The sequence below is a fragment of the Lissotriton helveticus genome, chromosome 7, assembly GCF_964261635.1.
Source record: "Lissotriton helveticus chromosome 7, aLisHel1.1, whole genome shotgun sequence".
NCBI lineage: Eukaryota > Metazoa > Chordata > Amphibia > Caudata > Salamandridae > Lissotriton > Lissotriton helveticus.
In genome coordinates, this window is record NC_136068.1 from 1,866,693,844 (window position 1) to 1,866,982,201 (window position 288,358).

General features: G+C 43.8%; 1 protein-coding gene across 1 annotated transcript; it reads right to left on the reverse strand.

Annotated features, from left to right (window-relative positions):
* Positions 1-103,876: 103,876 nt before the first annotated feature.
* LOC144770848 (putative DBH-like monooxygenase protein 2) lies at positions 103,877-242,078 on the reverse strand. The gene is made up of 13 exons (XM_078655628.1): positions 241,732-242,078; positions 221,792-221,938; positions 206,140-206,301; positions 200,946-201,029; positions 198,711-198,875; positions 188,064-188,166; positions 177,262-177,428; positions 171,493-171,584; positions 153,144-153,240; positions 130,306-130,365; positions 128,569-128,699; positions 127,087-127,192; positions 103,877-104,202 (listed from the first exon to the last, which is right to left on the reverse strand). Exons 1-13 carry the CDS (start codon positions 242,023-242,025, stop codon positions 103,960-103,962), a joined length of 1,851 nt encoding a protein of 616 aa, XP_078511754.1. The 5' UTR covers positions 242,026-242,078; the 3' UTR covers positions 103,877-103,959.
* Between the last annotated feature and the right edge of the window lie 46,280 nt (positions 242,079-288,358).

Sequence of the window (288,358 nt, forward strand, 5' to 3'; positions counted from 1 at the left end):
TGTGGCATTAAAGAAAGAGTGATCCCAACTGTGTCATTTCAAAGTCCCTCTATGGATAGAGCAAAGGAGTAAAGCGTGGTCGCTAATTGGTGAGTAGCTAACTTGAAAGTTACTTATCCAGGTGAAATACTGAGAAGAGACCTAGATATTGTCAATTAGCGAGGTCCATACTTCCACTTCCATTTAAGGTTTGTAGATCCAAGACATTTAAGGCAGAATCTAATTTATGACCAGGTTTATCTCTATTAAGGAGACCTGCCACAATCTCCGGAATATTCCATATATTGACCTCTTCTTGCTGCCCAGGGGACATGTAGGATGTCCCAAGCAAAAACACAGTAAAATCTCCTGCCAGGATGTTGTTGGCGTAGAACCTTAATCAGTTACAAAATCTCCAGGGTGATTAATGTATTTTTAAGTTGCTTTAGATTTATATATATATGCTTCTTATGATTAGCGATGAGCTCTTCTTTATTCAGTGAATGATGCTGCTGCAAGCCTGAGCAGGATGCAAGCTTCCGGAACAAGTGCCATGATTGACCCCTCCATCTCAAGATATTTATGGACCAGGATTGAGACTCCTCCTTATGCATGTCCTCCTGATGTAGAGGGAGAGGCAAATATGCAGGTTCATTGTGTTCAGGCTAGGACTTGTGCGCTAATTGCCAGGTTTGTTGAAGGCAAATCATGTCTTTGGAAAATATTTCATTAAGAGCTGAGTTGTCCTTCAAAAGCTAGCTTAGGCCACGTACATTCCATGAACATAGGGGCAATACTAACTTACATATTTGTTTTGTGGGAGTCTGGGGGCTCCTATTTACTGGAACATTTTGCAAACTTCAGTGGCTGTTTCTTTGTGAGGGGGCACACTCTTATATTTGCTGCATGGTCCATTGAAATTGTAATACGTTCTGCTTCCAACTCGGAGAAAGCCGAGACCCTTCAAACCGCACAATACTGAATCTAAGTGCTGGCGATGCATGTTGTTTGCAAGGAGTCATGGATACTTTAGTTTGGCCTGCTTAGGCTTATGCCCGATTCTACCAGGGTTTTTTGACATGCTTCTCTCCGCCTGGAGATCTCTTTATTTCTAAAGAGAACTTTTGTTTTTGTCCTGTGAACTCTCTTTGGCCCCCTGGATGAACATAGTACAGATCAAGTCTCTTGAATCCAGCCTCCACCATTCTGGTAGAGCTGACAGCAGCTTAAGCAGATTGCTTCTGTTTAAACTATCGTCTTAACTTCGTGAGACATACTCCAGTTGGAATATCAGGAGTGCTTCCACAGTTTCCAGCTCATGTAGGTCACTTTTTTGGGGAGAACATAGAGGCTGGCAGCTATGCTAGAAGTTCACTGTTTCATAATTTGCATGTGGTTTGGCTATAGATGTTGCCAGAAAAAGGGGTCTCCCCTGCTGGGGAATCCAGAGTGTGATTTATTTTCGGGCAGTCCAGGACTCCTCGAAGTAGTGGGAGTATCCATGGCACTCAGACCAATCACAACTCTTCATTGCAGCTTTGTGATTTGCTTGCTGCTTTAGAGGACAACATGAGACAGTGGTCCGGCAGCAAGGTAAGTTACATTATAATTTATTTTTCAACCCCTGCTCACCATGCTACTTGGTGGCAGCCGCCACTGTCCTAAAATGTTCTCTTGTGAAGCAAAGATCTATTTAAAAATCCCTTTATTCTGGGCGCCTATGCCTTCGGGAGAATTCAAGAGAAAACAAAGGCCTAGTTTATAAAAGGAATGTCTAACATAAGCCAGCCTTGGAATAGCAGACATATTGTCAGGATTTAAACAATGCTTCAAAGGTTCCCTTGAAAAAACAGCCATAGGAGTGCTCCATAACTTCACCCAAAGTAGTAAGGGAGCTATACCAATAAAATCATCCAAACATCCTAATCCCAATTCTGTATGTATAATAAATCTTGGGATAGGTTTGGGTAAGGCTAAGAGTCCACATACAAATGTATTTTCTGCTGCCTGTAGCTTCCCTATGGTAGTGCATTTCCACACTCCTCCCTCATAAACATCAAGAGATAATCATTAGCTTTAATACAGCAGAATCATCTCCTGATGTATGCCCTAGCATTTAGCAAACCTAACATAATTTTACAAGCTTCCTACGCACTGATTTATTAGCTTCTCCCAAGACCCATTAGCATGAAGCATAAGGCCTAGGTAATTAAAAGAAAAACGTTTTTTATCGGTGTCAAAACTCTTAGACTTAGTACATTTTAGGGCCAAAGAGTATTCTAAACGACTTTTGGTGATTCACCTTAAAGGTTATTTAAATTGTATTGATGGAGTAAGGTTGCGCACGTAAAGCGACTTGCTTGGATTCAACCCTCACAAAATAATGCGTAATACATTTATCAATATGTTTTGTCCTACTAATATTGTACCCCATGACATTTTTAGTATCTAGAGAAAGCTTTCATATGACCTGTAATGCGAGTGCACTAATATGGCTGTCGCAACCCCGGGATCTGTACTGCGCATACGTCTGTCACACTCACGTGACAAGACATCCTTTTGCTTTGGTGGGAATTCTTGCTTCTGCGCACGAGAACTAAGATGGCTGCTTCCTGTTTACTTACTAAAAGCACCTACTGCTGCTTTTTACTAAATTGTTCATTCTGCTAATAATTAATGCCATAGGTAAAAATAAATTAATGGGAATAGAGTAGAGATAAGTGGTATACAGTGCATTCTTTTATTTCTTTGTTCTAAAACTGTTTCTCTTCTGTTTTTGAATGTATCGCATTTCAGTCTGGAATGTACTTGAACTCCATTTTTGGAGGAACTGCACCTGTGCAAAGAAACTCAATGTCACTGTCATTGAATGATGGCCAAATCCTGGACTTGCTAGAAGATGTTCATGGGAACTTTACCTCCTGACCCTTGGAGAGGAAGCCAAACTGAATTTGTAATACAATGTTATTGATATTGATACATTCACTGCCGGGTGGAATAAAAGTGCAGGGAAAATAAAATTATGGGCGGGATTGCTAATTTCAATATTTAAAGCAGAGGATCTCATAACTGGCATGGCGTGACCACCTCTCCTCGTCTATTGTCCAATCAAATTGCTGGAATACATGAATTTGCAACATTGGGGGGTTGTACACTGCCCTGGTGTATCTAAGGTAGGCTTAGCTAGCTAGATTGTCCGACTTGTCCGAATAGCTGAAGTGTCACTTACCCAACACACTCAATAGGGATCGAGAGCAGAAGTGCTGGCGGAGCACTCTGTCAGAAGATTCGGGAGCAGAGGTGCTAGCGGTGCACTATGTCAGAAGATTCGATAACCCAATCAGGGTTAAGGGGAGAAGAATTTTTTGACAACCCAATCGGGGTCCACTGTTAGTCGCAGAGAGGGGTGTGATGCTGGCTTTGCAATTAGCTGAGGGAACCAGGTTCAGGCTGCATCCATCCTAATTTGGCATTCACCTGTCCTGATCTGCACCTGTGCTGTCTACTGACACCTGAACCTTCGGGAGTCCTGTTTCTTTTATCCCAGCCTGTGGCCAGGGTTTGTCTTCGCACCATTCTAGGTATCTATAAATCCGTGTGGGTTTGTCAATGTATTGTCTCCTTTCTCTACCCTCCCTATGTTTAAATGCTTAACTTCAGTGCTAGGCAAATCTTTGCATATTATGCTTTAATCATTGTCTTTCTAATCGAACAAACTCTTATTGAAATTATTTGGTCTCTGATGACAACTTAATTTACTTAGATAAAGTGTTTAAACCTTTCCCGAGTCTGTGCTTATTTTATAAAGAAATATTATTTTCTACCTATTTTCCTGCTAACTCCCTTGATCCCTTAGGTCTCTAGGCACCTATGACAAGGATTGGTAAGTCAATGGTACAGGACCTAAACAGGTAAACTTATAACTTGATGTAGTGTAAAGGCTTACCTGTTCAAAGTATGAATGTTATTGTGTTATGGGCCCAGGTGAGTATGGTCAATACGACCAGGTTAGCCCACACACTATCAGTACAATCATTAAAACCATTTAAAAGATTTTGAAGACCATTTATTGTTAACGCTTCAATTACTGCATTGTCTGTGTATAAAAGTACCAAGACTGCATGGGTACCAATTTGTGAGGTTAATAGTCATTTGGATACACTGAATCAAGAACCTCTTTCACTTCAAAGAATAGGTAGATCTTATAGATTGGTCCATACATACTTATAAAATGTCTATGTAATCGTGGGAGAGAATCCTGTGTCTGAACTGAATGGCCTGAAGAGCCAGATCAAGAAGTTTAATGGTGGAAGGTTCAGTTGAAAGATCTGGCTTCCAGAGAAGTAAGACTATTTGGTCTGCAATCAATCTCCTGTGAGCTATTTAATGTTGGTGTCAACCATTTTGTTGAGTCAGGGTATGACAGCCTAGGACTGCCATTTTGTCTTTATACTCCAAGCCTCCTTCTTTGCGTGCCATGTGGGCATTCACCACTTTCGGAAGTCAGTGTGTGTCTAATTGTTAATAATTGTATGGCACTTTAAAAAAATCTTCAGCTGGCAGCATTCATTGTTATGGTTCTTTGGAGCCATGCTATGTTTAAATAATTCTCAAAATACTACATTCATTGAATTAATGTGTGCTTTTATTTTCTTGTAGTATTCTGTAGTATATGATGCCAGTTTGTAATTATGGCTTCCATAGGGGCCCCAAAGGTCATGGTGAAACATTAGGTGTTTATTTACATATTAAATTAATCAAACTTGCCTGCCTCACCTAAGCCCCCATAGGAGATTCACGGGACCTGCACAAACTCAAGGTATTTAGTTAAATTAATGAAATATTATATTTCATGGCTCCCACTGGGGTCAAATGGCATCTGGTGGGACTCTAGGTAGTTATTCATTCATTTAAGCAGTTTTTGCTTGCCTCCACAAGCTCCTGTTGTAGACCCATGTGCCCTGAAGAGGCACCAGGTACTTTATATATTTCCTCCTGAATATAAGAAGTGTTGTATCAAAGACGTTAATATACATTTGGGTAAATTCTTGTTATGATAATGACAATGATGACTTGTATTGCATTCACTGTCTTCCTTTTTTATTTCCTGCAGATTATCTCTAGGATACTGAGATGGAGAGGAATCTGTGAATTAGCTGACACCATATCCCAGAACTTGACAATGAACTCTGTTCTACCGAATGAAAAGAACATAATACAGCAGAAATGTCTTCTGTAGAAAATTACACCAAACCACCGAAAAGGTGAGCCAGATGAATTGTTAAACATTTAACACCATCAGTGCTGCAGCAATTCCCCCTCTGTGCTGAGGATCATTGAAGACCATTGTTCATGACGAGCTGAGCTCGTCATGAGCATGGAAGGGGTTAAGGTATAAAGCATTAAGAAAAACACACCAATCAGAAGTCACTATTCATGGTTGACTGGGACATAAATGCAAATGTAGGCCAACTGCGATAAAGAACAAGTCCAATACACCAAGTATGTTTGTCTACAGACTTCAGATTTTCCTGCAGACTTGGAAACAGATTTAATAACATTTCACACAAAGCAACAGAGCAAAGAAAATTGCTACGCCAAGTGGAGCACTGTGTGCTCCCATATCGCCACTGCAGGCATACTCGTGCCATGGTGTAAGGGTGCTTACGCTACAGGAAGGATTGTTGTGCATGAAGAGACATCACCCTGCACAAAAGAATCCTTAAAGGCATTTGTAATGCTGAATGCATCACAGATAGAACAATTTATATTTCTTCTCATTACACCTTGGTCTGGGGGCATCGAAGTTTGACGCATTCCCATGTTTCCAATTCTTTGTAAATCTGGGATTTCACCAAGATCAATGTGTGGATGCTTGGTAACACCCATACTCCACCCACGAACTACCTACCTGCCGCAAGGTAACGTAATACAGCGAAATGCGCTGCCTTGCATTACTTTGGTTTTACTAAACTATACAGAGCCACACAAATTAGCTTTGCGTGACATAGTAAATCCCTGTTAAGGTCTTACATTATCCTTGCGTTATCTTGTGTAACGCAAAGGCCAGAGCAAGACATTAATAAACCTGCCACAATGTTCAAAATCTTCTTTGCAAGGGTCAGCTGAAATTAATTTGCTGCTATGGGGAAGCTGCAAGCTAAAGAGACCATTTTTATAACCTAGTGAAGACAAGTTCACACAACACCAAATAAAACTAGTGCTTTCACCTACTCTTTGGAAAAATTATTCTACAGGATCACACCCCATTTTGCTTTTGGGATCAGAAGTGCTCAGTTACACTGTTTGTCTCTGTGATGACACTGAGGGGATGGAGACAAAAATCAAAGCACAGACAAGCAAGGGAAAATTGAAAAGTAAACTCACAAGGTCATAGGAAGTGGATTTAAAGTGAAAGTAAAGTAGGAAAAAACGGGACACATTGGCAGGAAGAAGGTACAATTGCAGTGAGATGAGCATGGAAACACTATTGAACAGGCAGACGGGAGCAGGCTGGCATCTTGGAGTACCACGCTATAATGCAAATGGTTGCTCACATGCATCGCATTATGTTGCTTTTGTGCATTTTAGCACAAAATTAGTCTCTATGCCTTTTTGTGCATGAGGTTTTGGAACTGCATTTTGCATATTAATGTGTAATTTTCGGCAAGACCTTCCACTAAGGAAATTACACAGGTTTGAACCTTGCAGAGATATTATATGGAGTGGAGAGGTATTGACCATGAAGGTACATGACTGTTTGGTGCATAAAATGATGTCTGTCAAATGAAGAGTGTTTTAGAGTTTGAGACATTTACCCTGGCTAAGCCACAGTCTATCCTTGAAGGAAAAAATCTTATGCTTTTGTTCATCCAATACTTCTCACAGATGGACTGCACTGGTGTGATATTGTCAAAGCTGACTTGCAAGGTGAGTTATGTAGGATCTCAACTGTTGAGAAGGACATCCTACTTGCAAAGGAGTGGATGCTTTGATAAGCAGGGCATTCAGGTGTGGGTCGGTGAGAGAGCTGTCACCACTGCAAGATACTCAGAAAGGTCCTTGGGATTAAATTAATCTTTTTCAACTGTTATTCTCAGGATTTGTTTTTATTTGACATTTGCTCCAGCCAATACAACCTTTCCAAGTAATATGTGCAAATACGTATGCTTAAGTTAATTTCATGGTTTTTTTGTATAAAAAAATTCCTTTCAAGCCTTTGTCCCAGCCTTTCTCTCTCTGACCCATCCTAAACCTTTCTGAGTACTATGAACCCAAAAATCCTTTTCAATGACACCCAACTAACAGATGACTACTACACACAAAAACAACTTACTTCTTCTCTTTTCAAATCCATTATCCTCATTGCATCATTGCTCTAAATTCTACTACCCATGCAATGCCTTGACGGGGGTAGTAACAGTTAATGTTAACTTAGAATTGCTATGACAATACTGAAGACCTTCTGCTCTTATGAAGTGCCCTTGAGTTTCTAGTATATGTGGCATATCCTGATTTGTTCTTTTTGATCCTTGTGTCTTCTATTTTTATATTTTGAATGAATTTGAACTAGTACTTGGGTCAAACCAGATAGTAGCAGCAGTAAATCCCCTTTTATTTTCAATGATCTAGAAGGGGAGAAGAATTTTTTGACAACCCAATCGGGGTCCACTGTTAGTCGCAGAGAGGGGTGTGATGCTGGCTTTGCAATTAGCTGAGGGAACCAGGTTCAGGCTGCATCCATCCTAATTTGGCATTCACCTGTCCTGATCTGCACCTGTGCTGTCTACTGACACCTGAACCTTCGGGAGTCCTGTTTCTTTTATCCCAGCCTGTGGCCAGGGTTTGTCTTCGCACCATTCTAGGTATCTATAAATCCGTGTGGGTTTGTCAATGTATTGTCTCCTTTCTCTACCCTCCCTATGTTTAAATGCTTAACTTCAGTGCTAGGCAAATCTTTGCATATTATGCTTTAATCATTGTCTTTCTAATCGAACAAACTCTTATTGAAATTATTTGGTCTCTGATGACAACTTAATTTACTTAGATAAAGTGTTTAAACCTTTCCCGAGTCTGTGCTTATTTTATAAAGAAATATTATTTTCTACCTATTTTCCTGCTAACTCCCTTGATCCCTTAGGTCTCTAGGCACCTATGACAAGGATTGGTAAGTCAATGGTACAGGACCTAAACAGGTAAACTTATAACTTGATGTAGTGTAAAGGCTTACCTGTTCAAAGTATGAATGTTATTGTGTTATGGGCCCAGGTGAGTATGGTCAATACGACCAGGTTAGCCCACACACTATCAGTACAATCATTAAAACCATTTAAAAGATTTTGAAGACCATTTATTGTTAACGCTTCAATTACTGCATTGTCTGTGTATAAAAGTACCAAGACTGCATGGGTACCAATTTGTGAGGTTAATAGTCATTTGGATACACTGAATCAAGAACCTCTTTCACTTCAAAGAATAGGTAGATCTTATAGATTGGTCCATACATACTTATAAAATGTCTATGTAATCGTGGGAGAGAATCCTGTGTCTGAACTGAATGGCCTGAAGAGCCAGATCAAGAAGTTTAATGGTGGAAGGTTCAGTTGAAAGATCTGGCTTCCAGAGAAGTAAGACTATTTGGTCTGCAATCAATCTCCTGTGAGCTATTTAATGTTGGTGTCAACCATTTTGTTGAGTCAGGGTATGACAGCCTAGGACTGCCATTTTGTCTTTATACTCCAAGCCTCCTTCTTTGCGTGCCATGTGGGCATTCACCACTTTCGGAAGTCAGTGTGTGTCTAATTGTTAATAATTGTATGGCACTTTAAAAAAATCTTCAGCTGGCAGCATTCATTGTTATGGTTCTTTGGAGCCATGCTATGTTTAAATAATTCTCAAAATACTACATTCATTGAATTAATGTGTGCTTTTATTTTCTTGTAGTATTCTGTAGTATATGATGCCAGTTTGTAATTATGGCTTCCATAGGGGCCCCAAAGGTCATGGTGAAACATTAGGTGTTTATTTACATATTAAATTAATCAAACTTGCCTGCCTCACCTAAGCCCCCATAGGAGATTCACGGGACCTGCACAAACTCAAGGTATTTAGTTAAATTAATGAAATATTATATTTCATGGCTCCCACTGGGGTCAAATGGCATCTGGTGGGACTCTAGGTAGTTATTCATTCATTTAAGCAGTTTTTGCTTGCCTCCACAAGCTCCTGTTGTAGACCCATGTGCCCTGAAGAGGCACCAGGTACTTTATATATTTCCTCCTGAATATAAGAAGTGTTGTATCAAAGACGTTAATATACATTTGGGTAAATTCTTGTTATGATAATGACAATGATGACTTGTATTGCATTCACTGTCTTCCTTTTTTATTTCCTGCAGATTATCTCTAGGATACTGAGATGGAGAGGAATCTGTGAATTAGCTGACACCATATCCCAGAACTTGACAATGAACTCTGTTCTACCGAATGAAAAGAACATAATACAGCAGAAATGTCTTCTGTAGAAAATTACACCAAACCACCGAAAAGGTGAGCCAGATGAATTGTTAAACATTTAACACCATCAGTGCTGCAGCAATTCCCCCTCTGTGCTGAGGATCATTGAAGACCATTGTTCATGACGAGCTGAGCTCGTCATGAGCATGGAAGGGGTTAAGGTATAAAGCATTAAGAAAAACACACCAATCAGAAGTCACTATTCATGGTTGACTGGGACATAAATGCAAATGTAGGCCAACTGCGATAAAGAACAAGTCCAATACACCAAGTATGTTTGTCTACAGACTTCAGATTTTCCTGCAGACTTGGAAACAGATTTAATAACATTTCACACAAAGCAACAGAGCAAAGAAAATTGCTACGCCAAGTGGAGCACTGTGTGCTCCCATATCGCCACTGCAGGCATACTCGTGCCATGGTGTAAGGGTGCTTACGCTACAGGAAGGATTGTTGTGCATGAAGAGACATCACCCTGCACAAAAGAATCCTTAAAGGCATTTGTAATGCTGAATGCATCACAGATAGAACAATTTATATTTCTTCTCATTACACCTTGGTCTGGGGGCATCGAAGTTTGACGCATTCCCATGTTTCCAATTCTTTGTAAATCTAGGATTTCACCAAGATCAATGTGTGGATGCTTGGTAACACCCATACTCCACCCACGAACTACCTACCTGCCGCAAGGTAACGTAATACAGCGAAATGCGCTGCCTTGCATTACTTTGGTTTTACTAAACTATACAGAGCCACACAAATTAGCTTTGCGTGACATAGTAAATCTCTGTTAAGGTCTTACATTATCCTTGCGGTATCTTGTGTAACGCAAAGGCCAGAGCAAGACATTAATAAACCTGCCACAATGTTCAAAATCTTCTTTGCAAGGGTCAGCTGAAATTAATTTGCTGCTATGGGGAAGCTGCAAGCTAAAGAGACCATTTTTATAACCTAGTGAAGACAAGTTCACACAACACCAAATAAAACTAGTGCTTTCACCTACTCTTTGGAAAAATTATTCTACAGGATCACACCCCATTTTGCTTTTGGGATCAGAAGTGCTCAGTTACACTGTTTGTCTCTGTGATGACACTGAGGGGATGGAGACAAAAATCAAAGCACAGACAAGCAAGGGAAAATTGAAAAGTAAACTCACAAGGTCATAGGAAGTGGATTTAAAGTGAAAGTAAAGTAGGAAAAAACGGGACACATTGGCAGGAAGAAGGTACAATTGCAGTGAGATGAGCATGGAAACACTATTGAACAGGCAGACGGGAGCAGGCTGGCATCTTGGAGTACCACGCTATAATGCAAATGGTTGCTCACATGCATCGCATTATGTTGCTTTTGTGCATTTTAGCACAAAATTAGTCTCTATGCCTTTTTGTGCATGAGGTTTTGGAACTGCATTTTGCATATTAATGTGTAATTTTCGGCAAGACCTTCCACTAAGGAAATTACACAGGTTTGAACCTTGCAGAGATATTATATGGAGTGGAGAGGTATTGACCATGAAGGTACATGACTGTTTGGTGCATAAAATGATGTCTGTCAAATGAAGAGTGTTTTAGAGTTTGAGAAATTTACCCTGGCTAAGCCACAGTCTATCCTTGAAGGAAAAAATCTTATGCTTTTGTTCATCCAATACTTCTCACAGATGGACTGCACTGGTGTGATATTGTCAAAGCTGACTTGCAAGGTGAGTTATGTAGGATCTCAACTGTTGAGAAGGACATCCTACTTGCAAAGGAGTGGATGCTTTGATAAGCAGGGCATTCAGGTGTGGGTCGGTGAGAGAGCTGTCACCACTGCAAGATACTCAGAAAGGTCCTTGGGATTAAATTAATCTTTTTCAACTGTTATTCTCAGGATTTGTTTTTATTTGACATTTGCTCCAGCCAATACAACCTTTCCAAGTAATATGTGCAAATACGTATGCTTAAGTTAATTTCATGGTTTTTTTGTATAAAAAAATTCCTTTCAAGCCTTTGTCCCAGCCTTTCTCTCTCTGACCCATCCTAAACCTTTCTGAGTACTATGAACCCAAAAATCCTTTTCAATGACACCCAACTAACAGATGACTACTACACACAAAAACAACTTACTTCTTCTCTTTTCAAATCCATTATCCTCATTGCATCATTGCTCTAAATTCTACTACCCATGCAATGCCTTGACGGGGGTAGTAACAGTTAATGTTAACTTAGAATTGCTATGACAATACTGAAGACCTTCTGCTCTTATGAAGTGCCCTTGAGTTTCTAGTATATGTGGCATATCCTGATTTGTTCTTTTTGATCCTTGTGTCTTCTATTTTTATATTTTGAATGAATTTGAACTAGTACTTGGGTCAAACCAGATAGTAGCAGCAGTAAATCCCCTTTTATTTTCAATGATCTAGAACTTTTTCCTCTGCCTGTCTTGTCAAGAGGATGTCTACATCCTTTCTCTGCTCCTAATGGAGATTTACAGATCTTCATGGAGGTACTGCTCATGGTGAATTCTTGAATTTCATACAACAGTCACTCAGCACCACATTAGGCACACATCTAGCTCTCGTGCTGTTTTGCCAGACTGACATATGTTGGGATATACAACTCCATAGCAGGGTGGCTGTCAGAAGAGGTAAAGGGAAGAGGCATCAATTAGCTCCAGTCAGCTGCAATATAATGGATGACCTCATCTTCCTTTGCTAGAATGCATTTACAGATATGTCTGACTTTGCTAATGCTAAGTGCTAACTTTTGATTGAGAAAAGGTAGGGATTTCATGTTTGGTGTCTAACAAATTGTATTTTAAAATCCTCTTTAACCCGTTTACCGCCACCGTTATTTCGGCGCAGTGTGGGCATTCTAAGGAGTGTGCAGGCTGCGTCGGTCGTTGGCCGTTCACAGCACTAGCCAGGTAGTGTTTGAGACAGCCAATGGCCGACGGGAGCACAGAAGGGGTTAATGGTAAAGTTGGATTTTGAGTCACAATTTTGAAAATACCACTTTTAGAAAGTTGGCATTTTTCTTCCCCAACTATTTTATGCCTGCAGCCAGTTCCTGCATCACATGACTAGGAGTAGTTGACAGTTGGACTTTACATATTTCTACCAGACAAAAAAGGGTTTAGGTGTACCTGGGTAGGCACTCACTGGCTGGCACAGCCTCACTTGCAAATCAATAGCCGGTATACTGCATGCATACTACGTCATTGTTCATGTACTCAGGCTGGAGTTAGGTTAGGGGAGGCAGGACATTTTCACCACTTCAAAAGGAATTCTCCTACTTCAAAGAAGAAACGAGGTATAAAAATAAGACCCCCAGACTGACACATCAGTTCACTTTCTTGGGCCTACAGAATGACTCTCAGAGGGTTGCCTGCTGCTGCGACCTGCTGTGTACTTCAGAAGGGTACTTTTCTGAATCTAGACGGACGACCCTGCTGCTTGAAGCCTGCCTTGAACCCCCAGAGGCCTGCCCAGCTGCTTAGACCCTGTTTCACTACTTTAACCCTGGACTACCAGAGTGCCACCAAGAACTAGTTGGCTGACCTCCTAATAAGAGCCTCAGGGCCAGAATAAAGCTCCAGACATCTTTTTGGCTCAAACGTGCTTTGAGAATTGAGAGGAGACCAGGACCTGCCTGCTGGCCAATTCACCCAAGGTGCAATGCTGGTCGGTCTGACTATGCAGAAGCTCCTGCTGCTTTCGTCTCTGCACCAGCAAATCCTGTTCAGAAGGGCTACTCAGCCGTGTGGCATCCCTCACCAGCTACATCTTGCAGCTTTGTCCCACTGGAGATTTTTAACTTTCAAAAAAGAGACTAAACATAGAAGTCTTCACCACTACTTTTGTCCAGCGGCTCCCCAATGACGATGCTTCCTTCTCGCACATTTCATGAATCCTTGCCACATTGAACTTCACCTTCTCAGATATGTTTTCATGAAAATTCTTTTAAGTATGACAGTAAGTGTATACTTGGCCTAATCCACTTTTTATATCCAACCTGTGCTTCATCACAGTCATCCATAATTTTCAACTTTGCCCTGGTCCTGCGCCACTAGATAGCCATGGTTGGTGCCTAAATCTTTTAGGAGCTATATTTTATCTTAAAAGCAAAAAACTCATAACTCTGGTTCCACTGATTGTATTGTTGTTGTTTTAGTATCAAATTATTTAATATATTTACTCAAATGGTCTAAATTGGTGTGTGTTTTCACTTTACTACTCTGTGTGTGCTGCATTAATACTTTACACGTTGTCTCTAGGTGGAGTCTGAATATTTTTTACCTAGCTACCAGAGGGTTAAGCACAGGTTAGTGTAGTGGCTTTTGTGCTTCACCCTGCCAGAGATTGTGACTTTTGTAAAGGTAACATCCCAATAAACCAACAAACTAAGCTCTCAAATGTGTATATTGGTTAGGTAAAGTACAATTTAGAATGCTTATTTAAATGAAAACTATGTAGTAAAAAAAGGCAGGTGCAAAACATGGATTTATTCCACTTTCAAGGTCACATTTGGGTCATTCCCTATACCAAATGGCTATCATTTCCAATATATTAAAAAATGAAAACTGTTTTACATTGCAGTAACCCACATTTCAACAGAATGATTTAGCCTCTGGACCACTATCTCTGCACAGTTATCCCAGTTTGTTTTCTTAAACTGACGTATATGTCATAGAATGTTATAAGAGAAGATACATCAGTTTGAGATAGTAAATATAGACAAAACATTTATATGAATATAGCTTTCTGGAGATTCTTTTTGTGGAAAAAGTCTACATTTGAAGTTATGATTCGGCAAATTAAGTTTAGTATTAAGCTGAATGTTGCTTTACAATTGAGCATTCCCAAACAGGTCTTCAGGATTGTAAAATATTTGCATATGTGTTATATTCTCACCCCCAGGTCATCCAAGAACAAGAACACAAGCAACCTGAAACCTGTGTTCCCCTTGATATGGGCTCATCAACCAGGTGTCACTTGATTCCAGTGTGAAAGTGTGTCCAAGTGACACATGTCTGGGTACACCCATCTCCCTTTGGCAACATACAAAAGTATACAACTAGTGATGAATGGAACATATGACTTAATTTCAACCACTGGTAATGTCTTGGGCTGCACTTCAGTTTGGGAGCAGATAGGGAAATTATGTTTACACTTATTTATTTATTTTATTTTGAAAGTTTTATATAGCGCGAACAAGATCTTTGCAGATAACAGAGCGCTTTACATATGCAAGGGAGGGTGGGTACAAGAGGGAGCATAAAATACACATAGTAATAGCAATCGGGAAAGGTCGGTAATACAGGTGAAACAAAACAGCTGTGCACATGGATCGAGCACGAATACAGATCGAAACAGAGTCTTAAAAGATCGGGGGTGGGAATTCAGGTGAATTTAGCCATGAGGATAGCTTTAACTTCTTTCTTAAAAAGAAAAGAGGAGGGGATGAGCCTGGTTTCAGGAGGTAGTGAGTTCCAGATCCTCGGCGCCATTCCTGAGAAGGAGCGTTTGTAAGTTCTTTCCTTCCGGAATCTTCGAGGTTTCAGCAGAAGATTCCTTGCGCTTCTGGTGGATCTCGAGCCGCCTGAGATTGTCAGCTTCTGAGTGAGGTAGCTGGGTGAGTTCAGGTGTATAGCCTTGTGCGTCAGGCAGGCAATTTTCAGGTGTATTCTGGCTTCAAAAGGCAGCCAATTCAGGGACATGAAGTCAGGGGTGATATGTGAGTGTTTTTTTGATCCAGTGATGAGTCTCGCTGCCGCGTTTAGTGAGGCTCTCAGGGGTGCAGTTGTAGTTAGAGGGAGGCCGCTGAGGGCGATGCTGCCGCAGTCTATGCGAGGGATGATTAGCGCTTGTACTGCCGTTTGGAAGTCTTTGGCTGGGAGGAAGGGTTTGAGTTTCCTCAAGGTATTTATTTGGAAGTTCGCTCCCTTGGTTGCCTTGCTGATATGCTGTTGCATGTTGAGACTGGCGTCAAGTGTTATACCTAGAGATTTTGCTGAGTCCACGATGGTCGGCTGGACATTGAGTGCAGTTAGGTGTTTCAGCCAAGTTTGAGTGTTGGATCTTTTTGCGGGAGGTGAGATCAGCAGGAACTCGGTTTTCATGGCATTGAGTTTGAGGTGGTTATCGGCCAGCCATGCTTGGGTGCTTCTGATCGTTGAGTTCAGACGCATGATGTCTTTGGGGGATTGTAGTTTGAGGTACAATTGAGTGTCATCGGCGTACATGTGGAAGTGTACATTGAAAGCTTGTAGTAAGGAGGTGAGAGGTTCCATAACTAAGTTGAACAATGTAGGGGATAGGCAGGAACCTTGAGGTACACCTAATGATACAGGTACTGGGGAGGACATCAAGTTGTTGCTCTTGAATTTCTGAGATCTGTTGTGAAGAAATGAGGTGAACCACTGAAGAACAGTCCCTGCGAGACCCATTCTTGTCTTTAAAAGTTCCAGTAAGTTCTCATGTTTCACAGTGTCGAATGCCGAAGAGAGATCAAGAAGGATAAGAAGGCAGGAGTCATTGTGATCTAAGATTTGGAGGGCATCGTCGATTATGTAAGTCATAGCAGTTTCGGTACTGTGCCCTGCTCGGAAGCCTGATTGGTGAGAGTTGAGGAGGTCAAACTGTTCTATGTGCTTTGTCAATTGTAGTTGAACGCATTTCTCCAACAGTTTGGCAAGAGTGGGAATGTTGGTGATAGGGCGGTAATTGTTTAGATCAGTGGGGTCAGCTGTTGGTTTCTTTAGTAAAGGTGTTACTTGTCCCACTTTGAGGGAGTCAGGTATCATTCCTTGCTGAAGTGAGCTATTGATAATTTTAGTCCAGAGTGGAAGGATGAACGGGGTGAAGTCTTTTACAGCGTTAGCGGGGAGTGGGTCACTGAGGTGATTTGAGGGTTTCAGGGTACTGAGTAGGTTGCCAATTTCTTCTTCAGAGTATGTGTCAAAGGCTGACCATGTTGCATTGTTTTTTGGTTCATTGGGTGTTGTGCAGTGGTGTTTGGAGTAGAGGTTTGCGTCAATTAGGAGATCACTCCTTATGTTGTCAGTTTTTTGTTTAAAGAAAGCAGAGAAGTCTTCACAGGAAGGTGCATTGGCCATGGTGTCGGCTGCTTGGGGTTGTTCCTTGCATTGGGATCGAATTATCTCGAACAATTTTCTTGGACGGTTTTTTGCTTGGTCGAGCTGGAGTCTGAAGAAATCCGACTTTGAGCGCTTTATTTTCCTGAAGTATGCGTTTCTCTTTTTCTTCAGAATTTTGAGGTGCTGTGCCGAGGGAACAGATCTCCATGTGCGCTCTGCCATTCGCATGGCCCGTCTGCCTTCATTGAGACTCCCGTTGTACCAAGGGTTAGAGATCTTGGAGGTGTCTCTTTTCAGTTGCATCGGTGCAGCCTCATTGATTATTGAGGTCATAGCGTTGAGGTATTGGTCAGTTAAGCACTGAACGTCCGTAGCGTCGGACGGGGTAGGTAGGAGATTGCAGCTGTTAGGGGGTACGGTGTTTGGCTTGAGTTTCTTCAAGTCTCTTTTCCAAACTTTGGGCTTGGAGGATTGGACCGGGATCCGTTTAACTTTTTTGTTAATGTAGAAGGTGACAGTATGGTGATCTGACCAGTCACAGGGTTGGATTGAGTTGAATGGTGCCTTCTTTTGAGATGATGAGGTCAAGGATAGATCCTTTGTCATGGGTCGGGCTGTTGCAATTTTTGGTGAGGTCGGAGGCGCTAAGGTAATTTTTGAGGCTATTGACCACTGCGTCACTACCATCATTCCAGTGAAGATTGTAGTCTCCAAGGTAAATTTGTGTGTTTTGCTGGCCTGAGTTGATTGAAATAATGTCCATGAGTTGTTGGGAGAACGTGAGGTTGTCCCCAGGAGGGTGGTAGATGATGTGTAGTGAACAGATAGGTTTGTTTTCACTGATGACCTCAAGGCAGAAGTATTCACAGGAGGTAAGAGAGGGGGCGGAGACTTTAATAATTGCAAGGTTGCTCTTGTAGATGCAAGCAATACCACCGCCTGTCTTCCTGGGTCTGTCAAGTCAAATGATGCAATAGTTAGGGGGGACTAGGATGTCCATGAAAGGAGCAGAGGATTCAGTTAACCATGTTTCAGTAAGGATGGCTAGGTCAAGGTTCAGAGAGATGATGAGGTCTGCGACCTCCGAGGAGTGTCTTTGGGCCGATCTACAGTTGAGAAGTGTGCATTTGAGCTTGGGGGTGCAGAGGGTGGGTGGGTGAACTTGAGTGAAGGGTACCCTAGTGAGGTTGTTGGGGACAGAGCTTCTGTTGTTCTGCATGGGGTGCCTACGAGGGTTAGAGAGAATCGTAGGAATGGGCAGATGTGTCGTGGCCATGGAGTTTGGGCGAGCCGAGACATATGTACGGAGTAGGGTGAGTATGTCGAGGTCCGATAGCGTCCTGATGGTGCGTCGAGGGCGGTTGGAGGTGTTGCGAGAGGGGATAGTGGTCCACTGGGGGGGGTGCGTGTGGTATGAGGGGGCTAGGTTGTGCGGTCGAGAGCGGTGTGAGGGGGCTAGGTTGTTATGTCGAGAACGGTGTGAGGGAGCTAGGATGTTAGGTCGGGAAGTGGAGATGGGAAGGGGGTGTCTGGGGCGTGTGAAGAGAAACTCTCTGAGGGTGTGGAGTTCTTCTCTCAGTTGTAGGAGGGTGGCCATGATAGTGTCAAGCATGGGGTTGGGTACGGTATTGGGGCTGGGGATTGATGGAGAGCTAGTGTCTGTGTTACTGGAGACGGGGGGGGAGAGGGGAGGGGGTGCATGTGAGGTGGATGGAGTTGGATGGAGTTGGAGTTGGAATTGTTAGTGAGTGTGTTGCTGATCGGGTAGGTGGCGATGTCGGGGCGGGGGTGGATGATGGGGTGAGTGAGACAGTATTAGTGGTGGTGTTGGTACTATTGGGTAGGAAATCGATGATAGGGGGTGGTGCATGTGAGGTGGATGGGGATGGGGTTGGAACTGTTAGTGGGTGTGTTGCTGATCGGGTAGGTGAGGATGTTGGGGGGGGATGGGTGGGGGGGTGCGTGAGAGAGGATTAGTGGTGGTGTTGGTGCTATTGGGCAGGGAATCGTTGATAGGGGGAGTGAGGTGTTTACGGGACCTATGGAGGCTGGTTGTTGCAGGGGTGACAGCGTTGTAGAAGGGGGTGAGAGTGGGAGGGGCGATGTTGAAGGGGGACGGAGAGGGTAGGAGTGGTGGTAATACAGAGAGTGGGGGGGGAGAAGTTGAGAGAAGAGTGAGGGCTAGGAGTGACGGGAGTGAAAAGTGTGAGAGGGGTGATGGGTTGGGAGAGAGTCATGTTGTGTTGGGTGCTGTCAGGTGATGTTTGTTGTTCTGGCAAGCTAGTCGGGGCAGTGGGGTGTTGGTTCGGTGTGAGCGTCTTTGAGGTGGGCGGGGGTGGGAGAGGGGTAGGGAGGGCGGGGGTGTTGGTGGCGGAGGGGAGAGCCACCATTAGGATAGAGGGCTGTGCTGCATCAGTACTGGTGGGTTGAGGGAGGTGCGTGTTGGTGGTAGGTGCTGGGAGGTCGGGGGCGTTGGAATTGGGGGCCAGGTGTTGTGGGATCTGAGCATTGGAGATGTGTTCTATGAAAGTGGGGAACAGGTTGTCAAATAGGTCCAGGTTTCTGTCTGTGGATTGAATTAAGATAGTACCGTTATTGTAGATAGTGATGGATGCTTTCGCTGGGTAGCGTTGGGATGGTGCGGTGGACAGTGTAATGCCGTGAGCAGTTTTCCTGGTGGTCAATATGGTGAGTAGGGTGAGGAATGTTTTTCTCCATTGTGCTCTGCGTGCAGTGTATAGAATAATATCGGTGCTCTTGGCTCCATTGATGGGAGAGTAGTAGGTGTCTAGGAAGGGCGTTTCAGGGTGTGACTTCAAGAAGTTTTGCTTAAAACGTTTTGCGTTTTTTTTGGAGAGCTCTGGGGGGTAGTTAATTTTATAAGTGTGTTTGCCCGTGAGTTCCATTTTGGGCAAAAGGGGGAAGAGGCGTGTGAGGGGGGATGTGAGGGTGAGCGTAAGCAAAAGTTATGGTGTGAGCTGGAGATGAGTGTCGCTTACCATAAAGGGAAAGAACAGAGAGATATATAAAAAATATGAAAATATGAGGTAGCGCTCGGTGCAATATAAAATAGAAAGTGCAAAGGGTGCAGCTAAACCATGTAAGCAAAAACTATGGTGTGAAATGGAAATGAGTGCCGTTTACCATAAAGAAAAAGAACAAAGAGATATATAAAATATGAGGTAGCACTCGGTGCAATACAAAATAGAAGTGCAGAGGGTGCAGCTTGAACAATGTACAAAATAGGAGTATAGTACTAATTATATACTGGAATAGAATGCAGGTGTGCACAAAGGGCTAAATGAGTCAAAAATTAGCCTAGAGAGCAGCCAGACATAAATGAGCTAGCGAACAGCGCAAGAAATACATGTAGAGATATAATACTACAATAAAACGTCTAGTTTTAGTCTAGTCTAGTTGAGAATAGACTAAAGAGGCCAGTTCTTGGGGTGTTGTCATATGTGAGTATGACTAGGCCATGATGGCCGCCAAAGAGAGAGAAGGAGAGACCAATCTAAAATGGCTGCCAAATTGTGGTGCATACAGAGTTCAGTTTCCCTTTCTACTCAGGGTAGGTCGCGTTAGTCCATCTTCCATGTTGCTAGAGAGGGAGGATAGAGTTCAGCTTCTATGATGCTAGAAGGTGGGAGAGGAGTGTGGCTTATCTTTGTTTTGCTGATCCCTGACCGCGTTGGTATGTAGCCTCACGGTCATCCGGTGGGCAGGGGGGCGATTTATGGCACCAGTTTATGGCCCCAGCCATGTTGGCCAATGGAGAGTGAGGCGATCGCAAAGCCCGCGCAAATACAGAGTATAGCGCAATCAGCTCAAAATTCCGGGCATAGAGTAAAGCGATATCAGTTTTAAATTCTGTGCAAGAAGTAAAAAGCCGGCATGAGGGATTAAAGTGATTAAAGTAATACATTGCGTGCCGAGCTCCGGGTAGAAAGTGGTAAATCTGCATGAGTGTCTAGCATGGTGAATTTGCGTGCAGTTACCTTCCAAGTCGCCACAACCGATGTTCAGATCAGGCGCCTCCACGTTGCGCAGTGGCTGCCCAGAACACGCAGCTAAGGTACTCCGGAGCCACTCTAGGTGCTCCGTTCTCGCTGATCCATTGGAAGGGGGGGAGGGGGGAAGTCTCCCGTCTGAGCGCCCTCTGACATCCACGCCGGATCGGTCCGCGCCGATTCCCAACCGCCTGTCTCCCGCCCCGGCGGCTCCACCGACCCAGGGGGGAGGGGGGGAGCAGCGAGCTCTCCGGGCGTCACCGAGGCTCGAGGGATCCAGCCTCCAGCCCGCGAGGACAGGCACCCAGCTCACAGGGACACGCAGAATACACAAGCAGGCTCCCCGCCGAGCCAGCCACACCGACCTCTTGGCGCATAGACGTCAGGTCCTCCCGCCGCGGTCCATTCCAGGGTCCCCTGACCGTCAGATGTAGGTGGTCATTGCAGGCAGGCGGGCATCTCCGCCCTCACGAGTCGTCTCCGTCCAGAGTCCTCCAGGCGTCCCGTGCGTGTGCACTAAAGTGAAACGTTGAACACTAAAATGAAATGTGTAATTTAAAATACTCTTTAATGGTAAAGTCGAATTTTAATTTACAATTTTGAAAATTACACTTTTTGATGTCTGCCATGTTTCTACTCAAACCAGCTGTGCCTTTCTGATAGTGTCCTGGGTCCCATGACTCTGCTTATATGGGTTGTGTAAAGCTTGCAGACAGTGAGACAAAGGATACCTAAGCGTTAGGGGATAGGATCTTCCTGATAGGATGGCTCAGGGGGAGCTTTATATTGCCCTGATTACATTTTGAATGAGCACTGCCTACAGCACACTGAAAAGAGTCTGACACCAGGTCTGCACTGGCTTTTTGTCATCCTAGACAGCTTGGAGCCAGTGTAAAAAGGTCACGGACAACTGATAAACAAAGATCCTTAAGTATTGCCCGGCGGTGTCGCCTCTTGAACCCACAAAATATTAATCAATGAAGAGGCAGGCGCTGGAGACAGGAAGGCAGGAAACAAGGGTTTATTTTCTCCGGAGGAGAACACATCAGTTCGGACAGCAAGTATCGTCACGAGGTGCTCTAACCGCATCTCTGAGGCCTGGCCTCTTATACACAAGTTTACGATCTTTATTGCAGGTAACACATTCTTGTAATGCTTTGTAGTATGAAAAGACATCCTCGGAATCTCCCCTTCAGGCCCGTTCCCACACACATTTACAGTTGAAGTCCCCACCCCGGTCACAACAGGTGATGATTATCGCGCAGCTGGACATTCCGCCGATTCGCGGGATGTGTGGGGTTGATTGGTTCTCATAGGGAGGGGGCTTTGATCAATTCGAGGATCCTTTAATGGGGGGGAAGCTTCCTACTGTACGGGGGGTAATAAACAGCATCCGCAGGGCCAGGTGGCAGCCTGGGAATGAGGAAGACAAACGGGCACACAGGGAAAAAGGGGGGGGTTTGTACCAAAGGACCTGAGACCATGAAAGGAATGAAGGGAGGTGTCGCGCTGGGAACAGGATGGGATTCCGAGGCAGAGCTGCGCTGTGGAGGGGTTTATGACCCAAGGCATGTGAGAGCGGGGGTGGTCGGTGCGGGGTTGAGAGAAAGAGAGAGAGAGAGAGAGACGCGCTGGCTATCAGCGAGGGGCAGGGAGGCCATGGTGCTCAAAATGGCTGCCGCTTACGTGCATGAATGGGTTCGAGAAGAGCAAGATGGCGCCGATAATGTTGACGTTTGCAGCCTAACTTTTAACACCAGGACCAGTGAAAAGGAAGAACTTACCAGAACCGGCTTTGGGGTAGGTTTGAGAGTACCCCCAAACAAAGGCTGGTAACAGGCATGAAAATGGGACCTTCAGAATCTACCATAAGAACAGTCCTCCAACTTTGGAAGACTCAGAAGAAAGAATGCTCTGCTGCCAGAAGGATTACACCACTGCATGAAGGACCACCTATGTTAGCTACAGGGACACAATATGCATAAAGAGGCCCCTCTGCAACTGCACAACTGAGTAGCATCAACTAAACCTGCCTGGACCTGCCTCAACCCTGCTGTTGGCCTTTAGTGGTGTGTGTTTGATATATAAATCTAACTCCCCAGGTCCTCCTGACATCACTAGTGGCAAGATGAAAATCCTGACATTTTGGGCACTTGCTCATCACCTTGACAACAGACTATTTGCAGCTTCCTCCAGCTCAATCCTCTGCTCTATGCTCCTCACATAGACGTTAAAGAACACAACTCTTTAGCAACTCTATCTTGGTCCCTGTATCGAACTCATGCTAAATCATGGTTGACCTGAGCTTGTGAATTGTCCCCAGCTCAGCACAACCAAGTAACTACAAATTTCTGTTTGTGCCACTTGAGTCTATTTTTACCTAGATACTTTGAAAACCAAGACCTCTGGTTCTACTGATTAAATGTTGTTTTTTTTTTTGTATCATTTTATTTCTCAACATTCACTCTATTTTACTAAATTGGTTTGGGGATTTTTCTGGTGTTGTGTTTTCACTATATTCCTATTTGTGGGCTGCATACATACTTTGCAAATTATCTCTAAGTTAAGCCCAGCTGCTTTGTGCCAATCTAACTGAGGGTCGACCACAGGTTAGGGTAATGACTTTTGTGCTTCTCCCTGGCAAGGATTGTGGTTAATATTTGAGTGGCTCTTCCATCACACTTAACAAATAAACCTATTTCTTTACAGCTGGGATAATAAAACACTTGCAAATGGAAGATAATGGGACGAGGAGGGCAGTGAGGATAAATAAAGAGGCATGAAAACTGGCCACTCAGTGTTTGGCAATCACAGAATTTGGCAGCTCTGTCAGCTGGCTCAGAAGAGATTATTTGGACCCATAAGCGCCCGTGCAAGCACATGCGCTTACATTTTATTTATTTTTCAAATTCAGCTATATTTTTTGACCTAAAGCAAATGCAGACATTTCAACTCTGCCTATTCTCTCATTCTACACAACATTTTTTCTCATGTTGAATCTTGGTACATGAGGTCACCAAGTTCTAACTTTTGAAACCCACCCAGGGACTTTCTTCATGTACATAAAATGCTCAAACTTGATCGCTTCAGGTATAAAAATAGCTAAAACTCATACCTTTCAGGCTGGGTTTGTGCAAGACTATCCAGAATTATCACCTTAATAACGAGTAGAATGTCGGGACACCACTAATAATAATAATAATAATAATAATAATAATAATAATAATAATAATAAAATAATGCTGATGCTAATCAGCACCATCATCTTTAACAGCAGCATAATAATAATAGCTATAATAATATTAATAGACACACTGTATCACAATATAGAACATCCTTATTGTCATGAAATTGCTAATCATGACATGCACAACTACAAAACCTATTCATTATTGACCTATGGACATCTTACCATCCATGAATTCAAGTTTGAAGGTTTGAGTGAATCGAGTCCACAGATACAGTCGCAAGCCTACTTTATAAACATGCCCATATTAGGTCAACTGAAAAGTGGTGTAAAGAAATGGCAAAACTATGTGTAATCATTTTGCTGCTCCTGTAATACTTGGTACATAAACAGATTGTGCATAGTGCTTGTAACAAAGATTTTAGGATCAAATTAAAAATGAGACTGAGATTGTGTAATCAGTTAAACATTTTCCGCACAGTTTTTCACTTATACAAATTTTAAAGTATAATATTGATATTTTAACACAGTATGCACACTTTTGATAACACAGAGGCACCAGCCTCAAACTGGGTAAGGTAAACCCTGGACTGGTGTTGTAATAGGGAGTAATCAATCCACAGCAGACGTCAGGCTCAAAGTGATTAGATCAACCATCTATATACTAACTAATTTTTCTTCGAATTGGTAAAAACTGAGTATGGGAAAAGCTTTTTGCATATATCATTTCACAACCATCTGTAACTGACTATCACATAATTTAATTAGGGACCACCTACACAAATCATTCTTAGTTCTGCAAGCCCTGCAACTATCTCAATGCCACTGCTGAATTCTCCTGTTTCACAGACATTGGATGAAAGTGATGTATTCCACAAGAGCCCAGTAGTTCATATGAAGAGGATCTAGTGCCATTTAATAGTAAGATCTGGTGCCACTTAATTAAACTTTAAACAACTGGGCCATCACACAAGAGTCGGTGCACTTACTGTAAAAAAGGTAGTACGATCCGGCATCACCCAACCAATCACAATGTCTGCCCCCATCATGCCCCCTGTGGGGCTCAATCCGAACCCGACCCTTCCAATGGTCCGCACTTGAAACGTGATCTCTTCTGCAGATTTATTGAAGTCCCACCCCAGAATGACAGCATCTTTGGTGTCCTCAGTTCAGCCACCTGGCCCACAGCCTGAGGAAGTAAGGAAAGAAAAAAATAGTCTCATGTTCAGTAAATTGGAGCTACAATAGTTTGATTGGAAATCAGAACGTAGAGGTACAACTGTTTGTATGAGTCTTTCTTTGAGGATCTCAGTGCATATACTAGCTATTTATTAACACTACGCTACGCTCACGTAGTTTGCGAAGTTTGCGCAACTTCGCACTACGCAAACTGCACGTAGCACAGTGCAAACACGCGTAGCGTAGTGCAGCAGTAATTTTTTGCTTGCTCGCGGTCCTCAACGTCAAGTTGGCGACCGCAAGCAAGCAAAATGACATCCTGGCAAGACTTTTTCCTCGTTCGTGCTCAGCAACATCAAGTCGGTGATAGCGAGCATGGAAAATAAACCTCCCGGCAAGATTCTCAACGCAGGGAGGTCAGGTTTCTCATTGTGAGTGGTCGCGTATGCTCGTGACCGCTCGCAATGAGAAACTACTAGTCCGCGTTGAGAAAGCTGCCGCTCGAGTAAAAATCTCCTCGGGCGGCAGAAAACTACAGCTCGCACTGTGCAAGGTGCCGTTTTCAATCATTGCACAGTACCGGATGCTTGTGCGCAATGTGCAATCATTGAAAACAGCATCTTGCACAGTGCAAACAGGGAACTACGCAGTTCGCATAGTGCTATGCGTAGTTCGCGTAGTGCGAAATGCACTTTGCGTAGATACGCGTAGAGCTACTTCGCGAACTATGCCCAGGGTTACTATTTATCACTCATTCACAGAATGGCGGTCTCTGGTCCACCCATGGCAATTTTAAGATAACTATGATTGAATAATGCTGATGTGAGACCATAATGATTTGGAAGCACATGGGATAATTATTGCACACCCCAGTAATCTTCAGGGGGGGTTGCTGCCATTCTATTTTAGTGCATTAAAATAATTTTGGCCCCAGCTGCTTGTCATTAATTCCTTTGATATGCCAGTCTGACTGTCTGGCAAAGTTTGCAGCAATCATTGGCTGCACACGAAACTTGGCACCTGAACACATTACTATGCAGAGTCATTACTTTTACATTTTATTGCTACTATGCATCATGACAAAATAATTAATATCCAGCATTTCTTCGCAACACAGATACTCTCTTTTTGATTTTTGGGTGGTCATACCATCAACGCCACCAGGAATAATTCCCTGGTGATGGCGAGGTACTGTAGAGGCAGCAATATGCTTAGCGGGACTGCCGCGGTCCCACCAATCATATTATGAGTATTCTCTCCAGAGACGGTTTTATGAAGGTTCCTACTCCATGAACAGGTTGGTGGATAGGAAACAAATGGGGCCCTGTTGGGCCGCTGTGCCACCTCCACATGGGGATGCATGCAGGGAGATATGTTATGTGCCCCTGTATGTGTATTGTGAGAAGCTGGCTTGGTATATGATGTCCACTAATGTAAGTGGGCACCTTGCACTGGTCCAGACAACACTTATGGTGAGTTAAGAGGTCTCAGATAATATGGAAAGTGCTGCTGCTGGAAGAGGAGAAAGTGTCCAGGGGAATAGAACAAATATGGATTTTTGTCAAGGAGTACCTAAAAGCAGAGGGGACTTAGTCTGGGTCACTGAGGAGTGACCAGGAGTTTGTTAGATGAATGCCAACCAATGTCGGGCGCTTCAGAGAAGATGACAAGGATCTTGAATCTGCAGCTGTAAAGAGCAGGCAATGACAGTATAACATCAGGCAACAAGTGGGGGTAACCACAAGAAGCAGAGCCTACTTTCCTACATGCATGCACCCCAATTCCTGTACAGCATGGACTTTTAAGTCTATGCCGTCCAGGAACCTAGTTGTGGGGACCCATTGCATTGCCTTTTTTTCTAAGGCACTGCAATGGGATCGCCACACCACCCAACCACCAGACCACTTTAAACGTGTAATGTGGTGGGCGGACATTGGTGACCTTTTGCGGTGCAGGAGCATGGTGGTGGAGTACCGCCCACTCCGGCACTTCAGAAAATTGTAATCAGTCCCTTAATCTCCCCTGAGACTACTTGTAAAAATTCCCAGAAATATTCAATTCTGTTGCAATGATTGCTTTGATCTCAACTTCTCCCGAATTTATGGGATACTCAGCACGGAAGTCTAAGTCTAAAATGCAGATTGTGACATTCCTAAATTGTCTAAACACATCTCATCACCTTATATATGGTTTTGTGGGTTGGGAACTTGATCCCAACGGTGGCGGATGTCTTGTCCTTTGAGTTAGATGTGCAGTATAGCCTACGGCAGTCTGGATATCTGCCACCAAACTATGAATAGGACTCTCAATCTTCTAAACACAAAGAAACACTGCTATTGTCAAAATAAATATAATATGCTATTGTCAAAATAATTATAATTATAAATATCAGCGTTGTAGTTATCTGTTAATGTTAATGTTAGTTATTTCGTGTATAGCGCAGGTTCACCATCAGGTCTCTTTGCGCTTCTAGAGGAAAGAATTACAACAGACAGTGCATTTGAGCCAGAATGGGCAGGCTTAATTTGTGGTCAGTGCCTCCAAAAACAAGATCGTTTTAAGTGTTTTCCTAAAAGGAAGGAGACCAGGTACTTTACACAAATTTCCGGGAAGATTGTTCCAAAGCTGTGGGATCAAAGTGGAAAAGGCTATCCCACCCTTGCGAGCCGAATTGAACCGTGGGATAACCAGCTGGCAAGCAGCAGAGGAACGAAGAGCCCGAGCAGGAGTGTAACTCATCAGGCGATCCCTGATGTATCCTGGGGCCTGTCCATAAATGGCCTTATGGGCAATTCAAAGGCCCTTAAAAGATGCTCGCTGTCTGAAAGGTAGCCAGTGTAGTTTGGAGAGCAATGGGGAAGCATGGGACCGTCTAGGTAGATTGAAAATGAGGCGCGCCGCATCGTTCTGCACAACCTGTAGTCTTCTTAATAATTTCCAGGGGAGGCCGATATAGAGGGCATTCCCATAATCCAACCTGGACAGTATTGTGGCAGAAACGATGACCTGAAGGGAGATAGTGGTGAGAAGAGGGACAAGCTTCCACAAACTCCTCAATATCCCTGTGCAGGTGCCAACCACTGCCGACACTTGGTTGTTCATAGAGAGGTCGGCGTCCATTTTGATGCCCAGACTTCTGACCACTGGGACTGGGGTAGGAGTAACTCCTAATTCCCGCTGCCAAAACAGGTCACACTATCAAATAGCCTTTTAAACATGTCTCAGGCCTGCCATTGCAAGTCCTATATATGCAGTTTACTATAATTTCAACTTGGCATTTAAAACCACTTGCCAAACCTTAAAGCCCCCTTTTATTACACATAAGTCACCCATGAGGTAGGACCTAAGTAGCACTAAGGGCAGGGTGCTGCATAAGTTAAAGGTGGAATATGTACTTTTAAGTTCTACATGTCCTGGAAATGACGAATAGATTAATTAGTTGTTATCTACTGTGAGGTCTACTCCTCTCATAGACTAGCATCGAGAATGCCTTAAAACTCTTTTAAGCAGTCATTTCTGATTAGAAAGGTGTAGCTAAATACTGTTTCATATGGTAATGATAAATCCTCTTTAGTGGTACAATTTGCTTTTACTACTTTTTTAAAAATGTCACTTTTAGAGAGTAGACATGTTTCTGGTCTTAACTTAGCTCAGTGTGACAGCTACACTTGTGGATTCCCTCTAGACAGACAAAGAACAGGAAGGATAGGTGTGTCTAAGTATCCATCTATATTTATTCATCTGCCATCTGATGGTCTTACCTAGGCAGGATCCAAACAGAGCAGCTAACAATTTAATTGAATAGGAAGTGTCCTGTCCCCACACAAAGGACCTGATTACCCACCACAGATGTTCTGGCAGAAAAGGCGGGAATAAAAGGGGACCTGTGCAGTACAAGGGGCTGCTTTGAAGCCCCCCCCATTTCAAAGGCACATTTGGGTATAAGTACTGGGGCTTTACTGGCCCTAGGAAGAACTCAGCTAGAGTAAACCCTGCTGTGCGGTAAGGATTGCCACTTTTGACTTGACTCACTGCTATGAGAAACTGCTTCTCTTGGGCTTGCTGGCTTGCCTCCTGTATTCTGAAGACTCAGGGACACAAAAGACTTCCTGCAACTCTTCTGGTGCTGCTGGACTCTGCCGTCTGTGAGGCCCTGTGGTGCCCCCATCTAGTCCGGAGCCTCATAAATGGGTTCTGCAGCAGTTGTGCTACAAAACCGACTCATTGTCACCTCTACGCCAATCAGAAATGATACATTCCTCTTGGATGCAAAAGCTTTTCAACAACAGCAGTTCTACAACATGTGCGGCTTGACAATGACACATTGCCTACATCTCAACAGAGCTTGATGTCAATGCAGTGACCGGACTTGCATGGAAAAGATCGACACATCATGCCCTCAGCATGAGCGCTTTGCTTCAGCCCAGGTGCTTTTTAGCAGACGCCTAACCACCATCATGGTCAACCAGAACTTTTGATTATCAAGAACTCTTGTAACCACAAGTAACCTTTTTAATTTATTCTTTAATAATTCCTATATCAAATTCTACTGCTTGGAATATTGTTGTTTTGGGTTTTGTTTTACTCAGATAAATATAAAAAAAAATTCTAGACATGTGTCGAGTCTTTTTGGGGGGGTTTCATTGTGTTACTGTGTGTATGTGTGTGTGTGTGTGTGTTGCACAAATACATTCCACATTGCCTCTTAAGTTAAGCCTGCCTTCTCTGTGCAAGCTACCAGAGGGGGTGCACAGGTTAAATTAAAGGTTGCAATCCTCTGCCAACTAGGTACCCAATTTTTAACACCTACCCCTCTCCTGTCTTGGAAGGAAGACAGGTGATGAACTTTATTGTAATGGTATCATACAGAAAACCCATCTCCCACAGCCCTGCAAAGTTTCCCAGGCGTGAGTGGCTTGCTACTACAGCCCATTTTTTCTTTTCATTCAGAGACTAGCACTCTTGTATATTTCATGTGTCACCAGAACTACAAGTCCCAGAATGCTGGGAAACACCGGCACAGAAGCAGGGAGTCATACCTCAATCTGGGAAACTTGGTAGTTGTGACTATGCCTTTATCCTTAATTTGTGTGTCTCGTCTCTAATCCTCAAAGTCTGCACTTTCCGAATAACAATCTTTCTTCATTGCAATTGGGTTTTCACAGCCCTACCCCCTCTCTTGTCTGTATCTTTCCCCATCTGATAGTGTCCCAAACTGATATTGTTGTATTACCTGACTGCTTATCCGCGACCAGAGTCTGCCACGTTGCTGAGGATTTTTAGGTGCCCTGGAACTAGGCTGTGGATAGAACGGGGCCAAAGGTCATGAATCTAAAGGTTGTGACTTGGCCTCTGGAAAAGGAACTTGGTCCGTATTTGTAAATCCATATTTGTAAAGCACAAACCACTCACCCTTATGGGTCTCAAGGCGCTGGGGGCTGTTGTGGAAATTAAGTGAGCTATTGAGCAGAGTCACATGGTGCTGAGCTCAGTTGCCACCAGAGCCGGGGATCGAACCGAGAACTTTGTGCTCCAAAGTCAGCTGCCCTGGCCCCTGCACCACACTTCTCCACCTCTGTCACACGGGTGGTGACATTTCAGTTGTTTTCTAATCACCAAGGATCTTAGTGCTGTCACCAAGGGGGCTATTTAGGAAATAGTATCACAACAAAGCAAGTTAACTGGCTCTGCTGTACTGCATCACTGGGTAAGGGCAGGAATGCACCATATTTAAGGCATACGGTGCATTCCTTACATTTCATCCTGCTCTGGCACACAATGGGCTGCCTAGTGCCAACGCAGACACCCTTGCAACAGGATTGTTTATGTGCAAGAAGGGACACCGAGGGAGACTTATTGGTGCAGTCGTAGGTTTGCAAGGTCTTCTACATCTGTGAACTGTTAAAAAACTATAGGAGATGCGTGAGAACACTCATGCAACACCCATGGAATGACTTCCCAGGGAAGAGTATCGCAACACAGCAATTTGCTCAGAATTGCTGTGCTCCAGATTTTTGGAGTCACTTAAAGCCACACAAAGTGGCTTTGTATGGCTTCAAAAATCTGACTTAAGGTTTGCATCGCTCTTGCGCCATGTTGCATGGTACAAGATTGACACAAACCAGGTCATAAATAAGGCCCTGAGCTTACTGAGGTGCATGACCAAAAGTCTATGGCCATGATTACGAGTTTAGGTGTTATTTATTGTATTTGATCAGTAACAATACCACAGACGTTAATAATTGTGTGTGATAAATAACTCCCATTATGAGTTTGTGGGGGAGTAACATGCAGATTTTGGTGTTTAAGGCACCAGAATCTGTATAGTACCTTAAATACCATACACCTAAGTTATTTTTATTTATTTATTTCATGCATTTTTATAAAGTGCAGACTTTACCCGAAGGTGTAAGAGTGCTGTACAATAGAACCAGTTACGTTACTTGAGAGAAATGTTACAAAATAGAACGTTACAGAACTAGCAGGACACAGTATCAAACACAGCAAGCAAGAAGAGGGAGGGAAAAACATAATAGGCAAGAACACAATATCAAACTGTTTGAAATGGGATCTCTGTTTGGCTAAGGCTTGCGCCAAAGCCAGGCAGAGACCACCACTCTAGTCAGGGCAAGGGAGTTACACGCCAAAGATAACCCCTTCTCACCCCCTTGGTAGGCTGGCACGAGCAGTCAGACTTATCCCAGTGGCAATGTGTAAAGCGTTCGCGCAACACACACACAGCAACAACATACTAGGCACATCATAAAAAGGAACTCCACACAAGGTTATAAATAGCCTTTGTATTATCATAAAACACAGTAGGATAGTAATCACACAATATACACTGTGCCAACGGGCCCTGGGCAATATTTACAGGGGATTATATACACATGACAGGGCCATGTGGGCCACTGTCAGAATCATCACTTATTAAAAATAATAAATGTAAGACATCTCATAAACGTAGAACATAACCAGTAATTACTGGGGAACACTATACTTAGCATCATCCTGTAACCATAAATCATATTATGCACAGTATCACGTTTGGCAAGAAATATATTCTGCGCCAACCTCCTCAGCATAACTCACACTAGGAAATAATCTCACTAGTATATACACATTAGAGAATAAACTCAAACATAACACTGTATGCAAAACCTCATAATCATAAAACCATATCTAGAGGCATAAATTAGGGTGTGTAAAACATACTATATAAATAAAATTTCCTAGCACCACTTAAATTACATTAGGGCCTGGCGCCCTGTTAACCTAACAGTCCCCCTGGCCCACTGGCCATGTCAAATGGGGGTCAAATGCCCTATGTCCAAAAGTCAGGGCACGCTGCCAATGCAGCAGAAGTAAAGAGTGCGCAATTGGCAGACCTAAACGTAGCAGCTGGGACTAAGTGCTGCGCAGCTGTGAAAGTATGAGGCCAAGGAGTGCATTTCACTCTAACTCAAAAAGCATGTCCCCAAAGAAAGTTTGGCCTAAACGATGCAGCTGCCCTCTACTTGTCGGGCAGCTGTAAATATCAAAGGAAGGCTTGGGCACTCCCTGTGCCCTTAGAACAAATGTGTGATGTTGCTGCTGCCCGTGCTTGTGCGGTTCAGCAGAGAATAGAGTAAAGGGGCCCTGGCACATCTGTGCCTTCGGGGCCTCACTGTGGCTTATCTTAAATATTATTGCCCTCAAAACGTTGCAGTTGCCCACTGTCAGGTGGGGTAACTGTAAAACATATGGCCACTACTGGAGCGAACACGGGCCCCTCTGGCCCTTTAAACAGCAATGTGCTCCCCTTTTTGGAGCTGCCTGCGACGGCGGGCTTGCTCATGTAAAAGGGATCCGGCGCTGTGCCTCACAAGGGACCACGATGTGTGCGGTGAGCTCCCGCCCCCCACTGGGACACCAGACTTTCATAAAGGCTGCCTCCCCATCAGCCCCAGTCACCGGGCCTCGAGCAGGACTTCTGATGAGCTCTGCTGCTCTCTGCGGGGCGCTGCTGGGTCCTGAGAATCCGGTAGACTCCTTGGGCCATTACCAGACTCTGCTCAATTGCTTTGCCGGGTCCCCTCTATCGGGAACAGGACTTTGACCGGACTTGGAATTGGTTTCGCTATCTTGCCATTCGGCAGGAATGGAGACTGCACAAGTTCGGCGGGTGTATTATGTTTTTCCCAGGTGAGGGCATATTATATGCAGATTCTCTCAGAACAGAGATCATTTAAAGCACCCCAAACGATGAAGACACCCACTGTTAAGTTGCTATGCTCATGAAGGGTTGTGATTGGATGTTGAATTGGTATACTGCATTCATCTTTATTGCCTGGAGTGATACTAACCCTGTTAGACACTTTGGGGTCTATTAGCATGGCAGGCGGATCGCCAAGATCCACCCGCCATTTTCGTCCGCCAGCCTAACGTTTCCCCCACCACCATATTACAATGGCAGTGGGGACCCAGGTGGACGGAAAGACGAGCCACCAGTTTTCCACCGGTAGGCAATCCGCCCGATTCCCTACCGGGTTGAAAAGACATGCAATATGGTGGCATATTACGATGATGGCAGTCCTTTCCATGGCGGAGACTCCGCCATGGAAAGGCATGCAGAGAATGCCTTTGGGGGCCCGTTGCTGGCCCCCAGGGGGTTGGGTGGCTGCACTTGGGGGGTATCCATGGTACCTTCTTGACATTTGCATGCACTGCCTGTCACATTGTGCATGCAAATGCACAGCATGCCCTTTTAACATTGTGGCGGGTGCTGAATACAGCACCGCCCGCCACAATGTTAATTATACAGGTGGCTGTCACATCCTAATTGGCGGTGCGGGACCACTGCACCACAGGCGCCCAGTCCCAGCACCGCTAGGGTGGCGGGCAGACTGGAGTCCCCCCACCATCCTAATAGACCCTTTTATTTCTACTTTATTCACATGCATCAGCACTTTATAAACTATAAGAACTCTGTCCCACTATGGACAGCACTTTGCTAATAATTAATCACTTTATAATATTGCTAGGTTTTAATATGTTGCTGGTGCATTTTAGCTGATTATAGAATTGATTTTATTATTAGACCAGGCCCTATCATTGGGCTTGCTGTATTTTAATGTATCATCATCTTGTACCTCCTTATATTCTAAATTGATTTGGGAAATTATCTTATTGTTTTTTTACTTTTGGAATTTCTTGTCACTGCTGGCACTTAACTTGCATTTCCCAAGGAAATTGCCTTCAGCTTGTACCATAACCATTGTAGGTTGAGGAAATATTCTCTAAGAACCTTGGGGCTTATTTACAGTTTGGCAGGTTGAAGACTAGAAATAAGCCATAAAGTTAGCTGTCAATAGTTGGAGTTTCACCAGTCCTCCACCATTAAATGCAATACGTTATTTAGAGTTTTAACACCTCAACTGACAGTATTACTGATGGATGACCTACTGAAACCCCACTGCTTAGTCAGCTGTCTTTAGAGTCCATTACCGGTCAATAGATTCATGATGGTAAGTACCCCATGAAGGGAAGAATTTGCATATTGCCAATTCCTCTACACACTTGTTTCACAATCAACAAAGGCAAGAGGTTCCTACTGTCAGTATCCCTGGAAATGTGTGTGGGGGGAGGTTTGTGGCCCAAATAGCTACTGCAGTACAAGGTTTAAAGTAAGTCCATAACAAGTGAATACCATTACATTATATATTTGGTTACAAAATACATTCGATGAGATCAGCTTTGGGATTTACTAAAACACATAAACTTGATAAATGCAGAAAACATCAGGGTAGGTTTAGGTTAATGGATCATTTGGATTCTGAGCTTAGATTATGTAGTCAGAATTATTGTTTCAGGGATCCTGAGGAGAGGACCAACTCTTGCTTTGCAGAACCACGTGGTTTTCAGTTGCTTGATGTACTTTTCTTTGGTATTAAAGAACAGTATAAACAAGCATGTCATCGTTGATGAGCCTGTTGTTGATGAGGGATGGGGACGACCACTCAAAATTCTGCTTCAGTGGGCAAGTTTGCTGAGCACTAGTAAGGATTGGCTAGACTGTGAGTATGAAGTGGATTTCCCTAATGTTGTTTTAAACCTTTCTGCTGTGAGTGCATTATATATGCCTCTTTCCATTTTCCATGGACAAGTCAAATTGTACACCAAGGTTTCTGGCTGAGATCATACAGGCACATGCATCAATTTTGCTTTTTGCGATTCCTTAATTGCAAAAAATAAGGAATCGCAATTAAGGAATCGCAAAATGCAATGCATCAAGAAATCGCTAAAAAAATTGCGATTTCTTAATATTCCTTAATTGCGTCTCGCAAATTGCGAGTTGCAATTAGGGAATACCTCCCCATTCATTCCTATGGGCCTAGAGGCCCATAGGAATGAATGGGAAGAAATTCTCAAATTGCGATTAGCAAATAGCGAATCGCAAATTGAGAATGTGATTTCAAGGGTCCAGGGGTGTTCAAAGGACACCCTGTTGCACCCCTGTAATCAATCTGTGCACATATGTTGTGCACACACATGCCTTAAGGGCATGTGTGTGCACAACATGAAACTTTGAAAAATGCACAAAAGTGCATTTTTCAAAGTTTTCGCAAAATTACCTTGAGGTTCAACCTCATGGTAATTTGCTCCCCCTAATTGCGAAATTGCAATTTTTTAAAAGTTTCATGCATTGCATTTAAGGAATCGCAAAATGCGATTCCTTAAATGCAATGGCAATTTGAGAATTCGCAAATATTTGCGAACTCTCAAATTGCGAGGGCCTTCACCCTTCATGCATTCCAAAAGCAGATTTTGCGGCGCAAACGGACGATTTTTGCGATTCGCACCGTTTGCGATCGCAAAATCCTTTGATGCATGTTTCTGATAGAGAATTTGATAGCAGGGGATTAGGGTGTTTTGTGTGGAAGGAGATGGGTGATGAAGTCTCAGGGACTTTAAGGAGATCTCTTTCACAGCAGTTCAGTTTATGAGACGTGATCACCATCCATGGATGGAAGTCAAGCAGATGGAGATCTTTGTTTGAAGGTGGACTATGAGTGCAGAAAAAGAGAGACAGCTTTGCATGTACTCAGCATATAGCCAATATGAAGTATGCAAGGGACAGAAAACGTGGCTACGTAGTGAATGATGAGGATGAAGATACTTAAGGCTACATAACACTTAGCGCTTTTCGAGCGCGCTGTTTTTTAAACTTCCCTTTAAACTATTTTATTTCTCATTGTGTTCCATTTATCCCCTGATTTTAGCCGCTAATACCCAGGGCCCCTTACCTGCACCTTAATCGTGATTTCACCGCATTTTTCGCGGGTCCGGTTCCGGGTGGCGGGTTGAGAACGGGCGCCATCTTAAAGTGGTCTGGACGCCGAGGAACAACAGGAGGGAGCGGTCTAGCGCTCCTCACGCCCTGTCGGATATCTACTTAAGGCGAGCACTCGAGGGAATAGCCCTTAATGAAGATACTTAAGGCTACATAACGCTTAGCGCTTTTCGAGCGCGCTGTTTTTTAAACTTCCCTTTAAACTATTTTATTTCTCATTGTGTTCCATTTATCCCCTGATTTTAGCCGCTAATACCCAGGGCCCCTTACCTGCACCTTAATCGTGATTTCACCGCATTTTTCGCGGGTCCGGTTCCGGGTGGCGGGGTGAGAACGGGCGCCATCTTAGAGTGGTCTGGACACCGAGGAACAACAGGAGGGAGCGGTCTAGCGCTCCTCACGCCCTGTCGGATATCTACTTAAAGCTCCCATTTTCCGCGCAGCGGGCGTGCCCTCGCTGTGCCTGAGTCTTGCCAGAGTCCTGCCCGTCTGCGCCCGCCAGCGTCCCGGAGGCGACCGGGGCGAGTTGGCAGGACCTGGCTCGTCGCCACTGCTGTCTCAGCAAGCATGCTCTCTTACTCCTCGGTGGATCTCCTCTCTTTACGGGGCTTTCGAGGCTCCTGTCACCACATCTTCCCCGGGAGGCGGGCTTTCAGGATGGGATGTACGGAGTGCGGCTGGCGTCCCCCAGTTTTGCGGGACTCCTTGTCGGCTATTCCTCTGCGCCACTACCACTGTCTCCTTCTCAACACCAGATCATTAAGATGTCACTCCCTCAACATTTGGAATCTCCTGAAGGAAACAAATACATCTTGTTTATTCCTTACCGAGACCTGGTTGGGGGAAGGCTCTGCCCCGGATTTGGCTAATGCCTTACCTCCTAATTATAATATCTTTAGGAGGGACAGAGCGACTGGCCGAGGAGGAGGTGTGGCTTTGATTGTGGACAATCGCTTTCTCTGTACGACCTTTCCTGTAAATAATATTCAGGGCTGTGAATCCTTGGGTTTTACCCTTCACCTCTCCCCCTCCCAAGCCTGTACCGGGATCCTCCTTTATAGAACGCCGGGACCCCTCGGATCCTTTTTTGATGACCTGCAAGTGGCACTGTCTGTGCCATGTCTTAGATCAGAGCAGTGTTTGTTCTGCTTGGTGATCTTAACCTGCATATGGACAACAATTTAGACCCTGAGGTTCTAAAGCTTGTCGATATTACGGCCTCCTTGGGGCTGGCACCTTTCGTTCTGGGGCCGACTCACAATAAAGGTCACACTCTGGATCAGGTCTTTTCTACAAGACCAATAAATATGTCCCCCCCGCAGCCTGTCCTGTGGTCTGATCATTTTTTAATTAAATTTGCGTTGCTCTCCACTGCCATACCCCGGATGAGGCCTCCAATAAACATCGTGAGGACCTCGCGGCCTTTCCATTTGATTTCTGCCGACATGCTATCCGAAGCCGTCCTTAGTTTCCCTTGCCAGCTTTCTGGCAATTTGGAGGAGGACCTTGCTCTCTTCTAAAATTGGATTTTGGCCAGATTGGAGGTGCTGGCTCCTGAGAAGAGGACTAAATCTATGGAGAGGCGTAGTTCTGCTCCCTGGTTTACTCCGCATCTAAAAGGCCTACGTCAGGAGTGCAAGAAGGCGGAAAGGGCTTGGCGGCGAGGCTACGATCCAGCCGAGAAATTGCGGTATAGAGCGGAGACAAGATCATACAACAGGCAAATCTGGGTGGGGAAAAAGGTGTTTTTGGAGCGAAGAATAGATGAGGCTGACAATGCAAGTAGAGAGATTTTCAGAATTGTCAAGGATTTTACATCTTCCGTTTTATACACTCCTTCGCACACGCACTCAGAAGCTTGGATTAAGCAATTAGCCGAGTTTTTTGTGGATAAAATTAAATCCATTCAGGACTCCCTCCGTCCTGCCTGCTCTTTGTTGCTGCTAGTTGTCGATCGTCCCTGCCTCCTTTGGATGGCGATGGGCCTTCTATGTCCGAATTTCCTCCTATGACCCTTATCAACTCTTTAGATCTTCTGTCCAGTTTGAAATCGGGCTCGCCGCTGGACCCTTGTCCGGCGAAGTGTCTGGGGAGAGTGGCGTCAGCTGTTAACACCTTGCTGAACCCACTTCTTAACTCTTCTCTGTCCACTGGTGTGGTCCCGCAGGCCTGGAAACGTGCTTTGATCCTCCCGTTGATCAAAAAGCCAAACCTTGACCCTCTCATTCATGCCAACTACAGGCCGATCTCTCTCCTCCCGGCGCTGGCAAAAGTAACCGAGAAGCATGTACATTGGTCGATCTCCGATTTCATTGAGGAGAACGACCTTCTTCACATGTCTCAATCTGGTTTCCGTGCGAATTTTAGCACGGAGACTGCCCTTCTCGAGGTTACCGACGCCATTAGGGAGGTTTTAGATTCTGGTGGGAAGGCCATGTTGGTCATGCTTGATTTGTCGGCGGCTTTCGACACCGTCCCCCATGAAGGCCTCCTGATGAGACTCTGGGAAATTGGCCTACGGGGGACGGTGCTGAGCTGGTTTAAATCTTTTCTGACCGACCGCCGGCAAATGATCTGGGCGCCTCCTTTTTCCGCTGATATGCCGCCGCTAGAGGTGGGGGTACCGCAGGGTTCCATTCTTAGCCCCATGCTGTTTAACATCTTCTTGGCCCCTCTGGTGGCGGTTGCGGAATCTTTCGGCGCCCAGATCATATCCTATGCTGACGATACCCAGCTCCTGTTCACATGTGACAGAGGCGGGATGTTCGACGGCATACGGATTAGGGACTGTCTCGAGGCTGTTTTCGAGTGGTTCCGATGTCAGGGTCTTAAATGCAACTCCGAAAAATCTGACCTGCTTTTCTTTGGCTGCACTCCTGATTCCAGCTGGAAGGCCTGGTGGCCACAGGATATGTTCCCCCCGGACACTGCCTCTGTGAAGGCAAAAAACCTTGGAATTCTGATCGATTGTGACCTATCCTTTCGGCCCCATATCATCGGGCTCTCAGGGAAATGCTTTGGCATTCTCAGGATGCTTAGGAAATTTCTTCCTTTGCTGTCACTTCACCACAAAAAAACCATCGTGCAGGCGCTAATAGGGTCGCGTCTAGACTATGCGAACGCTCTCTATTTGGGCCTACCTAAATATCTTTTGACCCGCCTGCAAGTGGTGCAGAATTCTGCGGCTCGAGCCATTTTCGGACTTCCGAGACAGGCCAATGCTGCTGAGTTACTAAAAGCTCTGCATTGGCTGCCCATCTCAAAGAGGATCCTGTTTAAAAGCCTAACTTTGGTCTTTAAAGCCCTTCATGGTATCGGTCCCAAGTACATCGGGAAACGTTTTTCTTTCTACCTGCCCAGCAGGGCTTTACGATCTGCTTCATTGGCCAAAGTGGCTGTGCCTATCATTAAGCGTTCCAGAACTGGAGGCCGGGCTTTTCGCTACCTGGCTTCGCGAGGCTGGAATGAGCTCCCTTTGGCTTTACGAAGGGCAAGTAATCTTCTTGTTTTCAGGAAGGAATTAAAGACTTGGCTCTTCTCTGTATAGGGTTTCTTCTGGCTTCTTTTTTCTTTCAGTTTTTAGATGTTATGTTTGTTACTCTGCATAAGTTTCTCTTCGCCAAAGCGCCGGGATGCTCCTTGGAGTAGCCATGCGCTATAGAAGAAAATAAATAACATAACATAACATAACAGTGATAATCCTTTTTTCGATGCTTCACAATTTGCATAGGACTGAGGAGGTTTTTTGTGGAATTCTGAGAAATTAGGTTGATGGTTGGCTTGGGTGGGAGCCCTGGTCATTCAATAGCCACAATCTCTAACAAAAGGTTACTAAATTTAACTAAGCTTAACCCTCTGGTATTTTGGCACAAAAATAAGTAATTCTTAAATAAGAGGCAATGTTTAACATATTTATGCAACACACAAACTGTGATAGGTGAAACACACAACAGAAGAAAAATTCTATACCAATTTAGACAAATGTTAATGAATTATTTGACACCAAAACAACAAAAATCTGATCAGTAGATCCGGAGTTTTGCATTTTTAAAGTTTTTAGTAAAAACTAGTGCCTCAAAGATCAAAAGTTCCAACTGCGGACATCTAATTGCGCTCCCGGGTCAAAGTCGAAAATTATTGTTGACCGCTATGTTCCAAAACAAGAAGTGGATTGGATCCAGTCAGTGCCTACTTGCCGACAGAAAACAACTTTCAGGAAAAATATTCTGAGAAGGTAAAGTTCAGTGGGGAAAGTTTGCAGGAGGTATCCGAGGAGGGTGTGTTTTCATTGGGGAGCCCCTGGATGACGCTGCAGTAAAGATTTCTATGTTCTCACTTTTTTGGAAGTTGCAAGTTTCCAGCCGGATGAGGCAGGAGGCCGTAGCCAAAGACAGTTCCTGAAGGTTGGATACAGCTTTGCCAGAGGACTACCGAAGAGGTTTGCTGCTGCAGAGAAGAATGTAGTGGGAGCAGTCGCAATGTCTGGGGGACCAATAACGCACATTGGGTGGATCTACAAGCAGGTCTTTTCCATTCTTCCCTCAGCTCTAGGAGTATTTTTGAGCCCAGTTTGAAGTCCAAAGTTTTGGATTTTGGCACAATGGACACCTTTAGCACCAAATCCTTGGGTCCAGGACTAGTTGGAGGCCACTTGGAGAGAAAGGGACTCACCCAGGTTGGGTCCAGGTGTAGGGTCAAGATGTGAGAGACTTGTATGTCCCTGTGGCTCAGACCCGGCAGCCAGCAAACTAGCCCATGGAATCACTCTTGTAGTCTTGTTTTCAGGTGAAGAGGCAGGCCTGGAAGAACTGAGCTGGCCTGAGGAAACAAGGCAGGCTCTAGGCAGCAAAGCAGACTTTCCAGGTGAAGCAAAGCAGTCTTGTGGAGCGCAGAGTAGGACACAGCTGCAGACAGTCCTCTGACAATCCTTTTGAAGGTCCAGAAAATCGCATGGTCCTATTTTTACACATGGTATCTCCTTTGAAATTGGGAGAAGTTTTTACAGGTTTTTCTTGGAATTTTCTGACTCCCCTGCCCTGGCTCCAATCTGGAGCAGAGACAATGCAGAGATGAAAAGACCTTTGTGTGAAGACAAAGCACTGCCTATTCAGTTGCAAGTAGGGCTGTTTCCAGCTCCGCCCACCCATCCTTACAGCAGATGGCCTATTCAGGCACATCTAATACCACTGTCTCGGAGGATTTGACAAACTCTTACTGTTAGTTAAACCTAGTCATCTTGAGGAAAATTGAATTTTGCCCTGTTATGTGTCCCTACGTGTTCCCCATCATATGTTATATGTGCATGATTAATATGCATATTTTCTGTCGTTACCGAATAAAGACGCAATTATAGTTGTGTCCAACGTTAGTATGTTAGTTATCCAGTCCCTCCTGAAAGCAACAAGTATTAGGCCTATGTTGCCAACGTCTTTACATTATGCACGTTAAATCATCGAGATGCACCCGTTTCTAGGCCTCACAGGGCCCGGACACCAGATTCAAGCCTCAAGTCTCCTGAAACCACTCCGAGGAGCGATGCAGCCCCGCCCGCATCCCTGACCCTTCACTTACTTCCTGCCAAGCAACGCGGTGCCCGGCTCGGCCTGGCCTGCCTGCCAAGAATATGTTATGCCTACAGTTATCTGTTCTGCTCCCCGGCTTCACATTCCTAGCTAACGAACTGCATAAACATCTCCATCTACAGTCTAGTCTTTCTGTCTCCATGCAAGTGATTTCCTGAATTAGTACCCATAGAAAATCCATAGTTCATGCAATACATGAAGAAATATATGCATACACTAGCTTTAGTGACAAGTAGCCTTTGCCCTGATGACTTTTAGAATCAAGCAACATGTACTCCAAACACAAGATATCAGATACGCTATAGGTACAGGTCGTTCTGACATCCCAGACTTTAGTCTCCTCTTCTAGTGCTAGAAGTCAGAGCCCCCAGCTCTCCCCAGTTACACGTCATGACCCGTTTGCGCGCACCAGTAGGTTAAAGGTTCCAGCTGCCCATGAAGCCCCCTCCATGTATCCACCCACTTATGACACTTCTGTGACGTCTACATCACACACCTCCGTGCACGCCCTGTGCACGCCTTCTTTTCACGCCCATATGTTCTTATCTTTCGTTTGTCACTTGTTACACCTACTGTATTCAATGCAATTATACTGTTTTACTATATATACTGTATGATGTTAATGTGAGGCACGCGACTTCCCTTTGTCCTGTGTCTGTCCCTTCCTGAACCTTTGCAGGTGATGGAACCCGATGGTCCATTGGCTCGAGCCATCTAATTAAAGCCCGTATGACTCAGATACCACAGATTTCTGCCTCTTATTTATTGAGCTATCCTTTTCAGTTAATGCATAGAAAAATAGTACCGGTAATTTATTTATTTACCACATAATGGCGCCCGAATAGGGACGAGCCCCTTCCCCACGCGCCGGTGATGTAACGCAGGCCCCCTGACCCTTCTACAGCCGTGACGGACCCCTACTGTGCACGTGCAGATATTTCTGCTTCAAGTCTCCCTCAGGCCCACGGAGGAGACGGAGACTGCGGTCCGGCATCCAGAGGAGGCGGTGAGGAAGGCGGATCGTCCCGACCAGAGCCCAAGCCGAGAGAGCAAGGTCCGAGGTATCCGGAGGCCCGCCTTTTTCCGAAGCCCGAGGCGCATGCGTAGTACGTAGCAGTAACCAGACGTCGTAGCAGTCCAGTCCAGTCCGAGGCCTTCAGTTTTGCTTCCCGGTGAGTACCGTTGCTGGGGAAGTATCTAGATGGGTTCATTAATTTGTTCCCGGTCCGACGGGTTTGGGTACACAGATCCGGTCTGACGTGTTCACTTAGGTGGATACGGTATGATGTGTCTCTTTAGGAGACCGGTATGTTCTGTACTGTTTTAGCAGTGCATCCAGTAATTCTAGTAAGTCTGTTCTCGAGAAATTCAAGTATTATGTTTTCAATGTATTAGGTACTATCTGTTCGAACTGTTGTCAATGTATTTTTAATATCGTGGTATGAATGATTTGTTTTTGCTAGTCATTACTGTGTTCATTGTGTATTGTGTTCAAGTTCGAGTCCGTTCAAATATGCCTCTGTTTTCAAAATTACGTCAGATAAAAACCAGAAAAGGGTTACTCGAAGAATCAGTTCCTGTCCCTCCCAGGGACAGTCCTGGACATTTCATGTATCATAAGCATGGCTTAGATGCCATACTGTATCTAGATTTATGGGTGGACTACACCAAAGATCTCGAAGAGAAATATGGATGGCCTGTTTCAGGAACTTGGGATGCTGAGTGCATCATGAGAGTAGAAGAAGCATTATGGAAAAAGAAAGCCAGACAATCCCAGAAAGATGCCATAGAATTGTGGTGTAAAGAATCGCATAAAAGAACTGAAAAGGAATTCAGAAAAGCAGAACTAAGTAGGAAATCCTCAGAAAAAGCCCAAGAAAGGGAATTACTAGAAGAAGGTGAACGAGTTAGAGCAGAACAATCAGACAGACAAAGAAATGCCCTTATTAAAGGTATGTATCCCCTTCTCGCCGAGGGTCTGCCTAAGGCGACCCCGGAAGCACTCTGTAATTTACCGCCACCATTGGTCCCGACTAAGCTACGTCATAAACCGACCGCAGCTGAAATTTTCCTTTCTTCCTATCTAGACGACCCTGTCCCAGAATATGCAAATCCGCCTGTTCAACCCCATCACCCTGTTAATAACGTAATCACTGTGCCTCCAGCCGTGGGTCCCGGGAATCCTGTCCATGTGCCAGTACCCCAGGACCAACCCACATTACGTACACCTACTTTACCAGTCACTTTACCAGCAACGGCACACTCAGTATTAATTGACGCTTCTAGTTCAGGAGGAGCAGGGGGAGGTATTCCTATCACCCCCCTCAAACAAAGCGCCTGACACTAAGAGACGCAGCATTACAGCGTACGCCAAAAGTGGCCACGTACGAAGCCCTCAAGAAGTACCTTACTGATTGTAGATATGATCCAGTGCCAGGCGAAGATCACATGATATTATATTCCGTACGTTTACGACGAGTTGCAAACTTTTTGACTACCATGCCAGATATGAAGGAACATTTAGACAGAATATATCATTTCATCCGAACAGGGGAGAAACCAGAAAGTATTCACGAAGCTATGGCACACAGGAAAGTGGAGATTCAAAGTATGATTTTGCAGTTTTTGATAAATTGTTTAATAAGAGAACAAGATCATCCTGATAAAAACAAAGACGAGATGAAAGTTCTGACAAGGTGGAGTGACAATATAGCAGACGGAAAACACAAGACACAGAATAGTATAGAAACCATGTACAGAAAGATTCGTAAAGAAATTCTAGACATACACGAGAGGGAGAAAGCAAGAATAATAGCAGAGAAAGAGAATGACTCTTCAGACGAAGATGTAGATACCGAGAATCCAAACAGAATAGCGTACGTAGGTAGGACGAGACCTTTTGACAGAAACACACGCCTAGATTACAAGAAAGCTTTTCCTCCTCCCGTACCAGAACAGTGTTCTCTTGAACAATTATTCCAGGCTACCGATAAAGTTCTGAAACGGAGAATAGGTTATAGTGAGCTTAGTACCATGCATGAACAAGAACTAGCCCGATCAGCAGTTCGATGGACTAGTGATTCTACCACGTATTCGGACGAAGTAGTGGCTCAAATGTTTCTGAAGCTGCCCCCAGCCGAGCAGCGACTGGTGGGTATGTACATGATCCAGCATCTCATTACACTGTATGAAAATCAGCATTCTGATCCAGGTTCATTATATAATGTATTGAACGAGTTACTCCTAAACCGATGGAAAGGTCTAGGTACCGATTTAATTAGTGTCATTTTAGAACAGCGCCACAAATACAGAACGTTCCTGACTCCGCATTTTGTTCCTGTTTCACCCCCATTCTACATAGATAGACAGAATCCGTTGCGAGAAGTGCATCCTGTTAAAGGAACGGGGGTGAGCTCGAACGAGTATTTGTTTACACCCCTATAACGAAAATAGAACTACTAGAAATGAAAAAGTTAGTACCCTGTCACGATAAAGATCCAGCAGGGTTCCACCGTGAATTAAAAGACATGCTCCGTATGGGAGAATACACGTATCCTGATATCATTAAAATGTTAAAGGTCCTGTTGCCTGCGGGCATATATGAAAAACTTAAAGAAAAAGAATGGGAGGTGGGAGAGGTGGGAGAGAAAAAGATTGACTGGACCGCATTAGAGAACAAAGATGACACACGAGTTCCAGGTACTGGTCTTGGGGATAAAGCCAAAGAATTGCCCGAGTTGTTAATACAAGTCTTGCCAAGATTACTAGCCACGAAAAAGGAAGACTGGGATGCCATCTCAGCCTGTAAACAGAAACAAGACGAAGACACTAGTGATTTTTATTCCAGATTTGAAAAATGTTTCATTATAAATAGCGGTTTGAAGACAAGTAGTGAGTCGTATCCCCATCTTTTTGTTACCAAATTAGTAGAAAATTCTTTACCTCAAGTGAAAAATCGAGTACTGAAAGTCGAGAGTACCTGGCAAGCTAATACCCCGTCCCAAATGCTACAAATGTTACAGTATCACCAGAACCGAATCAGAGAAGAACAAGAACACGAAAGGAGACGTATGAAAGACACGAAAATGAAAGTACTAGTTGCACAGTCTGTTCCAGCAGATAGTCAGAAGAGGGGTACGAATCAAACCAGTCATTCTGCAGCTCCCGTTAAAGGGACATGCAATTACTGTAAACAGCCAGGTCATTATATAAACGAATGTGCAGTTCTGAAACACAACATAGCTACCAGTAAGACGAAAGAGAGACCGCGTCCTCCTAGATAGGAACATGTTCCGCAGAATACGCAACCACCGCAGAACGCACACCAGATAGTAACAGTACCGCAGCCTATAGCTGCCACACAACACGTTACACAGCAGATGTACCAGTATGCACAGTCAGATTATCCAGATTATCAGCAGTATTCATGAAACAGCCTAGAGAGGGAAGTTGGCTTGCCTCTCATCGAGGTTCCTGTAGATCAAGAGGGTCCCTATGTACACAGTCAGGTATTAGGGAAAGACAGAAAATTTCTGATTGATACAGGGGCAAGTAGGACTACCATCAGTCATGACGAGGTTCCAGGGGCTCCACTCTCAGGCTCAAGAAATGTTTCCCTGGGATTTTCAGGAAAGCCTATTGTTAACGAAATATTGAAACCAGTTTCCCTAGAAGTTGGTCCATTGTCCCGAACTACAGACTTGTTACTTACGAAGTCATGTCCAGAAAACTTACTTGGTATTAAAACATTGAAAGAATTAGGAGCTGTAATTTGTTGTTCTCCGGAAGGAGTGAGATTGTTTTTACGTGATTTTAAAGGACATTATGTGTTAAGAGATTTTGATCCAAGATTATTGAATGTACCACAGCATTTATGGGCGCAAGCTCCAACTGATGTAGGTTGTATGCACATTACACCATATCGTGTCACTCTAAAGCAAGGAGTTGTATTACCCCGAATCCGACAATACAAATTGCCACCTGAGGCTGTAGCAGCCTTATCGAAAATTATTGACGAGCTCATTGCTCAAGGAGTGGTTGTAGAAACTGACTCCAATGTATGTAATTCTCCTATCATTCCGATTCTTAAACGTACTGACCCAAATGCACCTCCAGTTTATCGATTAGTGATTGACCTTCGAGAACTTAATAAATGTATCATACCCCAGTACCCAGTGGTTCCAGATATCTCTTCCCTATTGACTGCCATTGATTCCGAAGCTACGTTCTTCACTGTTATTGATCTCAAGAACGCTTTCTTTAGTGTCCCCATTCATCCAGACAGCCAGTTCCTTTTCGGATTCTGTTGAAATGGAAGAAGCTATAAATTCACACGTGCACCTCAAGGGTTCACAGAAAGTCCTAGTATTTACAGTCAAGCACTTAAAAGACAACTAGACAGTATTCACATGCCAACTGACACTGCCCTGCTCCAGTATGTCGATGATCTACTGATCACAGCCCGTACAGAACGTGCCTGTGAACGTGCGTCACTAACAGTCCTGTATTTCCTGGCAGAAATGGGGCACAAGGTGTCCCCTTCGAAACTGCAATTCTGTGTCCAGCAAGTGGTATACCTTGGACACTTGCTGTCCAAGAGGGGTAGACAGTTGACACCTGACCGTATCCAGTTAATAGCACATCTTCCACAGCCCAAGACACAGAAGGAGGTACGAGCTTTTATCGGCCTCACTTCTTACTGCAGACAATGGATCCCTCAGTACGCATATCTAGCCAAACCACTGATACAGTTGACGACACAGGAGGCAGCGTCATCGACTGTCCTCCCTTGGACCCAGGAACATACACTTGTTTTCAATGAGTTAAAGAAAGCTTTATGTAATGCACCTGTGTTAGCGACACCAAACTACAGTAAACCTTTTACACTTTTTGTCACTGAACGTGATGGTACAGCATTATCTGTTCTCACACAAGATCAAGCAGGACAACACAAGCCTTGTGCTTATTTTTCTAGCACATTAGATCCAGTAGCCCAGGCTCTGCCTGCGTGCCTCAAATCAGTTGCAGCCACAGCTCTAGCTATCAGACAAAGTGATTCCATAGTGTTAGGACACCCCCTGACAGTACAAGTTCCACACTCTGTGGAAGTTCTTTTAAACCGAACACAGACTCAGCACTTGACAATTGCACGTTTAACAGGATATGAACTGACACTGTTTCAGCCACACATAGAAATAAGACGCTGCAACGTATTAAATCCTGCTACACTGTTACCTTCGATTACCTCAAACCCTGTAACACATGATTGTGTGGAAGTTACTAACACCATGACGAAGCCAAGACAAGACTTGACGGACATTGCATTACCTGACCCAGACCTGACACTTTATGTGGATGGTTCATGTATGAGAACAAGTACTGGAGAGTTAGTAGCTGCATATGCAGTGACTACTGAAACTGAAGTTATAGAAACACATCGTATTGACACCCTGTCTGCTCAAGCAGCAGAGCTCATCGCTCTGACCTAAGCCTGCATACTAGCCAAGAACCTGAAAGTAAACATATATACAGATTCACGTTATGCATTCGGAGTCATACACGACTTTGGAGTCCTCTGGCAAGAAAGAGGTTTCATGACCTCTCATGGAACCAAGATTCAGCATGGCCCCCTCATTCAAGCTCTGTTAGAAGCAATACATTTACCGACAGCCATTGCCATTATGAAGTGCAAAGCACATACGAAAGTCACTGAAACCATTTCCCAGGGTAACGACCTGGCAGATCGAACAGCCAAGCTTACAGCTCAGACTCCAGACACTCCAGTTAACACAACAAAGACAGACGTTCCAGTCCCGACGACTTGTATGACAGTTAAGGACCCTACACAAGACGTACTAGACATACAGACACATGCTACTCCAGATGAAATCAAGAAATGGTCTGAACAAGGAGGGGTCCAGACAGATCAGGGATGGTTGACGAAGGGAAAAGCCACATGGTTTCTCCCCGACTCTATGGTTCAAGTCATTATTAATACAGCACACAGTCCAGCACATTTAGGAGAAAAAGCCATGTTAGACAGCATCCAGAACCTCTGGTTTAACAAGCATTTACGAGCAGCAGCAAAGCAGAAAGTGCGTACCTGCATGATCTGTTGTCAGTTCAATCCAGGTAAAGGTGTTCCCGTGGAACAAGGTGGATTTCATCCTCCTGACCACCCTTTTGAAGTCCTCCAGATGGATTATATCCAGATGGATCGATGCCGAGGTTTCAAGTATGTCCTCGTAGTTGTATGCGCTTTGTCCAGATGGACAGAAGCATATCCAGTCCCAGATTACACTGCCGCGACCACTGCCAAGCAGTTGGTTCGTGAGTTCTTCCCTCGCTATGGTTTGCCCCGTGTCGTGTATTCAGACAACGGACAGCCATTCTCGTCCGAACTCATGAAACAAGTATCACTTCTGTTAGGGTACCAGTGGAAATTCCACTGCGTACGACATCCCGAGGCAGCTGGCCTCGTCGAGAGACATAATCAAACTCTGAAAATACGAATAGCGAAGGTCTGTGCCGAGAAAGGTGTAGATTGGATGGTAGCCCTGCCGGTTGCCCTCTTTTATATGAGAATGGTCGCTCATTCCCGATCTGGTTTGTCACCATATGAAGTTATTTTCGGTCGGCCCCCAAACATGTGGGGTACACCTATGCCTCGTAAAATCACCGATGTTGACAGTAATATGCTGACAGATTACCTAGCTTCCTTGATGTCTGCACTACTCTCTTGTCGTTCACAGGTCGCGGCTGCTTTTCCAGACAACACCCAACTGAAACCGCACGAGGTCGTTCCAGGTGATCTCGTCCTCGTTAGGAATTTCGATCGTTCAAGCCCCCTGGAGCCCCGCTGGAAGGAGCCAAAACTTGTTCTGATGACCACAAGGACCGCCGTAAAGCTGGAAGGCAGGAAGGGCTGGCTACACTCCAGCCACATCAAGCGTTTCCATGGACTGCGTCCAAAGACTTTTTTCAAGGACTGCCCCGATACTGACTCTAAACTTCCCCTGTTAGAGAAAACTCCGCAGCAGGAGTATAAAATAAAGTTGAGGTCTAGTAAGTCAGACAGCGTTTAATTGTTTAAGTCCCTCTCGGGTGAAGCGGTTAGACAGGTTCCTGACATGTATGAGATAGACCCACATAGTGAGAGAGATAGACGAAACTCCAAGAAAATGAAATACTGTAAAAGTCTGCGAAGCAGATGTATTGTTACGTTATTGTTTATGTTATTTCTGAGTCTTACGATCACATGTATAAGTTATATGCTACATATATTCTTTCCTCCTCTTGGTACACATGTACACCTTTCCTCTAATGATACAGTAGAGCACACATTTAGTGAACTACCCCCTCACGAGTTATCTTATCGACTTGCAATGCGCAACAATACTTTTATCCGCATGTTACACTATTCGCATCAGACCAGTAATGCCACTAATTGCTGGGTATGTGGTCGACTTCCCCCTTTCCAGACAGTGAAGGGAACTCTTCCACTCTTTCCCTATCCGTTTTCACATAATGGTTCGTGTGGAGCATGGTTTACGTTAACGTCATCTTTAGACGATAAGTCCCTTTTGAATAGAACCTGTTTCCCAGACAAGGAAGGTCTTTCCCATAGGACAGGGTTAGATCTAGAAAATGAAGTATATGATCTAGGTAATTTTTCCTCTAACCTCATGGTTTTGAATGTTCAGTCCGAGACTAAATCAGACTTGCCTTCCATAACAGTCCTACCAGTAAAAGGCGAATTATGTGTCAGAAAGAATGGTTCAGTACACCTAGGACACAGTGATTGTACTACTGTGGTCGAGTATAGTGACAGTGGGAAATCTACTTTCAAAGCTTCACGTCATTCATATTTTGTATGTGGTCAGACCGCTTATGTACGTTTGCCCCTAGATTGGGATGGAACATGTTACATTGCATTCCTACTGCCACCTGTTTTCCTAGCTCCGTCCGATTATCACCGAAATACCCATCTAGTACACGTCAGACATAGAAGGGAGATCGAGTCCCCAATTGTCGATCAGACTGAAACTGCATTGGAGCAGTATACAGATTTCAATAAAGGTTTCTTTTTCTTCATAGGTCCTGTTCAGAATAGTAAATTAATACGCAGGTTAACCCGAACCCTTGAAGCAGTAGTGAATGAGACTACTTCCGCCCTAGGTAACTTAACAGAAGAACAGTCTGCTATGAGATTTGTTGTTCTTCAGAACCGCCTTGTTCTTGACGTCATACTGGCCGATAGGGGCGGGGCTTGTAGAGTCATCGGATCTAGTTGTTGCGTTTTCATTCCTAATAACGCACCGTCTGTATATTCAGCAATAACTAGACTTCATAAAATAGCTCATCAGCTACACCAGAATCCAGGCACCTGGACATGGTCCGGTTGGCTCTGGAGTGTAATATCTGCCTGGGGATGGAAAGTACTGTCATTCCTAGGAGTAGTTGATTGATTGCTTTATTTCGATATGCATATATCATAAAAGCAGTACAAAAGATAAAAACAGCATGTCGAAAAAAAGTATGACTGTACATTCGGTAAAAGAATAAAACACATTAGATCAGCATAAATTAATTAAAAAAGAGGATTAAATTGATATGGACAGTCTTCTATGTCTAATCAACCAAGCCCATTTTAAAAACTTAGCAACAGCACAAACAATGGGAGGGGCTGTATTGGTTAAAAGAATCCGGAGGGCAACAGAGTGCTGGCGGGTACCCAATTCTCTGCAGATAGGACCAAGCCAACGTGATCTGGGGCGACCATAGTCCGGGCATTCGAAAAGAAAGTGTGGCACCGTCTCTGGTTTATCGGGACAAAGAGCACAAAAGCGTGATGGGGGCTGGGGTTTGTTCCACCTGGAGCAGAAGTCGGCCAAGGGTAGGGTTCCTAGCCGGAATTTGATGTACAAGGACCGGTCCATGGCAATTGTTATTATGTCCATGTACGGCTCGTAGGTGACGACATCTTTTAACAACAGAAAAGCTGCGGTGGTTTTGCAGTGCTGCTGGCTACTGATGCGCTTCACACAAACCCACTCCCAAAAAAGTTTTTTAAGGTCTCCTTCGGGGGAGCGGAGTGGCTATGCCAGCAGGAATCCAGGCCTAAGTCCCCTAAAAGATGTTTAATGTCCTTCAGCCATTTAATGCTATGCCAACCGTCGGAGTGCATCACCTCAGCTAGACCATTGGCATAAGATTTTAGCTCAGGAACCCTCCACAGACGAGCCCAGAGCAAGAGGGGTCGAAGACGGGCCTGATCCCTTATAGCTTTGCAGCCAGTATCCATGAGCACTGGGATAGTCGGACTACTCGATGGGATAGCAAGGAGATCTTTGATGAATTTGTTTTCGGCCTTGCTCAGTAAGTCCACTTTGCCCAGGCCCCACAGTTCGGCTCCATAGAGTGACGCAGGAACCGCACGTGCTTTGTATATGTCTAGTAGAGGGGCAACACAGTGTTTTGTTGAGTTGTTGAACTCCTTGAGGAGGGCACCCTTTTGTGGGCCATTGTCATTTTATTGATGTGGGCGGTCCAGCTCATCGCGTCGTTAAGTCGAATTCCCAAGTAGTCGAATTCTGCCACTCTTTCAAGGGGTATGGAGTTCAGAATGGGAGGGCGGCCAAGTTTGCGTGGTGGGTGCATAACTAGGTACTTGGTTTTTTCCACGTTGATGACAAGTCCCTTGGTGGTGCAAAAGTCCTGAAAACGGTTCAGAAGTGTCTGGAGACCTTGGGGGGTTTTAGAGATGAGGAGGGTGTCGTCGGCGAACAGCAAAGTTGGAATTTTTACGCCTCCCAGAGTGGGAGCGTCTGCTGGTTCGCCGAGTAGATGATCTACCACTCCATTGATATAGAGGGAGAATAGGGTGGGGGCCAGGACACAACCCTGCCTTACTCCCCTCTCGACCCTGATCTTATCGGTCTTTTCCCCGTTCAACCCCCATCTGACCTGGGCATAGGTGTTGGTGTGCAGTTTAATAAGGAGGTTTAGAATATACGGGGGCATCCCTAGTCCGTGAAGCACCCTCCAAAGTTCCTCCCTAGGTACCAGGTCAAAGGAAGTCTTTAGGTCAATAAAGGCCAAGTAAAGACTGCCTTTGCCCAGTTCCACCACCTTCCAGTATAGTAACAGGAGCCTAAAGACCTGTTCGATAGTTCCTGTACCTGAACGGAACCCAGCTTGCATATCGGACAGGATGTGGTTATCGTCCACCCATTGGGAGATCCTCCCCAAAATGGCTTTCCCTGCCAGTTTCTGGCTCGAGTCTATTAGGCTTATAGGCCTATAATTCCCAGGTAGATCCCGGCTGCCCTTTTTGTAGATGGGGACCACCTCCGCACCTCTCCAGGAATCTGGCACGGGGCCTCCCACAACGATTGCATTGAGGAGTGCAGAGATTAGTACCCCCCATTCTTCCGGATAAGCTCGGAGGATATCGCGTGGAAGGCCGTCCGGACCAGCTGCTTTTAATGGTACCAAGGTTTTAATCTGCTTTGTAACATCCAAAACAGAAAAAAGTTCCAGGTCTTGAACTAGGGTAAAGGGCGGGAGGTTAAAAGGGTCATTTAGTGGGCCTTCAGCGGCAGAATAAAGTTTTTGGAAGTGGGAGAACCATGTCTGGGCATTGATGGTACAGGTCCTCAGGGTGTCATCGGGACGGTTCCTATTGCTCACCAAGTCCCAAAAACCTTTGGCGTCTTTCCCACGACTGGCAGCCAGGAGGTCCTGCCAGAAGTTATCCTCCCACTCCATCCTAGCGTTTTTTTGGCAGAGTGCATAGTGTCTCCTGGCCTCCCTAGTCCTAGACGGTAGTTTGGACTTGACTGCTTCAATGAGAAGTGACTTCGCCTCCCTGCACTTCTGATTGTACCAGCCCTGTCTAGCTCGTGAGCTTGGTTTCCTTCTGTTCGTATTAGCTGGAACTACAGAGAGGTCACTAATAGCCTGGGTTATGGTACAAAACCTTGGGGCCACCTCCATCAACCCATCCTCTTGGGGGTCAAGATTGACTAGGGCTGAGGCAAGGAGCTGCCTAATGGCAGAAGTTTTCTCCTCTGAAAGTGCCAACTTCGCCCACTTTAGCCGCCGTCCACAGTTGGCGACTACTGACAGGTCCGGGGCGGGGTTACGAGAAGTTCTGCTCACAGTGCTAGTTAGCCACCTGTGGGACAAGGTGAGAGAGAGGAGATTGTGATCACTCTCAACAGATGGTATAATCACCATGTCCTCCACCATGCTCCACAGGTGTATGTCAAGGAGAAAGTAATCAATCCGTGACGTATGCCCTGGCCTATTGTAGGTATGGGCCCCTACTTTGTCGGACCTAGTCCTGCCATTGGCAGCCCTCAGACCAAACTCCATAGCTAATGAGTTGATCTGGAGGGCCACTTCTGTCCACTCTTTGATGGGACTGAGTTCAAGGGACGGAATCCCCCACCTACTGTCATGTTCCTCTTGATCAGTTAGAATTTCAAGGTCCAGGGGCTCAAAGGTACAATTGAAATCGCCCGCCAACAAGGTACAAGACCTATAAGGAGACGAGCGAAGCTGGGCTTCTAGACAGGCTATTACTGGGGATTCTCTACCCCCCTTTGTGCCTCGGGCGTAAATGTTAAAAATATTTAGAATGACTCGGCCCTGGGAATTTCTCAGCAATATATTGAGGAGATCCGGGCATTTGGTATCCCGCTCCACCACCCTGCAGTTGAGTTCTGAAGCCACCCAAATTAATAGGCCACCCGAAGGGCGGCCCCTACCAGTTGCACTATGAACTGCTGGAAAAAAGTGGGTGGAATATCCTGCCTTGTGCAGGGGCACCCCACTCCAGGTTTCCTGGAACAGGCATATGGAGTATTGCTCCACTAGCGCGTTCCAGTCCGGCAGCGCTAGCTTCCTCTCGAGGCCCGCCACATTCCAGCTGAAAACCCTAATCGGGGGGTCCGTCACAGCCGTAATGCTACAGTCCTCGACAGGGTGCGGCGTGACCACAACACCCACACCAGGGAGGCTAACCAGAAGGTCAGAAGATGCCCCGGTCTCCCCTTGCTCTTTTACAAACTCGGCAGTAGCCTGGCTTTGTGATGTAATCGAGGGGCTACGGGTTTTAAGGAGGGGTGTAGGCTCGGCAGCAGGACTCAAAACCACAAGGGCCTCCCCGGGAGCGTCACAGAGTCAGCAACCCCAGGAACCCCAATTCTGTATCACTGGAGCTGGATATAACTGCTGTGAGAAAACTCCCGGGGAAGAGTGACCGTGGACGATGTTTTCTACGAGAAATTGGCCCCCAGGACTGCTATTATAGGGGGGTTGTCCAAGGTGGATGGTAGGAGTGGTCGTGAAAGTCCGTGGGTAGAAGAATGTTAAGTCGACTGCATCGACACCCGTTCCAGCCGTGGATCGCCCTTGGGAGCATATCAAATGGGCGACTCTTGCGTCTTGGAAATTAACCACCACACAATCCCCTTCAAAAGATTTTTTCCCGTGTCCAATCCATCCCACCCTGCGTACGCCAAGAATTATGCCATCCACTCCCGGAGGGAGGGGCCTGTTGATTTTCAGCCAATGGATGACCTTATTCTTAAGCGCCTGGTGGTTTTCCTGCTGGGTACTCCTAATAGGGGGGACTTTGGTGAGGACGACAACAAACGGGTGGCACTCAGGGGGGAGGTTAACTGGGGGACACTTTTGTGTAGGTTTCTGCGAAAAAGCCAATGGAGAAGGGTTTTTGGGCAGAAGGGTGGTGGGTGTAGCCTTAGGGGTTGTCGCTGTGCCGCCAGTTTTGGCGTGTAAAGCGGCCCCCGGTTGTGAAGTTGGACCCGTCCCTCCCTTCTGGTGTTTCCTTTGGCCTAGGTTAGGCACAGGGGTTGTTACAACTGGGGGAGGGATAGCATGCACTTGGGCAGCATGAGTGGAGACATTCGGCCTTGTCTGCCTCGGGCCCTCCTGGGAGGCAACCGAGGAAGCGTTCCCAGAAGCTGGTCGCTTGGGCGGCTGTGTCAACTGTTCTCCTAAAGGATGTCTCACTAAAACCTCTTTCCCAGTGTTCCTATCTGTCCTATCCTCGCTGGGCTTCGGCTGTAATTTGAACAGGGTTTTCAGGGAAAAGAAATTGTCCCTGGTAACCTGTTCAAAGTGGTCAAGCCTGTCCCCCAAACTTTTGACTTGGTCGGTAAGTGGTACCAAAAGAGACCTGACCAGTTTCTCGATCGACTCCAGAGAGAGACCCTCATTGGCTAGGTCAGGTACTGGTGGGACCAGCAGGGGGGGTAGCACTGTGTCAGCTACGATTGGAGGGGCATTAGAGTTCCCAGGTGGTACAGGTCCTCCGGCACCTGGGAGTGTGGGGCCCCTCTGAGGCTGATACCTGGCGTGCCTAATAAGCGTGGAGTGACAGCCCTTTCGGATGGTGGTCGCCCTTTTCCCCTTCCTTTTCATAGGCCCCTGGATAGATCGAGTCTTGGGCGGAAGTTGTGGATCGGGTGTGGGAGCATCAGAGCAGTATTGGGACTGAATGCCAGGAGAACCGGCTGTGGGAGGGTCGGGGCGGGACTCTACAACCACGGTACAAGGGCTGACGAGGTGAGGATCAATCAGCAAACTTTCTACCCCATCTGTTCCAACCTCTAGTGGTGCAATGTGAGAATCCCCAGGTAAATCCCCAAGCAAGGGTGCAGGGGAAATGGAGATTGATGAGGACATCACTAATGCCGAAGATGGACTTTTGGAAGGGGGGAAGTCAAAAGAAAGGCGCCGTTCTGATATGGCGAGCTCATTGTCAATAACAGCCGCCACCCTGGTGAGAAATTTGTCCATAGAACCGAACATGGCGCCCCCTGGGGCACTTTCACCGCCACCCCTCAAGGCCTTACCGGAACGGGTTGACATGCTGGATTCCGGACCCACAGTGAAGCACCACGAACTAGGACCTGTTGCAGTAGATGTAAGAGGGGTGGCCCAGCCCTGCCTCCTCCTGCCCCGGACGGCCTCAGACGGCCCGCCCTTTGCCCGGGCATCGCCCGGCGCTCCCGCGCGCTCCCGCGTTGCGGTACGTGATGTAAATAAATAGGCTCGAGAGTGTTCTGGGGGCGGGGCACCGAGTCAGCGCGGACCAGGTGTGCTGTGCAGGCAGGGACTCCTGGGAGAGCGAGTCCCTGCTACAGCCCCGGTCTCTACCGCCGACTGCAGATGGATCCTTGAGGCAAGATGGAAATGCCCCCGCTGTTTTCCTCCGTCGAGACTGTGAGCTAGGAAATGCTCCCAACAGCCGGTAGCGACCCTAAGCACGACGCGGCACCCGCGCAGCGGGTGCGGCTAGGAGAGATGCTGGCAAGAGAAGGCGTCCACAGTGACCACAGGTGAGCACTCTGCAATTTAGTTAGAAGCCCACAGGCAAGCCGTAGAGCAGGGCTTTTCACTGCCTGCAAGGTTCACGGGGGCGGGGCACCGAGTCAGCGCGGACCAGGTGTGCTGTGCAGGCAGGGACTCCTGGGAGAGCGAGTCCCTGCTACAGCCCCGGTGTCTACCGCCGACTGCAGATGGATCCTTGAGGCAAGATGGAAATGCCCCCGCTGTTTTCCTCCGTCGAGACTGTGAGCTAGGAAATGCTCCCAACAGCCGGTAGTGACCCTAAGCACGACGCGGCACCCGCGCAGCGGGTGCGGCTAGGAGAGATGCTGGCAAGAGAAGGCGTCCACAGTGACCACAGGTGAGCACTCTGCAATTTAGTTAGAATCCCTAGGAGTAGTAGTAATGATCACATTCAGTTGTTGTCTTTGTTTACAGTGTGGCCCTGCGATTTGCGGCTTGTGCGCTACATCTTGTATTCCACGTCCAAAGTCCCATTCCCAAAAGATAAGAGACGAGCAAATGATGCTGTATGAACAGATAGATGGTATCATGAATATTGATGTTTCCTGAGGGAAACGTAGGGAACAAGGAGGGAATGAGGAAAATTGAATTTTGCCCTGTTATGTGTCCCTACGTGTTCCCCATCATATGTTATATGTGCATGATTAATATGCATATTTTCTGTCGTTACCGAATAAAGACGCAATTATAGTTGTGTCCAACGTTAGTATGTTAGTTATCCAGTCCCTCCTGAAAGCAACAAGTATTAGGCCTATGTTGCCAACGTCTTTACATTGTGCACGTTAAATCATCGAGATGCACCCGTTTCTAGGCCTCACAGGGCCCGGACACCAGATTCAAGCCTCAAGTCTCCTGAAACCACTCCGAGGAGCGATGCAGCCCCGCCCGCATCCCTGACCCTTCACTTACTTCCTGCCAAGCAACGCGGTGCCCGGCTCGGCCTGGCCTGCCTGCCAAGAATATGTTATGCCTACAGTTATCTGTTCTGCTCCCCGGCTTCACATTCCTAGCTAACGAACTGCATAAACATCTCCATCTACAGTCTAGTCTTTCTGTCTCCATGCAAGTGATTTCCTGAATTAGTACCCATAGAAAATCCATAGTTCATGCAATACATGAAGAAATATATGCATACACTAGCTTTAGTGACAAGTAGCCTTTGCCCTGATGACTTTTAGAATCAAGCAACATGTACTCCAAACACAAGATATCAGATACGCTATAGGTACAGGTCGTTCTGACATCCCAGACTTTAGTCTCCTCTTCTAGTGCTAGAAGTCAGAGCCCCCAGCTCTCCCCAGTTACACGTCATGACCCGTTTGCGCGCACCAGTAGGTTAAAGGTTCGAGCTGCCCATGAACCCCCCTCCATGTATCCACCCACTTATGACACTTCTGTGACGTCTACATCACACACCTCCGTGCACGCCCTGTGCACGCCTTCTTTTCACGCCCATATGTTCTTATCTTTCGTTTGTTACGCCTACTGTATTCAATGCAATTATACTGTTTTACTATATATACTGTATGATGTTAATGTGAGGCGCGCGACTTCCCTTTGTCCTGTGTCTGTCCCTTCCTGGACCTTTGCAGGTGATGGAACCCGATGGTCCATTGGCTCGAGCCATCTAATTAAAGCCCGTATGACTCAGATACCACGGATTTCTGCCTCTTATTTATTGAGCTATCCTTTTCAGTTAATGCATAAAAAAATAGTACCGGTAATTTATTTATTTACCACAATCTGACCCAGGGAAGGCTCTAGGCACAAAATAGCTATGGGCAGAAAAACACCAACTTTCTAAAAGTCGCATTTTCAAAAGAGTAATTTAAAATCTAATGTTACCATTAAAGAGGATGTTTCCTTTCAATTTCATAGATGCCAAACATGAAATGCTTACCAGGGCCCAGTCAAAAGTTATCACTTATTAAATGTGATAAAGCAATCCAATGTTATCCTACGGGATACATAGGACTCACAGTAGTGAAAAAAACATTTAGAAGTTCGAGGACATATAAAAGTAAAAAGTACATGTCCAACATTTTAATTACAATTCAGCTAGTCCTATGAGTTCCTTGGGGCTTACCTTAGTGGTATCTTATATGTAATAAAAGGGTAGTTTAAGGCTTAGCAAGGTGGTTATATTGCCAAGTCATATTGGCACTTTAAAACCATATTCTGGCTGCAATGGCAGACCTGGGAAAATGTTTTAAGATGCTCTTAAGTGGGTGGCACAATTAGAGCTGCAGGACCACTAGTAGCATTTAATTTACAGGCTTGCGTGAGGCCCAGCCAGGTTGAACGAGTAACAAGAGCCAATTAGAGATTATAAAATTTGGAGCCACTGATTGTGCAGAATCTTACTCTACTCTGCTTTAGAGGGGCAGGCATCTGCCTCATTAGGCAAGCACTGTAGTCTCATCAACGAGAGGTATTAATACATACATGCCAGTGGTTACAAATACGTACTGTTACCAAACACGGGCAAATATGATCACACATTAAGCCCTTCTGGGAAATCAGTGCTGCTGGTGAGGGTTTACAGTGTTAATCATGGGATATGTCTAACTTCCCATTGCCATGGCATCCCTTCACTTTTGTCTACCTCAGCTAGTCAGTGAAACTTTTGGTTAAACATATCTCATCAGTGTCATTACTAGAATAACAGGTCATATGGACATGGTTAGTATTGACTTTGATCGTGTTATACCGTGGAAATAATGCATAATTTGTTTCTCATTTACTCTAGACTTTTTGAAAAGGTTATCTTTTTTGACTGTGTAGTAAGGTACAGTCCCAGAATATTGTGGCCAAAATGTTGCATCACTGCCACATTGCAGTCTATATATTGTTTGCAAAATTATTGCTCCATTTGAGTTAAGATTGTAAAACATATTCCGAATGAAGCAATATATTTTTTAACAGTACTAATGCCCAACCGCGGCCGCTGCAGAGAAGAGCGGTGGGAGGTGGAGGCCATAGGGGCTGGGGGGATTTTGAAGGATGATAACGAGGTAAAAGTATTTATTTATTTATTTTTCTCTCATTATCGTCCAGTGAAATACCCCCCACGCAGCACCACCGCCAAACCGCTCTTACCTGCAGTGGCTGCTTTGGCTATTATATTTACATCAGGTGATATATCTGTTCTCAATGTCCTGACATAGAGCCCTGTAAGGTAATTATGCCTTTACTTGAATCATGAATTGAAGAACAGTTTCAACTGTTAATTTTATGCATTACTCAGTGTGTTTCATAATTCAAGCCATGGCTAATACATTAACGCATCTACCTTTTCTCAGCTGATTTACACAGCCCTGCTTCCAAAAGTCTGCGAGTCTGGATATTAAATGAGAGAAATAGAAACAGATTCCGGAGAGTGACTGTGTGAGGTGCCCTTAAGCTTCAGTTTGCGGTGTCAAGCAAGTAAAGCACTCTCCCGAAGCCACATATAAGCTGTTTGGCACAATGGCAACTGTAATGTTCACAAAGAAAATGCATTGGTATGGTTCTTCTGGCACTGTCAAGAGCAGGGAAACTTTTGTTTGCTCCTGCCTGGCGGGAGCAGTTTTTATATTCACTTTCTGGAAATATTGACCAAATAATGGTCAATCTATGGTGGAGGTAAAAGTTCATGGCAGTGAATCATGTTTGTGGGCGGTGGTAGAGCCCACAAGCTGCTGCTGTTCCTCAGACCTACATGAGAATTTTAAAATCTGCAATTGTTTTAGTCCGTTTTTTAATAGTATTGGTACAACGTACGTGGGGTCCAGAAGCTTGCCAGTGGGAGTGTGGGGCTGGCGAGACGCTCCGGGGCCTGTGCTCGACTGTCCCTCCTTCCCGCCCCGGTCTGACGCAGCGAATAGCGCCGTTGCATGGAGGGCGTGGAAGGGAGAGTTAAGGCACTTCTGGTTGCGGTCAGTGGTCTAGTGGTTGGAGCACAGGATAAAGGGAGCATGGGAGAGCGGTCGCGTGTGGTAAGTGGGCGGTGGTTGAGCCCACAAGCTGCTGCTGTTGCTCAGAGCTACATGAGATAACGCAAATTTTTAAATCTGCAATTGTTTTACACCGTTTTTTAATAGTATAGATACACCGTACCTGGGGTCCAGAAGCTTGTCAGTGGGAGTGTGAGGCTGGCAAAATGCTCCGGGGGCCTGTGCTCGACTGTCCCTGCTTCCCACCCCGGTCCGACGCGGCGAATAGCGCGTTGCATGGAGGGCGTGGAAGGGAGAGCTAAAGCACTTCCGGTTGCGGTCAGTGGTCTAGTGGTTGGAGCACAGGATAAAGGGCACATGCGAGAGCGGCCGCGCAGCGGACACACGCAGCGGGTGCACCACCGGCGTGCCGAAGGCGCACCAAAGGCAAGCCCGTCTGCGCCCGTCGGCGGCCGTTCGGGGACCTGGGCCAGAAACCCTGGCCAAAATAATGCTCGAGTTCAGTGGAGTCAGGCACAATTGTACGGTCTCCGCCCAAGGATATCTAGCGGGTGCAGCCACAGTATGAGGGTCTATCAGGGCGCTGGATGTGATCATTGCCCGTTTGGTTACAGCACTGTAGGTAAGCTAAAGCACGGGGTGACAGGGCTGTCTTGCGGCCTGTTGAATTGCAGATCAATGCGCAAACATAAATTGGACATCTTTGATTTACTTATTGTTCGAAAATGTGACCTTTTATACCTTACGGAGACATGGCTGGCATCCGACTACGAGCCAGAAATTATCGAGGCCCTCCCCTCTGGGTACATGATAGCCAGGATTGATAGGATGTCTGACAGAGGTGGGGGGGTAGCTATTATCTTTAAACATCCACTGTGCTGCTCTCTGGAACCTATGACGATAGTTGATTGTGAGGCAGGCTCATTTATAATTAGGGTCTGCTCTCACCTTACGGTGAAAGGAACCCTGGTATATAGACCCCCTGGCTAACATCCATGGTTTGTGCCGGATGTATGACATTACAACGCATGCTTTCACTCCGCATGCCATTACGATGCAACTTTTACAACGCAAGTCGTTACAAAGACTTGCGTTGGGTGGCGCTGCATAGTGAATAGTTTAATTTACTATTCCAACTCCAGTCCCGTGGATAGTAGGGAAGGTGTTGGATAGTAATTAAACTATTCCCTATCCTAGAGCGCCCACCAGCTGTAATGTCTTGCGTTTTAATAGTTGCGTCGTAATGGTAGTGCGGAGTAAAAGTTGCGTTGTAAAGGATGTTTCCCTTTGAGCCTAGCTTATTGGAAGGAATTATGGACTCAGCTCTACGGAATGATAAATTCCTATTGCTGGGTGACCTTAATATTCATCTGGAGAATTCCCTCAATAGGGGGGTCTTAGACTTGTGTCAGGAACTACAGTCATTGCAATTAGGCCTGAAATCCAATGCCCCTACCCTTCAGCATGGCCATTTACTGGATCCAATATTTGCTAATTGGGAGGGAGTCGGAGTTATCACTCCCACCCCTATATCCTGGTCCAACCACTTCCTTGTTCCCTTTGTGGTAAAGGTCCCTGAACCTAGAGCCCCCGAACAACCGGAGCTAAACCACCCGTGTCGTAAATGGGCAGGTTTCTCACAGATTAAGTTCAATGAAGTTCTGGTCCGAGGGGGGTCACCGGGGGGTACTGACTCTGACACTGTCTGCTTCAATCTTGAAAGACGCATGACGGACGCGCTAGATAGTGTGACCCCGCTATTACAGAAAAAAACATTGAATAGAGCACAGAAATCTGCACTTTGACACAATGATGATTTGCGCCTGGCTAAGACAGAGTGTAAACATCTGGAGAGATAATGGCGGAAAGGCTTTCTTAGTCGAGCCAAGCTGGAATATCTAAAAAAGTGAAAAAAGTATACCATGGCCTTATTAGACGGGCTAAGGCAGCGTATTATGCAGAGAGTATTGGGGCAGCTGGAAACTCCTCTAAGGAATTATTTAAGATCTATAAGGAGATTTCCTCATTAACAGCGTCTGCTATCCCCATGGAAGGATCAGTGGAATCATGCGAGCGTATTGCAGTTTGTTTCGCAGAGAAAGTGGCGAGAATGTATTCTTCCTTTCCGGGAGCCGTAAAAAGGGGTGAAGAATTTGTGGAGCCGATCGGAGGTGTTGGGGAAAGCCAGAGGTTGGATAGTTTTATCACCCCACCCTCTGCAAGATCTGTCGTACTATAAAGTCTGGCTCACCTAGGGATCCTGCCTCACCCAAACTGCTGGGGGAGAGCATTGCTACTCTTGCTACTCTTGAGCCTTATATCAGCCATCTTTAAGATGTATCATTCAGTAGGCATACGATGCCTGACAGCTGGAAAAGGGCTGTGGTTCTTCCACTTCAGAAGAAACCTAATATCAGCCCTGATGAACTGGAAAATCTTCGCCCTATCTTGCTGTTACCGTATCTGGCGAAAGTGGCAAAGAGCGTTGCTAACCTTCAGCTCATGGCATATGTGGAAGAAGCCAATCTCCTGTATCCCACTCAATTTGGATTTCGGTCACTTCACTCTACGGAGACAGCTCTACTAATGGCCATGGAGGCCATTAGGCGGGGAGCAGATGATGGGCAAACAATGGCTCTCATCCTTCTGGACCTGAGCGCCGCTTTTGACACTGTGGCTCACTACACCTTGCTACAGTGTCTGAACAAGGGCGGTGTCTAAAAAGGATACAATCATTCCTGAAGGAGCGTAGCTTTCAGGTAAGACAGGGCGCCCACTACTCCAAAGCTATGAAACTGGATCAGGGTATACCTCAGGGCTCTGCCCTGAGCCCCCCCTATTTAATCTATATGTATCTCCAGTGGCGAGCATAGTGGAGGGTTATGGAATTAGGATTGTGTCATAAGCCAATGACACGCAGCTGGTCATCTCGCTGTCACGGGCACTGGAGCTGGTGGCATCCAACTTCAGGGCGTGCATGCAGGAGCTTGCCTCATGGATGGCTAACAACTGCCTGAGGCTGAATGGCAGCAAGACAGAGGTGCTCATGGTAGGGGGGGTCCGTCAGTGTGGTCATCTACATGGTGGCCGCCTTGCTTAGGTCCAGCCCCTATACCGTGCACCCAGGCTAAGAACCTGGGTGTATGGGTAGACTCTGATCTTACATTTGAACCCCATATCAGACGTGTAGTGGGTACTTGCTATGGTGTCCTGAAGGGTCTACTCAAAACGTTGGACCTCCTTCCTGTAGAGGCCAGGAAGACGCTGGTGCATGCACTTGTTACTTCACTCCTAGATTATGGTAACATACTGTATTTGGGTGCCACTGCCAAAAGTCTTAACCGGCTTCAGGTTATGCAAAAGGCGGTGGCTAGGTTAGTCCTCAGGCAACCGAGAAGGGCTGCCTCTAAAAATGCCTTGGACACTCTTCATTTGCTCTCTGTCAGGAAGAGAATTGTGTTTAAGGCCCTCTGTACATGCCACCGCATCACCCAATGTATAGGTCCCAGGTACCTGCAGAGTCTCATTACCATCTACAGGCCCGCACGGTCCCTTAGGTCTAGTGGGACTGACCTGTTGCTTGTCCCTAAAGTCAAGAGGCCAGGATAGGTGGTAGATCTTTCTGGCTCTTGGCGGCCAAGAGCTGGAACAAACTCCCTCTGTGCTTCGGCTGGAACACTCTGAAATCAGGTTTAGAAGAGAGCTTAAAACATACTTGTTCCTTCTCTATTAGGCCTGGGCATGGGTACTATTCTCTCCCACTTACTACAGTGCGGGGACACGCCGTGGGCGTAACCAGGTGCTTTATAAGCTTCCTTATTATTATTATTATTATTAATATTATTATTTAACTGAATTAAAACTTAAATCCAGCATATGATCATGTTGGTGCCCTTGTGTCCAAACTCTTTGATCAAGATTCAGGGCTACCATGGCAGCCAACAACTCTAAAGGGAGTACTGCCCATTTGCTAATATCTCTGACTACAATGAAATGTGCATGAGACAAAGAGAAAAGAAGAATAGATCTAAAAACCAAATCAATGAAGGATTCAGCTGGGCCAGACGAATGATAGCAGACCACATCACTCAGTAAGACAGAGGTTGAAGGTGAATAACTTAATATCTCTACAAAGGAGCAATCGACTAGACCACTATTTCTGCCAACTGCAAATTTGTTTGAGAAGGAGAAGGCAGTGAACAATGCTAAAAGTTTTGGGGCACATTGCTGCTATATTTAGGGATCAATAATCTGAGAACCATGTCTCAGTAACAGAAATACCTACCAGCCCACCTCCCTGATTAAGTAAATCATATATCTAAGAGTCCACTAAATTATCTGTGACATAGCTACAGATCATTCAGAATGCAGCTGCATGCTTCCAGTGTCACATCTCTAAGCATAACTCAGTTCCCACTTAACTCAGTAAACTTCACTGGCTTTAGAGCTGATAAGCATATTAAGTTCAAAGCGCTGTGCTACATGCATAAAGCCATGACTCAGGAAGGATCTCAGTTTTTGAGGAAGTTAGTTCATCTTTATCTCCCCAATCACTTCTTATTGCTAGGTGTCCCTTTTCTATATCAAGGTAACTGTCACCCTGATGAAGTGCTGCCAGCAAATCAAGAAATCCCTGCAAAACATGACAGAGATTTCTGGCAAACATACTGAACCTCTTTAACAAAAAAAAGATGCTGCATGGTGCCACAGCCATCTTGCTGCACTGCACTGCGTCATGTTCAAAGCAAAGGGATAAGTCATATTAACAACAATAGGATGCATTCCTGAGCTTTCCCCTGCTCTGGTGCACAATTGGCTGCCATGCGCCAGTATAGGGGAGCGGTGTGGCGCCACGGTGACTGACGCTGGACGCTGGGGATCATGGTTCGATCCCCGGCTCCGGCGGCAGGGGTCTGCCCAGCACCATGTGACTCTGGGAAATAGCTTGCTTAATCTTCTCGGCGGCCCCCAGCGCCTACAGACCCTTACAGTTGATTTGTCGCGCTTTACAAATGTGGATTATTATTATTATCTTAATCTCCCCAATCACTTCTTACGCTTGAGTAACCAGAACTTAGTAGTGATCCCTTGAATTCACGTACCCACGTGAACTCAAGGGATCACTACTCATGGAGGTTGTTCATTTACATATATTGATCCTTGAACCCTTAAACTCTTTGCCTTACCCTCTTAGGCTATGTCCTTCCACTGAGAGTCAGTTATGTTAGCGCTGAGAAGTTCTTTGGGGCAGCCATGCTCTTTATAAATCACAATCACATGACATACCATAATGACGTCAGAACGCTGCACATGCAGATCATCACAAAATCAGAAAAAAATAACTTCAGGACACAACGGAATCTCCAGAAGTTATTAAGAAAAAATGTTTCTCTCCTGCTGGTGTTTGGACAGAGTCTTTAAGTAGCAGTAGTGTAAACTAGCTTTTTATAGCACCTGCACTTTATTGAAACCTCATGCTGCTATAAGTTAGGACTACCCCGGTGTTTTCATTTTAAATTGAATAATGGGCTAAACTAGACTACTGCTTTACTGCACTTGCACTTTATCAATACTCTGTGCTTTTAAATGCAATTCTAATTTTCTATTTATAGTTGTATTGCATACAACTATTTATAGTTCTATTTATAGTGGATGCAACTCTCCCACCTCAAGCTCAATGGAGAGAAGACCGAGATTATGTTACTTGGTAATTCCTCTCCCACCTCCTTGGTGGCTGACTGGCCTCTGTGTCTCGGTGCTCCCCCTCCTCCTAAAGAGCAGATAAAGAGTCTGGGAGTCTGGCTGGACAGAGCGCTGGACTTCTCGTTCCAAGCCATTAAAACTGCCTCTGTATGTGTGGGGCTAATGAAAATGCTCCGGAAAGTGCTCCCTCTACTCCCATTCCAGGCGAGGAGGGTCATGGTCCAGGCCCTGATACTCTCCCGCCTGGATTACGGAAATGTTTTATATCTAGGGGCCCCGGCAACAGTGACAAAAAAACTTCAAGTCACTCAAAACTGTGCCGCACGTTTATTGTTTAATATCCCCCGCTGGCAGTCGGCGAGAACTGCCCTAAAGGAGCTTCACTGGCTCCCAGTGGCTTCCAGAACATTATTCAAGGCCATGTGCATTCTGCACAAATCTTTTCATCAAACTGGCCCGGCAGTACTGTACCCTTTAATACCGCCTTACGTGCCGCTCAGAACCTTACGTTCAGCCTCACTGCACCTGGCAACTAAAGCAAAAATCAAGAGAGCCCGTTGGGGTGGCCGCTCTTTCACTCACTGCCTTTATCCCTCAGACAAAATAATAACCTGACGTCATTTAGGAGAGAATTGAAAACCCATCTGTTTTCAAAAGCGCACTAATCCTACCCTGCAGTCGCACACAGAAATCAGTCGAAAGCGCTGCAAGGCCTCCGGGTGGTTATGCGCTATATAAATGGAATTTTCAATTCAATTCAATTTCAATTCAATTCAATTTGATTGAAACTCGTGCTGCTGAAACCATTGAATAACCAGCAGTTTTAATCTAATATTTGGCTACTGCAATACATATTCTGACCTCTTTTACTATTCAGATCTCCTAAACAAGCCTTTCTAAACACGTCCCTCTGTCTCTACCCCCTTTCCTCTTCCCAAACATCCTCCTACTGCTATATTCTCTAAATAAACACTTTCTAGAGCCTCTGTATCACTCCACTATGCTTTTCAATCCTGCTAACAGACTCACATGTCCACTGCTCAAATTAATTTAATATTGCCCTATACTTATGCCCTTCTAGGTTTTGGAGCAGCATGCTACTCGACAAAAAGTGGCTCAACATACCTTGTCAGGGGTAGTGCGCTCTATATAAATTACATTACAATTACAATTACAATATTAAACTATGTGCTTCTTTGTTGATCTATGATTGAGCAATGTACTAAACCTGCCCTGCTGCATCACTTCACCTATCACTGTGTTTTCATTTCAAAATCACAAATATGTAAAACCTTGTTTCTTGTTTTTTTTATATATTTTTTAACATGCAAGAACTTGATTCCTGTTTAAACCTGACTTGCAGGTTTATACGCAGTTTTACAGGAGAAAAAAATAGCATGTCCCTCTAGGGGTCCACCAAAGCAGCAACTGCAGTATGTGTTTTAATATCCAAAATATGTCATTGTTTTAAATTTTTAACATTTATTCTGTCTCACTTGCTAGAACTTGGCCATGCCCATTTGTACCTGCTGATTTATATTGTAAAGTTATTTAATCAGTTTAATTTAGTTGTGAAATGGATATAAATGTCTAGTTCCCCACCCTGAGACAGTTAAAATGCAATCGTTTTTTCAATGCTATGAATGGAAAAAGCATTAAAAATAATCTCTGAACAATACATTCTGAAACAGAATCTCACTGAAAATATAAAATCCAAACAACAACTTCTTCACAAAAGAAAATATTTTCAGGCACTTGAAAACTTAACATGAATATAAATTCACCGCTCCATGCATCTGTCAATACAGCAGGGCTAAATCACACAGCTTAGATTAGTGATATAATATTTAAATGATATCTAAATATGGACAACACGCCTTATCACTGAAAAGAAATGTTTGTAACACATAAAGGAGCCCCAGAAACCAACTAAATTGGTTCTCAAGCAGAACCTAGTCCTGCATTGGAATACAGACCAGCATGACATACAGAAATGCAGCTTTAGATGCACTTTCTTGCATGCATTCTTAAAGTATAGCTTCATAAACACCAGGGTCATATGCACACAAATACAAACCGGTATGCTGTGAGACAGCAACAGTCAAATAAATAATGGTCACTCCATAAAAAATAATTTGCTATCATTTGAGCAGGATGCAGGAACTGCTAAAGCTGTAATATTCCCTGTGCTGTTGGAATATGCATCCACAGCTTGATAAGATGGCAATACTCTTGAATTTTTGTTTAAGAATTAGGAAAAAAGGACACATTTTACAAAACATTTATGTGGTCGCAAATCCTCAGAGTTTGTGACCATAACATTTTTTTTCCAGTGTACCAAACAAATTTGTATCAAGGGTTTAGGAATAAAACAGCAGTTTAAACAATTTAACTTTTACCAATCGTTGATTACTGTGACCAGTAAATAGTACATCTGGCTCAGAAATGTCACTCAGAAAGCAGCAGTCTTAAGTTAGAACTAATGACTCTTCAAGTGAGCAGTAACATAATAAAATGCATCACAAAGAACATTATGAGAACAAAATGCTCCTGGCCAGGACAAACAAAAGAACAGAGATGAAGTTACCAAATCAAGAACAGAAACCTGAGATAGAAAGTAACATCATCTAGTCATGAGCAAGTAGCTGTACCAGAGTCTACTTTAAATATATGTAATGTATTCAATCTTTAGATCTGCCTACAGACAGCGAAAGTCTCAGTTGGTAAAAACCTAAAAATGTTCAGCAGAGCATCATGTCTTTGGTGTCATTGTACAAATGCAGCGATGAATGGGCACACATGCACATATGGTGGGCATTCTGGAATGGTCTAAAAATTGAACATTGTGGGTGAATCTGCATGTGCACTCGTCCAAACCACGGGGGCTATGTGTCAAGATAAGTCATGAGGTGCTGAAAAGCCCATAGGACAGTACTTTTAAGGGAAGAACGATTGTCTTTGTAAATGTTGCTCATTAATGGATTTTTGAAGGCTTCAATAGCAACTTTCTATATGTGCCTGGTGCACCCTCAATGCACCAGAGCCTCCTCCTCACTTCTTGAGTTCCACAAGAAGCTGAAGAACTGGCTCTTTATATGAGCACCTTGGAGGCCACAAACCTACACACCTGCCCAAGCGCCTGGATAACCTCCCAGGTGATTAGTACTCTATACAAATCAATATAACCTAACATAACATAGGATAACATACCATAACATAACATCTCACCAGACACAGTGCATATTTCCTGTGGTTACAATTGTGTGAATTAAAAAAACCTTTGCCATCATTTGTCCTACTGACATAGGGATGAAAACAAACATTTTTGATAGGATGAGCGAATCATCTACAATTGGCATCTGTAGATCACATCCAACTATCTTAACTACAATTTTAATACACATTGGTCAATGTTATATTGCGGGTAAAGGATGGAAATGGGTCAGAGATTGATAATGGTTCTTCTGACAATAACTGGATGAATGACAAGAATCAAAGATTCAATCAATGAGATGCAAGAGTGTCAGAAGTTCCCTAGGCAGCAATGATGCGCTGGGTGTTTGCCTGTGGAGGGGTAAGATAGACACAAAGACATTACCTTAAATTTGTCTTTGTATTTTTTCTTAACTTATTTAATATTGATACTAAATTGAAATAAACATGCAATTTATAACCTTGAAGCTTCCGCTATGAATCTGGTCTAAATTGTTCATGGATAGTCAAGGTTTTCAGCCTTTCTCAATATTATCCAAAGTCAACATCATCAAGAAACTGTATTCGACTTTGAAGATAAAACCATGAATGTCATACAAACATCAATATACCGTCATTCAATCTACAAATTGACAATTATAGTAAGTTCCGGGGAATCTAAACACAGGATAAATATACATGATTTACATTATAAAAATTAATCACAGATTCCCCTGAGTCTGACAGAGACCCGTAAAAAGTTAAGAGTGTACAAAACAGTGTCACTAGAAAGAAGTTGTAAAAAAATAAAAGCTGGTCTCACCCTCCTAAAGCCAATTTTTTCAAGAATGGGGATGATAAATATCCAGAGTAAATTTCCAGCCAAACGGACATACAAAACACAGATTTGTAAAGCACATGCCCATCTCTTTTGGCATCTTAGGTTTGGATAAGAGATGTGTGTTGGCAATAGAGGAGAGTTCCTAAATGAACTCCCCAGTGACTGGAGGCCCTTCCTCCAGGCCATTAGTATATTGTTAAAAGAAGCAAACAGCTACAGAAAATGTTGTGTGAAGGTCATCTAAGTCATCTTATTAGGAGTCATTAGGCCATTGGGTTCAAAAGTTAAACACGTATATATAACCCAACCCTCTGCTTTATTAGCAGCTCAAGAGCTGTTATTGCTATAGTGATCTAGAAAGGGTTGGTTGTCAGAATACTTTATACAGAAATATCATTCAACGTTAATATTGTGTTCTAAATAGTCTTTAAAAAATACCAAACCATTGACAATAGATTTTCTATCATTAACTTGAATGAGGCAAACATTTTGTAGAGACACAATAATTAGACTATGTTCAGACAGTGGTATTCAGGTACCACACACAGTTGGTTACCTTACACGTTTATGGTATTGGATTGGGGCAGGCTAACTGTAAAGATTGATGTTGTACAGCATCATCAAAAGATTATTGTCAGATGTCCCATGCAACACAGGACAAAACATGTCATAGCAAGGCACAACAATACAATTGATTTTCATACTGCCGGAATATCCAGTGCACACTCAATGAAGATGCCCTTCACGCTGCCTTCATCAAATGGCAAGAGAGCTCTTTCTCATACTTCACAGTGCTCATAGACAAAATGACCATCAATATGTTAGTCACTGTATCTCAAAATTAACCACACATCTAGTCATCATTCCTGATTCAAGGGAAGCAATTTATAATGATCCTCAATGCTATTTTTTAGACCATCACTGCAAGTCTATATTGTGATGAATAATTATTTGTTCACCATATATATTACCACTCGGATGATTAGTTGATTGTAGTTTAGGAAATCTTGTCTTTTTTTATACAGGATAGGGCAAGTAGTGAATACAGAGTTGTGAAGCATGTGAATGCTTTTGTGGTTAGGTACCAAGAGTAGTGTGTTTTCTCTTATCCCCAACCAATTTCTTCCCCATTTCGTTTCCCTTTTTATTACATTGTCTTCTTCCCTCCCCATATGTTTATGTCTCCCTGGCTTTGCTTTTAACCGGGTTAATCAATGGTCATATTAAGTGGCAACAACCTGCATTCCAAAAGGTCAGATGAACTGAATGCCAGTATTAAGTATTCTATTGCCCAGATTCAACTCTGATGTTTCTTTGGAGGTGACCTGTGCCCTGATTTCAGGGCTTCTTCATCATCACTTTTGTTGCCCTTGGGTTGGTGACACTCACAAAAACTCATTAGGTTGTGTTTCCCGCTTCTTTTATGCAAAGAGGGAAGCCGGATGCAGTATGGTGGATTGCCTGTTAATTCTGTGTTACGTAGCCATCCCTGAGCAGTTTTCTTTCTGCATTAGCAAGTTGTGCCCCTCTTCAGAAAAAAGTTGCTGTTATTTGACTGTGACAGTGTTCAAACATTTGAGGATTTGTTGCACTGAAAATGTTGGGCTAAATTTCAGTTTTTTCCCCAACCCTTGCAAAGGACCATAGGAACTGAGCTACTGTGTGGGTTTCTGTCTTTACATCATGCCTATGCAATGCATCTTTTTGTTGGTTGTAAAGTGTCACAATATGCTGTACCTTTCTTCTTTAGTGATATTTTAATTATACATTCATTTGCCACATGTGCCAGATTTCTTAACTGTTGATGAGAAAATCTTTAGGGATGGTGTACAAGATCATGGTTCGTATTTCAAATTTCTACCATGGAAAAAAAAACATACAACTCTTTAATGTTGCAACCTTTCCCAGAGACAAATACAAGCAATGTTTCATGTATGGGATAGTATAGAATGTTGTGGTACTTAAAAAAAGCTCATTAAAATCAAATCCTTTTTTTCCATACTTATCATGGTAACCTTCCTCTATTCAGTTTAGTTGCCATTCAGAAATCATTTAGACAACCCTGAAATTATTTGTAGCTGGTGTCCTCTTCAGGGCTTAAATGTAATATGAATAATATTGCCTTTTGACTTATATGTACTCCTTTAGAGGGAATCACCTCTCAGGCATGCACCACAATGGACTGAGCCAGTCTCCTCATGGATTAGACTTGTGAACTTGAACTTGCCATGACTATAGACTTTCCTTATCAAGAAGGCTGTCTGGGATACTGTTTACCCTGATTGTGGGGGATCCCCTCGATACTTTCGACTTTTGTGAATGGAGTAATGCACTCTCACCTGATCTGTGAAGAGAGTGGATCAGGCCATTGTGAATGTACGCCTGAGAGGGTATTCCCTCTAAAGGTTTACATATAAGTGAAAAGGTAATATTCTTCATATTACATTTAAGCCCTGATGAAGTTCCCCCAGAGGGAATGAAGCGTGTTGGCCGATGTCCAATTTTTAGAAATGTTCTACAATAAAAGAAACTGCTGGACTGATTTAATGACTCTGACTTCATTCCTGGTGCACCTTCTTTCCGTCAACAGAATGTGTCCAGCTGGACACCAGTTGAGCTTATCTGCGGCAGGCTCAATAAGTGGATGCACAGGACACTTATTGTTTGTGTATAGGGAGTGAGGTGTGGGACCCCTGGAAAATTCTTGTTTACCTTTGCGCTGGTGGTATTGCAACGTGTTGTGGTATTCATTGGGTCGCATAGCTATATATGGGGTTATTTACAAACTGCATTCTGTAGTATGTTCAGTAGAACTACATTAGCACTACTAAAGTACCACAAAATGCTATTCACAAACCTACAAATATAAATCTTTGCGGCCACATCTTCTACTATTTCTATGGTGAGAGCCTGATACATATAAGTTTACTACTTAGGGGTCGATTATGATGTTGGTCGGAAAGCCGTCCAACCGAATCAGCCTCAGAATGGATTCTGACCGAATTGGATCCGGGGAGCCCAACCAACTGATTAAAATGCATCCAGATGCTTCTGGTTACAATTTGGTCAGACTCCCATTGACTTCAATGAGAGTCTGTGTTCCGACGGAATACACAGTTCCTATTGAAGAAAGGACTGGCTGGGGAAAATCGTGCACCCTGTGGTGGGCACCCCTTGGTGTCTGCCACACTGTGCATGCCTAAGGCCCCGGGGGAAGGGGGGCTGCTGAGGGCCCCCAAAGTCAGGTTCTGAATGCCGATCCGGGTTGGCACAACCGATTTGGAGAGACTGTACAAAAATGTAATCGTAATCGTTCAGTCAGAAAGCTTCCGAGTTATTCATAAATCATCCCATAGAAACACAAAATCAGGCTCCGAAGACTCAGACTTTCTGAATGCCATTTGGTTCGGATTCAGAACCGATTCAGGATGTCCAAACATCATAATTGCTGGTTTGCAAAGGTTTCTGATTCGGTCAAAAACAAGGCTTGCAAATCCGATTCGAAAGACCCAGATCTGATTGGGAGCCTTTCCGAACGACATCAAAATCGACCGATTAGTATTTAATATGGGAAAGATTAGGGGAGTGGCTGGGAAAAGGGCAAACTTACTATTAACTGGAATAGGGTTGGGGAGGAGTACGTAGGGGTTTAGGGAACGACATGGAACCACCCAGAAAGGAGTATGCCAATTGCACTTCACATACTGCAATTCGGAATTTATTACAATCAAAAAGGAAACTATCACAATAATAAATTACTCCATCTCAGAGGAGGATGTCCAGCACCACACAAAGCCAACGGCTAGTAGCGAAACACCCTCCCATTGAAAATAATGAAGGAATGAACTTAAAATCAAACCCCATAGGAAACAATGTTAAATTGAATTTGAATAGTTAAAATATATATTTTGGGGGAAATAATAACTTAATGGAACATTAATTTTGTATTTGATTGTAATTAGGTTACATTTAATTAATTCATGAATCACTTTTGACAATTATTAATGTAAAATACAAATGTATTTGTTCACTTAAGGTGGGGATTTATTTTTTAATTTCAAGGTAAAAAACATGCTTTATTTATGCACTTAAATAACATTGTATTCAAACCTATGTAAATAGTGCTGTAGCATTTTTTTTAATAAAATCTACATTTAAAATAAATATATTCAATTGATATGCATTAATTTTCAACAGTGACATATTTTTGAAATTTTTTAGGTAATTAAACTGGTTGTTGTTGGATGTGGAATTGAGCCAGAGGCAGCAGCCATGAACAAGTGAAATGGCAAGCCTTCTGATGTTCACTTCTGATGTTCTAATGGGTCAACAACTCTGCCCACAGTTGACCCTAGGACCAGTCGGTCTCTCCAAGGGCAAGTGAGGTGTCCCTCCTTACACTGCCTGAGGAACACATGGGGAAAGACTTGAGCTCCACTGCCCCCCTCAGATGCCCCACAAGATTACCAGGGGGGCATGGGATCTGTAGAGGGTACAGAAGAGAAGGCTGTGGCAGGGAGCAGAGTGCGCCCCTTTCGAGGAGGAAATGCCTGTTGACTGGAAACAAGCTTCCCAGGACCGGTTTCTGGCTATCAGCCGTCTTCAGCCAGGCTAGCTTGAATCCAGTGGTAAAGTGAGCAAGGGACCCAGAATCCAGTGGCAAAGTGAGCAAGGGCCCCACGTCTGGGCATACCCTGCCAATTTAGACCATGTCTGAACTGGGGTGGCGAAGTGAGCTTAAGAATGATGATAGATTAATACCAGATCAGTTGACTGGGGGTGAGTGCTTGCAATGTTCAACACTCCGTCCATCATCCCCTTTGGTTTTGCTTTATAACCCCAGTGCAACACCTTATTGAAGACCCTGTACACACATCTGCCTCCTCCACTGTCTCAACCAGGATCTGATCTCTGTTTCAAAGGCAACATTCTTAATGCACAACACTTGTTTCCATACAGAACTATTTACATGGTTAGGTGCCACATTACACTATCATCATTAAAACGTGTCACTGCACCATCTGAGATTAAGACATGCATAATATGTAATTGTGCATTATTTGCAATGTAAGTATGAAAATATTGCAGGAGGTTTTGCTTGTTTATTGTTTGCTCCTGATTTAATTTGGTAATAGGATTTCACACAAAGCTAGGTGATGTTGTTGCTATTTTAGCAGAGATGGCTTCATCTTGATCAGTAGTTTGGTGCCTTGCATAGTTGCTAAGTTTGTTATGTTTGTTATGTGTGACATGTTTATGTTGTATGTGTGGTGCTATGAGTGGCACTTTACCACAGTAAAAACAAAACTGTAATGCCTATATAATAAGATAAATGACACTCAATTAAATCATATATTTTTCTGTAAATATTTAAACTAGTTCTAAAGGCAATCTTGAGGTAGGAAAGCTTGAAAGGCATGCAAATCATAATAAATGAGGGTCTTAAATATGGCTTTATGCCATAGGGCAGCGCAACAAAGCACCTTGCTGCGCTGCCCTACGGCAAAGAGAAAGGACAGGAATGCACCATAATTCATCTAAACTTTGCATTTCTGTCCTCTCTGCCTGCGCTGATGCCATTTTGGCAGCAAAGCAATAAATTAGGCACCTTTGCACCATGTTGCCTTCATCCCTCACTACACAAAAACAATCCTAGGAAGTATTTTCCTGCAAAATGAAGCACATAATGCAGTACACATGGAAAGAGGAAAAACATATTTTTTCCTTGTTATGCCTCACCTCAGAGGCGTATGGATTTGATGTTTCCCCAGGTTTACATCCCTTTGAAAATCTGGGGCAACATCAAATTCCATGGGTGTTTTGTGGGAATAACCAACACAATGACCCTGGAATGCCTTCTGGTGGCACAGTGAAGCCACACAGTGATTTACACTGCATTGTCTTACTCATAATTTATGAGGCCACTCAAAGATACCCAGGGTGACTTTATGTGGCAAACTAATGTTTCTTGGATATTGCACAGGCAGCAGATACATAAGAAATACTGCAACTGCAACTTTGAAGCTGACCAGCCCTAGAACCTCAATACTATAGCAGTGTAATACCCTTCCTCTGCCTGACAACCTCTACTTTTTTCCGGCAATCAGATGAAGCTTTAGGTTGACCTAGACAACAGGGACTCAATGGACGGAAAGCTGGTGGTCCTCTTAACTCTAAGTAGGGAGCTTAGGCCCTCAGCTTGATGGATATGCTATACCTTCACATTTACAATCTAATCTGGTCATCACCCTAAGTTTAGCACTCACAGAGCAGCTGTGTGAAATTGCAGCTGGAGTAGGGCTGGGAAGGGGGACAGAGAGAAGGAAATACAGCTGCTCTGGTACAAAGCATGTGGGTTTCACCTTCTGCCCATGTATGGACATCTTGCAAAATTTACAGAGTTGGTTAGTGTGGGGGGGGCGGGCTAGTGTTTTCCATAAATTTTTCACCTCATGAATTAACTGACTTATAATAAATGCCAACCTTGCAACCAACTTCCATGTATGATTAAACCAGAGCGCATCATTAAAAACAATAGGGCATATTTACAAGCCCCTTGCACCACAGAAGTGCCACTTTCAGTGACACACCAGTCGCACACAGTGCCAGGCCCATAACTAGAAGGGCTCGCAGAGGGTAAACAACCTTTACAACGCAACTTTTACCACGCAGTGCCTTTACAACGCAACTTTTACAACGCAAACCATTACAACGCATTGCGCTGGCGGCGCTCTAGGATAGGGAATAGGTTTAATATACTATCCAACACCTTCCCTACTATCCACGGGGACTGGAGTTGGAATAGTAAATTAAACAATTCACTATCCAGCGCCTAAAAGCACTATGCGTTGTAATGGTATGCGTTGCAAAAACCGCATTGTAAAAGCATGCGATGTAAAAGCATGCATTGTAATGTCATACATCCCTCGCAAAGCCACCCATCAAGGCTTTTCATTGCCTTGTAGATATGGTGTAAGCAGAGGCAGCACAAGTCATTACCTTGCCTTACTCTGCATGAAAGAGGTGTTCTATGAGAGTTGCTGTGGGTGCTCCCACTCCACACCCATGGATTTCGACACTGCCCCAGATTAAACAGAGATTCCCTGCCATAGCCAGCCAGCTGGCAACCAACAAAATGATGAATGGTATGATCACATCATGGCCAATTGAAAGAATCTGTCCAGGCTCTCTGCCTCTTGGGATCCGGGGCTGACTACAGGATCTTCTCCTTGTACAGTTCTCCAAACCGTCCCTTCTTTTACTGCAGTTTAGACTGACCCAGTTGTGTTAGAAGCTTTGTTTTCCGGTTGGACATCCGTATCTGTTTGATACTGTGGTTTGAGCAGAGGGTACTTACATGGGTGTGTAGTTTTGTGTCACAGTCTTCAAAATCTGAGTTTCTGTAATAGCATGATAGTTCCTTGCCATAACAGAATGAGATTCCTATACTTTCTGTTAGTTACTAGTGCCATCTTGTAGCCTTTGAAAAACAAGCTCAGCTTTTATGCGCCCCTCCCATCAAAGCAAGAAACTGGAATTACAGGTTGTATCGCACTTCAGGACACAGTTCTTTTGCATGACAATCTCAGGCATTGCAGCAATGCAGGAAAAATACCAGAAATGTGCTATTCTAACGTGAAATGAGTGGCACTTGGCAGGGCTGACAAATGTTTTAATTTCCCCTAATTCTTTCCTCTTTCTATGTGTGCAGCATTCAGCAGCACACATCGAAATAGGAAAATGCCTTTTTGTGATTGCTTCTGTACAGGAAGGTGGCGTAGGGCACGGCAGCATTAAGCCTTGCAGTGCCGCCATATGCCAATATCTTGTAGAAATGCACCCATGTCACAGCTAACCGGCATCACACAGACCAGGGGGCATATCATCAAGGTAGGCGAAATGAAATGATCGTGCCAAAGCGGTGATAATTTCATCCCCCTATTAGCAGGCTGTCTCTAACATCAGTTAGCGACAGCTTTTAGGTGATAGCGAGCGGTTTGGGGCTCACTTGCATGTCAGCGATATTTATAGCTAATGACATGCAAAGTGGGCGTACCCAACCAGTTAGCGACTGAAAGCACTCGCTAACATCGCTATCACCTATTAGCAAGGCAGGCGTAGAGGTAAAAAAAATTGCGCTATGTGCGAATATCGCTAAAAACGAACGTCTGCTCAGACCAGTTCTTAGCAATTATATCCAATGGGAGGTTGATATTCTGGCTAAGACCCTATTTGCCATGATGCGTGAATATCACTGGTTTTCCAGCGATATTCATGCATTTCGCTGCTATCGCCGGATATTTTATCGCATTGGAGATAAACGTTGCTAATAGCACGTTATCTCTGAGATAAAATCCGGCAATGCTTGGCGATAATGTTTTTTTCGCTTAGCTTCTTTAGCGATAAAAATCGCTAGTTGTTGATAATATGCCCCGTGTGTTCACTGTCATACTGGATTTCAAGCAGATGCAAGAGTGATCGAAGATATAAAAGGCAATTGACAAACCTAGGCTGTGGAGGGATAAAGAGATGCTAGAGACAGGCCTGCAAGCAGTAAGGGGGTCTCATGAGAGGCCACGCAGAGTACTCTCAAGGGAAAGTCCAGAAAATGACACACCCCATCCTAGCAGCATTCTCTTTGACAGAATCCTGCTACTTTATTGGACTGGCTTGCTCCATGCACCTCATGAATGCAACAAGAGGTGTGGATTACTTTATGTCAGCATAAGCAGCTGCCTCTTTTACATATCCGCTTGAGCAAACTGGCCCCCTTCTTGTGGGACAGCTTCAACCAGTTTTGGTCCAGCATTTGGTATTATGGGGCCTGTGTTGGTGGCTGGAAATCTAGGGCTGTCTGAATTGGTCACAGGATTTGAATTGAGGCCCAGCGCACTGTGTAACACCAGTGTGTCTTAGCTGATGTTTCAGACATAGAAGTGGAGTGAATGTAGAAAGTGCTTTGCTGTATAACTGAATTAATGCATTTTGTCAATTAATCATTTTTTATATGTTGTATATTAAATCAACCATAGGTACGCCAAGGCAGAGAGTTACTAATTCCCTCAGAATCATGCAGTTTGGTCAATTTGGGAAACCAGGGCTCACTTCCATGTTTGCAACAAATTTAAGACCGCATGGCCTCCCTATTCAACTGTAGTCCAAGCCCACAATACCACTGTTGGCCCTATGACCTTCGCCCTTCCTGTGTCACCCACTTTCCTTCAGAGCAGTACCTTGAATATTGCAAGGAAGACCTTCAAGTGGATCCGACCCGCAGCCAGAAAAAAGTCACCAACGCACTTATCACCAGCAGACTGGATTACGGAAATGCCCTCTACACGGGAATCAACAAATCCCTGCTACAGAAACTCCAGACCACTAGAACACCACAGTCAGACTCATGCTCGGTACCCCTTTTCATGAACACATGAACCAACACCTGCAAAACCTACACTGTTTCCCCATCGAGAAGAGAGTAACCTTCAAGGTACTCACCCACGCCTACAAATTCCTCCATAACATCGGATCCAAATACCTCAACGAAAGAATATTTTTCCATGCAGCCAAAAGACACATCCGCTCCGTTGACCCCACCCTACCAACTACTCCACGTATCCGCAGATCCAGAGCCAGGGGGGAGAGCCTTCTCCTACGTCGTGACCAAAACCTGGAACAAACTCCCAGTCAACATCAGACGCTCTCTCACACTGCACACCTTCAGGAGGAGTTTCAAGACCTGCCTCTTTGGCTGACCCGGAGTTGCTCCCTGTCCCGCCCCCCCAGTGCCTTGAGACCCTCATGGGTGAGTAGCCAGCTTCAAACCCCCTGATTGATTGATTGATTAAACCGGTGTACTATCATTCAGGACCAAGACACCAATGTTTAGCAGAGGAACCAATGAACTTCCAAAGCGTGCCTGAGCAAGCAAGAAAAGATTGGGAAAAGAAGAATGAATTCTGAGAGGATGGTAAGAAGTGAGAAAGTAGATGACAAACAGAAAGTTTAGAAACTGTATATGCGAAACATCAGGAGAAGGTTTGAGGAGTTTCTGAGCCCATACTGACAAGCAAAATGTAGATCTTTTTTAAATCAGTATCTTGGTTCCTTTGTGATCCAGCTTGTAGGGTAGTTCCAATATTCCCAATAGTCTCTGCACATTGGAATAATATATCCTACAGATTTGACGTAGGACTTAGGTCGACTAGGTCTCTATCGAATATATTAGACTTAATTGTGAGTGCCAGCTAGCTCAGAGGTCACTAGAAACTTTCTTGAATAAACAAGAAGGGATTAGTTTCTAACAACCGCATAAACATGACAACTGTGTTTCCCCAAGAATAAAACTAATCTTCAGAGTCGTGGAAACAATAGATAGATATTTCACTCAGTCAATCATGCATGCTTTGTTTCATCAGAGGTGCAGAGAAATAGAGAGACGGGCGTGTTCAATAAAAGGTTTATTGAACAGTCTTCTTTCTCAAGCAAGTAAAGTGAATCGTAATACTGGTTGCAAAGTAAAATACGTACAGTAAGAAGAGTATTATAAAATAATACTGTAAAACCATTGTGTGGCTCCTAGACCATAGATAAATACATACATGAATAACAAAGCTAAAAGTACTCAACTGGTACTTCTAAAATACGCCTACCCCAATGTACCTAACCTAAGTCTAGTACGAAGGAAAAAGTAAGTATTGTGTAGCAGAGGTTTAGTTTTCTTTGCCAAGAATCTATCCAAGATTTCTCTTAGGTTCTAATCAGCTCCATACCTTAGTTTAGAATGAAGGAGGTCTGGTATCTCTGTCTCGGGACTCGATTTCCCAACATCCTGTGAGGGGAGCTTGGAAACACTGTAGCTCGATTCTCAGTGAGAGAAAGGACAGCGTCTCTTTCAGTGCGTCAGCTGGAGGGTCGGCTATCTTCGGCACTTGCTGTGGCGAGCTGCGTCGGGCACGTAGATAGTCGAACTGCTCCAAACCACTGTGTGTTAGCTAGAGCAAGTGAAGCCATATTTATACATTGAAGGTGCCTAGTTTGACGTAAAGTTGGGCATAATAATGTCACCAAAGAACCCCAAGGGAATGGTAGTTCTTTGAAAATGCCATGATTTCTAGGTCAAATCAATATTCAAGAATGGGGATGTACCTGACTGCTGAAGCCGAGTTTTCCAAGAAATCGTTGTGGCTTTTTGGAACTAGTGGAAGTAGCCATGCCTGTATTTGGACTGGATGGGTTATGTCTAAACATGGACATGATTTCTGTGCCTATACTGGGGCAATGTGAATTGTACCTATATAAGGGCATGAATCGCGATAGTTGTGCTCGGGTCCAAAAATGCCATACAACAAGCTATCTAGGTGTCAGTCTTACAGGCATGCGGAACCAGAGAACCTTCTGACTTGTAAGTTCTAAATCTCGAGAGGACTCCACATGTGAAATTTCCTTTACTATAGGGATAATATAGCAGAGATAATTACTCCATTGCATACTCCTCTGAAATAGGAGTATTTTTGTCACAAACCAATTCTTACATAGGCCACAGATCTGTCACTGCTTGAGGCACTTGCCTTCCTTGCTCAAGCTCAAGGCACACTCAGCACTGGGTCAACCCAATTGAAAATCCATGAGGAAAGGTCCTTATCTGTAAATGTCAAGGTCTGCTTCTTTTGTGGACAGGTAATACCCCAATCACCATTAGTTCTGTTCTTAAACACCAGCTTATGTCAAAAGAAAACAGAATGGGACCAAATTGTAGGCGCTGTACCAGCATACTGGCTGTGTCAACAATACCTCCATTACTGGAACCCAACATTTTTTTGTCGAATGCTACACTCCAACCCTTGCACAGTGTACTTTTTAAACCATTTTTAGGTTTTGAGCCTTGAAAAGCTGCAGGCCTTTGCACCTCAAGAAGGCGAAACACATGTTGCCTCTTGAATGGCTCACCTACAATGTCCTCCCATGGGGTTTCCTTCTCAAATTTTGGATATTGAATCTTCCAGTGATTTGATATCAAATTACAGAATTTAGGCTGTATTCTACAGAATTCCTTATAGTCTGAAACATACATTTTGCTCTGCGTAGAAAGCATTATTATGTGAATATCGCAACAAGAGTATGTGTGTATATGATCACAATTTCTAATTCTTAATGCAAAAGAATATACTCTTTTAAGATTATCACTCAGGTAGATCTGTGTTCTGAAATATATTCAAAATTTAATTCATTTGCAGTTTAAATTATAGTGTCACCACCTCATACCTTTTCTCCTAATCAAAACTATATAAGGTTCTGCAAACCGATGAATATTGAATGATTCGTGTTAGACTTTGACTGTTCTCCAGATGGAAAGAGGGAAGAAGTGAGAAGGGTAGGGAGGGGGGAAAGATGAAAGACAGAGGAAAGAGAAAAAGAAGGGGCATATTAACTAGGTGGCGCTATAAAATTATGGCCACTTTTGCAGCCGTTTTCGACCAAAAAGCGGCGATCATTTTATCGCCTTATCAGCAAAGACACGCTATCTCGTGTTTTGCTGACTTAGCGCCCGTTTCCAGGACGCCTTACTTTGCATCGCTAATGAGATGCAAAGTAGGCGTGGCTGTGAAACCAACCAGGTAAAATATCACAGGCAGCTTTTCGTTATTAACAAGGAAGGTTAGCGTTTATTTAAATCGCGTTAAGTATGCCTTAATGCAGGAATTTAACGTCTGTTAAATTCCTGACTAAGGCATACTTAACATGGGGGTGGATTTTTTGGCTAAGACCACAGGCCCTATCATCTTGGATATTGTCGTTATCCACCAAGGAAAACGGCGATATCCACACTATCTCTGGAACTGTTATCATCTCGGCGATACACATTGTTGATAACCCGCTAACCGGGCGATAAATTCCAGAGATAGCCGGCGATAAATACGCAAGCGCTAAGCACGCTTTGGAATATTTATCGCCGCCCATTGTTGATATGCTCCGAAGTCAGTCTAGTTGTTTGCAGATTAAAGTGAAGCTGCCAAATTAAAGATTCCAATGAGATTACGTCAGCGAGTAATGCCAGGATGGCCTGATAGCCATAGAATGAGCATACGTTGAAGAAAATTCAATTTTCTTTTCCATGTGGATGAACAGGATTCAAAATAACAACCAGATTCTTCCATCTGCATTCATCAGACTTATTAACACAAGTTGAATGTTCACAAGTAAATGTGCAAGCTAGTGTATGTCATTACATGCATTGTCAAGCAAAAGATTTAAGTTGCTAGGATTTTCAGATTGACAAAGGCAAAAATAAACGATGGGTAAATCAACATACCAAAATGATTCCTATGTGGATCAGCAGATGAGAAAATGAATAGGGAATAATAAGGTGTGGCCACGTGAGAAGACACTTGTGAAGAGGAGCTTAACAAGAGGGCATAAAGTGGTAAAATATGTTCACTTAAACAATGCTTTTGTACCTTTTATTGGTCCATAGTATTTTTACAAGCACTTTTTATTGATGAAGCAGAGGCCTGTTTTTACAGATTGCAGAACTTTATGAATATGTTTTGTTTTTGTTAGCGTCTGCTTTAGTGTATTGGAGGATACAATTAACACATTCCCGACCATTTTGCCTTGAAGGTGGATATAGAAGAGGGAGCATATTGGGTGGAGCAAATGTGGAAACTAGAAGGGGCCATTTCTTCAGAAAGGAAAGGCAGATTTGAGAGAGCCGAGGAACTGTAATGTGGTGACTGTCAAATAAGTAACATGATTCTTTTTTTGGTGAGTCTGGGAAAGGAAAGTAATTGTGATAATTTGGTGAAAATGAAGAGGGAATCAGGGTTTATGAACAGGTGGTCATGTAAATTCAGAGACAATCCAAAGGAAAGAAAATTTGAGATTTTGAACTGGGCAGGTGAATCATTGAGGATGAAAGTGAATAAGGACTTAAATTGTGAATAGAGAGATTTCTTGTGTTTTACCTATCAAGCTTATCTAGTCATGTCTGGGAAGGTTGAAGAACAATTGCCAGGAAAACTTAATTTTTCTAATGTAAGGTTCACTGAGAGAGTGTTATCTTTGGGTGAAGAGGTAGATTTTGGAGGAGAAAGAAAGCATAAGTTGATGTAGTGTGAGGGAAAAAAACAAACATAATATGGGCAATGTGCACATTTTGAGAGTTGTGGTCTAAGTGGGAAAAAGAGTCAGGAAGCTGTGCGAAAGATGAGACAGGAATATTGAGCTAAAATTGATAAGGCTGAATAGTGGAAGTAGTAGTGTGTCCATGCATGGTATTTCAAACATGTCCATCATCTGTACCCTCTTTGCAGTGACAAGTTGGAAAGAGTTTGCTTGCACGGATTGGTGGATTGGACAGCAAAAGTTTGGCCTGTATTACCCAGAGCACAATTTGCCATCATTGGAAAGTTAGAAGAAAATGTATGATGTTAGTATCCCAGATTAGAAGTGACACCAAATAAAATTTAAACAATGACAAAGCATTTGATCAGATTCATGTGTAACCATGGCATTAAATTAAACACACATGCAGAGTTCCACAGGCCCAAAAGTATTTAGGCGTCTGCCAAATATTCTCTACTTCTAATTTATGACAATATGGAGTGGGGCATGTCTCAGTGGTCTTTTCATTGTTGAACTGGGATGCCGTGTTTAAGTAAGCTCTGCTTTCAGTTGTGATAGTGAGAAATTGCTGGGAGGTCAGTGGAAAAAATTAGCTCTGTCTCAAGAAAACTAGGACAATTCCTTGATTGCTGAGGGCCACTATGACTCAGAATTGTCAGGCTGTGATTTGTAAAAGAGGAGGAGGCTTATTAAAGTAGAGCATTAATAGTGATGTAAATTCATGAACATTATATATTCATATGGTAATTCCTGAATTATCTCATTTTAAAAATGAATTATCATGTAATACGGTCTGAATTATTATGTAGAACAGCATGTGACTAAAGTTCAAGAATTTATGTCAATTGATCTCGTTCAAGATCTTGCCTATATTCATTCGCCTCATTATCATGCCAGCCCAAAATAGACCCTGGAGGCAGGTCATACCAATCCATGGGTGTTTATAGGAAAGTTAAGAATTAAAGGGGCAGATTTACAATAACTGGCGCATCCCCAGGGATGAGGCAGTGATTGTGCGCCGCAGCTTTGCGACCCATGGTGCGCCGCATTTACAATGCGGCGCAACATGGGGCGAAAACAGCACAGATGCGTCACGCATCTGTGCCGTAAAGGCGGCGCATTGCTGGAGTTGTGTCACCAGCGCGACGCAGCTCCAGCAAGGTTCGGGGTGCCCTATCTGTTCAATGCTGCGTCAAGCCTTACGCCAAGCAGGCGCAGGGTTTTGACGCAGCATTGGCCTAAAAGTGACTGAGTGAAATCTTGTAGATTTTACTCAGCCACTTTTAGGAGGCGTTCCTGCGCAGGAACGTCCCCCCCCTGCGCTGGAATGCCTCCTAATGGCGCAGGGCTTTACAACGTGACGCATCTCCCAGAGGAGAAGTGTGGCTCACTGGTTAGAGGAGGCAGACCCGGACGCTGAGATCAGACCCGGGACCAGGGTTCAATTCCCGACGCGGCAGGGTCTTGAGCCCAAAATGTCTATGGACTCGGTAATTCTCGCTTCGGTGCCTACTCGAATCACAGGTTCACACTCTGCAACTCTGGGCAATAGCTTGCTTAATCTCCACTACGGCCCCCCGCGGCGGGATGCCTGGCTTTCACCTTGGGGATACCCAGTAGGGGCTATCTCACTGGGAAAAACCAGGACGGGTTCCCAATGCAAAGCGCTTTGAGACCTGGCGGTGATATTGCGCTATATAAAAACCCATCCATCCATCCACCCCATCACGTTGTAAATACCCCGCACCATGGTGCATCTTTTGCGCCGCCGCTGCGTCACAAAAGTGACGCAACAGCGGCGTAGAAGAGGCGCAAGGGGCTTGTAAATCTGCCCCTAAGTGATCTGTGAGGGACCATATTCTGCCGTATAGAATGTGAAATCAGAAGAGGCTTATCACAAAGGTGAATTTACCTATGGGTTTAGCGATATGTGTAAATGTGCTTTTAAAATTTTTTGTTAATTTACCAATTTTGATTAGTTACTTTTTACAACTGTCAGTTTATTACAAAGTGTAGCCATACAGGGGTGATCATCTCCCAATGCAAAACCGTAGGCAAAAGTTAAAAACGTTATTAAACTCAAAACAAATTTGAAAAATAAGTTTATGTTAAATATTAACTTTAACAAAATAAAAATAGAAGCTTCTTATTTTAAATAAATATTTACTAAAATAAATATAAAATTATTCATTAACAAATATATTGAACAATCCCACCTAAAGTAAATTGCCTATATTTATCACGTATTGGAAAGTGTGACCGCCCTGCTTCCAGCAGTAACGGCCGCTCCTCACGAAGCTCCCCGCCTCCAAGTGGTATCGTTGCGCTTCCTAAGACCACCGCTGCCTGCTTGCTCGCCTAGCTGCTGCCATTGCCAGAGATCGTGCAAACATAGTATTGCATGACGCTAGGTTGCCTGACTGCCTGCACTAGCCTGCATTAGCGTGCGTGATCATCTATCTGCGCGAAGACTGCCTGGGTGCGCTGTAGACCTGTCCTCAATTGTGCCTGATTGTATGTAGTAAATTGTTTTGTGCTCATTTACTCTCCCCCGATTGTGCCGCTACCTGTGCTCCAACCCTGTGGCGATTTTGGCTCGCTGCCATTTTGTGGGATCTGCTGCTGTTGTTGTTGTTGGTTCCTCTCCTACCCGGATCTCCGCCCCGCTTCCCGCCTCCCAGCTGACCCTCCCTCCCACTAATACTATCTACCCTGATCCCCGTGTGTCTCGCTGTGACCGCCCTGCTTCCAGCAGTAACGGCCGCTCCTCACAAAGCTCCCCGCCTCCAAGTGGTATCGTTGCGCTTCCTAAGACCACCGCTGCCTGCTTGCTCGCCTAGCTGCTGCCATTGCCAGAGATCGTGCAAACATAGTATTGCATGACGCTAGGTTGCCTGACTGCCTGCACTAGCCTGCATTAGCGTGCGTGATCATCTATCTGCGCGAAGACTGCCTGGGTGCGCTGTAGACCTGTCCTCAATTGTGCCTGATTGTATGTAGTAAATTGTTTTGTGCTCATTTACTCTCCCCTGATTGTGCCGCTACCTGTGCCCCAACCCTGTGGCGATTTTGGCTCGCTGCCATTTTGTGGGATCTGCTGCTGTTGTTGTTGTTGGTTCCTCTCCTACCCGGATCTCCGCCCCGCTTCCCGCCTCCCAGCTGACCCTCCCTCCCACTAATACTATCTACCCTGATCCCCGTGTGTCTCGCTGTGACCGCCCTGCTTCCAGCAGTAACGGCCGCTCCTCACGAAGCTCCCCGCCTCCAAGTGGTATCGTTGCGCTTCCTAAGACCACCGCTGCCTGCTTGCTCGCCTAGCTGCTGCCATTGCCAGAGATCGTGCAAACATAGTATTGCATGACGCTAGGTTGCCTGACTGCCTGCACTAGCCTGCATTAGCGTGCGTGATCATCTATCTGCGCGAAGACTGCCTGGGTGCGCTGTAGACCTGTCCTCAATTGTGCCTGATTGTATGTAGTAAATTGTTTTGTGCTCATTTACTCTCCCCCGATTGTGCCGCTACCTGTGCCCCAACCCTGTGGCGATTTTGGCTCGCTGCCATTTTGTGGGATCTGCTGCTGTTGTTGTTGTTGGTTCCTCTCCTACCCGGATCTCCGCCCCGCTTCCCGCCTCCCAGCTGACCCTCCCTCCCACTAATACTATCTACCCTGATCCCCGTGTGTCTCGCTGTGACCGCCCTGCTTCCAGCAGTAACGGCCGCTCCTCACGAAGCTCCCCGCCTCCAAGTGGTATCGTTGCGCTTCCTAAGACCACCTCTGCCTGCTTGCTCGCCTAGCTGCTGCCATTGCCAGAGATCGTGCAAACATAGTATTGCATGACGCTAGGTTGCCTGACTGCCTGCACTAGCCTGCATTAGCGTGCGTGATCATCTATCTGCGCGAAGACTGCCTGGGTGCGCTGTAGACCTGTCCTCAATTGTGCCTGATTGTATGTAGTAAATTGTTTTGTGCTCATTTACTCTCCCCCGATTGTGCCGCTACCTGTGCCCCAACCCTGTGGCGATTTTGGCTTGCTGCCATTTTGTGGGATCTGCTGCTGTTGTTGTTGTTGGTTCCTCTCCTACCCGGATCTCCGCCCCGCTTCCCGCCTCCCAGCTGACCCTCCCTCCCACTAATACTATCTACCCTGATCCCCGTGTGTCTCGCTGTGACCGCCCTGCTTCCAGCAGTAACGGCCGCTCCTCACGAAGCTCCCCGCCTCCAAGTGGTATCGTTGCGCTTCCTAAGACCACCGCTGCCTGCTTGCTCGCCTAGCTGCTGCCATTGCCAGAGATCGTGCAAACATAGTATTGCATGACGCTAGGTTGCCTGACTGCCTGCACTAGCCTGCATTAGCGTGCGTGATCATCTATCTGCGCGAAGACTGCCTGGGTGCGCTGTAGACCTGTCCTCAATTGTGCCTGATTGTATGTAGTAAATTGTTTTGTGCTCATTTACTCTCCCCCGATTGTGCCGCTACCTGTGCCCCAACCCTGTGGCGATTTTGGCTCGCTGCCATTTTGTGGGATCTGCTGCTGTTGTTGTTGTTGGTTCCTCTCCTACCCGGATCTCCGCCCCGCTTCCCGCCTCCCAGCTGACCCTCCCTCCCACTAATACTATCTACCCTGATCCCCGTGTGTCTCGCTGTGACCGCCCTGCTTCCAGCAGTAACGGCCGCTCCTCACGAAGCTCCCCGCCTACAAGTGGTATCGTTGCGCTTCCTAAGACCACCGCTGCCTGCTTGCTCGCCTAGCTGCTGCCATTGCCAGAGATCGTGCAAACATAGTATTGCATGACGCTAGGTTGCCTGACTGCCTGCACTAGCCTGCATTAGCATGCGTGATCATCTATCTGCGCGAAGACTGCCTGGGTGCGCTGTAGACCTGTCCTCAATTGTGCCTGATTGTATGTAGTAAATTGTTTTGTGCTCATTTACTCTCCCCCGATTGTGCCGCTACCTGTGCCCCAACCCTGTGGCGATTTTGGCTCGCTGCCATTTTGTGGGATCTGCTGCTGTTGTTGTTGTTGGTTCCTCTCCTACCCGGATCTCCGCCCCGCTTCCCGCCTCCCAGCTGACCCTCCCTCCCACTAATACTATCTACCCTGATCTCCGTGTGTCTCGCTGTGACCGCCCTGCTTCCAGCAGTAACGGCCGCTCCTCACGAAGCTCCCCGCCTCCAAGTGGTATCGTTGCGCTTCCTAAGACCACCGCTGCCTGCTTGCTCGCCTAGCTGCTGCCATTGCCAGAGATCGTGCAAACATAGTATTGCATGACGCTAGGTTGCCTGACTGCCTGCACTAGCCTGCATTAGCGTGCGTGATCATCTATCTGCGCGAAGACTGCCTGGGTGCGCTGTAGACCTGTCCTCAATTGTGCCTGATTGTATGTAGTAAATTGTTTTGTGCTCATTTACTCTCCCCCGATTGTGCCGCTACCTGTGCCCCAACCCTGTGGCGATTTTGGCTCGCTGCCATTTTGTGGGATCTGCTGCTGTTGTTGTTGTTGGTTCCTCTCCTACCCGGATCTCCGCCCCGCTTCCCGCCTCCCAGCTGACCCTCCCTCGCCCCTCCCCCTCCACTATCCTTATATGACAGATGCTCTCTCGCGCAGCGTTAACGCGCAGCGGTCGCGCCCCATGCGTGCCGAAGGTGCACCAAAGGTAAGCCCGTCTACGCCCGTCCGAGCCTGGACCGCGCCCAGCGCCCGTCCCCCTGCCCTATGCCGCTCCCAACCCCCCCATAATAACTTATGATGCCGCTACTCTCCTCGCCCTCAACGCCGGACGCACCCCACTTTGCTGCAAAGCTACCCCAGGACGTACCCACGGCCCATTCTCCTGCCTCTTCTGTAAGTTCAACTGCTTCAGGACCCTCACCAAACACACTTCCTCTACACTCAGCTCCGAACCCAACAACTTGAAATGCATCCTACTGAACACCCGCTCGGTCCACAGACATGCAACCGAACTCTGGGACCTAATCGACACTGCATCACCTGACATCGCCTTCCTCACTGAAACATGGATGAATGCATCTTCTGCCCCCGACATCGCCATAGCCATACCGAACACTTACAAGATCATTCGAAAAGACCGCACCGATCAAACTGGAGGAGGCATCGCCATCGTCCATAGAAACACCATCAAAATTACAACCAGCTCTGACGTCAGTCTTGCAACCGCCGAACACCTCCACTTTCAGATCCACACCGACCCCAGGACCACACTTAGAGGAACCCTCATTTACAGGCCCCCAGGCACCCGATCTCAATTCAGCGACGACATCACTGACTTCGTCAGCCCGCACGCCCTCGCCTCCAAGAACTACATTCTCCTAGGAGACCTCAACTACCACCTTGACAACATTCTCGACAACAACACCACCACCCTTCTGGACAACCTGTCCAATCTCAGACTCAAACAACTTGTTGACACCCCCACCCACATAGCCGGACACACGCTCGACCCTATCTTCACCTCCAGCAAGCACATCTCCTTCGATCACACTACAGCTCTCCACTGGACGGATCACAGCTGTGTTCACTTCAGCTACAAAACAACCCTGACCCACAACCGTCCACAACCCATTCCCCGAAGAAAATGGAACAAAATCACCACCGACCAACTCCTCACATCACTCAGCCAAAACACTCCCACCCTAGCAACGGACCCAGACCTAGCGGCCACCAACCTCAGGCAATGGATTACCCACAGTGCGGACGAACTAGCACCCCTGAAAAAACACCAGTCGCAATCATCCAGCAAAATGGCTCCCTGGTTCAATGATGACCTTAAAAAATCCAAGAAGACATGCCGCACCCTGGAGAAGAATTGGAGAAAAGAACCAACCTCAGACAACATGGCCTCCCTCAAGACAGCCACCCGCAAACACCACCAACTGATTCGATCCGCCAAGAAATCAGCATTTAAGGACCGTCTCGACAACAATTCCCATAACAGCAAAGAACTCTTCAATATCGTCAAAGAATTCACCAACCCTTCAGCAGCATCCAACGACATCACTAACTCCCAAGACCTCTGCGATGCGCTATCCTCCTTCTTCTACAACAAAATTGCCAACATCCACAACAGCTTCAAGAATACTCCTAATGACCAATTCACCCCACCCCCTTCAGATCCCACCCCTCCAACTAACTACCTCAACTCCTGGAACCCAATCACCATTGAAGACACCATTCGCCTCATGAACTCAATCCACTCTGGCTCACCTTCTGACCCCTGTCCCCACTACATCTTCAACAAAGCTGACTCCATCATCGCTCCCCAACTCCGCAATGTCATCAACTGCTCCTTCAACTCCGCCACCTTTCCAGAAATATGGAAACACGCCGAACTCAGCGCCCTTCTGAAAAAACCAACAGCAGACCCCTCAGATCTGAAAAACTACCGACCCATTTCCCTCCTCCCTTTCCCGGCCAAAGTCATCGAGAAAGCCGTCAACAGCCAACTCGCAGCCTTCCTTGAATCCAACAACTCCCTGGATCCCTCACAGAACGGCTTTCGAGCCAAACACAGCACCGAAACCGCCCTCATCGCGGCAACCAACGACATCCGAGCACTCCTGGACAACGGTGAAACAGTGGCCCTCATTCTACTCGACCTCTCCGCCGCCTTCGACACTGTCTGTCACAACACCCTCATACAACGCCTCAACAACATCAGCATACAAGGAAAAGCCTTGGACTGGATCATCTCGTTCCTAGCCGGGAGAACCCAGAGAGTCCGACTCCCCCCTTTCTACTCAGAGCCCACCGAAGTCATCTGCGGCGTACCTCAAGGCTCCTCACTCAGTCCCACCCTCTTCAACGTCTACATGAGTCCCCTCGCCTCCATCGCGCGTCAACACAACCTCAACATCATCTCCTACGCCGACGACACCCAGCTAATCCTTTCCCTCACCAAAGACCCCAACACCGCCAAAAACAACCTTCACGAAGGTATGAAAGAAGTAGCCGAATGGATGAAACAGAGCCGCTTAAAACTCAACTCAGACAAAACGGAGGTGCTCATCCTAGGATCCTCCCCCTCAGCTTGGGACGACTCCTGGTGGCCTTCCGCTTTGGGATCTGCGCCCACACCCACAGACCATGCACGTAACCTCGGCTTCATTCTAGACTCCTCCCTCTCAATGTCCAGCCAAGTCAACGCCGTATCGTCCTCCTGCTTCAACGTCCTTCGCATTCTCAAAAAGATCTTCCGCTGGATCCCCCTCGAAACAAGAAAGACTGTCACCCATGCACTGGTCACGAGTCGACTGGACTATGGCAACACACTATACGCCGGAATTACAACAAAATTGCAGAAAAAGCTCCAGCGCATCCAAAACGCATCAGCGAGACTCATTTTAGACATCCCGCACCAAGAGCACATCACCGGTCACTTAAAAAACCTCCACTGGCTTCCCGTCAACAAAAGAATTACTTTCCGCCTTCTTACCCACGCACACAAGGCCCTTTATAACCTACGACCCGAATGCCTCAACACCCGAATGTCCTTCTACTATCCCACCCGCCAACTAAGATCATCCAATCAAGCCCTCGCCGCAGTCCCGCGCATCCGAAAAACCACCATGGGTGGCAAATCCTTCTCCTTCCTGGCTGCCAAGACCTGGAACTCACTCCCCACCCACCTCCACCTCACTCAGAATCACATCTCCTTCAGAAAAGAACTGAAAACATGGCTATTCGATAAACAGTAAACCACTCCCCCCAGCGCCTTGAGACCCTCTGGGTGAGTAGTGCGCTTTATAAATGCATGAACTTGAACTTGAACTTATGCAATGTATTAAATTACATTATTATTTTTTTTAAATACTATATTTACATTTATTTTAAAATTGAAGAACAATAGCTTAAAATCAATTATTTTCCTTTATTTATATGTAATTTCTTAACATTAACCCGTTTAGCGCGGTGCAAAATCCGCTGCACTGCGGGCGTTCTCTTGAGCAGGTGGGGCCGCGTCGGCCAACGGACGTGCGCAGCACTACCAAGGTAGTGCTTGCGACGGCCGTTGGCTGACGGCAGCAATTAACGGGTTAAATTAAATTTATAGATATATATATTTTTGGAAAAGTAGAAATATTATTTCCTATTGTGTTCTATTGTAAGTCTCCACCTACTTTATAGTCAATGTGAGAGTGTTGCAGTACCAATGGTTAGCCATTCAAGGTGCTGGAATTACTCTAGTTCTCAGCTGAGTACATTTATGACGGTTTGGGGTCCTTTTTAGGTTTCGAAACTTGGCGAGGGGCGAAGCCCCTCCCAGATCGAAATCTATTGTTTTCAATAGTGAGGTTAGGACAGCCTCTGTTTCCAATTGGCTAGCTCCATAAATGGAGACTAGCCATTGGGAGACAGAGGCTGTCAATCGCGCTTTCTCACGAAAACGCGATTCGGGGGCGTTTCTGGTGCTTTTTTTAAGCCCCGCCCCTTTGTCCCGGGCCGCGCTGCGATTGGCTGCCGGCCCGGGACACCCCCGTGACGTCATTCCCGGGCCGCGCTGTGATTGGCTGCCGGCCCGGGACACCCCCGTGACGTCAGCCAATCACAGCGCGGCCCGGGACCTGACTTGTTTTTTCACTTCCTTCGGGCAAAAGTAGTTAAGGCCGGGCTATGAATGGATGAATGAATATTCCCACTTGTGTAGCACACCCACTGACCTTATTGTCTCCAGGTGCTGAGCAGAGTTTTTTTTTGTATTGGGCAGACCATTCCAGTGCCAGCCCTTTTCTCTTTCTAAATTAAGTGCGTGATAAGTCAGTTAGCTAATTAATCACCTCCTAGTATTAGATGAGCTAATTCGATTAGCAAATGGCCTGAGGCTATTTGGCAGACATTTGCTGACTTAAAGCTCGGACTGTGGAAAGGTGTGCAAGCGTCTCGTATACACCTAAAAAAAATCTATCAAAATCCTCGAAGTTCCATTAGATGATGTGTTAGTTGCGTATATGCACAGTATAGCCCTCTGTGATATTTTTTGTCACTGTGCTTAAAAAGTATCCGTGACGTTAGCATAAGGCGCTATATATAGCAGTTCTGTAAACGCTTTGGTTATGTGTCTAGAAATCTTCATACATGAAGGGGTTAACACTATATTGCCAGTGTCCTTGTACAAACAAATCCTAACCTGGAAGAACCGGGAAAAAAGGAAGCGGTAACAAACTATTCTGAATTCTTTAAATGCACCCGAGCAGTGAGCTCCTCTGAAAAACGTGACCTCCATTTTGGCACAGGGCGCGTCATGCGCCAAGCTGGTTCCCATTTTCTCCAGAATGCCCGCGCGCCGCCGCGCTTCCGCGTTGGGATGGGGCGCGAGAGCTGTTTGGGAACGAAATTGGTCTTGCAGTCAATCGCCCCCGCTTGACTCGCAATTAGCTCCCTCACCTCCGCTTTTCCTTCACGGAGTCCTGGTGACAGTTAATGGGAGTCAGATGGAAGCCATAGGTGGTGCCCACCCGCCCCGGCACTGACCCTCTTCCTGGAACAAGTGTTCGGCTAATTGGCTCCGGTGCTGCTCGAGCCAGCGCGCGCGGCCCGGCCTCCCCGGGCAGGAGGCCCTCGCACCCGGCGCGCGGCCAGCGACAGCACGTGACACGCAGGGCATTTTCACTTCAAGAGCAGCAGTTTCTTTCATAGATGGCGAATGCATGGCCTGGCCTGGCTGTTCCCAAACTGAATGAGTATCTTCACTGCTGAGCTAAGGACAGGGTGCAGCAGGTGCAGTGGCACCGGGGCACATTGTGTAATGAGCCACCCGGCCCCCTCAGATAATTTGTAGCGCATTCACCCTCCTGAGCCGGGCTCGGACCAGGGGGTATAAATAAAGGGTGACGTCAGCGCTCGTGGCTGGCAGCACAAACTGGGTATAGGAGTGGCCTCCCCTTATTGTGTGTGCACCCAAAAGTATAGGCCTTCCCTACCTCCCCACAGATCTGGTACCCCTCCCCATAACACATTGAACCCTGATTATTACTGTATTTCACAATCTGAACAACGGCGAGGGGGCCCACTTCCTTGCTCTAGAACCTATGGCACACTGGCTACACGCCTGACTACAGGTACACCGTATATGGCCCTGCAACAGCGGGGTAAGTCCAATACACACCGATGGAATGTGCAAAATATGACGGTGTGTCGCTTGCCCGAGGCCTAAATGCACCTGCAAATCTGCAACAACACAATCTGAGCACCACTCTTGGACCTCACACATCACACCATCCTCCTCACATGGTTGGTGTGGCGCAGCGGCCAGAGCTGCCGACTCTGGAGATCCGGGTTCGAGTCTCGGCGTCGGCGCTACATCCTGTGACTCTGCGCAAATCATCTAATCTCCCCGTGCCCATGAACTGCTCCTTGATACCCTCATGTGTGATAAGCTGTGCTGTATAAATCTTCAAACTAGCTAAGGGGGCACAACAAACTGAGTAGCAGCTGATTTATCAACCAAGACGATTCAGCTAATCACCAGGGACATGACCAGGGAAGGATTCTTCCAATGGGCAGCAGGCAGTCTATTTCAGAGGTGGATGGGCCGCCATGACTCAGGCATGAACCCACGGCCTCTTAGTAGCACCAGCCCCCTGCAATGTGCGGCTAGTTTGAACTGTTTTGCTAATTTTGGTTTCCAGTCCAGCTTTGGATATGCGGCTCTATATATATGGTCCAGCCATACTCATCCCGGCATAGAGTCTTCCATGGCTGACGCAATACACACATTTTTTTTTTAATGGTACAGTTTGTGCCATGTCCCATATTTTTCAAGATATTTTTACAGGATATTTTTCTCAACATTTGAATATTTACTCTTTCAAAATAATTAAAAACCACAAGTGCCACAAACCATAGCAGCTTGCGTACTGTTTGAGTTGTTTCCGTACTTCTGTGATAGGATTTTTATCTTAACGAATTTGAACGTGGCTTAGTGGCAAAATTTCAGGAATTTCATATAACAAAAATAAAGCAAAATGCCAGAAATTACACAATATTATGGCAGCATAACAGAAATTTCACCTCGACCTACTTAGAGTGCGTTATAAAAAGGGTTTGACACATATTACCATGCCAGATTCACTTTAAACAGCACAAACTTTACCTAAGCAGAGAGCCTTTCTCTCCACTCATAGGGTCATATGACCAGAATAGCTCACCCATAGCGTTGAAGCTGCCCTCAAGGTGTCTGCTGTCTTTCACCCCTCCTTGGCCTTGAAGGTAATCAATGCTTGAGGCGCGATGTGATTGATGGCTCTAAGGTAGTGTTGATGGCTTTCGAGCTGGTGCAGCACGTTCTCTAGTCGGGAAGGATTAGTACTCTACGCGTCAAGGTGTTTTCACACTCCAGGGTGAGTGATACATTTATGCTCTCTGAATGCCAGCTCACATGTACTTGGTTTTTATATGCTATGCTGTCTCACACTATGTTGAATTTGAAAAACATCCTTTACTATGCAGCCAAAACTACGCACTACATTACAACACGGGCAAAACAACAAACGCGTTGTTACCGCGTATTCCATTACTATGCTTTCCATTACCACACAAGCCGCTACAACGACTTGCATTAGGGAACATGCTGTTGGATTTTAAATCCAACACCTTCCCTACTGTTTCACAGACTGGAGTTGGAATAGTAATATATATATTGTTCCAATGTCCAGCACTTCCTTGAGGCAATCGTTGTAACGACTTGTGTGGTAATGGAATGCGTGGTAACAACACGTTCTTTGTATTGCCCGTGTTGTAATGGCATGCGTTGTAAGAGCATGCGTGATTGTGTCATACATGTGTTAGATTTTGCAAGGCTGCCTATGCTACGGAGAACCTAGCAATGGGATGGTATACGGGCTGAGACATGTCTGGATAAGGGATGAGATATGTGATAGGATGGGATATGGAATGGGATTGGATATGAAATGGGATGAGTTGGATTAAGTTTGGCAATGGGATAGGATATGGGATCCTATACGTGATGGGATGGATTGGGCAAGGATATGGAATGTGATGGTATATAGCAGTGGTTCCCAAACTGTGCGCCGCGGCATCCCGGTGCCCAGGGGCGCCGCGCACACACTGTGGGAAATTGCTACAGAGCATGAGTGAGTACATGGAAGGAGCGCCTGTTGGAGGTATGCCCGGAAGGCTCAGGCATCCAGGGTCGGGAGGCAGGAGGGGTCTGCCACTGCTTGGGAGAAACTTCAAAAACTTTACATTTTCAGATAAAAGAAATGAGAAGTTACCAGCCAGGAAGGGGCAGAAAGAGGAGGGGGTACAGGAGGGAGAGAGAAGACTAAAATAGAAGAGAGGCAGAGAGGAATCCATAACACTTAAAACACTTTGGCAATCCATGTGATAATAGGAAATGCCAACGGAGCGCGCACCAGCCTCAGACTGAATGGAACCCAGTCCAGAAGAGAGAGAGGGAAGAGAAAAGACAAAACAAGCATTTACAATGCAACGGTTTCGCCTTTGGAAAAGTTTGAGCTATTGGCATTGTAAATGACAACATTTGTATTTATGTGTTGGTTTTGAAAACAGATAAATAAATGGCATTGTCCTTTACATTGCCAATAGCTCTAACTTTTCCAAAGGCGAAACCGTTGCATTGTAAATGCTTGTTGGCTGTTGTTTCTATGTATATGTAGTTTGTGAATAGGAATGTCTTTACTCTCTTCAAGGTGGATGCATGCCCCTCCCTAAACTCCTCGTTCGCACTCCCTTAATCCATCCTTGCTTTTTCATAACCCTTCATATTTAATAGTAAATATTCACCATTTTCAAGCCACTGCCCATCCCCTCTCAGGTTATAGTGTTTTACAAATTCACATACCTTATCTGCATGTTCAAAGATTCCATAGTTGGGGTGAAGATTGCTGTACATGAAAGATAGGCGAGACTGAGGCAGAGACCTCTACGCACATATGTGTGAATATTTTTGCTTACTACATATGTCGTATACCATTGCAGGTACTAATAAAAATACTGCAATATGCATTTTGTGAGTAGGCCCCAGAGTGTCCTGTTTCTTAAAAAAAACTTGACGTTCTCATATAACAACATTGTACAAAACATAAATTACATTGATGTTGTTATGGACATGTTGATCAAATTGATTTGGCTAACTATTAAAATTGGTAGGTTTTTCCATTTTTGCAACTACACCATGGCTTGTCAAATGAGAGTGAACATGAAGAATTATCTTGAAAATAAATGCTGTTACATTGTGGTAAGTACATCAAGAGTACCTTTACAACAAGACTATTCATATTGAGAGTACTGTTACTTCACATCTTTAATGCAGATTGTGCTGCAGCACTTTTCTGACTGCAGCACAAGGCGCAATGGAAATATTGAAGTTTCCGACCGCATCCTAATTTGTTGGATGTACCCGCCGACTACTAGTTGGTCGGTTTCCATTCTAACACGATGCCGGTCGGACTTGTGTGTCATAGATATCACTTACCAACAATACTGCTCCATTGGGTGCAGAGTTTTGACTATGAACTCAAATGGGTTGATTTACCGTTGCTGCAAGAGCAGAGGCACTTTATTTAAAAACATCTTGCTAACCACGCAGGGAAGCTCTATTATAATGAATGACCAACGTGAACTTTCAATAAGGCCCTATCTAATACGTCATATACCAGTGGCGGCCACCACAAACAAAGGCGGGACAGGTGGACGGAAAGCCGGAGGGGAAGCTTGGGCGAGTGAGTGGGGGAGGGGAGTGTTAGAATATATTCAAATTTAAAAACGTACCTTAAGGTGCTGGCCGCCAACCTCGTTGTGCTTCCTCTCTCTTCTGCTCCTGGTGCTGGCAGCCCCAGCAACAGACTCCCATCCAATCCCCATGCTCTTCTCCTGCTAGGAAAGCACTGTGGAATTGGCCTGAGCGGGCTGACAAGATGCTCGGCTCAAGCCCGGGCTGTTCAATGCAGCCGGGCTGGAGAAACCAAAATGTGCATGTGTGTTTTGATCGGCCTGAGATGGTCGGCCAATCATATGCGCACTTAGGGAGTGCACATAGCACTCCTCCTCCTGTGCCCCTCCACTCCCTGTACAAGCTGGCTCAGAGCTGGCAAAGAACACAATTAAACAATGCTAGGACACCATTTTATTTTTCATTTTATTTTTCATTTGCTGGCTTTACACTAGTCAGTGAGGCAACACTCCTCCGCCATTGCAGAAGTGCCAACCCTGTCATATTCATTCTCACAAATGTATTTAATGTTTCAGGTGCCTTTCAAGGTCAAGCCTGATGACGGCACAACAAATCTAAGAAACTCCATGACATTTTGAGTCATATTCACCAAAAGAGCATAGTTGTTTAGTTTTCCAATATGTTGGAACAGTTCCTATTTTCAAAGGTATACTGAAATCTTTTTGGGAATTTGTTTCTTGCTTGAGCATTTATACACATGTATGTTTTGCACATGCGGAAATTCTAAAGCACGTGCTACACATCCTTAAAAGACATTTTATGTAATGTAATTTATCTACATGGTTCCGCTAAGTTTTGTGAATCACAAGCATGATCTTCATTTGTCTGTGCAAGTTGAATTTACACTTTCTCAGATGGGCCCATTGAGTTATATGTGCGTTAAGGCTAAGATAAGCTCATCTTTCACAGTCTGTAATGACCTGACCATACTTCTAACTGCATAAGGGGCTCCATTCATTAATTGGCAGATAGCATGGCACACAACATTCCCACCCCTGTCTGCTGCAATCTCATTGTTAACACTATGCAGTGCATTGCTGTTATTAATTTATCTGAACCGAATAAAGGATAGTTTCTTACTACTTTCTTTTTTGAAGGAGATTTCTGTCTTTATTTATTCAGCAGGAATCGCTGCAGGGACCCTGGATGTCTCCAACAGCCACAGATCCTCAAATTACTCATACTTTTCCCTCTAGGTGAGTAATTAATGCAGAAATAATTTAGGCAGAAATATTTGATTGGATATTAATATCTCCCTCCATGTAGAACATCCTATAAGATTTGAGGGTGTCTCCTTCCATTTTAATCCTAGGAAGTGTAATTATTCTTGCCTTTCACTGCAGTAGAGTTGCGGTCATTTTCAGAAAATGAACAAAAATGTCAAGATTTGTGTTGAGAATATTCCCCTAACTGACCAAAAGTGTTAAACTCCTCCCACATGTTGGCTGTGCTCCAAAAATGGCCTTATATGTACATGAAATTGTCTTTTGTATTCCAGTTTCCGTGCCAACTTCTGTTCTAAGGTATCGTGAGTTTTTGCAGAGTATGTAGGCTTGTTGAAACTCAACACCACAGAGCTATTGATATGCATTCATGAATAAAATATGTTTTAAGTCAGTAGACCCATTTAAAACTCATCATATACACAACCCTTTGAGTCCTGCCTTTAGGTATCACTGTAATTGCTGATGCCTATGCTCATCAGTTAAACAACAACATCCTTGGAAGGTCATATAGAATGGTTAATTTTAATATCAGTCAGAACAAGATAACACTGAATACATAATACATCTTGTAATAATTCACATGTGTGCTAGCAATGTTGAACTCCTGCATCAAAATCTATCACAAAGCATATAGGTCAGTGAATGAGATGCGTGTTAGTGGTGCACATGGAATGCATGCAATTTACAGTGTTTAATGTCATGCAGAAGCTATTATTTTACCTTTTGAGCTTGTCCATGAAAGTGGAATTCCCGGAATGTGGCCCAGAACCTGTCCATGCTGCAAATGAATTGTCTCCTAAGTAGTGTAGAAAAGGTGACATGGAACACAATACAAGCAAGAAACTGGGGCCCCATTCACCAGGGTTAGGAGTGAAAACAATAACTACTAATAGGGATGCAGCAGGCCTGCTATATTCCTGCATGTACATGTTCATCATAGATTCATCTACTCACTCAGTAGGGTCTTACTCATCCAGCCTTCTCTCTCTCTGTGCGGCAAGTTTGCACTATTCCTGTCTCTTTAAATTATGTTTTTCATTCACCTCTAATCTCTAAGTTTTGAATACTGCCATAGCCCCACAAACCAAATGTCTTCACTTGGGCATGTGTTATCTATAGTATGCACTGACCTGATGTGCACCATATCATACTTTTAAAAGGGTGCACAAGATGCAGACTATTTCTCCACTGCACAGCGGCGAACTTGTGCCTACCCTGGGGGAAGCACATTAGTGTAAGGTGGACTTGCTGTGTGAAGACACCAGTCCACCTTTCACTGCGCAGGCATGAACCAGCCAGCACTGGAAAGGGGGGCATAGAATCCTCTGCTGGTGGGAGGCAGTATGTAACTACAACTGCCTGCAGGGGGATGTCAGGGGAGTTCAAGGAGACTCCTTTTCCCCCTTTTAAAGGATCACCCCCAGGGGCACACTGATTGTGCAATACCACATTGTGTTGCATACCCTCTCCGTTCTTTGACAGCTCAGCTTCCTGTGTGCCTCCAACTGTGAATCAGCTAGGCTGTAGCTGTACATTATTATCTCATGTGCTCAAGGCCTCACCCCATGCAAATGAGTGAACTTCCTGTTAATTTCCCACCAGAGCTGTATGTGTGCCAGTGCAATCTTCACTACAGAAGGTGTACCATAAGCATCTGCAGCCCTTCTGTATTAACAAAGTACATAAAGTGAGCGTACATACCGGTGTCCTTTCTTCTCTTTAATTTCTAATCTAATCTCCTTCTATTTTAGTTACCCCTCACTTTATATTCTGTCACTGAAAACTGTGTCTCCCCAATACTGTAGTCAGCCCCTTAATATATTGTTTAAAAAGGCCTTCTAGCTGCAAAATGCAATCAGGTCCCTGACATCATTTTTACACTTCATACACCTTTTTCATCTTATTATTTTTTCAAGTATTGTATTTCAAATTATCAATGTTACACAGGCATCCTCAATATAAGATTGTTAAATTAAAAGTTTAGACTGTGGTCACGATGCAGGTGCGCGCATCTAAGAACATGTATCATGAAACTAGTGGACATCTTGGAATGGATTTTCTTCATTAGATGGCCAATCGCAAAATTTCCATTGAATGCATGCGTATGCATCTTCAAAAAGATCAGCAGTTTAGATCTCAGACCTATTTGCATGACTAACATTTGTTAATAAAGGCCCTAGGCAATGACACAATGATAACCCAATGTAATTAGTAAGGAGGAGATGTGGGCTGGGGGGCAGCGCTGAAGACTTAGGTCAGCCAGAGTCTGGGCAAATCCCTTAACCTCCCTGTGCCAAAAATGTAGGGCCAATCCACAAAGGTCAACTTAGACGTGATGACTGAACTTAGACTTCAGGTATACAACAAGTAACCTAATTCACAAAGGGTTTCCCCACTCATTCCATAGTCCTTGAAGTTGTGGAGGAGTCTCTTCACTCGGAGTACAATCTCTACAATGAGAATTCGCAGTGCCGAGATTCCGCTTCACTTGTGGCAACTCCCCCACAACTGCAGGACCTCCACCACGCATACAGAGGCCCTTTGTAAATCAGGCTCTTAGACTTCAGGTTATAAAGTTATACTTCAGGCCTAAAGTTAGACTTCAGGTCTAAGTTTACATTCGTGAATGTGGCCCGCAATGTCTGGTTCTCATGTAAAAGTGTTTCCCGTTTGAAGTGCAATAATGCACTTGGGCCCCATTTATCACCTGTTTCCATTATAGCTGCTCTGAACACAATTTATAACTAAACGAATAAGGTAAATAGTTGTTAAATGAGTCTGTTTTGCTATTTTCAGAGATATTCTGTCTGAGTAAGCAAAGGGGACCAAGTGGCTAACGTAAAGAAAAGTCAACCCATATACACAGTCGCACACATATATAAATTATATTTGTATGTTTTATATTGTGTGCTCGCATTCCTATTGCATTTACCCAGTACAATTTGGTGTACATATATTTAGTCTAGAAATCTAAAAATGATGAAACAATTGCAGAGAAGGTTGACAAGAGAAACAGTGAGAGGCAAAGGTGTCCTGATGAAGGGTATTGTCCATTTGGGCAATGAGCTTCAGTATTTGGCATGTTCGTCATTAGTGACATGGATGACATAGTTGGGGCGGTGCTGGATGTTTCTGAACTGTTGCAGGGAGGGACTTCTGGCGGGGTGATGTTGCTAATTGATCCAGTATCCTCTAAAATTGATCCCTGAAAGCAGAGAACATATTGGAAGACATTAATTATCACAAAACACAATGTCAATTGAAAGAGATTGACATAGATATTAAACTAGCTCATAGTATGCCAATTGTTCAAAGACCCGAAGACCCAACAACATACAGTTCTGATTGGACTGCTGATGCTCCATCCTCCATGTATTCCAATTTCCTATGATTAGTGACATGTCTCAACACATTTCACTCACAAGCGCTAGCGCACACATGCATGCATGGGTGCACACATTCATGCCATAACACAACCACACCAGCAACTGTGGCTCAAATAAAAGGAGGCACTGAGTGGATTCATTATTTTACTTGTGGAATCTAGGAAAGCTTTGGTCGGCATGTCACTTTTGACCATGCATTTTGGCTTCCTCTGGGAAAAGAGGGTTTATTGATGCACCCTTTCAGGTGCAAATTCCGTGAACCTTCCTAACAGCCCAAGGCAAGGACAGCATGATAGTGATACCGGGACCATAAAGGCCATGGGCCTCATTTATGAGGCCGTGCCTCACTTTTACCCTGCCGGTCCGTCACTTTTTGTGACGCACCAGCATCGTAAAAAATGTGCATTGTTGCACCATATTTACAAAGTGACGCATGTAGGTAGATGCGTCACTTTGTAAACCCCTGCGCTACATTATACCTACGCTAGGTATAATGTATCAGGGGGGGCGTTCTGACGCACGAAAGGGCCATAGAAGTGACGCAGTGAAATCTATAAGATTTCACTGCGCCACTTCTAGGACACAAATGCGTCAATTTCTTACGCCTGCCTCACAGCAGGCGTAAGACTGATGCAGCCCCTTTCACATGGGGCTTGCCCCATGTGAAGGGACATATTGCTGGAGTTGCGTCACTTTTGTGACACACTCCAGCAATGCGTAATTTTTGCGCCATACAGATACGTCAGAAATACTGACGTATCTGTAACTCCTTGCGCCATGATGCGTCATACTGTAAATATGACGCATCATTGGTGTTGCAAGGAGGGCGCAGTGAAAAGTGACGCATCGCTGTTTTCATGCAGCGATGTGTCACTTTTCATAAATGAGGCCCCATATTTCCAAGTTTTCAATTGCATTCCATGTTTGTGTTTTGCGTTTTTATGAATATTTTTCAGGTTCTCATAGGTCCTTTCAAATACAAGTTCAATTGATTTCTTTTCAATTAATACATTTTTTTACCTGTAGGGTCTGATTTAGAAATGATAAAATACATGTGTAGATTTGCTTATGTGGAGCAAATCTACACGTATTTTATAACTTCCCACTTGGTTGCTATTCATTATTTCTGTGTTTAAATGTACCATGAGGTTGGAAAATTATTAGAAAAGCAACACATCACATACATTGTAATGCAAAATATAAATTAATATAATAAAGAAATCAAATAAAAACCAAATCATGAACAATTAAACAGACAGCTACACATGTTGTGTCTTAACTTGTAGGTTTAAAGTATATTACTATACTTTTACAAAAAATGTTTGGTATTCATTTCTTAAAAAATAACATTAAATGTCCCGATACTTTCCCATATGCAAATTTCCAACATGGTGGTGAAGGTATCCACCTACATGTAAAAAGTTACTAGTAATAAATTCAGTCCTTGTCTTCCTGAACTGAAGATGTAAAGTCACATAAGTCTACACTTGGAAAAGACGAACACTGAAAAAGTGAAGACGTGTATCTAGGTGTAGTAGTAGTAAGTATGCATGTGAAAAGATATATGTGTCTATATGTACATTTGTGAATAAGACCCCATTGTCTAGGCCACAATCCACAGGTCTAAACAGATGGAAAGTATTATATTAGCATCATCTGCCTTCTGAGCACTGTCTGTTATTTCACGCTGAAAAAGTGCTACTAATCTCACTCTCTAAACACAGCGGAACACTTTGAAGTGCACAGGATCATAAGCAAGGTTTCGGAAAATCTAATCTATAAAGTAGCTTAAGTGAATGCTTGACACCAAAGAGAATATTCTTCAAATACAAGAGACAAAACAAATTGGTGGTTGGCATGTAGAAGATATTTGCATATACTGAATATATGGTAGGCACCCACAATGGAGAACTAAGCTCCCTGCCTATTCTACTAACCATTTATCCATTAGGGAAAACAATACTAGGGAAAGTATGATAATACCTATAGCTAATATATCATTTCCCTGTCATCAACTTTCTTCCAAACATCATCTTTCATGTTTGATTAAGTGTCTCCTATTTTGTACTGTCAGCCAGCATGAAGGGAACTAGTCTAATTGTTTGTTGGTATAGGAATTTATAGGATCACATTTATGCCTTTAGGCCACAAAACAATCTAGTCATTGAAAGAGAACGTCGTTAGAAGCATCTATTCTATATGCTAACCCTATACTATATGCCTTATGAAACTCAAAGCAGAGACCTGCAGACTCCTAGAGATTACATTTGAAGCCATTGAGGTTTTGAGTTCAAGTATATGGATATGATCTCTCCATTTCATCTGTTTTGATAAACTCTCGGTAATACATTTTTATCAATACACTCTTTCATACAGCATATTCCCTTAGATATTGAGGCACAGGATAGTTTGACTCATTAGGAGTTGGTTATGAAAACACTTCGAACATATCTGGGTACCTATTATTGCCCAGGTATGTACACTGTTATCCTGCAACAATTACTTAAGGGAAGGAATGAGTGGGACAGGGAAAGGAAAATGGTGGAGTGGACTCAATCTTTGTTATTTGGTATATACCATAACATATATTACATTTTAGAATTGCCACCTCTTTTGTCTTTCTTTGAATACTTTTTTAAAAATAACATAGTTGGAACTGGCCCTTCTTGCAGGGTCATCCTCAAACTTTTTGCTTCTTCCTCCCTTATTTTTCCTTACCCGTGGCTGTTGGCAATAGGACTCTGCGCACTTTACCACTGCTGATCAGTGCTAAAGTGCATATGCTCTCTATGTAAAGTGTTTTTCTGATTGGATATACATGTTTGGCATATTTGTATCACCATGAAGTCCCTAGTAAAGTGCACTGGGTGTGCCAGGGCTGGGGATGACAAATGCTACTAGTGGGCCTGCAGCACTGATTGTGCCACCCACAGGAGTAGCCCTAAAATGATGTCTCAGGCCTGACACTGCAGTGCCTGTGTGCAGTTTAGAACTGCCATGTCCTCCTGGTCAGTGTCCCCACTGACCAGGCCTAACCCTTCCCTTTTTGTGCACATCAGTCACCCCTATGGAAGGCCCAAGGTACCCCCCTGGGCAGGGTGCAGTGTATGTAAAAGGTAGAGCATGTACTAGTGCAGGTGACATGCTCTGGTAGTGAATGGCAGCCATTTTCGTTTTTCACTACTGTAAGGCTATTTTGCTCCATAGGTTAACATGGGGGATGCTGGCTACAGTGGTTAACAGCATTTCTTCCCATAGGAACAAGATAGGACATAAGTATCTAGTATCCCTGAACTCAGAATTTAATAACACATCTTTTAGGAAAGGTTGTTTTTAAATCCTGTGTTTGAGAACAGCACTTTTAGAAAGTTGCTGTTCTCTTGTCTGACCCTTCTGTGTGCCTGGGCCTGTTTGTGTATTGACTGTCTGGTTTGAGAGTGAGAGGGGCTGGGGAATTCCCCAGGAGGCTGGATGAGTCAGCACTAGGCTGAATGACTGCATTTGCAACTGGATTGGTGGGAGGAGTTAGCACCTGGGCTGAATAGGGCTGTGCCTGCCTTCCACAATGCTGGCTCCACCCCCCTGCTGGGCGGCTGAGGACCCTGCCCCTCACTCTGAAAGGAAAGAAGCAGCCAGCAAAACAAAGTACTCAGGAAACCCCAGAACTGGTTCAGACCGGGCTCAGGGCCCACATGCACAGAGAGAACAAAGACTTTAGGGGTATAAGTACAGGACCCCTGACAACAAAAAATTAGATCATCCTGGAATCAAGAAGGAACCTCTGCCAAGGAGAAAGCTGAAACTGAAGAAGGAAGACTGTCCTGCTGTTGCTCTGCTGCACTGACCTGTTGCTTTGCTGCCAAGGAGAGGGGAAGGACTTTGCTGCTGAGCTGTGTCCCCTGTCTTGAAGGAATCTCCAAGGGCCTGAGTAGAGCTGGCTCCCTGTTTTGAAGTCCCAGGAACAAAAGGACTTCACCCCCAGCTTCCCTGAACTCTGCTGAGAGAGTTCTGTCCCTCCTAGAGTGCTTGATCCAGTTGTGGGGCCTCTGGAAGTTGTACCTGTGCTGGGAAGCTTGAAACTAAGCTTGAGTGACTTATTGAAACTGAAAAGTGTCGCATCGCTCGCTTGCGGAGCGCTTCCCTGACAGTGCGAGAAGTTTCCCGCCGCTACGGAGGTCGAGATCGTCGCAGCGCCTGACGCCGCTGCCAGAGACGTCGCATCCTTCGTTTGCGGGACGCACCAGACCGGTGCGGGAAAATCGAACATCGCTGCGAGTGTCGTCGCAGAGCCTGTCGTCGCTGGGTGAGATCGCCGCACCGCTTGCTTGCGGACCGCATCACGTCGCTGCGAGCATAGTCGCAGAACCATCGCATTGAGGAGCTGCGAGAGAGAGGATCACCGCTGGACCGCGCATCGTCGCCCCGGAGATCGTCGCAGCCCCTACGAGATCTTCGCATCGTGCCTTTGCGAGAACAGACTTCCTACGGAACCTACGCACCGGAATCCATACAAGTGGCTTTCCTCCCCATACAGATCTGATTCGTCGCAACACGCCCGCTGCTGCAGCGGGGCTGTCGCACCGCCTCCCCAGGGTCTCAGGAGCAACGCATCGCTTGTTTTCCACCATACCAGCTTCTGCTTTTGGAACTTTGTTGCAACTAAAAGGTACTGTGAGTAAACGTGACGCAACTGTGAACTTTTCACGCATCAGTAGAGAATTCTATCACAACGTAGAGAATTCTAACGCAACCTTAAGAACTCTTTTTGAAACCATATTCTTGAACTGTGTATATTGGATTTTTGTCGTTTTGGTCTTGTGTAGTTTAGATAAAAATACCTTTATTTTTCTAAACTGTTGTGGAGTCAGTTTGTGGTGTTTTCACTGTGTTACTGTGAGTGTTGGTACAAATACTTTACGCATTGCCTCTGGTTAGCCTAGACTGCTCGTGCCAAGCTACCTAGAGGGTGAGCAGGGGTTATCTCAGAGGGTTATCTCCTTGCCCTGACTAGAAGCAAGGGTCCCTATTTGGACAGTTGTACCTACCTCTGTCAACTAGAGACCCCCAGATCTAACAAACATGATTCTTTATTTTTGTGGAATACATCTCTTAAAAATAAGTAGAAGTTGGTGACATGGGGCCAGTAGGTAATGCAGGAACTATCCATTATTATTGATAATCAGAGAGATAAAAAGTATTAACTCAGAAACTGTTTTTCTTCCCACAATAATGCTGCCCTATTTCCCTCAGGATTTCTCCGAGATTGCAATAGGGGTAGGATCCAGATAGAGGAATCAGACATGAAAAGATAAACTTGGGTAAGGGCAGCCTGCAAGGAATGGATAAAGGCATAGTTGGTTTTCCTCTGGCACGAACATTTCATTTTTTAAAGATCTTTTTATTGCACATTTCAACATACAAATCCCCCAGAGCATCCCCCTCTCTCTGACCCTGTTTCAAGCCTAAGCCAGGAACAATCAAATTCATCCATTGAGAAAGTTACAAATGACGGAAAAGAAAAAAAAACACTAACATACAGGAAAGGATAAAAGAAATCATCAGAACAATTTCATCATGAGAACTTCCCCATATGGGTAATGGCCTAGGCTGTCCCGCTCCCTTCCAGCCCTGGCCTACACCCCGAGCACCTTCCCCATCCATAGCATCTCCATCCAAATCTCTTACCCAGTTCCTCAAAGGTACCCAGATTTCCAGCCCCATTTTCCTTGTTACCCTGCCCTTCTGAACATAAACTGCTGATTCCATATGATATATAGATTAGAGTTGAGCCATTCAATGCTGAATTGCAATCTGGACTTTGACTAGTTATCCTGTGGCCAGACAGAGCCATAGTACCATCATACCTACAAACATAATGGCCTGGGCATGGCTTGGTATCGAGTCCTTGCCCACCCCTAGTATAAGGAGCTGAGGAGGAATTGCTACCCAAAGCCCCAACTGCGTCACTATCATTCTAGCTACATCCTTTTTGAGGCTGTCAATGCTAGGGCAGGTTGCCAACATGTTAATAAGGTCCGCCACATCGAAGCCGCATCGGGGACCTTGTGTGTCAGCAACCGCTCCTCGTTTTACTATATTCGCTGGAGTAATATAAAGATTATACCACATTTTGAAATGCTGCATCCGTAGGTTAGCTGCAACTAAAGTGGATTGTGCAAAATTTAAAGAGTCTTTGCACTCCCCTATACCCACTTGTAGGAAATTTTTCCTACCTACTAATATGCTTAGCTAAGTCATCCTACATCCTGGCATTCAGCATCCTATATAGTATACCAGCAAGGGTTGAGATTTGAATAGTAAGCCAATCTCATCAAATCTTAAAAACTCACTTATCTCCCAACTTTTTTTCTCAGGAAATCTGCAGATACTTAAAACATTCCTTGTACTCCAACCCAAACTTACTTTTAATCTCTTCAGAATAAACAGATGCCCGCATTGCCCACAAAGTTTCACATGTTCTTTCTACTGCACAGAAGTTCAGTTGCCCTAACCCAAGTTTCTTCTGGACATCTGACCATTCTTTGTATGCGCAAATCATAGTGTTAAACTTAACCCTTTTGAAGTATCCAAACTCCAATGGATGCATAAGACAGCCACTGGCCTCATCTCCTAGCAATAGTTCATATTTTGGAGGGGGACCATCCTCACGTGGTCCTGCTTCAACTTTCCCTTTCAACAGGACTGTCATTTGTTGAAGGGCTGAGGCCCAATAATATAGCAGAAGATTTGGGACAGCCCAGCCTCCACATTCACTCAAAAGTATCAGAAACTATAAGGCTCTTCTGTGGTGTGAGTAAGCCCAGAAAAACCTAATAATCATCTGATTTAGTTTCTTAAACCAGCAGCCATCAACCTCCAAGGGAATATCCCTAAAAAAGTACAGAATCTTAGGTAGAAACAGCATTTTAACAATATTGCTCGTCCCAATCAGAGTAAGCCTAAGGGTATTCATTCTCGCAAAATCCAGTTTAGCTCTATGAATCAGCGGGCCCAAATTGTTATCCACAATTTTCTCTTTATCAGTGGAGATATCCACTCCAAGATAAATGGCATGTGGTTGAACCATTTTGTTTACCACAGTTTGGGTTTTGTTCTAGTTTACCAGTCAAACAGACAACTGTCCAAACTTCGCCCCCTACATCTCTATCTCTCTCTTCGCACCCTCTGGGTCAGAGGTGGTAACTTTCAAGTCATCAGCATAGGCTAGGCTTTTCGTCTCCCCCCTTTACAATACATCAGTAAATTTAAGGGATTATCAGTGACTCTCTTAATCAATGGTTCTATGCGAAGGGCAAACAATAGAGGAGAACAGGGACACCCTTGTCTTGTACCACGTTCTATAGCCACTACATCGGACATCCCTCACATTACTGAGATCATGGTGACAGGATTGTGACATAGAGATTGAATGCTGTAATAAACCCTGGTCCCAGACCTTTTTTATCCATTACTGCCCGTAGGAAAGGCCAGGAGACCCTATCAAAACCTTACTGTGAGTCAAGCAGAATTAAAGCCATAGCAACTCCGGCTACCCTTGCGGCATCAAATAATGTGATTGCCTGGCGAATATGGTCTATTGTACTCAATCTCGGAATAAATCCGTGTTGAGCTGGAGAGACTCATTTCTTGAAGACCCTAGCCAATGTTATGGCCAAAACTTTGGCATAGATTTTAATATCACTATTAACCAAAGTGATTGGCTGATATGATTCTAGTTGTTGGGAAGGTTTCCCTTTCTTAGGGAAAACTATTATATTAGCCAAAGCCCAAAGACTCTCTTTCTGATAGTATTTTTTTTTTAACTCCCTCATAGAAGCTTGCAGGAGGGAGGCAAACACCTTATAAAACTCTCCCGGTATACAATCCGTCCCATCTGCTTTCCCAGCAGATAAGGATTGAATACCCTTAATGACCTCTTCTCCCAAATTTGGGTCCTCCAGCAGTTTGTTATCTTCATCAATTTCTTGGCCTATTTGCAATGTCCCCTTCATATACAATAGATGATAATATTTTTGAAAGGAGGATCCTATGCCGAGGTCAACCCACTGAATGGATCTCAAATCTCCCTAATCTGACCATATGTTAACTTCTGTCTTGTGCACATGGCCAGCAGACGGCTCAACCTTTCATTAAATTCATACATAATATCCTTCCAGGCTGAATATTTGTCTGTGACCTTTTCTGCTGAAATATCAACTATCGCTGATTTGGCAACCGCAACACACAGCTGAGTCTGTTCTAATTCTTTGCCCCTAGGTACTTCCATATTTAGTTGTTTTACTGCAGCCACTAGCTTCTCATGCAGTTCTTGCAGCAGTTTTTATTTCTTTCTGTGTGGAATAGATCAGTCCCATCGAGGGGGGAGATTCAGACTCCAGATTCAAGACTGGTTCTTCCTGCAGGGTTCCTCCTGCTGCTGAACCACCCCCCACAACCAAATTTGAATCAAAATAGTCCCATTTCAATTGATTGGTAGAGCTACGATCAGACTCACATCCAAGCTCTACAGATAACAATTTTCCATTAAAAAAAAATATTTTCTGAGAGGCCGGCATGACCGAAGAACCGCCAAGACAGACCCCAGAGGTGTCTGGTGCTGAGGCCATATCAGATCATATATCACTAGCCCCAGATAGATCAGAAACGTCAATAAGAGAAAGAAATGTCTCTGCCCCATACGGGCATCTCTGCCCTTGCTTTCAGCTTCTGTCCACCAGGATTAGGCTGGTACTACCCCCCCAAGAGTTGATTTTCCGAGTCAAACAGGCCTTCAGTTGGCAAAGCTTGGATTAATGGAGAGACACAATAACCGGACCTGACCCCTATCTCCCCTGGAGGCAGGTTTAAACAATTCTTATCCACTACTATATTTCTCAGTGATGTCAAACATGTTAAATCAGGTAGAGCAGTTATCATGGTAGTTGTACCCAAAAATACATTTGCGGCCATTCCTCTTGCATGAAGGGACCCAGCCGGAGCCTCCAAGGAGCGCTTTCTTGTCGCTGCCCCAACACATCCTGCAAAGACCTATAGGATTACTGCGTGTTTCCCTCTTGGTGGGTCTGCACTAGACATGATCCCTTTCAATGTTGCTTGGCTGCCTGCGTCTTCCACATCACGCCTAATGCCAGATGCGTCCTCCAACCTTTGCCCCACCAACGTCTTCTGGAAGAGAGTGGCTCCCATGCTCCTGTGGGTGCTCTAGCTTTGCTGAAATCCTTAGCCGTCTTATTTCCCGTCAAAGCGATCACAACTTGCTGGTTCCACCATCATCGAGCGTCAAACCCGCCATGCACCTCTGCCGTGGCTTGAAGCAGTCGTACAGTAAGCTTTTTAGCTTCAATAAGCTCCACATAGATTTTTCCTTTCAGGTGGAGTTGCAGACTTCTAACAACCTGAAATAACACCATCTGCATTACTTAGTGTCGCCAGGAAAGCGATTAATATTGGCGTGCATGGGCAGGTGGCTCGCACAGCATTCAAGCAGCCGCCATCTTGCTCCCTGTGGCATTTCAAAAGAGCTTAGGACTTAGGTTTCCCCAATGTCATAACTCAATTGTGATGAACTGCACTAGACAGAGGTGCTTCCTATTTTTGGTGTCCAAAGAGGCTATACAAAGTTGGCCAATTTTCCAAAACATACCTTCAAGGCAGTTGGTTTTGCAGTAGAGGCACAAATCACATACAGGAATCAACTAAATAATCTAGGAAACCACAAGCAAGGGGTCCCCAAAGGAAATGCCACTGTGACTACACAGATGACCTCTTAGGGGCCCATTTTACTGAGAGTATGTGAACACACTAAGCTTGCAAAGCTCACACTGACATTTATTGATTTAGGGTCATTGCTCACCCACAAAAACAGCCATACCTTTAGATACTGAGAGCATACAAATAAAAAGAAAAGGAAGACTCTTCCACTTAAAGTTGTGCTCTACCTCTCCCTGTTTCTTCTCAGTTTCTTGGCTACATGTATCTACATATTGCATGAAAGTGCATTAAAAAATGTTGTGAGAGATTTTGGTTTGTGAGCAAGTATGCTTTGTCTGTAGATTGGAATAGCTTGGAGAATAATTCACACATCTCCTGATTTATGGTTGTATTCATAATGATACCACTGTGAGCCATTGTTGATTCTCAAGTTTAATGCCCCTGATACTAGTCTGCGTTAATGGGCAACTCCGGTTTGTTTGGATTAGTGGAGACTCAGTTCCACCTCACATTAAGACTATTGCTTTATTCCCTCAATAATTAACAATATAATTCCTACAGTAAAGATCGGTTAATCCTGCATCTGATTTTCCTTGCGGGGACTGTTGCCTGTTCCTGCGGGGCCGCTGATTCTCCGTACCTCGCCAGCCCCGCCATCACCGATATCACCGCAGCGGGGAACTACAACACCCACAATCCCCGGTGGCACAACGAGTCACAGCTCTGCGCCAGGGGGCGCATAAAAATCAACCGAGCCCCACGCAGCACGGGACGCACACGGGCGAGGGCGGGCCCGTTTGAGCCCATTCGGGGCTGGAAAGGCTGTGCTGGGCCTCCCTTCTAATGCCAGAGACCGGAAAATGATAGTAAGTGTATCTACTTGTGTCTGAGACTTATTTCTTCTGCATTTGTCGTGTTGCAGTTACTGAACAAACCTGATATGGCCGGTTGCTCAGGAAGGGGGAAGAAGGCTGTACCGGGAGGTTCTGTGGTCAGTACACTTGACCAATTTATTGTAAGAGCAACATCGGTACTAGCTCGTGAAATCGACCTGACAGAGCGCCGCCTCTCCTTAGATCCGGCATTTGCTAAACTGTTCTCTTTAGGCAATATAGCGCTGTCTGTTACCCCAGAGTGATGCCTAAATACAAACATCACTGACTATTCAGTAATTATAAGTCAGAACAGTGGCGTAACAACTCCAGACATGACGAACAAGGGAAGGCATGGCTTGGCAGTTCGGGCTGGACTGTTCCCATGAGGCACAGGGTCAGACTGATTTGCTTATAGCCATGTCTGAACTGGGGTGCCAGACTGGGCTAAAGAACGGTGATGGATTAAACCCAGATCTTTTGACTGGGTGTGAGTGTTTGATTGGTTCAGATGCTCCGTCCATCACCACCCCCTTTTGTACCGCTTTTGGCCGCCATAAGTGTGGCAGGGTATGCTCAGACGTGAGTCCCTTGCTCACTTTGCCACTGGATTCAAGCAAGCTGGGCTGAAGAAGGCTGTATTGCCAGAAACCGGTCCTCGGAAGCTTGTTTCTGGTCCAGGGAAGGCATGGCTTGGCAGCTCGGGCTGGACTGTTCCCATGAGGCACAGGGTCAGACTGATTTGCATATAGCCATGTCTGAACTGGGATGGCAGAGTGGGCTAAAGAACGGTGATGGATTAAACCCAGATCTTTTGACTGGGTGTGAGTGTTTGATTGGTTCAGATGCTCCATCCATCACCACCCCCTTTTGTACCGCACTTAGCCCCCTGGGCTTTTATGGCTTGGGCACAGATAGAGACAAACTCCGCGCACACTTCTCCCATACGACCTTGGGCAATTACCTTAATGATTTGATGTTCGAATTAGACTTGGGCTTCGCAAATGAATTATGCCCTCCTCCGGTTCCTTTTGAGCCGACATTCATTTGGAGGGGATGTAAATCAGTAATTGATTTCGCTCTTATATCTAATCGATATTTTTGTCATGTCCTTACCTATAAATCATGTGACATAGCAACGAGCGACCATCTTCCAAATAGCATATCCTTTTCTCTTGCAAGGAGTAAAAAAACAACTAAGCCTCGCAAAGACGAATGGATATGCTATAAAGTGAAACAAAGTAGAGCCTGTGGCCTTTCTTGAAACCCTTGTCAAAAACAAACATTACGAATTTGAAACATTTCTAACTGTGACTGGTGATTACGCCCGGTTACTGAGGCTTTCCTCAGAATTTCTGAAGAAATACGTAAACTCCTCACAGGGACTCAGAAACAAGGAAAAATTAAGACGCAGGGATGGTTTGACACGGATTGCAGCAAGGCCCATGCTCACTTATTGATGGCGTTAAAAAGTGAGCCGAGAAGTATGGTTGAAGTAAGACTCGCCAGAACTGCATATCAATGTGCAGTTAAAACCCGCAAGACCCAGTTGAAACAGGAAGCCTGGCAGGCGTTACATCAAGCCTGCCTAACTAAGGATAATACTGGTTTTTGGAAGGCTGTAAACGCCCCTTTCTTTGCAGGTAAGGTAACTGATACTATAGAAGTTGCAATCACGGAAGACAGATGGGTCAACTATTTTAAAGATCTTTACCAGGCAGATGACACAAACTTAGAATGTGAGACTAGATGTAATTGAAGGAGATGAAACTGTACCGCAGGCACCTTTTCCAATGAACATCAAATTCTCACTGGCGGAAGTTCAAACTGCCATTAATGATAGTGTTGCAGGGAAAGCCCCAGGACTGGACGGGGTGCTAGTAGATATATACAAATGTAATACCGAGTTATGGGCCCCACTATTAACAAACGTCCTAAACAGTTGTAACAAACATGGGTTCTTTTCCTCCTGGCAAGAAGCTATTGTGGTGCCTATTTTTAAGAAAGGTGACCTTAATAAACCAAAATGTTATTGTCCAATATCCCTATTGGATTCACTTATGAAGGTTGCCGGGAGGGTCATATTAAATAAATTACAGCTTTGGGTTGAAGAAAAGGGCATATTTTCCCAATTCCAATATGGTTTCAGGGCAGGACTTGATACAACAGAGCAAGGCTTGAATTTAGCGCTGATTATAGCCAAGTATGTAGCGGCAAAAAAGGAAAAATTATTTTTAACATTTTTCGCCCTAAGTTCGGCCTTTGACTGTTTAAATCACGATAAACTCTGGGCCATACTGCTGAAAATGGGCGTGGAACCAAATCTGCTGATATTTATCAAGGAGTTATATCGGGGGCTGGGTCGAGGGTACGGTTTGGGAATCAGGATGAGTGTACCTCCAAGTTTGGCATAAATAAACGAGTCAGACAAGGATGCATACTCGCTCCATTTCTGTTTAATTTATATATATTAACAATGTAGATTCCCATCTTACTCATAATAAGCAGGATTACCCACAAATTAGGAATACCCCAGTCCCCATTTTGTTATATGCAGACGATGCAGTAATTATGGCACGGACCCAAGTTGGCCTCCAAAGATCGCTTAAAAATTCTCTAAGTATATGAATGACAGAGGTCTAAAAATAAACATAAGAAAACGTTCACGATGGGCTCTACTACTAATAAAACTTCTACATGTAAAATCTTCCTCTCAAATTCAAAAATAGATACAACTGATACATTTTCGTATTTGGGTATCAACTTTGACTAAAAAGGTACCTGGTCCTCAGCGGGTCAGGCGAGAAAACTGGCTTTCTCGCGAGCAATTGGGGCCGTTCGAAATTATGCTAATAAGCTGGGTGGAAGACCTGTGCCAGTGCCGGTGGACATATATACATCTAAATGTGTTTCCACAGCAACATATACGGGGTAGGGATTTGGGGAATAGCAGAAACTAACAATATACAACTTTGTGAGAATGCATTCCTCATTACCTACTCGCTGCCCCAGGGTCCACCTCTACCTATGTATGCCACAAGGAACTGGGTTTACATTATATTTTAGACCTCATCAAAGTTAATCCTCTTCTCCTATGGCATAAGGTATGGTCTACTGAGGAGACAGGTCTAAATAGAGATATAATTAAGGACTGTCTTAATCTCCAGGGAGTTTCAAGAATCTCCTGGATTATGTATGTAAAGAAATTATTTTATGATATTTGACACCCTGAATATTTTGATTCCCCGAGTTGCTTAGAGACTGATTCAAGGAAGAAGTTGAAAGAAATGTGCTTACTCTTTCTAGAAAACAAACGCTGGCTAACAGAGAAATGTAAGACCTCAGTCATGGAAAATCATTTGATGCTCAAATGCCAGGAGATTCAGCCATACTTCATTCAGATGCAAAGTTGTTATTCTCGTATGCTACTAACATGCTTTCGGGGGGGACTTTTTTCAGACTGGTTACATTCCCAGAAGCAAATTCCTGGTCTAAAAATTTGATATTATGTCCCTGTGATGATACTTCTGTTCAATCTTTGTTACATTGCATACTTTTTTGTAAATTTTTCACCTTGCCAAGGAGAAGATTTTTAATTCCCATGATGAAAAAATGGGGATTGAGACAATGTAGAACAGCACTTTTGAGATTACAAATGCTGGAGGATTAACTGACTATGCTTCTTATGTCGTCATTCTTAAAAGCTATAATTAGATATAGGATCTCAATGAACTGACCTATACTAATCCCGCAAGTTATTGCAAATGTTTTTAATGACCTTCATTTTCATTGCCATTGTACTTACATGAATTATGACAATGTGTATTAACCTTTTTATGGTAAAAAACGTTTTTATAATATGATCTGTTTTTTATTGTGCTTTTATGGTTTTTATAATCAAAATCGAATAAAGCAGTTTTGACTTTGACTTACATTTTTTAAATTCTCTTTAGGTATTTGGTTATCTTTGAAGCGTCAGAGGAAATAGAATTGCTACTAGGTTGTGGTGCCTTTACATTTTGTTTTTAGCGTGGCAGCTGCACCTTTGGGGAAAACATTAATGTCAAGTAGTTCTTTCAACTGAACAACAGATGGTCTCAATACAGTTTTCATCTTTTCTTTATTATGCCCTACAGAGTTCAAGGTACACTTTCTTACAATTATAATACATAATACCTAAAGCGCTTATAATTTCCAATCATGCATGTGCAATGTTAGGGGTCTTGCGGTCAGTTTTTAATGATTCAATAAATCCAACATATACACCTGTGCTTTCTCCCAAACACATTTAAGAAATGTTGTGGGGCTGTCCAAGTTTAGCTGCTTCTCAACATCGGAAACATCCAATTGATCCTTACTCAACTCATTGATATCTTGTGCAGTATTATTTCTCTTCTGAACCAAATCTTACACTTGAAACCCCTATTAAATCCCAGCATTATCAATACATCATCAAACCTTAAAAAAGCCCCATTCTTAATATAATTCTAATAAATACCTCATCCATAAAAAGCTTGTATCGCTGGGCAAGTGGTAAACATTCGCTCTCAGTCTGCCTCTTGAAATCTACATCTGGGATGGAAGGATCCTTTATTAGTATAACAGTTAACAATCTAAGCTGGTGTGTTGAAAGAATCAAATAGATGTAGGTGCAGATGTAATCACTATTTCACCATTCTGAATAATGATTAACCCAATCTCACCTCTCTGTCAATTTGATGACTTTAATATCCTTGTATGTATCTCATCTTCCTTAGCCTCAACAAAAACATGGAAATATGCAAACATCCTCTCTGAGTCTTCCTCTAAATGACACACACATATCCCCAGTTCCAGACAACACTTCCCCTGCATATTTCCAATAAACAGTCAGGAGCTCTTTCTATCCCCCGTTAGGAATGAGGGTCTCTAGTTGGCAGTGGCTTGCACCATGTCCAAGTAGGGACCCTTCCTTCTAGTCAGTGTAAGGGAATTGCACACCCAAGATCACCCCTGCTTACCCCTTTGGTAGATTGTCATGAGCAGTCAGGCTTATCTCAGAGGCAATGAGTAAAGTATGTGTGTATAAAACACACATTAACACAGTGAAAACACTCCAAATGGACACCACAGCAGTTTAGAAAAATAAGAAATCTGTATCTAAATCAAACAAGACCAAAACAACAAAAACCCAACATACATAACTCAAAATATAACCTTTTCAAGGTTTAAGCAATTCTGTCTATAAAACTCTATGGATGTGGTGATTTTACACAAAGTACCTTAGATGCATCAAAAGCCGCAAAGAAAAACAGCTGCAGAGGAGGGAAGCATCGGAAAACACAGTGATGTGTACGTTTTTGAAGTCATGGGGAGGAGATGCATCAGTTCTACTCCACACAGTGGATGGGTTGTGTGGAATCCGGACTGTAAGCTGATAGCATGCATCAAAATCCAAGACCGTTCTGGTCACCGGGGGTTGCAGTGGAAAACTTTGAGCAGAGGTACGATGCCCTGTGCACCGGAGATGGTGCGTTGCTTTGCAAAGGCTTGTGTCATCCAGCATCGGTTCTGAGATGTTGCGCAGCGAGGCTTAGAGGGGCTTCACGTCATCCGGCTGTCAGCTGTGTGTGGGACTTGGTGAGGGTTTTCATTGCACAGTGTCGGTTCTGAGAAGCTGCACAGCAGGAATTTGCGCCAACCGGCATTGGTTTCCGAGGAGCTGTCAGCTGTGCGGCAGAACTTGGAGAGGCTTGGCTTCATCCAGCGTTGGCTCCAAGAGGCTTTGCAAAACTTTGTGTTGCTTCTATCCAGTGCTTACACAGATCAGTTGCTGGTTGTCATTTGTGTCGCTGAGACTTCTTTATAGCAGACAAGCACACACAAGTCCTTGGAGAAACTTTAAAATCATGATTCAAAAGCAAAGTCCAGTCCTTTCGCTGCCCACAGACAGAAGCATTAACTGCAGACCAACCCAGCAAAGTAACACAAAGCAAAGGGACAGTACTCCTCCTGACAGTTCTTCAGTTCTCTTTCTTGGTAGAGTCCTCAGTCCAGAAGTGTTCTAAAAGTCGGGGGTTTTAGGTCCAATACTTATACCCGTTTTGGACGTTGAAGTAGGCGTACATCATAGCAAATAATTTGTTGTCCACAATCTCTTGCCCCGCCTTGGCTCCATACACACTTCAAGGGGTTAGAGAGAGCATTGTGGGAGGCCAGGCACAGCCCAAAGCAAAGGGTCAGTGAGAACTCCTCCCACCACCCGCTCAGGAACGCCCATCAGCCTGTTGATGGGCCATCAGGATAAGCGGGACACGCCTCAACTTCCTGGGTGTGACTTTTTAGAGTGAAAGCACATACCACCCCCTATCAGACTAAACCAGATTGTGATTCCACAGGCTGGGAGAGGCACAGGCTGGTTAAACAGGAAAATGCCCACTTCTCAAAAGTGGCATTTTCAAACACACAATTTTAAAATCATCTTTACTAAAAGATCTGTGTTTAAATTCTGAACTCAATAAGCCCAATCTTCAAATCCCTATCTCTCCTTAATTGAAAGTTACAAGTGTATGCCTTTACAAGACAGTTTTTACATCGCAACATACATTACAATGCATGATTTCACAACGCATGCTATAACAATGCATTTTTAGATACTACATTTACCATGTATTCCATTACAATGCATACCACTACAACGCATACCATTACAACACATTCGGATCTTTTAAGGCAACAGTAGGGTAAGTGTTGGATAGTGTAGGGGTAAAAAACACTATTTCCACTCCAGTGTCTACAACAGTAGGGTAAGTGTTGGATAGTGTAGGGGTAATGCGTTGTAATGGCATGCATTGTAGTGATATACACTGTAATGGCATGCCCACTAGTAGCATTGGATTTACAAGCCCTGAGCAAACAGTGTGCACTTTGTTAGGGACATTCTGGTAAATACAATATATCAATTATAAATATCCAATCATAATCACAATTTACACAGAGAGGATATGCACTTTAGCACTGATCAGAGGTGGTAAAGTGCCCAGCGTCCTAGAGCCAACAAAAACAAGTCAGAAAAAAATAGGAGGAAGAAGGCAAAATATTAGGTAATAACTCAGCCTAAATGGCCTGATCAAACACCTCCTTTTGTTGAAGATTGGGTATATCAATAGATATTTATAAAATTAAGTCTGTGGGATATCAAACTCATCATTGATCTGCTGAACAAATGTAAATATTCTCTTAATATAACTAACATAAAAATTGGATTTTCACCCACAAGGATACGTGGGGTATATTACCAACAACTAGCGATAATTTTTGTCTCTAACTTGTTTAGAGACAAAAATTATCGCCGCACATCGGCGATTTTTATCGCAGATAAACCTTGCTATTAGCAAGGTTTATCGCAAATGCGATAAAAAACGGCCGCAATGCATGAATATCGCTGAAAAGTCAGCGATATTCATGCATTATCGAGCAAATGCTCTTAGCCATGTTATCCACCTCCCATTGGATAACATGGTGAAGAACTGCTCAGGGCAGGTGTTAGCTTTTGGAGATATTCGCGCTTAGCGCGAATATCTCCAAAAGTTGGTAATAGGAGATAGCGATGTTAGCGACTGTTTCCAGTCGCTAACATCTTGGCACGCCCACTTTGCATGTCATTAGTGATAAATATCACTGACATGCAAAGCGGGGCCCAAGATGGTCGCTATCTCCTATTAGCTGTCACTAACTGGTGTTAGCGACAGCTTGGTAATAGGGAGATAATTTTATCTCCGCTTTCTTGGCTTTTAAAGCCAAAAAAGCCGAGATAAACCCCTTGATAATATACCCCATAGTTATTTAAATATCACTAAAACCATCCTAAAAGTGTTTATAGCCGTTGGATTTTGTCACACAAAATATTTCTGATTATCTATCCATACATTGCCTAGATTAGAAAACCTCAGTATTTAATGTGTTTGGGTTAGTGTTACAGAACTAAATGTTGGAGTAATACTAAAATGAACATGTTATCTCATACTGCTAATACTACATAATTAAACATGGGGGCTTCTTACATAGTGGAAGCCAATACTAAAATAGAATTCTGGGAAAAGCTCACTGTTCTCATATCATTGGTTGTTTTATCTATTTCAATCACTATATAAAAATGAAGAAATAAGGGTATCTACTTTCCAACAAAAGAAGTGCGGTCAGTGCATGGGTAAGATCCTACATTATAATGTGCATCTCTTGATATCTTACAATTCGGTGTAGGTTTAACACCAATATAATTCATACTGTTTAGTGAAATCCCATTTTCAGAATCTCAGATTTGTTGTGATTTACCTTATTTCATCATATTGCTCTAAACTGTACCGCTATCCAGACTTGTAGACTCAATACTAGTAGAAAATCACTGCTGACAGACATGCCATAGAAGTCTCATGCTTCCGCTTCTGCCACCTCAGATGTTTCCTCTACACATATAAACATGCTGCTCTTGGTATATGCAACCTACCCCTCCTTCTGTTCTTTGGCCTATCAGTGTTGTCAACAAGCCCATTTTAAATAATATCCAGTTCGGCACCTTTGGAAACTTGATAATTGAACACCCTGCTTGTGCCAAGAGCGGTGCTTGCCCTTTTTGCTTTTGAATGACAGTTTCAATTTGTGTAGAGCAAAAATTCATGATATTAAATTTTATTCGTTCTTTTCCTAAGTGTTACATCAAATTACTTGGCCAGGTTAGATTGTTCTGCTAATGACTTGATCCACTTTCCTTTGAAAGGGTTCTGTTTCAGAGAGGGACCCAAGGATTCAGATTCGAGCAATTCCCTTTGGCAAGAATAATTGCATCTCTATTAAGCCTGATGTTGTGTTACACCTCTTTGATCTCAAGCATCCATTTGCATATGAGCATTTGCAAGAATATGGTGAACTCCATTGGCACAGACTTTGACGAAATGTGAAAACAGAATTGTAATGTGGTCTAAAGCGTTTCATATTTTAGGCTGGTGAATGGACCTTATAAACACAATGAATATTTTTTTAAGGAGTTATTGCAAATTCAAGATACAGTATTTAGGGAAGCTTCCCTTAAAGTTTAGGCAGCAAAACAGAGTTCAAAAGCTAAAAATCTTTAATACCCATTGGGATCTTTTACTGTTTAATCATACTGATACTCACTGGTATCATGTTAGTGCTTCACATGGTGCTTTGAAAGCTTTCGGGACAAAAATCCATCAGTTTAGGTGGAGCAGAAGGGAACAAGGTAGATCACTTTTTCTAGGTAAGACCAATAGGTTTGGCAGAGAGAGATAAGACACATTGTTCTCCTTGCAATTTATCATCTCCCAGTGTTATGCAATGAAGGTACAAATGATCTAAGGAGGACAATTAAGAGCTGAATCTAGATAGTTTGCAAAATATCTAACACTTTGACTGAATCTCGTGAAGGTCTACTTGCAGCAAAAACAAAACACTATGCCTGTGATCATCTGTTTCTGGCGCCTTGGAAGAATATGATTGTTAGGGGCATCATTATATGCCTCCCGTCAATTCTGTTGAAGATGTTCTGGACTTTGGCATCCATGATCATTGTCATTGGACATTCTCAGTGGACATTCTCATTGGAGCAAGGCAGATGTGGTATCCTGGCCTGTTGATGCTTTCTGTCACATTTTATAAGACTTCCTAGCATATTGTACATGCTATTCGGAAACCAAGGAATACTATTCTTCCACAACTTTAGCTCTCTTTCAGCCTGACTGTCTGGGTTCCGAACTCCTACATCATCTACAGCTAACCTTTCCTCAGAAATACATAGAAATGTTAACAGCAATCATACAATATTTACCAAATGCTTCCTATGATAGGAAATTAAGGACATTCTGCATGTAGTGTCTTTCACATTGTAAATATTCCCTATCATGCCAGAGAGATGTGGTTGCACTACATTTATGACTCCTTGCAAAGTAATATCTTCAGCATTGTTTGATAAGAGTTCAATTTTGAATCATTACACTACATATAACATATCCCTGTTGCCCTTTAGTCATAACACCGGCTTTCTCGAAGATCCTAATGCTGTACAATCAAAACTGTTTCTATCAGCCCATGCACAGATGTGGCATGAGCATTCTAAAATAAACACTGACTTTGGTGATAATAATCACATCTCTCTAGAAAGTGATTAAGCTTCAGGTAAAGTCAGTGGATCATATATTTATCGAGATACGACCATTCTTGGGAGTCACTATTTAATTCTGTCTAGGTTAATTTCTCAAATACACATAAATCAATCAATAGCCCTCTCAACCTTTTTTCAAAATTCGCAAAAGTCAGATGGTGAGCCCTGACCCTGTCTCAGCACCATGCATCACTACTTTTCAAATCTCAATTTGTACTTCCTAAGTAAACCTAATACCATCAATCTGACTATAAACTGCTTTTAAGGAGAATGATTTCTTGATATAAATAAAAACTGGAAACAATTTTTGTACATACTCCAACCCTATTCTTACAACCAGCTCAGCTATAGCGGTCGGAAGAAGACAGATGTATTTGTATGTACCGAATTTGCAGGTAGTAGACTCTCTCCCCAACCTTTGAACCCCAAACCCAAATATTGTGATTAGAGAGAGAGAGAGAGAGAGAGAGATAGGGAGAGAGACAGAGAGAGAGAGAGTGAGAGAGAAAAAGAGAGAGCGAGAGAGGGAGAGAGAGAGAGTGAGCACTGATTTAAAATGCTCACAAAAGTAGCAGTGTAGCAGTATATTTACTACAATAAATGTTGAAGTAAGATTTGGTCAAAATTATATATACTTTCCACAAAACTTTGACTCTGAGGTCAATGGCAGTTTATTAATTGTGTGGGAATTAGTATCTGCAAGATTTGCAGCAATGTGTTCTGTTGTGAGGCATTAAAATCCATGTTGTATAAATACCCCTAATAATTGTTCAAAAATAATGTAGCATAACGTATGGCATTAATACCAGTTAATCACAGAACATGCCTTTTAATTTCTGCATAATTTATAAAGTGCAACATAAAACCAGCAGCCCCACATGTAAACTGTTCAGGATTCAGGAGGTGCTCTCCATCATTTGTTTACTCTTCAATATGGTGTTTTGTGTTGGTGTACCCTATGATTGCCAGCAATAAGTCCCAGTTTGTTTTTAGGGGGCTACCTCTCCGCTAGAAACAAGGCAAATAAAGGCAATTGGTAACCTGTTTGCCTTTTTATGGGAGATATCCTAAGGCACCCTCAAGATAGATTTCCATAAGATACCTAATTTTAGCAAAAGTCATTATTATCAAAATATCTAGGAGGGAAACAAGGACAACACTTATATGTTTATTCTGAAGATGATGAAATATGATGGTTGGAAAACAAACATCATCAGTGCACAGAAAGTGAGACAAGCTTCAATTGCACCTGTTGCCTGTCTGAACATTGACAGTGCCTGTAAGAGATATCAGATGGATGTATGACGTTACAACGCATGCTTTTACCATGCATGCTGTTACAACGCAAGTATTACAACGCAAACTTTTACAACGCATTACACTTGGGGTTGCTGGATAGTGAATAGTTTAATTTACTATTCCAACTCCAGTCCCCGTGGACACTAGGGAAGGTGTTGGATAGTAAATTAAATCTATTCCCTATCCTAGCGCGCCCCCCAGTGTAATGCGTTGTAAAGGTTTTCGTTGTAATACTTGCGTTGTAACAGCACTGCGTGGTAAAAGTTTCGTTGTAAAGGATGTTTCCCTATCAGATAGGTGTTCCCATTTTGGGGACCTGCATGCTGACAGGTGTTTCCACACCACAGGGAGCATCCTAGGTGAAGAGTCCAATCTAGCTTGTGGATATCCTAGTATTTCCATATTAAAGAGGCCTTAAATTGATACCACAGATTATGAGGCAGTAGTACGGTTGCTTTATCCTCCTCATTGAAGTGCATCATTGGAAAAGGTGATTGTGTCCATGCCATATTACTCAACCTGAAGATGTGTGCACATATTAAATGCTCTAGCATTCTGCATATTTCTCCAAGTCACAGTATTGCTATCCCTAAAAGACATCTTACAAACTCTCTCATTCCTGAAATGAAAATTGAAAAACTTACATTAAAATGTAGAATTGCAATATTCTGAGTTGATTCTGTGGTGACCTTTTGTACCAGCGAAATATTTTCAGGTGTCCATGATACCGTGTTCAGTGCAGCAGGGTTGCTTAAAAAAAGTTAAAGAGAGGACAGTTTGGATGTGGAGATTGTGACACACAATTTCGTTTAGTATTTATCGTCCTCCCCCACAATGATGATGCCCACATAAATCAGAGTTAGAGAGACTCTTCTAATAAAGACAAATAGCACATCATGAAGATATGGGCTGTCATTAAAAGAATCTGCTTTTCCACGCTTCCCCTGGAACTGCCCTGGCTATCTATGGTGCTGGTTTGTGAAGGCAGCAGAAGTAAGTCAAAGGCCTATATGAACCATGGCTGGATTCTCATTACTAGAAGCACCTCAACTGAAAACAAGATAGCAAATTCTACAACAGCGGTGGCACAAGAAGCTGTTACTGTGGAACCACAGGTGGTCAATATCCCTTGATTTCAAATTCCTGCCATTTTGGTCGACCAATGTCGATGCAATATCTCTTAATGGAAATCAATCTTACCAACAGGAACTAGAGGAACTTGAGGAGCAGATATGTATTTCAATGAAACATGTCTGGAAACCCCTCCGACACAACCTTCTGGCACATGGTTCACAATCACTGGGCCCAGACCGGCACCATTCTTGATGTTAAGGTGTGTATTCTAGGACTGCAACCAGCCATGTTTACAAGCTTCTACAGCTTGGTGGTAATGGTGGTAGTCAATGAGGTTGAAGCTATTATTGAGCTAGTTTCATCTATGAAAAAATGGAGCCCATAAGCTCTCTGCTCTGTGAGACCATCGTAGTATTGAAAGGTTGCCAAATCTGCAGTAGCTAATATTATTTGGTTCAAGACTGTCATGCCTTCATTGAAAGTCTCCTGGAAGTCATCTTGGCTATCCCTGAGTAAATCTGTGATCATTGTTAGAAAGATCCTCAGAGTATAATCTATCTCCTTAAAAGTGCAGTAGTATTAGTGGCCTTAATGGAAACAGTTGAGGTGCCATATATGTTCCTCCTACAGAATCTAGTTTCTCGCTCTCCTTTTGCTGGTGGTACAGTTACAAATGGAGCTGTAGCATTAGGTCTCAAAGTCAGTGATGCAATTGTAGAATCTGGTTGCGGATCAGATCTTCAGAATAAGTAATCTTGATCCATAGGTTTCTAGTTCTGCAGCAAATGGGAAGAAGCAGCTTTGACAGAAGTTGAGCCTAGAAAAAGCTGCCTTTGCTGATTTGAATTGGCCTAGTACCAATAGCAGCATATGTCTCAAATACAGAGTTTGAACAATCAGAGATAACAATTATGATATGGTCAACACTAAAACAGAACAATTTGCAGCACCCTTTGTAAACTACATGAAAGGTGTTCTTGTTGTGTAAAGAAAATGACAGGAATACCTCAATGATTACCTACATCACATAGGAAATGAGAATGTAGGCATACCTATATATATTGAATCCAAAAGGTGATGACAGTGATCCATAATCTGGGTTGCTTGCGCACTCAGCGATCAGGTTCGCGGGATAGTAAATCAGGAAACCAAAGCACATCTCAGAGGTTGTGCTATAACCACCCTGAAATAAAACAAAATCAAAACAACAAAACTGATTAGTCATGTACAGCTATCACAGTGCATGTCCACATTAGTGAGTAGACTCTTTACCTGCACACAAAGTGATAACATATTGTCTTCAACATTGTAGGTGCGTGGTTGTAGACAAGTGTTGCTTCTTGTTCCATGTCTCCAAATTGCAAGGGCTGTTAGCCTGTTAACTCCTCTTAAATTGTTCGCCTGACATAAACCATGACCAAAACGGTATTCTGTCACTCTCACTGATACAAATATGTAGCTCTTCCTGACATTTGCAGAACTGTTTAGCTATAACCTCTTGAAATTAATTCCAAGGTCAGCGGAGGACTATGTGTGGAATTTCAAGCATATTTCTGCAAAGTGCATATTATCCTTACAGCCTGGTTTAAGAATTTGGCGGGAAGATATAAGTCTCTTGGTATGGCATAGGACTTTCCACCCTGCAGACCTAGGGTCCTCTTGCCACCTAATTTTGTGTTTTCACTGCGGGTCCTGTCAATGTTGTGAAAGTTTGATGGAATGCTCCATCAAACATGACGGCTGACCGTCAAACTTTTGAAGCATTTTATATTTTTGGAAAAACAAACTTTCAAAGTGAGAGACTGTTAATAAGTGTAAAACTAATGGTCCCACACAATGGGTGTCATTTCCCAGGTTTGGGAGTCATTACTTTTTTTTCACCATCCCTCACCTCTAGGGTTTACAACAGCAAAGCGATTGAACACTAGCCACTCTAAATAGGGCATTAGTGACTATATTATTGACTAATATAATTATACATTAGTGTAATTTAAATTTTTTTTATATTTGAATGAATAAACAATATGGTAAGGGGCCAGGTGAAGGTGGAATTACATAACTTGTGTGGGATGTTAAGTATTCTGAAGAAAGGGATGGAGCATGAATAGAAAGAGTGACAAAAAGAGGTTTAGACCCTAGCGTCCATCCTAAAGAAAAAGAATAAACAGGAACATTGAATGGTCATAAAGAAAAGGTTTGTCATCGGACCTGTTACTGTAAGGCTAGTGGGGCTGGCAGAATATTAAACACAATACTTCTAGAATGTATAGAAAGGAGGATTCCACTCAGACACCAACCCCAGTAAAGATGGGAGCATTTTATTGCAGCATGGTTTCTCCTGCCCTTTCCCTCTATAGTGCTTAGGTGAAACATTTTTAGAGACCCAGTCAAAATGTAATTTTACTGTTCAGGTACTCTCTTTCCCTTAGCAGGAAAGTTTATGATAGATCATTATTGTACATGGGAACACACTTGCATACATTCTTTCTGCTGAGGCAATGTAACTGTGTATATTGACCCAATTGTAGCACCGACCCAGGCTCTAGGGCCAGTGAATGGATTTTTCCATGTTAAGGAAATATTTGTTATATTCAAGCATTCACCAGAGATTGAGGGCTAGTATTAACTTTTTTTGTCTGTCACAACCTAAGATCTTGACGCTGATTTCCTTTTCTTCTTGCAGGCACAGCAGGACTTTATCAGTTGATGAAGGAACACATGTATGCAAGTATTGTGTCCAAGCAATTTCAAACTAGTGATTGAAAGCACTATTATCAAAGTTAACTTACATATGTTACATCGGTACGTTTTGTGGTGTTGTAGGTGCATTCTACCTGCAACACATCACCCTGTGAGAGAAAAGAAAGACAATTGATTTGCATTTATACAATCAGGGTTTATACTTTGCAGTATGCTCTGCACAAATGTGCTCTCTGTTTTTGTATTTGTAACTTTTCAAACTTTGTGGATAGCTAAAGATAACTAACTATACATAGCAAAATAATGTACACTTAAGCTGAATCGTATGGTAGTCAGAATCCTACATGATTATTTACCCTCCAAACCTCTCAAGAAATGCTGCAAAAATATAATATAAGGCTGATGCAAGAACATCCTCCAACTCTCTAATTCTGTCCAAATATAGACGCCTGAGGAGTGGAAATCTAAACACCACTCTCAAGGTTATCTCTCTCAAAAGGTCCCTGTGGATTGATCTCTTGAATAGTGAACTGAACATTTGTCATAAGGTCAAGATTCCCTATGGATCTAAACTACTCTCGATTCCATAATCCCTCCTCAAAACTACCCTCCTGATAGCACCTTCAAGAATAAACAGATTATGATTAGGCTCCTGGTGAGAACCTTGAAAAATGTTATCTCCCCTTCCTGAAACTCCATGACGGCTTTGTCTGTTGGGCTTCATACTCCTTTTTCACCTAGCTCGTTATTGAATGACTCACCCTGACACCACTATCTTTCCAAGTTCTTCTTCTCTTCCCACTATCAAAAATTACTTTACCACTGCAACCTGCACTCCTCTGTGAACTATTCCTTTTAGTGCTGTGGAGGAGCTCATGACAAATTAGAAACAGCCTGAGCCACCCACTATTTCCTAATTCATGTTCTCTGACTCTTCATTGATAACAACACTCACAGTTTACCCTTGTGGAAACTCCCTGCACCAGGCCATTTTTACCTGATATTCCTGTTACCTCCTCCCATCACTTCTATAAGACTTCTTCTCAACGATAACCAGGTCACATTCCTGATATCTCCTTCCCCTACAAACCACTCCCTTCTCAAATGCCTCCCTCCTCTCTTCACAGTGTGTGTGCATGTCTGAAAATGATTATGATAGCTTCCCTAATGACCTTAACAGTGCCCCCTAAGTCCACACTGCTCTCTCAATATAAGATATTCTATATAGGTCTAAGGAAGCATTAAATGTGTTGGTGCCTTGAATTACTTTGCATTAGAGAGGTGTTCCTTCCTGGCTTATGAATGCACTGTGAAGCCAGACCTAAAACTCCATGTGCAGTAGTGTACCGTAATGACTGCCTTCTCCCATTTCTGCTGCTTCCAGAAAAAAACAAAAACATTGTAAATGTAAATGTAAATGTATAGGCATTTATATAGCGCACTACTTACCCGTAGGGTCCCAAGGCGCTTCGACCGCTGCGAAACCCTTCCTGGCTTCCCTGAGAGATGGTCCCTTAATGGGTATCTCCAGGGTGAGACCAGGCATCCCCGGCGGTCTGGTGGGGCCGTTAGTGAAGATGAGGCAAGCTAATGCCCAGAGTTGCCGAGTGTGATCACTGATCAGAGTGGGCACCGAGGCGAGAGAATTATCGAGTCCGCTGACCCTGGTCCAGAAACCTGCCGCGCCGGGAATCGAACCCTGGTCCCGGGTCGTCCTCTGCTCTCGGGTCTGCCGCCTCTAACCAGTGAGCCACACTACTTCACATGAGCCACACTACTTCACATTACTTTCTAGTTATCTAGGGCACTTAAATATCATTACAAGGTATGTGTGTGCCGCATGAAATGTCAAGCTCAGGTAGTTTCTGCCCTGTCTAGGAGGTTCCTGATGTCATCAGAAAAGACTCAATCATTCTCAGAATGTATCCCTTTCTCAGGAAGCAAGATAAGAAATGAATTGGTGAGTATCCAACAAGGATACTCAGAATGTAACAGAGATCCTTGGTTCCAGACCAGCTATTGTTAACCCCTTCCATGCTCAAGACAAGCTCAGCTCGTCATGAGTCACAGTAGAGCTGTGCTCATGACGAGCTCGTCATAAAGGCCATGGCCCGCCCACACACGGTTAATTCCCCACCTGTGCGGAAGAATTATTCAGCTCCACTGTGAGTCATGACGAGCTGGGCTCGTCACGAGCGCAGCTGTGCAGCGGACCCCGCACCGTGGGGGGAATTACCCCCGCAGTGAAGGGGTTAATGAAATGGATGCCAACAGAGAGGGCTGAGGAGCTTGAAGTGGAGATTTTTCCACAGGAGGAATATAGACTTCTTCTGAAATAAGTGGACACATCAATTGCCTGAAACTGCATGATTGCTCTTGTGCAGTCAAGTGTCAGAACAGGGACAACATTCAATCCACTGTCCTAGAAGGACAATGTGGCACTCCATCAATCATCTGGGAAGAAGAAGATCCAAAACATTAGCAGATTTGTCATGGGGTTTTTGGGAATTTTGTCTGGAGAAAAGTATTTCAGTGACTGCGGAATATCTGCTGGGGAGATTGAAAACAATAACGGATTGACAGTCCCATCTTTTTTTTAGTATTTTAGTGTTTAAAGCTGCATTCATCTCTTTTTAAACAAATATCTATGTTTTGGGGACCATTCTTGGTTAACCTTTTTGCCTTCAGGCTGGGCCATCAGCTTCCTAGATCCTTTAGTTGGAGACCAGATCTAGATGCAACGGCCATAGATGCTTTTCTGCAAGACTGTGTCAAAGAGCAGGGATATCCTTTTTTGATGATAACCCACCTTTTGACACAAACAAGGTGTCAAAGGGGCAGATCTAGTTGTAGTGAATCCTATTTGGAGAGCTCAGGTATTGGATCCAGATCTGATTGAGCTTTCCTGGGATTTTTCAATCCATCTACATTATTGCCCAGATATTCTTCAGTATACCTTAAGGAATCCCCATCACCTAGTGTCATAGGGTACATTACATCTGATGGCTTGGAAGATTACCGGGAGCTATGGAAAGTATCTGGTCTTCTGGCACAAGCTCAATACCCCCTTATCACAGCATGGACAATTGGAACATTTAAGAGGTATAAATTAGCATAGTCCAGATGGTTACATGGGTGTGTTCAAAGGGGTATTATTCCCGTGGGGTCATATGTTATCAGTATTCTGAGTTTTCTATTGGCAGTGATGGGCCAAGGAATGGTTTACAGGTTAGCAAACACTTTTCGATCTGCTATTTAAGCAGGACATGATCCAATTGATGGTAGTCCTGTGGGAGAATTGCCTTTAGTTAGGAACTTACTCAAATGTATTTGCTTTGTCTTCCTCTAGGACTTAGATATTCCTCCCATTGGGATATTTACACCGTCTGACATCTTGTCCTTCTTGGTAAAGTAAATAAAACCTGTCTCGAAAGGTGCATTCTTCTAAGTTAGCACTGTGAAGCCAGACCTAAAACTCTACGCACGGTAATGTACCGTAATGACAGCCTCCTCTCATTTCTGCTGCTGCCAGAAAAAAACACCAATTATTTTCTAGTTATCTAGGGCATTTAAATAGCATTACAAGGTATGTGTGTGCCACTTAAATGTCAAGTTCAGGCAGGACTGATTTATTCTCAGAATGTATCCCTTTCTCAGGAAGCAAGAGAAGACATGATGTGGTGGGTATCCAACAAGAATGGTTGGAATGGAAGAGAGATCCTGACCAACTATTGTTAATGAAATGGATGCCAACACAGAGGGCTGGGGAGCTTAAAGTGGAGATTTTTCCACAGGAGGAATATAGTCTTCTTCTGAGATAAGTGGACAAAACTGCTTGATGGCTCTTTTGCAGTCCAGTGTCGGACCAGGGACAACATTCAATCCACTGTCCTAGAAGGACAATGTGGCACTCCATCAATCATCTGGGAAGAAGGAGATCCAAAAGTATCTCATTGACTGCAGAATATCTGCTGGGGAGATTGAAAACAATAGCGGATTGACAGTCCTAACTTTTTTAGGATTTTAGTGTTCAAAGCTGCATTCATCTCTTTTTAAACAAATATCTATGTTTTGGGGATCCTTCTTGGTTAACCATTTTGCCTTCAGACTTGGACCATCTGAGTTCCAAATCTTTTAGTTGGAGACCAGATCTAAATGCAACGGCCACTGATGCTTTTCTGCAAGACTGTGTCAAAGAGCAGGGATACCCTTTTTTGATGATAATCCACTTTTCGAAACAAACAAGGTGACAATGAGGCAGATCTAGTTGTGGTAACTCCGATTTGGAGAGATCAGATATGGTATCCAGATCTGATTGAACTTTCCTGGGATTTTTCAATCCATCTACATTATTGCCCAGGTATTCTTCAGGATCCCTTAAGGAATCCCCATCACCTAGTGTCATAGGGTACATTACATCTGATGGCTTGGAGGATTACAGGGAGCTTTGGAAAGTATCTGGCCTTTTGACATAAGCTCAATACCCCCTTTCCAGAGCATGGACAGATGGAACAGTAAAGAGGTATAAATTACCATGGTCCAGATGGTTACATGGGTGTGTGCAAAGGGGTATTAATCCCGTGGGGTCAGATATTGTCAGTATTCTGAGTTTTCTGGTGGCTGTGATGGGCCAAGGAATGGTTTACAGGTGAGCAAACACCTTTTGATCTGCTATTTCAGCAGGACATATTCCAATTGACGGTAGCTCTGTGGGAGAATAGCCCTTAGTTAGGAACTTACACAAATGTATTTGTCTTTGTCTTCCTCTAGGACTTAGATAATACTCCCATTGGGATATTAACACCGTTTTAAATATTGTCCTTCTTGGCAAAGTAAGTAAAACCTGTCTCGAAAGGTGCTTTCTGCTAAGTTAGCACTTCTTCTTTGTTTGGTCTCATGCAGTAAGGTTTTGATTTGTGAGAGCACGAGACATAACATGCATGGTATTCACCCGGGATGAAGTTACTTTCAACATTTTTAGGCAAATAAAATGTAACTCTTATCCAACATTCAGGAAAATTCCAATATTTTGTGTGGTTCAATGTCTTAAAACTTATGACAGCAGAACTTCTCCCTGCCGGTGAGAATCATTTACTAATTTCCATACATAAACAACACAAAGCACTTAGGGGCTGATTACAATGTCAGTGATATCAACACCAATGTGCTGTCAGTGCCGGTCCCACTGCCATCTATATCCCCGGTCAGATCACAGCATTACAATACCGTGTGTTGGACCTCATTGCCCCAGCGATGACCAACATTTTTTGACAGTCTCAGAGGATGGACGGATTTTATTCCCCACAAAGGAGGCGGTGCCTTCTGGGGCACCACCTTGGTAGATTACGATCCACCTACTCACCAGCCATTTCATGTCAGTTCTTCCACGTGAAAAGGCTGGCGGAAAGGATTTTACTGGGGCCCCTAGCATGGCCCCTGTCCCTTGTGGCCCTTCACTATGGTGCCCCCTAAACATCCCTGCATCATGTGACAGGCACCACATGGTGCTTGCCACAGGGTGCAGGGATGTTTATAAACATGCCTATGGCGAAGGGGTTGTGCTGTGGCCCTTTTCCCGGCTGCAGCACAAGCCTCAATGCAAAGAGACATGTTTTCGACTGCCTCCACGACAGTTGGATCCTAATTTGGTGAAATTTTGATAGAATTACACAAAGTTACATGATAACAAAAGCTGGCATTTGGTGATATATTTTAGCATGAAATGCATCTGTGTGTCCATTCCGTGCTGCACAAAATAGCGTCATAAACAGCAGCAGCTAGCGATCTAGTTGATTGGATTATTCCCATGTGCCCGTGGAAAGTATGTGTGATGACCAGTGAATAATGACACATCATGATCAATGTTCCCCCTAAATATTTATCTCTCTGTGCGGCAGTGTGCAAATGGCATGTGACAATTCAATATGCAAGGTTATGTGAGCTATTAAATGCTAAAATTGTGCCTCTGATTTGATTCCCATTACTGTATCACACTTTCATCTATTCTGTAAGTGTTGATAAAATTAGTTGGTTCAAATGCTAAATATGTTGTCATTCCTTTTTGGGTGATGCTGAAACTTTTCACCCTTCCTTTCTTGATCCCTTGGAATAAAATAGTATCTTGTTCCTGGGAAACCAATGGGACATTACATTATCCACCAACGGCACAGCCCGAGCCCAAAGAAAAACATTCAGTAGCCATGCTCTATTTATGCTCTTATTCAGGCTTTAATTGTGCTGCAAAACAGGGTCTGATTTATGTAGTGAAAGCTATAAAAAATATCATTAACATGGCACCCCTCAATTCAGTGGTTTGGGCTGGCACCACTGCTCGATGTGGTCCGGTGGATAGATTTTAGCTGTTGAAATGGGAAACTCAACTTCTAAATTCCAGCTTTACCATTATCTAAACATGCTAGTAATACCCATTATAACATAAATGTAGACATGGCCTCCAAAATAGTGGCATTTGCCTGAGAAAGGCAGTGTATTCACCGTGCCATCGGAGCTACCCCACATAGGCTGGGGACTAGTGGGCAGGGTAAAAACAGTGGAACCAGGAGAAAAGGAATATAATCCCAGCTTTCCCATATGGGTAGATTATAAGTTATTTGTCAATCACATTTTTAACTTCTGCTTCTGTGCTCATGTTTTGCCAACAATGGGAAAATTCAAAATCAGACTGAAGGCTGCTAAAATTATGAGATTTAAAGAACTGGACTGGAACTCATTGTCTACAACCTTGTGAGAGACAACACCCAGTCTCGTGGTCTGTTTTACAAATATGCTTAGGCATGGAAGCTACAGCTCTTGGAGCTTGCACCACTCATTGCAGTTTGAGTTTGACTAGTTTGCCAAATTATTTGAATTTGAGCAAATCCTATTCTCCTTGTGCCTGGGTCTCCTAATCTGCCACTATTTGAGAACTGAGTACCCCAGAAACCTCCTGTGGAGTTGACTGCATTAGCATGAGTTGCCTTTATTTCCCAACTGGTTTCCCTACACCTCCGCACAGAGGCAGGCACAAATAGACAGATTATATTTTCACCTCTTGAAATTAAAAGGTAAATATCGATCATGGTGTGTAGACTAAAGCTCTCTAGGGGAGAAAACATGACAAGGTTACTAAGAGGAGCTAGGAGAACTGGAAGAGGGAACAAAGAATAGGTTTTAGCAGAGAGCACTAGAGGAGAGCTGAATGAGGAGGTGGCAGAGGAGAGCACTGGAGAAAAAACTATCCGGAACAGTCAGTGTGGATTACTAGAGGAGAGAACGAATCAATCAATCAATCAACAGAATTTGTATAGCGCGCTACTCACCCGTAAGGGTCTCTAGGCGCTGGGGGGGGGGGTCGCTACTGCTCGAACAGCCAGGTCTTGAGTTGTTTCCTGAAGGAGAGATGGTCCTGGGTCAGCCGTAGGTGAGTGGGGAGGGAGTTCCATGTCTTGGCTGCCAAGTAGGAGAAGGATCTTTCTCCGACGGTGGATTTCCGAAATCGTGGGACGGAGGCGAGGGCGAGGCTGGCGGATCGGAGCTGGCGGGTGGGTGTGTAGAATGTGAGGCGGCTGTTGAGGTACTTCGGGCCCATGTCGTGGAGAGCCTTGTGTGCGTGGGTGAGGAGTCTTAACGTGATCCTCTTGCTGACGGGGAGCCAGTGAAGGTCTTTCAGGTGGGCAGAGTTGTGGCTGCGACGAGGGATGTCCAGGATGAGTCGTGCTGAGGCGTTCTGAATGCGCTGGAGTATTTTCTGGAGTTTGGCTATGGTTCCAGCGTAGAGGGTGTTCCCGTAGTCCAGATAGCTAGTGACGAGGGCCTGGGTGACCATCTTCCTGGTTTCGGTGGGGATCCATCGGAAGATCTTTCCGAGCATGCGCAGGGTATTGAAACAGGATGATGAGACGGTGTTCACTTGGTCATCGTGAGGGAGGAGTCCAGGATGAAGCCTAGGTTGCGTGTGTGGTCCGTTGGTTTGGGTGCACTGCCCAGGGCGGGGGGCCACCAGGAGTCGTCCCAGACGGAGGGAGATGGTCCGAGGATGAGGACTTCCGTCTTGTCTGAGTTCAGTTTCAGACGGCTGATCTTCATCCATTCTGCGACGTCTCTCATTCCTTCCTGGAGGTTGGCTTTGGCGGTGGCGGGGTCGTTGGTGAGAGAGAGGATCAGCTGGGTGTCGTCAGCGTAGGAGATGATGTTGAGGTTGTGTTGGCGGGCGATGTCTGCGAGAGGGCTCATGTAGATGTTGAAGAGGGTGGGGCTGAGTGAGGATCCTTGCGGGACGCCGCAGATGACTTCGGTGGCCGCGGATCGGAACGGGGGGAGGTGAACTCTCTCGGTTCTTCCGGCGAGGAATGAGATGATCCACTCCAGTGCAGCTCCTTGGATTCCGGTGTTGCTGAGGCGTTGTATCAGGGTGCGGTGGCATACGGTGTCGAAGGCTGCTGAGAGGTCCAGGAGGATGAGGGCAGCCGTTTCCCCGTTGTCGAGCAGGGACCTGATGTCGTCGGTGGCTGCAATGAGGGTGGTCTTGGTGCTGTGGTTTGCTCGGAAGCCGGATTGTGAGGGGTCGAGGGATCCGTTGGTCTCGAGGAAGGCGGAGAGTTGACTGTTGACGGTCTTCTCGATGACTTTGGCTGGAAAGGGGAGGAGCGAGATGGGGCGGAAGTTCTTGAGGTCCGTGGGGTCCGCGGTGGGTTTCTTCAGGAGGGCGCTCAGCTCGGCATGTTTCCAGCTCTCCGGGAAGGTGGCGGATGCGAAGGAGCTGTTGATGATGTTCCGGAGCTGGGGTGCGATGATGGAGTCGGCTATGTTAAAGATGTGGTGTGGACAAGGGTCAGTAGGGGAGCCGGAGTGGATGGTGTTCATCATGCGGGTGGTGTCTTCGGTGCTGACAGGGGTCCAGGTGCAGAGGGTGGTGGTGGGAGGCGTAGGTGCGGTGGTTGGGTGCGTGGTCAGCGCGCCGAAGCTGTTGTGTATGTCGGCGATCTTACGGTGGAAGAACGAGGCGAGAGAGTCGCAGAGGTCTTGCGAGGGGGTGATGTCGGTGTTGCAGGCGCTGGGGTTGGAGAGCTCTCTAACAATGCTGAAAAGCTCCTTGCTGTTGTGGGTGTTGTTGTCCAGTCGTTCTTTGAATGCTGTCTTCTTGGTAGTGCGGATCAGCTGGTGGTGTTTGCGGGTGGCGTTCTTGAGGGCGGTCATGTGTTCTGCTGTCTGGTTGTGGCGCCAGGCTTTCTCGAGGGTGCGGCAGGTTTTCTTGGAGATTTTGAGGTCGTTGGTAAACCACGAGGCTTTCCTGCTGCCGGGTCTGTTGGGAGGGTTCTTCAGTGGTGCGAGTTCGTCGGCGCAGTTGGTGAGCCACTGTGTGAGGTTGCGAGCTGATTTGTCAGGGTCCGTCGTGTTGGTGCGTGGGTTCTGGCTGAGGGAGGTGGTGAGCTGGTCGGCGGTGATCTTGCTCCAGATTCTGCGGGGAACCTGTTGCGGGTGATGGTGGGTTGTGGTTTTCCTGAAGTTGAAGTGGACGCAGCTGTGGTCTGTCCAGTGTAGTCCGGTGGAGTGGCTGAAGGAGATGTGCTTGCTGGAGGAGAAGACGGGGTCAAGCGTGTGACCGGCGTAGTGGGTGGGGGTGTTCACCAGTTGCTTGAGTCCAAAATTGGTGAGGTTGTCCAGCAGGGCGGCGGTGTTGCAGTCCTTGTTGTTCTCCAGGTGGAAGTTGAGGTCCCCTAGGAGGATGTAGTCTGCGGAGGTGAGGGCGTGTGGACTGACGAAGTCTGCGATGGCTTCGCTGAATTGTGTGCGTGGTCCCGGGGGTCTGTAGATGAGGGTGCCTCTGAGGGTGGTCTTGGGGTCTGTGTGGATCTGTAAGTGAAGGTGTTCGGCGGCGGTGAGGGTGTCGTCGGAGTTGGTCGTGATGTGGATGGTGTTTCTGTGGACGATGGCGATGCCCCCTCCGGTTTGGTTGACGCGGTCCCTCCGGGTGATCTTGTAGCCCTCCGGGAGGGCTATGGCGATGTCGGGGGCTGAGGAAGCTTTCATCCAGGTTTCCGTGAGGAAGGCGACGTCTGGTGATGTTGTGTCGAGGAGGTTCCAGAGTTACACGGCGTGCCTGTGGACGGAGCGGGTGTGGAGCAGGATGCACCTAAGGTGGTTGTTGCTGGTGCTCTGCTTGGCGGGTACCGGGCAGGTCCTGAGGCAGGTGAATTGGCAGGTTTGGCAGGTGAAGGGTCCGTGTTTGCGCCTCGGGGTGGCTTGGTAGCAGGCGGTGTTTCGGCCGGCGTTGAGTGCGTGGAGGGTGGTGGTGTCGTAAGTTCTTCGGGTGGGTTGGAATCGTCGAGGACCAGGAGTCCTGGCACTGGGCGCGGTCCAGGCGCGGACGGGCGTAGACGGGCTTGCCTTTGGCATGCCTTCGGTGCACAATCGGCGCACCCGCTGCGCGTGACCGCTGTGCGTACGTGCGGTCTCCATATGAGGCGAAGTGGGAGGGAGGAGCAGCTGGGAGGCGGGAGCGGGGCGGCCAATGGGGTAACAGAAGGAAGAAGGGGGCGGGGCCGTGAGGGAGCAGCGGCGGGAAGCGGTAAGTGGGGAGAGGGGGGCCACACCAGTGGGTACAAACCTAAGGAAATGGCACAAAACTCACAGTTAACAGAGAGGAAGTACAATTAAACAATTACAGCAAAATGACAAAAATGCGACGAAAATGCGGAGACCAACGGAGGAGGTAGCGCGAGCGGCAGCGAGGGGGCACCGAGGCAGGGACGGACCTGTGGCGCTGGGGCAAAGAGCACGCCTACAGCTGGAGGGCCGTACGGCGTGGGGGTGTCCTGGGGTCAGGTCACGAAGAGGAAGAGAAGCAAGGAATACAGGAGTAGAGCAATGCAAGAAAGCACTGGATGAAAGCGCTAGAAGAGAGTACCAACAGACAGCTCCGAAGAAGAGCATGATGATTAGATAGTGGAAAGCACTGGAGGAGAGCATGAGGAGAAAGGGGGGGTGGAGAACAATGGAGGAAAACATGAGGGAGACCCCCGAAGAAGACCTCTGAAGAAGAATGTGAAGAAGAGGGGGCAGGAGAAAGCAGCGTTGGTGATCACAAAGCAGAGGGGGCGGAGCACAGTACTGGAAGAGAGCATACAGAGGAGGGTGTAAAAGGAAGTGCTATTAAAGAGGGGGAAGAGGAGTGGGTCGCCCAGTCCACTAGATGAGGCCATAAAAGGAGAGGGCAACAGAGAGCACTGGAACATAACAGAATAGAACACGAGAAGAAGGAGCAGTGGGGAGCACCAGAAGAGAATAACAGAATAGAGCAGGAAGAAGAGGGGGCTTCAGACAGCATCGGAGAAGTGCATGACAAGTATGGGAAAACATACATCCCTGGAGAATAACACTGGTGAAGCATTGGGAGCACTGGATGCAGGGTTTTAAGTAGGATGCAAAGAGTGAGGGTCTTTAAAAAGGGGTGTGGCCTGTCTAATTAAGGTAGTGACTTAAACACATGATCTAAATTTTTTATTTCTGTGATATTTTTAGTGGATTACTCAACCAGCATACAGTTATTTTCGATGCTTTCATTTTTGCTTCTATTCATATAACATACCAACTGACATACATCTAAAACCAGCCAGGACTATTGGATTTGTCGAAGGTTGTTAGCTGTTTAAGGTAAATTAGTACCAATAATAATTTTGTTGTAAATAATTGATGGAGCAGGGTCTTGCGTAATAAAACCTGCTAAGATTGATTACCCTGGTTTGGGAAATATTAATTAATTTAGTTATATTTTACTGAATAGTGGTAAACTAAACTGTGCATGCGTAAAACAAATGTGATGACGAAAGTGTGGAGTAGGCCGCAATCCTGTGCATGACTGCTGCAAAGAGCTAATGACTAAAATGTCTGAATAAAACAAATACAATATTAATGCTTTTGGAGAGGTATACACGTATTAGCAGATCCACTTAGAAGAAGTCCCAGAGCATAAGCCTTGCCAGCATCAATGCAGGGGAGGCATCTAACACCCCTACACTGTGGTCCACACATTCTCATTGACCAGTGCTCAGCCAACACCCCAAAGGGTATGTGAGAAACCTCAGTGATCCAGGGAGGCTGTCTTTGACAGGCAGCTTCAGAGCCAGGTCAAGGGACATCATCCTGGAGTACAAGGATTTATGTGTAGTGTAGAAACCTGCCTTTAATGAGTAGCCTATGAACGTGATTCTATAAGCACATACTGCCCAGGGGAGATTCCAGCATTAGCTGCTTTTATGAGGAGCTGATGATGTACTAACAGAGAACTCTGCACTGAGGAGCTAAGGGCGAGATCAGCTCTTCATAGTTTTCACTGAGTGCATGGCCCCGGCTTCCCCAAATGGACCTTAATGCTTCACAGACCTCCCTGTCCTGTGAGATGTTAGAGGAGTTGACACTGTAAATGGCAACTTCAGGGAAGTCACAGTGGTGATCTCTGCTGCAATGGACCAAGCTACATTTCCTAGGGCTCAATCCAGCTCCCCAAAAAGCATTGGGTTGAGGCTACTTAGCCAGTTTGCTAAAGGCCATGCCCAGAACTTGCATGTGCACCACTTTGGCATTTGCCCTCTAAGCATCTCCAACATTTCCATGACTCAAGCATCCTGAATCACTAGCTGCAGGTAACTTCTAGGCCCCCAACTGAATCTACTTCTAAAGACTCCTAGGTTGGGCACCATTAGCACAGAGAATTGTGTTTGGACCTGTGACCAGTGTTTGAAGGGCCACAAATGAAAAACAACTACTTTGCTCTATGTACGGGCATCTGAGAGAAGGCGGGGACAGATGGAGAGAAAACTGTGATCAGCAGCCGCAATCAGATAGAGACCTAAAAACCTGATCCATCTCTGCAGCAGTCACACAGGTAATGAGCCAGCTGTCAGTTTCAAAGTCATGCGGCATAATCAGAACTGTTATAACTGCATTGGGGTGCACTATGTTCTGTAGTTGCTAATAATACCATATCTTGCTAGTTAATCTTGTAGTTGTTAGTAATTCTTGTATCACACACAATCTGTTTGTGTAGTATTGTATTGCTTGTAGATTAAAGTACTTGTTATAAATCAAGTTACAATATTTTCTTGGCTAGAGGTGCTTGGGAGCAATTGTGTTCTGAGTCTCTAACCCCACACCAATCTCCCATATGAAACTTGAAATGTTTGCACTACTATTCTCCTAATGAACAACTAAAGGAGTGTACATGTTGCTCAGTTTTCAGAGTTCATACAAGGACAGCCTAGTCATCAGTGGTGAAAGAAGTCAATCCCCAAGGTTGTGACACAGAATTCCTGTGTGCCTCATGACGCCTGAACAGGTTTTGGTGTGTGCTTATAGTACATGGTAACCACACATGTTTATAGGTGAATAAATCCTGTTTGCACTTCTGACACATATCCAATGTGAGAATCCTCAGTCTACTCATTGTAACCAATGCCCACTGCAGTCTAAAACAAAGTGTCTTGAATCAACATCATTATTCTATTCCTGGTCAGATATATCAATTGCCAAATCATTTGAAGATTGGTATCCATATTTTAAAAGATGACCAATGAGTTTTCTCCTGCATCATCATAAGACAAGCTACTGTCTCAGTAAAAATCATCTGAAAAAGCACTCCAAACTTATGATCATGCAGAATTTGCCAGTGTTATCTGAGACTTTTTTTGAAGCCATATGAGACTTAAATTATTTTATTATTTTTACCCTAGCATCATGTTTCTACTGAAAAATGAGACACCAAATATAGCTAAAACTCTCTTCAGCCAAAACCAAACATAAGTTCAAGACAGTCACAGCTCAAAACAGTCGTCAGTCTTCCTCAAGCAAGAAATACATTTTTGTAAGTCGAGGGACAAAATTAAGCATTGAAAAGTCTAGAATTTGTATACCTCTTCCATCAGGTACAAACACTCGAGGTACCCCTTTGCCTCAGATTCATTCAGCATGTTCCAAAACAATAGCACACTACAACCCAAATAGTCTTACTAAAAATAAACAGATAATTTGGACAAGTTGTCTGATATTTTCTTGGCTGTTAAGGAACTTTCTTGTACCTTTTAGAGACCAACACAGCACGATTTCTTACTCCAAAAGGACTATCCAGTCTGGTCTCAAATCAATTTCTTAGATAATGAATTACTAATGGGACACTGGACATCATCTGGCTCATTATGCTGTTTTTGTTTATGTGACATTATTAATTGACACATATCCAATGTGAGAATCCTCAGTCTACTCATTGTAACCAATGTCCACTTCAGTCTAAAACAAAGTGTCTTGAATCAACCTCATTATTCTATTCCTGGTCAGATATATCAATTGCCAAATCATTTGAAGAATGGTATCCATATTTTAAAAGATGACCAATGAGTTTTCTCCTGCATCATCATAAGACAAGCTACTGTCTCCGTAAAAATCATCTGAAAAAGCAGTCCAAACTTATGATCATGCAGAATTTGCCAGTGTTATCTGAGACTTTTTTTGCAGCCATATGAGACTTAAATTCTTTTATTATTTTTACCCTAGCATCATGTTTCTACTGAAAAATGAGACACCAAATATACAACTAAATACTAGCTAATGGTTTCTTTCTTTATAAAGCCAATCAGAGGTGTCATTTTTCATTTTCCCTATACAGTTATATTGTTCTATTTCTTACTGTGAAAATAACTAACATCAACAAACTTTAATAGTGTTATATAGAGAAATGTGGATGCAGGACATTCACTAAAGATTGGATTATGCCCCTTTCCACACTATTTGGGTGTACACTCAGCTGCTGACCACCGTCATATGATGGCCATGGTTGCAAGTAGAGGGTGCACAACTCAGAGGACAGGTAAGGGGAGACAGAGGACGAGTGGCATAGACAGAAAATACCCTGTGATACTATCACCATATGGTTGCTGTGTTGAATATTAAGTGACAGCAACAGATTAGTAAAGACATGCAGGGTAACCAGTATAAATGAGGAAAAACTTGTTGAAGATGCATAGAAGATATACTCTAGAACTACTGATATCATCATCATCATCAAGGAATCTTTAGTTTATTTCGGCTTTTTGCCTTAAAAAGAGTACAGAATAAAAACCAATACAAGGCTGGTAACACAATTCATTAGAATAGTAACCTTAGAGATAAAATCATTCATACTAGAGTAAAACATGATTACAATAAACAATCTTGCCGTATAAAAGACTTTAGTATTCGGTAGTAATCAAACGTCTACGTTTGGTCCACATAGCCAGCAAGAACTGAGAAACTGCGAATACTATATGCCTCGACGTATCTATTGTTAAAATTCTAAAAGCATATGTACACTGTACTAAACCCAAATTTTTACAGAGAGGTACTAGCCAATACTTCCTGGGTTTACTGTAGGCTGGACAAAAGAGCAATACATGGAGTTCATCTTCTAAGTCACACCTATACCCTGGCCAAATCTTAATGGAAATAGTTGACCATTTACTCGTAAAAGCTCTTAAGGGTAGAGTACCATATCTCCATTGAAGATAAAGTTTCCTCGATGCAATAGGATAAATGACATCCAAGAAGACCTCAAAGGAATAAAAATATTTTAATGTTAAAAAAGAATTAGTTAGGGTGCCTACGTTAGGAGCGGACAGGACAGCAGTAAGTTTCTCATCCATAAAGATCTTTGTAAGCGACTTTCGCGAAACCTCCTGGCAGCTCCTTTCCGGGTCATACCACATGTCAGGCAATCCCAGTCTTAAGAATTCCTGTTTTAGGAACCTAAGCCAGGGTATTTTTATTGCACTATTACTGCTTAGTACTTCCTTCAGTTCTAGCCTGTAGTTCAGCAATTCTGGCGTTCTCTGGAGCCTATGCCAGAACCTAAGGGGTTTAAGTGCTAGTTCGGCTGCAATAGGTCTCAGGCCCAAGTCCAACCTTAGAGGTATTAGCGGGATACTTTGTGGGAGTGCCAATAACTGTCTAATAAATGTATTTTCCGTTTTGGTAATTTCGGGCCTACATGAATGCCCCCACAACTCCCACCATACAAAATTGCAGCCCTCGCCTGAGTCTTGTAGATCTCCAACGGTGGTTTACTGGGTTTGTATGTAGACGTGTAGGAGAGCTTGAGAATTCCCCCCGCAAGCTGGGCCAGTTTCATTTGAGATTTTACTTGTTGGGGGCCCCATGACAGATTTTCATTCATGGTTCCCCCCAAATACTCAAAGGTCGCTACCCTTTCTAGTATCACTGTGCCCAATCTAGGGTTCGGACGAGTAGATGCCGGAGGGTTGAAGATCATGAATTACATTTTATCAGCATTTATCTCCAGACCACGGCATCTACAGAAATCCTCAAAGCCGTCCAGCACCCGCTGAATCCCCTTTGGAGATTTCGAGAGCAGCAGGGTGTCGTCTGCGAACATAATCGCTGGCACCCTGCTCCCTGCCAACCTTGGTGCATCGCTATTGGGGACACTGTCCAGATGTGAAATTACGCCCTTAACGTAGAGGCAGAACAGGGTAGGTGCCAATACGCACCCCTGCCTGACCCCCCTGCCAATGGGGAATCTTGGTGACAGCGCCCCATTCCTCCTGCATCTGACCTGTGCGAAGTTCCCCTCGTGCAGCCTCACCAGGACTTTTAGAAGTTGTTGTGGGACACCCAAGTTTTGAAGCACGGTCCACTGTTTCCCACGGGGCACTAAATCAAAAGCAGAACGGAGGTCCACAAACACCATGTAGAGGCTACCACCCTCTATCTTCGCCGTTTTCCAGAATAGTAATATTAGGCGGAAGATTTGGTCCACAGTGGAAGTGTTCCTTCTGAACCCCGCTTGGTACAGACTGAGGACTGCGTGCTCCTCCATCCTGTCCTGTAGGCGATCTAGGATGAGCCTTGCAAACATTTATTGCGGGACATCGATGAGGCTGATGGGCCTGTAGTTGGCCAGGAGCAGAGGAGAGCTCTTCTTGAAAATAACACAAAAGATATGTTCCTTAGGCGTATTATTCAAAATTACCTTCACAGTTGGAAGATTTTGTCACTGTAGTGAGCATGAATTGTATAATATCCAAGAGGAATACATACAGTATATCAATTAATTTTATTCAATCATTTTCATCTTAAATCATAAGAATATGTATATCCATCATATATCAATCCACTTTTGGCAACAAAAAGGTATACTGTTTCCTCAGTTTCTCAAAATATACAGTACCATATGACACTTTTGTATTGAATATGGATAGTATTTACATATCTCCCATATATACAATAATTTTGCAAAAATATATACAAAATTACAGTTCAATCAATGCTGATACTATTTACAAAGAAGTGTCGTTGCGTTGACGTTTCGGTCTCATATAGTACAGTTCATCGAGACCATCATCAGGACATGTGTTGCACCATGGACAGAAGAGCAATGAAGGTATAACTAATCCTTTAGCCACTTTAAATTGGGCGCTCAATTCAAGGCCAACTCGAAAAACAATTGAACCAGCTTCGTCGTATTTCTAAGGGAATAAATCACCACTCGATATCCAGCTACTGTCTTGAAAATAGGCACTATCTCTGCTCCCAGCCAAGTACAGGGAACCTCCATGCCCCTCAGGACTGCATTGAAGACAATACAAAAGTACGGGCCCCAGATCCCAGGTTGATGTTTGAAGTGGTCTCCCGGCAATTTATCAAGAACCGCGGCTTTTCCCGCTGCGAGTTTGGTTATTGCATGCCATACTTCCTCTAAGGTAAATTCTAGGTCGTCATGCTGGTCGTTTAGAGCTGGAAGTATCGGCGTCATTTCCATACCTAGATCTCCTGAGTATAGGGCCTTGAAGTGGTCTTCCCAGACATTTGCCTCGATGTTTGGTTCAATGGCAGATTTTGGTTCTCCGCAGTCTGTGCTGACTATAGACCAAAATCTGAGAGCATCCCTTTGGTCTAGGGCACAGGATAAGTTAGTCCACTTATCAAGATCCCACTCTTGCTTGGCGTATTTCATTGTTTTTTATAGTGCAATCTCTTAGCACGAATAACAGGTTTATTGCTGCCAAGCTTTAGGGCCTGGACCAGCTCTGACTTAGCCGTTCAACATGCGGCATTAAACCATGAAGGGACCGTTTTTCTCCGTTTGGACACCTGTGGATTAAAAACAGCGACTAGGGTGGAAACTAGGTTCATATGCAGAACCTGCATTTTTCCATTAGAATCGGGAGGCAGTTTTGAGTTTAAAGCATCAACCTACACGAACAGGGGGAGAATTAAATTGTATAATTTAGATACTTTGCCTGGGGACGCCACTATCTTTTCCCACTTAACCCTACGTCCATCATTTGACAATATAGATCGATCTGTTAGATCTTCGGAGTCTGCCAATACATTTGTTCTAAGACCAGGAAAAACATCTCCAGGCTTAGAGCGTTATGATCGCTGTCGACCCTAGTAATGACCTCAAAGTCGATAACCTTGGACCACAGCCGCGTCTCGACCATAATAAACGTACACCTTGATGAAGTATCAGAATGAGTGCGACCTTTACAGGCCCTAATAGAGTGGTTTAAAGTTAGGGCTGTTATCTGGATCGCTAAAGGGGACCATGTCCTGGGAAATGGAGATTGACTTGGGAGGATGGCCCAATAGTCATCCTCCGCCATATGAGCACCTTCATTCATTCCCTGTAGGGGCTCATAGTGGCAATTCAAATCGCCCGCTATCAGGAGATGGGTATCGCTAGCAATAGAGTACAAGAAATTCAACAGCTCTTCGATAGTGGTTGAATCGCTGGCTACGCTTACTGGTTGCGAATAAACATTCACGATAGCAAGCTTAAAGGATTTGGGCCACCTCAGTACTACACACTGGACATCGTCCGAGTGGGTGGTCACAGTCTCGGCCATACAGCCCAGGTGCAATCCAACCCAGATGGTGAGGCCCCCTGACGGTCGCCCCTTCCCCCCCAATGAGCCGGTACATGGAATGCAGCAAACCCACTCTCATTTGTTCTTCCCTGGCCCAAGACTCTTGAAAGAGGCAGTTGTCAGTCTTATCTACAAAAGAACCCCACTCAGGGCAAGGCAATTTGTTGGGTAGGCCTGCCACATTCCATGATAATATTGTCAAATATTTTAGTTTGCTAGCGACCTCGCTTGTGACACGGCTCCCTGTTGGGGCACCCTCATTAATCAGTACTTGATGGGACTCCAGTGACCGGACTGGCGCGGTACTGCCGAGTGGGTCATCACCGGTGCCTATGGTAATCCCCTGAATAGAGGGGCGGGGATCCGCATTATCACTAGCCAAATTACTACTGATTAGCCCAACCGCTCCCCCCGAACTAGCCTTGCTCTTTCTTTGGGTAGTAGCATAAGTTTCCGCCCGGGTGTGCATAAGTCAATCGACCATTTCCAGGCTACTATAGCTATGTTGGGTAAGTATTTGGCTTGGTGCGTATGGTTGCGCGTGCAAACCCCTCTCAATCCTACCCATGCCTCGATGCTCTACTAGAGTCCATTCAGCTTCAGAATCTTGCAAATAGGTTGGGGGATAATATTATGACAGTGGAAGTGGTTGTATATTAGCCCTTGGACTGTGGTATCTCCAATTACAAATATGCTCCACAGTCCGTGGGTCCTTGAAATTTACCAGCACGCAATCACCAATTATAGTTTTTGGCCTATGCCCCACCCACAACAGCCTGCGCACCATCAGTATTTCACATGTGATGTGGGGGGGAAGTGGTCGATTTTTATTGAGCCAGTCTGATACTTTATTTTTTAGGGACATAAATGATTCCAGACTCAGATTAGATATTTCGGGGACCCCGGACAGGACTACCAAATAAGGGCTTGGTTCAGGGGGCAGATCGATTCTATATTCCCTGGGCGAATCCCTAGCAGGGAGAGCCTGGCCACCCTCTTTAGACTGTACTAAGGTACCCTCCCTCAGAGCATTAGTGCGTGTGGCCACCAGTGCAGTCTGATTTACAGTAGGTACTTTAGGAGTAGGGGGTGCTTCTAGGGGGGTTGATTTGTCTACAACAATCCCCCCCTGTGCAACATTCGATTGTGCAATACCCAAATTTGACATATTTTCCTTCAATCTGTCCACAGTTTCCAGTGACACTTGTTCAATCTTGGAGAGCTGCTGCTCAATCTGTGTAAGTCTTGCTTCAAGTGGTTGGAGGAAAGAACCTAATAGGACACCCAATTTTGCAAGAAGATGATCTTCCACTGCCACTAGTTCGCCACTGGAAATGATCGGGCCCTGGCAAGATGCTCCGACACGAGTTGCAGACAGGGTTGGTGGGGCATGAGTGTCCATAAAGGTGGGGGCTTCTGACTCCTTTTGCTTAGATGTTATGTCACTATTGCCGTTACCATTGGCAAGTTTGGGTTTTCTACCTCCAGCACCAATAGCGGCACCCCGTTTCCTCTTGGGCATCGCCCCCTCAAGTCTCTCTCGTAACTGCCAAATATTGGGTCTCTCAGGAGAGCTAGCCATAGTTGATGCAATGGTAGTCTCTATTTCTTCTGATAGATGGGGCTGCTCTGATAAAGAGATATGGCCCTGGTCCTGAGAGATAGGTGGACTATGAACAATCAGAGGGACATCATCAGTGTTTGCTTGCCTGGTTCTGGTGTGCGAGCATTTGCAAAATGGCCCATAGAAGATCTTTTAGCATTGGCTAGATCTTGAGAAAGTCGGCGCTCCATTAAAAGCATCCCCTGGTCAATGACAGAGTTGGCTCTGATTATAAAATTATCAAGCTTTCCTGTTAGATTCCCACTCAAAATGACAGTTTTGCTACTGCTTTCGCGCGCGACCATGTTAGTATTGCTGCCCTTCAGCCAAATAGGTACTTACAGGTCTTCTGGACAGTTAGAATGAGTGTTACACCGGATGAAAGAGGGGTGTCCCGGTCCGGTCTCCTCTGGGCTACAATGGGCTTAAACGGGCCCGCCCTTGGCCCAGGCTTCGCCAGGCGCGCGCCCGCGCGCGTACCGGGAAGCGGGATGCGTGGTCTAAGATATATGGCGTGTGGGAGGGCGGGAAGAGGCACACAGCGTCTGGCGGCAAAGGCTGCTGGTCCTCGCAGTCCCGCCAGTTAAGAAACACTGCCCCAGAAGCTCCAATCCACTGTACCACCACGAGAGGCACCAGCGGAGCGGGAGACGCGAGCCGCTGTTTTGAAGTCCGGCGTGGGAGGGCGGGAAGAGGCACACAGCGTCTGGCGGCAAAGGCTGCTGGTCCTCGCAGTCCCGCCAGTTAAGAAACACTGCCCCAGAAGCTCCAATCCACTGTACCACCACGAGAGGCACCAGCGGAGCGGGAGACGCGAGCCGCTGTTTTGAAGTCCGGCGTGGGAGGGCGGGAAGAGGCACACAGCGTCAGGCAGCAAAGCCTGCTGGTTCTCGCAGTCCCGTTCAGGTAAGAAACACTGCCCCAGAAGCTCCAATCTACAGTACCACCACGAGAGGCACCCGCGGAGCGGGAGACGCGAGCCGCTGTTTTGAAGTCAGGCGTGGGAGGGCGGGAAGAGGCACACAGCATCAGGCAGCAAAGGCTGCTGGTCCTCGCAGTCCCGCCAGGTAAGAAACACTGCCCCAGAAGCTCCAATCCACAGTACCACCACGAGCACCTCCTGCGGAGCGGGGGCCGCGAGCCGCTGTTTTAAAGTCCGGCGTGGGAGGGCAGGAAGATGCACACAGCATCAGGTGGCAAAGGCTGCTGGTCCTCGCAGTCCCGCCAGTTAAGAAACACTGCCCCAGAAGCTCCAATCCACAGTACCACCACGAGCGGCTCCCGCGGAGCGGGGGCCGCGAGCCGCTATTTGGAAGTCCGGCGTGGGAGGGCAGGAAGAGGCACACAGCGTCAGGTGGCAAGGCTGCTGGTCCTCGCAGTCCCGCCAGGAAAGAAATACTGCCCCAGAAGCTCCAATCCACAGTACCACCACGAGCGGCTCCCGCGGAGCGGGGGCAGCGATCCGCTGCTTTGAAGTCCGGCGTGGGAGTGCAGGAAGAGGCACACAGCATCAGGCGGCAAAGGCTGCTGGTCCTCGCAGTCCTGCCCCAGAAGCTCCAATCCACAGTACCACCACGAGCGGCACTACTGATATAATGGTCACTCGGTTAACTATCACGGGATAGGGATCATTTATGCAGATAGTCCAGGAATCTAGGCTACGAAATAGCACTTGTGACCATCATCCACATGGTATCTGCAGCAATAATGTAAACTTACAAATATTGTGCTCTGCAATGAAGCTCCCAGGGTTTTTGATATTTATTATTACCCTATTGATCATATTACTAAAATAACAATATGCGTAATATGTTTTTCTGCAGTGAAATTGTTTGAAAATAATTCAGGTCTAGCCTATTGGACATTGTCCATCAATGTTTCATCATGTGAAGATAATATAGATTATACATACATTATAATAAATTGACCCCTACTAGAACCTACTATTTATAATAACTTGTAGGATGGTTCACTTTGGCTAGAGGTCACTCTTGGGGGTTATTATTGGTGCTTATTTGTTCAACGTTAATCAGTTCAGAAAATAAGGGTGCGTCATAAGATAGAAAATTAGCATATAAACTAGTCTATAAATACACAAACATACCTTATTCTATTGAGCATTGAAAATAATTAACTTAAAAAAGGTGTTAGTAGACTCATTCTTCATAAAATACCATAGCCACAGAGAGAAGTGTTTTTTTTTATATTGAAATGATATTGCACAATTCGTCCTATGTAATAATAATTCAAAATTCTGGAATAAAACATGGAAAAGATGTATGGTACATAGTGAACCGAAATAGAAGTATCAACAAATTCTTCAACGGAGCTTGTCTCAGATATAGTAGCACTCTATATATCAACAGTCATTCATTGTAGATGAATGTCCATATATTTTAGGTGTCCTTACTATTTTGATGGTTGTGATATTTGGCAGGTATCTTGTCTCCTGCAGGCTGAAATCATAGGCCATGTCACGGCCAAGAAATCCGATCTGTTTTCCATCCCTTGGACAAAAGAAAGGCTGTTAAGATCGTTCTCACTTAATAAAAATCTTTGAGTGACAAGACTGAATGTTTTAATCCTATCTTCATCCAGAAAGAATGATAGCTAAAACTCTCTTCAGCCAAAACAAAACATAAGTTCAAGACAGTCAAAGCTAAAAACAGTCGTCAGGCTTCCTCAAGCAAGAAATACATTTTTGTAAGTCAGAGGGACAACATTTAGCATTGAAAAGTCTAGAATTGATATACCTCTTCTATCAGGTGCAAACACTCGATGTACCCTTTTGCCTCAGATTCATTCAGCATGTTCCAAAACTATAGGACCCTACAACCCAAATAGTCTTACTAAAAAAAACAGAATATTTGGACAAGTTATCTGAGAGACCAACACAGCACGATTTCTTACTCCAAAAGGACTATCCAGTCTGGTCTCAAATCAATTTCTTAGATGATGAATTACTAATGGGACACTGGACATCATCTGGTTCATTATGCTGTTTCTGTTTATGTGACATTATTGATTGACACTATAGATGAATTTGCACCCTCTTGTAATTCAAAGTTACTTCCAAAATTCCTATTCAGTTTTTAAATTGAAGGGAACTAATCCTTCATCTTATCATTTTTTCGGATATGTATTGGAGAAAATAGCAAAATGGCTACCTCTAGCCATACTCATGCAACTTAGTATGGTACAGGAAACACATAAAAGGTGATGGGAGGCTATTTGAAATAAGTCTAAACAGAGGCAATAGCTTGAGGTAGCACTCTAACCCATCATTCTATTACTTATCATGCCACCTCAGTTTGGATTCAGCCATATATGAATCAATCTTGACCCTACTTCTCATAGGAACAGTCCAGGCCCAACTGTGAAGCCATGTTCTCCCTGTTCTGGAAACCAAGCAACCCAGGACTTGTTGCATCCTAGTTGTGGGCTCATCAGCTCGGGACAGATTGTCTCTAGTGAATCAGTGAATACGGAACGCACTACTCACGTACCCATGCCACTGGTGGTGATACATGAAACGCACAAAATGTGATGGGAAGCAATTTGAACCCAACCATCTACAAATCAGTATTGACCTTGATACTCATGGGAACCCCGAAGTTCAAGGCCAGGTCCTCCCTGAACCGGAACACAAGCAGCCCAGGACCAGTTTTGCCCTAGTTATGGGCTCAGGGTACGCAACTCCACTCTACCTCACTCCACTGTACACACCTCTAGTCTACTCCACTCTACTATAAGACAGTCCACTGTACGCTACTCCAATTTTCTTTATTCCACTCCACTGTTTGCAATAAGTTTATTAAGGGATTCAAAATCCATAAAAACATTAAAACATGTCATATAAAACAATCAATTCAGCTTCAATTATTGATAGGTTACATTACAATATGAATATCAGAGATAATCTAACAAATATTCTTCCCCCAGTAAAAATATTTCATATAATTCTAAGTCAGATTACACAGTGTCATAAGTCGATAGTCTTTCTGGATAGACATCAACAAAGAGTGCCCCCACATGATTGGAGCCAATCCTTACTGTGATAGAACTCAAACTTCTGGGTGCTTGAAGTTGATTTGATCCGGGTTTGAAGCTATGCCCTGGGCAGCTAGCACATAGCTATTTCATTTAAAAAAAGTTCAATGAGTCCTATAAGATGAAATTCTTTGTTGGTGCATGGTTGGACTTAATGCATGTCGGGCTGTGGTGATAGATGTTGTTTGTCCCAGTTGAATTATTGCAAGGTCCAGGCACTTCAGAAATCTAGTCAAAATCTGTATATGAGGTCCATGCAGACATTCATCTAGTGCTAATTTGGTGGATCTATTTCCCAGGGGAATGAAATTGGAATGCACAAATGTCCTTCTGAGGTTTAAGAGAAGGGGACAGAGTCAAATTATGTGCAATAATGATTCTGAACCACTGCCAAACTGCCTACAGCATGGGCAGGCTTTTTTAAATGTGCAGGGTTGGACGGATTTAAATGATAACACTAGATATTTACATATGGTGAACCGAGATGTAAAGAATGTTTCAAACTGATGGTGCAGTTGTTGAATTGACAATGTGAAAGATGTCAATAATAGCTGTTCTCTTGCTAGCATAGGGAAGCCCTATGGGTTGGTACTGATGTAGACACTCTTAGCAACTGCTTTGGCCGTTGTTTTAAAGATGGTATATTATGGTCTGGACTCCCACAGGTCCTGTAATTAAATATTCTTCAGGATCTTCTCGAGGTGGCACAACATGTTTGTTTGATGGATTTTATGAACGGTTGCTAATTTTTTCCAAATTTGTAGGGTATCTTCGTGCATGCTTCTTATCCTGTGACAATAGTTCACAAAGCTGAAATGAGCTAATGAGATTATATTCAGTTTGCCAAACTCTAGCCTCAATTGACTAAAAGGTATTGCTTTTGTCAGCTTGAATAGGACTATAAGTGCTCCTGAACAGAGACTCTCTAGGCTCTTATGAAGTTGTGGTGCCAACATTGGAGACCCATTTGAGTGTGCTGTAACCCCTTTAGCTTTGAATGTATCCAAACATATGAGCCTTTTGGTATTATTGGTTCTATAGCAATGCACCACAATTGTGTAGGAAAGAAAAATGGGCAACCAGAGCTTTGTGTTGATTGTTTAGTTTTACTTTTTCATCTACCCAAACCCCTAAGTAACCCATATGTCTGTTGTTGGTTTGATTGTTGATACTCCATGAGTATCTGACTTTGCCAGAGCTAAATTTCATAATTTTTGTTTTAACCACATTTAGTTTTAATATAGTCTGGTTGTTGGAAGTCTTTAGATCAGACGAGCCCCTTTAAAGGCCAATTTGAATTTGATCAAGGAATAGGGGTATCATCGGCGTACTGTAGTGAGGTCACATACTGGCTACAATCTTGGTGGTAGAGTTCTCAAGACTGCAAGAGATGGTAATAGGTTACCTGTGTAAAGATTAAAAAGAGCAGGAGCCAATATGCATCTTTGCTTCAAGTCAGTGATATTGCCTTGAGAAGCTAGTCAGAGATTCCCCATCCTTGCAATTTTTCTCATAATATGCCACGATTCACTTTATCAAAAGGTATGCTGTAGTCCAGGAAGCAGACATAAAGAGGCAAGTTTTGTTTTAAGGCTCGGTTTGTGAGTAGGCTGATTTAAAAGAGTTGTGCCGCCTTTCCTAAACCCGCTCTAGAATTTCTAATTCAATGCTCACACTTCTAGTTCTTTTACTAGTAATCTGGCAAAAGGCTTTAGACTCAGCATTTAATAGGGCAATAGTTCTATAATTTTGCGGTTCATTTTTCAGTCGCTTCTTGGTAATGGGTTGAAGAAATGAGCAACGCCAGTTGCCTGGGATGATGGTATTAGATCATATGCCTGAGTATAGAGTTAAGAGCAGAGTGAGCTAACTAGCTTAGAAAAAGTCATAGGAACTCCCTTTTGGCCCATTATTACTGTTATCATTTTATCACTGGAGATTCGGAATACAACATATTGAGTGTGTAACAATGTGGATCGTGACCGTGAGTTGTCAGACAATCTGACATCTATGTTTGAAATGATGGTGGAAGAAAAGCAACTACCATTAGTTGTTGAAGTTTGGATCTAATAGAGGTTTGTCAAATAAGCCTCCCAGGTTCATTCGCCAATTGAATTGAATGACCACTTGGATGTAATAAGGATGGGTGTCAGGCTCCGAAATGCTGAGCTGTCTTTGATGTGAGTCTAATAATTTATGTCAAACCATCTCTTGGCTTAAAATTCAGTTCTGGCATTCCGACATTTATCTTTAATAGAATTTACTTAGCTGTTGAATGGTAATTCTTATTGCATGATTTGATTCAGCATAGTGTGAGTACTTTTTTAATTTGTGTATAGATTTCATAAGATCTCTTCGCTGAGGTGAATACCAGGTGGTGAGTGTATCCTTCTCAGTTTATTCCTTCTTACCATTAGTGTGTTGAGCCTATTTGTAGGCACACACTATGATGATAATTGACAAAAGAATTCAAAAAGAAACACCATCCGGGGCTGTTCTTGTCTTTCGCATGTTGCTCGGAGAGCTGGCGGTCAGGTTATGCCATCTACCTGCCTACATTGTTTATATTTGAGTTCAGAATGGATAATCCATTTTATTTTATACTGGCTGGTAATAGCAATCTCTGAAAAGATTGTTTTATAAGAGTCATTATGCTTTGGCTTCCACTTCATTTTCAGCACTTGATATAAATTATCACTTTTCTTGCTGAATACAATTCGAAATGAATCAATTGCCACTAAGAGACATGGAGTGACCAAAGTGTTGTCCAGTATTGTGGCAAAATGTGTTTTTACATGAGTGGCCATTGCAGGAATGTCCAGTTTAAAACTGCCATTTAGATTTATCAAGACCTGATTAAAAAATAGTGACCAGAAGTGCTAACTACTCATACTTTACTTATTTGGGGCAAAGGGCATAGGTGGAATGTAGTACAATGTATTTAATTCATGGAGCACTGGTGATTGTAATGCTTTAATTCATGGAGGACTGATGATAGTAATGCTTGAGGGGTCAATATCTGATTTATTTCTCCAATTACTATCACTTCATGGTCCGGAAAGAAAGCTATAATGAGGGTAGCGACATCCTCATTTCGTTTTCCTTAGGTACAGATTTCTACTGTAACTTGTCTCCTCTAAAAAGGTGACACACTCAATGTTACTTGATTTAATGTTTGAAAGGGAATCAATTTCAGCAAATATACAGAAGATCATTCCCCGATTAAGTATGTCAGGTGGGACTTCGCTATTATATATGGGTGTGAAGAGTTTTGAACAATTAGGTGAGATCTCCAATGATTTTGAAGGATAAGGCTTTCATAGGCAGGCAAATTGCTCTGAGATCCTTGTTCCAAATGCTTCAAACAGCTTGCTATTTTGATGCTAGAGTGTGCTGATGCTTGATTATGTTCATAGTCATCTATTAAATTCATCATATTTGTTGACAGATGTAATGCGTTGCGCGCACTCCATCACATTTGGGGATGCAGTGCATGCAACGAAATTCATTTTATTTATTTATATGTTTACTTACCTGTAAACCTCTGTAATCCATAGTTTACTACCCACCACCCTGCCCCTCCTCTTCCCCACTTCACTGCCCGGCAGGTACTCCCACTACCGACCGTGGTGGCTTCACACTAACCAGCATAGGCTAGCTTGGCCTGTTGCACTAGAGTGCCTAGAGAGAGAGGCACATTGATGTGAGTGACCCAGAGGAAGTGGAGGGTCCACAAAGACCAAGGACAAAAGCCTCACCAATCCCTACAGTTGCCTGCTTCCCTCAAAATGTCTGTGGGCACCCAACTGTTCTGAGGCCGATCACCTACAGTGGAACTACTCTTGTACTAGACTGTATCTTCCTACTCTCTGCTCCCAGATTCATTGAGTCATTGAATCGGCAAGTCTTCTGCACAGTCCAACCCAGCTGCCACTCCACACCTCCTCAGCCTCACTTCACCTAGCCTTAACTTCCGGCCACAAGGCTCCCTATGCCCACAACCACCCTTGAGGCTCTGCACCCAGATCAAGGGACGCTAAGGGTGGAGGAAGTGTAGCAATGGAGGGGCTGAGGAGGCAGCACTAAGCCACATCTAGTGAGCCAACCGATACTATGCAGCACCGTAACACGCAGCCCACGAATTACAGTGGGAGTATGTGGGCGCTACCTGGAAACCTCAGCTGGCATCTCTGGTTTCTCGGGGGAAGATTCACTCACTGTTCACAGCTTGACTTGTCTTGATGCTGATGGCTGGAGGATGGATGCTTAGCTGGAGGTTCAACTGTCTGGGCAGTAAGTTCACTGCTAAATTAGCCATTGCAAAAGTCTGAGTAGTACATGGAGGTATATAAATCTGTAGCACCATCAGTATCAGTATGCATATTCACTTAGCAGTAATCTTGCCACTGTATGCCACTACATTGTATTCTGTTCCACTGCATGCCACTCCACTGTACACTGCTTCCCTCTAACCCACTCCAGTGTAAGCCACTCCACTTGCTGCCACTCAATTGTACATTATTCCATTGGACGCCACTCAACTTTACGGCACTACACTGTATGCTAATCCACTCTAGCCCACTCCTCTGTATGCCACTCTAGTCTATGCCACTGTACTATATGCCACTCCACTCCAAGATACTTCAATATTTGCTACTCCACTCTACACCACTGCACTGTAAGCCACTACACTCAATGCTATTCCACTGAATGTCACTCCAATCTATGACACCTCACTGTATGCCATTCCACTGTATGCTAATTCATTTTATGATATTCCATTGGATGCCACTTCTCACTATGCTACTTCACCTTATGTATTCCCTCCACCCACTCCCCGGAATTCAACTCCAGTCTATACTACCCCATTCTTTTTTTTTTTTTTTTTTTTTTTAATTTTTAATTTGCATCAAATGGGCACATAAAACAAATCGACCAAAAAAAATTTCGATTTACAAAAAGTATAAAGCAACTCTCAATAGCTACAGTAAGCAATTATAAAACATAACCTAGGCCATAGCAAATAAAAAGGTCATACAAACATAAATTTGAAGGAGAAAATTATTAAGACATAAATGAGCCCCAAATTCTATCAATTTTTCGTTTGGCCTGTAGACCCCTTGAATCCGCAATAGCAGTCTCCATATTATATGTTTCCTTAACTAGGCTCCACCATTCCAAAGCTATTGGTGGTTTTTTTTGAATCCAGGCTCTAGCAATAATTAATCTTGCACATGTAATTAGAATATTCAACAGATCTCTGAACGCACTGTTACCCGCATTAAAACCCACCAACACATCAATATATGAAAATGAAATGGATTGTTCAAGTCTATCAGCAATCACCTTAATTATTCCTTCCCAATATTCACTAAGACGTGGGCAAGAAAAAAACATGTGGGTAATATCCGCGCCAATCAGGTCACATTTAGGGCATTTCGTGCGATCAGAATAATTATTATTCGTTGCCCATTTAAGGATCCTCTCAGGAGTATGGTATAATTGACAAACAGTTTTAAACATTTGCAGTTTTAAACTAGAAGATTGAACAGATAAATTTAGGCTTTTAAGAGATGTAGTAATTAGATCAGTTGGTACAGTCAAAGCCAGTTTTCTATTCCATTTCTCTGTTAAATTTAGGACATCACTAATCCTGAGGTCAGAAAGAAGCTTGTATCCTAAGCTAATCATGGATTTGTCTACATCTCTGTAAATACAATCCCATAACTCGGAATCTAATACCGTAGTGAGTTCTAGTTTCTTCACAAAAAAGTCTGTAATCTGATAGCATTTAAACCTTGCCAGTTCGGATAAATTATAACAGTGTTTCATTTTATCAAATGCCATAAAACCCTGATGGTCATATAAATCTCCCAAAAATCTAATACCAGAATCGGACAATAATCGCCAGGTTGAATCATGAAAAATTAAAGGGAAACCCGGATTGCCCCATAGAGGTGTTTTACAATGTAAAAAAGAAGTATTGCATTTAGCCATAATAGATCGCCAAATACTCACGGTATCACGTATAGTCTTGAATTTAACCCTTTTGAAGTAATTAGGGTCATTCAGCCTATAAAGAAACATATTAGCATCCGGTCCTAGTAGAAACCTATGAAAATACAAACATTTATCAATGACTGTCAAGCTACGTAGCCGAATCAGAAACGCTGACCAGTAATAGAATTTGAAGTCCGGGAGCGCCAGTCCCCCTTGACTAAAGGGGAGTTTAAGTGATGATACGGCGCGTCGGGCTTTTTTATATCCCCATACAAAGCTGCTAATAATACCTTCTAATCTAAGAAAAAAAGAATTGTTAACCCGTAAGGGAGATATACTACCCCATTCTATGCTATTCTATTGGATGCCACTTACCACTATGCCACTTCACTTTAAGGCGTTCACTCTACCCCACTCCATTGAACACCACTCCAGTCCATGCCACTTCACTGTATGCTACTCCACTGTACGCTATTACATTCTACAACACTCCACTGTACTCCACTCTATGCTCTATTCTACTGTGCAGTACTGCACTCCAAGCCACTCCACTCTATGCTCTTCCACAGTATGCCACTCCACTGTGCACCAAACCACTTTAAGCTATTCCACTGTATTTGTCACCACTGTATACTACTCAACTCTACACAATTCGACTCAACCCCACTTCACTATACTCCACTCTACAAAATTCCACTGTACGCCCGTTCACTGTACGCTATGTTACTACACTATACGGAACTCCACTTTATGCCGCTACACTGTCTGGTAGTTCAGCCTACCACACTCTGCTGTATGTCACTCAAGTCTATGCCACTCAACTATATGCCACTCCACTGTATGCCACTCCACATTGCGCTCTTCCACTGCATGCCACTCCCCTCTACAACACTCCACTTTAAAATATTTCACTGTAAGCCACTCCGCTGTATGCCACTCCACTCTATGCCACTTCAGTGCGTGCCACTCCACTTTACGCGACTCCATTCTGCCCTATTCCAATGGACACCACTTGACTCTATGCCACTCCACTATATGCTATTCCACTCTACCCCACTCCACTGTCAACCTCTCCACTGTATGCCATTCCACTATATGCCACCCCACTTTATGGTGCTCCACTCTAAGCTATTCTACTCTACACCACTCCTCTTTACTCTACTATATCCTATTACACTGTACGCACTCTCCTGTATACCACTTTCCACTGTACACCACTCAACTCTGCACTATTACACTGCACGCAACTCTGTTCTAGGCCACTCTATTGTATGGTATTTCACTGTGCCCCACTCACCTGTATGCCGCTCCAATCTATGGCACTCCACTATATACTACTCCACTGTACGCTATTGCACTCCTCGCAACTGCACTCTTTGCCACTCCAGTGGGCGCTATTCCACTGTATGCCACTTCACTCTATGACAATCCACTGTACACTATACAACTGTATTGCACTCCACTCTCTGTCTCTCCAGTGGACGCCTCTCTACTTTACGCCACTCCCTTCTATGCTATTCCATTAAACCCCACTCCACTCTATGCCACTTCCCTGTATGCCAATCCACTGTATACCACTTCACTGTACAGTACTCCACTGTACTCTATTCCACTCTACACCACTCCACTCTACTCTATTCCACTTTATGCCACTCCACTGTACGCAGCTCAACTCTACACAATACTCAACTCCATCTATGCCACTCCACTGTATGGTATTCCACTCTACCCTACTCCATTGTATGCCGCTCCAGTCTATGCACTCCACTATGCCACATTCCACTGTACACTACTCCACTATACACTATTACACTCTACACCACTCCACTGTACAACAGTAGACTAAACACAATTCCACTGTATACCACTATAGTCTAAGACAATCCACTGTATGCTGTTCTACTGTAGTCCACTCCACTATCAACTATACAACATTCAGTGCCACTCCCCTCTGACACACTGTACTGGACTCTATTCTTCTCCATTCCACTTGACTCTGCAACCCACCAATACACTCAGCGTCACTCTTCTCCACTGTATGACACTTTTCAATACTGCACAACACGACAGTCCACTCCACTGTATGAAACAACACTCTACTCCAGTCTATGACATTTTACTACAATCTATGCTTCACCAGGCCACTTTATTCCACTCCACTGTACTCTACTCCACAACATACCCCTACACTCTATGGCACTTTAATCCACTCTATCCATTGCAACTCCCATCGACTACACTTCACCCTGCTGTAATGTACCCCACTCTATGCCACTGTTCGAAACTCCTGTTAACACAGTTCCACTATAGCACACACTACTACACTCTATGCAGGTTTTCTCTATATAACTACTACACTCTTCATTTCCATACACTCTACTTTACAAGCTTGTACACCACTGTATCCCGCAACACTCCACTGTACGAGTGGGCTCCTCCTTACAAGACTTTCCCACACTTTATGACACACTCCACCACTGTAATGTACAACACGCCACTCCAATTATTTGCACTTTACTCTACTGTATGGTATGCCTCTCCACACGATTGCACTCCACATAAACCAGCTCTAAGAGACAACACTCCACTCTATGACACCTTACTTCACTATGTACTACACCACTCCACTGTACTCTATTTCACTCTACTCCAGTCTACCATACTACACTGTATGACATCTTCCTCCACTCCATGGTACAACACTCCTTATAATGACACTGACTCCACTCAATGACACTGAACTCTACGAGATAAAACCCATTTTTATTAACAATTGCAAAAAAAGTTTGAACTTTAAAGACAAAACTAAAGGTTAAATACTTGTTTATAGTTAAGAATTATTTTTTCCTATATCAAATTTAAACAACACAAACGTTAGAAATTCTAAAGTTGTAGTTATAACTTTCCTTTGCAGCTTATCCACCCCATTTCAAATCATCAAGTCAGTCAGCCAAAAGATACTTTATTTCGACTTCACAAGATCATAAAAGCACATATAAAACATGTTCAAATTGATTGCAATTGATCAATATAGAAATGTTTGTATACACATGAACATAAAAACAGTTGAAAAAAGATAAAAAGATTAAAAAGTTTGCTAGGCAATAAGTATCTTATCATAAAAAACAAAGTCAAATGAATTAAGAGGTGGAAGTAAACAAAATGAGGTGTCCGGGGTCTTTGGAAAGTACGGGGAATGGGCAGTTTAAGCTTGTACTTTCTTTAGAACTGCACGCCGAGCACACCATATTGAAAAAAGATAACGGAACACAGAGTAAACGATTGGCATGCCACTGTCGTATTTCAGAATTCTTTAGGCCTGAAGGCAGTGGGAGGTTCCAAGGTTCCTGCAAAGCAGTCTTAGCCAATGAGCCCTTATTGCCTTGTAGGTAGGGCAGAAAAACAACACATGCAAGTCAATCTCTGTATAGTTTATGCAAGATGGGCAAGCTTTCGTCTGGCTACCCCCCACTTATGGGTGACAGCATGTAAGGGGAGTACTCCATGTCTAAACTGCATGTACAGTTTTTTGGCTAGGAGGGGATGGATATTGTTGATGCTAGGTTCTAGGAGGTATGAGAATTTTACATCTAGGAAGGATGTAGTACGTGTACCTGTCCTGAGGTCCCTCTGGAGTAAATTTAGGTGATAGTCCTTAAAGTTTGTTATCAGGACTTTTCTTGGTGTAATAATTATGAGTAGCACACAACCATTCACACTCTTTTAAGCTTGCTAACCAGACCCCTCTAACTATATATCTACTAATTTGTAATCACACTGCTACTTAAGCATTTATAGATCTGTCTCAAAAACGGGTGAGGAAAGGAAGTTGGCCCTGATAATTCACATATTCTTCACCATTGCTTCAATTTATGATCCTTCCAGGGGCAAAATTCAATTTTGTTTCAAAACCTGCTGATTATTTTAAGCAAAATCCTAGTGCAGGGATAGATCCTAAAATGTATTAATCCACATAATCCACAAGAAATGACAGGCACAAATCAGTAAGCAAGTACTCTTGTGGGCATCTTTTGTTGCCACAACACTATCAGTGAACTGATCACCCACTTATTGGCGGACCATAAGTGACTTATGTATAATTTCACATCTGCTGTAAATAGTGCATTAGGCCATTTTGGATTAATGATAAGTCCCTTCTTTAGCCTGGCAGGCATTCTAGAAATTATGTTATTTATTATTGACCAGCTACCCCAAATGTAACTTTTTTGGGCAAATCTGCTAGTCTTTTAGTTTGTTGGGAGCACTGATGTGCTCAAATACCCTGTGCTAATGGGCCATTGGAGTGAAGGATCCCCTCAAAGAACAGGGTGGTGAAGGTACTTTAAAACTTCTAGTAGCATAGACTGGGGACCCATTACTATTCTGTACAAGTTACCTATGGATATTTGTGGTCCACTTTGGGCTGATCTAAATTGAAATATGCCTCCCTATCCAGAAGTTTGAGGTTGTTCATTAAAGTTTCAGACTAAGATGCACTGAGTGATGTACGCAAGAAATATGTGTGGGCCATTATTACAGCAAAGACAGAATTTGATGATCCAAGATTGCATAAGTTGTTAGCAACCTGGGAGCCCAGCACGCTGGGTTGTAGGAAATTTGTGGATCCACGCAAATTCCAGAACTTTCCCACACAAATTTGTGATAACAATTATGTTTTCAGCTAAATTTGAGGTTTGGAACAGAAAAGACCAGGGCAGCAGACAAGGTCAAGCACTACGGCTCGTTTGGTTCTTAAATTAGGGTGGTGCAGTCTCTTCCCACACCCGCCGCCAGGGGATGTGTAGATTAATGACGTACAAAAGACAAAAATGGAAGGTGCACTCAAATGAAGTCAATGGAGATAGTGATTTTAGTGTCTTCTTTTTTATTCAAAAAAAGGGTATTCATGAAGTATAGGCACAGCCAACGCGTTTCGTTCCTCTTGCCTTTTAGGAACTTCATCAGGGCAGGTTTCTTAGTTAGGTGTAGGTTGGGCTCGCAAGGGTCATGTAAAGTTGAGTCGGAGGTGGTAATAATTCATCAGAAAAACGGAGGTATCCTTCAATGTCAAAGAAGGACAGCTCGGCAGTGGGTAAACACACATTAATCCAGTCAGGGTTCTATGTTAGATGAAAGGTTGAACGCTAAAATCAATGCCGCGGTAAAGCTATGGAAGTGGTAGACTCATATCAGTTGCAACAGTAATTCTAATGTCTGCCCCGCAGAGCATAGGACCACAGAACCTACGAAAGGGAACTCCAAGGTGAAGGAGTCGATCGGCTCGCTGGGGCGTTGCCGGTTCCGTGAGAGCCCAAATTTTTAAGGCACAAACCACGGCACACCTATGATACGGTGCCCGTGTCCAAGGTTGCAGCACAGCCGCCGTCTTGCTGGGATTCTGGGTAGGAAAATTGGGGATCCATACAAGCCATACCTTGCTGGACTCCGCTGTCTAGTTTTCAGAAAGGTGTGGGTTTGGTAGGTTTCCCAAGATGGCCGCCAAGCCCGGAGAAAAAAATCCAGGTGACCCCCTTGCAAAACCAGGTTGTTTTGTGAAGAATATGCCACCTTATTTTGCATGCGTTTACAACGCATGGCATTACAACATGGCCGTTACAACAACCACGTTGTTAGTTCGCATACCGTGACATCACAAGTCAGAACAACGACTTGCGTTGTGAGGAGCACTGGATGTTGGAATAGTATAATTTACTATTCCAAATCCAGTCTGTGCTGACAGTAGGGAAGGTGTTGGATTTTAAATCCAACAACTTCTGCCCCTTACAATGCTAGTCATTGTTCAGACTTGCGTTGTAACGGTATACAAACGAACAATGACTGCATTGTTACCCCATGCCTTGTTTTGAATGCGTTGTTAATGCTGTTTACCTTTGTGATAGGTGATCAACTGAAAAAGGTCTAGAGGCCAATAATATGGCAAGCTAACCTTAACTCCTCATAAGTAAGTGGGTGCCCAAGTCACAAAAAAGCCCAAAACACAGAACTAACGGAAGGAAGAGAACAGAAGAGTGATAAGTGGTAGGATCCAAGCCTGTTTGTCTGGATTGCCATCAACGTATCAATGTGATCAATCTTATCATTTGGTCATCCAACTGGCGGGATGGTGTGTCTCTTGATCATAGAGACGTACTACCATTTAGCGATAATGGGCTGGATCGCACCCACAGTCACTTAAGACAAACAATGAGCCACTAGATAGTTGATCACAGGAAAATAAAGTGCAGTGCAAAACACAAAAGTATGTGGTGAATTAAAATAGGATGATGAGGCCAAAAATCGAAAAAAAATTTATTAGAGTGCAGACTCATCCCCTAATTCAAAACAGAACAGTGCAATGGGCAGTTTAAACAAATAACTGCAGAAAAATGGCAAACATGTTTCAGCCGATCGGGCAGCTAGTCCCTAGGCTTTCTTCAGGGCCTCTGCTCGCAAACTTTGCTACTGCATAAACAGGGTGTGACTCGTGCCCAGTGAAACTATAAAGTGCGAACAAACGAAGTTAATGAAAATTCATGCACCAAGTCATGAAAAAACAATGCAGGTTGAAATGAATACAACCTGCTATGTACTAATCCTACGCATCAAGGAATGCAGATGGCATCTACAAAAAATACAATAAAGTAAAATTAGCAAATTGATCATAAATAAACTCTTGCTTGTTCAGTTCCTATAATGAAATGTTAATTGTAAAATATTCCATGTGCTCACCCAGGTTGACCGGGGGCTGGACCTCACCTCACCTGGACCATGCCCAGGAAATAGAGGGCCCACTCGGTAAAGGAAAGGAAAAAAAGGAGACTATAGAATAGAGAAATAGAGAACTGCACATAGTCAGTTCCTTTGCTTACTCAATACACTGTGCCCCTTCTGAAAGCCCGTCCTGTTCAGATAGGTGTCAATTCAAGACAGCCAACTGGCCCGTCCTCGCGAACTCCTTGCACCCCAACACAACACTCCCATTTACATTTAAAAGTGGAACTACAGCCTGTAATTACATTCAGAAAACAGACACCTTAGTGATTTCAAGCAAGGGTAATCTGTATTAACGTACATATATCAGGGTGTATCCTATCAGGCCAAAGCCTTCTAAGGGAGTCAGCTTATTTAGGCATTCTAAATGGTTGATAGCATAATATATTGAATCCTAATACTCAAGATGAACAGAAGCTCTGAACTTCGACCACAAATCAAGTGAGCTTAGCCGCTACAGAAGGCTCACTCGTAGTCAACCTTAAATACCTGTTACCAGAGCACCACATGCCTACATGTCCGTCGTTGCCTCGGGAGTGTCCTGAGACTCGGGGGAGGCAACGAACAGCAAAGGATACGCGTTTAAATAAGACGCTGTTGGTACGTCTCTATTATCAAGAGACACACCATCCCGCCAGTTGGATGACCAAATGATAAGATTGATCACATTGATACATTGATGGCAATCCAGACAAACGGGCTTGGATCCTACCACGTATCATTCTTCTGTTCTCTTCCTTCCGTTAGTTCTGTGTTTTGGGCTTTTTTGTGACTTGGGCACCCACTTACTTATGAGGAGTTAAGGTTAGCCTGCCATATTATTGGTCTTAGACCCCCGTTTTTATCAGTTGGTCATATTATAGTATTTGGGGATGTGAACCTGGGCAGGTCTTCAAAATGTCCCTATGACCCTTTCTCTCTCTGTGTTGTCTTTGTGGTACCTTTGTGATAGGTCATTTTGATGTCTCCTCAATATGTTTTGGGCCCTTGCCTGTGGCAAGTCCTTGACCCAACCATGCGAGTGAGGCACCATTTTTATCTGGAGACCTGGGAGAATGCTGGGTATTAGTACATTTGTGATCCATGCAGATTCCAGAACTTTTTTTTTCCATCTAAATTTGAGGTTTGCTGGTAATTCTGGGTAGGAAAACATTGGGGGACCCACACAAACCATACCTCTCTGGACTCCCCAGGGTGTCTAGTTTACAAAAATGTTTAGATGTGCTAGGTTTCCTTAGGTGCCGGCAGAGCTACGGGTCAAAATCCACAGCTAGGCACTTTGCAAAAAAAGGGTCCGTCTTCACCGTGAAAATGTGGTTTGTCCACGTTGCGTTTTGGGCCTTTTCCTGTCACGGCACAAGACCTACCCACACAAGTGAGGTACCATTTTTCTTGGAAGACTTTGAGAATGCGGGGTGGGTGGGATTTTGTGTATCCACACAGATTCCGGAACTTTCCACCACAGAAATGTGAGGAAAATGTTTTTTTTTTTACAAAGTTGGAGGTTTGTAAGGGATTCTGGGTAACAGAACCTGCTGAAAGCCAGTCAAGTCACCCCATACTGGATTCCCCTAGGTGTCTAGTTTTCAAAAATGTATATGTTTTTCTAGGTTTTCTTAGGTGCCGGCAGAGATTCCTGTGGTGGGCACTAGGCCTACACACAGAAGTGAGGTACCATTTTTATCGAGAGAATTAGGGTAACACAGAATTCTAGAGCAGCTGTTAATACCTATTGACTTTTGAGGCATTTCTGCCTTCCAAATTAAAGACAATGTTTAAAAAAGAAGTCACTTTGAAAAATGTCCTATAATTCCCATGCTAGTATGGGTACTCACAATTTTTGAAATATGCAAATAGCTACTGTTTCTAAACTCTATATTTTGTTCCAATTTCGGAAATACATAGGTGTCTTTCATCCCGATTTTTCACTGTATATATTTTCCCAAACTATATTGCTATATACCCGGTACATAATAAAAAGAAATTGAAAGACGCTGCTCAGTTATTGGCTCTGGGTTCGTCGGGTTCTTGGTAAATGTACAAGTTCTGTATATTCCCACAACCAGAGGGGTCCAAAACATGTAACTGTATATTGTTTTTACACAACTGTCATAATTAGAAGAAGTTACAGGTAAAAACGTTGGCACAAATTGCTGTCTTTTTCAACTGTTTTTCAATTTTTCCTATATTCAACTGTTAGTTTCTATAAAGAAACCTTTAAGGATCTACACAAATTACCTCTTGCTGAATTCAACATTTTATCTACGTTTCCGAAATGTATAGATTTTCAAGATCCATTTTTGCTTTCATGCCCACTTCTACCATTAACTGGAAGAAGGTTGAAAGCACAAAAAATAGCAAAAATAGGCAATGTCTCAGTAAAATGCCAAAACTGTATAAAAAAATTTGGTTTTCTGAAAAAAATCTGTCAGTCCCTGAAAGCTGGGAACATGGTGATATCAGGCCCACAAACCCTTTGTTGATACCTTTAGCAGGGGAAAAACAGATGCTTTCATTTGCAGCAATATTTCCCATTTTTCCTCAAATAAGCAAAAATTTAGCTGTATTAGGCGAATTTCTGGGTCCCCTCCAGGGGAATCCACAGACCCTGGGTACCTTGAGAATCCCCATGATGTTGGAAGAAAGGGACGCAAATTTGCCGTGAATACCTTATGATGTCAAATAGTTAAAAGGGCCTAAGCGTGAACTATCCCAAATAGCCAAAAAAAGGCCTAGCACAGGGGATGGGAAATGGCCTAGCAGCGAAAGTGTTAAGGAAAGCTGCAATTCTGGAAATGTCCATGTCTCATATATAGTAAATAAATGCCCCCGATAATATGGCCACAGCACTCCCTCAAGCAGGCTGGTAAGTTGAACGTATTCACACACTCAAGAACTGCAAGTATACAAAGTGAGAATTTTGATTGATCAGTTTTCTGTGGGTAACAGCAAAAGAGGTGAACAAGAACAGATTATCCTATTCTCAAAGTGATCTTTGTAGGTAAAGTGGAGACACATAGATCCAAGTATTGTAACAGATCTTCCGAATGCACTTGTAAACATGAAAATGGGATTAGAAACCTACTAAGGAGTCACAGTGTCACCAATGACCTGTGTAAATTAAAAATACATTCAGGTCAGTAAACCCCACTCTGAGGAGAATGCTAGGACTCCCTTGTGTCATTGTGGTAACATCTATGCCAGAGCATAAAGAGGGATGCTGCATTGCCAAACCCAGAGCGACCAAAAGGTGTTTAGAAATACATGCCCATCATTAATCACAATATGACATATCTTGGGAGCATTTAACCACACATTCACTTCCTTGGTGGCCCATAGTGAAGCAAACAGCTGCATCTATAGTAGAACCTGACAAGCTACTCTAGGGGACAGATTTATCATCATATCGTGCAGCAAGACACCTTGATACAGTGTGTTGTGTGAGAGGGCAGGAATGTGCTGTATGAGCATGATATTGTGCATCCCTGTCCTTTACTACGTGCTGTCTTGCGTCAATGGAGGCAAAGGTGGCTGTGTTTCGGGGAAGATTGTTTTTGTGCAGGAAGGTGAACCTTAGGTTTTGCATCACCCTTGTGTGGCACAAGGGCATTGCAACACCATGATAAATTTACCCCTAGATCTCAAGTACTGTTTTTTACTCAAACGACAGTCTGACGAAAGACCAAAAATCTCAAGAAAAAAAGAGCTATTTTTGATCGTTGGTTTTCTAAACCTTAACTAAGTGGCAAATCAGCCTTTCCAACTCGTAAGCATACCCACAGAGTCCAAGGATGGTTCAACATACTTACTGCAATGTTTAGTGATCCAGCCAGACTCGTACACCATGCAACCTGCCTTACTGGTGCTTCACATACGGCCACCCTGAGCTCCAATTTTCCTTGGCAGTGTCATCAAACCATTGCTTAGAAACAACCTACCTGTACTGGTTGACTTGTACAGCTGTTCCAGTCAAGTGAGTATGGAGAAGTACAGCAAACACCTGCATGTCTGGAATTGGCTCACCGACCACCTACCAGAAGATATAAAAGACGCATTTAGTAATTTTGCAAAATAGAAAAACCAACAGCCCGCCACCATCAGAGCTCGTCAGAAGGACATTAATTACACTACATCAATACATTAATCAGCTAACGGGCTGGGGGGCTAACTCTGAATGGCGAGCTACAAAAGCAAACCATTTTTTGTTTGAATAGTTTAAAAAAACATTTTTCAGAAGCCAAATTTCTGTAGAATTTACATCATCTAGAAAGGTGGTACTACCTGATAAAGAGTGTAAGAAGCTAGCCAATTGAGATTTAAACTTTGTTTGGTTTAACAAAAATTGACTTTGTTGAAACAATGGTATAACAATGTTTTATATTTATATAAAAATCATTAGCAGTGTTGTGAGTTTGTGGTGTGCTAATTATCATGAGACAGAGAGAGTATGAAGCAAAAATGCCTAATTTGAATCCGGACAGAGAAATTCAACATTACAGAAATCTAAGGTCGATAAAAGTAGTACAATTCAGATATCTATTAGTGTGATGTAGTAGCTACAATCTGATATTAATTTGCTTTATGCAAAGATGTTTTGGTGTCCTAAAAGTCTTGCTTGTTTATGCCTGTGGAGCTGTCTAAACCATTATATTCTTTTGAGGTTAATACAATGAGTTCCACTGAGTTGGGAAATATTGTCATAAAACAAAACTTAAAAAATGATGAAAAATGAGCAGCAGATGGTTCATGCCCCAATATTCACCTGCATTCCAAAGCGGGGTACATACTGCGTTAAGTGGGCGTGATTCAGGATTGTGTGTGTGTTGGGGAACACATTGCTCTCAAGAAATTGCACATTCCAGTTGTTCTAAACCCATACTGCTGATGACTATACCCAGGGATGGTTTTAGGTTGGTGCCACCATTGCGGCCGACCTGGGCAATGGCTGGGGGGGTGGCACTGGTCTCAGGGGAGTGCACTGTGTTTAGCCATGACTTTCAATTTAAAAGCACCTGCTACTGAGTTCCTTCGAGTTTAGATTTTCGGCAACAACAAAAAAGTCAAGAATCAAGAGAACTCTTGTGATTAATGTTCCTGCTACAAAGAGAGATCAGCGTTTTGTCTAGTGGCAGCTTTGACTTGACATAAAGTAGCACAGAGGCTTAATAAGCCTGCTGCAAAGAACAGATCTACAGTTTATGTGGATAGCTTAGTGGATTAGTAAAACCAGCCTTTACTAGCATTTTAAAACAAATGAAATGTATGTGAGTGGGGCCATAGAAAGATGAGGGGCACTTTTGCTGATTTGATTTGATTTGATTTGATTTTGGGTTTTATAGAGCGCACAGCTACCCTTGGGCATCCCGGCGCTGGAGATCGCGGTCCTGGAGGTTAGAAAGTCAGGGGGGGGAGCTCAGGGGAAGAGAAGGGTCTTCAATCTCTTCCTGAATCTGAGGTGGTTTTGTTCTTGCCTCAGAGGGAGTGGGAGGGCATTCCACAGCCTAGGGGCGTTGTATGAAAACAGGCGACCACCTGTTCTAGCCTTATTAATTCTGGGGACTTTTGCCAGGGAGAGGGAGTTGGATCTGAGATGCCTAGTTGACTGTTGGTGAGACACAAAAGTACTGAGGATGAGGGGGCCTTCATTGTGAAGTACTCTGTGGGCGATGCACAGGGTCTTGAAGTTGATTCGTTCCTTAACTGGCAACCAATGCAGACTTCTGAGGGCTGGCTTAGCCGAGTTCCTTGCTGCGGTTCCTGTGAGTATTCTTGCCGCCGCATTTTGTGCACATTGCAGTCTGTGAATTACAGAGACTGGGGCCCCCAGATATAGGACGTTCCCATAATCCAATCTGGAGTTCACCAGCCCCTGCATCAGAAGCTTCCTTGATTGAAGAGGAAGTAGATGGAGGATCTTTCGGGCCATCTTCATAAGGCCAAAGCACGTTCCGGCAGTTTTTCTCGCTTGAGTTTTAAAGCTCAGATCCTGGTCCAACCATATCCCTAGGCTTTTTACCTCAGATTTTGGGGGTGGTGGAGATCCCATGCATGGTGGCCAGGGAAGGGGTGAGGGGATTTTTTTTGGATTTCCTAGGAGAAGTATTTCTGACTTTTCCCCGTTCAACTTTAGCCGGGACTCGCACATCCACTGGTGAACTTTTTCTAGACATCTGAATAGATTGGGGAGGGCATTGTCTGATTGGTTGAGGGATACGACAAGCTGAGTGTCGTCGGCATACATTATTGATTTAATCCCGAAAGGTTTGACAATGTCCTCGAGGGGTGCCATATATACATTAAAAAGTGTGGGGCTCAGGGAAGAGCCCTGAGGCACCCCACACTTGAGTGCCTGAGCCTTCGAGATAGAGAATCCATCAGTCACTTGAAAAGACCTATCTTCAAGAAAAGACGTAATCCAGGCCAACGCGGAGTCCTCCACTCCAATCAGTCTTAGACGCTGCACAAGGGTTGAGTGGTCCACCGTGTCAAAGGCGGCACTCAGGTCGAGGAGGATCACTGCCACTGATCCTCCTTCGTCCAGAATGCCCCTTGCTTCCTCGACCACGGCTAACAATGCAGTGTCCGTCCCCTGTCCGGGTCTAAAACCTGTCTGGGTCTGACGGAGGATGTTATTGGTCTCTAGGAACTCGGAGAGATGTTGGTTTGCTACTCTCTCAGCGATTTTGCTGATCGCCGGAAGTAGTGAGATCGGTCTGAAGTTTGAAGGATCATTGTGGTCGAGGTGGGGTTTCTTTATAAGAGCCTTCACAGTGGCTTTTTTCCAGTTTGCTGGAACTGACCCATTTTTGAAAGAGGCATTGATCAGGCTGGTAAAAGGTGTGGCAATGGTAGAGGCAACAAGCTTTAATTTGCTTATCGGGGCTGGATCTGATGGGGCTCCGCTTTTTACTTTATGCAGGACCTTGAGAAAAGTATCGGTGGTGATTTGGGGGAAGGAGAGTAGCCTCGGGCTATTTTGGGAAGCCAGATGGTAGGGGTCTCTTAGATCGACTGGGGCCGCCGGGAGGGAGTTTAGAATTTTTTCGATTTTTTTCGAAAAAAATTCGGCCATCTGGTTGCATTTTGTCCCATCCTGGTCAGGGGGTGGAGGGGGATCCTGTATTTTGGATAGGAGTTTGACTATCCGATAGGTCTCTTTTGCTGAGTTAGATGCGGCTGCTATTTGATCCTCATAGAAGGAGGCTTGAGCTGTTTTTAGTGCGTTTTTATATAGCCTTATATGAGCTTTGTATCCATTTCTGTCTTCTGTTGTCCAGTGCTTTCTCCATTGGCGTTCCAGCCTTTTGCCTTTCCGTCTTAATTCCCGTAGTTCATCGGTGAACCATGGTAGTTTGGATGATGCTGGATGACGGAATCTGAGGAGGAGGTCATGGGAGGGCACCAAAAAAGACTGTCGCACTGGGCGCCACCAGCACTGAGGATGGCCCTAGCCATACTCCCTCATTAGACACCCTTAAGTGCAGCTGGGCATTTGACTCAGAAATTAGAATGAGGACCCTTATAAGTAGGTGTTAATCTTATAGCTGCATTCGATACAGTATGTTAAGATTGACCTACCTAATTTTAAAGCTTATATGTTGTACATGCTGTAGTTGTCTTGCATTCTAACTGCCATGAACTTGGTTAGTGGCTACTATTAGACATGGCAAACACAAGGAGATAATGGACGGAGCGCTGAAACTTTTCAGACATTCACCCCTAGTCACAGATCTGGGTTGAATCCATCATCGTTCTTCAGCTCACTCTGCCACCCCAGTTCAGACACAGCTATATGCAAATCAGTCTTGACCCTGTGCCTCATGGGAACCATCCAACCCGAACTGCCAAGCCATGTTTTCCCTGGACTGGAAATAAGAATCCTGGGACCCGTTTTGGGCTAACGGCCCTCATCAGCCAGGCTAGCTTGAATCCAGTGACAAAGTGAGCAAGGGACTCACGTCTGGGCATACCCTGCCAACTTAGGGCAGACAAAGCAAACAAAAGGAGATAATGGACAGAGCGCTAACCCTTTTCGAACACTCACTCCCAGTCACAGATTTTTGTTGTATGCATCATCGTTCTTTAGCTCTCTTTGCCACCCCATTTCAGACAATGCTATATGCAAATTAGTCTTGACCCTGAGACTCATGGGAACAGTCCAGACCGAACTGCCAGGCCATACCTTCCCTGGACCAGAAACAAGCATCTTGGGACCAGTTTCAGGTTAACAGCCCTCATCAGCCAGGCTATCTTGAATGATGCGGCAAAGTGAGCAGTGAGTGTGTTTACTATTAGACATAACCACATGGAGCTGGGAATTAACTACTTGCTTTCCCATCCATGCACCCTCACATTTGGCTAGTTCCATAGTAGGAAAGTAGACACATAGCTGATTTTACCACTGCATTAAAACTAATTTTTAGCATAGACTGTTAACGCTACAAGATTTATACAGTGGTTAACATCAGTGTCTAGCTTTTTATTGAATGATTCTACAATATTTAAAGTGGATTTCTTTTTAAAATATATATTTTTTTCACAACTTTACAAAAAATAATGGCTCTTAAATTACACACAAAAGAGGGAAGGTTGAGTGGACAGAAATGGAGTCTTGATATTGCTGCCACAGCAGTGCATCTGGAACTTGTGTGAAGGGAATTGAACACATTATGTTGACTGATCATCCAATCATAAAGTAGATGGGCGAGATGCGCAAATATTCGCCACATAGGTTAAGGTAATATTGGTATGATTTGCAATTATGAATCCTTGCTTTGCTGCTTCTCACTGCAAAGGCAGCAAGGCAGCTTACTTAACACTATTTCAAAACATTGAACATTTATAACATTAGCTTCCAACAAAGATGCCTGTGACTATCTGTGGCAAACCTCATAACTTTCCCTAGCAATACAGAAGAGAGGATTATGGTAGAAAGAACCTGAAAAGGTGTGTTTTAGTTTGTAATTAAATGTCAAGAGACACAAAGGCAATCTGAGACTAAAGTCTAATGTTATGACTTTTGATATTCCCCGAGGTAATTTACAAGTCACATATTTACATCCACAGTTAGGCCAGAATCTCTGGTTCAAGCCATATTTTCCAGCTGTGGTTGGAATCCTTCACATCACATCCCAGAAAGGTTTTCTCCTTTGCATCATGGTGAATGCAGTCCACAAGTTACTCTCCCCTCAGTGTTAGCTGTAGTGTTACACCAACGTTTGGTGTAACACTACTATCAACACTGAGTAGGGTGTAACACATCAGTCAATACTTAGTGGGGTATAACACTACAGTCAATACTGAGAGGAGCGCACATTTTGGACTGAATGTACAATGATGCAAAGGAGCATTTCTTGTAAATCTGGGAATGTGTCAGGCCCCTCTCTATATTTCCCATAACTCCACCCTTTTAGCCACAAATATGTTCTATTGTCCCTGCACTGTCCTTGGTACCTCCCACACTTACTATATAGTAGTATTCAAACTTTGTGCAAAGAACAGAAAAGATACGAAAGGCAGAGGCAGAAGTCTCAGGTCATATGTTTGTGATCTGAATTTTTCATTATTTATGTATTACTAATTCAATGCTAACCTATGCAGTACACAATGCAGTTGATCAGCCTGGCCTACAGTAATTTCACTTTAACCTGCATCTGCAAATATAGACAGCATACTTGTAAATGAATCTAGCTCTTAAATCTATTCACCTGATTGAACTTATCAGTTTTGCAGACTGAAGTCTGTTTGAATGCATATGCCTTTGGAGGGATAAAGGCAAGTTTTTCTACTAAGATCCCTGTCGTCAGAACTCCAGCATTATGTATCCTCAACACTGTGGTGTAGTGAATGCGAATACCAGAGTTGTCTTTTTGACCTGGAAGAAAAGAGACACACAACACTTTATAACTGCAATGCTTTGAACACGTGGAACTTTCAACAGTCTATGTTACAAACGGTACAATGTGTCACCAAATATGTTTCAGTTAAAACAGCTTGGGGAAAGGTTGCATTCATATCTTTAGCCTTCTTTCGTGTAGCTGATTTTCTAGCTACACTCCTTTGTTTTAAACAAAAACTGTTCAAGTTACAATTATTTGCCCTAAAGCTGGTTTTAAAGATACACTAAAACATTGGATTTACTTTTTGCTTCTTGATCAAGCACACACAGGTGTAGGGAGGAATGGTTCCCAATTTTCCATCCAATGGCAATCACTTGTGGTGACATTTCAACTAGAACTACCGGACGACTGCTCTCAAGAAGGGAACTCAAGCAATCCCGGACCTGTTTCAGTGAAATCAATCATTAGTAATGCAATCCAAAGTGATTTCCAGTCGAAGGATAATTTGCAAGTGTTCCTACCATTAATATTTTGCATATTCTATATAATGCTCTAAGTGGCCAAGTGCTGGACTTGGCCCTCTCTGCAGGGTCATCCCCAAACTTTTTGCCGTCTCACTGCTGTTTCTATAACCAATTTTCATTGGCTTTTAGAACTCTGTGCACTTTACTACTGCTAACCGTGGCTAAAGTGCTTGTGCTTACTCCCTACAACATGGTAAAATTGACTTACACCTGATTGGCATACTTAATTTACTTATATGTCATTAGTAAAGTTGTATACCATATGCCCAGCGCCAGTAAATTAATTGCTTCTAGTGTACCTGCTGCATTTATGGTGGCACCCACTTAAGTAGCCATGGTTCAGTCGCGCCATTGCAGCTTGAGTGTGGAGTTTTAAACTGCTATTTTGACATGGCAAATTACACCAAATATAGGCCCAAACCTTTCTTTTTAACAGATACAGTTGCACGCTAAGGTAGGGCGGGCCATAAACAACTCATAGGGCAACATGTAATGTGTTTAAAAAGTTAGACATGTACTTTTATGTTTTGCGTATAGGGCAACACTAGCTTACCTCATTACATTTAATAAGTTATAACTTTTGATTTAAGTCTGTTTTTTTATTTTCCAAAAGAAGAACCAAAGGAGATGTATACAGCAAAGTTATAACTTTTGATTGGGAACAGGTAGAAAAGTCATGTTTGGCGTCTGAGGGATTGTAATTGTAATTGAAAACCCTCTTTAATGATAAAAATGTCACTTTTTGAAAGTTGGTATTTTCTTGCCGTAAACATTTGCCTGAAGCCTCTTCCTGTGTCACATGACCAGGTGTAGTTGGCAGTTCGTCTTTATGTATTCCTCCTGAACAGCCACACAATAGAGGGACTAGGAATGCGTGAATGGGCCATCACAGGCATGATGGGGGGCACAGATGTGACCAGCACACTTACCCATCAATAGGCTGGGCCCTGGTCACACACAAAGAACTTCACTTAGACTGTTGTGCCTGTAACCAGTCTAGAGTCAAAGCAGGAAGGCAGGAAAGTTCAAACACTTTTGTGGGTGAAGTCTCCAGAAGATTTTCCCACTTCAATGAAGCACCAAGTTGAAAAAGGGGACCCTCACACTCACTCTTCAGGTCACTTCTGGGGGTGTGGAATTCTCCGAACATGGACTGCCCTGCTCTTCTGCTGCAAGAAGAACTGCTACATTGCTGCCCTGCTACTCTGCTGCCCTGCTGCTCTGCTACTCTGCAGCTCTGTTGCCTGAGGGAGAAGAACTGGACAGGCACCTTGAACCCAAAGTGATTCAAAGAACTAGTATGCAAACCTCCTGATCAGAGTCTCAGGGACAGAAAATGTTCTAAATGTCTTGAACTCTGCACCCGAGATTGTGCCTGCTCTGGGTCCTAACCTCACAAGTGATGCCCCTCCACTCCTGGACTCTTGGAAGTGGGACTAAAGGTGCTCAGCCAGCCCAGCTATGTTCTTCAGCAAGAACCAAAGCAGCACAATGAATCTCCTTGCAGCACTGAGCAATGCAACCCGCACACAGGACCTTGCATCACTGATCCAGACCTCATGAGAACCGGCACTCCATGATGCATCCCAGACTCTGGACCCTGTATCACAGCCCTGCAGCTGATTAGAAATTATGCAGTGAAACGCATTCTTGATGCAACCCTTATCGCAAACAGGATTTAAAGTGCATTGCTCAGCGGGCCAACTTGATTCCACAACCAGCCCATGCTCCATTGCAGTCAGCCTGAAATTGTGACTTTGATCTGGTCTACCGTTATCAGATAACCACAGTTGGTGCTCTGTGTTTCTAAGCACTATTTTTACCAAATCTCCTAAAATTGCATATCTGCGGGTCTACTAATTGTTTTTTTGTAAATTTGGTGTCAAATAATTTTTTAATACAATTGATACATTTTCTTTTGTTGTTGTTTCACTTTATTACTATTTAAGAGGTGGCATACATACTCTACTTTTTGCCCCTAAGTTAAGCCAAACTACAAAGTAGTTCACAGAGAATCCACGAAGCGTGTATCATGGTAGACCATTTGACCAATTTTGAGATCTTGTATGAATTTTGTTTGAATTTGGAATGTTTTTTAACTTGCTACTTTCGATCACAGGCCCATCTTTTTATAACTAATTGAGGGTGGTGAAGTTATCTATTTTCCACACAGGTGATCTGCACTTTTCAAAGAAGTCATTAGATTGTCACTTTAATCAGTCTGATGATGATCATCATGCATTTGGCTGAAGCAGAATACTCCCCAGCCAAATATTATCTTTTTAACTTCTGGGGAGTGACCTGCAATCATCTTGGTCAGTATTCTAGTTGCTGGGACATGTAAATGAGTAGATTTATAGGCAGAGATGTAAAGCAGTATCTCCTGACTGTGTTCAATTTAATTAAGCAAACTTTCCAGGCACCTGCCCCATTCTTACCCGCTATGCTCTTAAGGCCCATTGCCCAGTGGATGGAAGTTACAAGTTGGCAGAACAGTATGACCTTTGAGGCTCGTAAGTTATATATATCCAGCGAAGGTTCTGGTTAGCTGGCCAGCTCCGAACATTTACTGAATGGTCATTAGGACTCTGGTGTTATATGATCTTTGTTATGTTATGTTATGTTATGTAACATTTTTAATGCGCACAGATGCTCCAGCGAAGGAGCGTCCTGGCGCAGGGAAAGGCAGACACAACACAACACTAAAACCAGCAACAGAAAAGCAGAACACTTAAAACAGGGGAAGTTTAAAACAGAAAAGTTTTCAAGGCCCTACGGAAGGATATTAAATCATCCAAGAGGCGGATTTCCAAGGGGAGCGCATTCCAGAGGGTTGCAGCTTTCACTCGAAAAGAGCGTCCCCCCATCCGACTAAGTCTGAACCGGGGAACAACCACCAAGGATTGTCCCAGGGAACGAAGTGAGCGAGTTGGCACATAGGGAGAGATCAATTTATTAAGTAACACAGGTGCCGACTCTTGAAGAATTTTAAAAACCAGGCTGAGGGCTTTAAATTGAATTCGCTTATTCATCGGGAGCCAGTGTAAGGACCGCAGAGTATTGGAGGTAGGGCAGGTCCGGGGCAGGCCGACCACCGCCCTAGCCGCAGCGTTCTGGACTCGCTGTAAACGGAGTATCTCAGCTTGGTTCACTCCTAAAAGGAGTGAACTAGCATAGTCCAGGCGAGAAATAATCATTGCTTGAATGACCAGCTGTCTTGTAGGAGCATCAAAAAATTTGAGCAGGGGTCTTAGCCCGCGTAATACTCCAAAACAGCAGGCCGCCACTCTCTTCGTGTGAGTCACAAAGCTTAACGTGTGGTCAAGCCATACTCCCAAATTCCTGAGTTCCAGGACAGGGGCTGGAGCTGTTCCCAGCTCAGGAGGCCACCATCCATCTCCCCAGAGGTCCGCATCCCTTCCAACGATCATCACCTCCGTTTTTGATGCGTTCAGCTGGAGACAGTTGTTATTCATCCAGCTGGCCACCTCTCTCAGTCCACTGCAGAACCTGAGGGCATCCTTCTTGGCATCCCCGCTGATCGTAACCGCCAGCTGAGTGTCGTCGGCATAGGAAACCATGGTTAGGCCCCATTGCCTGGCGACTTCAGCCAGCGGCTGCACGTACAGTGCTGCGCTCAGAGAGATCTTTCCTTGCAGAGCTAGCATGGTTTAAAAGAAAAGCACACCTACTCCTGTAGGCCTGATAAAACAATTAAAAATAGCACATTTTGGCCCCCTGACCATATTTTGGACAAACCTGTTTTAGGAGATTGAGCAATCAAACAAACATCTACCAATATGGTTACAATCAAAAGGGTAAATATGAGATGTTCACATAAGAAAATGTTTTGGTCTGCAAAAAACTCTTCCTTTTAAGCCCTCCTCTAGCCACTACAAAGAAAAGTGTAGCCTTAATGGCAAAGGCTGCAGATACGACTGGCTTATGTGAAGCTCATTCCTGGCAGTTTCAGGAGAGCACTCATGATCAGTGAGTTCAATCCAGTAACTTTTAGTTCTTTATACTGATACTGATACTTCATGATCAAGAAACTGGTCATCACATTTTCTGGATCCACCCTTCAGTGGCAACCTTAGGGCTCCAAAATATTAAATCTGCTGGGTCTAAAGGTTTTCCAGCAGTTTGGTACCTTATCAGAACTTGAAGTGAACCATCTCTTCCTTTGTACGTTTGTGTTTTCACTTTGTAAAATTTCTGAATGAGTGAATAGGTAAAGTGTATCGATCTACAACAATTGTGCATTTTGTATTACATTTTATACTCTAATTGAAATCAAACATTAAAATTAAAAAGAAAGTATTTCACATCACCATATCCATAGAGCAGCCTCTGTAGGTAGCAGGCGCTGGATTTTGAAAAAAATTAATAATGATATTGCTTTAAACAAAGTTCATTTAAAACAGCTTTTAGTCTCTGATGCTAGACTCTGTATGACATTCTTTTAATTTTATTGAATTATTATTGAATTATTTTTTTCATTGGCATTAGTGTGAGACATCCTCGGAGTGTGGTCACTGTACTGGGGAGAATAGGACGCTTACAGAATAGACATAAATGACTCATGATATAGCAGCCTCAGGGTATTGTACAAAGGTGAATAAGATACATATAAAATATAAATGAATTGTTTTCCAGGATACCACACTGTGCAAGCACCGGAGCTTTAGGAGTGCTCAACACAACAAAGTTAGTTAATAAATATTTGTATGTCAAAAATAGTGCAGGACACAATATAGAGGTTGTTTTAGTTTTGAATACAGTTGTATATGAAATTGGTATTTTTTTATTTTTTGTTGTGTTTCCTTAGTGTTTATTTTGCAAGTTATTATTGTTTTAATGTTAAGCATCTGTAATTCTTTCAGTATAGTTTGTTTGATTGATTTTGTAACTCATATATATGGATATAAATGAATGTCTGACAAAATATCGAGATTCACAATATCGACGTACAAAAATATCGGAGCAAAAATATCGAGGACTATAATATCGGGATCCTATCTTCATAAAGGTAAGTACAAAAATATCGAAAAAATAATATCGTAGTACAAAAATATCGAAATTAAAAAAATCGTTTTTTTAAATGTATTAATAATAATGTAAAAATAATGTTAAAATACATATATTTTAACAAATATTAATAAAAAATTAAAACATAATTAAATAATTAAAAGTAATACATATACATTTAAAATAAATTAAAAATGTAATAATTTAATGTTATTTTTTTTCTTTTAATTTAATTTAATTGATTTAAATTAAATTTAAATTTATTTTATTTTTACCCTTTACGCCTGTACCCCAAAAACCCAAAACTGACCCTGAACCCTAAAAATACCCCTGTACCCCTGTACCCCAAAACTGACCCTGATCCCTAAAAATACCCCTTTACCCAAAAACTGAAAACTGACCCTGAACCCTATAAATACCCCTTTACCCAAGAACTGAAAACTGACCCTGAACCCTAAAAATACCCCTTTACCCAAAAACTGAAAACTGACCCTGAACCCTAAAAATACCCCTTTACCCAAAAACTGAAAACTGACCCTGAACCCTCAAAATACTCCTTTACCCAAGAACTGAAAACTGACCCTGAACCCTAAAAATACCCCTTTACCCAAAAACTGAAAACTGACCCTGAACCCTAAAAATACTCCTTTACCCAAGAACTGAAAACTGACCCTGAACCCTAAAAATACCCCTTTACCCAAGAACTGAAAACTGACCCTGAACCCTAAAAATACTCCTTTACCCAAGAACTGAAAACTGACCCTGAACCCTAAAAATACTCCTTTACCCAAGAACTGAAAACTGACCCTGAACCCTAAAAATACCCCTTTACCCAAAAACTGAAAACTGACCCTGAACCCCAAAAATACTCCTTTACCCAAGAACTGAAAACTGACCCTTAACCCTAAAAATACCCCTTTACCCAAAAACTGAAAACTGACCCTGAACCCTAAAAATACCCCTTTACCCAAGAACTGAAAACTGACCCTGAACCCTAAAAATACCCCTTTACCCAAAAACTGAAAACTGACCATGAACCCCAAAAATACTCCTTTACCCAAGAACTGAAAACTGACCCTGAACCCTAAAAATACCCCTTTACCCAAAAACTGAAAACTGACCCTGAACCCTAAAAATACCCCTTTACCCAAGAACTGAAAACTGACCCTGAATCCTAAAAATACTCCTTTACCCAAGAACTGAAAACTGACCCTGAACCCTAAAAATACTCCTTTACCCAAGAACTGAAAACTGACCCTGAACCCTAAAAATACCCCTTTACCCAAAAACTGAAAACTGACCCTGAACCCCAAAAATACTCTTTTACCCAAGAACTGAAAACTGACCCTGAACCCTAAAAATACCCCTTTACCCAAAAACTGAAAACTGACCCTGAACCCTCAAAATACTCCTTTACCCAAGAACTGAAAACTGACCCTGAACCCTAAAAATACTCCTTTACCCAAGAACTGAAAACTGACCCTGAACCCTAAAAATACCCCTTTACCCAAGAACTGAAAACTGACCCTGAACCCTAAAAATACTCCTTTACCCAAGAACTGAAAACTGACCCTGAACCCTAAAAATACTCCTTTACCCAAGAACTGAAAACTGACCCTGAACCCTAAAAATACCCCTTTACCCAAAAACTGAAAACTGACCCTGAACCCCAAAAATACTCCTTTACCAAAGAACTGAAAACTGACCCTGAACCCTAAAAATACCCCTTTACCCAAGAACTGAAAACTGACCCTGAACCCTAAAAATACTCCTTTACCCAAGAACTGAAAACTGACCCTGAACCCTAAAAATACTCCTTTACCCAAGAACTGAAAACTGACCCTGAACCCTAAAAATACTCCTTTACCCAAAATTAATTAACATTATTTAATTACCAATTAATTATTAATTAACAATAACAATAAAGTAAATATATTAGCACATTAGCTATAATTAATTTAATTTACTAATTAATACAAATTTTTCCCAAATAATTAATTAACAATAAAAAAATTATATATATTAAAAAATTAATCTAATTAATGTAATTAACTAATTAATAATTAATTCCCAATTAATTATTAATTAATAAAATGTACAAAATTATATTAATTAATTAACTAATTAATATTAATTAATTACCAATTAAATATTAATTAAAAATATGTACAAACATATATTAATTAATTAATTATTATTAAATTACTTCCCACCCTATTCCCCTATAAACCCACAACCCGCTCTAATACTAAAACGCAAAATGTTAACAAAATGACTAATTTTCAAACATACATTTCTAAACATATTTAGCAAACATATAAACAACAAAATAAAATACATAACACTAAACAACAAAATTTCGATATTACTAACATACATACCTTATTCTCGATATTCTGTCTGTCGATATTATGGCACATCGATTTACTATACCATCGATATTAAAACTTCGATATTATTGCATGTCGATATTTTATTTTCGATATTTTGTCTGTGTACCGATATAAATGTATATCTATAGATGTGTCTGTACAAATGGAGCTATCTACGAACTTCATGTGCCTATGAATAAGAGGATGTTACCTCGAAACGCGTCAGGCTGGAAGTTTACCTGGCTCTCCAATGCTGGTTTCCAAAGAGTGAAATCCGAATGATTTCATCTGCGTGGGAGTGCGCTCTTGCTCGAATGAGCACTTTGGGGTAGAACATTTTGCGCGACAGCTCTAGCCGCAGAGGACGCACCCTCTTCAAAATTGAAGAGGCTGCGGCTTGGAACAACGCCAAGCAGCCATGGCACCGCAAATGAGGAGAATGAAGCCAGCAGGAAAACTGGGGCCAACTGAGGGTTCAAAATGTACAATTAATTGACATGTAAGCACGTAGAACATACTAAAGTAAAGACTGTTTTGCTCCACAGACTACCAAGTCCAGCATGCAATTCCAACCAACATGATCTACTAAAGGCATGTCATGCGGTAAATGGAACTATCCACAAACTTCATGTGCCTATGAATAAGAGGATGTTACCTCGCAACGTGTCAGGCTGGAAGTTTACCTGGCTCTCCAATGCTGGTTTCCAAAGAATGAAAGCCAAATGGTTTCATCTGCGAGGGAGTGCGCTCTCGCTCGAATGAGCACTTTGGGATACAATGTATCTGTATACATATATATAGAGAGAGGCAAGTTGTTAATTTGGTAGGGAAGTGTGGTAGGAAGCTTTACTATCTATCTATATTTAAATGTTATCCAGCATTTTTTTTATTTTTAATGAATGTATTTATTGATTAATGATTTACTTCAAGTTAATTGTAAATTATTTATTAGATCAGTTTAAATGAATGATTATTATTTTTAATTGTTACTTGGATAATTAAAGTATTGATTTGTAATATTTAATTGGTTATAATATTGTGTATAATAATTGGTTGCAATAATTTGTATGTTAAATATTGTTAGTATTATTTTTTATGTTAAATTGTACTGTTAATTATTTTCAAGTATTATTTTGATTTCTTTTGTGGGTTTTGTTTGGGGTGCTAAGTTGAAAGTGCTTTGCAATTTTTAATTCATAATTATGTTTTATTGCGAATGTATCAATTATAGGTTGTAATGATTTTTATACAATTTTAATGTACAAAAAACGTATTTTGTACATTTGTTAAAATATTTTCAATGTTAATACTTTTAGATATGAATGTTGCTTATTTTCGAGTGTGAATAGCAGATCTGACCCCTCCAAAGCCAGAGCGCTTCCCTGAGTAGAAAAACGTACTCTTGTCCCTATTTTTTATTATGCTTGGTGTAAATAGTATATCCGATGCCTCCATAGTACAACATTTTGCCTACCGTTGCTTGGATTGGAGTAGGAATAGAAAATATAGTAGAAAATATTTAGGGCCCGATTCACAGAACTAACTTAAGACAAAGTCCTAAACGTACTACTTTTGGTATTCACAGAAGTTAGGATTTTGTCTTAAGTTTGTCTTAAAACAGACTTAAGAAAGACTGAAGACAGACTTAAGTTAGGATTTTGACTTAAGTCTGTCTTAAGTCTGTCTTAAGACAAACTTAAACCAAAATCCTAACTTCTGTGAATACCAAAAGAAGTAAGTTTAGGATGTTGTCTTAAGTTAGTTCTGTGAATCGGGCCCAGAAAATATGACCTCTCCTAAGTCCAACACTTTCCTTACTGTTGTCAGTGCTGGAATGACAATAGCAAATGTGACCCGTCCAAAGACCAACACTTTCTCTGATCTTTTTCAGGTTCTAGTGGGGATAATACAGTCAATGCCTACAAAGGCCAAAGCTGCCCAAAGTGTTGATTATGTCAGAGTGAGAATAGTAAATCCAACTCTTCCAAATATCACCATTTCCCTACTGCTGCTCATGTTGGGGTGAGAATAGTAAATCTAACCATTCTAAAGATCACACTTTCCTTACGGTTGCTCAAGTTGGAGCGAGAATATCAAATCTAATACTTTTGCTCAGGTTGGAGTGGGAATAGTGCCCTGCAATATCCACCAGTTTCCCTACTGTTGCTTACTTTGGAGTGAGAATAGTACATATGAACTTGTAAATTTAAGCTGTTGTTTATGCTGGAGTGGGAATAGTATATCTGACCTCTCCAAAGTCCAACAATTTTTCATTTAGTTTGTAACAATATTTTGGTCTTTTGTATGTTATGTAGACAATATTTTTACTTCAATATTGCAAGAATGAAGACTTGATATTTTTGTCCACCATAGTGTGTTGCATATGTTTTTGCATTTTGCCTACGATATTTAGTTGTGCGACCAAATAAGATGCACATGAAATGCACCTATGTTATTATAGGTAGTGAAAGCCCTTGTTTGTGGTAAATAGAACTCACACAGAATTTACATTCATGACCATATAACACACACTGTATAGGTGGATGGACTACTGCACTGAGGTGAAGCAGATGTATGTAGAACACTAGTCATAGATCAGACACAACAATGAATAGAAAACAGAGCAGTACACTTTAGTGTTGGTCCCAAGCTGATAGAAAGAATTGTCACTGAAACTGATAATAACAACAAATCATCCAAAGATAAGTTTAGAAGGAAGGAATGGGTTCCACAGCCAAACACCTACCACTTAGCATCTGCGGGTTGTTGTAGTGGATTTCTAGTCTGATGAACTGGGGATCGAGGTTTGTGCCCAATGAGATTCCAGCATTGGTTGGCAATGTGAATGACTGGAAAGGGGAAAAATGATACATTTTGACAAAAGGATTAGGAGCAATGATATTTGCGAGCTTTGTTCAGCGTCACCCCCTTTGTATCATGGGGCACACAGAAAGTGCGACCTACAATGCACTTAGTATTGAAAAAATATAGCACTGATATCTGTGTGTACATATGTGTCTTATCTCCTTGACCACTGGAATTATGCAGCAATGGAGAAGTGGGTAGACTATGTTATGCAGAGTTATGTGGCACATTCTGTGAATTATTATCTCGCTATCATGACATTTTAACACGTACATTGATACAAAACCATTATCAGACAAATCGGACAAACGCTGTAGAAAAGTTTTTATTCTGCCAAAGAAAATCAGAATCACCTTTTTCTGTAAACTGCGAAGTTAAACTCTCAGAATACAACTTGTACAAAACATGCAGTGCTACATTCAACTATAAACAAACCGATCCACAAAATGAACAACTTTTGTATTGTGTACATCCAAAATATGTTTTTAAATCTGTTCTCATTTTTTAGATGTATTCTCTTTCCAAAGTGAAGATATTTCGCTACTAACATTACAAAAAAAATACATTGCTGGTGCGTTTACTGAAAATTATTGAAGTGTAGCAAGAAGTTGTAAGAATAATTAAACCATCAATCAATTATTAGTTTCACTTATTTAATTACTTGAAAGTGAAAACATATTTTCATGGTACAGTCAATGAGATATTCTAGTCCATGAAAAAGAGCGTTGATACCTATTGGATGACAGGCCCTTCTCTTTTGTACCTGGTTAGAACCTATATGTAGTATTAACAGCCGCTGTGTTGAATCTCATTTACCGTTTAGGGCCTGATTACGATGCTGGAGGAAACGTCTCTGACCCTCTGTTGGAGCCATTCATACGGCATCGTAATCGGCTGTTCGGATTCCTTTCCGACCGATCCATTCGGAAAGCCTCCAGTAATCCCTTGGGCGGCTCTTCCCGCCCGAAGGTTTACAATGGCAGATTTCAACAGCCTTTCTGTGCTGGCCTTTCTGACACAGAAAGGCTGTGGAAATCTGACTTTGGGGGCCACTAGGAAGGCCCCCTTGCGTGCAAAGCCACTGGATAGTGGCCTTGTGGGCACCTATGGTGTCTCCCTGTTGATCCCTGCACCCAGTGGCAGGAATCTTGAGGTGCCTGCCATGGGCTGCAGAGATTAACTGCACCTCAGCTGTTTATAATGAGAGCATGCATTCTGGTCAGAATTCATGCTCCCATTTTGAAGAATAGGAATGCAACCTAATTGCTGGGTTGGGACCAACGACAAGAGGTTGTTCAGTCCCAGTTCCCAAACGATGTCAGACGGACTCAGGTCCACCTGACATCATAATCAGGCCAAAAGTGTTAGAAAGAGGCACAAATGGCAGAGCTATGGTGTCAGAAGGGGCCAAGTGGCAAAACCTGGAGCATTCAATGTGCTCAATTAGGTTTCAGAAATCAAATAAAGAAGATCAAATACAGCTCCAAGGATCAATAGGAAATTCAAAAGGCAGATAGGAGTTCTTAAGCCATAACTCTCTGGGTGAGCCAAAGGAATTCCAAATTAATTTCCCAAAGTAGCACTGTTCAATGAGAATTCAAAATAATTGACAAAAACCTAAACAAAAACAGGTATTCCAAATGTCAAACAATTGCAGTTTTCAAACAGCATCTAAGAACTCTTTAACATCTTATTCTTCAGTGAAAGTACACTAATGCTTGTTATAGGTGTCTGTCATCGACCGTGTAAGACAGCCAAGAGTGTTACTGGACAGTTTCTGACAGATGTCGCTCGCTCATACTTTCAGCTTGTAGCAGCTCAAATGAACGGGAAACATCCTTTACAACGCAACTTTTACCACGCAGTGCCTTTACGACGCAACATTTACAACGCAAACCATTACAACACATTGCGCTGGGGGGCGCTCTAGGATAGGGAATAAGTTGAATTTACTATTCAACACCTTCCCTAGTGTCCACGGGGACTGGAGTCGGAATAGTAAATTAAACTATTCACTATCCAGCACCCCAAAGCGATATGCGTTGTAAAGGGTTTCGTTGTAAAAACCGCGTTGTTAAGGCATGCGTGGTAAAAGCATGCGTTGTAATGTCATACATCCCAACTGAACAGGTCCACAGCCTGTATTCTACATGGCTGCACAAACAAAACATCTAGGTCCTGCTGACTTCTAATAGGGATGACTGGAACTAAGCATAGGGATATGGACTAGCTCCAACCCAATTTCCTGACTGGAGGACTACCTGGCTCAGTGTGCAGTTAGTATGCTGTAGCTTGGCCCACCTTCAGCAGTATACCTAGTAGTGTACGTGTGAGCAACAGAACCTTAGACAGTAAATGCTCTTAAGTCATGTCTTATGCAAGAAGGGATTCCCGCAGCCATCTGGCGCATTAGATGCTACTCATGTATAACGTGTGCCTCTTAAGGAGTCAGAACAGGCACATGGTAAAATAAAAAATATTATTGACATGTATCGGGTATGTGATGCAGGTCTGGTGATTATGCAACTCTGAGCTCTATTCCCAGGCTCCTCTCACAAGATAATCCTTGTGAACAGCATACGATGGAGAGATACCTCTGCAGAGGGCACGGCAACTAGCGGAGTACATTGCATACCCGCACCCCATAGGATAGGGTTGAGGTGTGAGCCATTGTTGTGAAAACAAAAATAGTCAAATGAACGTAACAACCATAGAGCATCATGGGATTTGTCCTCATGGCGCTAACTTGTGTTATCTGATATACACATAACACATAGGTGTGTACATATACTATCTGAACTGACAATGTCACCACAAGAGGTGAAAGGTGGAGGGGTAAGATCCAGGCATGAGCGTGTGACCATAGATGCATCAAGTCTAACAATCTAGATAGGTGGCTTACTCCTGAGGTGAACAGAATTTTGTAAACACTGTACGGAGTACAATGAACTCTACTCACATATGATGTGGATGTAGCAAACACTCAGATAAAGGGCCAACATCCACCTCTCAGAAAATGTGACATGAACCTTCAGCATTACCTGCAGCTGGAGGATTTTGACTTAGTAATGGTAGAAAACTTCAGTTTTGATAGTATATCTAGCTGGGTTACATGTATGTCATCTGTAATCCTCAAAAATTGGTTTACCATTTCATTTTTGCCCCAGAACTACCCCATCTTGTTTTGCTGTAGGAGGTAAGCGGTGGGCAGGCTTGGGGCAACTAGGAATGGCAGGGTCAGCTATGGATCCCAAGATGGCTTGACAGATTTATAAAGCATTAAAGGCAAATCAGAGTGAAAAAGGCGAAAGTATTTCACCTGTCCAGATTTAGAGTATTTTTTTTTTGCATTGTGCAAACTATACATTGATATATTTTAGCCGGGACATTTGCACATCATTGAGAACTGATTTAGGAGTCAAGGTGTTCACATTTTACTTGGGTTTTATTTTCGTGAATGCATAATATTTATCCTCTGGAAGAGAATACTCAAGTCTCCAACTTGAGCTGAGTCAATATTGTCATATCACTCACAGAATGTTGAATTCCTGCACCGACAAATAGGCTCTGAGTTGGTATTCTGACTGTAAGCTGTTTACAGACCATGAGTATGAATGGAGCAATGGTGGATCTCTGGTTAAATTATATTGGTAGTAAAGTGTTTACCGGATCCACCTTCTGTGGCTCAGTTTAGATTATCCCTAGACATGCAAAATAATCTCTCCCTTGTTCTAGTGGGGACTGCATGCAGGCAGAGTGGTATGCATGAGGACCATGGGTGCTGCTCCAGGCAGAGCACAGGTCAGGAGAATACTAGTAAATAAGCCAGGGAAGTAGTTCCAAATTCTTTTCAGCACAATCCAGCTAAAGGGAGGAGGCAGCATTTTCTAGGGGTATTAAAAAGTAATGAATCCCACACAGAGACTATATCCAAAATTAGAGGGTCATGAAAGTGTATAAAAAGCACTTCTGGTTGGACACCATCCGGACCAGAGCGCTATAAACCCCATTTGATTTAGCTAACAGGCCTTTAAATACTCTATAAAAAACTAAGTCATCCATGTGCATCTCCCTGGAACCACAGTGAGTGCTCTGTGCAGGAACATCCACAGAAGCAAGGCTATCCTAAATGGAATTTACATTAACCCCTTCGACGCTCATGACGAGCCCAGCTCGTCATGGAGTTTCCATTGACTTCAATGGAAATTACATGCGAAGCCATAAAACACCTTAGCATCCAAGTGGTTAAACCCCTTGGTAGCCCCTACGGCTTTGGGTCTCCCCAGAGGACCAGCAAGATGAAATATGTATACATTTTTCCCTTAAAGGTGAGAGACTGCAATTAAATTTCCTCTGCACAGCGGAGCGTCTGGGTCTGAGCTTAAGGGCCCATAAAGAGCTTGGAGCTTCCTCAGATTCTGGAGAACTGCTGCACTCTGTTCTTCACTCCCTATCCCTACACCTGGGGGAGTTTTCCTGCTTCTACTGCACATCCTTTGTGAATACATTAAGGGGAGCAGTAAACGGGCTTGAGATGGAGGAAAGTGTGCCATGTGGGTAGAGGGGCCAACTAGTGTGGGACAGAGGCTAACGGAGGAGCAATGAACATTAAAAAAAAACTTATTTGCAACAAACATTGACCAAAAACTAAAATTAGGCAATTACTGGTCCTCATCAGCTAAATAAAAGGAATCTATGACAGAATATCGAGGGTCAGAATATCGATGGACAAAATTTCGACGCTGGAATATCGAAGGCAAGTATATCAACACCCTATCAACAACATGGTTAGTACAAAAATATCGAAACTAAAATATCGATGTTAAAAATATCGTAATTAAAAATATTGTTTTTTTTGTAAAATAAAAAAAGTTAAATTAAGTAAATAATACTTATATATAATTTAAACTTATTTAAAAATATGTTATAATGTTTAAAATGAATAAATAATACATATTTAATATTAAACATTTAATTAAAATTAAACATACAATATTTAATATATACTTAATTAATAATAATATATATATTTTTTAATTATTTAAAAAATATTAACAAATTCTATAAATTACAAATACATCAACATGCATAAAACAATAACATTAATAATAATAAATAATTATATTTAATAAATAAAAACAATTAAATATACTTTCAATATTTTAAACATTAATTAAATACAACATTATGTAACATATTAAATACATAAATAAATATAAATAATATTGGATAGCGTAAGGGTGAAAATTACTATTCAAACTCCAGAGGGTGCAACATTAGGGAAAGCATTGGATAGCGTAAGAGTAAAAATTACTATTCCAACTCCAAAGGATTCAACAGTAGGGAAAGCGTTGGATAGTGTAGGGGGGAAAATTACTAGTCGCTTTCCAGAGAGTGCAACAGTAGGGAAAGCGTTGGATAGCGGGTGGGTAAAAATGACTATTCCCACTCCAGTGAGTGCAACAGTAGGGAAAGCGTTGGATAGCGTATGGGTAAAAATTACTATTCCAACTCCAGAGGGTGCAACAGTAAGAAAAATGTTGGATAGCGTAAAAACAAAAATTACTATTTCAACTCCAAAGAGTGCAACAGTAGGGAAAGAGTTGGATAGCGTAGGGGGAAACATTACTATTCCCACTCCAGAGAGTGCAACAGAAGGGAAAGCGTTGGATAGCGGGTGGGTAAAAATTACTATTGCCACTCCAGTGAGTGCAACAGTAGGGAAAACGTTGGATAGCGTAGGGGGAAAAATTACTATTCCCACTCCAGAGAGTGCAACAGTAGGAAAAGCGTTGGATAGCGGGTGGGTAAAAATTACTATTCCCACTCCAGTGAGTGCAACAGTAGGGAAAGCGTTGGATAGCGTATGGGTAAAAATTACTATTCCAACTCCAGAGGGTGCAACAGTAAGAAAAATGTTGGATAGCGTAAAAACAAAAATTACTATTTCAACTCCAAAGAGTGCAACAGTAGGGAAAGAGTTGGATAGCGTAGGGGGAAAAATTACTATTCCCACTCCAGAGAGTGCAACAGAAGGGAAAGCGTTGGATAGCGGGTGGGTAAAAATTACTATTGCCACTCCAGTGAGTGCAACAGTAGGGAAAACGTTGGATAGCGTAGGGGGAAAAATTACTATTCCCACTCCAGAGAGTGCAACAGAAGGGAAAGCGTTGGATAGCGGGTGGGTAAAATTACTATTCCCACTCCAGTGAGTGCAACAGTAGGGAAAGCGTTGGATAGCGTACGGGTAAAAATTACTATTCCAACTCCAGAGGGTGCAACAGTAAGGAAAGCGTTGGATAGCGTAGGGGGAAAATTTACTATTCAAACTGCAAAGGGTGCAACAGTAGGGAAATCGTTGGATAGCGTAGGTGGAAAAATTACTATTCCAACTCCAGAGGGTGCAACAGTAGAGAAAACGTTGGATAGCGTAGGGGGAAAAATTACTATTCCCACTCAAGTGAGTGCAACAGTAGGGAAAGCGTTGGATAGCGTATGGGTAAAAATTACTTTTCCAACTCCTGCGGGTACAACAGTAGGGAAAACGTTGGATAGCGTACGGGTAAAAATTACTATTCCAACTCCAGAGGGTGCAACAGTAGGGAAATCGTTGGATAGCATAGGGGTAAAATTACTATTCCAACTCCAAAGAGTGCAACAGTAGGGAAAGTGTTGGATAGCGTAGGAGGAAAAATAACTATTCCAACTCCAGAGGGTGCAACAGTAGGGAAAGCTTTGGATAGCGTAGAGGGAAAAATTACTATTCCAACTCCAAAGGGTGCAACAGTAGGGAAAGTGTTTAATAGCGTAGAATTTTATTTGAACATACTTATAAATAATGTTTATATTTGAAATAATGTATAATTCATTTTTTTAATACATGAACTTAAAAAAAACTATTATTAATTATTAAAACCAAAAACATTTGAATAATTAATTGACAATACATTAACAACAAACACCAATAAATAATAATTATTTAATATTACTCACCAAATAATAAATATTTAAAAAAAACTATTTATCATAAAAATAATGTATATTTTTTAAATTTAAATCACAATTAAAAACAATAAAGAAACAATATACAAAATTAAAAAAAAATTAAAAAATGTTTACCAATTAATTATTGAATTTTTCATTTAAATCACAATTAAAAACAATAAAGAAACAATATACAAAATAAAAAAAAATTAAAAAATGTTTACCAATTAATTATTGAATTTTTCTACTGAATAAAAAAGAATTACAAATTACAAATAGTATTTGCCAATTAAATAATTTAATTATGTATTCAAATAATTATTTGCCAATTAATAAATAATGAATACATTAATTATCCATAACAAAAAATGTATAAATAATTAAATTTTTACAATTAAATTACTTCCCACTCAATACCGCTATAAACCCACAACATGCTCCGGTACTAAAACATAACATTTAATTTAAATTAACATTAATGACCTATTAACTAATTAATGTATCAATTAAAATAATTAATTGCCTATTAATAAGTAATTACTAACTAAATTATACAGAATTTTTTTATTAATTACAATTAAATGACTTCCCACCCTATTCCCCTATAAACCCACAACCCGCTCCGGTACTAAAACATAACATTTAACAAAAATTAACATTAATTACCAATTAAACAATTAATTTATCAATTAAAATAATGAATTGGCAATTAATAATTAAATAAAAAATTAATTATACATAAAAAAATCATTAATTATTTACAATTAAATTACTTTCCACCCTATTCCCCTATAAACCCACAACCCGCTCCGGTACTAAAACATATAAGTTACTTAAAAATAAATTTATTAATATATAAAAATAATACACATATAATATAAAATAATTTAAATATTTAACAGAAACATATAACACATACATAATAAAAAACATAAAAATAGTACAAATATCGATATTAGTGACATCGAAATTAGTTACATCGATATATATGCTGTCGATATTACTAACTTCGATATTAGTTACATCGATATAAATAAATTCGATATTACTTCCCTTAGGGTCGATATTCTGTCCTACGATATTCTTGACAACGATATTCTGTACCTTCGAAATTTCAAACACGATATTTTGGTAGGTCGAAATTTAGAACTCGATATTTTGACTGTGTACCAGCTACAAGGTCTAGTCACAGCCCCAGTGGATCACTCTGGAAGCTACTGGGATTCTGCAGGGAAATGGGCATATTTGATGGGCATTCACTAGAAGGGTCAGGGCACTGAAAAAGAGGCACATTTCTACTTGGGGGCCACCTAGAAGCAAGAGTGTGTACCCTCTCATCAATTTAAATATTTGTCCCTGTACATTTTTCAGGGTGTGGTGTTCAGAGGCGTAACACAAAATGAGGTGCCCCCCCGCCCCCTTTTTAAATGTGATGAACGGCCCGTCGTGTCCCAGATCACACAGATATCATTAGGTCTTGGGCTCAATGGGGCCTCCATGATGGGTTAGGGCCTACCTATCAATTAATCAATCAATAAAGCAGTGCTTATATTGCACAGCTTAATACCTGAGAGGGTATCCTTGGTGATGGTGTATTTACACTGGGTATCTATTATGCAGGGGTCTGCTCAGGAAGTAAAGTGACTTCCTGAGTGTTTACATATGGGCATGGCTTTAGGAGGTGAGGGGGCCTCCTCCAAAACAAGGAACCCTTTGGTACTCCCGCATTACAGGCGCAACAGGGTCCTTGGTTAGTCCCCTGGCAGTATTCCCAAGAACTTTCTTTTGGTTTACTAGGAGTGCATGTACCTGAGTTGATTTGGTCCTATCTGGTTGTTCAGCAACCTGGTTATCAATACAAACAGGATTGATCCATTTCTTATCCAGATTAATGATGTCCACCTTCTTCCTCCACTGCTTCATCATTGACAGCACCTCTTATTTAAACTGCACATTAGCATCTGCTATCCAATGATTAATTAAAGACTGTTGCTCAGAAGTTGTAATCTCCAAGTTAGACACGGTCAGCACCACCTTGTCTGGCTCCCCAGTGAGCACCATGCCACCCCTAAAGCTTTTACTGCAATCCTCAACCCAATTACTCACTGAGAAAAGGAAATTTGATCACATCTGCCCTCTCTTGAATACGCTTTGTTAGCTCCTTCTAAAGGTTTGAATAAAATTCAACTTCTGCATCATGTTCAAGGCCTAATCTATGGGAATTCCCAGCTGCTTTACTGATCTGCTGAACATCTCTGGTGAGTTGCTGCAGGGATACAGAAGAGTATTGCAGCTTTAGTCATCTGCCTCTGAGCACAAACCATGAGGGATGTCTCCAGCCTTGGGTCTAGCAGGCATGGATGGAGTTATTTGGTGACCATGACCTGTCCCTAATGTGAGCTGCGTGCATGTTGCGAGGCACCTTACACATTTTGTCATTGGTATTTCTACCTGCCATCTTGTATATATATGTACATTTGTATGGCTTATTTTTAGAGAGAAATCACTGACTGCAATTTGATTGATTGTTATATTTTTTAGGTTGCTGAGTTCTGTATCTCTCACCAAGGCACCTCTAGGAGTAACCCTTAAACTGCACTACCTCTCCACCCTGATAGACAGATCTTCAAATGGGTACTGGTTTCCAGTGTTGAAGTCCACAGAACAGGGGTTCCAGACAAGATAGAATTGAAAAAGTCGGGTTGTTAATATTGAAGCCCTGTGACTTTGGGTTGCCCAGGGACCCTGGGGCATATTATCAATAAATAGTGATAATTATCGCTAAATGAGCTTAGTGCATTTTTTTTAATCGCTGCGTATCGGCAGATATTATCGCTGAGATAACGTGCTATTAGCAACGTTTATCCCTAAAGCGATAAAATATCCGTTGATGGCGGCTCAATGCGTGAATATCGCTGGAAATCCAGCAATATACAGGCAATATGGCCCTTGATAATGTGCCCCTTTTTTTTTTATCACCATATTTCAGAAATATCTGTTAAACAATTTTTCTGACATATGCTTGACATTTTTTCGGTATAGTTTTTTCTCCTCCTTTCCTTTTCTTTTTCTTTTCCCTTTCTTCTCTTGTCTTTAGCTTTTATCTTCTTGGTGTTTAATTGCTTCTCAGACTTTTTTAAGCTGCGATACTCCTGAGCAAACTCACCGTAAGTGATATTGAAATGCTGGTGTTGAAGGAACCTCCTATTCTTTAAGTTAAGGAAATAAGTAAATCATACAGTGACAGAGGAGAACAATATAAAGTAATGGTAGTGCAACCAAGGACACAAGGGCAGAAGCGTACATTGAGTTTCAAGTTTGATAAAAGCAGCAAATTAGGGGAAGCGATGGTGTGATATACAAGAATCGCTTGTGATACAATAAGAGAAGAGGTTTTTAACAAAATAGCAAGCAATGGTGGTTGGCCAAAAGGTATGTCCCTTGTGGTAAGCCAAGCGTTGAAAATGTTGTGTGGAGGTATATAAGACATGGTATTTATGAACACAGACTTTAGACAACCTCAGTTCTTCATTCTTTGACTCACCCCACCACCAACAGCCCATGCAAAAATAATTTGTCTGCAGGGGAAAAACTCCGTATTGTTCATACAAATCCCCGGTGGGACGGAGACGTTCGTAGCGTTGGGACATCCGTAGATAATCATGTGATGAACCAGATTCCCGTTGTCACGTTGTATGATCGGATCAAACTGTGAAGGGGAAAGATACATGTTACTGAAAGGTCTCTTGTATTGATGAGCAGGAGGGTACACTTGCATTCAGATATGGCTCTCAGTTCTTGTAAGATGTCATATAATGTATTCACTGCCAGTGGAGTTCTCTACTAGTCACAATTTTTCCTGTTTTTCCGGAGACTCATTCATGTGTCCAATACAGAGATCATAGACAAGAGTTATTTTCAGGCTATTTACACACATGATTACATTTCCAAACAAATTAACTCAAGCCTAATCCTGCTACTTTATGGTTATCCATAAAATCTCCTATGAACCTATCAGCTTTACACTCACTCCAGTTTATTTAGGCAAGCCTTGCTCATTGGAGGATCATAATGAATTATAATGTCAATCTGTACAGTGGCAATTCTTCACTGGACTGAAGTCTGGTCCACTGTTAAATAGGCATTGAGCTAACTCATTCGTACCATTAATTAGAGCTGTAATTAGTATATTTACTGACACCCTCAAGCTTCTATTTCATTTTAAGCCTTCAGCATTGTTTTGCAGTTAATAAACATGTTAGGAGTGCCTTGATAGATACACCCTTGAGTGTTTTACGGAACCTATTTAATGGCCACATTTCTTAATATCTAAATGTAAGAATATTGCTAGGCCATTCATGTTTTTTCTGATGTGTATTCCTTGAGACAGAGCTCACAACTCACCAATGATTAAATACATTTCTTCTGGAGATCCATAATGAATATGCATAATAAAATCACATATAATGATACTCTTAAGAGAATATTTGCATACTTGCTAGTCATCCTACTGGGATTTACTATTCATTAAATAAACAAGTAAACCCAATACCCCGTCCATTTGTCTCTAGATAATTAATAATCAATTTGTTTTTCCTTCTGATTAGTAGGAGTTTTAAGTAGGCCTGGCCAGAGTTCATGGAGCTGCTCTAAGCAAAACTCTGCAAACAGCCCCCCAAAAAAACTCCACCTCTGATCCACTAGAGGCGGAGTACGGTACATCATGCTATTTGTGCAGATGATATTTTTAGCACCAAGAGATTCTCCCCCGCAGTAAAATCAGCACAAATGACATCACGCAGAGTGCCCCGCTTCTTTCTGCAGCTCGATAGATTTTCTACTTGAGCGGCAGCTTCCTCAATGCGAGCAAAAGTTGCCTCAATGGGAGCAGCATCTTTCGCAATATGAGCATAGTGACCTCCCACGACCGCCTGTGTTCAGAAGTCCAGCAGGGCGGTGGTCTCTCAAATGTTTTCTCTATCTCATCAACTTAACATTGGCAAGCTGTGCAAGCGAAAACACTCCACTCTGCATCGCTTTGCAGAGTTTTTCGGAACTCTGTGCGGAGTATGCACAACTCTTCAAACTACACAGTTGGAGTGGAATTCTTCACTAACCCCTTGTTTTAAGTTGCTTTGTTTGTGGCCCTATGCCCATCAGCATTGTTGATTGTTAATATATAGTTATGTTTCTTTGCTTCCAAATACTTCACTGTTCTGAGAATTTATACAGGGTAAGACAGTATAGTTGTTACCAAATGTCCCTGGAATATATTCCTGGACCTCCTGTAGTATTGGACAACCCTCCTCAATTAATAGTGTGAAAAGGAACACAACCTTGCACCAGTCTTTCCTTGCTTTTATGTGAAGTAAACTGCTTATCACATTAATCAGGTTCACCTTGGATGCATCCATACTAGTTTTGATGGAGTCAGCCATTGTTTTTTTTCTGTGAATATCACTAAATGCAACAGATTTAGAGATTGAATAGACGGGGTTCAGAGTCCATATTTTACCACTATAATGTACCTTTCATAGCACTGGACACTCATAGAAGAGCAATGTGCAATGTGGATGTTAAGGACCAGGGTGCTATTTAACTGGATAAACATGCCTGGTCATGACGTTGGTGGTGTATAGTCAGGTAAACCACCAGCATCAAGCAATATAATGGTCAATTACATGAATGCCAATCAATGCAATGTTCTGAATTCTAAAATGATGAACATGGCACATGGGTTAACAAGGCAATAAACTCTAATGAGTAAGCAGAAAGTTACCTTATAGACGTGATGCTTCACTTGCACCTGAGGCAGCGGTAGGTATGCACAGCCATATGTCGTGTCAGTAGATGGCACAGGAAACTAAAAATTGGACATGAGGAAAAAAGATAATGTAAGAGCACAGTTTGTAACACCCTGATGGAGGATCCTTTCAATAAGAATTATTCTACAACAAACCTTTTCAAGTGTCTGCTGACAATACTCAGAAAAAAATTGCTTTACTCTCTAGCTTTACACGTTTGTCTCTTGCTTAAAAAATGAGTGAAAATCAACCCATTCACCAGTACAGAGGCAGGGTTCAAATATGTGCCTGGAATGCCTACACCTTCAGAATGTTAAAATGCCTAATGATGAGCAGTAATATTGCTTAAGGAAATTCCAACCCCTGCTCAAGGAGTCTTCAAAACTGGCCATGTTAAAGACCACAATCAGGTGGAATAAAGGGATCTGTCTACCAGCCAAGCAGGCTCTGCATGTAGATGCATCACCTTTATGTTTATGTATCTGCCAGTAAAAACATAGAAACAAGCAGTGATACCTGTTACTTCCTACCTGCTTAAATCTAAACCTAAAGCAGATATCATAGGAGGAATTTCATTAAGAAGTGTTTGCAAGCTCAATTATAAGTGTAAGAAAACAGGTCACTAGATGTGTGGCCTGCAGAAGTAATGGGTCCACATTAGCCCTACACTGGGAACTATACACCACTTGTAGCGCTTGACTCTCTCAGGCAGCAGGGCAGCAGAGGTCTACTCTTGGGAGGTGGTGTAGGCAAGTAATCACTATTCTTGATTCCTGAGAGCCGCTCTCTTTGTTGTAGCCTCGCTCTGCACTGACAGCATTTTTCTATTCTTTACTTTTTCTCTCTGGGTAGCCTGGTCCTTCTCGAGGACCCTGTATGTCCTGGATGGTGAGGGAAGATCAGGGAGCCCACCCCTACTACCCCACAGGCTACCCCATATTCCACTCGGTTCCCCCGCACAAGTAATGGGTCTACATTTGCCATCCATTGGGAACCAAAGACTCCATTGAAGTGCTTACCTCCCTCAGGACAGCAGAGGAGAGCAGTCCAAGGCCAACTCAAGGGAGTGTCTCTACAGACAAGATAAAAAACACCACTGACTTACCCTATGAGTGTATTCTAACATTATGAGGCCTACCCCAGGTCAATATCCAAAACTGAGTCTCCTCCACATCAAGCTACCTGGGTGCAGTTACCAGGCTGCGAAGGACAGGAGTCTCCCACGCACAGCCCATCTGCACAAAAATCACAAATGCCTTAGACCACTCCAAAACACTTTTTAAGTTAGTAAAAGAGCTGGCTGGCTCTAATACGTCTCAACTTCCACCTGAACTTAACAAAACTCAATGTGACCTGTTAGCCGCCTTCTTTATCAATAAAGTCGACAAAATTCACCAAGATATTAACCAAGCTTCTAATAAATGTAACTCAACCTCTGAAGTTACCTCCAATTGTCCATCACCTATCCCGGGTACTCCTGACTGTTCTACTCTGGTTGATGCATCTTCTGTCAGACTTGATAGTTGGCCCTTGCTGAATCCCGATATGGTTCAAAGGCTGCTAAAAACTATTAAATCTGGCTCACCCAAAGACCCATTGCCATGCTCAGTCCTAAAGCAGCTTAACAGCAATGTTTTGGCGACTATTACTGATCTTCTTAATGCTTCGTTACTGGAACAATGTGTACCCAGTGAATGGAAGCATGCAATGATTCATCCACTTCTGAAGAAAGCTGGCGCAGACCTCAATTTGCCAGCTAACTTCCGCCCAATATCCTCGCTGCCCACCTTTGCAAAAATATTGTAGAAGCATGTACATCGCTGCCTTACTGATTTCATTGCCACTCATGACCTGTTACCATCCCACCAGTCGGGATTTCGTGCAGGTTTTTCCACAGAGACCACCTTACTGGGGGTAACCGAAAATATCTGTCGCATGGTGGACAAGGGCGAAACAGTGGCACTTGTGCTACTCGACCTCAGTGCGGCATTCGACACCGTGTCGCATGCGGTCCTCGCCCAGACACTCCACTCTCTGGGCATCCGTGGAGCGGCTCTCAATTGGATTAGATCATTATTGGAAAACCGCACGTTCCAGGTCTTCTCACAAACTGCTTGCTCCGATCCCATGACATTTAAACACGGAGTTCCACAGGGCTCCATTCTTAGCCCGTTGCTTTTTAACGTGTACATGAGTCCCCTGGCCAAGATAGTGGAGGAAACAGGGCTTTTAATGTTTTCTTACGCTGATGATTCCCAGCTGCTCTTTTCTTTATCAGCTGCAGATTCTGACAATTCCTCTCCCCTACAACTCTGACTTAGTAAACTCGCTGAATGGATGCAAAAAAACTTCCTAAAATTAAACGGCGAAAAAACCGAGTTAATCGTGTTAGGCAAAAACAAAGAACTCTGGGGACCCCAACACTGGCCAACTGAAATGGGCACCCTCCCTAACCCTGTCACTCAGGCTCGCAACTTGGGCGTCATTATTGACGACTCACTCAGTCTACACCAGCAAGCGGTAAAGACTTCAGCCACCTGCTTCGCCATACTAAAATGGCTAAAAAAGATCTGTTGGATGCTGCCTGAAAACACCAAGAAAACAGTTGTCAATGCCCTAATAACATCTAGGCTAGATTATGGCAACGTTTTGTACCTGGGGGCGAACAAAGTCACTGCCCGCAGGTTACAATCAGTACAAAATGCAGCAGCCAGACTACTCTGCAAAATTCCCATCTTTACTCCAACCACTAAATATATCAGGCAGCTACACTGGCTAAAAATTGCAAACCGAGTTAAATTTAAATCCCTATGTTTTATGCACAGGATTTCCACTAACACCGCTCCAAAATATCTGCAAAATCTGGTGCGCCCCTACCGTCCTTCCAGATCTCTTCGGTCTTCCACGGCAAATCATTTTGAAATTCCAAGGATCAAGCTGTCACGCATGGGTGGCAAGTCCTTTTCACTCCTAGGACCTTCTCTTTGGAATTCAATGCCACACACACTGCAGTCTGAGCCGAATTACATCAAATTCAGAAAAGCCTTAAAAACATGGCTCTTTAACATCTAGTTTTCTGTGACTGCATTGCTATTGGAATCTGCTGCGCCGGGAAACCCTTTGTTGGGTAGCTGTGCGCCATACAAATGCAAACAAAATAAAAAAATAAATAAAACAGCCCAAACATGCGTGCACACACATGTGCACATGTGTTCATGTGTAACCAGCCAATTGCTCCTTCCCTTCGCTGCATCACAGCGGCCTTATCTCAGGAGGCAGACACTGGTGGTAAACACTTGCAGTCAATTTTGCATGAGTTTACCATACGTGAGTCAAAGGTTATGAGGCTCCCCCACAGTAAAAGGGCAAAAACAGGTGACCAAAAAGTGAAAAAGCTGGGCTGATTAGATGGGCAGAACCCATTGTCTCAACATATAATTGATTATATAGATGAACAGAGGGATAATTGTGATAACTACGAAAAAAAATATTGACAGTTTTCCACAGTATTATTCACCTTCAGGCACTTGTTTCTTTCAGTATAGTAAAACATGAACAAAGGACTAGCATTTTTTTCAAAGGAAGGAGGCAGGCATAAGCTGTTCTTTGGTATAGTTATCGCTGTGGTTGTCTTTCTCCTCAGTACAGTCTGTGTGGCGGTCGTAGCGAAACCACCTCCTCTCCAAGGACTATTCATGCTATGGGGACGGTAGGACATACATACTTGGTCTTAATTTAAAGTATTGAAATGTACCTGGAAAATGTAATGACACCAACATCTATCGGCATGTTATGTCCCATTTTGAGGCTCATTATTCAAAGAATAAAGCCAGAACACCTCGAAAATGTTATCATGTGCTATAATTATTGTGCAGGACTCTGGGTCCCTTGTAATGAGGCCCTCTTACTTCTTTGGAAAATTATTGTTGAAAAAAAACTGATCACAAAATTGGAGTAGTATTTTGAAAGCAGTAAATAGCACATCTGGATAAAAGTCCTTCACACACTCAAGTCGACCTTGATACTCTTTAATGTAGTCATCGCTTAAGTTGAGCCAGTTGTTTCTGTTGCTCAGCACCGGCACGTAATCATCAGCACTGCCGCTTTTCATGAGCACCAGTTAAGGACACAATCATTTATGGTAAGCATGGGGAGATTACATGATTTGCCCAGAATCACAGGATGTTGAGCCAGACGCTGAGACTCCAACCTGGTTCCCCAACTCCGAAGTCAGCAGCTCTTGCCATTACACCACAACCTCTCCCAACTTTCATGGTTAGTAGTTGGTTATGTTTTGGGTAGCGCTAAGAGGAGAAATGTGCATGTGTCAGCTGCCACCTGAGGAGAGCCCCAGCACTTTTACAAATGAACCACTTAAGTCAGCAGTAGAAGGTTTCTAATCATCTTTTTAGAGGACTCAGAACCAAAAATGCTCCTGGATGGGACAGACATAAGTATAGGGAATACAGCCCTCTAACCAAGACCACAAATCCGGTACAGACAATAATACCATCCAATCATGAGCATGTGTCTGAGCATTGTTCCAGTACAAACATATGGTATATGTTGTAAACAATAGGTCTGCCTAGAGACAGTGGAAATAGGACCTAGGATTGTCCATTAGTGCCTCATGATTCTTGTGCAATGACACAAATCCTACGATGGATGAGCACATGTGCACACACAGTGGCCATCTTGGAATGGGATAACAGATGGCTGCTTTGGGAGCACGTGCCTGCGTGTTTATCCAAACACTGGAAGCGCGAGTATCGAGATGAAAGTTTTACGACATTCAAACCACTGGCAATGCCCACAAGCCAGGATCGATCTTTAAAGGGAAGACCTGTTAACTTTAAACTGTTTTCTTATTAGTGCATGTTGAATACTTCAGTTGCAAAATGATCTATTTCTTTGGTGGCCCAGGCATCCCTGCTCTTTTCCTAAGGTTCCATCAACCCCAAACTACCAATAATTGGAATCATTTTTCCTGCTGAGATGGGGACAGTTTTAAAGGCAATCGCCTATAATTGATACCTATAGATCCCATTCTATCGAACACACCATGCCTGATGATCAAAGCCCAACAAACACGGCCTCTTTAAGATATACTTTACCACAGATACAAATGAATACTTAAATAAATACAATTTTTTTAGAAAAAATGCTCACGTTGGTCATTTTTAGGTCGTAGGAAAAGGACGGAACCGGATCAGGCTGTGAGACGGGTGTCTCTGACAGCAGCTGGACAGACGCCTGGAAATGTTGATTCGGTCCATGGTACTCAAGGGTGTCGGTTTCCCCGAAGGCAGCGATGATGCGCTGGGTGTTTGCCTAAACAGGGGGGAGATAGAAGCCATTATGTTACTTAACATTCTGTTTACGTTATTTCATATTGATACTAAATTGAAAAACAGACTTATTTTCAGGAATTGCAGTTTCTCCTATTTTTACGCAGAAGTGAATGCATTAACAGTGACCTTTAATAAAACAAACTTCGATACTAAAGAATCCCCAAGTGTCTGATATGAATGTTTTGAAATTTAAAGGTCTTCATTCTTTCTCAATATTATTCAAAGTCAGTTACCTGATTAAGGGGAGCTAGCATAACATAACGTGTATTTGTAAAGCACCTTTTCTATCGTCTTGGCGCTACATAGCAGGTTGGAATTGGCAGTACAGCAGCATTCAAAAAACAGGTGCCCAGTGAATGCCAAGCTCCGCCCCCAGGCCATTATAACACTGCAGAAAAATTAAGAAACTGTTGGGGAAGTCAAACCTAGGTATTTTATTGGGTAATATGGGGGCATCAGGTTCAAAGGTTATCCAGCCTATACCTCTCAGTGCCTCAGGTCCTTCCAAAGATGGCACTGCAATTAGTGGCATCAGCCACAGGGCAGCACCCCTTCATATCCTGGAGTGATGACGGATCGGTCCCCGCTATTCATCGGGGACATTTAATGGTCTTGCTTGCAACAGGATATTGGGGCTTATTTACAAGGCCAGTGCCCCAGCGGTGCGTCGCTTTTTCCCATGTTAAACTGTTGCAAGGATGACGCTACAGGCGTGTAAATAAGCCCCACTGCTTTTGGATGCCGTAAAAGACCGGACATCCTTTGATATTACTGGTGTGAAATGCTGGTCGGTTTGATCCCAGTGGGGTTTGAGGACATGCTGTTGTTTGGGGGATTTTGACCAGAAACTCTAATGATCAGTGTGTAAGTGATGCTTCTGAGACAAAAGTTGTATGGAAGCTACAATATTGAGTTTGATTGTGGTGCACCTTTATTCCCTATAAACTAACCTAAATTTTCTTTAAAATGATCATCCCCTTGGATATAGGGTTTCAAACAATAATTTCAGTGGGGCAAGATTTTACAGCATATAGTTAAGGCACAATGTATCGATCCTTAAAGATTTTGTGCACTCCCCTTGTTTACTGTATCAGACGATGCACAGACATAATATCGACTCCAAAATATCGTTTGGACAGAATATCGAGTCAAAAATATCGTTTGGACAAAATATCGACAGGACAGAATATAGACAGCCAAAATATCGTTTTTAAGGTAGGTGAAGTAATATCGACTGTAAATAATATAGAAAGTGAAAATATGTAAGTATATAATATAGATAGTAAAAAAAATCGTTTTTATTTTTAGGGTTCAGGGTCAGTTTTGGGTTTTTGGGTAAAGGGGTATTTTTAGGGTTCAGGGTCAGTTTTGGGTTTTTGGGTAAAGGGGTATTTTTAGGGTTCAGGGTCAGTTTGGGGTTTTTGGGTAAAGGGTATTTTTAGGGTTCAGCGTCAGTTTTCAGTTTTTGGGTAAAGGGGTATTTTTAGGGTCCAGGGTCAGTTTTCAGTTTTTGGGTAAAGGGGTATTTTTAGGGTTTAGGGTCAGTTTTCAGTTTTTGGGTAAAGGGGTATTTTTAGGGTTCAGGTTCAGTTTTGGGTTTTTGGGTAAAGGGGTATTTTTAGGGTTCAGGGTCAGTTTTCAGTTTTTGGGTATTATTTTATTATATTTTGTTACTATATATATATATATGTTTTAATAAATATGTAATAAAAAAATATTTATTTAACTTTCATTAATTATTTAATTATTATAAGTTAATTTAAGTAATTTTAAGTATATTTTAGTAATTAATTATTAATATTAATTTAATTTAACACTGTTTTTAGTAAATACGATATTTTTTACAACTATATTTTTGTAAACGATATTTTTAACTCGATATTTTTGTACTTACCTGTTTGTAGATAGAAACTCGATATTTTGACTGTCGATATTTTGTCAACGATATTTTTGATGGTCGATATTCTGTCCCTCGATATTATTTCAGTGATCCGTATCAGACTACTGCCTCTGCGTTTCCATATAGTTCTCTGATAAATGAGATTATGGATGGGTCCACGGCCAATGACTGCATGATCGACCACAATTTGTTGTGGCTCACGCAGTCAAAGGCCACTGACAGATACATAAACGCCAAAATTAGCTGCCCCTGTTTAGTAACTGAGTATATTGTGGTGATTTGGTATGGTTGTGCCGCTCCCCTTCCTGAAGCCGCATTGGGATTCAGCGAGGATTCTGTTCTCAACTGCCCACTCCTCCAGCCTATTTAGCAGCAGTCTGCCCATTGACTTTGCTGTGCTGTCCAATAGAGAGATCGTGCGGTAGTTAGCCGAATCTGCGCCGCTCCCCTCCTTATGGATTGGGACTATGATGGACTGTCTCCAAGACGGCAGAGGGCCGGCTTGAGCTATGGCATTCAATGCTGTTGTGAAGACCGGTACCCAGAGAGGTGTATTAGTTGTAAAGACATCCAGTGGAACACCATCTGGCCCAGGTGCCTTCAGCACTGGTGATTGATTTAAAGCTACTTCTACTTCATCTATGGAGACCTCCAGTGCTGGTGGAGTCCTCGAATATGGCTCAGGTAGATCCAGCATTTTGGGTGTTTGATCCTGGAATATTTTTGGGAAATGGCTTATCCATGTGGCCTCTTCTATGTGGAAGTCCAGAGATGGCCCACTCTGTTTCTGGAAAAGAGGCACTATTACCTATTTTCCAGAAAGATTTGCTGTATTTGGAAATGGAAGCTGATCTCAGGTTTTCCCAGGCTTTGTTGGCTATCACCTTTTTTCTTTCCTGCCTTGCAGATTTATAAGCAGAACTGAGGCTTCTGATAACATTTTCATCTCAAGGTTGTGAGTTGGGTGCTTTATGAAGATCCGCTAATGCTCGTGAGCAAATTTTCACAAACCACCTTTGTTGTGAGGGTGTTTTTTGGGATATTTTGACAAGTAAGGTGCTGCATTATTGAAGTTAGAATTCTGCTAAATGCTTTCATGCTTTGGTTAACCTTGGTTAACCTTGGAAGGTAAGTTCAAACACAAACAGATCTCCTTATATGTGGAGGACACTATTTTCAATAACAATTTTGTTGGGTCAATGTTCTCCCATTTTCAAGTGTAGCCGTTTTTCCGGGCTAGTGTTGGTTTGGGTAAGCAATTGGTGCCCAGTCTTTAGGGTGAGTGCCAGCTAAACGTAAAATGCAGAAAGGAGTGATCACTGAATTTAGACGGTGTGACCTCAAAGTTCTTAATGTTTCTGCATGAGGACATAGGGAACAAAATGAAATCAATACTTGAGGACCTCCTGCCAGATGAAACATTGCCACCAGTTGTTCTGTGAGAGAGCATTTTGGATTATTAATTTCCAAGTGCCAAGCCATCAGTAAGCTATTTAGGGTGTTACTGTAGTTATGATGGTTGAAATGAGTCAGGGGATGACCCTTTTCATCAGTAATCCACATATGGTAGGGTTAGTGTGATTACAAGTGTGAGAGTTAAAATCCCTGACCCATATAATAGATGGCCATCTGGTATAACTAGAAAGCAAGCTCAGTTCTTCTACAACCCCTGCTGGATTTATGAAGTTGTTGTTGTAGAAATGTATTAATACTAAATCAGGATTTTTCTGTCCCCTCGCTACTATGATGTGAAAGTAATTTGAGCTGTTAAACACGAATGTGTTACCAATGAGTGTTATTAGACTCCCTTTGGGTCTACCTTTGATAGAAGGTATGGCTTGCTTGAAAAAAGAGCGATAGCAATTTAGGAAAAAAGGTTTCTGTGCCCATGTCTCCCTCAAACAAATTATGCTCATGTCACTCAGCCCTGATTCCCACACAGAGGATTGTTTTTCCTTTTTAAAGCCAGCTATGTTCCATGAGATGAGTGAAATAGCTCCTTCGTCAGGTTGGAATGAAAACTCCCCCCTAGGGGCAGATGATGGTGGGGATAGTGGGTCGTGTAAGTCCAATATGGTAGTAGGCGAGCCACTCATCCTGGTGGCTCCTCCTGTCACAAATTGTTTTCCCTCACCCTCAGACTCTTAAATGCTGGGTGGGGATAGTGGATTAAGGAGGGAGCAGAGTCACTCACAGGTGCCCAAATCCTCAAGTGCAGCATATCTATTTCCAAACAATGGGTTGTGCTCAAATAGCTGGGGAGTGCAGGTTAGGTTATTAGCTGCCAGGGGTACCACAATATTAGTCGTGATTTTGAGTCGAGGTAATGGTTTGTAGAAGAAACCCAGCGGGACTGTGAAGATCTGGGATTGTATGGTGGGAGCTGATGGTAATTGGCATAGTAGGTACCTCACCAGAGCGTGATTGTCGAAATTAAGAACAATGCAGTTGTTGTTAATTCAATTTGTCCCATGACCCACCCAAGGTAGAGTCACAATCACAATAGGGCCGTGGTCTAAAAGCTCAGGCGTGGGAGGGTCCATGGAGGAATCAGTGCGTTTTGACCTGTAGTCCAAATTAGGCTCTATTTTCTGCCTTTTAGCTTGCAATGAGTCGCAGATCCTACCTATTTTCTCTGCAAAGTAGTGAATGAGTTTGTCAGCAAGTTCCTGAGAAAGCACAATGGTTGATCCTGCAAGTGACCATTCAATTTTAGAAGCTTCCTTAGAGGTGTTCTCCGCAGCCGTAACCGGCTGGGAGCAAAATTCAGCTTTTGCAGATGCTATGAGTGTTTTTTCATATTTAAATAGTTCCTGTTTTAAATCAAAACTTAAGACTTAAAAGGAAAGTCAGTGCACCACATCCCTTCCTAAATTCATACACCTTTTTTGGACCACAGAGAGTTCAGTGGTGTACCAAGGTGTGACCTGTCTGGCTCTTTTTGAACTGACTTTTTTAAGTGCAGAGCCACATCCAGTTAAGGTTCAATATAGAGAGAATAGTGATTATAGCTGTTGTCTAAAGAATCAAAGTTCAGTTGTTTATTGACCTCCGCCAGGTATCTGATGAGTTTAGGAATAGCAATTTTGCTCCAAAGGCGTTTAAATCAAGGTGCCATATAGCTAGCTAAGCCCTGAGAACAGTCAGATTTTAGATTCAAAATATCAAGATAGGTATTGACCAGACATGAGGTAGGGTTTTCACAATGTCTGTAGATTTTTCTGAACCATAAACTAAATCCAATGTATGGCTCTTGTTGTGCTTGGGGACTCTGGACATTCTGGTAGAGCTCTACGGATGTTATGCCTTCAATAAAAGTTGAAATGGGATTAGAGGGAGAAGATGTTTCAATCCACAGTTCAAGGTCCCAGATCATCAATAAATTAGACAGAGACAAAAACAGAGGCAGAAAAAAGTAAAGGAGAGCATTACCCATATAACACATTTCTGTTTTATTTGCATTTTTATGTGTACCTGCTTTGGAGAATATGTCAGAAAGTTTATTTTACTGTTCATATTTTGAGGTCTTCTGTGTCTTCCCCTTTCAACCCTTGCAACTGGTAAGAAGAGCTGAGTTGCTTTTCTGCCTGATTTGCTTTCTGGCATGAAAACTGTAGCTTGCTTAGGCCCATTGATTGTAAAGTGCCAAAAGATACTGTACCTGTCTGCCTGAATGGTACTTTAATTCAAAACATTCATCTGTAATTTTTACCAATGCCTTTGTTGGTTTTGGATCTGCTTTATCGTGCAAAATGTAGGGGTTACAAAACTTAAGGTGTTATATACAATATCATGTTGCATTTCATCATGTTTAATGTTCCTAATTGTGACTATGCAAAACAAAACATGCATCCCTCTTAGGGTTGCCACCATTTTCAGAGGCAAATACTCGCCATTTCATCTTGTGTAATAGATTTCGGAACAACTGGATACTTAAAAGTGAATCTCAAAAAAAACCTTTTTATTCAAATTTAACATGGCAATTGTGCCTCAATTTAATTACATTATCATTCAAAGTATTTTTGACATCTCTAAAATACCTTTAAGTAATTTCTCCTGTCTTACAATCACTTTTCTTAGGATGATATTGAAAAAGGAAAAAACTATATTTTTGGCTGTACCTAGTTTCATTTTCACTAACCTTGACATACAAATACTTGGCCGGGCCAGGGGGCAACGTAAGCCATAAACCCTGCAACTTTAGGATACTAACTTTTTCTTCAGATGGGTCTTATTTCTGAAGATAAACCACACTCACAATAAGGTAGAAAGGCTTAAATCGCAAGATGGAACATGCACATGTCCAACACATTTATGTATAGAGGTTGCTCCAACACAGACCACAGACTCTGTTCTGTTATGTTGCACATGTCATCAGTGTAGCACAATGAGAAGATGTCAGTAACTGTGGCACACTACAACTGTTCAGGACTGAAGGGAGACCAACCAACAATAGTGCATACCCAGAAAGAAATAATGGAATATCTGAACCTAAGATTAGAAGCACAGGGCTTGCAGAATCACATCCTGTATAGTTACAAACCTCTAAGGAGGAGGATAAATCATCATAGAAACTGTTTTCACTTTGCTTTCACGACAGTCAACCTCTGTGTTGGGCCTAGATGGTAGTTCTGATTTTTTTTGTGTAGTCCACGTCATGCAGGTGGGTCATGATATGCTGAAGTTGTTCTGTGGCCTTGGTAGGGGGATCCTACCTTCATCAGTCAGTCATCCAGATGGAGAAACACACAGGCTCCTGACCATCCCAGTGAAGCTACCAAGGAAACCAGCACTATGTTAAATGCCTAAACAATGGAATGAGAAACTGAGACCCAACCGCAAATCTCTGATCTCGTGGAAAGCCTGTGAGCAGGATGGAGCAGCAGATGAAAGTAGGCATCATGGAGATCTAGGGGGCTAGGTTAAATCCCCTCAAGATAATGGCCAAAAGAATCTAGCCCAAAATCAAGAGTGAAAGTCAAAGACTGTTGTCATACTTTCTGAGGAAGTACAAAATAATGGGAGCAGAATTTGTACTTCTAAGGTGAACACTTTTGAGGACCCTTTCTTTGTCAGATCAAGAACCTCCACTTCCATCTTAGGTGTGTGTGCAAAAAAGCACTTTCTTGCATTTGAAGGGCAATCAGGTGGGAGGGACTGGAAGTGTAAGGCTTGGCCCTTGTGGATCAGCTCGATCATCCAATGGTGTGTTGTAATTGGTTCAAAACTAGCTGATACATAAAAAACATACCCCTCAGTGGAAGGTGGTTTTGTAGAGGGGGGAGGCAACAGAACCAGGGGAATTTGGCAGGACTAATGTTTTTTGCTAGTGATGGCGAAGCCCTGCTGGAAGGTGGTTCTTGTCCACTGGGGCTTACCTGAAGGGTACAGGTATTGCTTCTGTATGACTTTGCAGTTATTGGCTGAAACTAGCTTGGCAAATCTGTGATGGTCTTTGGGTCCATCAATAAACAGAAACTGGCTGAGGGGTAGTCTTCATATCCTAGATGCCACTTGAGGATGACCTGCGGGTCTGAAAAGAACTTCTGCTTTAACCATATGCAATAGGATTTGGACCCTGGAAACTAAGAAGGGGACTTTTTATGTAGTTACTGTCAAAAGCGGTGATGTTGCAAGTAGTGTCTCGGTCTTCTGTGGCGAGTGGAAAACTGAGCGATGCCGGTTCTGGAATAAGCCCAAATTATTGATTTATACGTACGGCTTACTCATTTGGAGACTATTGATTTTAAAGGTTGCAGAACCTTTAAAAAGAGTTCCAACAAATGCATGGTGCAACATTACCGTCCTGAAGATGGTCTGGTGGATCTTATAGACCATTAGAGAGACTGAAACGTCGAATCTATCACACCTTTTTGTTTTCATTCATGTTTTTTGTTGCATGTGAAAATATCTGACTGATTCCGATATATGGTTGATTTTATTTTACCCATATGTATAAAAAACAAAAGGTGTTGTGCTACTACTGTGAACTATATGTAGTATATTGGTTGCCGTACATGATAAATTGAGTTTTTTTCTCAAATTGGATTAAAACAAATATTTGTAATATACTGCTTTATTAGAAAGTCCCTGATTGCTGAATATTTGGTTCACATATGTGAAGTTTTTAAATATGAAATGATAGATAAATGATTCCTCTAGGGACGTTTGTATTTTGGAATCAAGAGTCATAACTGGCACCAGTGAGGGGGAGGCGTTGCCATCGAGCTTAAAGCGCTGCCTCTCCCCCCGCGGCGCGGGGCGCGCGCGGGCCAAGGGCTGGCCCGTCCTAGCCCATCATCTCCAGGAAAAGGCAGGGCAGGGCTAGTCCCATTCATTTAAATTTTGGGACACATTTCTAACAAAAATCTCTTGAAGACATTTTTAAGGTACTGTGTTGAGTTCAGTCTGTTCAACCCATTTTTAACTGTTTACTATTCACTTCTCTTCAGGTGTCCTAAAGTCGACTACCTTTGAAACCCCTTGTTTTCCTCCTTGTTGGTATAAATATCCCATTTGTGAACTTGTTGTTGACCTAAAGTAGCTGTTTTCGAGGTAGGAATGGGCAAAAGGAAAACTATGGAGAGTACGGGGAGGCTATTGCCCCAGCCACTGGGGTGGGCAAGGGGAAAAAGGCATGGAAAGCAGCAAAGAGTGCAACTGGTACCAACAATTGTGTTATGAATAGAATTGACAATCTTATTACGGAATGTGAAGGGCTTTTAGGAGTTGAATTGCCAGCCCCTTATGATTATGCTAATTCCTTACATGATAAGTTCATGTTATCACAAATCATACTAGGTCTATTAATGTCTTAATAGAGCTACTTATGGGTATTAATGCTCAAGCCCAACAGAATAAACAACCCACCCGCCCTCCTATTCAGGTACAGATGGTTTTCATGGTTAATGTCCATAAAATTGCCTCTAGGAGTAGATCTGAGAAATATGAATCTTTGAAAAATAAATCTATACATTGGTTATGTCAAGTTAGGGGTTGCTGCTTGCTGATTAGGGAATATATAATTAGGGCACGGAGATGCACGTCCAAAAATAATCCTACAGACTGCATCGAACTTACCCTGACCAGCCCTGACCTGGCGGAAAATCTTTTGGCAGTAGAGTATAGGTCCTGCCCCTCGGTCTCCTCATCCATCCAGATTAGGCGCTTTCCAACAATCACTGCAGCAAGGGCTTATGATAATGTGCTATCTCTGCACACACATTCAGAGGGTCCTTACTTGAGGCGGTTGATTGACTATGTCATGATTCACAGCCATTGCAGGAATTAGAACCCACCCTAACCACTCACATCCAAAGCGCCCCTAGCACTACTCAATCAGGTCAAACCTGAGTAATACCTAATCGACACAGTAGCCACCCTGATTGTAGCGCAACAGATTATTGGGCTGCACCAATTGGCAATACCTCGGTCCCATCTTCTTTTCTACCCCCCTTGGCCCCACTAAACCCTTTGGGTAATGGAATTCCAACTTCCCAGCTTAAAATCCTTTCCTTGAACGTGGCAGGTCTCCAAAAAAAATGTCTCTACTCGATTAGAATGATTTGATTGAGGAATCACATCTGTATATTCCAAGAAACATGGAGCCTAGTCCCACTATATAAGTCTGGTTATATTTGCTTCTTTACTTCTGCCGTTCACACCGGAGGTCCTATTGTTTGGGTCAAGATCGATATGGGTTGTAAAATCACTGAACACCAATGTGCGAGCCCGGATATTATGTGGCTCTCGATCAAGGGTAGTAGAGGAGGTGTTTATATAAGGTGGACCCCAGGGAGCAAAGTATCAAATATTGTCATTTCACTGAAACAGGAGTTATGCAATTGTCCAATTGTCCATCAGATTCATATGTTATGATTGCTAGGGATTTTAATTGTACATTCGAGCCTTTAAGCTCTGAAGATTTGCTGGAGGTAGATGAAGACGACGCCAAGTGGGGTGTCCCATTGTTAAATATACCCCCTATCAAGAAGTCGTCCTCGGTAGCAATTCAGATCAGTGCACTCACTTTAGAAGATGGATTAAGGGCTGTGAATGGTAGAACCCTCTCTGATGTTGCTGGGGCCAACACATACAACAGAGTGTCTTGCCCCTCTCAAATTGACTATATACTTGTTGACATTAGACTTTGGAGAACCCTAATAGGTATGGAAGTGGTTCCTTCTACTGATAGAGACTATCATACGTTAAGCATGACTATGGAAACCTCCTGGGCTCTTTCTTTCCCCCCAATCCAGGGCACAGGATAACTTATGTGGACTGAAGAATTGGTCCCTTCAAATTGCAGTAGGTACCTTAAATGGCCAAGAATTGCTGCACGAGAATCCCAAATGGTTCAGATTAGGCATACTCTCAGTGAAAATACACTTAAACTGCGGGAGGCCTTTAGTGAAAAGGATGGTTTGTCAAAGGTCCCAGAATTATATGAAAGTATGATGGCTCAGTTGGGCTCTTCATTTTTATCATAGCGAACCATGTTGATAAACCAGTTATATGCCGTAAAAATTCCCGGACTTGGTTTAATGGGGATTGTAGACAGAAGAAAAAGGCTTTGATTTTAGCAATGAAAAGCAGAAATGTTCCCTTAATAGGAAAAACTGCTGTCATCCATGCAAAGCTTGAGTGGGATGAGACATTCTGGCAAAACCTAAAGGATGCAAGCTTAGCCAGGGATCCTAATCTCTTTTGGAATATGGTTAGGCGGTCAGGTAATAAAGAACCTGATTTAATTCCTAATCATATTACAAATCAGGATTGGTTTAATCACTTTGGGAAACATTATTCTGGGTCTAATCGAACTGCCCAAGTTGGGTTAGTTGACCACCTAAGTACTTGTCCCATTTTGGATGTTATTGATCCTTTCAATACAGAAGAAGTAGAGGCAGCCATAAAGAAAATAGTCCCATCAAAAGCCTCGGGTTCAGATGGCCTCCCGGGGAATATTTTTCTAGCAGACCCCCCTCCACCCCCCCAAGTGGGCAAACTATATTACACTTTTATTCAATTCTATCGCAAACGATAGTGCAGTACCTGATTCATGGAAAGGTGCAGAGGTGGTACCTATTTTCAAAAAAGGTGCAAGGGATGACCCTGCCAACTACCGCCCAATCAGTTTGATTGATGCTCTGCAGAAAGTAGTTGGCAGGGTGCTGCTTCAGAGCATTCACCATCAGGTGGACAATAAGAATATCCTCTCTCAGTACCAAGCGGGTTTCAGGGCCCATACAGGGACGGTGGACCGAGCATTTAGATTGCTTTTAATCTACTGGAAGGTTGTTCTAATTGGCAAGGGCAGTCTTTATTTGGCCTTTATTGACCTAAAGACTGCCTTTGACCTAGTACCCAGTGTGCGGATGTGACACCTATGAGATGATACGGGGATCCTTCCGATGGTTCTGAATCTGCTGATACGCCTTCACGAGGGCAATTATGTACAAGTGAGGTGGGGGGCTCAAGACCAGAAGACAGACAGACAGACAGGATCCCTGTAAACAGAGGAGTGCGCCTGGGTTGTGTAATGGCGGTCACCCAGTTCTCTGTATATGTGAACGGGGAGGTTAGTTTTCTCCACTCTGCTCTTCACGGACGACACTCTCCTTATGTCTAAGAATCCTGCTGGGCATCAAAAGCTCTTAGATATATTTAATCTTTTCTGTGAGTCTAGGGGGCTGATTGTTAACACCTCCAAAACAAGGCTTATTGTGTTTAACCCCTTTAGGCCATATAGAGGTTATTTTATGTTAGATGGAACTCGTTTAGAGTAAGTCTCAACATTCGATTATCTAGGTATCTGGCTCGCTGAGAAAATGCACTGGCGGCATCACACAGACAAAATGCTTTTGAGCCACAAACGTGTGGCAGGAGCCTTAGCTAGAGAACATCGCTCCTCACAGAGCTGACCTGTGGCTCCCGCTCTTACAATCTATGCAGCCAAAGCAGTTAGTTCAGCCCTTTTATGGTGTCGAATTATGGGGTTTCAACAACAAGGATGGAATTAGTAGATCTGAACATACATTTTTAAGAGATCTAGTGATGCTTCCCAGCAAGCTACCACTAAAACCCCTGATGAGCGACATGGATAGGCGCTCTTTTAAAGACATAGCCAGGATAAGGCCATTGTTATCTTGGGCCCGCCTGTGTCGAACCCTGACTTTGCTAGTTACGCCTCCATGCTTACACAATTGATGGCCCTAGATGGCAACCAAAGAATCAGGTGGTTGCGCAACCTAAAAAAATCACTTTTTGCGCTTGGCCTCAAGGAGTCGTGGGATACCCAAACCCCACCTATCAAGGCTGAGCTCAAAAAGCGATATCCGTCGTGGGTCGATGCCCAAGAGCTTAGCATTTTGAGATTCGGAAGGCTCACAGAAGAACTTTATCTCCACAAGCAGCGCATACTTGTAGGACCTTACTTAGAATTTTTCCAGACGCCGCAAGACAGGGAACTTTATATTCAGTTTAGGGTAGGCTCACTCTCGGTACGAGTTCTAACTGTAAAGTGGGGCGCCCCACATCAGACAACAGCGGACTGCCCCTGCTGTAAGGCGCCAACTGAAAGCGTGGTTCATCTCATGTTTGCCTGTCCCGCTTAGAAGAAGGCCAGAATAAGATGGCTCAAACCAATCTGTAGCCAACTGGGCACCCGTGAACATAGTGCTGCTCTGCGCATTCCGAAATCCGACGCAAGGACCCTCTTCACCTGTGGCATCGCCAAGTACCTTGGCTGTGCTAGGATAGTAAGGTTTAAATCCCTATGTTTAACACTCTAAATTAATTATCATGTTTTTATATGTTTAATATCCTGTGGCCAATTGGTCTGTTTACTTCTATTACACTGTCCCTTTATACACCATTATGCACACAAGCTGGAATTGAATTAGTTTTATTGTTGTACAAAGTTTTTATCTGAAATAGTTTGCCCTTACTATCTTCTGGAAATTTGAATTTACTGTTTTTATGGATTGCATATTTTTTCTTAATTATTGTACCTCCTATTTTTATTGATGATTGTATGAATGTTATTGCTTTTAAGATACCTGTTATCGAAAAAAGCCATCTTTGACTTGGCATAACCAGCATTTGACACTGAAGCAGATTGGTTTAATCCGTGCAGAATACGTTTTTAGTTGTGAATGCTTTCATTTCTCATTCTATCTTGGTAGGATTTGTGCCAACTGTGAAGTGTGACTGGAACAATAAATCTGCCAGTCCAGTGTATTTTTGCAGAGGAAATTTCCTAAACTGCTGTTTCTGGCTTGGTGCTCTTCTCTTAGTATGCATTTCCAAAGCTTCACATTTTCAGCAGATGAAATAGCAAATACAGATAAAGTCATCACAGCATCCGCAATTTATAAGGATGCAACTACATTGTAATCATGTATAGTGTAATGTTAAAGATCCACAAGGTAGGCAATTATTTTACAGATAATGCCTGGTTTAGCGGTGTGCAATAGTTTAGCATGTCTATTGAGTAAAGAATGAGAAAAGATTTGGGGGAGTTAAGCCCTGTATTCTATAATAAGAGGACACAGTGTAAATAATGGTAGTGATGTTTTTGTGGTCAGCATAAGCAGTGTTGGAAGTCTGCTTCTCTGGAGCCTGTACAGGTGGTGATGCCTGGCTGGGTATTTTAAATAATTTCTCTGTGTAGCATGCAATCTTTCTACCTAATAATGCTCAGGTTGATCAGCAGGGTTGTAGGGATTTACAGGAGTCAACTATTTGCTTCTTTTAATCATTGGTTTTAGAGTGCCAAGCACTGCACAAAGAACTGTCTCTGAAACAATTCCATGGTCTGATGAATCATAAAATACTTTAGATTTCCCATGAATTTTGATCAGCATGGTAACTAAATCTAGGAGAACAAATCAGATAAAACATTTGCAGAGAGTAGGCTGCAATGCTAGGATCTTTTCACTTCGGATGCTGGGCTCTTGGGAAACTTCGGCTGAAACAGTGATATGTGCCTCAACTTTTTCATGTGGGCCAGAATTCTGAAACCACAGAGAGAGCCTGACAGGCAAGTTGACGCCAAAGGGAACAGGCAATGACTGAACTGTTCTTGGCTTTATTTCAAGATCATATTCTGTGCACCATTTGAAATTCAAAGGGTGGAGAGAATTCTATGTCCATTAAATTAGGGAGGATATTGAGATGAAAGCCATATACATTTTTACCATCTACCTTTTCTGGGCCTCCATCAACTGTATATTATGCGTCCTGTTCCTAACCTCTAAGTCGAATGGTTTGTACTGGGCATTTGCAGTAAAATATTTACTGAAACCGCACCATTTGTGGTAAAATAAATTACAATAAATGCACAAAAATAACTGAATGTGAGTTAAAAGACTAAAAGTGGGGTGTAGGTGGTCTATGAAGTAGAGGCGCCCTGCTGCTACTGCGTGTAGTGTGCTGAATGTCTGTAAGTATGGTGCCAAAAGTTAGGGGAAACACCCTATAACCCCTATGTGTGTGAAGGAGGATCCCACACAAAGTAATGTACCAAAGTCCTGTACACACGTATAAGTGTGTACAGGACTTTTGTTCATAACTGAATGTGAGTGTCTTTTATGCACACTGCTTTTTTGTAATTTCACGTAATCTTTCCGTCATTTTGCATAATTAGGCACAGGCAAATTCTACAAACTTGGCACACTCCAAACACAGAAGGGGAGATGTGTTAAATTTCTACTGGAGTACTCTTGCATTACAAAATCTATGCTTAACATCACACACACACCCTTGCACTGTGGTGCACAATGTGTGTGCTGACACAGGACACTCTAAAGTAAAGCAGCACGAAGGGAGCAACAAAAAGCACTGTATCTTAGTAGATATAGCACTCCTCAAATGTTCTCCTTTCATGCAACTCAACAAAGAAACTTTCATTCCAATCTGATCCAATATTTGCTCTTGTGTGAAAAGCTTAAACAATCAGGGCTGCAGCAACCCCACTTCACTCTGTCTTTAATAAGAAACCTCTGAAAACAATACCTAGGACCATTTGCTCTCTTTTTGGCCCAAGTCAAACTTGATTTAATGTGATGCCTGTTCACTTACATTGATCTTGAGAGATCATTTTGAAATGTAATTAGGCATGCTCCTCATGATTAGCATATTACACATTGTTAATGATTCTTTACCTAAATGGAATGATACTGTACTTCATTTAGGTCTGTATATTATCTACTACCATAAGATGAGACTCAATGAAACCTTGAAGAGTCATGTCTAAGTGGCTAAACATTGTCATTATTAATTGGCTGGAAACCTCAACTACAAGACACTGTTTGTGATGGTTATTCCTAGGCCAATCAGTAGACTCAAAATCGCAAGACAACATGAACACAAAATCATCAACATCAGATTGAAATGATATTGTCATCTCATCTTTCCAAGCTTAGAGATTGCTTTCATCATGGCACAGGGGGAATGCTTTAATGATCACGTTAGTCTTAATTCAATCCTGATCCTACAGGTGCCTACATGGATTCATCATACTGTGATTGGTGAAAATCATGAATCCCACACCCAAACCATCACCACTTACTGTGACATCGACATCATCTGGGTCGCATGTTCTGAATTTGCGGATGTACCTCATAATGGTACTTGTCTCATTTTCAGTCACAGAAAGGAGCCTGAAGTTCTGCATCGGATCCAATATTGGCTTAAAATGCCCAATCGCATGGTAGTCCTGAAATGAAACACAATTTGCTGAATATTCATCAGTGCGTAGATATCCCTTCCTGGTTTTGAGTGTCAGCACAGATGCATTTGCAAATATGTTTTTTATTAGGTTGTTGGAGGTGGTTGGAGTACATAATAGCATTACAAAAGGTTTATGTGAGTGTAATTACATTTTATTATAAAAGCTAATATCACTATTAAGAGATATGGGAAGGTATCCATTATGTTATGCCGTGTTATTAATGTGCTCAGTGCACACAACCTTATTCGCCTACTTTGGTCAGCCAAGCTTATAATGTCACATTTTGGTAAATGACTGAGAAGATAGCTGCCAGTCAGAAGGAGTGGGCCGAGCAGAGAGCATGGTGCTTCTTGTGGAGTGATCTAAGTAGCCTATAACCTCATCAATATACCTACAATCTGTTAACCTATGGGGACAGGGTACTTTATTCATGATTACAAAGAAGGAATTTTCCACTATAACAGTAACCTATCAATGCAACCCAACTTGGCATGTTTAAGACTTTTCTGTACACAAAATCTATTGCTAAGCAACTCCAGCAATATCACGACAAGCTCTGAAACTCAGAAGCATCGCTAATTAACAATAAATAAAATAGGCAGATCCAACCATGTGTTGAACTATAACGTTTTCACCACCTTTTTGTGGAAAAAAGTAATGGGGAAACATATATCATCCCACACCAATAAAACGTCTATGTTGGTCTCATACCAATCTTTTTCCAAATTGCACCACACAGATACTGTGAAACCAAAAATTCTAGATGCCATTCTCTGCATATTAGAAGCAACATTGATTGTCTTGGTTTATTAGCCGGCTTACATTTGTTGGCCTACCTAAGCTTGTTAAAATACATGCCAAAGGCATGTATCTTTAAAAAAGTTTATACTTTGGTCTGTATCTCTTTACTCTCCAATCCAAGCAATCCCTGAGTTTAGACTAATCCTCCTCCAAACCAACCATGATCACATGTATCACGACCATCTCTACAGGAAAGGATATCACAACACTTCCCACCATCTAGTTTCTTTACCATGCTGCACTTTATTATGCAGGTAAGTATGTTTTTTAATGGCATAAATGCAATGTTTTTAAGCAACAGGGATGTATGGGTTACGTGATGGGTAAGAGTTCAGGGTGGTATGGGTTTTAAAGGGGTATTTAGGGTTCAGGGGTGAGTTAAGATACAAGTTAGTAAGGTTTGTAAAGGGGTTTTAATCTTCAGGGATGTCTAAGGGTATGGGGTAGTACTGGATCTATAGGGTGTTTTGGATTCAAAGATGGGTTGCGGTGAAAAAAAGTGAGGGCTTTTTCAGTTAAAAGGGTACACAGAGGCAAAAGGGACTAAGGGTTTTTTGGGGTTTATTTGAGAGTAGAGATAAAGGGAGCTAAGAGATTTTTAACGTTAAGTTGACAAAAAAGAGTAACAGTGAGGTAAGGGATTAAAAAAGCAGCGGTATATACATTTATGTCATTCTTTATGTACATCGCTGAGGTTAAAGTGATGTTACAGTTAGCTGAAAAGGTAAGTGGGATGATTTCAGATTAAATTACAAATTATTCACAAAAAATGAAAAATCTGATGACTGCTCCAGAATAAGAAGTAGAACATTCTCCTGCCATTTTAACATTTAGTTTACATGAGAGCTGCCAAAAAAGTCCTGGAATTCAGCCCATTTAGCCACCTCTCTGACCAACCTGAAGGGCATTACTTTGTCATCACGGGTTGAAGCACCAACCAAAGATCTCCAATAAGCAATGTTGAGTGACTACATGCTGCAGCATTGAGAGGATGGTTCAGCTCATACACCAAGCCAATATTACTCATATGCCCAACAAGGTTCTCATCTAGATTAGTAGGACCTCAAGTTATCAATAATTCTACTTTTAATGGAACCAGTAGATACTAATCCTAAAATGTCTGCTCAGTATGTCTTCAAGGATTTGCAACTCTTGAATTTGAAACACAGTTTATGGCTAGGGTGATGCTAGTAATTGTGATTCCAAATCAATGGATGTAGCATATCTAAGTGCAGCAGGCAAACCACTGGTGGCCTGACTCAAAGGGATAGTTGTAGAGTTAATCCATTAAATGAACCTTAATCATTCACACCCTTTTTAAGCTGTCTAGATACAACTAAGTGCAAAATGATTTTTGAAGACTATTGCACAGCCTTGTTGTGTATCAATGAAAGTTATAAAGTTCGTATTAAATTATGGGTGCTACACGGGTAACGTCTCTTGCCGAAGATGTTGAATGAACACATGTAAAGACGTGCTTCCAATGTACCATTAGTTGCATCCCCTTGTGCACACCTCTATGTCCTGGGTAGAAAGACCAAGGATTCCTTGTGAAAATGTAAATCACTTCATTCGAAATGTTATTGTTTCAATTATTTTATTTTCCTTCTTGTTTATGTTTTTTTCACATTTATATGTTCTGAAATTCATTTAGCATTTCATTGTCATTCATGCATGTTAACATATGGCATCTGTTCCTCCTATGCATTTCGGGCATAGAGCCCTTCGTCAGGGATCATCGCTACAAAATTAAAGAAAATATACCTCTATTACTAGATCTAAAATAGAAATGCAATATCATATTTAAATCAACCACTGTTGTTTGAAAACATGCTTGTGAACCCAGTGAATCGTGACAAAAATAGTGCGCCTTGTGTGTGTGGGGTGAAAACTAAGACATAGACCAATTTGGTGTGGAAGCTCTGTTCCGCAATGAGAGGGACACTTCAGTTCATTAGGACCAACTACTGTAGTGATGGAATCATATTCAAACTGGGAAAAAAAGAATGGGTCTCAGAAAAGGGAAAGCATGGGGAATCTCACAAGAATGAAGAAAACAGAAACAAATTGTGCTCAATAGGCACTGCCATAAGTCAGATCATCAATACTTGTACAAATGTGGTGGCAGATATAATTAGGACTTACATTGCCCTTGCATCATGCAAGGTGATGTTATGCAACCCAGTTCCTTCATTCAGATTTACAAAACCATCAAGTGGTGATTTGTGCTGACATGTTTTATTTTGATGTATTTATTTGTGGAGTTTTATATAGCGCTGACCTGACCCGGGGGTATCGGAGTGCTTTACAACAGTGTTTAATAAAAGTTACATAGTAGAGCAGTCTTTAAAGCATAAAGATTGGCAGTCCAAGATTGCAGAGGCTTCTTGAAGCATAGGTTTCTTGAGGTACTGATTGAGTCCTGAGGTAGCCTTGTTGAATGCTTTATTGAGGTAGTCCAAGGTCTTGAGGCAGCTTAATTGTTTGCACATTTGCCTAGAAGCGGGCTGAGGTGGATCTGAGCGATGTAAAGTCAGAAAGCATCGGCATCAGGGATAGCGTGCTGGCGGCAGCTATGCATTCAGGAGGGAACGGTTGAGGAGAAGGGTTTTTTGGTGTTTTTTTAATTTTGTGAAGGACGGGATAGTTCTGATATCTGTTGGGATGGAGTTCCAGATTTTTGGTGCGTTTCCAGCAAATGACCTCGCAGCAGTTTTGTGTTTGCGGGTTCTCAAGGAGATGAGAAGGAGGGAGTTCGAGCTCCTGAGGTTTCTTGTCTGCCCTGCCTTCTTGAGTTTGGCGGCGAGATAATCCGGTTTTCCAGTGTGAAGGGCTTTGTGCTGGGGAAATGTGGTCATATTTTCTGATTCCGGTGACCATTCTGGCTGCTGCGTTGAGGGTTGTTTTGAGGGGTGCCAGGTGTGATTTTGTGGTGCCAGTTAAGGTTGCGTTGCCATAGTCGAGTCTGGATAGCACCAGTGATTGGGTGGCTTGTTTGAGGTCTTTAGTAGGGATGAATGGTTTCATTTTGTAGAGAAGCTTTAGGTTGAGGAAGGCAGTCTTTGCATAGTTTTTGATGTGTTTGATCATGTCCATTTTAGGGTCTAGGGTAATTCCTAGGTATTTTACAGAGTTAGGCAGGGTGAGATTGCTGTTTAGGGCATCCATAGCTTTAAGCCATTCTGCGATTTGTGGGTTCTCTTCTTTGTTGGAGATGAGGAGGATATCCGTTTTGTCTTGGTTGAGTTTAAAGTGATTTAGGGTGAGCCAGTGTTGAATTTCTTAGGGTGTTGTTTAGTCTGAGGATGTTGTCTGGGGAGGAAGTTTCCAGATAGATCTTGGTGTCATCGGCATATCGGTGGAAGGGGATATTTACCTTTTTGAGTATGGTGGTGAGGGGTTCCATGTATATGTTGAACAGTTGTGGTGAGACCACTGAGCCTTGGGGTACACCTCTGCTGACGGGGTGGAGGTCAGAGGTTACGTTTTTTTATTTTTTTCCTTTGCGAGCAGTTCAGGAGGAAGGAGGTGAACCAGCAGAGGACCTTCTCATCTGCCCCTACCCTTTCTTGTAGGGCCTTGATGAGAAGTTGGTGATCTACTGTGTCAAAAGCTGCAGATAGGTCGAGGAGAATGAGGAGGCAGCAGTGATTGGAGTCCAGTGACTTGTGGATGTCATCTGTGATATTGAGGATCGCCGTCTCAGTGCTGTAACCTTTTCTGAATTCCAATTGGTGGGGGTCAAGAACGTTGATGTTGTCCATGTGTTGCGTCAGTTGTGAAATGACACATTTCTCGAGGATTTTGGATAGGACGGGGAGATTTGGGATGGGTCCATGTAGTCAAGGCCTGATTTTTTAGTAGTGGTGTTACTTGTCCGACTTTAAGGCATTCAGGTATGATGCTGGATCTCAAGGAGCTGTTGATGATTCTGCACAAGAGCGGGGCTATGGAGAGTTTGAGTTTTTTGGTCAGTTGAGTGGGTATAGGGTCCAGTATGTGAGAGACGAGTTTGGAGGTGGAGATTAGTTTGATAAATCTCGGCTTCCATGATGGGATTGAAGGACTTCCATTCGTTTGTGTGATGTAGGGATGTGCTTTCTATTGGAGCCGGGGACAGGCTTTCGCAGGCATGGTTTTCACACAGTTCCTTGGAGGCATAGGTGGGGGATATGTGGGGCTTGATGGTTTGCTGCTTGATGATTTTAAATGGTTAATTTGGCCTGTTTTTAGCATTGTCCAGGGCGGAGCAGAAGAAGTTGTTTTTTTCGTTACGGATGAATTTTTTATATTTTCTCCGAGCTGCTTTGAGTTGTTCTAGGAGGCTTGCATAGGGGTTGTTTCTCCAGAGTCTTTCTATCGCTCTAAGTTGTCTCCTTTCGATGTTGATGTCCGTATTGAACCAGGATCTGGAAGGGATGTTCCTGGTTTTTTTAGTTTCAGGGGGGCTATCCGGTCTAGAATGGATGTCAGGGATGTGTTGTAGTAGTAAGTGAGTTCTGTCGTGGATAGATCATCCGGTGAGGCAGAGGGGAGGGAGTTGACTTGTTCCTCCAGGTCAGTCATTTTGATCTAAGTGAGAGTTCTGGTCCATTTGGGCTGTTCTTGGGTGGGGGGTTGATTAGTGGCTGGCTGTGTGAGGTGGAAGAGGATTAAGTGGTGGTCGGACCAATCAACGGGAAGGGTGTAGTTTATTGTCACCGCATCACGGTTGGCTATGATGGCATCTAGGGTTGCACCTTTTTTGTGAGTTGTTTCTGTGCAGTGTTGCGTGAGGTTGTTGTTGCATAGTAGCTCACTCAGGTTTTAGATTAACGGGTTGTTATCTTCGTTCCAGTGTAGGTTGAGGTTGCCCAGAATAAGGCTATTCGCGTCTCGTAGTGAGCAGTGGGCTATCAGGTCAGACAGGTGTTCAGTGAAAGTGGTGGTGTTGCCTGGGGTGCTGGTGGTAAATGAGGTGGCAGGTAAGTGTTTTTTTGTGTTGATGTCGACAGTTAGGCAGTCAAAGGTGCTGTAGTTGGAGGAATCGGTTTCCGTCACGGAAATATTGCCTCTGTGGATGATTGCTAAGCCTCCTCCTTTTTGGTCTTTTCTGCCTTTGTTGGTGATTGTAAAGACTGGGGGGACAAGAGTGTCCAGGAGTGGAAGGGAGGAATCATTAAGCCATGTTTCAGTGATGAATGCTATGTCTATGTCGTGCGTGAGGATGGATTCTGCTAGTTCAGTAGCATGTTTGGTGGCTGATCTGCAGTTTATGAGCATGCAGTTAGTGGGGGTCATCACTGTTTTGGGTTACTTCGTTAGGGGGACCGTGGGCATGTTAGTGCGGGTGGTCGGTGGCCTAGGTGAGTTTAGGGGGGCTTGGTCTCTTCCTAGTCCGGTGATCACTTGAATTTTGGATTAGAGGGTGACAACAATAGGATAGTCGTACGAGGAGGCGAGATCCGTCGCGTCACTCTCAGACATGGCGTCCCTGGTTCTTTTCAATCTCTGTGTCAGATTGGGGAGGGGGTTAGCTATCCATCTCTGGGGAGGGACAGTGGACGGTCTAGGTTGTGTCTGGGTGGTATTGGGTTGGGTGTGATGTGGTTGCTGGGGTGCTGCGAGGTTGTCTAAGATTTCAATGAGGCCCCGGATTATAGTTGTTATCTGGGTTTCGAGCATGGAGAGTCGCTGCCCAGTCTCTAATTCATTGAGGTAACGGGACTGAACCTGTGTAGGTGTGTTGGGTCTAGGGGGGGGAGAGTCTCAGGGTGTTGTGCAGCTTAGTAATGGCTGTATTATCCGTTTCGGGTCTGGGGAGAGAGTATCTTAGTGAGATCGGTAGCCTAGAATTGGTTGTGTTATCCGTGTGGGGTCTGGGCGTAGCCGAGAGTGTAGGGTGGCGGGGGTCTTGTTGGGGTGTGGGGACTATATTGTCAGTTGGTTCGGGGGGATGAGTGTTCCGGATGTTCGGAGTGAGTTGGAGCAAGTGGAGGGCACGTGGAGGATGGGGGTGAGAGCTGCCGGCGGACCCCTGGGGATGAGAGCCAGTGGAGGGCATAAGGAGGGTCCTGTTCTCTATGGGGGTGGTGAGGGGGATGTCATGTGGTGAGGGGTCTTGTTGGGGTGTCGTTGCTTTGTTGTTTGTGGGTGTGGGGAGGGGGGTGCTCAAGTTTTTCGCAGTGGGTTGGGGTGAGTGGGGGGATGGTGGTGGGTGGCGGTGAGAGTCAGCAAGTGGCGGGTGAGGGTGAGAGCTAGGGGTGGGAAGTGGGGGGGTCCTGTTATTCCTGGGGGTGGTGAGAGGGATGTCGTGTGGCGGGGGCATGTGGGGTTGCCAGGTGATCTCGGAGCAGTGGGTGGCGGGTGGCAGTGAGAGCTGAAGGGGGGGTAGAGGGTTCCTGTTCACCCTGCGGGAGGTGGGTGTTGTGGGGAGGTGGGCATGTGGGGTAGCTAGGGAGTGCCAGAGATGTGGGTGTCAAGTGGGGGTGAGGACCGAACAGGGGTAGTGGAGGGGAAATGTTCTCTCTGGGGGTGGTGGGGGGAGGCAGCGTGGTGAGGGGTGATTGCTGTTGTTAGCGAGTGCCAACGGGGTATCTGAGTTCAGACGACTGGTCAGGTTCCTCCGAGGGGGGAGTAGGGGAGGGAGGGGAAGGGGGCGTGAGAGGGTGCATTCCGGAGGGAGGGGAAGAGGGTGTCAAAGGACTCTAGATTGTCGCTGTTGGCTTGTATCAGGACGGTGCCATTGGAATAGATGGTCACCGTGGTATTACCAGTACGCCTTGATCGGTAAGGGAGTGATATTGTTAGTTTGCAGCTGTGTGAGGTATTGGTAGTTTTTGTAATGCTGAGCTGCGATCTGAAGATGGATTTCCATGCTTCGTGTCTTTCAGTGTGGAAGATAAGGTCTGTTTTTACCTTTCCTTTTGAATGGCATTATTAAATGTCTGCAAAAAGTGAGTTGGGGTGCTGTCTAATCAGTTTCTGTTTAAAGTTCTTCTTCGCTTTGGGTGAGAGGTCAGGTGGGAAGCTGATAGAGAAGGAGTTTGTGCCGTGCAGCATTACGTGGTTCGTAGAGTAGGGGGCGGTGTGGGCTGTCATGTCGGGAGGCATTGTGTGTGGCTGGGGCAGGGGGGGCGGGCTCCGTTCTGGAGGGCGGGAGGTGGGGTCCGGCGGGTCTTCGGAAAGTAGTAGGAGAGATTTAAGTTCGGAGAGATTCGGGAGGTTAAAAGGGCTAGTAGAAGAGGGCAAACTCAGGGGTGCGGTGGATTGGGATGCTGGCGGTGTGGATTGCGGGGTCGCCTCAGTCGAGAGTTAGTGTACCTGGGCGTTCCTTAGGAAGTTAAGGATGAATATATGGTAGTCCGGGCGCGTTTCGGTCTCTCTACCTGTTGATGGTGGGTTTGGAGCAGCAAAGAGCTCAAGTCTGTGGTGTTTTTTACTCAAAGGAGGTAATAATATACCAGATGGGATGGGGGAAGTGTGGGACAGAAGTAAAGAGGATCAAACAGTGAGCCGCATGGAGCTCCTGTCTGAGATGTAAAAGTGCAATTCACTGTTGGTGGTTTAGTGGTTGTCAGGTTGAGTAGTTGATTTTAGGCAGCCATCTTGTGGTTGGCACCTCAGGAGAGGAGGGAAAGGTCACAGGTTGTGGCGGTGGGGGAGGTCGCTCTGCAATAGGGGCAGGTCTATGTTAAAAAACTATATGCAACGTTCTAATTCTAAGTGGGGCATTTTGTTCCATTTTTCGGCCGATTTTCGGGCATGGCGGCCATATTGGGGACAGGCCTAGGCGAGTGATGAGAGCTCTTTTTTTTTATTTTTTAATGAGCATGGGGGTCTCTCCCCGCTAGGAGCATAAGGAAGGGTGCCTTGCAGAGGATCTGAGAGCCTCAGTACTGTTTCTCACTTACTGGCTCAGCGATGTCTTGGATCCCTCTTCTGGAGTCTGGCCGGGGCGGCCATTTTGGTGTCAGGCAACCAAGATCGGTGCTGTCCAGGAGTCTTTGCACCACTTCTCTCCTTTGCTGCTGCTTCTGCCTCAAAGCGGGCCAATGATGGATTTGCCCAAAGGTGAGTGCCTCGGAGCTTTTTATTTTTCTTCTTTTCCCCAGGAGAGCATCACTAGGGGTCCGGAGCACGATTCTGTGTCCATTTTGCTGGTCTCCGATCCTTCCTCTGTGGGCAGTGGGGGTCGGCCACTCTTGTGGTCCCCCTGCTGTTTTTTTTTGTTTTTTTTCTTCCGCTGTTCTCGAGTCTCCGGGGTGTCCTCAGCAGATCAACAGGGCGGTGGTTACAGTTTGTGCTGGGAGATGCTACTATTCCAGAGTTACAGAAATTTGTGGATTGCTTCAAATCGGTATGCCTCCTACATTCATATTTCTTGTTTCTATGCATGAGGCAAATTACATAGTAAGAGAAAAATGACTCCTTGTATTGTGTTTGTGCAAGGAGGCATCCCTTTCTGCACTAAAACAATCCTGCACTAAGACAAGCTCTCCAGCACTATATAACTCAGTTCCACCTTATTGACCAATTCCAGTCCAGTTTCCGTCAGGGTTACAGCAAGCAAAGGGTATTGCCATATATAGTTGTTGATGTGCTTAAAAATGCTAGATCACAACGCATCTTGCCTCCTAATCCTCCTGGACCTCTCCTCAGCCTTTGAATTGGTCAACCATGACCTACTTAAATGTAGAACAGGGTTATAATGGATCATTCTAAATGGTTTGAACTAACAACTACACAATAGAATTCAAAGTATCAAGGTTTACCGAGTCCCAGTCAAATATCACTTTGGTCACTTCCGGAGTCCTACAGGGCTCCACATTGTCACCTACTCTCTTCAACCTGTTTTTTATTTATTTTTTTTAAATTTTTAAGAAGATCTTTATTATACAATATGCGGTTATCATACAAATCACAATCCACATCCCGATAAAGGCTGCATGGGCAGACGTTAGTTAGTCAGGTACTGAGCAGGATGACACAGCCATTTAGCCGACAACCCGGGGGTCCGGCGGCAAGTTACATGTGTTAATTGGTATGATCATTTGTTGACTAGCGACTTGAATGGTAGATCCCATGTTTTTACATTTTTTCCCCCTCAATATTCATATCGCAATGATCACCCAGCATTTGCCTCCCGTATGTGTCTCCCCAAAGTCCCATAGGTCGTGCACTAATCAGCTGTGGGTAGTCAGAAAGGGGGAGGGGGTCAATTATGTGCGTGGTTTCGATGCTGAGTCAGTATTGCTGCTCTTGTATTGACGATGTATGCTTTAGTATAGCTCACTGAGGCATAGGAGTGCGCAGTTGGAGTCAGCAGGGTTAGTCCGCAGCCAAGTTGGGTTGGGGTCAGAGTACTCAGTAGTAGTGTGCCTACGTGTGCTCCCAGGCTTATCACTGAGAGGGCGCTAGGGGCATGACAGCAACCAATAAGCTGTGTGTCTGATCCACGTACCACGCATTTGTAATCGGGTGTCTGGATGTACCTCCTGTGGTATGTGAGTGGTGTCACGCCCCTGCGCCTCGCAGATGGCATGTGGCCCCAAGGGATTGTCTCTTGGTAGTAACATAGTCTCTCCTGTATCTTCATTAAAAAAAAGAAAAGAAAACTAGGTAATTGAGTCTAGTCCGGGAACTGGACCAGTAAACAAACTGTTCCCATGCCCGTATATCGGCTGGGAGAACCGGGGGTTGGGAAAGGAGTAAAAGGCAGGGGTGGAGGGGGGGGGGAGATCACTGCCGGTTTCAATGCAAGGCGTCTATTGCAGGAAGGGGCCCAGCGAGGCCACATGTAAGGTATGGGGACAGTCGAGAAGGGGGGGGGCGGGGGGGGAGGAAGCACGGCGGGGGTGGGGGGGGCGCAAGGCTCCTATCTCCTTCAAGTGCATGTGTGCGACGTCTGTAGTGTAGGGTCAGGGCTTAAGCCGGCAACGTGCGGGGCGGCGGCGCAGGTCAGCTATGTGGTGAGCCGTCTCCTGCCGGTGAACAGGTGGACGGGGGGGGGGGGTGTCAGCGCCTTCCTCAGCGATGATGTCTGTCGTTGTCGCAGGCGCGCCAGGGCCAGGGCGGTAGCGCGCTGTCAGTGTCTCAAAGGCATCCAGTGCGTGGTGAGGGAGCGGTAGCATCCCCCCTCAGGGTCGCGCGTCGAGTGTGTGAGGGAGGGGCAGGGGGGGGGGGGCAGGCCTGGATCCTCTCCCAGTATCAGCCTGTAGCACCATGATTATGTCGTCGCTTAGCTCATGTAACACCCCGTTCCCGGCAAGCGCGGTGGAACGCCTTTAGGAGGTCGTTCCAGAGCTGGGCGATGGGGAATTTGCGGAGTCCCGCTGTTTCTTCCCGGAGAAGTACCGTGCCCTCTGCACGTGCCCAGTTAGTGAAAGAGGCATGGGGGGAGGTCGCCGCCTTCCAATGCTTGGTGATCAGGCGTTTTGCTGTTATAAGCCCCATGTCCCAGAAGCGGGTCCGCACTTTGTTGAGCTTCGTGCGTTTATATAGCCCCAAGATGCATGCCTCCCACGTGTGTGGCAGTTGCTCGTCAGCGCTGCGCGTGAGGAGCATCACGACCTCGTCCCAGTATGTGCCTACCTCAGGGCAATGCCACAACATATGCAAGAGGTCAGCCCCAGTCAGAGAGCAGCGCGGGCAGGCAGCATCCGTGGTGGCGAAGTACCTATTTATCTTGTCAGGCGTTAGGTATGCGCGGTGCAGGATGTAGAATTGTATGATCTTAAAGCGGGGGCTGCGTGGGACATATGTCGGTCCGGCTAATATCATTGCCCATTCCTTGTCGTTCCAGGCCCGCCCCCTGTCCGCCGCCCACCCATCGCGCAACCTCAGCGCAGATGGCTTCGAGTGTGCCTGTAGAGCCTGCGCCAGCCAGTGAATGATGTGTGAGCCAGTTCCCATAACATGGAGGTACTGCATGAAGCAATGCATCGGTGGTTCCTCCGTCACATCTCCCCAGTGGGTAGTGAGTGTACGCAAAAGGGACGCATGTAGCAGGAACTGGCCAGCTGGGAGTTCCGTGGCAGCAGTTAGGTCCTCAAAGGCGAGTAGTACTCCCTCAGCATACAGGTCACCCAGGGTATCCACCCCGGCCTGTGACCAACTGGTCAGACAAGTCACAGTCAGTACTCCTGTAGGGCTCGGAGTGCCTAGAATGGGCATGGTCGGGGTGTATGGCGTCACGGCCCGGGTAAGCTTCAAACAGCGTAGGAAACATTTGCGTGCCACCTCTAAGTGTATCTGGGGGGGGCGGGGGGTTCGGGCTAGGGGGTGGAATAGAGTATTTATTTGCGTTTGCGTCCAGGCAGCTGCGTCCGAGGCAGTATCCTCAAGGTGTCTGCCGCCTAGCCACTCCGACACCCACTGCATTTGCGCCGAGAGATAGTATAGTTCCATATTGGGAACCGCCAGGCCTCCCAGTTCCGTTGGCATGTACAGTTTAGTCAACGCCACCCTGGGCCGGCCCTTATTCCAGATAAGGCTTCTCAGTAGGGTCTCCAGGTCTCGGAAAATTTTATTCGGCACGTAAGTCGGTATATTAGCGAAATAGTATAGGAGTCTAGGCAGTACTATCATTTTGATAAGTGCTATCCGACTTGGGACATTAAGAGGTAGGGTGTTCCAGAACGCGATCTGCGCCCGGACCGAGGCAATCGCTCTTAGAAGGTTCCCCTCTAGGACGTCCAGTGGAGTCCGATAGATTCGTATCCCCAGATATCGGAACGTGGTGGGATACCACTGCAGCCTGCCGCCGCCCAGTCGCACGTCGCATTCGGGCGTATCCGGGTGGAAGGAGTAAGCCCCCAATTTGGACCAGTTGACCCGCAGTCCCGACATCTCCTCGAAATTGCGGAAGACGTCAGCCAGCGAGTCCGGGATGTTGGTGATATCTCTGACGTACAACAGTAAGTCATCCGCATATAGCGAAACTGCATGGAGACCGTCCGCCAGTGGGATGCCCCAGTCGGCTCCCCGTGCCCTAAGTATCGTGGCCAGGGGCTCCATGGCTAGGGAGAACAGCAGAGGCGACAGGGGGCAGCCCTGTCTAGTGCCCCTGCAGACTCGGAGCGTGTCCAAGAGCAGCGCGCCCGTGCGTACCCGAACTGTCGGTCTGCCATAAAGCAATTCCACCATAGCTTCGTAGCCACCACCTAATTGGAATTTTTCCAAAACCGCTCCCAGGTATGGCCACTCCACCGAGTCAAAAGCTTTTTCCAGGTCCAATACCAAGCACCCCGCTCTAGGCCACCGCAGGGTGGCATACTCCTGCACTCGGAAGAGGCGGCGGATATTGTGGGAGGTGTGGCGCGTTGGGACAAAGCCATTTTGATCTTGGTGTACCAGCCGGGGCACATAGGGGGCCAGTCTCCGAGCCAGAGTGGAGGCCAGTATTTTATAGTCGGTATTGAGCAGTGCCAGCGGGCGATAGGAGCCCACTTGCGTGCAGTCTTTGTCCGGTTTAGGAATGGAGATCAGGGTCGCCTCATTCAACGTCGGGGGCAAGGCAGCGTCCTCTAAGGCCGCGGCGTACATCTTCAGGAGTTCGGGGATGAGTATGGCCGAGCCTGCTTTGTAAAATTCAGCTGGGAGCCCGTCCGGGCCCGGGGATTTGCTATTAGACAAGTTAAATATTGCGTCGCGAACCTCGTCAGAGTCGAGCTGGGCTCCCAGTTCGTCCTGCTGCGCAGCAGTCAGTTGCGGCATCGGCAGGGGGGCAAGGTAGCCAGCAATGTCGGGGCACGGGTGAGGTAGCCGTGAGCGGTATAGTGCGGTGTAATGTGTGGTGAATGCGTCGTGGATCTGGCGCTGCGAGTATAGTAGGCCTCTCCCCTCCACCTGTATCGCTGCCACTGGGGTTGATCGCGTCTCCTGCGATATCAGCCAGGCCAGTAACTTGCCAGGTCTGTCACTCATGTGATGTGTCCTTGCCGAATGTGCTGCGTAGTTAATGTCCCGGAGGCGCTCCAGGAGGCCCGCATGGACTGTGTGTGCCTCCTGGAGCAAGTCAGCGCTACCCTCAGCGGCCTCCCCCTCCCTCTCAAGCAGAGTAGTTTCTAATCTTGTGAGCTCGCTCTCTAGCTGGTGTCTTATGTGGCCCTGCGTCCTCAGGCTACTCTCTTCAACCTGTTCATACAGTTTTTAAACAAAATTCTGAAATTCTCCAACGTCAAATACCACATGTATGCATATGACAGCCAATTGTATCTAAAAATACAACTTTGCAAAAAACTCAAAACTGGCTGCCCAGAAACCACTTCAAAATCAACTAGCTCAAAATGGAATTCCTCTCAATCGCCCGTGACATAAAAGAATGATGAAACATTTAACAGCCTCCCCCACATTATTGATTCCACAAGATCATTGAAAATAATCTTAACATGCAGGAACACATCAGCTCAGCCCCCAAAGGAGCCAATATTCAAATGAACAGGCTAAGTAAAATAAAACACTCCCTCCCCTTCACTGACCTCAAAAAAGGCTGTGCAAGTTCTAGTGATCCCCAGGTTAGACTATGGAAGTGCTTTCCTATGTGGTCTACCCAGATCCAATCTGAATCCACTAAGGGAATCCCTTAACTCTGCTGCAAGGCTTATCACTGGAACCAAAAGAAACAAGCACATCACTCCTGATCTGAAGGCACTAAACTGGCTCCCATATGAGGCAATGATACAGCTGAAAATTGCGTGTTTGACCCATTAAGCCCTACACTTCAACACACTGAAGTACCTAGCTGATAAACTGGAGCAGGCTGGAGGCTTACGATCCGCTAAAAGCACCCGACCTTAACTCTTCAAATCTCAGAAATGTTGTGAAAAAAAAAACTACAACAGTGCTTTATCCTGATTGGCCTATAGAATCTAGAACTCCCTGCCCCCTGAAATCAGACTAAACCTGTGAATCACATCATTCAAAAAAGAAGTCAAACTTTTTTGATGTACAAAACTCTACCATCGAACACACTGACAAAGTTATGTGGATAATTGTCTGATACAGTGTCTCAACCTGGGCTTTCACCCCATCGCCCTGGGTTATACCTCATTGACCTTCCTCCAAATTGCAACGGGTATTGTCAGCATTTGTGTTTCTTGGTTGTCATGTTTTCTTCCTGCCTCACCTTGTTTTAAATCACTGTGATACCCTACTAGGGTCAAGTTTGCGCTATATACAACTTTATAAATAAAAAAAATAAAAAAAATAAAAAAAATATATATATATACATATGGTGTTGACTCTGCTTCACTGAACTGTCTGGATCACTGAAATAATATCGAGGGACAGAATATCGACCATCAAAAATATCATTGACAAAATATCGACAGTCAAAATATCTACAAACAGGTAAGTACAAAAATATCGAGTTAAAAATATCGTTTACAAAAATATAGTTGTAAAAAATATCGTATTTACTAAAAACAGTGTTAAATTAAATTAATATTAATAATTAAATACTAAAATATACTTAAAATTACTTAAATTAACTTATAATATTTAAATAATTAATGAAAGTTAAATAAATATTTTTTATTTCATATTTATTAAAACATATATATATAGTAACAAAATATAATAAAATAATACCCAAAAACTGAAAACTGACCCTGAACCCAAAAAAAAACCCCTTTACCCAAAAACCCAAAACTGACCCTGAGCCCTAAAAATACCCCTTTACCCAAAAACTGAAAACTGACCCTAAACCCTAAAAATACCCCTTTACCCAAAAACTGAAAACTGACCCTGAACCCTAAAAATACCCCTTTACCCGAAAACTGACCCTGAACCCTAAAAATACCCCTTTACCCAAAAACCCAAAACTGACCCTGAACCCTAAAAATACCCCTTTACCCAAAAACCCAAAACTGACCCTGAACCCTAAAAATAAAAACGAATATTTTTACTATCTATATTATATACTTACATATTTTCACTTTCTATATTATTTACAGTCGATATTACTTCACTTACCTAAAAACGATATTTTGGCTGTCTATATTCTGTCCTGTCGATATTTTGTCCAAACGATATTTTTGACTCGATATTCTGTCCAAACGATATTTTGGAGTCGATATTATGTCTGTGCACCGAACTGTCTCACACTCCATTCAGATACGTTCGAAAACAGTACGTGGAAACATCCTATGTTTTTCACTATCCGAATACTTTTAATTTATATATTCACATCAAGTGCATCTTACAGTTCCATATAGTTTTGTGTTTCAGCTGTAGTCTTCCACAGGGCCATAGAGACCTTTGTACAAAGTATGCTTTTAAAATACACCCACCTCCTGACATCACCACGTTAAAGTCTAATTTAGAATTATTAGGAATACAACTGTGTACATTTTTCATTGAATCTTGATATTGCACTTATTTACAGGAATTTTAAACACCAAATTTGAAAATAAATACCGCTTAAAATATAAAAAGGGACTAAAATATAAAAAGGAACTATAATGTGAAGATGTACAGTGAAATACAGTTAGCGAAAGCACTCAAATTTGGTATAATTGTTAATTCTTTTATGTATGATTAATTTAAATTGATCCATCAAATAACTCAATTAAAGTATAGTCAAAAAAAGGGAAAAGATAATTGGTGATGTACAACAATTCATTTCTTAATCTTTTATTTTAAAGGTCCCAACAATTGTTCATTCTACTTGTATGGTCAATTCAAATTCATCCATTGAATTCAACATAACTTAATTAACTATTGAACATTAAACAGATATCCCAATTTCTGTATTAGTCTATTTTGACTTCCAGTACCTGTCCCTTAAATTCTAAATCTGTTGTTTAACCATTTTTAATCCTGCTACTGTTCATTTTCTAAACACTTCAGTCTGAACAGAATATAACAACACTTACATTTTTAAATATTTTCCAATTATGTAGTCTTCATTCTATATTCTACCCAACATTTGTCAATTGTTCATCTTTAGCTATCTCCATCAGAAACCGTCCAACAGTGAAATTTTTTTGTTTAAGAAAGTGCATTGTGCTTCATACGTAAACATGTTAACCATTGTTTGCACATTCTCTATGTGTATATAAATGACATGGTCAGTAACATTAGTGATGACATCACTAATGACCTCTCAAATGACATCTCAAATGATATTATTCATGACATCACTCATTGCATCTCAAATGGCATCACTCATGACATCATCCACAGATCGACTACTACACCATACAGCATCTTATACCCCCACTCCCACTATCACACAACCAATGACATACCCATTCACAGATGCATACAGTTACTCATACATGTACTCACTCATCCATACAGCAATCCACACATCAACTGAACCACACACTACTAATGCACCCCTTACTCACATCTACAGCCAATTATGCACATACTGACTGATCAATACAGGCATTCATACATCTAATAATACATACATATGGAATAAGCCGCCCATACAACTACTCAGACACCTGGTTACTTCGCCATATACTCAACCATACACCTACCCACTTACCCATACCGCTCTTCCCACTCCTACACATTTACTCATGGTTACACATGAACCCACTTACCTATTAAGTAAGTGACACAAACACATACTCTCCAACACATCTTTTCTATTACACTCACTAACTCACCCATACAGTCCCTCACACACCCATTCATTCACCCATAAAACTCACATACCCACGTACCTACCCATATACCCTTTTACACACACATTTGTGCACTCAGCCAGTCATGTACCCTCTCACTCTCCCGTACATACATTTACATATCTTCTCCCATTCAGCAACTCATGTAACCTCTCATTTAACATTTACAGACACTGATACACCCACAAACCCATACATTCACTCATTCACCCTCTCGTTCAACAGTACAGTCACTTATAAACCCACTCACTCATAGAGGTACTCACGCAACCACTCACACCCATTAACACAACCACTCACTCATCCATACAGAAAATGATACACACACTCTCTCATATTTAGACTGTCTCACATACCCACTCAAGCTTCTGCTTACCACTTACTCACCCACTCACATTACCATAGTGGTACTCCAAAAGCCACTTACCTTAGTATATATGTTTACAAGTGAAATACATAAAAAACACCCACTGGATGATATCATACACATACTCCCACCCCCATACAACCTCTTGTATATGAAATTAAACAGCCACACAACCACCTACATACTTATTCACAGTTATTCCAGTACTCAGTCAAGCATGTACTCCTCTATAGAGCCCATTTACTTCTCTATAGAAACACATCCACATACTCATTCATACAGCCACTCACACACTATCTCACTCACCCACACCGCAATTCACACGCCAACCTATATACAGATACAACTGCACACTCTGATACAAACAAGCATACATACAATGACACTGCCATTCGCAATATATTTTTTAGAAGTAGTAGTACAAGGGAATTTTTGCACATGTATTTTGTATGTTTATAATTGACAAATAGAAATTTGTGAACTATTGGTATTTATAAAAATTGTAGATATTTGAAAATGTTGTTTTTAAATCAGATTAGTGTATTCTTGGTATGCTTTTATGGCTGTAGATTTTACTCCAAATAAAGCTGATTTGACTTGACTGAAGTGAAAAACCCTTAGCCCAAAAAGTGCTACACACAACTATAAATAAAAAGTTGTTTTATCCCCAAAACAGTATTCACATCTGAACCCATTTTAAAAATGTAATTTAATGTATTTTGCATTTACTAATTTAATATTTTCTTTCATTTTAGCATAGCCTAGATTACTATTAACTACTAATTAATGAATTATAATGTGTTTTTATTTTAGAAATATGTATATTTATATGTTTATAAATATCTATCTATCTGTAAAAATATCCTATATATATATGTTGCTGCTCCGTGTGAGGGTTCCTAAGAAAAACTGATGACTCCTGAGCTTGTATTTTTCTTAAACAAAATAAGCACTGTTGTGTCCCCAAAGCAAAAGCAAGACTGTTTAATTCTGAAGCCTGCTTACATCTATACAACTGTGGCTGTATCACGTTAAACTAACGCAGTGAGTTCTAAGTTTAGACTTGGTACCTGACGCTGTTTTGGGCTGAGTGTTGTCTTGGGTAGCTGAGGAGTTGGAGCAGCGCTATTTTACCACCTAGACATTGGTTAATGACACAGGAAGTTTCAATGCAAATACTTCTTTTTGCTGGAAAATTTAGCACCATATGTTGACATATGTTACAGTAATGAGCAGATCCTAACACAATAACATGCAGAAAGCAATATAACAGCAGATACATAATTGGACACATCACAACAAAACAGTGAGAGCAGAAGGATATTTAAAAACGGTTGCAGAATACGACAAAATCACATTGCAATAATGCAGCACGAAAGCATAGCAGGACAAAGAACAAGGTAAGTGCTCAGGTACTCTTAACATTTAAGAAAAGTGTTGAAAGCTTATCGCTTTAGAAGGAAAGATCTAAATTTTACATTTTAGTTCAGTTTTCTTTAACAACTCCTATCTTATTTATTTTTACAATCATGCATACTTAGTCAACCATTGAAGAAGTGTGGCACAACGGCCAGGGTGGCTGAATATGGAACCTATAGGCTCACTGTTCAATCACTGGCGGCAGGTTAGCCAAGCACCATGTGACTCTGTGTAATAGCTCACTTAATCTTCCCAATGTCCCCCAACACCTTAATACCCTTGGGTAATTGTTTGCACTTTTCAAATACTGGTATATTCATATTATTAGTATTAAATAGAACTTTAATCAAGGGTTACCTCCACCACTCCTTCTTTCTCCAACTACTGCTCCATCCACTCTTTTCCTCACTGCCACTACCTGTCCTCTATTCTGAACTTCACACAACTGTTTGAAAGGGGCATCGTTTAAAAAGAGGTGAGCTATTCCTAAGAGGAGGATCCACCATAATTTTTAAGATTTGGTCCTACGAAACCACCAGCTTATTTCCCCCAAGAATTGGTGCACTTACTCCAAAATAGGTAGTTTGATTCGGCATCACTCCACCAATCGCAATGTCTGCCCCAATCATGCCTCCGCTGGGGCTGAGTCCGAACCCGATCCATCCGAGTGTCCGTGCTTCCATCTCAATTGTGATCTCCTCGGTGGCCTTGTTGATGTCCCACCTAACAACCACTGTACCTTCGGGGTTCATGGCCTTTGAGAATCTCAGATCCTCCATCTGACCGCCAGCCAGAGACAGCAAGGAAAGAAAATATAGTACTTGGCGGCTCATGTTTAATGAATTGAACCTACAGCAGCCCATAGAATACCAGAAAGTACAGAACAGCAGCTTTTTGTACGAGTCCTTCTCTGCGGATCTCAGAGCATGCACCTCTTATTTATCACCCACTCTTGGAATGAAGTTCTCTAGTCCAACCCACAGCATTTTTAAGACAACCCAGCTTCAATACAAAACATGCAAAATTAATTAAGTTGAACAAGATGAGGTCATAATCAGACAGAGCAATTTTGGTGCAGTAAACGGCCGTTGCCTTCACGTTTATCATTTGACATTACTGTCTAACTGGTTGGCTGGCATTGTGGCAATCTTCTGCTGTGCATAAATTTGGCATCTGAACACAGTGCAACATACTGTCATTACTGCTGTTAGCTTTTTATTTGCTGTTATTTCATTAAGACAACATGTACAAATACCTTGCCTTTCTTTGCAATAAATTACTTCCATTTTTTGTAGACAATTGGCTAGGGAGCAAAAGGAAGATGGTCTGTCTGCATAGGATCTCCCAGGTAAATGAGGAAATGTAAACAACAACCCTACATTTAGTGGAAAATCTTAGATTTTCCAAAGGATATTATGTGTGTGCCTGAGGCTTGGACTGAATCTACTAGATTGAGATTGTATCTTCTGTAAACTGGGTGACACAGACCACCTACACACATTTGAGCAGGTGGTATTGGAATTTGTTGTGATATTCGTTTCCTCACATACACATATGTTGATCTTTAGTTTGTGAGTTTGATTAAAGCTGCAGGAAGTCATACAATTAGGCAGCAGTGATTTAATTAGTAGTATTATATAGTATTTTTCATTTTTGTCACACATATTTCAAAGAATAGAGTTTTACAACACATTTATATAGAACTAACATTTCTTATAGGTGATGTTTTATTCAGTACAGCTGATACATTTCACCAGAACTGGGACAAACATTTTTGCCTGATCGATAGCTTTAGCCACTGTGACCTCTTCACATGAATAAACTAATTATAATTCCACCCATCCATCCAGAACCACACCCATATAATCTTCATCCTAGATGAATGCATTCTTCTATACATGCCATCATATAAATAATCCACCCACTTATCCAACGCTATACACACCCACACAATCATCAATCAATTAATCCATCAATCCAGTATTCACAATTGTTGCTTGAACCTGTATGTGTATCTCTAAATGCGTGTGCATGTGTTGTACATTTATCCCACACTGTGGCTATGTGGGAGCAGAGCCCAATAATTTCACAAAACAACAATATTTCAGATCACCCCAAATTAATTCAAATTACCTTAAACTGTGCCACTCAAACAACATTGATATAGACGGAAATACATCACTATTCTCACAATGGGGGAATACCAAGTCACTGATTAACAAAGTTGTACTCCATGGGAAATTTTAAAGAATGTAGAAAAAGATAGTACAGAATAATTAGTTGTCATGAAGATAATGCAATACAGAGTACATAGCTAGTATTATCACAGAGTCGCAAAAATACAGCAAAAGCAATAAAGCATTATTGAGAACTAAGCCTGAATGGTAATCTAGGAAAACGTGTGCACCCTGATGGTAATCAACAACATCTCTGGGTAAATGGCATGAGCATCATCTTCCACATCCCCACCTCACACCTCTTCTCAGAAAACCTTCAGCTCTCCACTGCCCATGCTCCCTCCATCCAAGGAGCCAAAGCTGGGGGCCACGCCTTCTCGTACCTATCTCCTGTTGCCTGGAACATACTCCTCTTTCACATCAGGGCCACTAGTTCAGTCTTAGAATTCAGGCAGAAGCTGACAACTTGATTCTTCACATAGGAACCAGACAAGGTGGAAGTAACACTCCTCATCAGCATCAAGATACCCTCCCGGGTGGGAAGTGAGCTTTAAAAGTGCACATACCATAACATAACACGCTCCTTTCCTCACAATCCTAGGCTTTCCCAATCATGAAATATGAGATTTGCCTTCTTTCCTTGTTTGCCTTCTTTCTTTCTATCTTTCTTTCTTTCTTCCTTTCTTTCTTTCTTTCTTTCTTTCTTTCTCTCTTTCATCCCTTTTGCATTCCTTCCTCTCCTTTTTAACTACCCTTTCTTTCCCTTTTCCCTTCCTTCGTTCTTCCCTTTCTTCCTTTTGTTGTCCTACGTCCTTCTTTTTTTCTCATCCTTCATTCTTTCTTTTACTGACCTTTGTACTTTTTTACCTTTCAGGCTTTCTTGCCTTCTTTCTTGAAGTAAGCGATACAAAAGGGGATGATGGACGGAGCGTGTGAGCAAATCAAACACTTACCCCCAGTCAACTGATCTGGGTTTAATCCATCACCATTCTTTAGCTCACTCCGCCACCCCAGTTCAGACATGGCCATATGCAAATCAGTCTGACCCTGTGCGTCATGGGAACAGTCCAGCCCGAACTGCCAAGCCATATCTTCCCTGGACTGGAAACAAGCATCCTGGGACCGGTTTCGGATTCATAATCCTCATGTTATGTTATGTTATGTTAAAATGGGACTTTTATAGCGCAACGGCTACTCCAAAGGAGTGTCCCGGCGCTTTGAGCTCCTGGCCATGGAAAGAGAGCAAGAAACATAACAATAACAGAGAAGGGGCACCCGGAGGGGAAGAAACTATCCAGCAAACAACCAAGTTTTCAAGTCTTTCCTAAAGACAAGCAGATTAGAGGTGCTTCGCAAAGACAACGGTAGCGAGTTCCACAGCTGAGGAGCAAGGAAGCTGAAAGACCGGCCGCCTAGCCGAGCCTTTTTAATGCGTGGTACCCGAGCCAAGGCCAAGGTTTCTGACCTGAGGGATCGTGCTGGTCGATAGAAGTCCAGCCTCCTCTGAAGATACTTGGCACCAGTGCCATGTAAGGCCTTATGGGCAAGAGTCATGGTCTTAAACAGTATCCTCTTCCGCACCGGAAGCCAGTGGAGGGATACAAGAAGATTAGAGGCGCTGGTGCGACGATGAAGGCCATAGATGGCACGCGCAGCCGCGTTCTGGGTGATCTGCAGACGTTGGAGGAGATATTCAGGCAGGCCCAGATATAGAGCATTGGCATAGTCCAATCTGGACCCTATGAGGGCCTGAACAGTGATCCTCCGATGATGCTGTGAAAGAAGGGGGAAGAACTTGCGCAGCATTCTCAGGATCCCAAAACAAGTTCCCGTAAGGATGGAAATCTGGGATTTGAGCGACAGCTCATTATCAATTTTGACTCCCAGGTTCTTGGCCCACTTAGAGGACTGTGAAGGAGGGAACATGTCGGCAGGCCACCATCCTCGCCAATCTGGTTCAGAGGGGCATCCGAAGAATAGTATTTCGGACTTGTCCGAGTTGCACTTGAGACTGTTTTGAGAAAACCAACTGAAAACAGCCCCAAGGCACTCGCGGATCCCTTCGCCATCAAACTCTTCACCCTTGCGACAGGTGAAGAGGAGCTGAGTGTCGTCAGCATAGGAGACGATCCGGGCCCCATAGGATTCCGCCAATGTCGCCAGAGGGGTCATCAAGATGTTAAAGAGAGTGGGGCTCAGGATAGAACCCTGAGGCACTCCAACTCCCAATGGCGGCATCTCGGCGGATCCGGGTGGGACCCAGACCGTCTGGCGGCGGTTGGCCAAAAAGGAAGAAAACCAGTTGAACACCGTCCCCCCTAGTCCGATGTCATGGAGCCTAATGAGGAGATCCTCATGGGGGACGGTGTCAAACGCCGCCGACAGATCTAGCATGACTAACAACACCCTGCCTCCCATGTCCAGCACCTCTCTAATGATCTCCGAGACTTCCAAGAGCGCCGTCTCGGTGCTTAGGTTGGAGCGGAATCCCGATTGGGATTCATGAAGCAGATCATTAGACTCCAAAAAGTTGGAAAGCACGCTGTGCACGTGTTTTTCCAGGATCTTGGTCAGTGCTGGAAGGAGCGAAATTGGTCTATAGTTGGAGGGTACCTCTGGGTCAAGATTGGGTTTCTTGATCAGAGGGATGACCATGGCTTGCTTCCAGGTCTGAGGCAGAAAGCCTTCGCTCAAAGATAGATTAAGGATGGGATTGGCTATAGGGTTTATGGCGTCTGCCACTTTTGCCAGAAATTTTGCCGGGCAAGGATCTAATGGTGAGCCCGACTTAAGGTTCCTCATCAGGGCTAAAGATGTAGCAGCCGAGAGAGGAGGAAAATCGAGCAGGGCTGGTCCCGGGGGAGACAGAGACGCTGCCTCAATCGGCATCACAGACACATCATCTGGGTCTCTCTGCGGGAAAGAGACCTGGATTTGCCTAATTTTGGTGGTAAAAAAATTGGCAATAGTGTTAGCCCAGGTCTCTGCCGGAGCACCCTGAGTAGAGATGGACCGGGGACTAGTAAATTCACGCACGATTGAGAAAATCTCCTTACAGGAGTTAGCAGCCTCGTCAATCCTATTGGCAAGATACCGTTTCTTGCTCTGAAGGACAAGTCCATGGTATGACTTCATCGTTGTTTTATATCGTTGTTTGGCCTCGGGCTCATACTGGACTCTCCAGGCACGCTCAACCACTTTACATTGCCTACGGGCAAGGGCTAGTTCCTCCGTGAACCAGGGAGCAGAGACCCGCCGAGCAGCGGACCTGGGCGGCTGTAAGGGAGCGAACTCATTTAGTCTGGCAAGAAGCCAGTCTTGTAGACTCTCCAGATCTTTCTCCAGATCCCCAGTGCCGACCAGAGGGTGATCAGTCAGAGCATGAGTAAGCATATCTGAGGTCACCCGGTGAAGTGTCCTATAGCTGCTGCCCTGCTGTCTCGTGGCGCTAGCAAGGGGGGCCGCGATAGAATGTATTTCGAAGCGGGCCAGAAAGTGATCGGACCACACGATAGGCAGAAGTGTAATATTCGTGATCGGTATGGTGGAAAAAACCTGATCAAGCATGTGGCCTTTATCGTGGGTTGGACCAGAGAGATAAGGGGAAAGACCCAGGGTAGATGCGATATCCAACAGTTTGATGGCATTTTGGTCATTGTGGTCGTCCATATGGAAGTTGAAATCTCCCGCAAGTAAGCAATGCTCCGATCTCAGGACAAGGACCGACATGACCTGTTGAAGGTCATCAAAAAAGGAGCCCACAGGGCCCGGGGGTCTATAAACAATCATGCCCTTTAGTGCTTGTTGCGGCGATAAGGAGATGGTGAAGGCTAATGAGTCAGCCCCTTCGATGGTGTGAGTATGCGTGACCACGCACGGAAGAGAGCTCTTCACAACCAAGGCAACTCCTCCTCCTCTACCCTTGTCTCTGTCCTGTCGATGGATGGTGTAGTCAGTGGGGATAGCAGCCACTAGGTCCGGGTTGGAAGAATCATTCAGCCAAGTCTCGGTAAGCATCAAACAGGTAGGACTGGTGGTTGACAAGAGATCATAGATCTCTTGAGTGTGGCGATGCAACGACCTCGTATTGAGGAGTAGACAGAGGTGTTTTGTGCTGCTCTCCTTAACAGGGAGAGGGGAAGGGAGGGAACGGACAGGGTGCCACAAACAAGCAGGGCACTTATGCTTACCCCTATGCCGGCCTGGGAAGACTGATAAGCATGACGCATTCCAGTTGCGCCGCGAAAGGAGCTCCTGAGCGGAGTAAGAAAGCATAGTGGCCAGAGCTACCTGCCACGCCGAACGCCTCCGGGACGCTGACGGGCGCAGACGGGCAGGACTCTGGCACGACTCCGGCGCGGATCAGGCGCGGCCGCTGAACGCGTCCGCTACGCGGAGAAGGGGGTGAGCTTTTTGTAGCGCTGCTAGAGCGCGAGGGTGGAAGTCCTACCCCCAAGATGGCGGCCAAAATGAGATCCCAGCCCTCGGCGTCAATACTCAGCCGAGGGCGGTCTCAGAGTCCCAGGCAAGGGAGGGGGGGAAAGCGAAGCGCTTACAAGCGCTGGGAGGTCAAATAGCAGGCAGCGCTGTGCTCCTACACGCTTTTCACACAAGCGCGAGCACACGCTGCAAAAAGGCACACAATAAAATGATCGTTTTAAAATACACGAGTCAAGTGTTCAAAATTATTCAAAGTAAAAGAAAAGTGGAGAGACCTCCCGGCTTTCCGCCTCAGGAGGGGAGAAGTAGGTTAGAAGCAGATGGTAATCACCTGCTAGATGAGCCGGTTCCCTTTTGTAGCGCTGCTAGAGCGCGAGGGTGGAAGTCCTACCCCCAAGATGGCGGCCAAAATGAGATCCCAGCCCTCGGCGTCAATACTCAGCCGAGGGCGGTCTCAGAGTCCCAGGCAAGGGAGGGGGGGAAAGCGAAGCGCTTACAAGCGCTGGGAGGTCAAATAGCAGGCAGCGCTGTGCTCCTACACGCTTTTCACACAAGCGCGAGCACACGCTGCAAAAAGGCACACAATAAAATGATCGTTTTAAAATACACGAGTCAAGTGTTCAAAAGTATTCAAAGTAAAAGAAAAGTGGAGAGACCTCCCGGCTTTCCGCCTCAGGAGGGGAGAAGTAGGTTAGAAGCAGATGGTAATCACCTGCTAGATGAGCCGGTTCCCTTTTGTAGCGCTGCTAGAGCGCGAGGGTGGAAGTCCTACCCCCAAGATGGCGGCCAAAATGAGATCCCAGCCCTCGGCGTCAATACTCAGCCGAGGGCGGTCTCAGAGTCCCAGGCAAGGGAGGGGGGGAAAGCGAAGCGCTTACAAGCGCTGGGAGGTCAAATAGCAGGCAGCGCTGTGCTCCTACACGCTTTTCACACAAGCGCGAGCACACGCTGCAAAAAGGCACACAATAAAATGATCGTTTTAAAATACACGAGTCAAGTGTTCAAAAGTATTCAAAGTAAAAGAAAAGTGGAGAGACCTCCCGGCTTTCCGCCTCAGGAGGGGAGAAGTAGGTTAGAAGCAGATGGTAATCACCTGCTAGATGAGCCGGTTCCCTTTTGTAGCGCTGCTAGAGCGCGAGGGTGGAAGTCCTACACCCAAGATGGCGGCCAAAATGAGATCCCAGCCCTCGGCGTCAATACTCAGCCGAGGGCGGTCTCAGAGTCCCAGGCAAGGGAGGGGGGGAAAGCGAAGCGCTTACAAGCGCTGGGAGGTCAAATAGCAGGCAGCGCTGTGCTCCTACACGCTTTTCACACAAGCGCGAGCACACGCTGCAAAAAGGCACACAATAAAATGATCGTTTTAAAATACACGAGTCAAGTGTTCAAAAGTATTCAAAGTAAAAGAAAAGTGGAGAGACCTCCCGGCTTTCCGCCTCAGGAGGGGAGAAGTAGGTTAGAAGCCAGGCTATCTTAAATCCAGTGACAAAGTGAGCAAGGGATTCACGTCTGAGCATACCCTGCCACACTTAGGGCGAACAAAGTGATACAAAAGGGGATGATGGACGGAGCGTTTGAGCAAATCAAACACTCACCCCCAGTCAACTGATCTGGGTTTAATCCATCACCATTCTTTAGCTCACTCCGCCACCCCAGTTCAGATATGGCCTTATGCAAATCAGTCTGACCCTGTGCCTCATGGAAACAGTCCAGCCCGAACTGCCAAGCCATATCTTCCCTGGACTGGAAACAAGCATCCTGGGACCGGTTTCGGATTCATAATCCTCATCAGCCAGGCTATCTTAAATCCAGTGACAAAGTGAGCAAGGGACTCACGTCTGAGCATACCCTGCCACACTTAGGGCGAACAAAGTGATACAAAAGGGGATGATGGACGGAGCGTGTGAGCAAATCAAACACTTACCCCCAGTCAACTGATCTGGGTTTAATCCATCACCATTCTTTATCTCACTCCGCCACCCCAGTTCAGACATGGCCAAATGCAAATCAGTCTGACCCTGTGCGTCATGGGAACAGTCCAGCCCGAACTGCCAAGCCATATCTTCCCTGGACTGGAAACAAGCATCCTGGGACCGGTTTCGGATTCATAATCCTCATCAGCCAGGCTATCTTAAATCCAGTGACAAAGTGAGCAAGGGACTCACGTCTGAGCATACCCTGCCACACTTAGGGCGAACAAAGTGATACAAAAGGGGATGATGGACGGAGCGTTTGAGCAAATCAAACACTCACCCCCAGTCAACTGATCTGGGTTTAATCCATTACCATTCTTTAGCTCACTCCGCCACCCCAGTTCAGATATGGCCTTATGCAAATCAGTCTGACCCTGTGCCTCATGGAAACAGTCCAGCCCGAACTGCCAAGCCATATCTTCCCTGGACTGGAAACAAGCATCCTGGGACCGGTTTCAGATTCATAATCCTCATCAGCCGGGCTATCTTGAATCCAGAGATAAAGTGAGCAAGGGACTCACGTCTGAGCATACCCTGCCACACTTAGGGCGAACAAAACGATACAAAAGGGCATGATGGACGGAGCGTTTGAGCAAATCAAACACTCCCCCAGTCAACTGATCTGGGTTTAATCCATCACCATTCTTTAGCTCACTCCGCCACCCCAGTTCAGACATGGCCATATGCAAATCAGTCTGACCCTGTGCCTGTGCCTCATTGGAATAGTCCAGTCCAGCCCGAACTGCGAAGCCATATCTTCCCTGACAGAAACCAGTCATAGGATGATTGATTCCGGTCTAGGAAAGACATGGCTAGGGAGTTTGGGCTGGACTGTTCCCATGAGGCACAGTGTCAAGGCTGATTTGCATATGGCCATGTCTCAACTGGGGTGGTGTGGAGTGCAAAAAAACGATGGATTAAGGCCCAGGTCTCTGTACTGGGGTGAATGTATGACATTGTTCTGCATTCTGTCCATCAACTGTTATTTAGGCATTTGTTACCCCGAGTGGGATGGGTATGCTCAGACGTGAGTCCCATGCTCTCCACACCACTGGAGTCAAGTTATCCTGGCTGAAGACGGCTGATAGCCAGAAACCGGTCCTATGATGCGTGAGTCCGGTCCAGGAAAGACATGGCTAGGCAGTTCGGGCTGGACTGTTGCCATGAGGCACACGGTCAAGGCTGATTTGCATATGGCCATGTCTCAACTGGGGTGGTGTGGAGTGCAAAAAAACGATGGATTTAGGCCCAGATCTCTGTACTGGGGTGATTGCATGACATTGTTCTGCATTCTGTCCATCAACTGTTATTTTTGCATTTGTCATACCGAGTGGGATGGGTATGCTCAGACGTGAGTCCCATGCTCTCCACACCACTGGAGTCAGGCTATCCTGGCGGAAGACGGCTGATAGCCAGAAACCGGTCCTAGGATGCTGGATTCCGGTCCAGGAAAGACATGGCTAGGCAGTTCGGGCTGGACTGTTCCCATGAGGCACAGGGTCAACGCTGATTAGCATATGGCCATGTCTCAACTGGGGTGGTGTGGAGTGCAAAAAAATGATGGATTTAGGCCCAGATCTCTGTACTGGGGTGAATGTATGACATTGTTCTCTATTCTGTCCATCAAGTGTTATTTTTGCATTTGTCATCCCGAGTGGGATGGGTATGCTCAGACGTGAGTCCCATGCTCTCCACACCACTGGAGTCAAGCTATCGTGGCTGAAGATGGCTGATAGCCTGAAACCGGTCCTAGGATGCTTGATTCCGGTCCAGGAAAGACATGGCTAGGCAGTTCGGGCTAGACTGTTCCCATGAGGCACAGGGTCAAGGCATTTTTTCATATGGCCATGTCTCAACTGGGGTGGTGTGGAGCGCAAAAAAACGATGGATTTAGGCCCAGATCTCTGTACTGGGGTGAATGTATGACATTGTTCTGCATTCTGTCCATCCACTGTTATTTTTGCATTTGTCACCTTGAGTGGGATGGGTATGCTCAGACGTGAGTCCCATGCTCTCCACACCACTGGAGTCAAGCTATCCTGGCTGAAGACGGCTGATAGCCAGAAACCGGTCTTAAAATGCTTGATTCCGGTCCAGGAAAGACATGGCTAGGCACTTCGAGCTGGACTGTTCCCATGAGGCACAGGGTCAAGGCTAATTTGCATATGGCCATGTCTCAACTGGGGTGGTGTGGAGTGCAACAAAACAATGGATTTAGGCCCAGATCTCTGTACTGGGGTGAATGTATGACATTGCTCTGCATTCTGTCCATCAACTGTTATTTTGCATTCTAATTGAAGTAGATTCTCACTGACAATGGCACACCAATGCCTTTTTAGGTCTGTGTTAGACAAGACCTTTTGATTTTACTAAAAGTATTTATAACATAGTTACTTATAGGGCTTTTATTGTGTCATTCACAATTTTCCTTTTCCATGTGTATTGAGGGGCTTTACTATGAGCTACACCATGCTGTTCTTTCACAAGGAACACATCCACACACAAGGTAGTTCTCTTCATTGTCAGATGTACCATGGTAATGTGTACTTTCTTGAAAATATAAAACAATGTTGCTTTTAGCCACTGTTTTTCTTTAGACTTAATTGGGGTCCAGCACCTTCCCGAATTATACAATTTAAAAAAAAACATGTCAAAGCAAAAAAATAATTACCGACACTCTGATGGCCAAAGCAGACCTATTTAGTTTGCCACTGCTTGTTTTTTTTAAAAGCATTCACCCTCTCTTTAAAGGCACTGCTTTAAAAAAAGCCGGGACATGAAGGGAATGTGGATGCAGAGAATGAAATGTGCTTTCCATCACAGGAGTCAACCCTATAATTTGTAGTCACTTGCAGAGGGATACACAATACTGTGGCTCGAGGTTAGTGGCCTTATGCGAACGTGCATTTTTCAGTGCTACTGCTAAGGAAATCAGTCACATGTCAAAATGAAAAGCAGCTCAGAAGCTAGTCAGTCTGGGATAAACACCTGCTAGTTCACACCCTGTCCTTTCTACAATAAGCGATTAGCACTTAGAATACAATGTATTCCTCAAAAGGAAACCTAAAGGCAGAATCAGACCAACATGTGCAACTGGGGTACTAGATTTCGCCCAGGCTGTTCGGCCAAAAATCATCTGGAACTGTTTAGTGAATGAGCCTCTTTGCTATAGAAAGCCATGCAGCAGTAAAGGTCAATGGACCGTGCGACTCATCTTATGGCTGTTGTAAACTGCTTATAGTATCCGTGCATGTGTGTTTATTAGCCTGATGTGATTTTTAACATTTTATTTAGGTCAACCTCTGTATGCATGGTGCGAGAATGTGCTCAGGGACAGGATGCTTTAAGGGCTCTTTCTGGCGAGGCCAACCTTTGGTCTCATTACTGATCAGTGTTCATTCTGGAAATTGATAGCCAGGTTCAAAAAGCCCATACCTCTTTGTGCCTCCTTTGTGGGCACTCCAGCCTGCAAACCACCCTGCTGTCAGGAACATCAATCTACAAAAAGGCTATGGGGCCGATTCACAGAACTAACTTAAGACAAAAGCCTGAACTTACTACTTTTGGTATTCACAGAAGTTAGGATGTTGTCTTAAGTTTGTCTTAAGACAGACTTAAGACAGACTTAAGACAAACTTAAGACAAAATCCTAACTTAAGTCTGTGTCAGGCTGAGTCTGGAGAACAGCCTACAGTGGACACATGGAAAGAGAATGAGCCCAAACCTGTTCCAAAATCATAGAATGTGCAAGGGACACTGACCCACTTTTAACCCAGTTTCAAGCTCTCCTTGATCAAGGAAGGGACTGCACTGCAGAGGACCCGGAACTTCTGTGCCACCAGGTAAAGGGTCTGCTTGACAGCCAATGGGGCCTAATGTTGCTGGAAAGAGCTGATCCTGTGACAGGAGCACCTTTTAACCAACATGCTGCTGAGAGAGAGCCTACTAACCCTGCTTAAGTGTGAGGTAACTGAAACACCAGAGCAGCTGTGACTACTTGTCATTGCTGCCACTGAGAGTGAGGCTCCTAAGGGATTGTACTTGGCCCTGTTTTGTAGAGCCATAGCAGATGCACCCCAGGACATCAGAAGAAAAGGACCCCAGCCCCACAGCTGAAACCTTCTATCCCCTGCTTTCCATGTTCCCCCTCAGACCTGGGCTGGCATTTGGAAATACTCAATTAGATAATGAATGAATTGATGATTGTGTGGGTGTATATGGGTGAGTAGGACTGCTTATAATTGTGGGAAGGTTGCTAGGATGATGGGTGTAGTTAGATAGCTGGATCTTCACACTTATAGGTTTATGGATGAATACATGGATGACAATAATTAGATATATGCATCAGAAGGTTGTATATTCGATGCATGGATAAGCATGGATGGATGTGTAAATGGTGTCCATAGCTGTCTGGATAGCAGGATAAGTAAAAGTGTCCATAGGTAAGTCACTGAGAATACATGGATGGATGGGAATGTGAATTCATGTACAAGCAGAGCAGTGCATGGGTCTGGGATGAAGAAAGTATGGGTGTAGTTAAATGGATAGATAGGTGAAGGTGAAGCACATGGGATGAACTGTAATTAGGTTATTGACTCATGATTAGTATATCCTTCGTATGACCTAAGTATATAAGCTCTTGTTAGTGTGATGTGGTATCTTACATGGGGGCAGCCTGATCCTAGTCATTGTATGATGGCCAAAATGTCATTTTAGAGGTGTTAACCAGCCAGAACAGGTCTTTAAGGGGATTTTCATTTGACAGACAACACTAGGAGGGGGTCAGGAGTTAGCATTGAAGACAAAGAAAGTGCAGACCAGCTTCTTGTAGGATGTTTTCATGAAAGAAGTCACAGAGTAGAAAACAATTCAATAATACTATGGGGACCACATAGGTCATGTGGAAATTCACATTTATATGGAATACTGATCTGGATCCAGAATGCAGCCATACTTCTGTAGTGCACTAAGAGATTAGATTAGTCTGATGTATCACAGGATAAACAATATACCAGCAGGACCCTCGCAGTTGTAGCACTCTTTGAGGTGACTACTCCGGCAGCCCGTAGGCACGAATGAATGAGAAAGGCAAATGCCCTGGGCTGGTGACAAGCAGAAAATATCTTGTTTTCTCTTTCTTTTTGGTTAGTTGTAGTTGAGGAGAGTTGCTATCACTAAAATGTGAAATGTTCTTTCTTGAGATCAGTCCTAGCAAAGAACAATGATTGCTTTTTAACATCTGAGAGGTCCATGGGATGCAGAGGTGCCACTGTGCTAAATAAGACAATGGTTTTGAACTGTTTGTTAATTTGAAGGGTAGGAATACCACGCATGCTTATGTTAAGTTAGAAGTTACTCAAACTAAGTTGAGTATCCAAAGTGCTTGCAAAGTCTTTACTTAACCCCTTCCATGCTCATGACAAGGTCAGCTCGTCATGAGGTACACTTCTCGTGTGCTCATGACGAGCTGAGCTCGTCATGAACAATGGGAATCAATAAAGTTCAGCACAGGGGAAAAATCTGGGAAGCACCCAAGGTGATAAGCAAGGCATATATTACCCTGCTTCGAAATGTGCACATTATTTTCATTCAAATAAAGTTAATTGGTAGAAGCAAAATTATATGACATTTCAGAAAGTGAATATACACATAATAGTCCAGAATCAATGGGGATTCCTAATATTTTAAATGTATAAACTACAGTAAGTACTTTGTATGTTATGGCTTTGGTCAGTGTTTTATGCCACATGGGCTTCCAAAGGACTGATGATATTCCACAAATGCTGTAGTAATGATAACCATGACTATGAAATGGAGCATGGCCATGTCTTCGAAAGAATCTAGACCAGATGAAATGGCTGTCTTTTGGGCAACGCTGTCAGAATCTTCTTCGTTCGAAGATATGGCCCCTTACTTGCAGAGGCAGTAGAGGTATCCAGATTGAAACAGGATGTCCGAAACCCTGCTTCGAAATGTGCACATTATTTTCATTCAAATAAAGTTAATTGGTAGAAGCAAAATTATATGACATTTCAGAAAGTGAATATACACATAATAGTCCAGAATCAATGGGGATTCCTAATATTTTAAATGTATAAACTACAGTAAGTACTTTGTATGTTATGGCTTTGGTCAGTGTTTTATGCCACATGGGCTTCCCAAGGACTGATGATATTCCACAAATGCTGTAGTAATGATAACCATGACTATGAAATGGAGCATGGCCATGTCTTCGAAAGAATCTAGACCAGATGAAATGGCTGTCTTTTGGGCAACGCTGTCAGAATCTTCTTCGTTCGAAGATATGGCCCCTTACTTGCAGAGGCAGTAGAGGTATCCAGATTGAAACAGGATGTCCGAAACTGCTACAAAAAAATACCCAAGAATGGGAGGCGAAAAAACTGGAGACCACAAAAACCTTCATGCTGACCAGACCAAGCAGCTGAGGACAAGTAGAGAATAAAGGCAGGAACTGGAATGAAGGCCGCGGGCGTGCACCAGCGCTGCCGATGCATTTTTAATACTTATTTCAGCTGATTACGAGCTGTTTGTTCATTTTAAAACTGCTACTGTTTTACTTTGTGTTGTGCCCTTCAGCGCCCGCTCTACTTATTGACAGGCACGGTAACTCGCTTACCGTATTTCCTTCGCTCTTGACCCCGGTCCGCCCCGGCAGTGTGCCGTTTGCGCGGAGGGTCCCGGCACGAGCGCCACTTCCGGTTCTGCACCACTTCCGCCCTGCCTCTCCACCGTGCAGGTGAGCGGTCTAGTGGCTCACGTCAGTTGGTATAAATGGTGACCTGGAGGAAGCGCAGCGGACGAGCACAGCGGGAGCGACGATTTCGCGCCGAAGTCGCGCTTAAGTTGAGCCCGTCTGCGCCCGTCCGCGGCCGACCAAGGCCCGGGGCCATGCATGCTGTCTGTCGTATCACCTACTCCTCTCACGATCTCCGTTCTTTCTATCGTTGCGCCCCCCTCGCTCCTCACATAGCTGCCGTTGCGCAGAACTGCGGCATACTTTCTTTCCCAACATCTAACTCCCTCCGGTCTCCTCTTCTCCCTGTCATCCCTTCGCTCCACAATGCCGCCCCCACTTCTATCCGTACCTGCTCTCCTGGTGCCCGTTCCATTTCGATAGTCTACCTCAACACCCGCTCTCTCCCCAAACATCAACTTGAAGTATTTCAACTCCTGGAAGGTGGCAACATTGACATCTTGCTCCTTGCAGAAACTTGGCTTCATGCGGATTCCTTTCCTGACATCATGGCCGCCATACCTACTGGTCTCTATATCCTCCAATCTAACAGGCTCTCTGGTAGACCGGGCAGTGGAGTTGCCGCCATCATCCGCTCTCACTTACAATTTACTTCCCTAATAACCACCCCTATATTAAATTCTGATATACTTACGCTGAAATTCACGTCTCCCAAACACTCTTTCATCTGTGTTTTAGTCTACCACCCCCCTGTTAACATGCCCTCTTTCTCCTCCCTGTTTGGAGATCTTATCTCCCAGACGGCCATCAATTCTGCCAGGGTCTTGGTCATTGGCGATTTCAACTACTGGCCACATGATCCCCACAAATCTATTCCCTCATTTGAATTCACTGACCTACTACTCGGTCTTAACTTTTCCCAACATATTTTGGTTGCTACTCACAATAGGGGCCATACCCTCGACCAGGTATGGACATCCAACCTGTATATTTCCCCTCCCCTGGTCTATCCCTGCACCTGGTCTGACCACTTCCTTATTTCTTTCTCTCTGAAACTCTCAGCGCCCATTCGTCCTCCTTCAGCTTCCACACTCCCCTCTGACCACCCTGACTTGAATTCCCAAACTGCTTCACTCGACCAATGGCTGTCTCAAGTGACGTGGTCGCCCCTGTCAAAATCATTAAATCTAAACGTCCTCAAGACGCTCAGCGTTGGTTTTCCGATCAACTGAAAGCTGAAAAACTCCTTCTCAGGCAGGCTGAGCGTCGCTGGAGGCGTAACTACGACCCCCCACTAAAGGCTATTTACATCGATCTACTAAAAGCTTACAAAAAATCTATCATTTTGGCCAAATCCCTTCATTATTCCCAGAAAATCATTAGCGCTGCATCAAAAACAAAAGAAATTTTTTCCATCGAGGCTGAACTCTCCCTCCCGGATCGCGTTACGCCTCAGCCTCAACCCTCGCAGGCTTTGTGCGACTCCCTAAACTTATTTTTTATCGATAAAATCTCCACGATTAAAAACAACATACCTTCCACTACCACGCCCCAGGTCAGCGTCCTCCCTTCCTCGAATCCCCAGTCCCTGCATGAATTCCCTCCCATTTCCCTGGACACTTTTTTTTCGTTACTTCAGGCTGTCGGTTCTGGTTCTCCCCACGACTGCTGTCCCCCCCATATCCTTAGAGACGCCTTCATGGCTTGTCCTGGTCCTCCTCTTGACCTACTAAATCGTTCACTCTCTACAGGCTCTGTCCCCAATGCTTTCAAAAGAGCAGTGTTTGTACCTATTTTAAAAAAACCCGGTTCTGATCCTGCGGTCTTAGGTAACTACCGACCTATCTCCCTTCTCCCCTATTTGGGGAAGGTCCTGGAGACTTACGTCACCCGTTGCCTGAGCGCCTTCATCGAGGAAACTCTCTTCCTGGATGACCAACAGGCAGGTTTCAGACCGGCCCACTCCACGGAGGCAGTGGTGGTAGCGGTTATGGATGCGCTGAGACGGGGGGCCGATAAGAACTTGGCCCAGGCCCTGGTGTTATTAGATCTCTCTGCCGCCTTTGACACGGTCGATCATGACATACTGATCGACCGTGTCAGAAACGCGGGCATCCTGGGCCCGGCCCTGTCTTGGATTGTGTCCTTCCTCCAACGCCACTCCCAATCGGTACAACTGTCCACCTTCTCTGCCCCCCAAATCTCACTTTCCTGTGGTGTTCCCCAGGGTTCTGCCTTGTCCCCTCTATTGTTTAATCTCTACATGCAGCCACTTCTTGCCTCTTGCATCATTCCTCTGTCACTATCTTTAATTATGCAGATGATCTGCAACTCATCTTTCCCATCGACCCCTCACCTCTCTCTTGCTTCAACTTTCAATCAACCATGCTCACCATCTATGAGTGGATGAACTTCAGTCAGCTGAAGCTCAACCCTAGCAAGACAGAGTTGGTTCTGGTCGGTGGGCTTTCGCACCCTTGGACTCCCAACTTCTGGCCCCCTGCCCTTGGTTCCCCTCCCAATCCAGTCAATTCTGTGAAGAGCCTAGGAGTCATTATTTCCAACGACCTGTCGATGCGGCCGCATATCAACGCTGTTACCTCGGCCTGCTTCTATCACCTTCGCAGGATCGGGAAGATCCGAAGGTTCTTATCATCAGAGGCTCTCACCCTTGTTATCATGGCCCTGGTTACCTCACGTATAGACTATGCCAACTGTCTATACGTGGGGATTCCCGCATACCACCTTCACCGACTCCAATTGGTGCAAAACCAGGCAGCCAGATTGATCTTCCAACAGCCTAAACACCAACATGCCACGCCGATGCTGAAAAAACTCCACCGGCTCCCGGTTGTGCAACGCTGCATCTTCAAAATGGGATGCATTGTTTTCAAATCTCTATCTGCCTCTGCCCCTGTCTTTATTTCTCTTAGCCTACACCCCCACGTCCCCTCTCGACACCTTAGATCTTCTGCCCACAACCTCTTGATCACTCCCAGGTTCAAACGCAAGAAACACGGTGGGGCCTGTTTTTCTTTTCTCGCCCCTTCCACTTGGAACTTTTTTCCTCTCTCAATCCGGCTCACACCTGACTATATCACTTTTCGCAAACTCTTGAAAACGTATCTGTTCCATCTGGCTTACGATTAGCTGTTTCTACTCCCCTGTGTCTTCTTTCCACTTGTCTTGAGCGACAAGAAACCAATTGGTGAATGAGCGCGGTACCAAATCTCTTTAACATAACATAACATAACAAGGGGAACCCAAAGAGTCCAGTGAGTAGGCAATGATTCAGGAACAACTTCAACACAACTGGACAACACAATGGAACTACTTTTATTTTGAAAAAACAAGAAGTTAGCAACTCAAGAAAGGTATTGTCTAGCTCAAATTGGGACAAAAAGAAACATATGTAATGAAAAAAAATTATTGACATAGTAAATATTGCCTAGAGCAATATAACAATGCAAACAAATCACAGAATTTGATGCGAGAGTAGGTGTAACTTTTTTCCTGCATGCAGTGTATGCCAGGACCCAGCATGCAGTAAACCACCCCAGAATCCACTGCGCTATTAGAAATCTGACACTATAAAAAACAAAGTGAGTACTGCAGGACAGGGCTGCACCTGAAATACACTACAGCATAGCCCACAAGCGGAAAATTGTTGCAGAGGAAGTCCCTTCTCAGTTTCTCACTTGTAAAGGTCATCAGGACAGATATTCCTGAAAGAAAATGTGTGGAAATGTCTTGGAGTTGAAACTAAGACTAACACGTCTTTTTCCCCTATGGTCTGTACTGTTTATATGCCGTCTTGAAGCCACCTGAGATCATCCCAGATGTAAACATAACTACATTCCTCACATTAGAAAATGAATTGATTACTTTAAAGATATTATATTTCTATTTTTCTTTTGTTAGAGGATATTTATTGACTTATCTTTTGTCTTAGTGTTCATGTATGTTTCTCCAATTTAATTTATTAAATAATTTGTTCATGGTATGTCGTCATATATTGTTTTATTATGATTTTTTGGCGGGCTGTTGGGTTTGCTGGTAGTAGAGTGAGACTTTTTTTATATGTTTAAATAAAATGTTAATTGATTAATGTACGAATTACCTAAATTAATTAAATAATGAAATATTTAATTATTATACATTTGTATTTGTAATGTTTTGAATTTGAATTTGTGTTTGTATTAGTAGCATATTTTCTAAATAATGGTATTAATTGATAGTTCGATTTGTGTATGTTATTTTTATTGGAACAGTGTGGGTTTTGTAGGGTGGGAAGAGTTTCTAAATATTTAAGCTTCGTATATGTAATTGATTTTTATATATTAATTTACTAATTAAGTACTTTTATTAATGATTTAAGGTGTATAGGGAAATTAAAGAACATAAGGTGAAGCACTCAAGACCTATGCAAGGGATTTCCCTAGTGGTTAGAGTGGAGCAAAGGTGGCCCAACTGCCCTGGTCATAATAGGGTGGTCGGAAGACCGCCACCGCTGCACCCCCATGAGTCTGGTGGTTCATGGAGCACCAGGCTCAAATTGAGTCCCTTAGTACTTTTATGGTAAACTGTTTACTCTATACATTTATGTTTCTGCTTTAAACAAATGAAAAAGCTAAAAGCTCTTAGTGAAATGAGAATGATGAGATAAAGTGGCACAGACATAGCAGACCCTATACAAGCCCGTCCTGGCCCCCACTACCAAACCAAGAATGTATTTGAGGGGTGACACAACCTGAACACCCTTGCAGTAGCTACGTCTTGCCCATTCCCCTTGGGCCTAATGGTTCTTCCTGGGAAATCATGAGTATGGTCACCCAACACTTAGGGGTTGATTAGGAAGGCGGGCAGATCGCCACTGCCGACCCAACAGTGGTAATCCGACCACCATCGCATCTCGATTTACCCCCTTCCATGTTATAATGGCTGGGTATTGCGGCGAATGCAAAGTGAGTCAGCCGCTTTTGCGCCGGTTGGCAATCGTTCCGATTGCCGGTCCGGCAGATTTGGGCCACAATATGGTGGCGGTGCCTAGCAGGCACCGCTATCCATATTATGATGTGGGGAAATCAAGGCCTTTCTATGGCGGCAATGCTGGCATGGAAATGCTGGTGGGGAATTGCTTTGGGGGCCCGTTGTTGACCCCCTGGGAGGTGGGGGCTACACATGGGGTGTTATTGCCATGCACAAGGTGGCAGGCACTGAGAGATGCCTGCCACATTGTGAATGGCAATTCACAACATGGCACTTTAGTATTGCGGCGGATGCTGCTTAGAGCAGCACCGGCCGCAATGTCAAATATGCAGAATGTGACCGCCATGGTGGTGGTCACATCCTAATTAGCTGTGCGGGACTGCCGCACAGCTGGCAACGTTCCCAGCACCGCTAGGGTGGCAGGTGGACTAAAGTCGGCCCACCATCTTAATAATCCCCTTAGTTTAAAGGTATTCTTACTGCACGCACTCTTCTTCGCCTTTGTTACAAGAAGCCTTAACAGTAGGGTTTTCAAATTGGTGCATGTGGGCAGAGATGCATGACTCGAGCTGAGCAATGGCATCATTTGCCATGTATATTGTGTAAGATATACAATTTGAAAATAATCTCTTCAAATTCAAAAACGTATATTTCTTTAACATGTAGAAGTGTTTCACCTGAGTGTATAAATTTATATAACTACTAAGACAGACTTTTATTAAAAGTGGTAGTTTTTACAAACATTCATGCTCACCCCCAATGAAAATTCCATTAGTGAACTACGAGGCAAGTCAGTATTCATATAACCACTTAAATGTGGCCTAGATTCTAATTATAGATGAAGCAACATTATAGCCTTTTAAATCAAAAAGAAAATGATCAGCCTGAAGTTTGCTCATATGTAATAATGAAGAATAAGGAGGCTCTGTGAAATTGCCTAGGAGCACACAATTTGGACAAGCAGAGAAGCTGGTATGAATTCCAGGTTGTCTGCTTTTACATTTTGAAATCTAGCCATGAGATGGGTACCTCTGTTTCTGTCTCTCTCGCTCCTGTTTACAGAAAAGGTCACTGTTTTCTTTTTCAATCTTGACTTACACAAAGGGCCTGATTCATAAAGGTGTACTAAGACCAAAAACTAACTTTACTACTTTTCAGTATTCTCAAAGATAAGTTACTACTAGTAACTTCACTACTAGTATTTTTCTTAGTAATAGCTTTACTACTAGTAACTTTACTAGTATTAAAGTTACTAATAGTGACTTACCTTTGTGAATACCATGAAAGTAGTAAAGAGATACTTTTGGTTTAACTTAGCCTTAGGGAATTAGGCCCGTAGACTTCATATGCAAAGTTGGCCTTCAGGTGTAAAGTTAGTCTTCAGGTGTAAAGTTAGTCTTCAGGTGTAAAGTTAGTCTTCAGGTGTAAAGTTAGTCTTCAGGTGTAAAGTTAGACATTAGCGCTAAAGGTAGACTTCTGGTCTAAGTGTACCTTTGTGAATAGGACTAGGAATAGAAAGATGCAAACCTAACTCAGGGCCCCAAGACCCACCTGCCAAGCTTAGAATGCATTTATTTGATGACACACCACCTCAAACACACCCATCCCCTGAAGCTACACTCATGGCCACGGCATGCTGCATTTTTCTTTTCAATTGCATTCATTCACCTTTCTATCTGCATAATTTCAGTGGCTCTGGCTCCATTGCAGCAGGTAATTTTGGCTGCTTAATTCAGAGTAATATAATCAATCATATAATATAATCAATATTTCAACCAAAGTGCTCCTTCTTTACTGAAAACTCCTGGTACAGCATAAATGAGAGACAGCCATGAGCAGAAGAGCAAAAAGACAATGAATGAGATGTGTATTAAATGAGAAGGTCTAGTTTCTTTCAGCCTCTTGGTGCGCTCTTTACGCATTCAGTTGAGCTATGTTATGTTTATTCAGCCATGTGAAAGGAGCAGTTTAACTAAAAAGACAGCTTCGAGAAGACCTCATTTGTTAGATCTGTGCCACCAGAGAAATACCCCAGTGGACTGAATAAAATAGGCTGGCTTGCTGTCTAAGACTGGTGCTTTCATGTTCTATGGTACTTGAGGTGTACCATGCTTCCTGAGGCCAGATCTCTTATATTCTACATAGCCTCACATATCATATGTGCTCATTTGACAATGCCTGTAAGTATTAAGGGGAGGATTATGATGGCGGACGGACTTCAGTCCATCCGTCATTGTATTGGGAAGTGGAACCGCACGCCTAGATGGTGGCAGTCCCACAGTGCAGATTACAATGTGATCCCCACCATGGCGGTCGCACTTCCCATATTTTACATTGTGGAGGTGGTTCTGGCAAAAGCATCCGCTGCAATGTAAAAATGGCCCATTTCCCATTTCCATGCACTATGTGGCAGGCACCATGAGGGCCTGCCACATGGTGCATGAAGATGTTGGGGGGCACCACAGGTGCCTCCCAACCCCCAAACAAAAGGGTTCAAGGTCCAAGGTTCCTTAAATGGAAACGGGCTGCATTTTGTAAAGAAAAACAGAGCTTTTTTGAAAAGCAAACTGAGACATAGACATGGTGGTCTGCTGTCCCAAGCAAGCCACTATCCCTGTGTTTTTTAGTAATTTCCAAAGGATCGCAAACTGCAACCTACATCATGAGTATTAACGAGGCAGGTCATTTGCCAACCACTTGGAATTGCAAATGAAACTCAATGGAGTTTTTTACTTTTTGAATTGCGATTTCCTAATTGCAATTTGCATGGTGTTGCAAATAGGAACTCACAATTTCCAATGTTGGTACATGTGGTTCTGAGCATTGTTGTGCTACGGGATATAGTTTTAAAGTAGGAGAAGTTATGATCTATGAGGTGATGTGTAGGAAATTTGCAGAAATACGATATAAGAACTGCAACGAGTAGCAGGCTCCACTTAGAGGGCGTAAGGCATATGGAGGATGGAAGGTAAGGAGAAAGTAATTCCGATAGAGAAAAATCAATAGTCAGAGTTAAGGTCAATTTTTCATGCAGGGTATTAGGAATATAGGGCCACATGTACGACTCACCAATTTGCGACTTGCAAATTGCGTTGCATTTATAACTCGCAATTTGCGACTCGCAAATTGGGATGTACAGCAGTGTCTCAGTCACTTTTTGCTATTCCTAATGGGGTTGCAAATTGCATGCCTCATTAATATTATTGTGGCAGGCGCAATTTGCGACCCCATTAGGAATGGCTGGCGCTCACAGGGATGGTGGCCTGCTGAGGTCAGCGGACCACCATGTATGTGACTTCTTTTAAGTAAAGCATTTTTTTTAATGCAGCACATTTTCCTTAAAGGAAAACGTGATGTATAAAAAAATATGAAACTTTTCAATTTAATTTTTTAAGGTCAGGCAGTGAGCCTGAGTCCATGCCAGCCCTTAATAAATATTCTTTGACCTATTCACAAAGGGGAAGGGGTCCCTTGGGGAACCTTTCCTGTTTGCAAATGGTTTATCACCTATTTGAAGTTGGTTGTAAATTGCGGTCACAAAACATTCATACATACAAATGCGAGTTGCTTTTACAAAGGGAGGCCCTTGGCATGCCCCTTCCTAACAGCGAGTCGCAAACCTCATTTAGCCAATCGGTAAAATGTACCAATTCGCAAAATGAGGTTTATACATGGCCATGCCCTAAATTGTTGTAGCAAGTGGGGCGATTGCCCATTTGCGAATGCAATTTTGGGTCGTACATCTGGCCCATAGTGAGAGGAGGCGTTTTCAGATAGCATGCATTCTGATTCTCTAAAAGCGTAGTAGGAAACAATGTTTACTAGCTTCATGTGGGGGACAAAATGAAAACACAATGTATTACTCAATAAACACAATGTGTGATCCGGTATTGTCTGCTGTAACTGCACAAAGAAGGTAAAACATTTTTTACCGGTAAGCGCTAGTCCCAAAGTGCTGTTTAATCATGGCAAAGGCACAACACATCGAGAAATCCAGTAATGGAAACTTCCTTCATCGTCAAATGTGTAATGTAAAATGTGTGAGAAAATGATGATATGGTGAATTATATGCAAGTAAATATTGTCTAGATGTGTAGCCTGCAACAAACAAATATCTGGAGCTCCTTCAGGTCTGAGAACACTGCTAACAAAACAAGGTTAAGGACACCTTATGTGCATAGCCCTTCATGAGTGTTCCAGAGAATCTCATATGTGTGATTGCGTTAAGTGGGTCTTTCAGTCTATTGCATGTTTCCTAATTTGTGTGGCTCTAGTTTAAAGGCAAGGATCTTACACTGGACCATTCTGCTCAGAGACTGCCCACTTAGGCAGGGAATGTTTAAACATCAAAGCCTAAGGAGAGACGCTAGAATCGCGAGGCACTATAAACTCATTATCTGTCAACAAACTTGTGGACGAAGAGTAAAATCATAAGGACATAGTCCCCTCAAATCGATCAGTGTTACGCTCAGGAAGAGCTGTGGAGGACTCTGAGCCCTTTTCTCTGGGTTGATTGGGATAAGTGCTGGTCATTGAAGGAAGAATTCTTCCACTGTATAGGAAAGTGTTTACATTATAGCTAAATTTTCATCTAACTTCATGTTGGAGATGCTTCTCTCTAGAAGATATGAAAATAGGATGAGATTGAAAGGGCATGAGCAGGCTGGCCAAAAAGGTCCCTTGAAAGCCTTGATGCCCCCACTCTTTATTTAGAGTCAATAAGTGGAAAATGGCAGCCATACATTTCAAGACATGTAGTCACTGGGTGCATTACATACCCATACTTTGGCAAAGTTTGTCCTCCTTGTGGAACCATCATGCTATGTGAAATCACGCCTGCATAATACGGTGGTAGTAGGCATGGTTGGGAAGTCCCAGATCCTTTTCAGTCATGTCAGCACAGACATGGCTGCACTACACTGGGTGACTACCTCTGCTTGCCCGTCTAGATGAGCCAACAAACAGACCTATATCAGCCAAAAGCCCCAATGACCCTTGATTTCTGGCCAGTCCTGGCAAGAAGGCTGTTCACATAGGCAGGTATTCTGCCCCTTAGCAGCTTAAGTGGCTTGCCCTCCAGATGAGAGTCGCTCACCCATACTAGCATCATGGGCACTTATCTTCATCCAATTTCATACATCACTACTAAAACTTCTAAGCTTTCCGGTACCTTGTGCACGCATGGGCATCATGCAGAGGCCACCATGTGCATAGTAGGCTCTGGTTAACCTATGTTGCATCCTTCCAAACATCTGTGCTGAAATGCCAACTTCAACCTCAGATACCAGTTAACCGCACAGAGGTGAATCATTTACCAGGAGAAACTGCTCTCCCCTGCTTCCTATGTCTTTACTGTTTGGTGTATGTCAGGGGAGCTTTGACCACAACTGCACATACTGAAGCTGTGGAGAGTGTGAGGAGAGAGTGTGTGAGTGTAATTAGGCCCTGCTACCTGAGGTGACTTGCGCCGTATCCGCGCACACACACAGAACCCACGCCCTTAACTTACGTGTGCCTGGTAAGGTTGCATTGTTGTGGCCCGTGCTGCACCTGTGTCTTTTGTGTTACTGAAGCTTGACAAGCAGTTTTCCTACTACAGTACAAATACATTAAACTTGCTAATGTAGGTTTGTTTAGAATCAACAACTATTACCATTACCTACAGTGTGTAGCTATAGCTGTATCATTTTTTATTTCATAGTGCTATCCCACAAGTTAATTACTTTTACATGTGTAGGATCATTCAGGGCTATCAAATTGTAATGAAGGCAGCATACACCTGGTATAACACTGAAACAGTGAAAATGTTCAATATATTTTATTTGTAAATAAAAAAAGAGTGAGGATACATAGAGACAAAGCAATATAGGGATACTGCAATAATTTCAAGTTAGTTTTATCTCCACCGCTATGTCAGAAATTCACAATATATACACACGCATTGGAATTATCACACCTGAACTACAGCAAGAGCTTGTGTCTGGGCCTAGAAGAACCTCAAGTGAAGATTGAGGCTTCGTGCTGCACTCAAGGACTGAGCTCTTTGAGCCCATGCTTCAAAGATTGCATTCTGAAGAACATCCTCATGGCCTACATTGGACATTGGTCTTCAGGAGAAAAAATGTGGAGCTCGATTATTTGCAGTAGACCCAAAGATCATCAGCAGACAAGATCACCCCAGTGTCTTCAAAACAAAGGTCTGCTGGGGAAGTCCTGGAGGTCATGAGATTCACAGGCATGGAACAAGTTGAATCTATCATGAACACAGCAAAACAACCATTACACGGTCTAGTGGAACCTAAAGACATCCTTTTCTCAAAAAACTGGAAGGAAATGGAAGAATGTATGTGCAAGAATAACTGGTCATCAGCAATCAACAGAACCTGTGCAGATTTAGGTGGGAAACTGCAGACCATCAAAACTAGAACTCCACTAATGTAGATGAAAGTAGACGTGCCTGATGTTTAGCTCCTCACACCTCAAATCACTGCATGGCTTCTGCTCTCTTACAATGTCATAAAGTGGCACTTGATGTGTAGGAATTAACCAAAGATACATGAGTTCCTTGACTACAAGGGACATGATGTTTGGGAGAAGGAAATTCTGCTAAAGAAAGTAAGGCCCATAGATCTTGAGCTGATGAGATGCGTTTCTGAAGACAGAGAAAACAAATAAACAAACTAGAGCCTGCTTGGCCGGAATGTTTCCCGTGAGAATAAGAATAAGCTCCCAACCAACATTTAGCAAGAATCCTTTGCAGTTAATGAACATATACTTTGTTAGGCATGCTTGGCAGCCAAAGAGACACTGTGTGTGCATAGGCACACCCTCAACTCAAATAACTGTGAAGATTTTCAAAGCACAGAAGAAATGAGTTGGCTGTGATTGCCCGGGTACCTGCTGAAGGTGTCTTTGCCCACCCATTGCCAAAACATTGCAGAGCAGAATATACTGAGACTAGGGGCGACAGAAGGTAGAAGCATTGGCACCTATGCCCTCAGTCTAGACACACATTAGCAGTAGCTGTGAAGGAGCGGTTGAAGAGAGATATATATTTTGCGGAGGGGTGATGGAAGACACTTGACGCCAGAATGAACTCTCATAACCTGTTCTTTTGAGAGTTTTACACTGAGTAGTAAAGTAATGCTCACCATGTCCACTTCTTTTTAACTTTAGAAGAGCTCCCAGCTTCCTGCACTCCACCAGCCATACTTTTCCAAGTCTGCAAGGACAGCCACATGTGCAGTGACTGCCTTATGATGTTAAAGTTTGATGTTCAATATGCCTCAAATCAAGGTACCCTTAGATAGTGGCACTTTGGCACAGAGCCCACACAAAAGAACAGGTCCCTGCTTAGAACCCTCACAATATTTTCCCAGGGTTTCTGCAGTAGATGCGCGGGGATGATGCTCCGCTCTTGCAGTACCAAAGAAAACACAATAATTGACCCTGTCACTATTCACTTTCTGACCTATACATATCATAAAACTCTCAAATTAATGAACATGTTCCTTGATCTCAGAAGAATGAAAGGCTGAGACAGCCTGCTAGGGTTTTTTTTAACAATATATATAAGACTTTATTGCGTGATTTAAAAAAACCTTTGCAAATTACAAAATATAAAAAATATTTAAAAGTATACATATAAAAGAAAGAGTGAGATCCAGTCCAGTGTAGATAAAAGTGGCAGATGGACCTTGCCGAGTTATTATGCTAATGGTGGTTCACAGGTTTGGGTCCCATCACAAAATTGTTTTGCTGCTTGATCCAAAAACCTTACTAGGGCACAGTTTAATTTGGTGTTCCGAGGATCAAAGCATGTCAGAACTGCTGCTCTGCACGATCTAACCATGTTTATATTCCAGAGTTTCCTTAGGAGGGACCGTCTTTCATGCAGCAGGTTTGAGCAGAGGCATAGGATGTGTATAATGTCTTCTTTATGATGTTTAGCTCCTCACACCTCAAATCACTGCATGGCTTCTGCTCTCTTACAATGTCATAAAGTGGCACTTGATGTGTAGGAATTAACCAATAGATACAAGAGTTCCTTGACTACGAAAGCTAGGATTTGAAATTGACCTATAGGGTGCACACCAATTGCTTCAGTAAAACAGAGGCCAGCAGTACTTTAATTTTATTGTTAAAACTTGTTTTTCCCTTGAAAGTTGCCTAAAAGCAATGACAAGCAGCATGAAGCACTGCTTTGCACTACTTAGTGTCATGAAGGTGTTCCATGGGTGTTCCATGGGCATTCCCATGCAACCACCCATACGCTTTTTGATGCAAAACACTATTTACTGACAATTGTAGACAGTGGTTTCTTTAAAAACAAAAATAACACCCCGTATAAACAAGGGTTAAAAGGAGAAATGGTTTTATTTCATCTTTCTTTTCTGACTTTGCATGCATCAGTTCAAATCCTAAGCTTGACTCACACACACACCTTTGCACTATTGCATAAAGGTGTGTGTGGCACTCAGCAGCAGAGCCGGAGCCGGAGCCAGAGAGATGGGAGGAGAGTGCCATATCTCTGTAGATATCACACCCTCCTGCTAATTCCCTGTCATGCAGCACAGGATGTTTGGCATCTGTGCTGACGTGGGTGACACTGTGCTAAATCTGGCCCAGAATGTGGTGTTGATGCATTATTGATAAGCTGTGCTTTTGGCAGATGTAGGTCACATTTCTCCATCTGTTAATTGGTTCCCTAGAAAATTGTAGTTCAACATCTGAATATGCATGAAAAGTCTCTTAACTATGCAGAAAACTGTTTGGCAGATTAAGCCACCAAAATCATGTTTAAGCATGCTCTTTATAGTCCTTGAGTGAACCCATAATGTGCCAGAAACCAGGTCAGATTTCCGCTGTGATGTCCTTGGATCCCTTGTCACACTGGGAGATCTTGAACATGCTCCCACACAATGTACCACAACTGCTCTTTTCACTGAAAAGTGGGTGAAATGTGCTTGATCACTTAGCACATAGACACTCCCTTTATTATCAGACCACTCCCCCCATTTTAGGCAATCAACCCCACACCAAGTGGACTTTATCTGTGTCTTGTACAAAATCTCTGTAGGTTACCAAAATTGGTAATCAATTGCACAAACAAAAGGGTATGCTGAGCATCAGAGAGAGTGCTCTGTGTGCAGCTCACCCAATGAGGCCTCCTACTTCATAATATTACTTGAGTTTCAAATCCCTTAAAATAACAGAAGGCAAGAGGTGTTTGACAAAAGAGGAACAGTTTGTATAATTAAACTTTACATCCGGGAGAACAGTCAGAGGGGCTGAGGATTGTCTGAATTTACAATATGTAAGTCTACTTCTTTCATACGCAGTCCGACAAGTTGTAAAAGGTTTTGGTGTGCCATATAGGGTGAGGAATGTTGGTTGCTGCCTTTAAAATCAAACATTTTCTGTTGAATGGTTACCACAGATGGGTTACTACCTCGCATAGACACACAACAGTCAGTGGATAAGGTGTCCAGATGTCTGGCATGGGGACGGTGTGACCACTAAGAGTGCTAGTTCCAGATTGGCTATGCATTCCTAACTCATGTGGCGTCTGACTTTATGGTGTTGCTAGGAGCGTGCCTATCTGTGGGATTGATCAAGAGTTTACTGCCCGAGTGTTTGCCTACCAGCTACACACCCTCCCACCTATGACCTATCAATCCGCAATCTTTGGGCCTAGGTCTCCGGGCCTGCCTATTTACATATTTGCAAGTCGAGGCGGATGTAGAGTTCACAACAAGCGATTTTGATACGACAGATAATACTTAATTTTTGTTGCTGCATGTGCCGAATTCCATATTAACATTGATGTGTACCTGCAAGCTTGAAAATAAGCACCCCTGCATCAAAGGCCCTCAGACAATAATAAAGAAGTTGTATGGCAAATTGACTACAAAGTTGTTTTTTTATCTTATTTTACATTCTTGGGTCACTGGAAAAATCAACTGTGTGAAGAGTGATTGAGCAAAATGGGAGTAAAAGGAAGGTGAAAAGGCAAAAAAAAATGCTCTTAAAAATAACAATACTAAGGGCCTGATTCACAATGGTAACTTACAATTTTGTGCAAGTTTACACTTTTGGGCAAGATTGCTACTTTTTGGTATTCACAATCAGCACTTTTGTAGTCATGTACACTTTTGCAGTAACATGCCCAATGCCTGGTATTGCATCACCCTCTCATAGAAACTAATTGTGTACTAAAAGTATAAGTTACTACAAACAAGCAGTTTGTGAATAGCATTTAACTTAAAACAAAGTGCAGTTTGTGAATCAGACTGTATATGTTGTTATTTAGACTATCTTGCTCATCGGCACTACTAGTCTATTCTGTGCTTCCTCTCCTCCACACATATTCACTCCCTGTAGTCTATTGCAGAGGTGTAGTCTGTATGAGTCTTGCACTATGTGTAAAGAGAGTCGAACTCTTCACGAAAGGCATGCGCTCTTCTTTTACATGAAACTACAAGGTTTCTTCTCTTTCATAAACTTGTTTAAGTCACGTCATTTAATCCATGAGGCTGTCGTTCAGTTGTAATCACTGTTTATTTTTATCATGATTCTTATTATTTTTCTTCATGAGAAGCACTTCATTGAACATACAATCTTCTCTTCATTCACATTGCCCAATGCATTTCGGGTCAAAGCAGGGTAGTGACCCTTCGTCAGGGGCCTAAAAATAGCAAAAACAGGACCTTAGCATTTCAATTCACGATGCAATTACACAGTTTAAAATTTACAAAAGTAAGTACGTGACTAATTCGTCTTGTTGTGAAATTGTGAAAGTGCAGAGGCTAGATAACTGAACAAATTTTTTGTGCATTAAATTTAAGAAGCTAGGTGTTCGATACTGAAGGGTACTGTGCATAGAAATCGCAATAGCGAAGTCCTCAAATGCGAGGTGACTTGCAAGTCAATGTAACAAAAAAGCCGCAATGGATTATATGACGTGACTTAAACACGTTTATGAAAGAGAAGAAACCTTGTAGTTTCATGTAAAAGAAGAGCGCAGGCCTTTCGTGAAGAGTTCGACTCTCTTTACACATAGCGCAGTATTTGATAAGGCACGGCAGGCACCGTGCAACAGACCTAGCGCCTTACTCGAAAAAGAAAAAACTTTGGATAAACCAGGATAATTTTGAGTGCAGTAGGACAACATACTTTGTCTGTATGAGTCTCACACATATGTGTCTCAGTGACTCACTGACAATGGGGCACCCTCTAGCTTGCAGGGTGTTGTACTGATAACACTCACAACAACCGCTGTGACCATGGAGTGTTATAGTGATAGCCTCACAGTCACACAGGTTAATCTGGATGTATCACAGTGACAACTCTTACTTGCAAACGTTTTGTATCTCCTGAAGTGATAACTCTCATTGCCAAGATCATGAAAATATCTCAGTGATACCTCACACTGCTAAAGCTTGGAACATGTTGTCTCTCAATAATACACATATGATCAATAACCCGCTAATTGTCCCAGGATCGCCATATCCTTTTCTAATATGTGTGCCAGTTGCATCAATAATAAAGGACTGCTTCAGGGCCTTGCATGTTCCAAGAATGGAGGGTGTGCACCTCGCACATTAAACCATCTGTACCTTTGAACAACTACATGGCAGCTTGTGCCACACTTCACAACATTATTGTCTCACTCTGAGCTCTGACATCAGGCCTTCAACTGTAACACATATCACAAGGGCACCAAGTTGTTGCAGACAAGGGATGAATAACGGTTTCCCCACGTCAGCAAATTGAATGATCGTGAGTCAATCAGTGAATCTCAGCTTTGCCTGAAAAGGCTGTGCAGATTGCTGTGTTGCCTTGCTCTGTGCTAGGAAGGCAATCCAAGGGCATTGCGGTGGGCGTTTCCATGCAACACCCATGGATTTTGATGCATCTCTGGATTTACACACTTGAGAATGTGCATAAACAGTACGCCTCTCCAGAGGATGTGCAACGAGGAGAAATATGTTTATTTCTCCTTTATTGTTCTTCTTTCTATGTGTACTGCAATCTGCAGCATATGCTGCATTCTGCAGTACACATAGAAAGAGAAAAATGCCTCCCAGGATCGTTTTTATGCTAGAAGGGACCTCTTCCTGTATAAAAAGAATTCTGGATGCAACACAGGCACCCTTGCACCATGGCGCAAGGGTGCCTTCATTGGCGCCAGGCTGCTGAAATGGCATCAACAAAGGGGGAACGTACAGGAAAGCACTGTAGGCCATTGATAAGTGCATTCGTGCCCTTGCAATTTGACTCAGGGCAGCGCAGCAAGGTGACTTGATGCATCGTCCTGTGCCAAATCCTCATAAGTAAACCTCTTTATTTTTTCGTTCCTTTTTCCTCTTTCTATATGTGCTGCATTCCTCAGCACACATAGAGGAAAAGTCCCTCCCCGGATTGTTTTTGTGCAATAAGGTTCCCTTTTCAGCACAAAAAAAGTACTGCGATGCAGGTTTCCTAACACCGAGGCAAAATGGTGCCAGCAAAGGGGGAATGGGCAGGAATAGATACAGTGCTTCCCCTCCCTTTCACTTCGACCTGCACCAAATTCCCATAAATATGCCCTTGGTGCATGCACGCAGACCATATTCCAGAAATCTCAGTCAAGACTGACAGAATGAGCTCCACCCAAACATTATGATCATGTTGACATATGAACCGATTATGAGCATTATTTATTGCCCTTACAATTTACAATACCACGCGCTACATTGTTTTTCGGGTGAGGTCAGATTTTCGATTTGAGCGAAAGTTTACAAAAACACTGGTACGCATGCTTGCCTTATATTTTAATGTGATGATCCTGTGACAAAGCCCTTAGGCCTGTTTAATCGAATGACACCCTTCCCCTATATTATGATGTTTCCCCTGTTCCAGTTCTAAAGCAAATGTTTTCTTATGTCAAACAATTATTAGAGCTTGATCACCCCCCTATATATTACTGGTGGGTGACTTAAATAGCAAAGTGTCTAATTTAAGTCTAGACATGTTTAGAAACAAATCTAAGGAAGAAGCATATAATATACCTCAAGCACTCTTTCCCTCTAAAATAAAAACTAATAAAAGAGGAAAGATACTTCTTGAGGAACTTAGTCACTTAGAGGGGCTTATCATAAATGGTAGGATGCCTTCCGACACTCCTGCTAGCTACACACATGGATCATATAGGGGTGAATCTATTTTGGATTATGCAATTACGGACTACGATACGTTCTCTTTTATCAAAGATATGGTGATCTCTCACTCTTCTTTGAGCGATCACAAAATGATTAACATAACTGTCTCAATAATTCCTCCAGAAACCAATTCTTGGTCCTTAGAGAACAGAGGACTTACTATTAACTGTAAGTCTGGAAGATGTTTCTGGGGATCTACCTGTATGAAGGATGTACAAAATATTCTTGCCCAAACTTTATTAGAACTAAATGATTGGCAAGGCATGGAATTTTTACATTTCGAAAATGTTATAAAAAAACTCATCAGAATAGCTAAGAAAACTGGAAATCCTAAAAAGTTACATTTCTCTCCAAGCGAATTACTAATTTTAAATAAGGAGATAAATAAACTGGTTAGGCAACAGTTCCTTAATAGATCTGGGGAAAATGAGCGTCAGTTAGCCTTATTAAAAAGAAGGAGGATTAGATTGAGATCTAAGCTAAAAAGAGAAAAAGAAGATTCTCTATGGATCAAGCTAAGAGAGGCTTCAACTTACAATAAATCTAGAGATTTCTGGTCCATAATAAGGAAAGGATGTGGATCAATAACAACTCCAACCCCAATCTCTATTGCGGAAGATGTCTGGATTCTATTTGTAACTACCTTATATGCACCCAATAGTGCAGTGGGGGATACATGGGATCCAGGCCCAAATAGAGAGCATAAAATAGAAATTCCCTACCGAGAAATCCATAGCTACCGTGATAAAGAGTATGCACTCTTCCGGAGCTATGGGTCCGGACGAACTGCCCATGTCAATCATCAAGCAAGATGCTACCACCTGGAGCAGGATTCTTCTTCCAGTATTTCAAGCATGTTTTTTATCAAGAACAGTCCCCGACTTCTGGAGGGGTAGTATATTAATCCCCATATTTAAAAAGGGTGAGCGGGATAAGCCTACTAACTATCGTCTAATAGCTTTATTGGACTCAATAGGAAAAATCTTCGCTAAATGTCTTTTAATGTTAATAACGGAATGGGCAGAATTAAATGGCATTTTACCCATGGAACAAACAGGATTCCGTAAAGAGCATGGAACTTTAGATAACTTGACACTATTACAGGTGATTATGGACAAGCATGCACGTGTTCGAGGTGGTGGCATATACGCAGCATTCATAGATTTCTCCACGGCGTTTGACAAGGTGGCCCGTCCAACGCTGTGGAGAAAGCTGGCTGTTTTGGGTATGCCAGTATATCTACTCGAATTAGTTAGGTCTCTACACTCGAACACGTGGTGTAAGGTGCTACAAGGTGGAGAAAGGGGTCTTTCTCAATCTATCCCCTCTCAGAATGGGCTAAAACAAGGGTGTATACTAGCGCCTATATTGTTTTCCCTATATACGGCCGACCTACCATCCTCCATTGCAGCTTGTGAGGGACTAGCCCCGACAGTAGGAGGGTCATCTATATCGGTCCTAATGTATGCGGATGACATACTTGTTTTAGATTTGACCCCGAAGGGTTTATCTAATCGTCTACATGCATTGAACCAATTTGCTGAAGCACATTACATGAAAATTAATATAGCGAAAAGTAAAATCATGTGCATCTTTGGTAAGAAAAAATGTAGGTCTGAAAGTTATATTTGGGCTATTGGTGGACAAAAACTAGAGGTGGTTAAAACCTATACCTTCTTAGGCAAAATAATTTCAGCAAATCTTAGTGACAATCCCCATATTGAACATAACTCACGTAAAGCGCTGGCCCATGGAAGTATTTAGAGCAAAAATTCCTGCAACTCTGCTATATGGAATTGAATTAGTGGAGTTGAAACAATGGGGATTTTTGCAAAAAATGGAAGGAAAGGTATTAAGAAAAATCTCCTCCTTTAATACAGCATTCTCTACATCCTCATGTAGGCTGGAATTCGGACTCCGAAGTTGCTGGGTACAGGGGTTGGTAGCCCTTGTAAGATGGGTAGCCTGCTTGGCCAGAGGTAAACCGGGTTCCTTAACCCCTTCAGTGCTAATGACAAGGGTAACTCGTCATGGAGTTTCCATTGATTTCAATGGAAAGTCAATGGGAAGAGGGGGATGTACCTTAGCAGCCAAGTGGTTAAGAGAAGCTATTAAAAAGGAACTCTTGGGCAATTTTAACGAGTTCTCGTTGTTAGTAAAAAACTTTAGAAAAGCTGTATTCTTGCTAGAATTGGATGAAAGCACTTTATTCCTACTTTCACCTTCTGAGCTAAAGTCTAAATTAAAATGTGCATCTTGGGAACTTTGTTATAAATTGGATATACTTGCCCAACCTAGACAAAAAGAAAGGGAATCTCTGGTAAAAACATATATCCCAAAGCTGGCCCAACAATACCTTACTTGGAATATTCCTCATAGAGTCCGTAGATTATGGTACCTTTTAAGACACGATTTGCTTCCACTAAATCTCCTTTTAGCAAAATGGTATGGGGTATCACCAATATGTAACTTCTGTAATAATGCTGTACAGGATCGTAATCATGTCTTGTTTATTTGTCCCGCATTGCGCCTATTGCGCCACAAATGGTTAAAACCAATTTGTATACAACTAGGAATTTTAAATGTAAAAATGTTCTTCCATGCACTTTACTGCCCTCCAAATGAAATGTTTTGTTCAAGAATTTTTAAATTTTTTAAAGGGTTTTTAGATATTTATTAATGATGTACAGGGAGATGTTGATGATTGCTTGACTTGCAGATAAGTGGTGTTTCTTCCCGTCTTGTTTTGTGATTTATTTCGTTATCTTTATTGTATAATTGTGTGTTTATTTTTATGTGGCCCTCATTGAGAGCCAAAACATAATAAACTTTTTGACTTTGACTTTGATGTTTCCCCTGGTATAAGAAGGGGACGCTGCGATTTTTGGGAGATGACTCAGTATGGGTCATATGTGATTTTAGAATGTCATCAAAGGTATTTCAACGTATTTCAATGTGGCTTTGTAAATTAATTCATATCGTAATGAGAAGTATTTGGTTGTCCATACTAATATAATAAAGAGAGTGCCCAAACCTTTGAGGCGGGTAATCTCAGGAACCACAGCACCAATCACAACACCCAATACAGCGTTGGGAAGGGCAGTTGCAGCAGAAGGACATAGGCTATGCAGACGCCCACCATATACATTTAAAAGGTAAAAGAACCGTGCCAGCAAAGTAGTCCCTTGTGGGCGTGTCTGTGTTGTGCTGTGGGCGTGTGCTGGGGGCGTGACAAACGCTGGGGGCGTGTGGTACGCTCCGCCCTTCATGCCATGTCTCATATCGTGTGCTGTGGGCGTGTGCTGGGGTCGTGTGCGGGCGCGGGATTATGGGGAATAAAAAACCCTTAAACACTAACCCATCTTAACCCTATAAAAATACCCTGTACCCCAAAACCCAAACCTATCCCTAAACCCTAAAAATAGCCCTGAACCCCAAAACCCAAACCTAGCCCTGAACCCTAAAAATACCACTGTACTCCAAAACCCAAACCTAACCCTGAACCCTAAAATGCCCCTGTACCCCAAAACCCAAACCTACCCCATAACCCTAAAAATACCCCTGTACCCCAAAACCCAAACCTAGCCCTGAACCCTAAAAATACCCCTGTACCCCAAAACCCAAACCTAGCCCTGAACCCTTAAAATACCCCTAGTTCAAGTTCAAGTTCAGGCATTTGTAAAGCGCACTACTCACCCAGAGGGTCTCAAGGCGCTAGAGGGAGGGGTTGATTGTTTATCGAATAGCCAAGTTTTCAGTTCTTTTCTGAAGGAGATGTGATTTTGAGTAAAGCGGAGGTGGGTGGGGAGTAAGTTCCAGGTCTTGGCAGCCAGGAAGGAGAAGGATCTGCCACCCATGGTGGTTTTTCGGATGCGCGGGACTGCGGTGAGGGCTTGAATGGATGATCTTAGTTGGCGGGTGGGATAGTAGAAGGACAGTCGGGAGTTGAGGCATTCTGGTCCTAGATTATAAAGGGCCTTGTGTGCGTGGGTAAGAAGGCGGAAAGTAATTCTTTTGTTGACGGGAAGCCAGTGGAGGTTTTTTAAGTGACCGGTGATGTGCTCTTGGCGCGGGATGTCTAATATGAGTCTCGCTGATGCGTTTTGGATGCGCTGGAGCTTTTTCTGCAATTTTGTTGTAATTCCGGCGTAGAGAGTGTTGCCATAGTCCAGTCGACTCGTGACCAGTGCATGGGTGACAGTCTTTCTTGTTTCGAGGGGGATCCAGCGGAAGATCTTTTTGAGAATGCGAAGGACGTTGAAGCAGGAGGACGATACGGCGTTGACTTGTCTGGACATTGAGAGAGAGGAGTCTAGAATGAAGCCAAGGTTGCGTGCATGGTCAGTGGGTGTGGGCGCTGATCCCAAAGCGGAAGGCCACCAAGAGTCGTCCCAAGCTGAGGGGGAGGATCCAAGGATGAGCACCTCAGTTTTGTCTGAGTTGAGTTTTAAGCGGCTCTGTTTGTCCTTGGCGGTGTTGGGGTCTTTGGTGAGGGAAAGTATCAGCTGGGTGTCGTCGGGTAGGAGATGATGTTGAGGTTGTGTCGACGTGCGATGGAGGCGAGGGGACTCATGTAGACGTTGAAGAGGGTGGGACTGAGTGAGGAGCCTTGAGGTACGCCGCAGATGACTTCGGTGGGCTCTGAGTAGAAAGGGGGGAGTCGGACTCTCTGTGTTCTCCCGGCTAGGAACGAGATGATCCAGTCCAAGGCTTTTCCTTGTATGCCGATGTTGTTGAGGCGTTGTATGAGGGTGTTGTGACAGACAGTGTCGAAGGCGGCGGAGAGGTCGAGAAGAATGAGGGCCACTGTTTCACCGTTGTCCAGGAGTGCTCGGATGTCGTCGGTCGCCGCAATGAGGGCGGTCTCGGTGCTGTGTTTGGCTCGAAAGCCGTTCTGTGAGGGATCCAGGGAGTTGTTGGATTCAAGGAAGGCTGCGAGTTGGCTGTTGACGGCTTTCTCGATGACTTTGGCCGGGAAAGGGAGGAGGGAGATGGGTCGGTAATTTTTCAGTTCTGAGGGGTCTGCTGTTGTTTTTTTTAGAAGGGCGCTGAGTTTGGCGTGTTTCCATATTTCTGGAAAGGTGGCTGAGTTGAAGGAGCAGTTGATGACATCGCGGAGTTGGGGAGCGATGATGGAGTCAGCTTTGTTGAAGATGTAGTGGGGGCAGGGGTCAGAAGGTGAGCCAGAGTGGATTGAGTTCATGAGGCGAATGGTATCTTCAATGGTGATTGGGTTCCAGGAATTGAGGTAGTTAGTTGGAGGGGTGGGAACAGAAGGGGGTGGGGTGAGTTGGTCATTGGGAGTGTTCTTGAAGCTGTTGTGGATGTCGGCAATTTTGTTGTAGAAGAAGGAGGATAGTGCATTGCAGAGGTCTTGGGAGTTAGTGATGTCGTTGGATGCTGCGGGAGGGTTGGTGAATTCTTTGACGATATTGAAGAGTTCCTTGCTGTTATGAGAATTGTTGTCGAGACGGTCCTTAAATGCTGATTTCTTGGCGGATCGAATCAGTTGGTGGTGTTTGCGGGTGGCTGTCTTGAGGGAGGTCATGTTGTCTGAGGTAGGTTCTTTTCTCCAATTCTTCTCCAGGGTGCGGCATGTCTTCTTGGATTTTTTGAGGTCATCATTGAACCAGGGAGCCTTTTTGCTGAATGATTTCAACTGGTGTTTTTTCAGGGGTGCTAGTTCGTCCGCACTGTGAGTAATCCATTGCCTGAGGTTTGTGGCCGCTTGGTCTGGGTCCGTTGTTAGGGTGGGAATGTTTTGGCTGAGGGATGCGAGGAGTTGGTCGGTGGTGATTTTGTTCCATTTTCTTCGGGGAATGGGTTGTGGACGGTTTTGGGTCAGGGTTGTTTTGTAGCTGAAGTGAACACAGCTGTGATCCGTCCAGTGGAGAGCTGTAGTGTGATCGAAGGAGATGTGCTTGCTGGAGGTGAAGATAGGGTCGAGCGTGTGTCCGGCTGTGTGAGTGGGGGTGTCAACAAGTTGTTTGAGTCCGAGATTGGACAGGTTGTCCAGGAGGGTGGTGGTGTTGTTGTCGAGAATGTTGTCAAGGTGGTAGTTGAGGTCTCCTAGAAGAATGTAGTTCTCGGAGGCGAGGGAGTGCGGGCTGACGAAGTCAGTGATGTCGTCGCTGAATTGAGATCGGGTGCCTGGGGGCCTGTAGATGAGGGTTCCTCTAAGGGTGGTCCTGGGGTCGGTGTGGATCTGAAAGTGGAGGTGTTCGGCGGTTGCAAGATTGTCGTCAGAGCTGGTTGTAATTTTGATAGTGTTTCTATGGACGATGGCGATGCCAGTTTTTTTAATAGTGCGGTCTTTTCGAATGATCTTGTAAGTGTCCGGTATGGCTATGGCGATGTCGGGGGCAGAAGATGCATTCATCCATGTTTCAGTGAGGAAGGCGATGTCAGGTGACACAGTGTCGATTAGGTCCCAGAGTTCGGTTGCGTGTCTGTGGACCGAGCGGGTGTTCAGTAGGATGCATTTCAAGTCGTTGGGTTCGGAGCTGAGTGTGGAGGAAGTGTGTTTGGTGAGGGTCCTGACGCAGTTGAACTTACAGGAGAGGCAGGAGAATGGGCCGTGGGTACGTCCTGGGGTAGCAACGCAGCATAGTGGGGTGCGTCCGGCATTGAGGGCGAGGAGAGTAGCGGCATCATAAGTTACTCTGGGGGGTTTGGAGCGGCATAGGGCAGGGGGTCTGGCGCTGGTCGCAGTCCAGGCGCGGACGGGCGCAGACGGGCTTACCTTTGGCGCACCTTCGGCGCGCGTCCGCTGCGCGTGAACGCTGCGCGGAAGTACATCATTCAAATAAAGGAGTTGGGGGGGAGGGGCGAGGGCGGAGCAGCTGGGAGGCGGGGTGGATATCCGGGGAGGGGAGACTAAACAACAAACAAGGTAGTAAACAAAATGGCAGTCGGGGCACACACTTGAAATACACGCTAAAAAGTTACTATTAGGGCACAGGGAGACACAATAGTTAAAGCGAGGCACCTCAGGTAAAGCTCAGCGTTGCAGCGCGCTGTGCTAGTATGCTAATTAGTCCGATATGGACTAGCGCTATTCTGCTCTGCTAAAGTAAGGAGCGCTATGTAATTAAATGAGTGGACAGATCGGGCGCAGCACAAAGCAGCAAAGCAGCTGAATGATCAAGTGAGCAATCAAATTGGGCACAGCACAGCAGAAGAGTGAACGATACTGCAGTGGGGTCGGGGAGGCAGCGTGATGAGGAGCGGCCGTCTCTGACGAGTCAGGATGGTCACAGAGGTCGTGTGGACAGACCGAGCCTGATGCACTGTGGGAGGGCGGAGCAGCTGGGAGGCGGGGTGGATATCCGGGGAGGGGAGACTAAACAACAAACAAGGTAGTAAACAAAATGGCAGTCGGGGCACACACTTGAAATACACGCTAAAAAGTTACTATTAGGGCACAGGGAGACACAATAGTTAAAGCGAGGCACCTCAGGTAAAGCTCAGCGTTGCAGCGCGCTGTGCTAGTATGCTAATTAGTCCAATATGGACTAGCGCTATTCTGCTCTGCTAAAGTAAGGAGCGCTATGTAATTAAATGAGTGGACAGATCGGGCGCAGCACAAAGCAGCAAAGCAGCTGAATGATCAAGTGAGCAATCAAATTGGGCACAGCACAGCAGAAGAGTGAACGATACCGCAGTGGGGTCGGGGAGGCAGCGTGATGAGGAGCGTCCGTCTCTGACGAGTCAGGATGGTCACCCCTGTACCCCAAAACCCAAAACTACCCCTGAACCCTAAAAATACCCCTATGTCCCAAAACCCAAACCTATCCCTGAACCCTAAAAAATACCCCTGTACCCCAAAACCCAAACCTATCCCTAAACCCTAAAACTACCCCTGTACCCCATAACCCAACACTTTATCTGAACCCTTAAAATACCCAAACACCCCAAAACATATACCTCAGTACCCCAAAACATTTACCCCTATACCCATTCTTACCTTATCCAAACATAACAAAAAACATGCTTTTACCATTCATGCATTTATAACGAATTTCGTTGTAAATGTATGCGTGGTAAAAGCATATAAAATGTAATGCCATGCGTTATAATGGCATTGCGGAGTCATGGTACTTTCGTAATGAAAGTATGCGGAGTGATGGTATGCGGAAAGAAAGTTGCAGAATATGGGTGTTTACCTTCCTCCGGTAAGTACATTGGTGGCACGGCGGCCCACATCTCCAGCAACATACTCATATTTTTTCACCACCCATTTGAAAAATGCACAGGTCTCTCTCATTGATGGCCAGCGCCGACATACACTTTTAGACACACCTCCCGCCACAAGTTCTAGAATTGCGAACTTTAGAGCTGGGGAGCTACGTTCGAATCTCGGCATCAGCTCAACACCCTGTGATTCCAGGCAAATCGCTTTGTCTCCCGGTGCCTACCACAAATGAATGTGTTCTTCTGTAATGTAAATTGTGCTCATGCCATGTTTTCGAGTTCGCGCTATATAATATTGCATCAGCAGTGCACTGTGAATCGGAGCGTTTCACAGGCCTGTCACAGATAAGAAATGCTATCTAAACGAAATCCTACAAAACAATATACTACTGGCCGGCAGCAATTCACACCCGGACAACGTCTGGACGGGCTGCTAGTGTGTAATAATGTGGACAATTATTTGTTGAGGGATGTTGTTGCTTGCTGGGAAATTAAGATTACTGCAGATGCGGGAAGAGAAACAGATCAACAGATTGCTCTCGCCTGGGGGGAGCATCATAAGCATCTGCTCTCCGTGGCCAGGAGGAATGCTGTCTCCCGCAGCATGCAAGTATCTGGCTGGTGCTGTGGGGGACTAAGGACTCAACCTATGGTCCCCAATGAGTGTATGGTTGGTCCCTAGGTAGGCAACAAGGACAGCAAATTTAAGTAATTTGGGTCCCAGAGCCGATAATAGCTCAGACAGTGGAGGGGCATGAGGCTCCTCCTTTATTTGAGGTAGTAGCCCTGAGGGATGGTACCAGGGTCTAATAAAGTACAGGGAGTAGGGAACATGGTCCACCTCTCCTTTAATTAAAAAAGGGGGCCCTAGGTAATGAGTCCCAGGGCCGTATTAGGCTTGGGGAAGGGAGCTGTACAACCCTTTATAATAAAACCTTCTCCCCCAGGGGCTAATACGGCTTGGGGAGGAGGGCCATATTGTCCCCTGACCTTAAAGTACATATGGCCCTGTGGGTTGGGTCTCTAGTGCATAATGAGATGTGGAGAGGGGGTCCACACAGCTTCCTACCCTCTTAAATCAAAAGGGTCCAGGTGATTTGGTCCTCAGAGCCAGGCTCTTTGGCCATTCCCTCTCATCACACAGCTACATGTTGTGTTGTATGTGGGGTTGATTACCATTGGGGGTTGGCCACAGGTCCTGGCCACAGACCAGGCCTTGTGGCCAACCCCCACTGCTCATGACTGAAGGCCATGTGCAGCAGTGGTTGGACTACCGTATGGAAAATAAATATCACTTTTCTTTAAATAAATAAAAGAAAGTCACACACAAAAAACAAAGGCAAAAGTAACATTATAGTTAAGTAAAATTACCAGTTACAACATTTATTTATTTTATTTTATTCAAAGAGTTTTATATAGCGCTGGCTAGACCCGGACGTATCAGAGCGCTTTACATGAGAATTAACAATGTAACATAAAAAGTTCAACAATTACACAATAAATCCCCCCCCCCCCAAATATGCAATACAATTAGGAGAGGAGATAAAGGAGAGAGGAAAGTAGTGGAGGGGGCACGGGAGGTGAGAAAGGGAGGATAAGGGAAGAGACACACCGACTGGGTAGGTGAAGACCAAGATGGGAATCCACGGCCCATCTCACCTATAGCTAAACCAGGTAGCTCCATCGGGCATCATACAAAAAAGTTCAGTCTCAGTACATTGAGAGAGGGGAGAGGGAGAGCCATAAATAGAGGGAGGATGTGGGAGGAGACGACAGGAGGGATGAAAGGAAGTGCAACAATGTGGTTTAACAGCATAATAGAAAAAGATCAACAATTACACATTGCATCAAACAATCAGCAAAACATTAGGAGAGGAGAGAAAGGAGAGAGAGAAGAAGTGGGGGGTAGGTGAGATGAGAACGTGAGGATAAGGGAAGAGACAACCGTAGAGACGAGAGGAAGTCTGTCTACAGACCGACTGGGTAGGTGACGACCAAGGAGGGAATCCACGATCAATCTCCCCTATAGCTAAACCAGGTATCTCCATCGGGCATCAGACAAAGTAGTTCGGTCTCAGTTGTCGAGGGAAGAGGTTCACAGAAAAACAGGATGGGAGGGAGATACGGCAGAAAGACGAAAGAAAGTCTGCCCGAAGACCGGCTGGGTAGGTGACGGTCGAGGGGGAAGTCCCTAAACCCATCTCCTTTATAGCTATCAGGTAGCTCCACCGGGCTTTGGCCAAATAGCTAGGTCTCAATGGGAAACATTTAAATAACATGGAGGGCAGAATAACTGGAGCGTAGGGGGGAGGAAACAGGGAAGGTGAGAAAGGGAGTATAGGGGAAGAGACAACAAGGAGAGACGAAATGAGATCTGTCTAATGGCCGACTGGGTAGGTGACGACTAACGAGTGATCCACGGCCCATCTCCACTATAGCTAAACCAGGTAGCTTCATCAGGCATCAGACAAAATAGCTAGCTCTCAAATGACGCGGGAAATTCACAGGTAAACAGGGTGAGGACTAGGACAAGGACAGGTGAGGGCAAAGGTTAGTAGCCGGAAAGAGGAGAGGAGTAGAGCAGGAAGGGGTCTGGATCTGCTGCGAGGCATTCAAAAAGCAGGTCTGTTTCTTCACAGGTGCCATACTGGAGTTCTCCGTGAGGTGCCGCTGAGCGGGGTCCCTTGCAGACCCCTCTGGTCATCCCCTTCTTGGGCGGCATGTGCACCAGCCCAGGGGGTCCTCCCTCATTGCGCTGGGGGTGGCCACAAGGTTCGTTTGGCAGTGTGTAGGGCCGAGGCCAATGTTTTAAACTGTAAAAACACTGAAATTCACCAATTATAGTTATTGCAAGTAACTATAAGTTGTCCCCTAAGATAACCATAACTCACACCCTCGCTAATTGCTAATTACCCCTCATATTACTTCAATCGTGACATCTTTTATGAACTCATTGATAACATCACTGCAACATTTGCAATTCAATTATTGATGAGAAAGCTGTACATGACTGGAGCGCAAGTTATAGTTCAATTAGGGCACAAACTAATAATTAGTTCTTCTGGATCATTGACATGTAGGGGGTGGTAAGAGAGAGGGGTGGTACTGCAGTGTTTGATGTTTCCGGAAAATACATTTTTGGTGGAGGTGTACCCTTTTTTCTGTCCCTGATTACTTCTTAAGAGAGGTTGATAGTGTCCAAGTGCTAAAATCTAACACTTCATAATATTCATGACATGGATGCTCAAGTTTGCAAAAGCCCCGGTGTTACCTGATGTGAGACTCATTACTTTACATTTAGGCTATGGCTGGGGAGCAGCTTGAGAACAAAAAATGAGAGAGAAACACCCATAATGAGTTCTGAAGTTTGAGATAGTGGATCCACCTTGAAAGTGTGCATAAAATATGGGACCCAAACCATCATTCTTTGTTCAAGGTCCAAATTGTTTATGACCAAGCAAGGCAATTTTTGCAGAGTACTAGAAGGACTCTGGTGTGATTAGGGCCAGTATCTGCCAGAAAGCCAGTCTCATAGAGTTGAAAGACATCCCCTGAAGTCTCCACTTTCTGCTAGAAGAGCTGAGGGTTTGGATAATGCCTAGAAGCCTGCCTGCCTCCATGCATGCTGAGGATGGGAAGGAGTCAGCCTGGCCATACTAGAGGAAAGACTGTCCCAGAAGAAAACCCCAGTATGTTCCTGGAAGAGGAATAGCCTTAGAAAGGCACACTGATGCCAGAAGCGACCTGTGCTATTATTAGTCTTCTATTCTCTGAGCAATTCTTGACAATAAACACACCATCCCTTTTGTCAGGCTGGAATTTTATGCTGAGTGAATCTGCTGTGATCCACGTTGGGCCGCAACTGCCCTGGGTTGATCAAGGGCCCTCTTGGAGGTCCAGGGGTTCTGTGATGATCCTGTCTGGTAACAACTGCCAAGCTGTGTGACTCTGAATAGGGCCCTTGTTGGGCTGCAACTATAAAACTGAGTTAGTTTGCACTGCCTTGTGTTCAGAGTCACCAACTGTACAGCCTGATTCGTGCATATGCCCATAGAAGGCTGCATCTACTGTGCTGTAACTTCGCCTACACTGAGCTAGAAGGTGCTAATGCCAAGTGGTCCCATACATTCCACTGATAGACCACACATTCCAAAAACATAAGCAACCTCTCCTGTGGCTACCAACAGACTAGTGTGTTAATGGTTAAAGCCTCCACCTGCAGTACAGAACCAGCTACTGCAACACAGTGGGGTGAGCATAAGGGTGTGAAACTTTAATAACTCCCATTACAACACTGGCAACAAAAAGACTGAATAAGGATGGCATTTGAAAATGTGTTCCTGCATCAATGTACTTGGGATCTAACCTGGGTAGGGTAGAGGAGAAGCGAAATAGGAGAGTATAAACCAACAGGGGATTCATGTCTAAGGATTACCATGTATACTCCAGTTAAATTGTGAAGTATTTAGTACTTCTGTATGAATTTAAATACATTGCTTATTACAAAATTCAAGCACTGGGCAGAACATAGATTCTTATAGTGTCTGTTCAGTTCTGCGTTTGTGGCCACCAACATGCTCTCCTTGAGAAACCTTTGACATCTCATCATTGTGCATGTGCCTGTTCTCTGTTTTTCCGTTACTATTAATCTTTTTTGCTTTCTTGTACCATCACTTCATATTGTGCCTTGCGTACATTTTCCCTCCCCTTTGCCGCCACTGCTTCCCCCGCAGCTCCTCCCCACCGGTTTCTGCTTCTGCCTCCCAGCTGCGCTCCCTTCCCTGTCCCCTACTTAATGGCTGCCGCTGCCTGAGCAGGTTGAGCAAGACCTCTGACCTCCTTCTCAGGGAACTCTTCTCTCCCCTTGCACAGCTCCATCAGTGCGCCGCTGCCTTCCAGCACCTCTCTGTCCTCAGGTAGGTGTTCAAGGCCTTCCTCCACACACCGGCTCCTACCTGCTCCTCATCCCTGGAGGTCCAGTGGGAGAGCCTTGGTTTTCTGCTGGTCCGCTCTGCCAGCCTTCTCTGTTTCATGTTTTCGTCTGTCTTTTCTGTTGATCTTGTTCTGTTCTTTTTACTGTGCCTGTGCCTGTTCTATGTATTTCTGTTGTTCTCACTCTTTTTTGCTTTCTTGTGTCCTCTCTTCATATTGTGCCCTATGTATGGTTTCTTTCCCACTGCTAATGCTCCTCCCCCTGCAAGTTCCCGCTCCCGCCTCCAAGCAGCACTCCCTCTTCATCCCCTACTTAATGGCGGTTGCTGCACCAAAGGCAAGCCTGTCTGCGTCCATCCACAACCTGACCATGACCAGCACCAGGAACCCAGTTCCCTCAACCCCCACTGCTACAACTCAGCTGCCCTCCATGAACTCAACCCCAGAAGAACCAACTGCGAGATGTTGGTGCCATACACCACCCACGGCCAGTTCTCCTGCAACACTACCGCTGAACATTCACCCACCTGTGGACCCCAACAGCCTCTGCCCACCCTCCGGGTGCAAGCGCACCCAAA

Excerpts from the sequence above, each read along its gene's own strand:
- LOC144770848 (XM_078655628.1), bottom strand. The coding sequence starts at position 242,025 with ATGGGCTGCTGTAGGTTCAATTCATTAAACATGAGCCGCCAAGTACTA. Across the intron at positions 153,241-171,492 it reads GTACAAGTCAACCAGTACAG|GGATGGAAAACAGATCGGAT; the intron begins GTAGGTTGTTTC and ends CTTTTGTCCAAG. Across the intron at positions 128,700-130,305 it reads AACGTACCGATGTAACATAT|GGTGGTTATAGCACAACCTC; the intron begins GTAAGTTAACTT and ends GTTTTATTTCAG.